At 41.3% G+C, this 288,358-nt stretch overlaps 7 protein-coding genes and 1 long non-coding RNA gene across 12 annotated transcripts in view; 4 read left to right on the plus strand and 4 right to left on the minus strand.

Moving 5' to 3' along the window:
• LOC309401554 (uncharacterized protein) overlaps positions 1 to 1,050 on the plus strand; it is a gene marked incomplete at both ends in the record, with an annotated part of 1,062 nt that extends 12 nt beyond the window's left edge. The window contains one exon of the mRNA XM_081970624.1: positions 1 to 1,050. This exon is cut by the window's left edge and continues 12 nt beyond it. Coding sequence (XP_081826750.1) covers positions 1 to 1,050 — 1,050 coding nt within the window.
• A 17,861-nt stretch (positions 1,051 to 18,911) lies between these two features.
• Positions 18,912 to 44,525, minus strand: LOC309381209 (G protein-activated inward rectifier potassium channel 1-like). Its single transcript, XM_081931946.1, has 3 exons — positions 43,595 to 44,525; positions 33,092 to 33,308; positions 18,912 to 20,282 (listed from the first exon to the last, which is right to left on the minus strand). The coding sequence occupies exons 1-3, from the start codon at positions 44,243 to 44,245 to the stop codon at positions 19,678 to 19,680; spliced, it is 1,473 nt and encodes a 490-aa protein (XP_081788072.1). The 5' UTR covers positions 44,246 to 44,525; the 3' UTR covers positions 18,912 to 19,677.
• Positions 44,526 to 54,559: 10,034 nt separating this feature from the next.
• On the minus strand, positions 54,560 to 67,557 carry LOC309381210. The gene is made up of 3 exons (XR_014173523.1): positions 67,170 to 67,557; positions 58,630 to 58,690; positions 54,560 to 55,090 (listed from the first exon to the last, which is right to left on the minus strand). It is a non-coding gene; the product is annotated as an uncharacterized lncRNA (long non-coding RNA).
• A 292-nt stretch (positions 67,558 to 67,849) lies between these two features.
• MPP3 (MAGUK p55 scaffold protein 3) lies at positions 67,850 to 175,709 on the plus strand. The gene is made up of 19 exons (XM_081932074.1): positions 67,850 to 67,980; positions 78,757 to 78,862; positions 80,595 to 80,713; positions 84,555 to 84,632; positions 86,725 to 86,805; positions 103,414 to 103,551; positions 105,601 to 105,682; positions 107,827 to 107,912; positions 118,969 to 119,043; positions 120,465 to 120,661; positions 124,724 to 124,788; positions 134,650 to 134,670; positions 145,028 to 145,069; positions 146,756 to 146,920; positions 149,202 to 149,282; positions 168,100 to 168,193; positions 169,712 to 169,820; positions 170,855 to 170,977; positions 172,526 to 175,709. Exons 2-19 carry the CDS (start codon positions 78,838 to 78,840, stop codon positions 172,703 to 172,705), a joined length of 1,761 nt encoding a protein of 586 aa, XP_081788200.1. The 5' UTR covers positions 67,850 to 67,980; positions 78,757 to 78,837; the 3' UTR covers positions 172,706 to 175,709.
• A 4,173-nt stretch (positions 175,710 to 179,882) lies between these two features.
• On the minus strand, positions 179,883 to 206,839 carry CFAP97D1 (CFAP97 domain containing 1; the record flags this gene model as incomplete). The annotated part of the gene is made up of 5 exons (XM_081970625.1): positions 179,883 to 179,972; positions 186,070 to 186,193; positions 196,946 to 197,064; positions 201,045 to 201,115; positions 206,719 to 206,839. 5 exons carry the CDS (start codon positions 206,837 to 206,839, stop codon positions 179,883 to 179,885), a joined length of 525 nt encoding a protein of 174 aa, XP_081826751.1.
• A 4,440-nt stretch (positions 206,840 to 211,279) lies between these two features.
• On the minus strand, positions 211,280 to 227,552 carry LOC309382239 (ras-related protein Rab-18-B-like). 5 transcript variants are annotated; one of them, XM_081933827.1, is made up of 8 exons: positions 227,476 to 227,552; positions 223,633 to 223,789; positions 223,462 to 223,517; positions 221,880 to 221,941; positions 219,962 to 220,034; positions 218,463 to 218,578; positions 214,720 to 214,786; positions 211,280 to 211,498 (listed from the first exon to the last, which is right to left on the minus strand). In XM_081933827.1, the coding sequence occupies exons 2-8, from the start codon at positions 223,707 to 223,709 to the stop codon at positions 211,329 to 211,331; spliced, it is 621 nt and encodes a 206-aa protein (XP_081789953.1). In that variant the 5' UTR covers positions 223,710 to 223,789; positions 227,476 to 227,552; the 3' UTR covers positions 211,280 to 211,328. The 5 variants fall into 5 exon arrangements, with proteins under 5 accessions (XP_081789953.1, XP_081789951.1, XP_081789952.1 ...); XM_081933825.1 differs by lacking the exon at positions 227,476 to 227,552 and adding an exon at positions 227,335 to 227,427; XM_081933826.1 differs by lacking the exon at positions 227,476 to 227,552 and adding an exon at positions 226,651 to 226,836.
• On the plus strand, positions 226,887 to 248,571 carry DUSP3 (dual specificity phosphatase 3). The gene is made up of 3 exons (XM_081971787.1): positions 226,887 to 227,203; positions 243,652 to 243,878; positions 247,992 to 248,571. Exons 1-3 carry the CDS (start codon positions 227,082 to 227,084, stop codon positions 248,198 to 248,200), a joined length of 558 nt encoding a protein of 185 aa, XP_081827913.1. The 5' UTR covers positions 226,887 to 227,081; the 3' UTR covers positions 248,201 to 248,571.
• Positions 248,572 to 273,634: 25,063 nt separating this feature from the next.
• Positions 273,635 to 281,030, plus strand: SOST (sclerostin). The gene is made up of 2 exons (XM_081971127.1): positions 273,635 to 273,914; positions 278,563 to 281,030. Exons 1-2 carry the CDS (start codon positions 273,665 to 273,667, stop codon positions 278,982 to 278,984), a joined length of 672 nt encoding a protein of 223 aa, XP_081827253.1. The 5' UTR covers positions 273,635 to 273,664; the 3' UTR covers positions 278,985 to 281,030.
• The last annotated feature ends 7,328 nt before the right edge of the window (positions 281,031 to 288,358 follow it).

Raw genomic sequence — 288,358 nt, forward strand, 5'->3', positions numbered from 1 at the left:
TTCACAGCTGCTCTTTTCTTTTCTGTTCATGGGGTTGATACGTCCAAGACTTGCCCCCATCTATGCTTCTGCTATGAATCCTCCAGTTTTGTGGACTGTCACAATCGGCACTTGGCCCATGTTCCTCATGGCATCCCTCACAATACATGGATGCTGAACTTGAGACACAACAACTTAAGTGGGCTGGAGGTTGACTGCTTTGATGCTTTGTGGTCTTTGAAGATCCTTCTTCTATCCCACAATTCCATTGCAAAGATTTGGCCCAAAACATTCATGTCCCTGAGTTTCCTGGAGAAGATGGACCTCAGCTACAACCTGCTCGCTCGCTTACCACGTGACTTCTCAAATGAGTTGACTTCCCTGAAGGATCTTAAGGTGGCCCACAACTGTTTGATAGCTTTGGGTTTTGAAAGCTTGCAGTATATGGAGAACTTGGAGAAGCTGGACCTGAGCCACAATCTGGTCACTTCGATTGAGAAAGGGACTTTCCGAGGACTCTCCAGGCTCCGACACCTCTACCTCCAGTCTAACAGGCTTGCAGTCATCCATAATGGCTTCTTTTTTATGCTCCAGAACCTGGAAGTTCTTTTGCTTAACAGCAACAACATCAGCTTCATTGAAGTAGAGGCTTTCACGTCATTACACAACATGAATTTTTTGTCTTTGACTGGCAACCGGCTCATCCACCTAAAATTTAAGACCTTCCTGAATATCCAAACAGTCAGCACCCACATCCAGCTGGCTGGTAACCCATGGGCCTGTGACTGTGACCTCCAAAGGATTTTTGGCAAAATCACGAGTGTTCGGCACCTTCATGTGGATGATTATGAGAACCTCACCTGCTTCAGTCCTTGGCAATTGGCTGGCTCGCCTCTTGTTTCTGTGGACAGTCAGCTATGCATGGCAGAGACAGCCACTGTCTTAGTGATCACAGTTACTGTCCTGGTGACAGTGATCGCTGCCATTGTAATGGCAGAAAGGAACCGGAAGAAGAACCAGGAGAAGAACTGGAATGAACTGGAAGGGCCTTTTGACTCGCAGGAGAAATAAGACAAGAGACAAGAAATAGCATTTTGGTGTTTTTCAAATGTTGTTTTAATATGATTCTTTAAACCTGATCTATAATTCCAAATTCTGCTTGGTTTTTTTTCTTTTAGTCAACTTGGCTAAAATTCCAGATGTGCTGGCATTGCTCGTGGCTCCATGGACATCCACAGCAGGGGCAAATGATGCCATGTGCATGATGACATCATTGCACAAATGACGCAAATCATGGAATTTGCATCAGTCATGTTGTGCCTATTACATCATGTTCTTTGTGCTGTCTATTTATGTATTGATTTGATTTATATTCTGCCTTTCATTCAAGGTGACAAAGATAGTGCTTCCTCCTTCTATTTCCCCTCCACAACAATACTCCTGTGTGCTAGAATGAAGAGCTGGATGAGAGAACAGACTGCCCAAAGACGCCTTATAGGGAGTGGCTTTGAAGGGCAGGAGGAAGACCCTCCACCAAGGCAGCAATCAGACAAGTGGGACTTTAGTTCCTCCACAAAAACTAATTTGAGAAAATATCTCATAGAAGCTTCTTTCTGATTTACACCAAGATAACTGGGGGGGGGGGGGGGAAGGAAGCACATGCAGATTTGCAAGTTTCTGTTCTGTTGCTATTGTTGCTACAACTACCAGTGAAAGTAGTTGTAGACCTATGGAGGACTGGTTTCCTGGTCTAGTTATAGGCTCACACCCAGCAATCTTCCCTGATGAGGATGGAGTGGGAGCCCAGGTTTGTTTCCTTCCACACCTTCCCTAGTTTATCACTCTGGTCAATATGATGGCATATGGCTTGTACGGATACTTGGTTTTGGATTTAATGAATGAATGAAAATGAACGAACGAACACATTAAATGTTTGTTAATTAGGGCACTGCCTGGATAGAGGGAGCCTTACAACAATTATTTGTGCACTGACAACCTCTGGTGGAGAATTTAGCAATAATGTAAGTATATGGAGCTGCTTTGAGAATGCTCTCAGAATTTCAGTCGGTTGTAGACTGTGTTGGGGAAGGGATAGGTAATATCAACCATTTTTTAGTCTGTAGTCACTTGAATACGAGTGCTCTGTAATCAGCACTGCTGGCCCCTGCCACATTTTCCCCCCAAGCCAAACTCAAAAGTGCTGCTTAGCCTTCAAAGCATTCCAGGGCTTAGGACCAGCAGGTTATCTGAAGAAGCATCTCTTCCCCTGTTTTCCTACATGGGCCTTTCTGCTATTATGCAAGACCTCCGGAAGTAGTCCATTTAAAGCTATGAAGTGAGCGGCACCTAGTGGGGAAGGAGAGTCAGTGCAAGGTTAAGGTGTTGGACTAGGAGTAGAGAGGCTCGTTCCTAATCTTCCCTCAGCCGCTGAAGCCCCATCTAGATGACTTTGGCCCAGTCACTCTCAACAGGAATGTTGTAGTGGTAAGAAATAGGAAGAAATGCTATGCGTGTTGCCTTGAGTTTTTGAATGACTATATCATGATAGTTCAGAGGGATGCGGTGGCTCAGTGGCTAAGATGCTGACCTTGTCGATCAGAAGGTCAGCGGTTCGGCAGTTCGAATCCCTAGCGCTGTGTAACAGAGTGAGCTCCCGTGTCTTGTCCCAGCTTCTGCCAACCTAGCAGTTCGAAAGCACGTAAAAATGCAAGTAGAGAAATAGGAACCACCTTGGTGGGAAGGTAACAGCGTTCTGTGTGCCTTCCGTGTTTAGTCATGCCGGCCACATGACCACGGAGACATCTTCGGACAGTGCTGGCTCTTCGGCTTTGAAACGGAGATGAGCAACGCCCCCTACAGTCGGGAGCGACTAGCACATACGTGCGAGGGGAACCTTTACCTTTTTATTATGATAGTTCTCACGATCAACTTCTTTTCTCTGGATCAGCTATTCCTGGTGTGTACTGGAACATTAGTCCAACGAAGAGCAACAAGTTGGGAAAGCTAATGATCTATTATTATTTAGCTCCTGATATGAACACACCAGCATCTATTTGATCTTCTCTAATGTAGACTGGGCTGGGAAGTCCAGTGTCACATCACAAATTGGGAGCCAACTATGGTCTTGAGTTACATACTTTCCATTGCTGGACACTTGGCTAAAGTAGACAGTACTCACAAAATATACAATGCAGACGACACAGGGCTCTTCTTGTACCAACGATGGCAACAGGATCTAAATCTGCATTGTTAAGCTTCTCCATTTGTTTCACAGGAGTTCAAGGGCCCCCCCTGCTTGCCTTCCCCCATCTCTTCCGTCACTGCAAAACACTGGCCGTACATTGAAGCAGCATTTTGTTTTCAGCATTTCCCTGATCCCAAGCACTTTGTTTCTGGAAACTTCAATTTTCATTTCCAATTATCTTTTGGAGGAAATTGGAAACTGAAGAGGGACTCAAGCCCTCTCTGCTGATAATTGGAATTTGTAGATATACGAAAAGGTCAGTGACCCTGGTTTCTGAAATTAAACGCAGAATATATTCTAAATTGTGCTAGCTAGATGGTGTACTTCAGGGACCTGGTGACAAAAAACCGGAAAGGCTTGATTGATGGGATAACAAATACTGGCAAAGATATAGTTGTAACATTTCTACAGATTGTCTTATTAAAACCAACATTCCAAAAGGTTCTTTTTGGTTTAGTTCAGTATTTTTCAAACTTGATAATTTTAAAATGCATGGGCTTCAACTCTCAGAATTCCCCAAACACCTTTGCTGGCCAAGAAATTCTGGGAATTGAAGCCCATCTTAAAAGTTTCTATGTTTGAACAACTCTTTATTTAGGTGTTGAGTGAACCCAACCAATTGTGAATTCTTAATTATGAAATAAACCATAGTAAAATTACCATAGCTTAGTATAGTATGAGAACCCAGCCAATGTCTATGAAATCTGGACAAAACTGCAGAACAAGCCCTGATCCACAGTAGCTGATCCACAGTAGCTAGCATGCATGAGCCCCTGCCAAGGCTTGCCGAGAAAGAAATCTGGGAGACGTAGAGGCTTGGCTTGTTGATATGTGTAGAAACTCTGCAAAGGTGTAGATTGTTTTATTGCAAAACGTAGATAATCTGTGGCCTGATATTCTTTTAAAAGTGCACCTTTGAAAATAGGTGGCAAGACATGGAAAGTGAGTAGTTTGGGGGAGCAAAATGAAACAGCTACATTTAACGAACAGCTAACATACCGTTAGTTAGAAGGGCCGTCTTTTCCCCATCACATTTACCAGACCCACCAGAGCAGAGAGGGAGGAAATGCTATCTAGCAGGGCAAAAGAAGAAGGGCTCTTTCCATGGTGCCTCCCTCCCGGTAGCTCCCTCCCTGTGGAGCATCATGTTCCCCACTTTGTCATTCTTTTGTAAGGGCATGAAGACCTCCTGTTTTTGCCAATGGGCCCGGGGAACCCGGAGTGGGATGGAGCCCATCAAGTGGCTTATTTGATTGACTGATTGCTGTGGGAAGTGGAGAGTTATTGCTTTTTATTGTTTTTATATAGGGTTTTAATCAGGGGTGAAATCCAGCAGGTTCTGACAGGCTCTGGAGAACTGGTAGCGGAAATTTTGAGTAGTTCAGAGAACCGACAAATGCTACCTCTGGCTGGCCCCAGAGTTGGGTGGGAATGGAAATTTTGCAGTATCCTTCCCCTGCCACACCCACCATGCAACACTACAGCTACCAAGCCACGTCCACAGAATCGGTAGTAAAAAAAAAAAAAGAATTTCACCACTGGTTTTCATCTTTGTAAGCCATCAAGAGTCATTGAGAGAGGGTTGGGTGGCCATATCATTTTTAAAAAAGTAAATAAATGCATGAAATAAAAAGCAAAAAAACTCCACTCCTTCCGTTGCTGCCTCCAGATACCAGGAAGTGAAACAATGGAAAAATACAGCCAGAGAAAAAATTGCCCACACCTCTTTAATGGGGGCCTGCCTGTTTTGCCTGCCATAAAAGCTAACACTCCCACCTCCTATCTTTTACACCCTTTTGGAATGTGCTTTACAGGTGGTCCTTGACTTACAACCATTCATTTAGTGACCTTTGGAAGTTACAATCTCACTGGAAAATAAGGTGACTTAATTACTATTTTTACAACCTTTGCAGCGTTCCCATGGTCACGTGATTAAAATTCAGACACTTGGAAATTTTTATGTATGACAATTGCAGTGTCCTGGGGTCATGGGATCACGTTTTGCGACTTTCTGACGAGCAAAGTCAATGGGGAAGCCAGATTCTCTTCACAAACATGTTACTAATACAACTGCAGCGATTCACCTAACAAATATGGCAAAAAAGTTTGTAAAATGGGGTGAAACTTGCTTAACAACTATCTCTCTTAGTAACAGAAATTTTGGGCTCAGTTGGGACTGTAATTTGAGGCCAACCTGCATAAGGACTAAAAAGGAGATTTGAATCTCTATTTCTTCCTTGGGCCATTCCTGTATTGCCCTGTTTATTATTTATGGTTTATTGCCTTGGTGACTAGATAAGTATCACATTCTGATCTCCATCCATTATATCTTCCCCAGACTATCAGTCCCCATCCTGATTAGCTGGTGTGGCCTCTCTCTTTTTCAGTTTGTGTTAATCTCTGAGTTCCTCTTCTGGAGAGCTATAGGGATTTGATTCAACTTAATATTGTTTAGTTGCAGAAACTGATGAAGTTGGCCGAAATGACAAAATTGACCATCTTGATTAAAGAAAAGAACATAAGTGCTTTTTCCCTCCACATGGAGACCGCTTCTGAACTTTGCGCTTGATGTGGAGAAGAATGAAACGTTGACTTTGGGTTTTACCAATTAGACTGATTGATCTTAATAGAAATGGTTTGTTTATACTATCAGTAAAAAGTAAAAAGTTGTGATTTGATGTTAATGCCTCATTTTACTGTAACAGAGAAAGTCGGAAGTCAATGCTTCTTTTTCCTCTTTCTTATCTTTCCTCACTTCTCCTTCCCCTTTTTCCTCCCCACTCCTTTCCTATTTATTTTGTACTTTGTATTTTATATTACTTTATAACACAATAAAAAATGTTAACTGGATTTAATATTGTGTGAAAGCAAGGAGTATGTCTTATGGAATACATCTATGGGCACTGTCTTTTGCTCTATAAATTCAAGATCAGGGGCACCCTTGAATAAAGATATTTGTGTCATTTGGTTATCATCCAGATTTTTCTTTTATATACCGACAAGAGCATATAGGTAGATCTCAGTGTAAATATAGTGCTCAAGGGTTTGCATTATAGTGGCTGGAGTTGTTTTTTTTAAATATCCTTGATTGATTGATTGATTGATTGACTAACATGAAGTCAGAGTTGACTTTTAGCGCTCACATACCCGTGTTTCCCCGAAAATAAGACAGGGTCTTATTTTCTTTTGACACCCCCCCCAAATTTTGCTTGGGCCTTATTATCGGGGGCGCTTATTGGTTTGGGGTTGCCAGGTGGCTGCTCTCTTGTGAGTGGCTGCCCGAAGAGCTGTGCACAGCCTCAGGGGCAAACGGCTGTATTGTGCTGTTGCAGCAGCACAACAAAGCTGCCAAGAGGTGACCACGCTCATGAGTAGCTGCCTGGCAATGCCCCTTTCCAGCCGGGGAGAGTGCCACTCACGGACCCAGTAATATCCCAAAGGCGCTAAGCTGTGTGATGCTCTGCCTGGCTGGAAAGAGAGGTTGCGCAAGCACTTGTTCTGCCTCCAGCTCCAATGCCTCCCTGCCTCATCATGCCCAACTTTCCCTGCAGGGCTGGGCCAGGGCGCTGCCATGGCCCCGCTGCCCCTGGCCCGCTGCCGCCACTACCGCTGCCACCCTGCCGCCGCCCCACTGCCGCCACCTCCGCCATGCTCCGAGCATAACCGGCTTCCAAACTCCGGAGATCTGCAATGGCACCCTGGCCCAGCCCTGCAGGGAGAATTGGGCATGGTGAGGTAGGGAGGCACGCAAGCTGGAGGCAGAGCAAGTGCTCACGCAACCTCTCTTTCCAGCCGGGCCTTTGGGATATTACTGGGTCAATGAGTGGCACTCTGCCCAGCTGGAAAGGGGCATTGCCGGGTGGCTGCTCGTGAGAGCAGCCGCTCAGCAACCACCCGCTCCAGCTGGGCACAGTGCTACCCACCAACCTAGCGGTATCCCAAAGGTGTCAAGCAATGTGAGTGCCTTTGCTCCCCTCCCCCCGGCTCCTGCTGCTTTGCGCCTTCGGGATATCGCTAGGTTGGTGAGTGGCGCTCTGCCTGGCTGAAGGGGGGGGCTGTCCAGGGGGCTTATTATTGGGGGAGGGCGTATATTTTTGCCCACAGGAAAAATATGGCATGGTCTTATTATCAGGACATATCGTAATTTCGGGGAAACACGGTTCTGCAGGTAGATTTTCTTCACGATGATCAGTCCCTAACCTGATCTTTTAAGTCTTTTAACAGTACACCCATTGCTATTGTAATGGAATCCTTCCATCTTGTAGCTGGGCTTCTTCTATTTCCTTCCACATTTCCCAAGATTGTAGATCTCTCAAATGGTCTAGGTCAGGGATGGCTAACCTTTTTGTCCTCACGTGCCAAAAGTGTGCGCATGAAAGTGTGTGTGTGTGTGTGCCTAACCCATAATCAATGCACGTGCAACACCACCCTGTGCATATGTGCGTGACGCCGCCTGCTCCCCCCACCGCCGCGCATGCGACATCTCCCCATGCCCCGTTTTGGGCCTAGCAGGCCTCCCTGAAGCCTCCTAGGACCAAAAATGGGGCACTGGAGATGCTCTCCTTGCCCCCATGCATGCGTGCACGACCTCCTTGCCTCCCCCCACGCATGTGTGCGGGTCTGCCGCAGGCATGGCAGGGACCCAAAAATCAGCTGGCTGGGGGGAGGTGCATACGCAAGCACTGTTAGGCGATGGCTCGTGTGCCTGCAGACAGGGCTCTGCATGCCACCTGTGACACTCATGCCATAGGTTCGCCATCATGGGGCTAGGTTTTGCATGCTTTGCCCAAAGTACAAACTGAGGCCTTGAGTAAGAGGAAGTATCCTTACCTGAGGAATAATCCAGTCCAAATAATCCAGTGAAAGTGAAATCTCAGAAAGGAGAGCAAAAGTCTTGATAAAGATCTCCTCCAGCTAATATCTGGGCAGCAGACCAAGCAGGAGGGCCATAGATCGCAACTGTGTTGTCCCAGAAAACCAGTTCTTCCGAGTGTGCAATGCCCAATAAAACTACACACCGAAATGGAGATTTGCAAAAGCTTTATTTTGCGCAAAAGAAAGGACACAGAGGGATCACTCCCACTAGGCCTGTGCAAAGGCCTCTCCTTCAACAGCAGAGTTTATATATATATATAATTTCTCCATAAGTCCTCCTTAAGACAAGCCCTGTTAAGTCATCTAGCCATTTATTAACATTGCTTAACTTGCATTTGAATTATCTAGCAGTAATCAGCACTTTTGCCCCTAATGCCCAGTAACAAGTAGCACACCATGCCATAATTAGTGCATTGCCCCTATTCCCTGTACTTGTGACCCTCAATTTCCCTGTTCAGGTAATCGCTTTGTTCCATAACTACATTAAGAGGAAGCATGTTCTCAGATTTTTTTTTTTACTAATTAAGCTGTTTCCATTACTTTTTATGCACTAGCAACTAATTGGAAAATGTCTGCAAATAATAATTTCCTACAGAGACTAGGTTTTTAGGGGAGGGGGGGGTGTCCCATGGCCTTTCCTTCAACTGGCCAATGATTCATTGTGCCAAACTAAAGAAGAAAACTTGGATTAGGGTGGCTGGATTTGAAAAAAGCAAAGAAATTCCAAATTCCTAATGCTAGCTGTAAAAGGTATATTATTCTACCCAGAAGCTTCTAGACTTCTTTTTCAGCTTCCTTGACCACGTCCATTCTAATGCTTGCTTCTGAAGCAACATTATCAAATGTCATTAACACTTACCAGCATTACAATGACTTAAAACACTGTGAAAACCAAGGATCATTCTGAAAGAACATTTCAGCTGAGTAGAGTGGGACACTCAAGGTTTTCTTAATAGAGCTAATTCTTCTCCGGCTTCCCTTCGCAGCATCCTTTCCATGGTGATGGCATGTTTGATGTTTGATCCAAGATGCAAATTTTATCCTGGTTTAATTTCTTCTCTCCACCCCCCCTTGCTTTCTTATACTTTTAGTTTGAAAGCTAGGACTAGGGGAAATAAAGATTCAAATTCAACAGTTAAATTTGGATGCTGTTCAACCAATCTGTTTCACAGCTTAGCCTATAAAATTGCTGGAAACCTGAAATAGGAAGTGAAGAAGCAACTTTGCTATGAAACAGATTCTGTTTGGAGACTCACTGGGCAAAAATGAAAGAAATATCCCCTGAACAGCAAAACATCTGCTTTTTTCATGATTTCTCACATTTTGAAAGCAAGTTGTAAGCACTGTCACAAGTGAACACATGATGATCAAGTCCATCTAACCACAAAGTACCAATTGACCAGAAAATAAATGAAGCTGCTGCTTTCCCTCCCCCCCCTTTCTGGAAAATTATATTTTCAAACAAAGCAATGCCTCTCCCATCATTTAATTGTATTACTCTATTTTACCCTGGGTTCAAGAATATTCTTAAAACTATAGCTGACAGAGGGGGCTGACAATCTTCCCTCTGCCTGTTTTTCATGTTCAGAAATATATGTATGTATGTATGTATGTATGTATGTATGTATGTATGTATGTATGTATGTATATTCTATCTATCTATCTATCTATCATCTATCTATCTATCTATCTATCTATCTATCTATCTATCATCTATCTATCTATCTATCTATCTATCTATCTATCTATCATCTATCTATCTATCTATCTATCTATCTATCTATCTATCATCGTCTGTCTGTCTGTCTGTCTATCTATCATCCATCCATCCATCCATCCATCCATCCATCCATCCATCCATCCATCCATCCATCCATCCATCCATCCATCCATCCATCCATCTATCTATCTATCTATCTATCTATCTATCTATCTATCTATCTATCATCTCCAAACAAAGGTACACTGGGTGGAATCATAGGATACTGTCTTTTATAAAGTTTCTGCAGACTTTCACTTCAATCTTGTTCACTCTTAATAATCGGGTTTGCTCTTGGAAAGAGTAAAAGCATAGAATAAGATTCATATTACTCATGGTTTTGCCTTTCCATGTGTCACTTTATCATTTTCTTTCTCTGGCTCCCTATACAAGGTCTCAGTTCTGCTACTTTTTAAAGGCACCAACAATAAGCTAATTCCTTCTATTAGTGAATTGTTGGCCATATCAATCAATCAATCAATCAATTAATCAATTAATCAGAGTAGAGCTGGAAGGGACCTTTGAGGTCTTCTAGTCCAACCCCTTGCTCAAGCCATTGAGCTCATACCATTTCAGATAAGTGTCTATCCAATCTCCTCTTAAAAACCTCCAGTGACGAAGCACCCACAACTTTTGAAGGCAAGCTGTTTCACTGGTTAATTGTTCTCACTGTCACAAAGTTTCTCCTTAATTTCACATTGCGTCTCTCCTTGATCAGTTTCTATCCATTGTTTCTTGTCTTACCTTCTGATGCTTTGAAAAAGTTATCCCCCCTCCTCTTTGTGGTAATCTCTCTAATATAAATGGAATACTGCTATCATGTCCTCCCCCTAGTCCTTCTTTTCTCTAGACCAGCCAAACCCAAATCCTGCAATCATTCTTCATATGTTTTGTCTCCAGGCCTTTAATCATCTTAATTGATTTCTTTGCACTTTTTCCAAAGTCTCAACATCTTTTTTGTAATGTGGTGACCAAAATTGGACGCAGTATTCCAGGTGTGGCCTTACTACTTTTTAAAAATGTGATTTTGATTATATGCTTCTGTTTATGCAACCAAGGATTGTATTAGCTTTTTGGCTGCTGCTGCACACTGCTGGCTCAAATTTAAGTGATCATCCATTAGGACTCCAAGGTTCCTCTCACAGTTACTGTTTTTGAGTTCCCACTTAATCATGAAACAGAAATGCCCTATTTGTCTGCTTTGCTGCTGTCTTCATCTCAGTTCTAAACCATAAGAAAGATTCAATTAAGAAATCCTGAGCTGTACTAAGTAATATTTTCCAAGATTTTCTAAGGGCAGCCTGGGGGTGCCTAAAATCTATTATATCATTTCACCTGTCATCTTGGAAGGAAATTAGGTGGCCGCAAGGGCTGGAAAGAAAGACTATGGAGGCTAGATGTAGCTTCTGGGCTGCAAAAATCTAAACAATCATGATAGCAGAAGAAGAAATGACCTGGTTGCACAAATTTTACCTTTCATGCTGATATGAATTTCCTGATGACTCAAGGTTGGATAGTTAGTAGTAGACTGTAGCTCTGCAGTCCTGATTGTGTCTATTCCTATTTTTTAGCACTGTCAACAACACCTTATAACTAATGAAGAATATAAGAAACTACGTTGCATCTTTTTTCTGTTTTTCTTCTTTCCTTTTCCTATTGATTTGGCTTTAATTGTACTGTCATGTTTAATTGAATTCAGATATCTTAATCTGAATGTACAAAGATGAGGAATTGTATGATGCTCAGAGTCAGATTTGAACCCAGCAGCTTATACCCTTGCTCAACATATAAATGTAGATAAATAAATAAAGCTAACAATTTAAATAAATACCTAGATCTCAGTTTAGGCTATTTTATTCTTAACTGCTGTGTAAAATATAATTAAACACAAAATAAGGCAGTAGTTTCAAGAATGGTAACTCTGCTATTCTTCTCAAGATTTTGATTGTTGGTTTATGGATATTCCTAACTCTAACCCTAATTTTTAATAGATGTTTATAGATTAAGCTACTGTTCCAGATGTATGCAGTTGGTTCTTGTGAGAAAAACTTTGTAAATACACAATTCCAAGTTGTCCTCAACTTACAACCATTTGTTTAGTGATCATTTAATTACAATGGTGGTGGAAAAAGTGATTTACGATTGTTTTTCATACTTATGATTGTAGCAGCATCCCCCATGGTCATATGATCAGAAATTGGGCCGCCTGGGAATTGATAGCTCTGAGAAATAGAAGATTATTGTTTTTTGAAGGTCATGCTCTCCAATTAGGATGGCATGCCTTTCTATGTTATGATAAAAATAAAACTTATAGATATTTTCAAAGACATTATGTAAGAAACACCCTGTTTCTGGTATGGGAAAAAGTGAAAGCAAAAATTTATATGAAAATTCCAGTCTGCCTCTCAACAACGGAAGCATTTATACATCCAAATGTAGTAAATCTGGAAAAAATCTTAGCATATATAGATATTTTGAATGCAGAAGGGGAACTTAAAACTAAACAAGAATTGCAGAATCAAGGTGTTGACTTATCATGGTGGTCGCATATGCAAATATGATTGAGATATGAGAAAGATATCAAGACATATGGCTTTTATAAAGGGAAAACAACATTTGATCAAATAATATTAGTGGTAGATGAAAAGTTAATAAAGAAAATATACAACTTCTTTTTAAGCTTAAAATGGAAGATGAACAGGTAAAGGAGACAATGACAGTATTGTCAAAAACTTTTTTACACAAATGGCAAAATAAAATGAGGAAAGAAACTGTAAATTCACAATGGCAACTTCTTATAAGCAAAACCTGTATAAAATGTTCTATAGATGGCACTGACCACTGGCGAGATTATCAAAGATGTTTAAAAACATGTCTGCCAAATGTTGGAAATGTAATCAGATACCAGGCACATCTTATCACATGTGGTGGACATGTGCAAAAGTAAAAAAAAAAGGACAAAAATACATACATGGTTAGAAAAAATATTAAAGTAGCATATAGATTATAAGACAAAAATATTTTTGTTAGGTATAGTCCCAGAAAAGTATGATAAAGGGAATATATATTTAATATTACATGTTTTGACAGCAGCAAGAATCGTATTTGCACAGCACCGGAAAAATGAAGAAATACTTACTAAAGAAAATGCAATTAGAAAAATACTAGATTGTGCAGAAATGAACAGATTGGCATTAAAGGTAAAAGAAAAAGAAGATACAGAATATTTTCAAACATGTGGCTTGTTTTATCAATGGTTGAATAACAGAGTGAGAAATTAGGAACTGGAAAAGTACTGTTAGGTAAGCAGACAATACACTGTTTACAAAGCACTTATGTATATAAAGAGAAAATGTATAAACTGTTTTTTAAAAATTCAGATGCTTGGCAACTGGCATGTATTTGTGACGGTTGCAGGGTCCCGGAGTCATGTAATCCCCTTTTGCAACCTTCAGACAAGCAAATTCAATGGGAAAGCCAGATTCACTTAAGACTCATATTACTAATTTAACAACTGTAGTGATTCACTCAACAACTGTGGCAAGAAAGATCATAAAATGGGGAAAACCTCACTTAACAACTGTCTTTCTTAGCAGCAAAAGTGTTGGGCTCAGTTGTGGTCGGAAGTCAAGGTCTACCTGTGTAGAAGGCAATAAAACAGGAGAGGAAAAGTCTCCATAGAGGTGAGAATAGTCAGACTTATTTGAGGAAATAGGTGATATAGTCTAAAACAAGAAAATCCCTACAGCTGTCTGAAAGGGAAGGTGGTTTCCCATCATTTGGCAATATTCAGGTAATACTTCCGTAGATTCTGACATTTTATGTGGGAACAGGACTTACATTGCTTTATTGTTGCCAGAAATAGAATAGTGTTTTTTTCCTTTCAAGTCTTTGGTCTTGGAGTACATATATATATATAACATTTGATTGCTGCCATTTCACACTTTATCACCAGGGGGCGCACCTCACCAGCTATATAGTATTAATAAAAAAAAAATCCTTTAGCAAGATGGATTTCTAGAATCTTACAGGTGGGGAATTGTTTTTACTTTTCTTCCTTCCTTTTTCCCTTCCTACCATAAAAGGAACTTTTTACTAAGTTTCCAATGATTGTTAATCTTTTCTCTTCTCTTTAATTTAGGGGGATTTGTTTATTTTTTCCCCTCTCTGTTCTTCTTTTGATTACAATTGTAAAGAATATTTCACACTAATACTACTAATAATAAATGAGTTGCCACATTTATAAAAAGCACATCACCAGTGCAAGAAGTGCCTGATTGGCAGCAGATACTTTAGCTGCTGAGAATCCATGGAAAGGGGGGGGGGGAGGGAGGGAGAAAGGATTAAAAAAATATATTGTGGTCTCTCATAAACCGACAGATTTATTATGACAAAAGCCTTGATGGCAAATTGCAATAAATCTGTTGTTGTTGTTGTTGTTGTTGTTGTTGTTGTTGTTGTTGTTGTTTTACATAGCCCAAATCTCTGTGTTATTTTGCCGAAACAGACTTGCCTTGCAACCCCTCTGGAATTTGTCATATTAAACACACACACACACACACACAGAGAGAGAGAGAGAGAGAGAGAGAACAAATGAGAAAATTTCAGGCTGACAGCTGTGGATGAGAAGCTACCAAGGTGTGAATAGAAGAACATCTCAGTATTTTATACTATCAAATTCAGAGAGATTTAGCTCCATCCAGGTAATAATCTCTTCTTCAAGAGATTATTTTTCAGTTTGGAGATTCCCCAGATATTGTAATTCCATTAAATTTGAGAGAGAACCAAATGAGGAGTTTTAAATACTCATATTTACATACCTTGGTACGCTCCTCTTCTCCACCCCAAAATGTCCCACCAAATAGGACATCGACAAAACATCCTGAAGAGCAAAACACTTTATAAAGGCATAAACGCGGATTGATTAGGGCAAATTTCCTTAAATGCTTAGAGTGGGGTGCAGTCATCTGCTGTATGCTGAAAAACAACAAGAGCAACAAAAAATGGGAAAGGGCAGAGCAAGAGCGGAATGCCAAAAAGGAAGGCCTGAAACAATTCAGTCAGAGTTTAAAATTATTGTTCCTATGAAGAGACATTTCTTACACGTATTTAGGCCTAAATTAAATTGCTTCAGACTGCGATTTTGGCATGTCATTGTCGCTGAATCCAAGTATTTATATATATTTTCCCTTTACATCCTTTTTTTTAAAAAAAAAACCACACTTATTATTAGTCTGGTTACACACCCTAGCTCAGTGATGGCTAACCTTCTTTGGCTTAGGTGCCAAAAGCGTGCACGCATGTGCGATAGTGCACTCATAATTCAATCCCCGCTGCACGCCCCCTGCACATGCACACATGATCCCCCCTGCTCCACCACCACCCCGTGCATGTGTGCATGATCCTCCCCCTGCGCCCCTGAAGCCTGGGGAGGGTGAAAACAGCCTTCCCCGCCCCCCTGGATGTCCTCCGGAAGTCGGAAATGGCCGGTTTCTGAACTTCCGGTAACCCCATTTTTTGCCCTCTCCAGGCTTCAGAGGCTTTCCTGAAGCCTGGGGAAGGTGGAAAGCGGCCTCCCCCGGGCCTTTGAAGGCCGAAAACCAGCTGGCTGGTGTGCGCATGCGTGCTGCAGCTGATGTAGGGCAACGGCTTGCATGACCTCAGCGATGCCACCTGTGTCATGCATGCCATAGGTTCGCCATCATGGCCCTACCTATCTGTGTTTCTGAGACTAGAGTTTCTCTGCCTCTCCCTCCCTCCTTCCTCTCTCTCTACACAAGATGACATGACTGCATAATCAAAACTCTGCCTTTGTTTTTATCCATGCAGGTGCCCTCTTGACCTTTCTGACTCCCCCATGGATGCACTTGTTTCTTCAAGCTAGCTTCATGCCTGTCAGTTAAATGTATAATTTATCTCTCTCTTGCCTCTCCTTGTTTTTTTTTCACACACGGGCACTTCTTGACCTTTTTACCTAATCCAGGGCACTTAGCTGATGCCTCTGATGTTATGATTCAGTTTAATTGAAGTGATGCCCCTCAATGTACCAGCTCTCATCATTTACAGTCAGCACAGCATCTTGCTTGCTGGCTAAAGATGGTGAGACTTAACACTTAGCTTAACACAGTTGAAGGGCATAAAATTGGGGGAAGTTCTTGTCATGGACATTATTTTAGTTTGGGAGAGGCAAAATTACACCCCCAATCTACCAGTGATTTATGAGGGGCATTTAGAACCCACATTTCTCTTCCTTTATCTAGCTCAGGGGTGTCCAAACTTGGGAACTTTAAGACTTGTGGACTTCAACTCCCAGAATTCCCCAGCCAGCATGGCTGGCTGGGGAATTCTGGGAGTTGAAGTCCACAAGTCTTAAAGTTCCCAAGTTTGGACACCCCTGAGCTAGCTCAACCAATTTTCATGAGAATGGAAGAGACATGCAGTGCAAACAAGTGTAGGGGTTGAACTTGGCCTGGAGACAAGACAATCGAGACTCACATCCTCCCTTGACTCGCCAGATGGCTTTACAGGTGGGATAATTCTAAGTACATACAGTATATAAAAGTCACTTTAGGGCAAACATTTTTTTCCCCCAGGGGAATGCTACAGAGACGTCTCCTGTGGTCTGTGAAAAAATCCCTCCCCTTTGCTTCACTTCCTATGATTTTGTGTGGCTTTTGGCTGAAATTATTTTTGTTTTTTTGCGTTGGATCCCAAGCCCTTTCATTCTAACAAATGGCTAAATAGGACAACAGATATGCAAATTCTGGAAGCAGAGTATTTTCCCTTGAATTAGTAGTAATGGAATAGAAGCGTTAAATAACATTAAATGCAAGAAAGAGTTAAATGAATTTAGACGCATTTTCAGACCTCTTTTGGGTGGCATATGAATAAAGGAGTCCCAGACTGGGTGGAGTTTAAATTGAATTTAAATTGAATGGAAATTAAATTAATTCAGTACAGATAGTATGATCGGTTTCATTCATGTACCAACTTTTCCATTCTGACACAGTCAAAATCATTTAACATTAGACGTTCTGGAGGCATTTCTGCCTAAAAGGTATTGTAAAAGAAGCAATTTCTCCCTGCACAGCCTTCCTGGGATTCCACATCGGTTATTTTACACTGATTCAGACAAACAGGGTTACCCTTTTTGGAAATCATTTGCCCCTTTGGGGAGGGATAAAAACTGACTTTGTTCGACATCATCAGAGTCTGCCATGCAACTCCCATCATGAGGAAAGTCTTTCTGTGAGATGACCTTGGCTGCAGCTACTGCCTGATTCAGCAAGGCTCAGAAGTCTTTCTTTGGGAGTGATCCTTATGTCCTCTCACCATTGGAATCCTCATCCTTTATGAGGTTTATATGTGCTTAGCCCTTAGCAGGTGGCAGCTCCTAATTGACCTTGGCTCATCCCAGGAAAGCTATGCAGGTTGAGCCTGATTCGTGGTTGGATGAAATATCATGAGGGATGGCCAAGACTGGGAAGGCTAGACTAGGAAGCCCAAAATAATCCCAGTTGGAAGCAATAGAGGAACCACTTCTACATGAGGTCAGAGATGATTCTACACAGTCACTAGGAACTGAGACACCATCCGAAGGAATCTTCGCACTTTCCTAATTTAACGTGAACACCCAAACCAACCCATTATCACCTCTGAAAAGTTCAAAGGCTGAAATTGTGAGGAATCTCCCAAAGGAAGAAACTTCACACCCAGGAAAAGAGTTCACACAGTCATTCCCAAATCCAACTTTTGTCAGCTCAGCATCTTCAGAACACCCATGAAAATAACGACAGGAATCTCATCTCACCCATCTCAAGGGCAGCTCTCGGAGGAGACTGGCTTATTCCCCAGCTGTGGAAACCTGCATACACTGTTAGGAAGATGGAAAAGGAAAAGTGAGGAAAATAAGACATCAGAAAGGAAAAAAGAAATCTGCAACAGTTAGGCTGATGCTGTTGCAAAAGGGAAACGTTTGACCGTAGCTTCATCCATAGCTAGTGATCACCATGAGGCATGGCGCTACCTGTTTCATCTACATTGAGCATATTTAGAGGGAGGAATCAGATTCTGTTATTCTGTGCTGTGATTCTTCGTGACAGTCTAAACAAGTCCTTGCATTTTACTTGGCAAGATTTCAGAAGAGGCGTGCCATTGCCTCACTCCTGAGACTGAAAGAATGCAACTGGCCCAAGGTCACCAAGCTGACTTTATACTTAAGGTGTGTGTGGGGAGGCTAAAACTCATGGTCTCTTGGTCTCTAGCCTGATGCCTTAATCACTACACCAAACTGGTTTTTGGTGTGCTATAGGGTAGTAATAAAAAGTGAATATATATATATATATATATATATATATATATATATATATATATATATATATATATATATATATATATATATATATATATATATATATATATATATATATATATATATATATATATATATATATATATATATATATATATATATATATATATATATATATATATATATATATATATATATATATATATATATATATATATATATATATATATATATATATATATATATATATATATATATATATATATATATATATATATATATATATATATATATATATATATATAGTATATTTTAGAACCAGAAGTGTCCATGGAAGAGGTGTCAAAAAAGTCAAGAAGGTGGCTTTAGTAACATGATTGCAGTTGCAATCTTCACTCTTGGTTTCCAACACCATTGGACAATATAGCCAACAGTAAGAGATGCAAGGAGATATAGCTTAGCAGTAAATAGAGATACATATCCACTTCTGTAACATTGCCAAGTAAAATACCAGAACTCAGATTTGACTCAGGACAGCATTCCCCAACCTTTCCGGCTTTGCAGACCGGGGGCGTAGGAGAGAGGATGGTTCTGTATGAGTGACAGGCAAGTGCAACTCAGCTCCGTTTGCACAAGCAGCGGACATGTGTGCCCATCACTTGCACGAATGGAGCTTTCATGCGTGTGCGCACATGCCACTTCCACAGCTCGGCTCTGAATGGACCACAGCCCAAGGATTAGGGACCCCAAGGATTAGGGATTCTTATCTTTTTATACAACCTCAATAATTATCTTTGCTGCAAGAAAGTCAAGAAGGCATCCTTCTCAATATTGAAAGGGTGCTTTTGCAGAAACAGGTCTGTACCATCACAGTTTATGAGTTCCTTGCTTTTAGCACTGATTCTTGAAAAATAAAGGATCCACATTTTTAAAGTCCAACAGTAATCCTGCTACATGCCTGGATCCCAGAAATGTCTGCAGGACCCAATGCTTTAGTTAAAATAAGGAAAGCAACAATAGACCATCATGTTGCAAGGACCTCTATTTTCATATGTTTTTTTTTAAACCTGCCTCCCTGCAGATGCTTTTGCCTGGTTCCTGATGTGCGTAAAATTTGTGCAGCTGTTCAGATGGAGACAGAATGACATCCAGAATACACATGGAAGTATTTTTGCTTTATAATAGCTGCTTCCAGTCTATTTTTCCAAAGAGGAAATCCCAAAATGAACACTAATAAACAAGCATGCTTCAAAAGGATAGAACTTAAAAAGAAAAACAAAACAAATAATCTATACATAACAGAATATAGTTTTCACCTAACTTTCACCCACTATATATCCCTTCCTACCATGCCATTTTATTACCATTGAAATTATTTTGGTTTTTAAACTGCAGTTATGAAATTGAATTGGCATAGCAGCACAGATCAGCTTTGTCAGAATCTTCTTCCTAACAACATTGTGAAAATTTTTAGAAGTTTAAAATGCAACCTGTTGTCTGTCTGCTCTTTTAAGAGAAAAGCCCTGAATTCATTTTTCGTAACTTGGCAGGCAAATGATCCTCCAATCTTGCCCCCAGGGTATGCAAGTGTTGAGGTCTCTGTTGGAATTCGAGGTTCCCAGTGGAACGAGCCAGGAGCTCTGATTTCGTTTTGAAGGCAGCCAACTTCAGCTTTTCACCTTCCTCCTCCATGTTGCAGACAGAACTGATCTGCTGGATTTTCAAGAGGTCACCAGTGCTGCAAGCCTTTTCAACACTGGTGGAGCAAAGACTTGGGATGCCCCTTTGGAGGTCCCCCTTCCCAGTACAAAGCTTCTGAAATTTGCTGGGAAGACGGTTGCTCTTCTCTTCAAAAAACTCGAGGCAGTCAAGCGAGGAGATCTTTTCCCGCCGACTCCTATGACTCCCAGTAGGGGTGTTCAGAGGTGATGGGAGAGCCAAATTCTCTTCCTGCTCTTTCACACTATAGGGAGGAGTTGGAACTTCAAAGGTGCAATGAAATTGGGAATAGTCCACACGGAAAAAGCCATCTTCCAGTGACATCACAGGGAGGAACCGGTGGCCCCAGAGGACTTCGTCTTCTGTGTAAGAGGTTCTGGCTTGGCACGTCATTCCTAGGAGAAGGAAATAGTAAAGGAACCAAAGTTAGGTTTGTAAATGACAAATGCCATTCAGCCTGGGTTTTCAAAGGATCTTTATTATTTCCCCAACTCTGTTTTGTGGGAAGACACAATTGTCCTTGTGGGCGGAGCAGGAAAGGCAAGCTAAGTAGGGCATATTTGGACATATCTATATATCACATTGTGATGCTATCCTCATCTCAAAAATGTGACTCTGGGCAGTGTACAATGAAACCATAAAAATAGTAATTACAAAAATCACTCTATAATTAAAACATTAATGTTGTTATAAAAAATTAACATCCTGGGAAAGAGCTTCAGATGAAACATGCAATTAAACCCGTATCTTTAATATATGGATTTCCTTCTATATTCTACATGGAATGGAAATCTTGGCAGGAATTCTCCCACTACTCTTACATACAATGACCGACTTCTGGACCCAACTCAATCCATCACTTCCCAAATATTTTCCTTTACAATGGGTGAGAAACTTGTGGTTCTCTACATCCTGCTAACCTGCACTTAGGTCCCCTAGTGCTGTGATGGTGAACCTATGGCAAGTGTGCCAGAGATGGCATGCAAAGCCGTCTTTGTGAGCATGCGTAGCATCGGCAACTGCTCTTCTGGTTTCCGGCATGCACATGCGCACTGGATAGCTGGTCTTTGCATGTACCAGAGTGCCAGAAACCCAAAGACCACTGGCTGGGGTGCATGCGCATGGTGGAAACCCAAAGACCAGCTGGCGGGGGCACACATGCGCACCCGCCAGCTGGTCTTCAGGTTTCTGGCACTCTGGCATGCGCATACATTCCTGTTTGGGCACTTGGTGCCAAAAAGGTTTACCATCACGACATTAGTGCAATTTGTGTTCAGTTCTGGAGCCACTGGTCTCCCTTTCCAGAGGTGCTAAAGATCTACTATTTTCCTGTCTGCTTTTCCTCCCTAACTTCCTGCAAAATTGCTGTTTACACAAGACACGCAGACATACAGGGTCAGACTATTTCATGCATTGGTTGGGACACCACATTCCCATTAAAATAGCCATTCTCTTTTTAAAAAGTCAACTTTGTGATTTCCTACATCTGCACAGAGAACTGACTTACATGTGTGTGTGTGTGTGTGTGTATGTGTGTGTGTGGCATGTTCAATTCCTTTCTTCTTCTTCTCTGACATTATAGAAGATAACACGAATGTGATTTTCTCGTGCTAAGGAAGGCATATTTAAAAAAGTAAGATGGGTATTGCAGTTTGCCTTGGCCAGAAATAATGTAAAGTCTCGGGGAACTATTTTTAAGACTCTTTGAATTTTGGGAAAAGGAAAACCCATTGCAAGGACTCTTCCTGGAGCTCTTTCTTGGCTTTGTTCTTTCCTTGTTCTCTGCTCAGATGTGATATAGCTGTGATGGCGAATCTATGGCACACGTCCCACACCTCCCACACAGAGCCATCTCTGAGGCCTGCAAAGCCTGAGGAGCAGTGGTAGGTTTCAAAATTTTTCAGAAGCTCTTCTGTAGGTGTGGCCTGCTTTGTGGGAGTGGCTTGCTGGCCATGTGACTGGGTGGGAGTGGCTTGCCAGCCATGTGACTGGGTGGGCGTGGCCAACTTGTAAAATATGATGAAACTCACTTAACAACGCTCTTGCTTAGCAACCACAATGTTAGCTTAAGAACTCTGGCATTTGAAGCATGCAAGTCTTAAAGCTGTCAAGCTACAAGACCCTTGCACCCCTAACCCTTTAGAAAAAAACCCCAGGGGTGTTCAAACTTGACAGCTTTAAGACTTGTGGACTTCAATTCCCAGAATTCCTCCTCTCGCTCTTCATCTTGATGATGTGCGGACGGGCGGGGGGAGGGAGCTGGAACCGGTTCTAAACAGCACTGTAGATTTGTGGAACCTCTTCTATATAAGAGGTTAGAACTGGCAGGAACCCACCCCTGCTGAGGAGGATGAAAAACGGCCCTACTGGAAGTTCAGAAAAGAGCCTCTGTGGGGGATGTTTTCGCCCTCCCCAGGCTTCAGGAGGGTGGGGTGGGGGTGTCATGCCTATATGCAGTGACGTGCAGTCAGGGGAGGCAGGGGAGGCAGAGCCTCACCGCTCTCATCATGAAAATAAAAAATAATAATAATAATTATAATGAAAATTTTAAAAAATTACTCCGGGAAGCTGTGAAAGTGGCTGGGAGAGGCGCGCGGCTTGGTTTAGCCTCCCTGGACATTTCAGCAGCAGCACCAAGTGTGCCGATCTCGCCATTTTTTGCATCGGGCGAGCCCGGGATCCTTGCAAGGGGAATGGGACCATGTGTGCAGGCGGCTTCTCAATGCCAGCCTCATATCAGCGCAGTCGTGGTCCCCTTCGTGTTGGCTTAGGAAGGAGGGGAATGGGACCACGTGTGCAGGCGAAGGGGATCGCGGCTGTGCTAATCTGAGGCTGTGCACTGCTGAGGAGCTGCCTGCACATGTGGTCCCATTCCCCTTGCAAGGATCCCGGGCTTGCCCGATGCAAAAAAGGTAACATCATCAATGCTAGAAGGGGCAGGGGGAGGAGGAGAAAGGAGAAGTTTCTCTTCTCAGAAATGTCTTCTCAGTGGAGCTGCGACAGCCTGTCTGTCCCTTTTTGACATTTCTGAGAAGAGAAACTTCTCCGTTTGGGCTGCGCCCGTGCGATCGGAGCAATCACGCGGTTTGATGATGTCACCAGCCTCACCAGTCATAAACCTCACCGCACGTCACTGCCTACATGCATGGCAGTGGGGCAGCGGGTGGCTCATGTGTGCATGCGCGAGGTACGTGTGGGGATTGAACTATGGGTATGGGCACGCACATGCACACTTTCAGCATCTGAGCAAAAAAGGTTAGCCGTCACTGTGATATAGCCTGTTTAGCTGGATGTGAATTGTGCAACATACAATCCCCCAAAAGCCTTGAGCAAGGGACCCCATCAAATCATTACTAAATTGTACTGATTTAACCTAAAACTGGGTGGACAGCCATGAGTTTGATTGCCTGTTTCAAAGGCAACCAGGCAGAAAACAAACACATTAATCTGCCTCAGTTACTCTATTTTTGCTGAATCTAAGATGCCCTTCCAGTCTGATGCAGAAAAGATGTATTTTCTGGAGAGAGAAAAAATAATACAGTAAGTTTTAATGCGACAGAAGGGGAAAAGCATTAAATAAATTACTGAAGAAGAACATGTGCCAACTGAACATAATTGAGCAAGTTGAAATGAAATGAAGTGCAGCTTTTCGTCCGAGCACCAGGCATGATTTTCTAGAGGGGAGGCCCAGGCACACAACTGTGTCGCCCACAGCCGGAAAAAAATGTTGTGTGCCCCTAGTTTAGTCATTCTGGCAGTGTTACTGTATTGTCCCATGCCCTCTCTCATTAGGCCGACTGCTTTGAGGTTTGGTTTGGCTCTATGTAAGCTTTCTCCTTCCTGACCTGGAGCTGGGCTCCCTTTGTGCTTACCTAAAGAAGACACAGTTTTGTGCAACCATAATCTGGTCAGGAGATGCATTTGCTTTGGATGGAACTGGAGCTTAATCTCTTACCCATTGTACTTGCTTCTATTATTTGAACAGAATCACTGCACTGCATGAGATTAGCACTGGAATTCTTTTTTCTAAAAAGAAGTAGCTATTAATACGCCATAGGCTGTTCACAGTTTAACAAGTAACAATGAAGGCAGATTTAGGAATATATGCCATGATTCTGTGACAGCAGTTTGGGACTCTGTTCAAACAATATACAATTTGTGTGTAACCACACTCACGATCACAGTGGAGCCCAAAATTTACGTTGCTAAGAAAGGCAATTGGTAAATGAGTTTTGACCATTTTAGACCTTTCTTGCCACGGTTGTTAAGTGAATCATTGCAGTTGTTAAGTTAGTAACATGGTTGTTAAGTGAACTTGGCTTCTGTTTCTTGACTTTGCCTGTCAAGAAGGTTGCAAAAGGGGATCACATGATCCCAGAACATTGCAACCATAATAAATGTGAGTCAGTTGACAAATGTCCAAATTTTGATCACGTGACCAGAGGGATGCTGCAGTGGTTGTAAGTGTGAAAAATGGTCATAACTCACTTTTTTCAAGGCCATTGTAACTGTTCTGACTTAGGCTTCCTGAGATAGTAAAAAGCCACACGTAGTCCCCAATACCCTCTTTTTATTTCAACAGCTCTGAATTATGTTCATTCAAAGCTCATAATGAGAAACAAATAGTTTGTAAAGAGTCCGACAGAAGTCTGCCAAAGTCTTTCGGGTAAGGCTGATAAGCACACACTTTTATCTCCCTTGAAAAACTGGCAAAGACCTAATTGGCAATTAGCTTTGCAAGGCCACATGGAGCACAGAGTCAAAACACAGCTTCAGACTTTAAACTGACGAGAACAAACAAGGTTGCTTCTTGAAAAGACTCATGTGCCTTGCTCCTCCTTTATGTCTTATGGGAGGGGCCAATCATCTCCAAGCCTTACTCCCGAGTTGCCCCTTTTGTCTTAACTGTTCTTGCCTTGTTGCAGCTCTGCACATGTGCGCACTGGGAACAGGCTCCCCTGGTTCTTCTTCCTTGCTGATGTCCGACTCCGGAGGCTCTGGAAGCAGCACATAACTCCCAGATGGCCCAGGCCCCCTCTCTGCCTCTGATGCAGAGCCCTCGTCTGAGTCTTCCCCAGACTCCAGGACTGGATCATGTTCCTCCCCAACCCCTTCACTGTCCAACTCTGCTGTCAGCTCCGCAGGCTGCCACCGGACCACAATAGTAACTTTGAATGGTCACTAAATGAACTGTTGTAAGTTGAGGACTACCTGTACACATTCAGCAGTTGAGGGCAACCTACATGCATCAATGCAATTTCCGTCTGGATCCAGCCATGAAGGATTACACTAGATCACAAAGGTATGCAAGCACTTTTAATTCTTCCATGATTCTCTTTGGATGCAAATGAGAAAAGTTTTATTAGCACCAGTTGTTCAATGCCTAGCAGCCTTTGCAGCTATTGCATCCCCTGAGCTTCATGTATTCCAAACTTAAAATAACCAAATAAATAATAATTACACACAAGGGCCATATAGAATCTCAGCCAAGAAAAACAGGCGAGCTGTACAAATTATGTAAATTAAACATTATAGCATCTTTCCTTATTTTGCATAATGTACTGTTCCGTGATTCCATTTTTCATCATGGGTTCTTTTATTTTTCAACCATTTATAAGGAGGTTTTTAAAAACACAATTATTGCATAACGTGTTCTACTCTGCCAATTGTGAGGAGAAGCAGCAGCAAAGGACTGTGTTAAGTGAAGAAACACACCCTGCACTGCTGCAGATGTTATTACGCTGCATCTCCTGCTTTTGAGATCACCACACATTTTTAGCTGGATCTCAACAGCCTTCAGGACTAGAAATCTGTGTTACAAATAATGGAAATGTATTGACTGCTCTGATAGCTGGATTTGGAACTTCATTCTCTCTTCCATATACCTTCCTAAATTATAGCATTGGCAAATCCTGGTCCTTTCCAAATATCACTGGTGACAAACTTACCACAATGTTCTGCAAAAGAACAATACAATACAATACAATAGTAGAGTTGGAAGGGACCTTGGAGGTCTTCTAGTCCAACCCCCTGCCTAGGCAGGAAACCCTATACGTTTCAGACAAATAGCTATCCAACATCTTTTTAAAGACTTCCATTGTTGGGGCATTCACAACTTCTGGAGGCAAGCTGTTCCACTGATTAATTGTTCTAACTGTCAGGAAATTTCTCCTCAGTCACGAAGATAATATAAAGGAAGTTAGTTGCTACATCCCACCTTTATTATGCACAATTTAAGGCAGTGTGCATAATGCTCCATCTCCTATTTTCCCCACAACAATCCTATGAGATAATCCAGAAAGGAAGCACCTCCAGATGAACTATTTCTACTTTTATTATAAGGCTGCATTATTTATAATTTTGCAAATCTGAAAGCACATTTCTCCTTGATTGCCTTTCCGGCCCGAAAAACTAGAAAGATTTGGGATGCTTGCTGGGCTTACATTCCTTCTGTTGGTTAAAGCTGCCTCTTAGCTGCCCATTTCTTTGGTGGTAACTCTTCCCCATTGCCCAAAGTCACACCATTACAGATGGTTTAGGCTGAGGGAGAATGCCTGGTCCAAAGTCATCCAGCCAGCTTTTATGCTCTAATGGCATTATGGAAATGATCTTGGGAGACATGGGGAAGAGCTGCAGATTAGACAATGATCAGACAAATGACAGCTGAATCTGCAAAAGGAATGGAAGCATCTCTTAGATGGGACCTCCCCTAGTTTTTTGGACTGCAAAAATGAGAGGGAAGAATGTAGTTTTGGACTTGCAAGATTGATGTCAGTGGTGAAAGGTAGTCCAGATAAGAAACAGACCCAGAAATGCTAGCTTTAACTTTACTGTACGCTTTACATTAATAGAATCCTATGTCTGAATGTGCAGATTTAAGAGCTCCCTCACATTTACAGCCCAATAAACTAGGCATGATTTCTTCTGATATATTAGCCTTGCTTTCTTTCCTTCTGTGGGCTCAGCTGCCCCTTATCTGACAATTGCCTTGGTAGATGGGTTCCTACCAGTTCAGATCAGTTCGGCAGAACTGGTAGTGGTTTGGCGGCCTGGGTCACTGGAACCGGCATGGACCCAGGCCTGCCACACCCCCAAACCGGTTCTCCAGGTGGCGCCATAGGTGCCGCCACCTTGCTTTTTGCTTCTGCACATGCGAAGAGGAATTTAATTGCACTATGTATCAAGCGTGTGGGCGTGGCGTGGCCATGAGTGAACTGGCAGTAGAGACTGATGGAACCCACCCCTGCCTTGGATCACCCAAAGGTGCTTTTCTTTTCAGAAGGCAACTGGACTTTCTTGGTTTTTTTCTTTTGAAGTTGTTTCACTTCTCATCCAAGTAGCTTCTTCAACTCCGACATGATAGTGGGGAATGGAAGGATTTAAGGAAGGAAACCCATAGAAAGATCAGGAAAACACCATATGGCAATCTGGGGGGGGGGAGGGGGGGAAGTGCAGAGGCTTCGTGCAAACCTCAGTTTATACCATTCATCCATCAATTCTAGTGCGTGCAAAGGTAAGAAACAACCCGTGGCTCTATTTGCTGACGATCAATCCCTCAGTAGTTATTGACTTAGCTCAGTTTATTTAAGTATGTTTCTCTAGCCCTGTTAAAGGGTACTTAGGAAGTGCTGAAGGTAAAATACACAAATGGGTACAGAACATATATTCAGAGAAATGATTAAGAAACTCTTTTAATCTCCTGGGGTAGCAAAATCCTTTACCTCAGTATTTTGTTCCAAGCATAGCATGGACCCAATGCCTGCTCAGAGCTATACGCGCTAAGCATTCTGGGAGTTGCAGTCCTAGACCAGAGTTGGCAGTTAGAGCAATGGTGTCCAAGGGTTCCTACTATCTCTTGACTGGAAGCAGCTAGAATCACATTAATAAACTCATAAGAAAATCCAGGATCCAAGAATAAGTACTATTTACTAAGCAAAGCAGGAAGCCAATATCAAAAGAATGGTAACAACTGAAGTTACAGGTAGCCCTTAGTTTATGACAGTGGTGAGATTCAAATTTTTTTTACTACCGGTTCTGTGGGTGTGGCTTGGTGGGCATGGCAGGGGAGGGGAAGGATACTGCGAAATCCCCATTCCCTCCCAATCAGCTGGGACTTGGGAGGCAGAGAATAGATGAGGGCGGGGCCAGCCAGAGGTGGTATTTACCGGTTCTCCGAACTACTCAAAATCTCCACTACCTGTTCTCCAGAATTGGTCAGAACCTGCTGAATACCACCTCTGCTTTATGACTATAACGCAGCCTGCTAATTATGGTCATAAGTCACAACAGTTGTAAAGCAAGCCACACACATGACCGATATGACTTTATAAGGGAACACCACAGTCCTTAAGCAAACCTATGAGCATTTTTGCCAAAAACAGGAGTAAACACTGTTTTTTGGCAAAAACATCATACACTGCGGTAACATAAGTAATGTGAGTATAGCTAAAAGTAGTTGCAAATGCAGGCTGGTTGCCCAGCACACAAAATGCAGTCATGTGACTGTAGTGGCAGATATCCAGCCATAGGAACTTTGGAACCAAGTTGTAAGTATCTTTGAAGGGGGAGTGTCGTAACTTGAAACAGTTGCTAAGTGAACAATCTTGTCAAGGGCTATCCATGTGTGGAGAAACTATCCCTTTTTTAAATAAAAGGAGGTTCCTATGATTAGTTTTTTTCATTCCACCTTAGCTAATGGCCTACTTGGCTGCCTTTTTTGACTGGGTTGGCCTGTTTAAATCTAGCCTCTGCTTGTAGTAGACTGCACTTAGTTCTTGTTTTTGCCCTATGAGAATTAGCACAGTTTTGGAACAACTCCAAGCGCCACAAAAGCCACATGTTCATGATATACCCAACTATAGGTAGTCCTCGATTTATGACAATTGAGCCCAAAGTTTCCATTGCTAAGAAAGGCAATTGGTAAGTAGGTTTTGCCCCATTTCACCTTTTTTGCCGCAGTTGTTAATCACTGCACTTGTTAAGTCAGGGGTGTCCAAACTTGGGAACTTTAAGACCTGGCTGGGGAATTCTGGGAGTTGAAGTCCACAAGTCTTAAAGTTCCCAAGTTTGGACACCCCTGTGTTAAGTGAACCATATACTTGTTAAGCGAACCTAGCTTCCCCCATTGACTGGCTGGGAAGGTTACAAATGGTAATCACATGACCCCAGGATGCTGCAACCATCGTAAATACATACCCGTTGCCAAGCGACCGAGTGATTATGTGATCGTGGAGATGCTGTAACAGCCCTAAAGTGTGAAAACTGGCCATAAGTCACTTTTTTCCAATGCCATTGTTTGAATGGTCATCGAATGAATGATTGCAAATTGCGAGCTACCTGCAGTCATAATTTCCTACCCTTGCTGTCCATTTCCTTCTAACAACTCCTAAGATTCCTTGTTTCCTGGCCACGTTGAATGGGGTTGATTGTAGTTGGTTCAAAATACTGTATCCGGAGGGCAATGTCTGCCTTCCCAGAATTAAGGGCAAAATGGCCTTTCAGGCAGGGTTAAATCTCTAGTGTTTGGCCTATCTCTTTTTAGGAATGCGTAAAACATCTCAAGAAGTTTTTTGTCCTAAAGGCTGTAATAAAGAATTGTTGAAAATCCCAGAATAGCTGAAGTGTACTTATATTTTATTATACCTTTATATTCAATATTTAAAATAATATTTCTATTGCCCAGAATCACTCTTTGAGGGAAATGGGCAGTTTCAAAATATGATAAATAAATAAAATATGATGTATAAATCATAAGAAATACTGAATGAAAATTTATGCACAATACTACGTCACACTGAAGACTGGGGAGAAAATTACGAGTGTGCCTGGTATTAGAAAAACTGTGGTTATGTTTGAATTTGCCCTGTTTTCTTGATAGGTTCACTACTCCTGAAGAAGAATATGGTATATTAGCATGCCGTGCTTAGAGAAAAGTTCAACCCATACCTAATCAAGACCTATTTATTTTCTAAGTTAAGATTCAGTCTAAAAGTATTGGCTGCATACTTTTATTCGGTACTCTATCTTGTCCTACTTTCTCATTAAGGACAAAGTTCAGTAATAAAGCATTGGAATTTTTTTTTTAAAAAATGATTGCAACCATGTGGTTACAATTGGAAGATGATAATAATCCAGTATGAAACCCTGGAAATGCTAAAATGGCAATCAAGAATCACTAGTAGTCCCCAGCACGTTTCCCCACCTGATCCTCTCTATATGGGCTGATTGGAACTCTTCTATTCCACTCCTCTCTTCAAGCAGGGAGCCCTACACCATTTCAGACAAATGGTTGTCCAATCTATTCTTAAAAACCACCAGTGTTGGAATACCCACAACTTCTGGATGCAAGTCTTTTCACTGATTAATTGTTCTAACAGTCAGGAAAATTCTCCTTAGTTCTAGGTTGCTTCTCTCCTTGATTAGTTTCCATTGCTTCTTGTCCTGCTCTCAGGTGCTTTGGGGAACAGGTTGACCTCCTCTTCTTTGGGGCAGCCCCTTAGATATCGGAACACTGCTATCATGTCACCCTTATTCCTTGTTTTCATTAAATTAGACACACTCAATTCCTGGAACTGTTCTTTGTATATTTTAGCTTCCAGTCCCCTAATCATCTTCGTTGCTCTTCTTTGCACCCTTTCTAGAATCTCAATATCTTTTTCTAGCTGCTCACTTCCTAGGCAGTTGGCCAGAAGTTCTGGGTTACAAGAATTACAGGAATTGTGGACCTTCTACCCACTAGGACACCAGGTTGATGAAGGCTCTCGTTGAGTCATCAGCTGCCAGGAACAACTTCTCATGGGGAACATCTTGTCCTCCAGCAAGGACAAAAACATGCAATAATAGAGAAGATAATCTTTTCCTAGCAGTTTTGCTATCAAGACAGTAATAAATAAAAAAGGGGGAATGTACAATAATCAGCAAAAGAGCTTTCTTGTGTCTATCTGCTCATTTTAGAGGTACTTTGTCTTTTAATAGGAGCTATTCCAAAGAACAATCATTCCTGCAGAGATTCTGCACAATTTGAAGGCAGGTACTGCAGCTGAGTTGGCAGCTGACATCTGGAGAAAGTTGGCTCAGATTAAGCCCTGGAATAATTTACAACCCAATGGGGAGGAAGTTTCTTCCCCATCTTGTCTTCAAAGGCAATAGGTCTCCTCTATTTTAACAATGATGAATATGTCAGAACCTAAAAGGCATCTACACGCTTCCAATGTTACTTCATTAAATAGGTGCCCCTGAATCAGAATGGCTGTGCTATCGGTCACATAATTAACTTTCTGTACCAGCTGTATTTGTTATTTGAGTCTTGGGGCTCAGCACGAAGGACAGAAGTTCTCCACTATTTCTAAATGTTGAGTATAGGATGGATGGGGAAGGGGCATCCATGACCTGCATTTGTCATAAGGCATGTAAAAGAAGGCGGGGGGGGGGGGAGATTTCATTGCATAGACAAGGCCACCTTTTTGACTTTTTAAAAATATTTCATTCACTCACTGCAAATGGATTGGTTGCATATCCCACTTGTCATTTAAGGCTGAACAAAGGGAGGACTAATACAGGGCAGCAGGCAACTGGCATCAAAAATGCTTAGGGCTGATCAAGGTAATATGCATAATGAAGTAACTCCCTAATCAAGAATTTAGCTGCTTTAAAGATTGTAATAAGGCCTTAAATTCTTTCTCATTCATTTCTCCAGCTAGTTTACAATGGTGGCGCTTCTGATGATGTTACCTAGTTTGGTAATAAAATGTCAGGAAGAAACCTATCAAGCTCAAAGAACACCAAGCACCCCCAGTTTACCCTTGAGCTATAAAATATCTTCTATTGGTAACTTAGAATTCCCTATCTTATAACTGAGAATCTACTTATCAGCGAAATATTCAATCATGCTATATAGGGGAAGAGGGAAAAGAGAGATAAATTTGAGCCAGAATTCAATAATAAGATGAATATACTTCTAATATAGGGCAGGTCTTAAAGCATGTGAAAGCTTTCATATAAAAAAATACTATTTGGGGGAAAGTGGCAACAGCTTTCTTTTTCAATACTGAAGAAATCACCATAGTCACACATAATGCTAAATAGTTTCCAAGATCAAAGGTTGATTTCCAAGTATGTTGGAATCCACATGAGGAATCTTAACTAGCTCGTAGGTAGAATATTTAAACTGTATTCACATAATAGTTCTCCACACTAAACTGAACTGTGGTTTATTTAATTAATTGAATTTTAATGGTCTACCCAAGACTCTTAACTGTGAACTGTTATCAGGGCTGACTTGGTATTTGCAGTTTTCCTTTCCAGATACACCAATGGACCATTGCCTATTAATGTGAATAGCCTTGGGCTAGATGTCCCAATGTTAATAGTAAATAGTAAGAATAAAAAAGGAAAAATAAATAAGAATGTTTCTTGTATACTTCTCCACCTGACAAATTAATTATTAGGGATGTGCATCAGATTTGAATTGAATAAATGCTAAGAATCCGGTTCCTATTTCACCTCTGCCCTAACACACCAATAGTTGCATGAGGGAAGTGTTAGCCCTTTGAAGTAGTCCAAATAAGAAGTGCAACATTGAGTACTAATCTTACCATCATTGTAAGATTATATTTAGAGAATCTTGCAAGTCTGAAAGTATTTATCTCGCGCTTTACTTTTACTTCCCAGAAAACTAGGGTGAATCTGTTTTGAAACCCTGCTGTGGGCTGAAATAACTTTTGCATGACCGTAATCTAGTTTACATTCTTTCTGTTGTTTCTCACAGTCATTCTCACATACCAGGGATGAAATTCAGCAGGTTCTGACAGGTTATGGAGAAGCAGAAGTGGAAATTTTGAGTAGTTTGGAGAACCGGTAGCAGAAATTTTGAGTAGTTCAGAGAACCAGCAAATGCCACCTCTGGCTGGCCCCAGAGGGGGTGGGAATGGAGATTTTGCAGTATCCTTCCCCTGCCACACCCACCAAGCCACGCCCACCAAGCCACACCACGCCCACCAAGCCACGCTCAAAGAACCAGTAGTAAAAAATTTGAATTTCACCATTGTTACATACCATGACAGAAAGTCACATCTATCTAAGAGGTTCCATATCCACAATAACTTTGCAGTTACTTACAAGGTATCATAAATAGAAAACGCAACATGCTTGGAAGTAATACCCCAATATTAAATTTACACGGGAGGCACCTGATTGCATCACTTACCCGTAGTTTCAACAATGCCTTCAAGGATTACGACAATTTCAAACTGCTCGCTCCTTAGGGATCTTTGCGAGAGGGCAAAAAAGGGACTCTTATCACTGATTTCATGACAGATGGTTAGAGGAGAAACGAGGAACAGTTGGTCGGCCCCAGTTCCAAATCCAACATCAAGCTCACATTGGTCTAGTGGCAAGAATTCACCTTCTGGTGTCTGTCGTGACTAAAGATAAAAGGAATGAAAGAGAAATAATTTCAGCAAATTAAGAACTAATTTTGCAGCAGCCAAAGGGAGGGAAGTCTTTTCAGTAAAATATCAGGGACCTTTGCAGACTACAGCGGCTTGGTAAAAATTAACTCAAGAGACGTTAAGGTAGAACTCAATGGCAAAATGGATTTTATGGGGGCAGATTTAAAGTCAGCCCCTTTCCACAATTTACTGAGCAGTTGAAATCAGGTTTCCCAGGACAGGATCCATTCTTCCAACCACAAGTGGTAGGGCACATCACCGTCATCGTTATCACCAACATCAGCATCATTCAGTTGTGACCGACCCTTGGCCACTCTATGGATAAGCAATCTCCATGCTCTTCAGTCTTACACCACCTCACCACCTCCTTGATAGTGTTCAGCCAGAAGATACTAGGGCGGCCTTTCTCCTTTTTCCTCTGGTCACTCCCAGCATGACTGACTTTTCAAGTGAATCAGTGCTCATAACATGACAGCCTCTGTTTGGCAATCTTGGCTTCATGATATTTTGGGTGAAGTAAAGTCAGAGGTGGGTTCCTACCAGTTTGGACCTGTTCAGCTGAGTAGGTAGTAACTTAGCCGGAAACTAGTTCTATCGGCGGCGCCATAGGCACTGCCATCTTGTTTTTTGCTTCTGCACGTGCACAGAAGCATTTTCAACCTATTGTGCATGCACGAGTGCGCAAAGCGCATCTCTGAGCAAACTGGCAGTAGAAGAAGCTGGAACCCACCCCTGGGTAAAGTGATAAACGATAAAGCAGATCACCTATAAACAGGCATTCCTGTGGATTGCCTAACTGGTCCCCAGTGTTCTACACCCCTATTTGTTGCATGGAATAAAAAAATAATGGTTTCCAAAATCATTTAATTACAGTGCTGTGAGGGGAAAAAAAAACACATCTGTACCACTATTCCAGCCTTCCCAATTTCAAATGCCCTCCAACTGAATTCCCAGCTTGAAATTCCCAGCAAAAATACATAAAGATCCTCAAGTTGGGGGGGGGGAATGAGTTAGATACATTCATTTCTGAAGCTACCAAGCTCATCAGGCCTCAGCTAAATAAGTCATGATGGTTTATCCTCGATTTGAAAGAACCTGCCAACATGAGTCCTGGTGGGTCCCTTGCCTTGTGGAAGGGGAAGGCTGACATTACGTGTAGGGGTAGAGTTAGCAGCAGCAAAGTACCTCTCGCAGGCGGAGCAGGTCTAGCCTTGAGTAGATTGATAAAATATTAAAACCCAATTGGGTAAGGGTGCAGATGGTAATAGTTAATAGTTAATAGCCGGAGGCTAAGATGTTAATGGGGAGCTGGAGGGGAAAAAGTTCCAAATATTTCCAGAACGTGAAGGTGAAGTAGGTGGAGATATCATAAAAAGTTGAGATGATTTAACAGATAAACAGAGTTGAAAGGAATCTTGCAGGTCATCTAGTCCAACACCCTGCCCAAACAGACCTTACATCTGCCTCTACCTTGGATTGAACTCACAACCTCCTGATTGTGAGGCGAGAGCTCCACCTGATTGATTTTAGGATGGCATTTAGGATGGCAACCCCAACCCTGTCCTCAGATGAGCCACTTCCAGCAGAATGTGCTTTAAAGCATTGCCTTAAGTACCATTAGAGGTAATAAGAACAGTTGGGGACTGTAATTTAGTAGCAATACCTATGGTTTGCTGACAAAAATATCTTCTGAACCATCTCATTAAAAACAATAGCAAGTTAACTGAACGAATAATTTCTGACTGAGATTTCAGAAGGGTGTAATCCAGGGGTGAGTTCCTGCCAGTTCTAACCTCTTCTATAGAAGAGGTTCTACAAATCTACAGTGCCGTTTAGAACCAGTTCCAGCTCCCTCCCCCTGCCCATCCGCACATCATCAAGATGAAGAGCGAGAGGAGGAATTCTGGGAGTTGAAGTCCACAAGTCTTAAAGCTGTCAAGTTTGAACACCCCTAGGTTTTTTTTTCTAAAGGGTTAGGGGTGCAAGGGTCTTGTAACTTGACAGCTTTAAGACTTGCACGCTTCAGTGCCAGAGTTCTTGAGCCAACATGACTGGAGGAGGAATTCTGGGAGTTGAAGTCCACAATACAATAATACAATACAATAGCAGAGTTGGAAGGGACCTTGGAGGTCTTCTAGTCCAACCCCCTGCCTAGGCAGGAAACCCTATACCATTTCAGACAAACGCCCCTGGGGGTTTTTTCAAAAAGGTTAGGGGTGCAAGGGTCTTGTAACTTGACAGCTTTAAGACTTGCGTGCTTCAAATGCCAGAGTTTCTGAGCCAATATTTTGGTTGCTAAGCAAGAGTGTTGTTAAGTGAGTTTCACCACATTTGACAAGTTGGTCACGCCCACCCAGTCACATGGCCAGCAAGCCACTCCCACCTGGTCACATGGCTGGCAAGCCACTCCCACAAAGCAGGCCACACCTACAGAAGAGGTTCTAAAAATGTTGAAACCCACCACTGGTGTGATCAGAACAGCCAATAATGTGTAGGTTACACCTGAGTCCAGTAAATGAGCCCAGATATTTTAAACCCAGATCTGGTAGTCCTAACTTAGAGAAATTCTAGAGGACAAAGAAATGGGAGATTCAGTGACAGCAATATTTCTCGCAGCAACTTTAAGATGTGTAGACTTCAACTCCCAGAATTCCAGCATGCTGGCTGGGGAATTATGAGAGTTGAAGTCCCCAGCATCTGAAATGGATGAGGTTGAGAAACACTGAGTTACAGCATAATTTTAGGTGTTCATTTGATTGTAAATTCTGGGTTTGAAATGGGATTACAAACTGGGTATAGCATTTGCCGGCCCTGTGCTCTAAGCAAAGGTTACTTTCAGGCCGATCTTGGGAAAAATGCCTTTATTCCCCAGAGACAGTTGAAGTGGCCTCTTTGCAGATCAAGTATAGGATGATAGGGCAAGCACAGCAGTAGCCTTTCCCTCCTTTTGCTCAACCATGGTTTATAGATAAACGATACTGCCTGAATTCACATGACAAATTAAAGAAAAACCACAATAATACAGACCACTGGGATTGGCTTCCCCACAACTTGCAAATTTATACATGTTTTTTTATGGTATGCTAAGAAAGATTGAATTAATCTTATTTGCACAACATTGGAAAAGTGAGGAGACACCTATGGAAGAAGACATAATTTTAAAAAATATTGGACTGTGCAGAAATGGACAGATTAACACTGAAGATAAAAGAAAAAGAAGACACAGAATACTTTCGAACTTGGGACTTATTTTATCACTGGTTGGACAACAGAGATAGAAATTAGGAATTGTAAATGAATCAACCCAGACAGTACACTGTTCTTTTAAGCACATATTGTATGTAAAAGAGAAAACCAATTACACACACACACACACACACACACACACACACACAGAGGTAAAGGTTCCCCTCACACATATGTGCTAGTCATTCCTGACTCTAGGAGGCGGTGCTCATAATTGGGTTGTCTCAGGCATGACTAAACACTGAAGGCGCTATTACCTTCCCCCCAAAGGTGGTACCTATTTTTCTACTTGCATTTTTATGTGCTTTTGAACTGCTAGATTGGCAGAAGCTGGGACAAGTAACGGGAGTTCACTCTGTTAAGCGGCACTAGGGATTCGAACCGCCAAACTGCCGACCTTTCTGATCGACAAGTTCAGTGTCTTAGCCACTGAGGCACCATGTCTCGCACATATACATGTACATATACATGATTGAATTAATCTGTATTCATAGATACTGTATGATTGCAGTTTTAAACAGAGCAGGATTGTGCTTACATTTTACGCTAAACTATTTTATGCTTTTATTACTGTTGAGTCACTCATTTGTGCCACACAAATCCAGACACCTATTGGAAACCGTGTCTGCTATCTGTGAGTGCCTGGTTTTTCACAGCAAGAAACCAGCAACCCCATTCGTTACATAAACCACAGCAGGCTACATTCACAGACCATACATTACAGTTACAAACCATAATGGATGTGTTTGCAATACACTGCAAAGCTAACGTAATTTCCTGATATGTTGTGTGAACCCTTTTTTGAGCATTTGGATGACCTCATAAGGTTTTTTTTTTCTTCATTGAAATATTTTGCAAGCATCTAAGGAAAATTCTTCTTTGAGCTCCCTCCCAACTCCTTTTTTGCCACTCCACTGAGTAGAAAAATCAATCACAGTAAGCCATAATGTGTTTCTGTCTGGCTTTGACTTAGTGCAATGAGTAAGTCCAGCCATTCTGGCTATGAATCAGGATACATTGCTTATTTGTAAATACGCATCGGAGGATGGCATAACACTAGGTGCCTCTCCTTCAAATCCAGCAGAAGTTCAGCTGAATCTATGAATTCTGGGAAACTAATGTAAGCCTCCTACGAGTTAGATTTTTTTTTCTTGTTCTTACAACAATTTTTTGTTATTATTGCCTTGTTTAATAATGTTTTGCCAGTCTCATGAGCAGTGAACAGCTTGGTAGCTCATCTAATCTATAGGCAGGACCTTGCTCGTTATTGCTTTTTTTGATCTTAATGCAAAAAAAAATAATAAATTGCTGAACAGATGTGAGATGTGCCTGCTTTGTTTTATGATCTCTGATTAACACCACAAACCATGGTTTAATGCAATTTATGAATGTAGCCTTCTTTGGAAAGATCCAGCTTCTCCATGAGAGCAATTGAAGAACTTGGGTAGAAAGTGGTCTCTGACACCTGACCGTCAAAAGCCTAGCCTCAGAGCCTTTTCAAGATATGATAAGACACCCCAGGTTACTACTAAACAGAGCAAGAAGGAACAACTTTGAGTTGTTACATATTTAGGAAAGGCAGGATTGGGAGGTTGAAAGAAAGCATTAAATCCTAAAATCACTTAAGGCCAAAATCTGAAATGATTAATTCTTATTTTCTCCATATTGTTGTGGAGCATATGCTGAATCGAGCTACTGTTGTTTAGCTGGTTGCAGAAATCTGTAATGCCATGAAATATCAGTAGGGCGACTCTGCCTGTTTGCCACCATTGGCGATCATATGGGTTTTTTTGTGGCCCATGTATTTGCCTAACCTGCAAACTAATTTCTTTACAGGATCTGAAATATAAGATAGGAGAGTTAGCTGAATGATGTGTCTTGCTTGAAAACCAGCATTTCACTTTCTTTTAGAATCATTTATTTGAGATAGATACACTATTGCTTCTCAAACTTGGCCATTTTAAGAAGCATAGACTTCCAACTCCCAGAAATGATGGCTGGCTAGGGTACTCTGTTCATAAATCTTAAAATTTCCATGCTTGAGAAACACTGAGCTGTAATTAGCCTGAGCTGAAAGAATGGCAGCCAGTACAATATCAAAATATATTCCAGAACATTAAGCTTGACCCAACTGGCACAAATGCCTATGCTTCCTCAACTTTTCCTTAAGAACCATTAAAGACACAGGAAAGAAAAGATTCCAGATCTTTTTCATTTACTGTGGAATGCTGGGTATTAGAAACTTGATCCTTACGTTTACTCTGGCATGTTAGGAACTAGAAACTTGACTTCTAAAAGCTGAAATGCTCAGATTGCTCAGTTCAGCTGGGAAGGAAGAAATGCACCCCCTATCTTGCATTTGACCTTCAAATGACACCATTGGAATCCAGCTCCAGGAAGTGCTGAGATGCCTGCTGGTGCCAATTGCCACAACTTGCCTGCTGTCAAAAGTCTCCAGCACTCACTAGGGATTGCATTTGATAGTCAAAGCACTTGGTTTGGACTGGGGCCACAAGTCAGAGAACAACTCGTTCCAACACGAGTGACAGCTTGAGGCACTTCCTACTCTTGTGCCATGGCTACAGCAGGATGGGGAGGAAACAGTTATTGCCAGGAGGAACAAGGGCTGGCTAGCTGCAGATTTCCTTCAAATGCCACCCTCCAATAAGAGCAGACCTTGGAATTCATCCTCAGTTTTGTGTGGCTGATTCAGTTTGCAAAAAAAGGAAGGAAGGAAGAAAGAAACCATGTTCATTTTCACACCTTGAAAGGTGTGACCCTGACAAGATAATTCTTGTCATGGGGAAGGATGAGATAAAAACGTTATACACTGCTACAAGTATCTTGTATGCCAAAATAAAAAGATAAACAGTAACACAATATTATTAGCATTGCCCTTTATAATAATCAGCATACTTTTATTACAGGGCATAGACCAGCATAATGGTTTGAGAATGCCAGTTTTCTTTGCATTCCATTAAACATTTTTATGGAGGGGCACTATTTGTTATTCTACGGGGCACATTTTATGACCAAAATTTGATGAGAAATGAGTATGGACTGAAACAGAGGGTCATTTTATTGCCATTGAAAGTAATAGGACATCATCACTAACTGATATTATTGGTTTCAGTGAGGCTTAATTACAGCTAACTATTTAAAATACAAATATATATACATATATATATATATGTGTGTGTGTGTGTGTGTGTGTGTGTGTGTGTGTGTGTGTGTAGTGAAGAGTGATGAGCCGGTTTGGTGTAGTGGTTGAAGCACCAGGGTAGAAACTGGGAGACTGTGAGTTCTAATTCTGCCTCAGGTATTAAAACCAGTCACTCTCTCCTAGCCCTAGGACGTAGGCAAGGGCAAACTATTTATGGAAATCTTGTCAGGACAACTGCAGGGACTAGTCCAGCAATCTCTAAGAGTCAAGAGAGACTCAAAGGAACAAACTAGCAAAAAATGCAAGAAAGAACCCCCTGTAGTTTACCAGGATTCATCATGGAATTTAGTATGTCAACAATTAACTTGCAATGAACAAGAAACGGGTAACCATGAGGGTCTATTAGAACATGTGAAGAGATAGTCCTCAACTTATGACCAGAATTGCCATTGCAAAGCAAAGTAGTGGTGAAATGGGTTGCACCCAATTTTATAACTTTTTTTTGCCATAGTTGCAAATCACTGCAATCATTAAGTGAATTATATGGTCATTAAGTGAATCCAACTTCTCCCATATACTTTGCTTGTTGGAAGCCAAATGGGAAGTTTGCAAATGGCGATCTCATGACCCCGGCATGTTGCAACCTTTGTAAATGCATTCCCATGACCAAGTGCCTGAATTTGGGTCAAGTGACCATGGGGATGCTACAATGGCCATAAATGCAAGCATTGGTTGTAAATCACTTTTTTCAATGCCATTGTAACTTCGAATAGTCACTAAATAAATTGTTGTAAATCAAGGATTATCTGTACTGTAAATCTGGTAAGTGCCACATAGTAGAAATGTAGGAAAATGAACGTAGCAGGTTGGAACCAGGATTAATCAGGAATTCATTAGGCTTAGTTTTCATCGATTTCAGTTCTATTACTAAGTAAACCTACCACTCACATCATTTCTATGTATGTTACAGGTGAGAAATTCTGATGATAGAATTATGAGGGAAAGGATGCTTAATTCTGTGTGTGTATGGATGGATGGTGGTATCCATGTATTATTACAATTTGTGCAAATATTTTACGGATTATTAATATCATGCATGGGAATTAACATCCAGATTTTTCTGTGTCGCTGTGGTTTAAGAGCATTCAAAATTCAGTATTTGTTGGCTTGCACTAGGCTCTGGAAAGATATTATATACAAATAGAAAGCTTGAGAATGTAATTAGTGTTATACTATTATCATAAAAAAAAAACCCAACTCTAAAGTCCTAGCGAGGGGAACTTTTACCTTTACCTTTTAGACTCTCTTGAATTGTCAAAGGTCAACATTTCTACTGATGCTTTCATTAAGTACAGTTATTTTTATTACAGCCAACAATCAATTTATATGCTTTCTTTTAAAATGTTATCTGTCTTTTTTTCATCTGGGAGTAACTTACTCGGCTTGGTTTTCTGAAAAACATGGAGGCAACAGAAAGTGCATCTGGATTATTAAAAGACCAAAAGCAGCCATTTCTGTAATGCTACAAATTCCATTCAGCAATAACTGTCCGCCATTATATTTATCACATACACCTCATTTGTACATCAGTTGTAAAAACTGTGAGGAGCTTAAAAACAGACCATATTTTTACAAGTTGGAAGAGAGACCCGAACTATTGGAAAATAAGACACAAGAAGTCTGTTGCTGCCTGAGGAAATTTAAAAAAAAAATCAAAATGGAGATAGGCATGATGTATACTTAGTTCAGGGGTGTCCAAACTTGGGAACTTTAAGACTTGTGGAGACTTAGTTCAGGGGTGTCCAAACTTGTGGAACTTTAAGCAGGCTGGCTGGGGAATTCTGGGAGTTGAAGTCCACAAGTCTTAAAGTTCCCAAGTTTGGACACCCCTGACTTAGTTGTTTGGGGGTAATTGGAAGTCATCCTGCTGAAGATTTCAAATCTTGCTAGCTTCTGAAATGGTGACTATTATAACTTCTCGTGCCCAGCCATGTTTGCTTTGAACAGCATTGCACAGGGCAGGGGAAGCCTAAATCGATATAGCTGCAGATTTTTTTTTTGTTCCTTCTGTTTCTTTCTTTGGGGGCTCCTCTTTGTTTTCCAAAAGCAGCTGTTCCCTTGTCTTCTCTGTAAGGGCAATAAATTGCTTACAAATATCTGAATTATTTTAGTTCTTTTCTTCTTTTCAGGTTGGAAGGAAGTGCATTGCACTGAGCTGTTATATTGTTGTAAAAGTAAATAATAGTTACTCTACAGCTTGTTATGATGATGATCTGTCTGACAGGTTCTGCCATAAGGGTATTATTTGGTAATCTAATGCTGTCTTCATTTGATTTCCCAGGTACTGTAGATTTGTAATTGACTGACTTGGATGTAGTTTTAGACTCTGGATGTTTAACACCTTCTTCTTCTGTTCAGGGTATTGTGTGAAAGCCTACATTTCTACCCCAAAGCCCCAGCCTAACGTTAGTCTTAGGTTCAGATAGGAAAGTTGTTTCTTTCATGCTTCATGAAATTATGTCAAAGAGGAATATATTTTGAATTTCCCACTGCCAAGGACAGACCAGCCTGCAGAGGTAGAACGGCAGTCATAGGTAGGAAATATTCAATTCCAGAGAATACAGAAATGTATTCACTGTGTTTGGTTCCCTGCCCACAGCGTTTTTAGTGTTATTTTATCTCCTGGCTGCTGTTCTGAATATTGTTTGCTCCTGCTGTTGTAGAGTGATTCTGACCTGGAAGAGAGTGGGCTGGGTGTAAATTGGTTTGGGCGAGGGCTTCTATGTTGAACAGCTTGTCAGGGATAGAAGCTCTGGCAGTAGCGCCAGTCACCTGCAGGAATGGAAAGGCTTGGAATCTATCCTCTCCAACTGGTAGGGTCAAAGCAGAAAGCACTGGCCATTTATTGGCACTGCAGAACATATGTAGGCCCCAGCCAAGGGAGCAGAAGAAAAGTGGAAAGGTATACCGAACGTGCTTAAAGTCATTATTCTTTTTAGCATGTTTTCTCTGTCTTTCAGAGCTGGCTTTATAAACATTTTGGACTAAGCTCTTGGTTAAATCAAGCAACCCAAACTCAAAAGCATAGAGCATTTGCAATGGAACCTTAGCAGGTTCTCCTAATATTTATTTGTATATTAACAAAATTGATAGGCTACTCAATAGCAAAATTCACCAATGACTTACAGCAGCTCAGATGCACTTGCAAAAATTCAATGACATTTTCTAACTTGATTGCTTATGGAATGTTGGCTGGATTTTGAAGTTGTTTTTTTTTTAAAAGAGAGAAGTTGTGAAAAGCTGAAGTTATTGAAATTAATAAAATACGCCCTGATCCTCTGAACGTTCTGGAAACAGTTCCCTAATAAGAGCAAAAGGCCACAATTGTAAGTCTGTAGTCTCTAGTTATATCCTCAAAATTAAATATCCAAAGCAAGATCTGGAAATGTATATGCTTTATCAAATATTACAAAGCGTATATTTTAGTAGCAGTGAACATTTATTATCCTTGGGGCATCTGCTACAATTCCCTAAGCCTATTTCAGCATCTTTTTTGGGACCTATTTATTCTTGGTTTCATATCTACTGGTGTGTATTATTTATACAGCAGCTTTCCTTTGCCACCCACTATCATGTATGAAATGTACTTGCCTTCTCCAATAGCTCTTTGTTCCTCCTTTGCAGAGAGGGGGAAAAATGAATAGCCTTAGAACAGGAAGCTAGATCTGAAGCTTAAAGACAGGGCTTTGCTATACTCTAGAGCATAGCTGCCAAGATCAGCATGCAAGAAGATAGGAAGAATCTTACCCGCCATAAGCCTCCCTCCCTTCCAGGGAATCCTTTCACCCACCTTAATGAGTTTGCAACGGATCTGAGCTGAGACCATGTGGCTGTTGCGGAGATTGCCCACCCGAAACATAAGGCAGAGTTTTCCATCTCGCTGCGAGATGACAGCAGCCCGGCTAAACATGAGAGTTTCAGCACGTTTCTTGGGTTGGGACATTTTGATAAACATGCATCCGATGAGGAAGGCATCTACCACAGAGCCCAGCAGTGACTGGAACAGAAAAAGCACAATTCCTTCTGGGCAGCGCTCAGTAATGTAGCGATGACCATAGCCAATGGTGGCTTCTGTCTCAATGAAGAAGAGGAAGGCCGAGGGAAAGTTGTAGACATTAGCCACACATGGGTTGTGTCCTGAACTGGGGCTCTGGTGTATGTCTAGGTCCCCACGCAAATAAGCAATTCCCCACCACATGGAGGCCATCACCAGCCAAGCAACAGTGTAGGTCAGCAAGAAAATGAAAAGGTTCCAACGCCACTTGAGGTCCACCAGAGTAGTGAAGAGGTCAGAAATGTAGCGACTGTTCTCACTGCCCAGGTTGCCATGCTGGACATTACAGCGGCCGTTCTTGTCTACAAAGCGCTGCCTTTTCCGATGGGGCGGTGCAGCCACCACGGCCTGATAGTCATCACCAAACTTTCTTCTCACAACTGACATTCTGATGAGAAGATTTCCTTACACTCTGTGTGGTTTAGTAGTAGAACGAAGGCTGGTCTCAGCGTGGAGAAACTGTTGTTTCATGCAAGGGGCCCAACGTAGGCAATCATTAGCAGAGCAGACAGTAGCTGGTGGTCTCGTCCACTTGGTTTGGGCAGTTGTTGGAGACCAATGGAGCTGAATCCAGAGAGGGCTTTTCTGTGCCGCTGCCTTGGGTAACTGTCAGATACCAGCACAAATAAAATCCAGATGATTGTACAATCTTTATTTGATTAAAACATTGTCTTAGTAGAGGATGATGCCAGAGGCACAGAACAAACGCTGAAACACAAGGAAGGGACCCAACCGGTTTGGCTGCCACTCTCTTATGATGCCAGTGGAATGGTACAAGTGCAGGATAAGATCAGCTTATTGGGGACCTCCCGTTTTCACGCTTTGGGTTGTCGCTGGCCAGCTGTCTTGCAAGGGGTGACTTCCTTCTGGAACGGTACAGGCTATCTAGCACAGTATTTATAAACACCAAGTCTGCAGGCAACCCCAGCAAGAAGCCAGGCTTTGCAGATGTGAGAGTGGTGGTGTAGATAGACGCTTTGGTGGTGTTCTCTTGAGTGAAGTTCTCTAAGCCCCGGGATCAAATTCAGTCAGATTCGTGCTCCGGTATCGGTAACCAAAACGGGTGCGGTAACCAGCCTGCACTAGGGTGCTTGGCCGCGGCAATGTCCTGTATAGAGCCGACGGGGTATTCCCCAGTTGCAGGAGTAACTGCTGCTCCGGTTGCTTCTTTTCTTCGGCGGTTCTCTGCCCGGAATTCCTGAGGGACGCGTGTCCCCCTCTCGTGGATGGAAGTTCCCTTCAGGCGGCACTTGGCGAAGCGCGGGGCTTCCCGGTCGAGTCCCGCGGATTAGAGCCCAGCGACAGCACGGCGAGAGGAAGGACGGCGGTCGGAAGGGTGACCGAGCGAAGAGAAAGGCTCGTCTCCTGCCTCTGCTGCCCGAATCCTGCTTCTCCTCCTTCAGCCCCGGTCGTGGCGCGCTTGGAGTAGGTCTCTGAGAAACTTCACCTTTGTGGTCTTGCCCAGCTGCGGCGGCGGCGGCTGCAGCGAGTGACGGGTCTTGGGCAGGCAAGAAATTGGGAGGCAGGCGCTGAACGAGTCTCAGGTTGTGGCCGAAAGCTCCGCGCGAGCCCGGGGAGTAAGCTGACCGCGCTCCGCGCCGCCGCCTAGCGTCCGCTGCCACCGCTACCCACCTTGGACGCCCCTTCTTGCCTCTTCTGGGAGCTGTGGGGGTCTCCGCGCCGCGATCATTCTTCACCCCAACCCCACCCCGGGAAGGCGCGTCCGCAGCTATCGGCGGCCTCCAGTGGACGTTGGTGGTAGACGGGCAAGGAGATCCAATCTTTCCGCCCGATCCGCGTGGCTCTCGCTGCTGCTACTGCTGAAAGGATCCCTTAGCTGAGACGGGAAGCGGCGAAGAGCGAAATCTGTGGAGCAGCGGTGAGTCATGCGACCGAACGACACAATGGCTCAAGCCCCGTGTAAGAACGAGAATGGAGAAGTGGAAGGAATCCGAATTACCGCCTGGGTTAGGGTTAGGGAAAGCGCAGCGGGACATTCCCTGAAGGGGCTGTTTCTGGGGCGGAGTGGAGGGGGGGGAGACATGAAAGATGGCTAGGGTTCTTTCTTCCAAAGATGGTCAGGGTTCAGCTTGCCAGGATCGTGGCCGAAAGCCTCTGAACATGAGCAGAGCAAAAAAGTAGTTGCACTAGAGCGGTCACCTGTCTGAACTTAAGAGGTCTGTGTATTGTCAGTATGTGGATGGGACTGGGGGAGAAATTGTCCTACCAGAGAGCAATGCAGCTGATGTAACACAACCCCAATCCTAATCTTAACTGTGGTCTCCTGTATTATTTTCTTCTGCCAATCTTTGGTGAAGAGCATCTGCTGAAAGATATTTCTTCCATAGTCCAAGCCAACCCACATCTCCAGCTCTCTAAACCCATGTGTATCATTTGCATCCCACAATTCAACAAATGCAAGCATCTTTATGCATTTTACAGGCAAAACAAACTGCCATTTCAACAATGCTTTGACAACCACTATATCTTTCTATAAGAGAGGGGATTATAACATTTGGCAATCTAGTTTTGCTTTTAAGTCACTCAAGTAAAAAGGGCATTAATCGTCTGATCCAATTAAGCTGCTGCTTAAAGAAATGCTTCAGTTCCATTATTTATTCAGTTTTATTCCCTTAAGTATTATAGTTGGCTACAATGTAAAATTATTTGGAAGGGGGGGGAATTCAGCCATTTTTAGAGGAAAATAATATTTTGGAGAAAAAAAATCTATTTTGGTCCACAAAGCCTGTAAGATGTCTTCTAAAACATAATAATAATTTTTCCCATATTAAAGGAACATCTCTAGATCAGAACTTTAAATGAACAATCTAATATTTGGGCAAATATTTATATCCTCAAACTTATGACTGTAGGGCTAAGGGCCACTTACAGAGGAAGATTGGCTAGAAGTCTTTTAACTTTTTCTCCATTTAATTTTCCTGGCGAACATTATTTTCCTAGTCTGTTTCCCTCAATCTCATATTCCATTTTCCCCTCAATCTCATATTCCAATTTTAAACGTGGATAGGTATTTGATGCTAAATATGTAAAATTCTTAGATGGGCTTTTGCTGGGCAGAATGCATGAGAATAGGAGGAGCTTAAGCATTTTTGGAGAGGGGGGAAATGATGTGTAATAGGGGTCAAACAGTTGCTCAGGAATACAATGGGGTGGGATTTGTAGAGTTGGCAGGTTAAGTAACCTGTTTAAGCATCTGATCCTCCTCACAAGAGGATCATGCCATATTTCTCTTATGTATTTTTTTAAATTTTTGAATTAGAGAGAAGACTGGGCTTAAGAGAAAAGAATGAATTGGTAGTAAGAACTGTAGGTTCTGTTTAGTGGTTCTTCAGTTGTCCTTGATTGCAACCCTTTGATTAGCTACTGTTTGAAGTTAGAACAGCACTAAAAAAGATGACTTGAACTGGTCCTCATACTTACAACTATTGCAGCTTCCAGTGATCAAAATTCTGATACTTGGCAACCAGCACATATTTACAATGGCTAAAGTGTCCCAGACTGATGTGATCTTCATTTGCAACCTTCCCAAGAAGCAGCTGCCAAGAAGCAAAGTCATTGGGGAAAGTGGATTTGCTTAATGACTGTGTGAATCACTTAACAACTGCAAGGGTTCACATTAATAAGCATGGCAAAAAGGATCATAAAGTCAAGTATGACTCAACCACCTCGCTTAGCTATGGAAATTCTGTTCCCAATTGTAGATGTAAGTTGAGGACTACAACTTACATATATGAAAATTATAAATGGATTGTACAGAATGTCTGAAATTGATTATGTTCTATGTTTTTTTTTAAATATAGTTTTGTACATCTTTGTTGTTTTTATTTGTATTTTTTTTTTTTTTTTTTTTTCGTAATAAAATTTTATTGGTTTTTCAAGATTTATAGGGAAAAGGGTAAATGGACAGGTATACAAATTTTGGCAGTTGCAAAGTGTGTGAGGCCCCCCTCCCTCCATACCCATAGCGTACATTTATATATAATGCATTAGTATATAATTGATTATAATCAGCATATTAGTTCTATTATTAAATTCAATCAAATTAAACATTACAATATAAAATCCAAATATAATTCCATTTTCACTTTCGGTCAATTTATAATAATATGATTTTCATATTTATTTCTGTGATCTGAGTCTTCTTGCTATTGCCCCATCTCCCTCCACTGGCAGAGCTCTGGCCCCTCCCGTGTCCTGCGTGTCCGTTGTAATGTCTGGTGGTTTCTCTAGGAGTGTTTTATTTTTTTCCATAAAGGCCTGCGCCTCTATGGGTGAATTAATTCTGATTCTTGTCTCCTCCCAGAATATCAGCATACCTTCAGGCATCAACCATCTAAACCACACCCCTTTCTGGTATAATTTATTCGCTAATTGCGAATAATTTTTTCTTTTTTCTCTAATCTTCTTAGGGATCTGCTTCAGAATGGTTATCTCCATATCATGATATGTCAATGCTTGCCCCCTTTGTACACCCAGAATTTCATCTCTTGTGGTTTTTCTAAGGAATTTAATGTGAACCTCCCTGGGTAAATTGTGTGTTCTAGCATAAGCTGAGTTCACTCTATAAACCAGATCTATATCCCACCCCATCTGTTGTTTTTCTTTGTGTGTATAGTCAGCCAGAATGTTTGTCATGATGTCCCTTATATTTTCCCCATCTTCTTCTATAACATTTTGAAATCTAAGATAATAGGACATTCTCTCAAATTCTAATTTCATCTGTTGGATGTCAAGATCTTTGTTCCCTTTCTGCACAGCTTCCACCACCCCCCTCACCTCCTCCACCCCCCCTTCCACAAGATTCAGTCTTTGTGAGTTCTTATATATTTGGGCTTGATTTTCTTTAATTTCATCTTTCATTTCCCTTAACTGTTTCTTGATTTCCTCCTGGCCCTGTAGAATTTGTTGAAGCATTTGTTGAAAGTCCATCTCTGTAGTCTTATGTTGCATCAGTTCTGTTATCTTTGACTGTGTGGCTGGACTGGATGTTGCGGATGTTGGAGCAGAAGTGGCAAAGCCAGGTTTTCCAGGAGGGGGTCTTTTAGATGCCATCCTTTATAACGTTAAAAGTTCAGTCCAAATATGAAGTAAGCAATTAGAAAAGAAGGGTAGCCAGGTGAATCCGGGAGCAGAATAACCAGGCAGAAGAGAATCTCTCCAATAAGTCTGGCAATAGATAGAAAATTTCCCCTAGAAGGTTAAAAAAATACCAATCCACAAGAGGTTCCTCTGGGAGACACGGAGACAAAGACCGGAAGCCTGAATTTTAAAGGTGGAGTCAGGTTTCAGAGTTCATAAAGACAACGGAAGTGTGCCATCTTGCCCTGCCAGTTTTGGGCACAGAGGCGTAACAAAGTTTTAAAAAGTTCCAAAAGTCCTCAAATCATTGTAATATGTAAAATTAAATTGAAAAGAAAATCATCTCAGCCTAAGTGAGGCTTCATTCGTTGGCTCTCCCCCCTCCTCCTTCCCCGGGGGCTGAGAGCAAAATTGTTTCTTGCCGCTTGTCCAAGGGGGGGGGGGGAAAACCCCCCTCCCTCCAGCCGCACCTCCAAAATGCTCCGAAAGTTGTTTTAAAGTTTTAAAAGCTGAATCAAATCTTCATGCAAAGTAAGGGATGAAGAGAGAGGCAACCTCACCGCACCGCAGCTGCTTCCTTCAATTGTAGCATTCTCCAGTCGGCTTGTAGCGAGGCGCGAGGCGTGGAAACGCGATGCGCCCTCCGAGCTTGCTCCCCGGTGCCTTGGGCGCGCGTGAGAGCCCCCGCCGGCTGCCGCCGCTGCAGGAGACCTCCGCGATGCCGCCCCTCCGGCAGGACCCCTCTGCGGGGTGTCCTGTGCCCCCCAAGGAGTGGGGAAGCCCACCGGGGAGCCGGAGCGGGCAAAGAGCTGCCCGTCGCCGCCGCCGCCGGAACCGGAACTCTTGTTTTTATTTGTATTTTGTTTATTGTGTTGGGGGTTATCTTAATTATTGTGAGTCACCCAGATTCACATGTGTAAGATGGGTTGCTACTTGAATTAATACATAATAATAAATAAATGACTATGAAAATAAAATGTGGGGCCTTCTTTATGCTTTACACTATTGCTTATTCATACTGAGCTTCTGAATGCAAATTGCTCTGAATGTTGCCAACAAAAAAATTGGCCCAAATATGGTACTACAAACTGAATAATGGGTATATCTTCTGCTATGCTGGAGTGATTCTTGTCAATTACTGTTTATTCCTTTTTATTATTCTGTTTTTATTTTACCAAAAAAATAGTACAAAAAAGTACAAATTCAAAATTTCAAAAATTTTGTCTTTCAATAAACAACAGCAAACAGAAAAAAAAAACACAAAACAAGACGTAAAAAGTGCATTTTAAAAATCTAACACAAATGCACATTATCCACCCTAATTAAATACTGATTAATATACTACAACAATATTAGTTTGCCACTCATGTGAAACAGCACGCTCCACCCATATTTTTAAATATCTGCAAAGACAGAAAGACTTGGAGGAATGTTGTCCATGGGGTCGTGATGGGTCAGACACGACTTCGCAACTGACAACAACAAATCTATTTGAAAATTATTAGCCTGTTATCTATATACTATTTTAATGATCAAGTAGTTAACAAGCAGAATAATAATAATTTTAAAAAATAAAATTAAAGTTTCAAAACCCTCTGATATTGAAACTGTTATTTCAATCAACTCATAGAAAATGTACCATAGCCAAGTCATCCCAAAAGATAACAATGATTTGTCCTGGATCAAATATCCATGTTTGTTTCTTATGGCCATTCCTTATCTATTGTTGTTTGGTTAAATATCGTAGGACCAATCTCCAAAGTCTGTCTACCTTCCAAAAAAGGTCCAGATGAAATTGTTTTCCAGTTAAATGTTATAAATTCATTCCTCAATTTCCTTCAGACTTCTTAAGGAAAGCTAATTTATTGCTTCCTCACTCAATTATTGTTTATTTCTTTATCAGAGTTGAGGAAATTATGACTTGCCACAATGCATGAACCATGGATCAAGCCTCACGTACTGCTTTGGGGCATGGAACAAGGATTATCAGTATCACAACAACTGGCCATTAGAGATATGAAAATATCTCACTCGGAACTGAATTAATTTTTCAAAATTCCCTTTGTGTAACTATAAAATGCATTTTAATTATAATTATGTCATGTCATATTATTAGCATTTTTTGCTGTATTTTTCATTTTTATAGTGTTCTCTTTGTTCTTTCTTTGACAATGTATGTATCACCACCACTATTTTTGTGCTTTTCCCTTTATTTTTTTTATTATCAATTAAAATACGAAAATGTCCAACTCTAGATTAAATTAGTTTTTCAAAACTTGCCTTGGCTTGAACTATAAAATGCATTATAACTATTTCTCAGCTTAAAACGTCTTAAGGAATCACATTGACATTTTCTCCCACCATCTACTTCCAAAGTGTATTAGTTTCTTGCTTGCCAGCAGGGGTCCCAGGAGTATGCAGTGAGCCAGGATCCCTAGCTCAATCTAATTTCTTTGCAAATCAAGCCAGCTTCTCCCTGGAGGAAACACTATCAGCAAAAGATCAGATGAATTGAAGACCAAACCTGCTGAGACATTAAGTTTTTCCTGTTAACCCTTTGGAGTCACCTGGGTGTTCTAGAGCCTTTATAGTATATTTAATTTAATCCTAGAGTATTTGGTAGGTCTGTTAAAGTAGGGAGAAACCTGAGCGGCACATCTAGCATTAGCTAGGAAGTGCACTACGACTTCTACCTATTTGATTGTCCTTTATTTTATTTTCTTACTTCCAAGTTCCTTCTCATTTATCCTGTTCCTTTATAAATCAGCTAGAAATATAGAATAAACAGCAACCTGGGAGATCATCAGTAGAAAAAATTTGTCTCACATTTACTATTTGTTCCCCTACTTCATGTTTCTTCTTGCCTGAAGGGAGTGTTTTTCTTCCTCTCTTATCTCATATTCTTAACTCTCCAAATCACCTGCATTTTGCCAATTTCAGGTTTAAAAATTGGGCTCTTGTTTATTCCTTACTTGGATGCTGTGCTCTTATCCAGTACAATCTAATCAGTTCTGTTTATTTTATCATTCAGTAATGTAGGCATTTTTATTACGCTACAAAGTATGTCATTGTTATCATTATGGCTCATCTCACAGTCAGCCAGATGTTCAGACTGGATTTGGCATTTTGTTCAGTTATTGAGTCCTTCCCAAGGACCTGGAATAGACAGATCTGGATGGTTGATGAAGTTACAAATATCATTGCAGGATGCAAGCGGTTCCAGATAAAGTTGTCTTTTGCAATTGATGGTGAATTTGTCAATGCTGATGGTGTTCAAATGGTGCTTCAGTTGTTTTGGGATTGTACCCAAGATACCTATTACTATTGGTTCTACCTTTGTTTTCATTTGCCACAGTCGTTCTACTTCTATTTTCAGATCTTTGTATTTTTCTATCTTCTCCAGTTCCTTCTCGTCTGCTGATTCCAGGTACTGTTACATTCACTATCCAGTTATCATTATCACATTCTAAATTGAGGTCTGGCATTAAAAAGCAAGGCAATGAATGCATTGTTATTTTGAATATAGTACATTAAAGGAATAGACTTCAGAAAATTTGAGTAATGACTCAGAATCCCTATTCTAAATGGATCAGTTTGTTAACGAAAAGGATTTGTGAAAGAGAAGGGGAAGATGAATGGCATTTTAGAAAGCTTCTAGATTGCATCAAAGATATCAATTCATAATGAGACAAAATAGATATCAATAACATGACTTAAGATTATTAGCAAGATCACCAAAAGTATTAGCTGCAAATCAAGTTCTGTTGTTCGGACTTAAGAGGTGTTTAGTGACATGGCCTTTTAAATGATGATTTTAAAATTGGGGGGTGGGGGAGAACCAATTTAAAAACACACGTCTGGAAACCTCCATATTTAAAAAGCATTTGCTATGTGAGTGAGACGCAGCTCCCTGTTCACACAACCCCCCTCTCTCCCTCCCTCCTCTCTAAAAAGGAGAGAATGAATGGACTATCTGAAAAAGACTGAAGTAAAAGGTCTTTGCTAAGATTGTTATTACTCTAAACAATTTTCTAATTGAGATTCTTAAATTATGATTATAGGATGATGATGATCTTAAGACACAGTATGTTTGGACATAGTTTGGGGGTAGCTTCTACCCTGCCCACACTAGTTTCTATCAACAGCCCCACTGCTGTTTGTAGATCAAGGCAACATAGGCATGTGTATAAGCCACAATGACTTCAATGCATAAGGATGCAATAATGGCAATTTGTTTTGCATCATTTGACTAACAATGTTATGGTACCCTTGATAATAGTTCTCTTATCCCCACCCTGATCTTGCCTGATAAATTCCCTCTGAGAGACGGCGCACTTTAAGAGAACTACGTTACTTACTCCCAAATTAAATGTAGCCACACTGATTATGGGTTCAGGGACTAGAGGCAGGCTTAGAAAATTTATTTTAATTCTGGTGTCACATCCCCCTTGGTTTTGAATGTTTATATATTTTGTTCTGTTGTCTTTATTATATAGCTAGCCTACCTGTAAAAAGCCTCGGCTTGGAAAACATTTAGTGTAATAATAACAGTCATTATCTCTAGATCAGGTCTGAAGCTCAAAGCCATATGTCTTGGGGAAAAAATTCAATAAAGTGCCGTCTTTCACAAATACCCAAATATACACTTCAAATGTAGTCCAGTGAATAAGAAGCACAAATCCATCTAATGGTGCCACAGAGACTGACTTCTTTTACGTAATTGCCTTCTTTTTTATGCTCAGATGATTCCCTAAAAACAGACCTGAATGGCAAGATACTGATATAGAGTTCCACTATCAAAGTATTACCTGGCTGGTCATGCTTGACATTTTTCTAAAAGGTCTTCTGAAGAGAACTTACGAGGGAAGTCATTTCAATCTATTTTCCTGCACTCTCTTAGGTGCAAAGGATATGAAAGTTTGTGCATGATATATCTTTACTGATGAAAGATTAGAGATTGAGATTGCTGTGAGATTTCTGTGTGCTTGCATTTTTCTTTTATTCCCAATTTTGGTTTCCTTGTTTCAGCTAAAGGAGAACAAAAAAAAAAAAAAAAAGAATAGAAAAACATTTGTGTTCTGAGTTTTGTTACCATTTTTCAGCTTTGTTTGAGTCTGTAATTTTGATTAGGTTCAGCCAAGCTTATTACATTTCTTATTCTTCATGCATCCCAAAATATTCCTGCTGGATTTATTTGTTGCAACAAGCCATGTCTCTGGAAAGTGGCACCCTGATTTCACTCTTGCTGGATTCATCCATTATACCAAACCATAATGTGATGTTTTGGTTTGGGTATAGCATGATGTTTGAAGATAGGCACTGTATTTGAGAAACCAAGGCATATGTTCCAAGCCAAAGGTCTCCAACCTTGGCAATTTTAAGACGTGTGGACTTTAACTCTGGGAATTCTGGGAGTTGCAGTCCACAAGTTTTAAAGTTGCCAAGGTTGTAGACATCTGTTCCAAACTATGGTAACTCATTCTGCAAATCAGAATTAAAACTAACTAGAGCTTGGCACAATCTGGAACTCAGCTTCTGTTTCTGTGCTAATGAAGTCAAGGAAACGAAATAAATTACTTTATTGATTAACCACATTTTCTTTGCAATCTTATAACTGTTTCCATAAGCTAAAGATTTTAAAATTGAATTTTACTTCCATTATTGTCCTTAACGTGTGGTGGAGTAAAATGGCAAGTTGCCAATAATATATATGGTGTGTGTGTGTGTGTGTGTGTAATTCATTAGTTCCATGAATTTAGTAAATAAATTTCATTAGAAAAACCTTCCATTTTATGAATTCTGATCTTTGAGGTATACTGCACTGTGATGGAGTTGTTGTTGTTGTTAGTCACAAAGTTGTATCTGACCCATCGCGACCCCATGGACAATGTTCCTCAAGACCTTCCTATCTTCTATCATTCTCTGGAGTCCATTTAAGCTCACGCCTACTGCTTCAGTGACTCCATCCAGCCACCTCATTCTCTGTCATCTCCTTCTTCTTTTGGCCTCAATCGTTCCCAGGATTAGGCTCTTCTCCAGGAGTGTGATGGAGAGCCAGTCCTAAGAAGACTCTGCTAGGAGTAGAAAGTATTTTCAAATCTGAGAAGATTGGTCTTGGGAGGAAAAGCACTGCTGGCAGATATTAAAATTGCAAGCGTCCATATAGGGAAAAAAAACAGATTATGAATTACAACTCTAAACCACACAAACTGTTAGGAGCACGTAATCTACTCAGGAAACAAATCTAGTAACCATTGCCCGCATTGAAAATTGGTCTGTAATTAGAATGGCTTGTCATAGTTGATAATATGTTTTGCAGTGTGTTAGGCAGTTTTTCAAATTTGACAACTTTAAGAGAAGTGGACTTCAACTCCAGAATTCCCAAGCCAGCATGCTTCAATTCTGGGAATTTAAGATACACCACTTAAGGTTTCCAAGTTTGAAAAAACACTGTTCTACTTGTAAAGGCACCTCCTATGCAGAGAATAATTTACTAATCTAATCTGGTAGTCACTGGAGCATGATTGGCTGTGACAACAGCATTTAAAAGTGGAAAATGCAGAAACATTTTGCACTGTAGAAGGATTTCTTTTCAGAATTTTAAGTAACCAAATATGCTGCTCTATGAATCTAAAAACACCTATATATAATAATTGGCTGTGAAAGGCAGGGTCATCTTAGAATGAATGAGAACATATTACTGTATGAATACATTACTGTAATATTAGCTTTTCTAATCTTCCTGAAAAATGGGGGCTAGTATTGTTTAAATTCAGGATTACCTCATTGTCTTTTGGATAAGTACAATACTGTCCAAGACACACTGTTTTAGGCATTTGATTTTTTTAAACTTCTAATTCACATTAACATACAACACTGTGTTGTCATTGAGCATGCTGTTCTTTGCTAGAATGTGGGTGTTTGTCTGTTGTTCCCTTATATCTTCCCCTATTCCCCCCCCCAAGACATACTGATTCCTCTATTTTGTTTCCAAGGGGATATTTAGTTCATAATCCCATTGACGCTCATCTGCTGAGTTTGCAACAGCAGGGATTAATGAGCCTTTTCAAGGAGTGAGTTATAAATCTGCATCAAGCACTCTATGGAAGGAATTGTCAAAACAAATGGGATCTAACCATGACCGGATGTTAAAATTTTGCATTTGGTTATCAAATTCATGATAGATAAGCAGGTCTTGATGGAATGATGCAATTTGTTATTTCCTCCTGCAGACTCAGATGCACTTGTGATTAGACAAGTTCAAGAGGAACTTATAATCAAGTCCTAGATCAGATGACTCTCTTGTGTATTTTGGAAATACATAAACTGAGCAATCAAGTAATGACAATAAATCTATTTTTTCCCCAAGAAAGTTATCAGTGATTAAAATAGATTGGTTGAGAAACACATAGGTATACCAATAGTCTTTGGCCAATTTTACAAATCCAATATATCTGGAGGGCAGAGTGTTAGCGAAGGCTGCTCTAAGATATACACACAATATACTCAAGGTTTTATCCATATATTCTCTTAAAGATTCTGCTCCCTTGGCAGTACAGAATATAAAGATATTGTCTTGCTTTGACTAGGATGGAGCCTTGCAGGGGAAAAGAATTTAACCAATTGGATGGAATCTGACAGGAGTTGCAGGACCCTGGAGAGCTCCGTACATTCTTGCTTCAACTAGCTTTAAGACTGACTTCTTTTATTGTTAGACTTCTATGCCATGCATCTTGCTAAGGCGACTGGACTTTTGCCCCTTCTTCAACTGCCAGTCGACAAAGGATGAGTGTTCTTAAAAGAGTCAGCCTCTGCCTGTAGCCTAGGACTTCTTTTCTGCCTGCTGGCAAACATTTGTGACTACTAAATATGAGATCCTGAGCCTAAAAAGAATGGAAACTTTAGTGAGGACTGGGCAAACGTTTAGTGGCTGGGAATTGCTTGTAACATTTTGGGGGAAAGTAGGCACACAGCTGATGGAGTCCATGCAAAATGTGTGGAGTTTCTTTTTCATTTTGGAGGAGAGTTCAGGGGTGTTTTTAACTTTATTTTCAGTACACTCCATAGTTGTTGTATTTGTCAAAATGAGAGGACATTGTTAGTTTCTTAATTATTGTGTTCAGAGGAGAGCTAAAAAGACACTAAACCAGAATTCACAGGTTGTCCTTCTCTGACTTAAGGAAGTCTGATTGAAATCATGCTGTCTTGTATTGATTCCAGCCCAAAGGTTTTAAGCAGTATTCAGCTGACTAGCTATGGATATATATGTTTGTGTTATGGAAAGAGACATTCAGAGAAGGAAGTTCCATGGCAAAAATGGACAGAGGAATAGAAATACCTGCTTCTCTTATTTTTTTTCCAGGAAGCCAGCAATGTGTATCATTGATCTTAGTCTTCTTTTTAAAAATCAAACTATAAAATCTCAGCCATTTTTCTGGGCATTTGTCAAGTTTGACACTCAAGCAAAAAGACAATTTAGCATTTTATCTTTGTTTTAGAGGAAAGAAATGAAAAAAAGTTTGACTTGATAGAGGAAAGAAAGAATTGTTGTGGCCATGAACTCAGACTGGCAACTAATTTCCCAATAAATCCAGACTGGTTACTTTGGGTAAATTAATGCTGTTACTTGCAAACGGGGAAAAAACAAGAGTTACATATTTATTTGTGAGTAATCTTAGGCGAGACTTTTTAAACAGATAATTCAACCTGCCACTTATAAGGACTTGATACTTAGATTGTACAATTGTAGCAGTTGCTAGAAACTAAGGACTGGAATTTATTGGAGAGATCTGATGAAAGAACAAGACCATTATTTCCTGTTGTTAAAGACTTCGGTGCAGGAATAGAGATCAGAGAGTTGCTCTGTAGCCTAGAAATTCCCAGATAAAGAGAGAAACAAGACAAGAGAATTGATAGTTGTTGTGGAAGAACTCCAAATTGTCCTTTCCGCCAAATCTTTGACTATATCTCTCTAAAATCATCAAGGTACATTCCAAGAGTCCAGATTGGGAGAAAGAATAAAACCACGAAAATTTACTCCCACCCCCACCAATAGCAAGGATTCCCTGGTATGGTAACCATTCCAGAAACTGAGGCAATTTGATGCATAGTTCCTCTACCCCCTCCCCTACTCAAAAGCCAATCAGAATGCTTTCATTATTGTAATTTGTTTTCTGTTTCTTTATGGAAGTTTTGCCCTCTCAGAAAAATTAACTATGTAGCTTCAAATTAAAATATTCTGAAACTACTGAACCCAAATGAAATTGTGTTACGCATGCAATGTATACAGTGCTGACCAGGCAGCAACATGATCATCAAGCTAATTCTGCAATTTTTAGAAGGCTTGTAAAAAACAAACAAACTTTGTCAAATGGAAACAGAATAAACTACTGTATACTTATACATATACAGTGTAACATATAATTTCTGGGAGAATTTGTTTGTTTATTTATTTATTTCTGTGGTAGAACAAAAACCAGATATATTTTTAAAAAGTATTATTTTTCTGCCAGCTGATTTGAAACAGAAAAAAAATCACAACAAATCCACAATGAAGTTAATGCATGTTTATTTGCAGAGCAAATACAAAACAAGCTAGCAAAATTCATGCATGGGGAGATGAAGCACAGAGTAACATATTTTAATGTTATAAAAGAAAAAGGGCAACTTACAGTGGAACATTTGCTGCTGGGAAGACACTGAGGGCACTGCTGTTCTTATCTTATCAGCCAGCTGTAACAAAACAATTGCAAAGATATAAGAGGAGGGTAAAATGAATACAACAAAACACTATCCTTAAAAACAGAATTCAAAGATTGCTTTGAGCCAAGCTCAATTCCATGTGGTTCTATAGCAGAAACAGACAAATGATTTGTCATTGTTGAGGTTTTTTTTAAAATCCAAATCTAGAACATCCTAGTGGTCTCTTATCTAAGCACCAGTCCAAGTGGACTCTGTTTTTCTTCGGATCAACTGAATTTGGCTACTTTTGTTTGCTGCCATTTGATCCATTATGTTGCATCATACATTCTCATGCATATGTATTCCATCATATCTCAATCAGCATCCAATTTTCAGTTTGAGAAGAATACAATATTGATTTTTAGAAGTGGACAAGGGTGCTTCAGATTCAGCAGCTCTCGGCAGTTCCTTAAAACATCCTGCATCATTTTCTGTCCTATCATAGTTGCTACCCAGGCCCAGGAACATACATTTCATGTTCAAGAAAGGTTACAGAGGTAGCAACAGAGTGCAACCATACCTCATGTTCTTTCCAGATCAGCACTGAGCAATTTCATAGGCCAATGATGATGGTGAGATGCCCTACTATTTTTTTGTGACATGCCAGGGTTCACCATCACTGTCCTAGGCATTCTCATCCACATGCATGGTTTACTTCTATTATATGCTTTTCTTATTGAAATCAATAACCAACTTTCCATTCTGTATTTCTGTAAAACAGTCCATAATTCATGCCTATTTACTTTATTAAGCTACATCAATAAGGATATAATAAACTCTATTTTGTGCATACATATATTTCTCAAAGCAAAACAGGATCTTTGTAACCTTTATGCAGCCTTATTGCATTTCCTAAATTTTGCTTCTTCTTGCTCCCTTTCACTCGGAATACTACCAAACCTCTTCCCAAGCCTACTTAACAAGCTAATTCATCTACAGTTTCTGCATTCACTCTTGATACCTTTTCATTGTTTTCTATTCTTCCAGTCTTCAGGCCATCTTCATGAATATGCTAAAGAAATTGTCCACTCCATAAGCAAACCTAGTTATATTTTAATATTTGTTTAGTTATGCTGCCTATATTTGCATCCTTGCCATTTGTAGCCTCCTCACAGCATCTATTACTTCATTTTCATCATTTTTTCTTAACATTTATGGCATTCATTTTAGTTCCTCTCTGTTATATTACTACTATTACCATACAGATCTCTAAAATACTCCTTCCAGCATTCCTTTACTTATTTCAATCTAAATTATTTTCTATTCTATCCTCTCTGCTGGAGGCTATTTCTTAGCATCCTAAATGTGCACCAATTCAAGGCTATTCTCCATCATGTTTTCTCTTTGTTATTGTGATCTTTCCTTCCAGAAGGTTAATGTGGTTTCCTCCATTATAAGCTATTTGAGGAGAGAAGAAAATAATGGATCTCAGATTGAGCCATTAGCTTTAGAGTTGTTTACAACTGGATATGAAGTTGACCCAAGACTTCATAGTCCTGGAAATGAGAACCAAGGACCCTTCCAGGTGTGCCAATTCTACAACTCCTGGCATCCCTCACATATTGGCTCTTTTGAGACTATATCTAGAACAGGGGTCCCCAAATTTTTGGACCTCAGGGACCACTAAATTCATAATTTTAAATCCCTTGGACAACTAAATGATCTGCCTAATGACTGGCTGGGTGGATGTGGCTAGATGGTCAAGTGACTGAGTAGGCAAGGCCAACTCGATGTCACTCACATCGAGGGACGCCTTGCCAGCGTCTACTTGCCACTCCTCATCTGCCTGCCTGGGCTCCTTAGGACCCCAACAAGAAGCAGTTGTTGGAGCTAAGCAGCCACCATGAGAAAGAGTTGCCAAAATAGCTGGCTCAGTTCAAATTGGATCTTACCAAGAAGGAAGCACCTCACTGAGAACTACAAGCATAGGCTTTCCAAGCAGAGGGAAGACCTGTGGGAGTGCAAGGCCAGGTACCGGCGCCTGGAGTCTAAGCGGGCTCAGATGGTCAGCCAGTTCCAGGCCATGATACAGTCCCACTGTAACAAGGTCCTCCGGCTTTTTGCCACCAGCGGCACTTCCCTCCAGCCTTAGTCCAAAGCACTGCACCAAGTTGCAATTTCTGCCCCCCACAAAAAGACCCCGAAGGGGGAGACACTCTGCAGCAACAAAAATGTTCATTGCACATATCCGGCCCGGGGCTTGAGGTAGTTTGAGGACCCCTGATTTAGTACAAAATGCAAATAATTTTTCTGCGAACCTCCAAAATTTTCTCATGGATCACCAATGGTCCACAGGCTACCAGCAGGTGACTGCTGATTTAGAAAGTTATGATTCTTCATTTCTCTTTGGATGCCTGAATGATGCTGGCCTTTGCTACTAAAGGGCAAAGGAAGGGTGATAAAATGCAAAAGAATGGAGTGCCTGTTCAGTCCAGACACATATACCTCTAGTGGCATTTGTGTCACTTCTGTCAAATGTGATGTGATAAGGAAGTTCAGTGAGCCTGAAGTGTAACAACTTTTTTTTCATGAATGAGCTGAAGGTAAACTTTCCCTTGAGGTGAGCCTGACTCCACATACCCTTTTTGGACAACTCTTGCAGATTTTCAGAGAAATAAACATTTATGTAAAGAGAAAATAATGAAAGAAATAGGGACATTATTGGTCACATAAAGAAGTAATATCAAACAGTAAGGATGTTCAAAGAGAATTACTGGACATGCTATAGGCAATGGGATTCTCTGTTCTTTAGATACAATGATCACTCCTTAGTAAAGGAAGCAAGTAGAGTTCCATGGTTATATTAGAGAGCTGATTTAGTTGTGTTGCTGTAGAATGATCATATATTTTTGAAGTGTTAAGGGAACAAAGGCAGTTGCAATTTTTGGTTTTTTTGAAGAATGCATAGCCTTGAAGCATATGTGATTGCTGACCCAGACTATTCAAAAATAAATTATCACTGATGCTACTTTTTGATTATTGATACTCACTTTTCTTACTTGCAATCAGAAATATTCTGCTCTTGAGTGAATCTGTAGTTTGATCTTCCCACTAACTCACAGTGGTATGGATGTTAGATACTCCTACCTCTAGTTGTTGCAAGGACAACAGTAGTTTCCAGTCAGGTCCTGTCTTTTCAGGTGGGAACAGAGAGAGACCTGAATGGCTGAAGCACTGGCCAGCTCCCCTTTAAAAAGGGAGCTGCCAGACCTCTCACTCAGTGGATGCCTGTACTTGACCAAATAAAGAGCTGTTGTTATCTTAGCCTTTTGTGCCTTTCATTACCCAATCTAACACTGACGACGAGGATGGGATTAGAAGGCAATTAGGCAGACAGAAGAACGAAACTCACTAACAAAGAGCTCAGTCACAAGGCAGTGATTCCACCCGGAGCGCAGGAAGGCATCAACCAGCCATTACGAACCCAGAGAGAGTCACAATGGCCACCTATGCCCAACCATCTCCGTTCAACCCAGCATCGGGGACTGGGGCGCTTATCTGCTGCGGTTCGAGATTTTCTTGGAGGCGAACGATCTCGGGGACGTTCCGGAACCCCGGAAAAAGAACCTGTTCCTGGGTTACTGCGGCCCCAAAGTTCTAGAGACCGCCAAGAACCTCTCTGCACCGATGCCGCTACACGACGTCTCCTGGACCACCCTCCAGCAAACGTTGAAGACGCACTACGCTCCGAAGCCATCCAAGTACGTTCGGGGCTATCACTTCAACATGAGGAACCAGATGGACGGCGAGACAATAAACGAGTACATCGCTGTGCTCTGGAAAGCCGCAGCCCATTGCGAGTTCTGCGAGCTGGACGACGTCATCTTGGACCAGATCATCATGGGGGTCCGAGACCGGAGCCTACAGGCAAGACTGCTGGCGAGAAGCAACTTCTCCCTCCAGGTCGCTCTCGACGAGGCAAGAGCAGCCGAGTCAGCGCAGAAGTCCGTCGAGACCCTCCAGTGCCTCCACGCACCCACTGAGGCAATCAAGAACACCCGCGTCCACCGTGAGACCGTCGAGCAGGAGAGCTCTGAAAGTGACGAAGAGAGCAGCCACTGCATGCGCAGTACCTGCGCAGCGCCGGTGCGAAACTTCAAGTCACCTGCCCTGCCCTGTGCCAGCTGCAGAGGCAACCACGCAAGTGCAACCTGCCGGTTCCGGGACGTGATGTGCCAGTGATGCGAGCGGAGGGGACACATGGCCAGAGTGCGCCGCAGTGAGTTCCCGGTGACAATTGGTCGCCCCGAGAGAGCGGAGAAGGGGGCAAACCGAAGACAACGTCCCAGCCAGAGACACATCTGACGGTCAGAGGCTGATGACCAAGTGGCCAACCTCACCGCATCCACCCAGGAACACCAGAGCCGCCACCTGAAACCAAACGTCCTGGTCCCAGTAAGGCACATCCGAATCAGCCGCCCCAGGAAGCTGAAAGTCACAGTCTTCCTCGAGGGTGCCCCCTGTGAGATGGAGATAGACACTGGGTCATCTCTCACGATCATCTAATGGGCAGTGCTGAAACGGACGATCCCCACGATGCGGAAGGAGGACCTCAAGAGCCCCGATGTCCGCCTCCGCGACTATCAGGGAAACCTGGTTCCCCTCGTGAGGCAAGGCACATTCACCGTCCGCTACAAGCGGATCACCAAGAAGCTGCAGGCGATCGTGGTGCGGGACAATCTCCAGAGCCTTTTCGGACTAGACTGGTTTCAGGCTCTAGGGATGGTCGTGGCCGAAGTCAACGCCCTAGACGAAGCAGGCCAAGCACCAACCGCTGCCGCCCCCGGGAACGCCACAGAAACCATTTTTAGGGAGTTCGAGGACGTTTTTGCCTCCGGTCTGGGTGAGTACAAGGGGGACCCCATATCGTTTAGCCTAGACCCCAATGTGGCCGCAATTTGGCTCAAACCCTCCGACCGAAAATTGACAAAGAAATAGACAAACTGGTGAGCCAGGGGATCCTTGAACCAGTTGATCACACCTGCTGGGAAACGCCAATAGTGACTCCGGTCCCTGACGGGTCTATCAGATTGTGTGCCGATTACAAATGCACATTCAAAAAGGGGTTGCAGCAAAGTGTGTACCCCGTACCATAGTCCAACATCTGTTGCATTTCCTCGGCCCGGGGAAAATATTTGCAAAACTGGACTTGGCGCAGGCGTACCAGCAGCTGCCAGTAGATGGCGCTACCGCAGAGGCCCAGACCATTGTAACACACAGGGGGGTGTTCAAGTGCAACCGCCTACAATTTGGAGTTAGTATCGCCCCAAGGCTGTTCCAAAGTATCATGGAATGACTGTTGCAGGGGATACCAAGAGTCATCCCCTATTTTGACAACATATTGGTATCCGCCGCAAACGAAGCGCAACTTTTAAAAAGAGTTCGTGCTGTATTGGACAGAATCCGATCGAAGGGCCTCCGTTTAAAAAAGGAAAAGTGCAAAATAAACGTACCCAGGGTGGAGTTCTTAGGCTACATGATCGATGGCTCAGGGATTCACCTGACCAACCAGAAAATCAGGGCCATTAGGGAAGCCCCCACTCCAAAAAATCAGACCGAGCTCCAGGCGTTCCTCAGACTCCTTAACTTTTATAGCGTGTTCCTCAAGCAGAAAGCGATGGTTGCTGAACCACTACACCGCCTGCTAGCGAAGAACATGGAGTGGACATGGGTAAAGCCGAAGCCAAGGCGTTCGCCACGGTGAAGGGACTTTTATCAGCAGACTCCTTCCTGGTCCAATACAGTCAAACCCTGCCACTGGTGTTGACCTGCGACGCATCCCCCTTCAGAGTTGGTGCTCTCCTAAGCCACCGGATGCCGAACGGCACAGAAGCCCTCATCACGTTCTATTCAAGGATGCTGTCCGCCGCCGAACGGAACTACAGCCAGCTGGACCAGGAAGCGCTGGCTGCGGTGGCAGGGGTCAAGCAGTTCCACGAATACCTGTATGGCGGGGACTTCGACCTGGTGATGGACCACAAGCTGCTACTGGGACTACTGGCTGGAGATTGCCCGACCCCGGTGTCACTCTCCCCCCGTATGACCCGTTGGACGATCTTCCTGGCAGCATACTCATACCAGCTCATCCACTGTCTGGGCACCACGTTGGGGCACGCAGACACACTGAGTCGATGCCACCTACTGGAGCTGCTCGCCGACCCGACACCTGAGGCCGTGGTACTCCTGATCAACTGCCTAGACTCGGGACCCATCTCCTCCAGAGACGTCGCATACCATTCCGAAAAAGACCCCATCATCAAGCAGATTTTGAACTGGGTGTGGAGGGGGTGGCCCAAGGGACCAGTGGAAACAGAACTCAATTCTTTCGTCACGAAACGCGACCAATTGTCTGCCATCCGGGGCTGTCTATTGTGGGGGGACCGGGTGGTCATCCCGAAACAGCTGCGAGTAGCCGTGCTGGAGGATCTCCACAAGGGTCATCCTGGGATAGTAAGAATGAAGGCATTGGCACGGAGCTATGTGTGGTGGCCCAATATGGACAGAGACATTCAGGGGTGGGTGGCCACATGCACATCATGCCAAGAGTCCAGACTGGCTCCCCCAGAGGCACCCGCAAAAGAAGGGGAGCGACCCCAAGCACCGTGATCCAGAGTCCACATAGACTTCGCAGGGCCAGTGCACAGGCAAACCTTCTTCATAGTTGTGGATGCATTCTCGAAGTGGTTGGAAGTAGTCCTGATGACATCCACCACCACAGACACTGTCATCAGGGTACTACGGAGGCTGTTCGCGACCCACGGGTTCCCCGATCTGCTCGTGTCTGATAATGGCCAAATCATTCGAAGAGTTCCTAGCGGCACAGGGAATCCAGCACGCCCTCGTCGCCCCGTTCCACCCGGCGTCCAATGGCTATGTGGAACGGATGGTAACGTCTACCAAGGAGGCCTTAAGCAGAATGGGCCCGGGCGACTGGAAAACGTGAATAGACCACTGTCTCCTGGTCCAACACATCACGCCAAGCACCACCACTGGCAGGAGCCCAGCGGAGCTACTCATGGGACGCCGACTCAGGTCCCACTTAGACCGGCTGCACCCCAACTACTCTTCCGACATGCCTCCCCACTCCACGGGAAAGATCCGGACATTTACCTTAGGCGACCCGGTCTATGCCCACAATTACACTGTGGTTACCCGCAACCATCGTCGGAGTTTCGGGCCCATGATCCTACTTTGTCAGGCTCGAGGACGGACGACATTGGAGGAGGCACATTGACCAACTCCGGGGATGAGTGGAGAACTCCCCACTCCGGCAAACGCCACCAAAACCATCACAGGCCAAGCCGCACCACCCACAGACCACTAAGGAGGAACCTAGGGACTTATGTCACTCCGCAGGGCATGGGCAAGTCCTCCGCTGACGGTGCCAGCCGAGGCCTCTGAAAGCTTCCAGGAGTTTCCACCCCACGAGTCTGGAGAAGCAACAGGTCTGACCGCCCAGCGCGGAGAAACCCCACCATCGGAACTGCGCAGGTCCAGCAGGTCGATCCAGAGGCCCGCCTACCTACGTGACTACGTCACTCGTTAGGATGTTCCATCCTAGAGGGGAGGGGTGTTAGATACTCCCCCTCTAGTTGTTGCAAGGACAATAATAGTTTTCAGTCAGGTCCACTCTTTTCAGGCGGGAACAGAGAGAGACCTGATTGGCTGAAGCGCTGGCCAGCTCCCCTTTAAAAAGGGAGCTGCCAGACCTCTCACTCAGTGGATGCGTATACTTGACCAAATAAAGAGCTGTTGTTATCTTAGCTTTTTGTGCCTTTCATTACCGAATCTAACACTGGAAATTTTTATTTATGCCATTTCCCTTTGTATCTTAACCTGCTGTTTTGCTTAGGTCTCACTATTAATGCAAGAACAGAAGTAGTGATTCTGTTTTGGCACAGTTTTCGTGATATCAGAGCCAACCAAACTGATGTTTCTGCTTTTCTCTGAAAAGAGCTTTGATGTTGTTAATTATTTTTGATTATGCTGTGGCATCACAAACCAAGTTAACCAACTAATGCCTGAGGCAGCAGAGGCATCACTTCACAAGTTCAATGAGTATACTTTGTGCAGTGGGTTCATTTCATTTATTAATTTTCTACACATACTTGATATGGAACTCCAGGATTACACCTTTGCCTAGTAGTCCAGAAAAATCTTTAAAGCAACTTTTTAAAAATACATTTACTAATGAAGTTGTGATTATTTTTAGTGGAAGAAGGAGAAAAATCACACAGGCTATTAATATTAAGTTGCTGGAATTTTTAAAACTGGAGAACAAATAAATATAGTTTTTAAAAAGTGTGTCTGTCTGTTTGTCTGTCTGTGTGTGTATGTGTACATACATAGATAAAATATCAATTACACATCAAGTTTAACATCAACATCAATATTACGATATAAAAACAAAAACTAATCTCCAACCTTCTTATCACAATTGGGTTGTTAGAGAGAACCATACTAAACATACCTGGAGGATATCAGATTGTTGAGGATTGTTGAGCTTGTCTTGAAAGGAAAAATGCTATAGGTTTTTCTTGTTTTCATTTCAAGGGGATTCCTCATTAAGTCACTTAGTTTGAATGGCTAGACAAACCTCTTTCTGTTGAGGATGATAAACTGAGTGAGAAGACATCCCATCTCTCTATCCCTAATCATGGCCAGATAATTCAGTCTATTTTATAAAGAGGAAAAAGTGAAAAGCAGAAATGGAGCAGAAAGGGTAGGGAAGGAAGAAGTGAAAGGGAAGGAAGAAAACAATTAGCCTCCAAACACTAAATCAGAACCATAAATCTCAACCTTATGTGGGTTTGACTCGGAAGTATATCCCATCGTGTTCAATGAGGGTGATTCCCAGGTAAGCCTGCGTGGGATTGCCGCGAAAGAATACAGTGATATCACTGGAAATACTGTATTTCCAGTGATATCACCCTCCCCCCAGCGGAAGGCGCTTGCTTGGCGAGCGGCGGGTCTGTTTTGACCGATTGGAGGCGCGACTCCCGAGGGCAGGGAGAGCGAGAAAGGTCGAGTAGAGGCTGCGTGGCCAGCGCTCTCCGTCCGGCGTAGAACAAAAGGGGGAGGGCCATACCCGGGAGGGGGGGCTGCCTATTCTTCCACGCACACAGCGCGCAAGTACCGCCACCGCCGCGAAGCGCATGAGCGAGGCGCGCCCCACGAGACGAGAAGCCCAGCGAGAGCTGGCAGCGGCCGGGCGCCACCCAAAGTGACACGGAGGAAGGGGGCCCCAAGCAAGCGAGCGCGGACCGTCGCTCCTCCTACGGGTAACATTGCAGTGGGATCGGGGCGGGTGTTCAGGCAAGCGAGGCTGCTAGGCAGCGGCCGCGGCGAAGCGCTCCGAGCGCTGACCAGGCCGGACTTGGCCTGGGTGACGGGAGGGATGCGCTCGCGCATCTTCTGGCGCCCTTGGACCTCCTTCTCCCTCGGCCTTCGCTTTTACGTGAACCACAAAGGGAACCCGCCTCCTCCTGGCTACGACCACTTTCCTGATGCCTTGCCTAGCGTAGGGACACTTAATTTGTCAAACTGGGAAAGGAGAGAAGAGAGGATGTTCATGGCGGTGGGAAAAATCTCTGCTTCGCTTTAGAGATGCTATACTTGCCGCGGATCGTCTTTTCTGCTTTGGCCGGGAAGCTCCTTTTGTCGTGTAGAGACGAGGGGCTACTTGGGAATCTTGCTTCCTTGGTGAAGCGAAAGACTACAACCGCCTCCTCCTCCTCCTCCTCCTCGGTCCTTCCGGGTGTCCTAATGCGCTTTTAGGGCGCACTCTCCAGTCCAGCTGGGCGAGCAGAGTCCACGCTCTAGTTCAGATAAATGTTCTCCTTTCCTGGATGTTGTGAACTCTGAAACAAAACGGGTCCCTGGCCAGGGCTGCAAACATCCGGGCAACCACTAAACGGCACCAAACAGAGATAAATATTTGCTTCTTTGCTGCCTTCTGGTTATCCCTGTTTCTGCAATGCAAAACCAAGGCTATACTGAAATCAGCATTTAATTTGATAATAAGTGTGTGCTGTCTGTTTTATGTCATATCTATTATGGTTTCTTGCCCACCATCCAGGAAATAGACTGCGCCTGCTCATATGTATTATTTCACCATGACTTAGAATGGTATTTCTCTTCAACAGTTTTAGATATAGGTACTTCACACCCTAAAATTCTCCATACAGCATGCTTGGGTCTTTGCATGCTGGCTGGGGAATTTAGGGAATTGAAGTCCACACATCTAAAATTGCTGAGATTAAGAAACACTGACTTAGGGAAAAGCCTTGAAGTTCTGGAAAGATAAAAGCTAAGCCTTTGAACAAAGATAACATTTATAATTTTCTGCCTTTCCTCATCCAGGTTGGATTATAGCTCCCGTCACTCCCAGTCAGGCAACCTGGCTATTGTGCAGCATATATACAGGGACCTAAATTGAGGAAAATGTGTTTCATTGAAAACATTTTAACCAATTAAACTGCAATAAACGAAGAGGCAAAGAAAGGAAAAATATATAATATCTCCTTGTTGAAGTTTTCATTGATTGCTTTTGTGCAGTTTGATTATAGATTCATTCCAAACTGGTTTGCACAAAACACTAGATTACATATTCCTCCCTCTCCCCTCCTCTCCCCTCCCTCCCTCCCTCCCTCCCTCCCTCCCTCCCTTCCTTCCTTCCTTCCTTCCTTCCTTCCTTCCTTCCTTCCTTCCTATGCTACCTGACTCCCAGCAATTCTATTTCTGAAACTGGTTGGATTTATAAATTCCCCGTTCATAAAATAGTGTGAAAATTCACCCCAATTTTACATATTTGGCAAATTCTGCCAGTAGGCCTTTAATTGATCTGGTTAAATCTGTCATACAAACACTGCCCTTATATACCCACATTGCCACTCAGAACATAATAAAATTAGAGAGAAAACCATGCTTTCACATAGCGCTCCTTGATAACGGTATGGACTAATTCATCAGCTTCTAGCTGATTTAATTAAACATTAAAAAGCAATGATTTAGAATTAAACAGAAGTGAAGAAATGCTAGAAGGAGAACTTTAGAGAATAATATTGATACACCAACAAGTGGAATTGAAATAAATACTATGAATGCTAATGCCCAGAAAAAAGAAAGATACTGTAGGTATAGATCGTGTAATTGAAGAAAGGTTAAAAGATGAATTTAGTTTGCTCATGGAATTGCTGTGTCATTTATTTAATGTGTGCAGACTGAATTTACTAAGGATTGGGGGGAAAACATTATTATCCCCTGTAAAAATAGAAAGATAGCAAGAGTGAATACCAAAATTATGAGAAATTAATTTATTTAGGGTTTGGGAAACATTTCGGGGGAACTTTGACCAAAAGCATATAAGACATGAGGGTAATAAAATAAAATTTAAAAAAGTATAATTATGGTGGCCAGGAGGCTTAGAGAGCAGATTTTTGCTACTCTGCAAAACATTAGGTAAGAAATAGAGGTTATTGTATACCCCAAAAGCTTATGATGAGGTATCATAGGCATGAAATATGGAAATTTTTGCCTTAATATGGAGATGATGATTTGTTGCTGAAAGTGATAGGAAAAATATATGATGGAACTAAATATTTTTCAAACTTGGTTATTTTATGGGATATGGACTTTGCCTCCCAGAATTCTCCAGACAATGGCTAAGATACTGAGCTTGTCGATCAGAAAGGTCAGTAGTTTGGCAGTTCGAAACCCTAATGCTGTGTAACGGAGTTAATTCCCATTACTTGTCCCAGCTTCTGTCAAATTAGCAGTTCGAAAGCATGTAAAAATGCAAGAAAAAAATAGGAACCACCTTTGGTGGGAAGGTAACAACGCTCCATGCACCTTCGGCGTTTAGTCATGCCGGCCACATGATCATGGAGACATCTTTGAACAGCGCTGGCTCTTCGGCTTTGAAGCAGAGATGAGCACCGACCCCTAGAGTCAGGAACAACTACCACATATGTGCGAGGGGAACCTTTACCTAATGTAGTGCTCTTGGCTGAACCTGAATTATCTGCCATGAGTATTAAGTAGACTATAAGATGCCACAAGGAGCGTGTGGGGAGGAGATAGGCACGATGTGTGTGGCAAATCTACCTTAATTTTGTGAATGTGACCGCAGGTGTACAGCAGTGACCATAACCAAAACTGAGTTGTAAGTAGCTATTTTGGGCGGTGGCGGTGTCCATCATAATTTTGAATGTTAACTTGTTAACGGTATAGCGTTTCCTGCCTAGGCAGGGGGTTGGACTAGAAGACCTCCAAGGTCCCTTCCAATTCTACTATTGTATTGTATTGTATTATTGTAAATTCATGTCATAAGCAAATAGTCATAAGTCAGGGACTACCACTGAAGGAAACAGTGTATGGATATGATAAAAGGACGGGTAGTTTTCCAGAGCTGAATGATACAGTAAGGTAGAGAGGATGATACTGGTGGAAATTTGGTGTGCTGTTTTTCCTTTTTTTCTGTTCCTGCTTGTTCTCCCCTTTCTGCTGGTTAGTTTTCTTGTCCTTTCTTGCCCTTTAAACCTGTCCCTCTAAATAGCTTGCTATTGCCCATTCATCTTCTCATTTTCTCAATTTTGTTTGGTTTAAAACTAACTTTGTTTAGAAGCTCAAGCCGCCTAGACTCATCTTGAGAAGATGGGCACCATAGAAGTTTAATAGTATATTATGCTTGATGCTCTACCTCCATCTTTTCTCTTATAAAGGCAACACTTTTGGGGAGTTGAACTTCTCTCTCTCAATCAGAGGCAGTCTTACTCCTGTCTCTGACTGTTCAACTATCAAAAAGTGTTGCCTTTATGAAAGAAAAGATGGAGGTAGACACCAAGCATATTGCCATAGTGCCATTCCCAGCTCTCCCCATTGCCTTTCTCAGGAGGCAATTTTATTTTTTTCAATCTGGTCCTTAAATAGAGCACAAGACTAGCAGTCTAGATTGGAGATGGGGAATATTGGCCCAAGAGTGTTGGGTTATCATGGCATTTTGGGCTTTTCTGTGGGGGCCTCCTCATCTTGGAATGCTCCCCCCCACCTGAAATGGGTAAATTGGTATAAATTGCATCTTTTTTTTAAATGTCTCTTGAAATGTCTCTTATCTAGGGAATCCTTGGATAAATGGTTCTTTTTGCCATGCTAAATGATTTCCAATTTTTTATTTATGTATACAATAATGTATGGTTGCAAGATTTCTTGGCCACCCTCCCTGAACCACTCTCCCTAAATTGCTGAGTATGGTAATCTGAAGCATTTCTGTCCTGCCAATATATATTGGATGGACATTTTCCAACCGATGCAGATAGTCTCAGAGATAGCAAGGTCTCAAACTGTAAAAGACCCTACAGTGGTGGCCAGCACTTTGAATTGAGCTGGTAGTTGCTGAAATTAAATATTGTTTAATTCGTTGTGTACCAACACAGCAAGACAATGAAGGTATCAAAGCTGCATCTATAAACCCATTAAAGAAGGCATAAGCAAATAGTGTCGTACACATCATTTGAGTTGTACTTGCATCTGAGTCACACTGGTTCAAAGCTTTGCTTAACTGTCCTGCTTGTGCATTGCTTTTTTTCCTGCTTATGGTACAACATTTGAAGGGAAAGTGTGATTGCATTATTTTGCTAAGCTATGGATTAGTTAACCAGGGATTTCTGGATAAGTTGCAACTGGCTAAATTCATGAAGCTGTAAAGCTGCAAAGCATAATTGCTAACTGGCTTCAACACACAACAAAGCAGGAGTCCCCAACCCCTTGTGGGACTGTGCATCCACATCGGTCTGTGGCATGTCAGCAACTGGGCAAACAAACGAAGCCTCATCCTCGGGATGCAGGCAGCATGCCCTCTCCGGTCTGTGAAAAAAACCTTTCTCTATGGAAGGGGTCCCTGGTGCCCAAAAAGTTGGGGGGGGGGAGGCTGCAACAATGTCTTGACAAGAGAATTGTTTCTGAGGTCAAGGGTTACATTTTTTTGTTTTTACGCTGGGCTGTGTGTGTGTATTTAAGGGCTGTAAGGAATATTGGTAACCCAGGCTTGTTCTAAGGAGAGGATAGATCTGATCTTAAGTCCTTTTTTGTGGTTTAGTAAATTAAATCTTCAGCTAATTAAAAGCTTAACTGTTTTTTTTTAAAGAAAGCTTCTAATTGTACCATTTCATTTTTGCATTTTTAAATTTTGGGACGGATTAGATAAAATAGATGAGGTAGATTGCATTGATACCCTGGTTAATTGGAGCATAAGAAGCAGGCTTCTCCCAAGTCAGCCTATTAGTTCATCCTGCCCCTTATTTCTTACTCAGTTGGCTGCAGCTTTCTACAGTCAGAAGCGGAGGTCATTCATTTAATAGGCTGTCTAGTTTTTAATGAGATGGCCAGGAAGACCTTCTGCCTGCAAGGCATGTGTGTTACTGTTAGTCCCTCGTCTAATGTTCTTGTTGCTTGCAATTTCATTTCAGCCAATGCTTTACAAAGAGGTCATGTTGTTTGTAGTAACCTGTGACAATGCTCTCAAATCTTGGCTGCCAAAATCCAGGATGACCAGTAGATAGCAGCAGAGATCTTTCTGATAGAATTTAGGGGATAGCTTGAGTCTTAAACCTCAGATCTGTTAGCTATAATATTAATAAAAAACAGCATTGAAATTATGTTGGAAATTATATGTGTCAAACTCAGGACCTTTTAAAATTAGAACTCTCCATCATGATGGAAAGAGTGAGGCTACAAAATTCCTGGATGTCTAGTTATCCATCTCTCTCTGTCTCTGTCTCTCTGTCTCTCTCTCTGTCTCTCTCCCTCCCCCCCCTCTCTCTCTAATGGCTTTGTTTGTGTGTGTATGTGTGTTCCAGCTTAACTCTGGAATGCCTCGAACAACTTCAACCAAACTTGGTACACAGATGACTTACTCTCTGGAAAAAAAATTACTGTGGGGGTATGACACCCCTAACACCCCCCCAGGGTGTGTGTTCTGTTATGATACAGCCTGTTGTGCCTTCAAATGGATTCTAAAGTACAGCACAGTGGAGTTGCCATGGTGACGGCTTCACAGTACTCCACAAGGGGCTCCCTTTGGTAAGGGGGAAAATCCAACATTAGAAATTACTTTTGATTTAGACATATTCCCCTTATAATTAAATACCCGGATAATGCCGGGTTATCAGCTAGTATATAATAAATTTAACTCTGTTGGCCATGAATGTCTACGTAAGTGTGGGCTATTATATACATATTTGATTGTCCTGTGAAATTAAGTTTGCAGTCACTTTTTTCTGTAGCAATGTGCCTGATTGAGTTGTTCGATCAACCAAAGTTTGATCATATCGCTCCTGACGGGTTTTTAATTTTGTAATTTTATTTAGGGGATTTTAAATTGCGATTTTAATTGTTTCCATTCATCTGTCTACCTCCTCCACGTATACGTCTATATTTTTGTGTACGTATTGTCCATATTTGTATTTTATGTGTTTTTATTGTACGCCGCCCCGAGTCCTTCGGGAGAGGGTGCGGCTAACAAATAAAATTTTATTATTATTATTTATTTATTATTTATATATGGTGAGTATTTTACATATTTCAGGAAGGGGGTTCCATGGACCCTATGACGGAATGAAATTAAAATATACAGAGGAATAATTTTCCCAAATGTCTTCCCATGGTCATCCTGAATTGCAATGAGCTTTTCTCCCTTCCCGTATCTGGAGAGCTTGGATTATTGACCCAAAACATGGCCGTTTCCACCCTTGTTTCCACATACCCTTCACATCATCCTTTCAGTTAGGTAGAGGTAAAGGTATGTACTAGTCATTCCCGACTCTAGAGGGCGGTGCTCATCTCCATTTCAAAGCCAAAGAATCAGCGCTGTCCGAAAACGTCTCCGTGATCATGTGGCCAACATGACTAAGAGCGCTGTTCCCTTCCCACCAAGGTTTTTCTACTTGCATTTTTACATGCTTTCGAACTGCTAGGTTGGCAGAAGCTGGGACAAGTAATGGGAGCTCACTCCATTATGCATCGTTAGGGATCCGAACCGCCAAACTGCCGACCTTGAGGTGAAATGAGTAGATGGAAGAGGGGACTGTAGAAAGCAACCCTCCCTACCTCTATTTTTCACACAGGATGATGAATATTAGAAGATACAGTTCATGACTGATGACAGAGGAACTGTGCCTAAAACTGCTGCTTTTGCAGCAACTATAAGAAGAACTGCTTACTTTAAGAATGCTGGAACTTTTTTTCCCCTGTGCAAAATTCTAATTTTCAGAATAGGATCAAGCTAGGATGATACTGTCTGAGCATGGGGTGGAATCTGGACGAGCTTTCTGGGCTTTGAAGTTACTTGAATGAGGTGCCACTGAGAATCCCATGATTCAACGTTTCAATCGAAAGATGAAATACATTATTGCCAGTAGTGCACTCCTTCCACATGGTTGCAAATAAATAAATCTAAAATCTGTCTGGATATATTCATAAAGTCCCTGGAGATCAAGTTTGAATCAAAAGAAATTTTAAGAAGGTCATCCTATCTCAAGCAGAATATGTTAGTAGGGATAGCAAGTATCATGCTCGGCTTCAAAACCTTGTTAACGCAACAGTAAAAAGATAATGCAGATAGTCTTGACTTATGATTAGTTGCTTGGCAACCAATTGAAGTTATGACAGATCCCCTCCCCCTGCAGAGGGCCCAGCTTTGAGGATCCAATGTTGGGATCCTGCCACGATCATGTGACCACATTTTGGTGCTCAGCAAAGGGCCCCATATTTATGGCTGTTTGCAACACCCTAGGGCAAGGTGTTGGCAACCTTGGCAACTCGAAGCCCAGCTGTTGAATTCTGGGAGTTGAAGTCCTCTAGGCTTCCAGTTACTAAAGTTGGAAACCCCTGCGCTGGGGTCATGAGACTGTGGTTTATGACACTTTTTGCCAGAAACCAGCATTTACTTCTGATTTATGAAAAAAAAAACCACCCCACAATAAACAATGGGTTCGTTTAATGACCAAGATGTTTGCTTTATGACTTTCACGACTTAAGTCAGCATTTGCTAGGTTCAGTTAGGGCAGTGCTTCTCAAATAGTGGGGCGCGCCCCCCAGGGGGGGCGCGAGACTCCCTAAAGGGGGGCTCGAAGCCGGGTCAGGATCGGAGCGGGCGCTCCGGTGCGTCTCCTCTGCCCGCTTTTGTTCCGCCCTGGCGGCAGGGATTGCCCGTCAGGATCGCTGAGCCCGCCCGCGTCTCTCTTCCCTCAGCCGCCCCTTCTCTTTCTCCTTCTTCCGACCGGATGCGTCTCTGTCTGGAGAGTTTCCAAGGCTCCGTGGTAAGGAAAGGCGAGAGTTTCCAAAGCTTAGAGCGCTCCGGTGTTTTATCCCGCTCTCCTTCCCTTTGAGCCCCGCCTCTGCGGCTCCCTCCCTCCCTAAGTCGGCGGTCATCTTACTCACTTCTGTGATACTCTATATATAAATATATGTATGTATATGTTCGCGGGGGGCGCGAAATGTTTTCTTCTTCCTAGGGGGGGGGGCATGACAGAAAATAATTGAGAAGCACTGAGTTAGGGTTGTAACTATGTGTATTGCTGGCAATTTAAGTACAGGTAGTCGTCATTTAGCAACCACAACTGGGATCGACAACTTGGTTAATTAAGTGAAGTGGTTGCTAAGTGCAACTGTAACCATGTTTATGATTTTACTTCAGTTTTCCTTTGTTTGACAGACAGGCAAAGGTCATGAATGTGAGGATTGATTGCAAAGATACTTTTCCATCACCTTTATAACTATGAATGGTCTATAAACCGGGTGGTTGCTAAACAAAATTGCCTGTACCAAAAACACCCTTTCCTGACTCTGCACCCTCTCAATGTGTGGGGGAATAAATCACAATAAGATTGAGGATGGCCAGATTGCATGAAAATTTTCTCTCATGGAGTAAATGTAGACTTATCTGAAATCCCCCGATGCTCTAGGAATTTATACATTGTATGACTCTAGCAGAGAAAATTCAGAGGAACACACTTAAGTTATTGGACTTTCCTACATGAGTTGCTTACAATTACCTGATAAATATCTTAGGTTGATAGTCAGTGCTAGTGTTGTTGTCTCATCACAAGATAGTCATCAGGGCAATGACTCATGGACAAGAGTGCAGCACAACAATATTATTGTTATTCAACCTCCGTTCACAACTTCCACACTTTACATGTCCAGCTGTAGTGCCTACAGCATTCTAAACTGAAAACCAGGGTAAACAGAATTTAATTACTGCGTTCCCATAAGCATGCTATAACCAAACCAAAGGAATTATGACTCACAATGAAATTCCCACACTATGTTAATACGGCGAGTGTCCAACAACCTGATGAATCATAGATTAATTCAGTGGTGGGATTCAGCCAGTTTGCACCACTTCGGGAGAACCGGTTGTTAACTTTCTGAGCAGTTTGGTGAACTGGTTGTTGGAAGAAATAATTAGGGCAGAGAACCGGTTGTTAAATTATTTGAATCCCACCACTGACCCAATCCCATTTTCACATAGTTTACAGTGGTGTGTTGTGCAGATCTAACAGAGACATAAAAACAAATGTGCAGAACTTTCTTGCTTCACTTCATAAACTTCTGCACACCATGTGGTTTTCTTAAAGCTCTGGCCAATTATCTCAAATGGATTTAACCAGCTGTAGGAAGCTGTAGGAAGGACCCTGTGGCTCAGTAATTAAGATACTGAGCTTCTCAATCAGAAAGGTCAGAAGTTCAGTGATTTGAACCCCTAGCGCTGCGTAACGGAGTGAGCTCCCATTACTTGTCCCAGTTTCTGCCAACCTAGTAGTTCGAAAGCACGTAAAAATGCAAGTAGAAAAACAGGGACAACCTTTGGTGGGAAGGTAACAGCGTTCCGTGCATCTTTGGCATTTAGTCATGCAGGCCACATGATCACAGAGACAACTTTGGACAGCGCTGGCTCTTCGGCTTTGAAATGGAGATGAGCACCGCCCCCTAGAGTCAGGAACAACTAGCACATACCTTCAACTTTTAGGAAGGAATAGAGATTTTTTTTTCCTTCTCCAACAACTCTGGTAAGCACTCATGACACCCCACCCTATGCTCTATAGTGACATGGGTGAAGAACACCCTTTTGAATAAGTAATATTAAATAGATGGGGGGGGGGGAGGAAAGGCTCTTCAAGATGGTGAGGGTCACTAGTCAATCCAGGAGCATGGCTGGCACAGCAGTTCCTTCATGCTTTGCAAGATGGACAGCTCAATATCCTTTGAGTTGCAGCTATTTCTAGGCGAACAGACGAGAAACTGAATCTTGAAGACAAGGACTTAAGAAACAAGTATTTATATGGCCTTGCTTCTGCAGGGGGTAGTTGTCCTTATCCAGAGATAGATTATCCAAGGTTTTTCAACACCCCTTTTGTAGTCCAAAACACCGTCATGTCAACATTTTAATGAGATGTCATGAATTTGGATAGCATTTTCCAGCATAACATGGTGCCTTAACACTTGCAGAGGGTCAAGAGCTGTCATTTTATACTCCCCTCTCCCAAATCTTATCTCCCTCCCAAATGGACTGATTTTTCCTATCAGGGAAAGTTAGTGGACAAAACTTCTTAATATTCCCCTACCTGCACCCCCAAAATAGTTAAATAATTGGTCGTGCTTATTCCAGTCAGATCATTACAGGTCTAGTGGTTATATGCCAGGCTATATGCCAGGAGACTTGTGAATTCTAGTCCCACCTTGGGCATGAAAGCCAGGTAGGTTACCTTGGGTCAGTCAATCTCTCTCAGACCAACTCTTCTCACAGGGTTGTTGTGGGAAAAATAGGAAAAGGAATGAGTATTAGATCTGTTTGCTGTCTTGAGTTATTTATATAAATAAAGGGAAATTTATATTAATTTATATCCAAAGCCAAAGAATTAAAACATCAGAGGCAATGAAGCCATACAATAACCAAATTAGAGATAATTCTCTCTGTAATTGACTTTAGAAAGCACGTATTTTAACATACTTTCAAACTGTCAAAAAAACCCAGAGTGTTGCCTTTTCTTTGATTCCAGGCATTCTGTTGGTGTGGAAATTATAGCTGTTGAAGGTGGATTGAACACGTGGAACTGTAGGTAGTGAGCAAGAAACATACCATGCCCGTCCTATCTGAAGATTCAGGTAATAGAATTTCTGCTACCTTAATCATTATGTCATTCTTGGTTTATGTTTTAGAAAATGTGGTTTTCTATAATGATCTTACATCGGACTGGAGGTCCAGAAGCCTTTAAAGATAAACCAGTTTCTAGTGCTATTTATTTACTGATCTGAACTCATGCAATAGTTTAAAATAAGCTGATAATAAAAAAAAACAAAGCTAATGTATCAACAACAAAAGGAAACCTAATCTCAGTAAACTGATAATAAAATGTGAAAAAACAAAGAAAAAGCAGTACTCTTTGGCCATTTCTTTTTCAGATTATAAATCAGTTTCCCCTGATCTGGTGGCCCTGAGGTATGGCTAGTACAACTAAACTGGGTCAGAATTTCCAGTGGATATTTGGAAGATGTAGTCATTTAAAATGTATCAGATTTACAACTGTTATAGTCTTGGAAGGGGGGGGGTTATAGTAATTGACAATATGGCCACATCTACCGTGCCATCAGTGGCAGATTAAAGCTCACTAGTGCCCTAAGCACTGACAAATCTTGGTGCCCACCTCCTTTGTATATATTATACAAATCTTCATTGGTTTTTTTTTTTTCTTTCTCAGCTTTATGGTGCCCCCTTGGGCCAGGTGCCCTAAGCACATGCTTATACACCATTGCATGCCACTAGTGTTTTTCAAACTTTGAACTTTAAAATGTGTGAACTTCAACTCCCAGAATTCTGCAGCCAGCGAAACTGCTTTGGGAATTCTGGGAGTTGAAATTCACAGATCTTGATATTCTCAAGTTTGCAAAACTCTGCACCAAATAGTAACTTCCAGGGTAAAATAAATACAATCAATTGATTTTTGTTTTATTTGCTTCACTTTTTTTAAAAAAATGTTTATATTTTGGTACCCATGGCATTGCATGGAATCAAGAAGTTACTAATACCTATTCTAAGAATAATGAAGTTCTGCCTTTCTAGTTCGCTTTTCCAGCTGATATTCAGCATTCAAGGATGTACACGATGCTTAAGGCTAGTTTTCCTTGAGATAAGTCACTCCCATAGTAAGAAGCCATTTGCACATATTTGGAATAGTTTTCAACTAATCCTTCCTTTTTTCCCCTTATCTGTCCCATTTTGACTCTGATCCTTCTGATGTAGAGCTCTGAACTTACATATACAAAAAATGGGTTAAAAGTGATCAGATAAGTGAAGCGGCTAGAATTGGTTGCTAAAAACAATCTTATGGATTGATAAATAAAAGATGCACAATCTACAAAGAAAAATCTTGAAAGCCTGGGTGCCAAAATAATAGCAGAACATGTTAAGCAATTTTCCTGAAGAGATGGAATTCTAAGAATAGGCCTCAGGATGGAGAGTACCTTTTCTAACGTCAGTGCTGTTGTTTTGGCTGATGGGAGAGAGAGAAAAAAGATAGAAAACAATCTGGCACCAGACCCGGACAGTCTTGACCAATAAATTAAAATTTGGATTTGGAACTCTAACTGGAATCTCCACCAGAAATGTGAAAAGTAAACTTTAAGGAATTCTGAGAGTTGAAATCCAGACATTTCAAGGTCGCAAGTTTGAGAGACACTGCTTTAAGGGATTTCTTTCTTCCAATTTTCTGGCTTTCAGCTGATATTTCAAAGTGATATTGTAAAGTCCTTCTTTGGGACAGATTAAACTTCTGTAAAATGCTATTTTACAATTTGATCATGGGCATTCTGACCAGTCCCTTTTATATTGATTCTTTAGGTTTGCATGAGACGCTTGCCCTCCTGACCTCACAGCTGAGGCCTGACTCCAATCATAAGGAGGAGATGGTATTCCTGAGAGACATTTTTAGTGAGAGAAGCCTCAGCTGCTTAATGAAAGTAAATATTTTTCTGTAGAGAAAATCTTTCTGTTAGCTTCCTAGTTTTCCTCTTTGCCTGATATTCACACTTGGGGCTCAAAACTGTAGAACGTGATGTGTGAATACGCTACAGAGCATGTTTCTGAGCACACATGAAGTTTTGTAAACACCCACAACATACATTCCACAGCTCCTCAAAGGTACTTGGCTTGGCTACTTTAAGTTTTCACCCAGGCCATGGCCTTTTGCTGGCTTATTAATAGTAAAGATTTTATATAACTTAGGGTCCAATGGTGTAATAAGAAAGTGGTGGAAACTAAGTGCCAGAATCTATCAGACTTTTAGAATATGGTGTTGCCTTTTCTTTGTGGCCTATTGACCGTAATAAGCAGAATATGAGATAGTGGTGATAGGAATCAAGATGGCAGCGCAATTAAAACCCTCATAGGATGCTCAAGCCTCAATTGAGCATCATGTGAGTGCCCATACAGAAGAGCTGGGCCTCAATTATACTGTTGTCACTATCTATTTGTGGGCTTGTTTGTTTTTTACCCATATCCCATCCCTGTGTAAGTTTCTGATGACCCCTGGAGAAACAGCTTTAGTTGGTCTAAAGCTCTTTTGATGTTCTTAGGATGTAACCAGTGAAAGATGAATAATGCAAACCTTTCCACTTCAAAACATACAATTTCCTGCTTGAATGCACAAGTGATTATATGCATTGGATTTGGAAATATTTGGAAAACAAAACATGGGATAATTCTTTGGTTTCTTATGCCCATGAATGGGAAGTAACATTTTCTGAAGAGGTGAGAAATTGAAATGATTTACAACAGCATGGACAAGTTATACAACCCCCCCTCCCCCCAATGATGGGGAAGAAACCAATTTGGAGTTCTGCTTAAATAAAAGGCTATGGCTGTTTAACTTTTCTTGTATAATAAGAATACTTAATCCGATCTGATAGAAATTTGACAATCTTGATACTTGCTGGTGTTTTTGCTCCACACACATGATAGAATTGCTGAAAATAACTTGTCAATTGGATGGAAAGCACTTTAAGTTGTGGGCATAGAAAGCTGGGTTTTAATTGAAATAGTGAAACTTGGACTCCTGAAAACAAATGCATTATTCACGAATGAAAAGGAAAATGCAATTGAGAGGAATGAAACGTTAAGAGAAGCTAGTCAATTGCTTTTTTTTTCTTATCATTCCTCTGGTTCTAATCGCGTAGATGTTTTGTTAGCATATCAGATGGAATGAATAAAAGTTTGTCAGTGAAATAATTCCTGATTTAAAGGTGCTAATTAAATGGAAGGTTTAATGGTTAATGGGAGGAGGGGATGTCTATTAAATGAGAGTGTCTGTTAAATCCAGGTGGGCCTTTTTGCATGTGTGTTTTATGTTTTTTATACATTTTACACATATGTAAACTGACATGTATATAGATAGTCCTCAACTAGAACTTACAATTATAGTTGAAAATCATCATGTTTGTTAATTGGGCCATCACATGACACCCTCCCCCCCTTTTTTTTGCAGTGGTGGTAAAGTGAATGAGATGGTGATAAAGAGGACCCTGTAAATGTGGGCCAGTTGCTGAGTTTTGAAAGTCTGGCCATGTGGCTGTAGGGGAGGGGGTGGCATTGGAACTTTTTCAGGCTTTGTCATAATTTCGAATAGTGGCTAAGCCACAGGTCGTAAGCCAAGGAATATCTGTATGTAAAATGTATATAAAATGTATATAAAATGTCTACCAGGATTTTATGCATGTGCACCAGGATGTAGTATGGCTAGATTTTGTCTGTTTTGACCAAGTTTGGTAAACAAGGTCTGTAAAATCAAAAGTTCACGGAAGTTGTTTACAAGGCTATTACATTATAACTGTTTCATCAAATGGAAGAGTTTGTACTATTCTGTCAACATAAATTTGCGGTTTAGCAACCTGGTGAATTGGAGTTAAATATGCAAAGCAAAAACAACAATTTAGATTTAGAGGGGTAGCATTTTAGCCCACAAACAATTGTGCTCAAATTCCTGTTTTTAAACCAATCTACTTGTGAAAGTGTCTTCTTTTTTTTAAACAAGCAAACACATTGAATCTCTTTGAAATAAACTTGATAATAAAACTTGCTTTCAGGTCTTTGCTCACACTTTGAAAGGAAGGAAAAACACTAGAATATATAGATTTTGTTTGCTAATCTCTGCAGAACTTGGGAGACTGTATTTTCAGTTAATAACAATGGACAGAAACACTTTTTAAGGAAACACATTTCCTCCAAAACACATTTCAAAAGAAATTCAAGTACATGAATTCTGTTTCTGAAGCATCAATCCCCATTGTTGGTTTTTATACTGTACCAACAGTGCATAGTTCTTCTTTAAGAAACATATAATTCTTTGGTATGGGTTATGAGTGATGTATTGTTACAGGAGATGTCATTTTTTTCAAACTGTTAGTCAAATTTGGAACTGGGAAGTATGCTGTAGGTTTCCTGTGAAACAGTAGTTACAGTATAGGATCCAGTCCATTCACAAGATGATTGCCATAGCACAGGTTGTGGTCAATCAGAGAATACCCAGAAGGCAACTTGTTCTGTCTCAACAATGATGAGTTTGGCTAAGAAATTGTGTGCAACCTTCTGGGGACTCTTGTATGCTATACCAACAGTCCATAGTTCCTATAATTCTTTGTATAATCCCCAGAAGCCAAATTATGTATTTGTTCCTTCATAAAACAAAATATTAAATTCATGGCATGCCCAAGGAATGCCCAGGGAAAAGACTGAAGGACTCGTGAGAAATCAAACAGTGAAGTTCAAGGAATGTAATCAATATTCAAAGAATAGAACTAAAATGGGATTGGCCAAATCCTTGACCAAATGTTTAGCTCCCTGATTGGCATATATGAGATTACAGTCTAGTAAAAAATCTGGGAATTTTGCGAATTTCACAATCCTTTTAATGAGGAGTTGAGGCACCTGACCTTTTGTACATATGTTTTCAGGTGGTTGCAGTTCAGAAAGTGGTCAGAGCCTGGAATGAGAATTTCATTTGAGTGAATTTTAAGTGGCTGCAACATTTATTTAAGCCTAACTAAAATTAAATACAATTAATTAACCAATTATTATTAGATATTATATTATAATTATACATTATATTTTAATTACAGATATATTATTATATACACAGTGTTACAATTATTATCCCATACGATTTATTGACCTAAACTGAATTAATGAATAATTCAAAACCATTAATATGCAATTCTTATATGTTAGTTTTTCTGTATTACTTTTAAAAATCACAAATAAATAAATACATGGTAACTCATAACTCAGGGAGAAACTCTGGGGCACTGGAGGATTATTCACACCATAAAATCTTTGGCTTTGGGGACAGAATATGATTTTTTTTTCTTGTTTTCAAAGAGACACTGAGTGTTAGAGAGGGGATCCCTCCTCCCACTCCCATAACATCTGGCCAGCTTGGCATCTGCTGCTTTCCCACCTCCCAGAGTTTTCGTTTTCAGTCCTGCCATCTCAGCCCTCAAGCATCCTGTGCTATGAAAATAAAAATTGCAAGAGCCATCAGGCAGCAGATGCTGCTGTAGTCACATAGATTTTTTTTAAAAAAAAAACCTGTTATGTTCTAGCCACCATATAGATTCCCAAAACTGATTGTCTGAGATTAAAATGAGAAATTGGAGCAAGCTTTTCTTTTCCACAGTCTCACATGTTGGATATTTCATTTGATTGAAATAAATCATTGTCTTGAAAGAGTCTGTTTCCTAGATAGTTCCAACCACTGGATGTTTTGTACATGTGTACATGTGTATATTTGTCTGTTCTCTGTTTCAGATTCATGAAAAGTTGTGCCATTATGAACAACACAGTCCGGTCCCAGTACTGCATAGTGCCTCTGCTCTCGCTGAAGATGTAAGTTCATCTGGGAAAGGGCAAAGGGACGGAAACAGAATGAAGAATTATCTTTAATTTGCCATTTTTTCTCTGAACTCCGATTTTCATTGCAGTGTTAAACTTGCCAAGGCTGAAAAACATTGTTTAAAGGAACCCCCCTGCTGTGGGGTTGCAGGATGAAAGATTTGGTGGTGATCCTTTTCAGCTCAAATGGCATAATCTGGGAGATCACTCTGGATCACTGCCTTAATATTGCTAGATGGCACAACTTAGAATCGAGGAACTGATGCATAGATAGTTTTGGGCTCGCTTACTCTGCTGTTTGTCAGTTTTGAATTGCTTCCACCAAATGGCCTATTTTGAATTGTTAGTGAAATAGCATTGGCTGTGGAGGAATTCTCAGAATTTACAGTACGTCCATTATATTCTTCTTCGCTCTTTCTTTGTGAGGTATATTAACTCAGCATTAGAAAATGTTCTGCATGTTCAGAAAATATCAGCATGCTGCTTTCTTCTGCAAGGCTGAACATGATGTTATCAGTCAGGAAGTGAATCCAGACATTGCCATTTTCTTTTCTTTTTTGTGACTTGATGACTATCTTGAAATTCTGAGACCATATTGTGGTAATGTTCTAACAAAATGCCTGGAAGTATGAAGACTTTGTCTCTCTGCAAAAAAAGATTTTCTTAGGGCAGGGGTCAGCAACCCATGGCCCTGGAGCTCCATATGGCTCTTTCATCCCTCTGCTCTGGCTCCCTGTCGCAGTTGGCTCCACAATTGATAGGGCTTTCAGTTAGGGCAGGTAGAGGAAAAAGGATGCCGTGCTAGGAGGAGACTCTATGGTGGTGGTGGTGGTGGGGACTGGACTTCTGTTCAGCAGATCAAAAAGGATGCACTAGGAGTAGACTATGGTGGGGGAACCGGACTTCCGGTTAGCTCCAGAATTGAATGGGGGGCTTTTGGTTAGGGCATTTCTGGCTCTTTGAGTGTTTAAGGTTGCCAACCCCTGTCCTAGGGGAAGTGACTAGTCAAAACAAATGTGAATCAAAAGACAAACTAATGAAACTGCTCTCAGTTGTCCTTTATGGATCTCAAGGATGCGCTCAACCACTTTCAGTTCACTTATGCTTTTTTTCTAGATAGAGGAACATTGGGCTGCCATTGCCCACCCACGAAGTAAAGCGCTGGGCTACAGTATCACCCACCAGTTTAATGGTGGAACGTAGTCTGGATTCGCAGGAAGGAGGGAGGGCATGCCAGAGTAGCAAAAGGCAGAGAAGTTTGAGTGGGAGAGAGTTAAAATAGATTTTCCTTTGGCGTTCTCAGAATATTCGTTTAATGGAGTAAGTAGTCTTCTTTAGTTTGGTAAGATTTCTGTCTGTAGATGAGGAACAATAAAGGAAATGGCTTAGAACAAAGATGTCAAACTCAAGGTGCTTAGATTTGGCCTGCAGAGTCACCCTGGAAACAGTGAAGGACTGGCCCACGGTGCCTCTGCCAGCAAAAATGGTGCTCGGAAGGGCTGTGTGCAACCCCCGAGCTCTGTTTTCACTGGCAGAGAGAGCTGCAGGAGGCCGTTGTGGTTGAAAACTGACGTTGAGCTGGCCACACCCATCCTGGCTATCCCCCACTGGCTCCCCCAGGTCAAACACAATGCTGATGCGGCCCTCAATGAAACAGAGTTTGACACCCCTGGCTTAGAAGAACCCCAGTATGTCATTCTTGGTTTCTGGACTTTGGTATTCTTAGAATATTAGTGAAACATTTATAAATGGAGATTGCTGGAAGTAATTGCTTTATTGCAGTAGGCCTGCTTCCAATATTTGGTACAAATCAGCTCCATTGTGTTTCTCTGCTCCTTTTTAATTTTATGTACGTTTGTAGGATGATACAAGGGTTGGACTAGAAGATCTCCCAGGCCCTTTCCAGCTGTTTTTCTGTAACTCTGATACATTTTAGGGCTTCTTCTCTGGACGTATGTCCTTTTCTAGAGTGTGATCCTAAAATTAGCAAACAAATCGCTGGATGTATGATCAGAAAAGCGTTTGTTGTCTTGTCTGTTTTGTTTGTGTGTGAATTTATGTCTTTTTTCTTTTTCTTTTTATTAAGGTAATGGAAGAATTGCAGACCGCACCAATGAATAATGATGAAAAGGAACTGCTTCAGCTGCTCTCAACTCCTCATCTCAGGGTAAAAGGCTTTCTTATCTGTAGCTGAAGGAAAGGCTGCTGGTGCAAGCATTCAGGTCCTTTGGGTATTGCGACTGGGAACTGTGGCTTTAGTCATCTTCTTTTTATCGGTTTTTGACATTTGCCATCACTTAACATGTAACAGGCTAAAACTGATTCCTGCTGCACAATGTCACAGGATTTTTAGAAGATTTTTTTTTAATCCTCTGCCTGCTGTGTGGATGGGATTGCTAGTCAGTGAGAATGGATAAAGAATAAAATGCTTACAGTATTTAGCCATAAAGAAATCGATTGGAATTAATATTTGGCACATAGTATGGGCATCAGAGGACCGGTTGAGACTGATAATTATGCTCATGGTCTATTTTGTTAGGAATGTCAGATCTGGGGCTGCAAAAGTGACCGCAAGAAGGCAACAAAGAGACACTGAAACATTTAATTCTTTGCTGACAACTATTGCCTATCCAGATTTTTGCAGCCTAGATCGATAAATCTCTTGGTGTATTCGTCCATCAATCTGTCCATCCATCCGTCCATCCATCCGTCCATCCATCCATCCTTCTGTCAAATAGATCAGAGGTCCCCAACCCTGGTCCAATTCCTGATACTACACTATGGCCATGCAAGCAGTGGGCAAGTGTGCAAAATCATTACATCTCTCCTCCACCACCAACACCGTCTGTGGTCAACAGAGCCAGAAAAATTGGAGACCACTGAAATAGACCAAATGTGGAAACCAAAGACATGCAAGCTAATATTACTTTTATTACAAAGTTTTAATAACAGTCTGAATGGTCTTCCCCTTTCCTCCCTCCCTACTTCCCTTTTTCTTCATGAGAAATAGGGAGCTTCATGTCTAAGATGCTTACTCAAATTACACTTCTGGCCTGGACTCCGATTTCTTTTATCTTGCTGTTGTCTTGGTTGCAGGTCTTCCTCTTGTTCCTCCAGATGATTCCTTATGCCCATTATATGTTCCCATTTTGTAGTGGGGAAATTATTTCTAGAGTGAAAGGGTGCCTTTACCCTACTCTCAAATGGCCTCCATCTTTACTTGTATCATTTTTCCAATGAAAAGGAAGGCTCTACAGAGGAGGTGCTTGATCTTGTGTACTTTAGGTATCCCTTCGACCCCTATATGGGATCTGCAGGAGCTATGTCAGAGAAAGCTACTTCTTTTTTCAATTTGGGGAGCGAGAAAGTTCATAGATCATCATGCCAGGAATCCATTAATTTGTAGTAGGGATTGTGAGAAAGAAGCTGAGTTTTAAATATCAGATTACAGGTAGACTTATAACCATTCATTTAGTGACTGTTCAAGGTTGCAATAACCCTGAAAAAGTGACTTATGACAATTTTTCACACTTATGACCATTGCAGCATCCCTATGATCCCATGATCAAAATTCTGACCCTTGGCAACTAACATATATTTATTATGGTTGTAATATCTAGGGGGTTGTGTGATTGGGACCCTCTGGAAAGCAAAATCAATGGGGAGGCCAGATACATTTAACAGCCATGAACAACTGCAGTGATTCACTTAACAACTGTGGCAAGAAGTCATAAAATGGGGCAAAACCTACTTAACCGTTGTCTTCAGAGGTGGTATTCAGCAGGTTTTGACCAGTTTTGGAGAACCGGTAGTGGAAATTTTGAGTAGTTTAGAGAACTGGTAAATACCACCTCTGGCTGGCCTCGCCCCCATTTATTCTCTGCCTCCCGAGTCCCAGCTGATCGGGATGGAATGGAGATTTTATGGTATCCTTCCCCTGCCACTCTCACCAAGCCATGCCCACCAAGCCACGCCCACAGAACTGGTAGTAAATGTTTTGAATCCCACCACTGATTGTCTTGCTTAGCAACAGAAATTTGGGCTCAGTCCTCATAGGTTGAGGACTACCTCATTTACACCTTTTTGTGGCAGCAGCAAATCAACTGATTTGTATGGTTTCATTCTTAATTTGTTGCCCTGCTCTCTCTGAGATTTCTGCCCAGTCTAGTCTAGGTGGATTTTAAAAAGTATCAGGATCTCTTGGATTTACAGTCAAATCCCAGGCAAAGAGCTTCTAGAATTAATCCATTTTGTATGTTAACAACCCGTCCCCCCTTAGGAACATTTGGCTTAAGTTTAAGGGGTTCAAGATTTTTAAGGATGCTTTATGCTTCTGTAAGCTGTAAGGCATCCGTTGCATTCCCCAAACATCTTCCTAACTCTCCAAAATAAAGATGGGTCTGAAATGTTCAGCTATACTCACTTTTGGAAAATGCAAATGCTGCGATGGGATGGATGAGGGATGTGCCAGTAAGTTCAGATTGCCCATCCCCCCCCCAAGGAAACCAAGACACATGCCGGCTAGGAAATTTGGATGTTGAAGTCATACATGTTAAAGTTGCTAAGGTTCTAGCTGTGGTTGCCTGAAATGGCTGCTTCACTTTGGCTACTATAGAAGGGCTAGCCATAAGAAGAGAGGAGTAAAGAGCAACTTGTGACTCTGGGTCTGTAGGCCATAGGAGGTTTGTGTTGGGGAAAAATACAGTTGGCAGTGCCTGACACCAGAAAGATGACAGCATTTATGCCAGGCAAACATTCAGGAGAATGTTCCAGAGAGGAGGTCGGCTTTTCTCCAGCCACCCAGCTAAGGGAAACTCCACACCATGAGCAGGGAGTCATGCATTGGCAGCTTTCTCAGGGTTCCCAGATACCAAGATCCATGTGTGGGGCTTAAATGGTGGCTGTGAGCGCTTCCCTTTTTATGGCACATGACAATGCTTACAAAATAGGCAGGACTGAATTGCAACACTGCATCTGCTATCTTGTCTTTTTGAAATTCCCAAATGTTGGAGGTCTGTCCTACAGATCCATTTATCTGCATTCCTGAAGATTTTCTAGTAGTGAGAAAGACATAGGAATGTATGACTCCATGCTCAGGCAATATCTCGCTACTCATATTGAAGCCATTCTGCCTGAGTTTTCCCTCCCCCTCAAAAAATGCTTTTTAGTGCTCCTTAAGGTTAATGGGTAATTCTATCCTGAATTCTGCAATATAGTTTATTCCCTAAGGTTTTTATTCCGTGTCTTTAATATCTTGCATGGTAGAAAAGTAAAATAAAGCTTTTAATAACTTACCCTACTTCAGAAGATGAATAGGGAAAGGAGGGATGATGGACACGAAAGCTTTTTTTTTGAAGCATAAAATGCACTTTGCACGTGCTCCGATGATAGGAACTGTAAGATGCTAAGCTTTTCCCCCCCCATCCTTTGCTAACCTGCAATTTTACTTACCTCCTCCTGCAACCTTGTTGATGTGTATTTAAACTCTTTGCTTCTTAGGTCCAGATTATCTCTCTGTAACAGAAATAGTTATTCCCTCTTGTTATCATATCAGAACTTCATTCTCTGATTCCGGAAGGGAACATTTTCCTTTCCTTCCTATTAGATTTGAATATTCAGATAATAAACAGGATTTTAATGAGAGTGTTTTAATAACTTTTACTGACTAAGAAATGGAAGACAAAGGCACTCGAATTGCAGAGGTCTATTATAAATTCAGAATCTACTAGTTTAAAAGAAAGCCTGTGCACAAAAGAATTGAAAATTAAGAGGGATTACATTTAATACACCCAATGAAGAGCTCTTCTCCACTTGGCTGGGGATGGGAGTGGGTGGCAGACATATTAATTATGCAGCTGTATTTATCTAAAATATAAAAAGTATATGTTTACATAAGACCCATAAACTGTAAAAATGGGTATCCTGGGGTTCATGAGCCACAGGCAGGCCACGGCATCCTGGGGGTGGGTGGGGGTGGTGCGGGGGGAAGGACCAGCTCCTTTGACCCTTGTCTTTGGCTTTTAGTGCTTTTTAGAGAAGAGAGATATTTAAACCAACCAGTCAGGGAACAGAGAACTATTTCAGATCATGACAATAGAAAAATTTGAGAAGCCTTGATAACCAATCTGCTAAAAATAAAAGTGGGTTTAAAACCTTGGAACATGCATACTGAATAGAGAGGGGAAGGTACTTAGATTTTGTAGGAGAAGATCTTCATCCTGAATGAGGATTATTGCATTTATAATGAATGAACTTTGCTTAGATATCTAAGCCTGGTTCTAGTTTAACCCTCATGAAGGTGCTTTCCCTCCCATCCCTGAGACAGAAGGACAACATATCACTTCCAAAAACCACTGCCTGAAAATGGCAGTCTGTTTACTGTACCTGTGCCCTGAGGCCGGAAGAGCTACTGCAAAGATGTTATTTTCTATGCGGTGAATGAATCTATGGGCTGGAGAAAAGCAGTGCTTTGGACAAGGAGATCCAAAGTTTTGAGCTGTAAAAACACAGAAAACAATGTCATCTCTCGTTGCAAGCACTGGGAGTCCTCCCACTGCCCTTTTCCTTGCATGTTTCTCAGTTCTGTGAGCAAAGGCTCTCCAATGCTTTTGGCTGGGACGAGGTGCTGAGAATATTCACCTTCTCCTTCCCTTCCCCATCATTCCTTATTTTGCAGCAGCTATTCTACACCGAACAGACTGGCTTCCAGCAGTTAGTTTATTTGGTGCAGTGCCTCTGCCTTTCAAAGATCACAGTCCTCTCTTTCCCAATCGTTTTCTTTCCAAACGTCTACTGTCAGCAAGTGATACTCACGGGGATGGAACCCTTTGACAACACAGGGGATGTAACACGGGTGAACGCATTCAGGTGTGCTGACTACGTTCTATGCAGACTTAGCCAACCGTGGCAGACAGCCTCCCTTCTCCTCCTAGGCTTTTCTTCCCCTCTGCCTTTGATCTCCCGTGGGACTCCTACAGAGCCCTTTGATTTGTATACTGATGGGAATATCAATTCCTTATGTATGCACTGTTGATCTTTCATGAGATCAGTATTCCTCCGGGCAAAACTAAGAAAAGGAAAAGAACAGGCGGGTATGATGAGGTTCAGTTCTCTCTGGCAGCCAGAACAGAAATGACCAAAGAAGAGGAGAACCTGCAGCTGGGCGAAGGGATAGTCCTGCTCCAGGCCAATTACAGTAGTCCTCAACTTATGATCACAATTGGGATGGGACCTGTTAGATCTGGGCAACGAGAGACAGACTGCGGACACGAAGTGACTTAACAGCTCTTTATTAGTAGTAATAGTGATCCAGCTTACTCTGAGGTCGGAGGGTTCCCCTTTTATAGGGAGTGGGCACGCCCCTCGACCAATCAGAGGAATACCTGTTTCCCGCTGTAGGAGCGGACCAGAGGGAAGACTTATCCCGATATATGTTAATATCTAACACCCCTCCCCTCCTAGATGGGACGTTACGGTAGGTGACATAGTCCTTTAGGTAGGTGGGTGTTTGTCTTGCTCGGGCGGAACGTCGTAGTTCAGGTTGGGTTGAAGTAGTTGCAGGATCGGGTGCATTTCCTTTTTTCCGTTCTGGAGGTCTTTCGCTTTCGTTGCTTGGGCATTCAGGAGCTAGTTCGGCTGCGTTGACTGGGGGTTCTTCAGCTGCGTGCGTGTTGTCCTGTTCTACGCTTAGCTCGCCGGTGTCGTTGTTCCCTGCGATGGAGTTTTCCTGCGGTTGGCTCTCTGTAGACAGGAAACTTTCGCCTTCATCCCTGATGTTGGAGTGTGTAAGGCGACCTCGAAGTTGATCGATGTGCCTTTTCCAATTTCGCCCATCTTCTAGCTCCAGCAAATACGATCGAGGACCCGTGATGCCAATGACCCTTGCTGGCATCCACAATGTCCCCCCTGTGTAGTTGTGAGCATATACTGAGTCCCCTACTCTGAAAGACCGGACCTTACTTGTAGAGTCTGGGGGAGCCGTGGCAGAGTAATTCGGGTGGAGCCGGTCCAGGTGAGACCGTAGGCGGCGACCCATGAGTAGTTCAGCGGGGCTCCTACCCGTTGTTGCGCTCGGGGTAATGTGTTGAATGAGGAGGTAATGGTCAATGCGTGTTTGCCAATCACCTGGACCCATCCTAGCGAGGGCCTCTTTCGCGAATCGCACCATTCTCTCTGCCTGCCCGTTGGATGCTGGATGGAATGGCGCGATGAGGGCATGCCTGATTCCCAAACCCGCTAAAAATGTTTCAAACTGCATGGCCGTGAATTGGGGCCCGTTATCGGATACTAAAAGATCTGGTAGGCCATGGGTGGCGAAGAGCCGCCGAAGAACCTTTATGACTGCCTCTGCCGTGGTTGACGTCATTAAGACTACATCTAGCCATTTAGAATAAGCATCTACAACTATGAGGAATGTTTGACCCTGGAATGGCCCTGCAAAATCAATGTGTATACGTGACCAGGGTGCCTTGGGTTTCTCCCATTCTGTGGCGGCCGCTTCCGGGGGTGCTGGTCTCGACTCCTGACATGGGTCGCAAGTGGCCACCCACTCCTCTATTTCTTTGTCCATGTTTGGCCACCACACGTAACTTCTCGCTAACGCTTTCATTCTCACGATCCCCGGGTGACCCATATGCAAAGCATCTAATACATTTTTTCGTAGAGCATAAGGAATAACAACTCGATCCCCCCACAACAAACATCCCTGTAATACTGAGAGTTCGTCCCGTTTCGACCAAAACATTTTGAATTCCGGGTCCACATTTCCCTTCGGCCACCCCCTCCATACCCAAGTTTGCACTTGCTTTATTAAACTGTCTTTAGAGGAGAACCTTGCAACATCGTAGGAAGAAACCGGTCCCGAATCCAAACAGTCAATGAGCAATACCGGTACTTCTGGAGTGGGGTCTGGCAAAATGTCTGGTAATGGGCAACGGCTGAGCGCGTCTGCGTGTCCTAGAGTGGAGCCCGGTCGATGAATTAACTTGTAGGAGTACGCAGCCAGGAAAACAGTCCACCTGGTCATGCGTGGAGAAAGGGAGACCGGAGTGGGGCGGTTTCCCGCCAAAAGTCCCAACAGCGGTTTGTGATCTGTGATCAGTTCAAAATCGCGGCCGTAGAGGTATTCATGGAAACGTTTTACACCCGCTACGGCAGCCAGCGCTTCTCTGTCCATTTGGCTGTAGTTCCTTTCGGCCGATGAAAGAGTTCTGGAGTAGAAAGCAATGGGTGCTTCTTTTCCGTCGGGCATCCTGTGGCTGAGGACTGCTCCAACTCCAAAAGGCGATGCGTCGCAGGTCAATACTAGCGGTAGAGTCTGACTGTATTGAACAAGTAGTGAGTCAGCGGTGAGCAGGCGCTTTACCCCGGCGAAAGCTGCAGCTTCGGCTCGTCCCCATTTCCATGGTGAGTTCCTCTGGAGTAGACGGTGTAGAGGCTCAGCAACGGTTGCCTTCTGTCTCAGAAAAACGCTGTAGAAGTTAAGTAATCCGAGGAAGGCCTGCAACTCGGTCTGATTCCGTGGTGTGGGGGCGTCCTGGATCGCCTTAATTTTCTTTGAAGTGGGGTGTATTCCCTGACCATCGATTCTATAACCCAGGAATTCTACACTAGGCACGTTAATTTGGCATTTTTCTTTTTTAAGGCGGAGACCCTTTTCTCTGATTCTGGCCAAAACAGATCTGACTCTTTTGTTTAATTGCTCCTCATTTGCAGCGGACACCAAGATGTCGTCAAAATAGGGGACGACTCCTGGTATCCCTTGCAAAAGCCGTTCCATGACGCTCTGGAACAATCCTGGGGCAATGCTTACGCCAAATTGTAGCCGGTTGCATTTGAATGCTCCTCTATGCGTCACTATGGTTTGGGCCTCCGCTGTGGCGCTATCCACTGGCAGTTGCTGGTAAGCTTGCGCCATGTCTAACTTTGCAAATATCTTTCCTGGCCCCAACGAGTGCAATAAGTGCTGTACTACAGGCACAGGATATGCGCTCTGTTGTAGCGCGACATTAATTGTGCACTTATAGTCCACGCAGACGCGGACTGATCCGTCTGGTTTGACTGGGGTCACGATAGGTGTTTCCCAGCGCGCGTGATCTACCGGCTCAAGGATCCCTTGTTCCACTAACTTATCTATCTCCTTATCTATTTTTGGGCGGAGTGCAAAAGGCACTCGTCTCGGTTTAAGTCGGATTGGCGCCACATTTGGGTCTAAATTAAATGATATTGGTTTGCCCACATACTTACCAAGACCGGGGCTGAACACATCCTCGAACTCCTTAAAAATCTTTTCAGCGCTGCTGTTTCTCACGGCGTTGATTCCGGTGACTTCTAATCCCAGGGCTTCAAACCAATCAAGCCCCAGAAGGTTCTGCAATGGCGCGCTGGCGATGGTCACGGGCAGCTGGGCTTCGATGTCCTTGAAACGGATGCGGAATGTGCCTTGGCCCACGATGGGGACTTGGTTCCCCTGGTAGTCTCGTAGCAGGACGTCTGGAGCACGCAGTTGGCTCTTTCTGAGGCTAGGGATAGCCTGTTTCATGGATGCCCATGAAATGATCGTCAGGGTTGATCCTGTGTCAACTTCTAGCTCGCAGGGTGAGCCCTCCAAGAGGACTGTGACTTTCAGCCTTTTGGGCCGCTTAGGGCGGACCTGATGTATCGTGGTGAGATACGTTCGCAACTCCTCTCTCTGGGTCAACTCTATCTCATCGTCAACATCCTGAAAATACTCTTGTTGAGCGTCTTGATAGAACGCTCTTTCAGCTCTCTGTGTGTATTCTCTCTGGGGATACGCTCGCTCACTTCCTTGTGAGTAGTCTCTCTGGGAATACGCTCGTTCAGCTCTTTGGAAATTTTCTCTCTGGGTAAACACTTGTGGATTTCTCTCTGGGCGCCCTTTTTGATTTCGCCAAGCCCCTGGGTTGGGCTTCTGTTGGCGGTACATGGGTGGCTGCCGTGAGGCAGGGACTCCGCTCCGGCACACTCGTGCGATGTGCCCAAGTTTGTTGCAATGCGAACAAACAACGTTCCTGAACCTACAAGTAGACCTGGGGTGATTCCCTCCGCAGCTTGCGCAGGGCGGCAAACGGGATCCGGGTCTCCCCCCAGGCCTCACGTGACTGCTCTGCATTAGGTGACTGTCCTCGAATTCGGGATTCTCGTAATCGGGGCTTGTGTCCTCGTAGTGAACTCTGGTTTGCCTCGGTGCTGGCTGGTTTACGCTGGCCCCACGTTGTATGGTCACCGATGACTTCTCCGCTGATTCTGACGCTCTTGCTTCGTTTAACGCTGTCTGTAGGGTTAAACTCGGGTTTGCCAACAGCTTCTTTTGCAACGAAATGTCTCTTATCCCACAGATGAGCCGCTCTAAGATGTGTTCTTCCAGATCCCTGTATTCGCAGTGAGCTGCTGCTTTTCGTAGGGCTGCAACATATTGATTAACGGATTCTCCCGCCTTCTGAGTCCTCATGTTGAATTCCTTGCGGCAGACATGGCGGGAAGGTTTTGGCGCGTAATGGGTTTGCAGAGTCTGTTGCAACGTTGTCCACGATACTGCTTGTATTGGAGTAGGCGCGGTGAGGTCTCTGGCCGTATTGAAGACTTCTTTTCCGCAGTAGCCGAGGAAGATGTTTTTCTTCCTCGCATCGGTGATCCCCGTGTATTCGTTCGCTTCGAGGAAACACTCGAAACGAATCATGAAGGCTTCCCATTCGTCGTTTTCTGGGTCGAAAGGAGCGGGGGGAGCATGCATCGCCATCTTCTCTGTTTGAATTTGCCGCGCTGCGGTGATCTGAGATGGCTGTCGGAATTTCTGCCGAATTCCTGGGCTGGATCAAATCCGGAGATTCTGGAGGTAGCGTTCTTCGTCCTATCTGTCTCTCAATCCCCACCTTCGTCGCCAATGTTAGATCTGGGCAACGAGAGACAGACTGCGGACACGAAGTGACTTAACAGCTCTTTATTAGTAGTAATAGTGATCCAGCTTACTCTGAGGTCGGAGGGTTCCCCTTTTATAGGGAGTGGGCACGCCCCTCGACCAATCAGAGGAATACCTGTTTCCCGCTGTAGGAGCGGACCAGAGGGAAGACTTATCCCGATATATGTTAATATCTAACAGGACCTTTGTCATTAAGGGAGTTGCACCAATTTTATCATCTTTTTCCCCCCCTTTTTAACTAAATCACCATGATTTTTCCCATTGATTTTCCTTGTGTGAAGCTGTCTGGGAAGTCTCAAATGGTGATCATGTGACCCTGGGACCATCATAAACAAGTGCCTGTTAACAAGTGCCTGAATTTTGATCATGTGACGATGGTGACGCTCCGACTGTTGTTAAGTATGAGGGCTTATTGTAAGTCACTTTTTCCAGCACTGTTGTGGCTTTGAATAATCATTAAATGAGTGGTCATAAGGCGAAGACTGTAGAGACCAGTAGGTTGCCAATTGTCCACAAAATTCTCTATTCAACATTGAATGTCTGGCATGGAAAGTTTTCTTCCAGCTTCCTATGAAAACACTGCTCGCCTGGATCACTTTGTTCCTGCTTCAGCCACACATTGGAAAGCTGCAGAAGTTTCCCTTTGAGGAACAGTCCAAACCCCTGCCCAAGCAGGAGACCCTATGCCCGGAATGGCGAACCTATGGCATGTGTGCCACAGGTGACACGTATAGCCATTTGTCAGGGCACCTGAGGCGTTGCCCTGTCAGCTGGCTAGCACGCATGTGCGCAATGGCCAGCTGACTTCAGCCTTTTTTTGAGCCCATTTTTCACCCTCCCCAGGCTTCCCTGAAGGTTCTAGAGGGCAAATAATGACCCTACAAGCAAACCGGAAGCATTTCCAGTTTGCTCATAGGGTCGTTTTTTGTCCTCCGGAGCCTTCAGGGAAGTCTCCTGAAGTCTCCTGAATGCTCTGGAGGGCTAAAATCGCCCCTACGAGCAATCCGGTTTGCTCATAGCGTTGTTTTTGCCCTCTGGAGGCTTCAGGGAAGTTTCTGAAGGGCCTCCGGGGGTGGGGGTGAGGGAGGCTGTTTTCGCCCTCCCCAGGCTCCTATAAAGCCTCTGGAGCCTGGGGAGGGTGAAAAAAGCATGCAAAAAATGGGGGGGGGGGGAGCGCTGGTCATGCACCCCTGTGCATGACCTCCCTGCGCTCCTCCCACTTTTGGCACGCAAGCCAAAAAAGATTTACCATTGCTGCCCTATGCCATTCTAGACAAATGGCTATCCAGTCTCTTCTTGAAAATCTCCAGAGATGGAGCACCCACAACTTCTGAAGGGAAGCTGTTCCACTGGTTAATTGTTTTCACTGACAGCATATTTTTCTTAATTCTAGATTGGATCACTTGTAGATACGTTTCCATTGATTACTTCTTGTCCTACCTTCAGGTGCTTTGGAGAATAGGTTGACTCTCTTCTCTGTGTCATCCCCTCCGATATTGGAAGACTGCTATCATGTCACCCCTAGTCCTTCTCTTTGTTAGGTTAGACATACCCATTTCCTGCAACTGTTCATTGTATGTTTTAGCTTCCAGCCCCTCCCCAATCGTCCTTGTTGCTCTTCTCTGCATCCTTTCTAGAGTTTCAATATTTTTTTTTGTATCATAGTGACCAAACGTGGATGCAGTATTCCAGGTGTGGTCTTACTGAAGCAGTATAAGATGGAACTAATACTTCATGTGACCACGATACTATTAAATATTAATTAATGACTCTTCAGTATTCCCCAAAACATGTGGAGCATTTGGCCCTACCTTTTTCTATGATATCATCAGATCACAAACTATGCCCCTACGGCCCCAACAGGACAAAAAGCAAAGGTTGGCACTGAATGCTAGAAAACTGTCCTCTATTGAGACAGAGTGCAGAATGTGTTTTGAGTTTGCCAGCAAGTACACAGTAACTGGATTTCCACAATACATTAAAAATGGGGTTGGGTGGATTTGGTTAGCATCTTGCAGAAAACCACCCATTATCTTAGTGTGTTGTGTAAACTAAGCCATCACATTAACATGCTTATTTGTTTAGGCATTGTATCTTAAGTAAATACAGCAATTATATTTTTGTTACCCTGGATTTAAGGTTAGTGTGATGTGCCAACCTAGCTGCTGAAATCCCAGGGAAGAAAGAAAAGAACAGAAATGTTTGGAACTGTTTGAGGGCTACTTTGGACAAACAGAGAACAAATGGGTAAACCCTTCCGTCTCTCCAATTGTTTCTTTCTATTATATCCAGTGGAAGTGGGTTTTTCTATTCAGAAATGGCCAGCAAACTACTATACATTCTGCTAAGCAGAAGGTGGAATGGATAAAAATAAACACTATGGCCTTTTAAAAACAAGTTATTACCTTTTTTTTTTTTAAAAAATTACTCTTTGGCAACAAGGATGAGTAGGATTTCCATGCTTGTTTGGCACGTAGACATTCACACATAAAGTCCCTAATATCTCAAATTTAAAATAATTAGGAAATAGGTGGGGAAAGGATTTCTCTGTCTATAATTCTGAAAATCTATTTTTCCTTGAAGTATACAACCTTGTATTCAGTTTTCCTTTTCTTCCTTTGTCTTTTTTTTCCACCAGTATTGTCAACTTTTAGATTGTAATATTTTTGGAACAACTTTGAAACCTTGACTAAACAGAAGTGCATGCAAAATTTTGTGATGCTGCAGCTTGTTTGGTCTGTGAGACTCCTATTAATATAACCTAAAATACTATTGATATTGGAGTTTTTATATTTCTTGACAGACGTTCACTAGCTTATTCAATTTTAGCGTTCATTCTTGTACTTTTTTTTTAATGGTGTACACCTGCATGGCTGCTGCCTAGCCTATCTCTTTCTTCCAGTCATCACTGTATATTTATTTGTTCTGAGATTGCTGTATTTTCTTGAAATGTGGAAAAATGGGCTCCATTGTAGCTCTGTGGCTGACTGCCAGCTTGGATCCATTGTATGAAATATTTAATACTGCTCTGCAAGCAGAAGGATTGTGTTCTTTTTAGATTTATCTCGGATCTTATAAAACATGCAAGAAGAACAAGAGGAAAAAACAATTTAAGAGGAATGAAGAAGAGTATTTGAATTCAAAGACAGTCTATGTTTTTTTTTTTCGCACACACATATGCATCATGCAAATCAGAAAGTTATCCCTTCAAATATCCTGTAGAGAAATGATTTTAATGTGATCCCAGATATCTGTATTGCCTTCTTTTGCTAAAGATTGTGGGGGATTAGAAAGACTCGATTAGAAAGAGTTTAGGTTTTAGTGTTACTTCCTGAAGGCAAAAATAAGAATATGCTTTTTATTATCCATCTGATCTAGCATTCTATTCTCATAGCAGCCAGCCAGATGAAAACACTTAATTCACATGTGGGTATGTTATACCGTTATGGTAAATAAGGATATTCTCAAAATGGACTGGTTTGTGCATGTTTGTGTGATAACCCTAGGATACTTGTAAGATAGTATTTTCAGCAAGAGCAGATTGTTGTTGGGTTTGATATAAAGCAAAGCTATCATTTTTTTAAGTTAAATAAACTATAATGTTTTGCTATTTTTGAATATGAGCTCGCCCAGCAACCAATTTAAATGACCAACTACAATTAGATACCTTAATTTGAAACTTATTTGCAAGCCATTGTGCCCCAATTAGTTGGTTGTGGTATCTGAGTGATCAAACTTACCAGTTTATAATTGATTGTGTCATCCAAACAACTGTTGCAGGCAGTGAATTAATACTGGGATTGAATACTGTGCTCAAAGTATGGCTTACTTTTTTAACCAGGGCAGGCGAATTCAAAAGACAAGTCTTGCCATCTCTTAACTTCTAAATCTAAAGCGCAGTGAAGATTATTCTAGTTTATTTTGCTTATTGTTAAATGACTTTAGATTAGTGTTTTTCAACTTCACAATTTTACACTGGGTGGATTTCAACTCTGAAAATTCTTTGCTGACTGGGGAATTATGAGAGTTGAAGTCCACACATTTAAAGATATCAAATTTGAAAAACACCACTATTTTTCAGAATGGGAAGCTACAAGCACTGACATGTATAGTTATGTGTGAGTTAGATAGCTTTGTAGCCAATCAGTGATTGCCATTTTTGGCAAGGGTGGTAAATTAGTTGTTAACTAAGATTCTATTGATGACACATATCAACAATTTGATATTTGAGTTAATAATTGATTTAATTTTATGTGCATGGCTGCTCACCTCACTCAATACCAGAAAGCTAACAACAAATAACAAAGTGCCATCAAAGCAGCATAAGAAAAACTGTAAGGAGAGCTGAGGTTAAAAACCCAATTGACAATAACTGAAAATCACAGCCCACTAGGGCCTACGAACTAGCTGACTCTCAAGCCCATGGGGTTTCCTAATCATGCTAACAAATTGCTAGGATCAGATACGAGGTGCTACAAAGCAGAGTGAGTTACGATTCTCCAGTGAAAACAAATTTTGACATAAGCACAATGCAGCATTAACACTGTACAGGCAGGTTGCAATTAGTACAAGTTTGAATAATGAAATACTTGATTTAGTGCAAATTTAGTGCAAATTGTAAGTTGATACTAGTTGACATTTGCATTTCCTGGGAGGAAGTATGTCAAACTGAAGATGGTTCTGTGAAAGCAAAGCCAACAACTGTGTCAGAAACCATGGGACTGGAGAGAAGACCTGTTCCTTGGATCATCTCTGGAAAAGAAGAGGATGGGTCATGTCCATGTGTGATCCAGACAGCTGCTTCTCTCAAGAAGACCAAAGGAGGAGTTTTCCATTTTCTCTGTGTTTGAGCATTAGGAGGGGACAGGATCAACAATATTGGTTGCAACTGGGGAATAACTTTTTAAAGGATATTAAGTTTGCAAACCTCACTTTCTAATCATTTTCAGAAATTGTCTATTAATCATTGTAAAGCTTTTAGAAACTTTTAGAACAACAAATTTGGAAAAATTGAAAAATCGGGTTAACTTATCTTCAATTCTGAACAAAAGGAATATTAATCATAAGACTAAGAATGTTTTTTAAAAACCCTGAAATGAACAGCCAAATAAGATTTTGATCTTAGAAAGTTATAAATGGAATAACAATCTTAAGTAATTTTGGAATACTGAAACTGCAATAAGACTTTGGAATTAAGTATAAAGAATAATCAGCTTCTTGTGGGGAATAGATCTGTTTTGGTTTTTGAAAAGCATAACATTTTTGGCAAGGGTAGTAAAACAAAAATTGGACACTAGAAGAGTCTAAAGATTAGTTTAGAGGAAAAATTCAAGCCTATAAAATGTAAAACTTTATAAAAATGAAAATGCTGAAGGTATTAAGTTTTCAAAATACTTTTGAAAAACTGAGTCAGACATTAATAGGCACAGTATCAACAATGTCAGTAATGTTATCTGCTAATAAATGACAGATGTTGAACAAATTTTATTGGACAAGATGATAAGGCAAGAGAATGGCTTAGAAAAAGGAATAAACATCTTTATTAAACAAATTCCTGAATCCAAAAACAGTGTACAAACCATCAAATCATTAAACAAAAAACATTGTGTTTTAGTGGAATAACAGTCTGGCACCAATATCATGAAGATCTGAGGTCTGGATTACATTATTTCTAAGAAGCATTAAATACACTTGTTTAAATCATTGATTTTGACTGCAGACTTACTTGATGGTAGGCAGTGAGATTTCTCAGGTTTGGATTTGAAATAAACTTATGGGGCTTGATTTATGGTATTTGCAACAAATGTTATCTGCTAATAACATTTAATTTAATGTTTAATTAAATATGTTTGGAAAATCAAGTGAATCAGGTGGATAGCAGGTAAAAAATATTATCCTGACAGTCTAAAGGCATCAAATAAATATTCCATCATCTGATTTTTAACAAATGGAAACAAAGATGGAAGAATTTCTGGGAAAACATTAGGAATGTTCCAAGTGAAGCAGACCATTGTCTGGAAATGTTTCCCTACCTCCCAAGTTTTGTGTTTGGGCAAGATAATTATCAAAGCCTATGGAAGTTTCCTTCCTAATTATACATTATGTAACAGTTAGGTTTTGCAAATAAGAACTTAAAAATGGTGCCTTGGATGATGGGCTGACAAATTTACTTGAAATACTTTGAAGATACATATTTATAAAAAATGGATTATGTTGCCAAATTGGGTTTAATTGAACAGTCCCAGTTTTATTGTGAAAACCTGTTCACTGCGCTGCATGAATGCAGATGACAAACAGAAAAGTTGGAGATATAATCAAATCAATCAAATCTTTATTATGGTTATAGACCAACACAATGAAGGTGGAATACAAGCAATACTTTTTAAACACCTAAAATATTAAAACAAAAATTTCACAAAATTAAGAAACATAGAAAATACATTTTAAAAAGACTAGAAAATATTTTAAAAGTCTAAAAAATCTATATGCAGGGGTAGAGACATTAGATAAATACAAGAAAACATTAAAACTAGTTTAAGACACAGGACATCTGATGGATTTTAAATGCTGCTGCACAGAACCTGGTAACATATGTTTGTAATAGATTAGTATCTGCAAGCAGTAGAGAATTATAAAATTTTCCTGTGCATCCTGGATGTTTATACTGTGGTGGTGAAATGAAGCCAGCATAAATGTTTCTGAATACAGACGCTGGAGAAGCAGTGTTGTTTCTATATCTCCACAGTCACAAGGGCATTGAAGAAAACTGATCTCTTTCTGTTTTCACTTGCCCTTTTATTTTATTGTTCTCTGTTTCCTGTCTCCCTTTGTCCCAAGGCGATGCTCGTTGTACATGATACTGTTGCTCAGAAGAATTTTGACCCTGTTCTTCCTCCATTGTTGGATAATATTGACGATGATTTTGATGAAGAATCAGTAAAAATAGTTCGTCTAGTAAAGAATAAAGAACCTTTGGTACGTATCATTAGTGATTCCATTGAGATTAAAATAACTATAGTATGCATGAAGTATGGGGCATTTTTTAGATGTGCAAATAATTCCAGATGATGAAAAGAGAAAAGGAATGGAGAAGCAAAGATGTTTTTTTGTAGGGATGAATCTCCTTGGCAGTGTTGAGTACTTCCAGCATGATTAACAGCTTCTCTCCTACCCATAAAATGTCCATATTTTCATATTTGGATGACATAGTAAGCCAAACACCATCTGATTTAGTATGTTGTGTAAACATGGTTATTCTGTGAAGAAGTATTTTGACTCTTGTGCTTTAAACTGGCTGCCAATCAGGTTCATTAGTGATTTCATTCTAGTGTTTTGGAATCCAAAACTGGTAGATTCTCATTCTCACTATGGCTAAGCCAAGCCAACATAGCTAATGGCAAGGCATTGTGGGAACCCAATTCGTGTTAGTCCCTTATTCAGCACCAGTTGTTTTGGTTTTATTTTAATATATAGATGTAAGTAAAGATGTATTAGACTTTAAAGTCCTTAAATATTTGGAACTTATCTGATCAGCTGTCTGTCTGAGTTTTCAGCTTAGCGTACTTCTTGAGTTTTGCTCCAACATTCATATGTCAATAAAGAGGAAATCTATCAGTTTCTTAGTCTTCTATGTTAAATTAATTCCAACTCATTTCTACATGTTTCCCATATTTTAAATTTAAGAATATATTCACATTTTCTTGAACATTTTTTCCATTAATATACATTAATTTCTGTGTTTCATATACATATTTTGCCAGCCACGTTCTTGATTTATTTTAAATTGTATGGGGTGTTCCCATAATTATATATATCTCATTGTTGAGATGTGAACTCAGTTTCAGAATCTATAAAAGTAAGTTCCCTGTAAGTATTGCATGAATTGCATTTATGTTTAAGAACGGGATAACATAGGAATTGATCATACAGATAGTCCTTGTCTAGCAACCACAGATGGGACTGGTAACTCTGTTGCTAAGCAACCTGGTCATTAAATGAGACATGATGTGACCATGATTTTACTGCCAGCTTCTCCATTGACTCTGCTTTTCAGGATTAGGTTATGAAGTATGCAAATGGCAATTATGTGAACAAGGGATGCTATACTGGTCATACATATTTGCCAGTTATGAAGTGCCCAAATTTCAATCATGTGACTGTGAGGAGGCTGCTGTGATCATAAATGTCAGGACTAGTTGTAAAATTAGTTTTCTAGCACTGTTGTAACTTCAAACCATCAACAAACAATGCTTTCATTAAGTAAGTCTATATGTAGCATAAAAATATGAACTGAATGAATTTCATTCTGTCTCTAGCAGAGTCATCAGGAAATATCAGGATCTCCAGGAATGTCTTGATTTGGGAATGATTTACAGCCCTCCTTTCATAGGTTTCTAGAACTACATATTGCAGCTTGCACTGGTTCATCTTAAAAGTGTAATGCTTCAATCTGCTGATGATATTATATTTATTCTACTTCAATCAACGGCGTATTGAATATTGTTATAGTATGATTATTCTTAAAAAAAGATATAATTAACCTTGTGAGGACTTTTATCCTGAAAAAAATGCAATATTCCTATTAATAAACAATGCTGTTATTAATAAGAGGAGGTATTCGGGGATCAGCTGGAATTGTAGCAGATGTAGCAGGACAGATCAAAGAAAACATTTCTTCATGCATCTTATAATTAATAGAATTCACTTCCATTAATCTTGGTTTAGGTTGTATTAAAGTGGGCCCGTTTAAATTCACAGAGAATAGAACTAGCCATAGCTATTAACCGTGACAGCTACATAGAATTTCCAGAGGCAATGTCATAATGAATATTAATTGTTGAGTGGGATCAAAAAGTGAGAGGAGGCATTTGTTTTCATATCTTGCTCTAGGTTCCCCTCCAACTTGTATTTGACCACTATATACTGTATACACAGAGGTTTTTCTTTTAGGCTTAATTTGATCAAGCCTATTCTGATGTGCCAGGCTAGAGCTGTGCACTGATGAATCTTTTGTCTCTCCTTTAGGGTGCAACAATCAGGCGGGATGAGCAGACAGGGGCTGTGATTGTTGCCCGCATCATGAGGGGAGGGGCAGCTGATCGCAGTGGTATGTTTCCCTAAGTTGCAAAATTCCTTTTTTAAAATTTCATATGAGAGAGGACAAGCTTTCTCTTGAGCCAGCTTAGGATTTTTATTTTTTCCTGAAAAACACATGAGGTTTTGATTCTCTTCTGCAAAGTCAGGCAGGTCATAGAAGAATAACACCTTTATTTATGTTTTCCTGTTCCTGAATTATATACAGATTGATTTGCCAACACAAGCTTGCCAAATTAACTTCTAACAGATATACGTGGCTCCAAGCATGGAAAGGGTGTAGTTTTGGTAGCTTGCAGAATTCAAAGTGAAGTTGTAGATCAGGAGTTGGCAATTTTAAACACTCAAAAATTCACAAAGGTCCTAACTGGAAGCCCCCCATTCAATTCTGGAGGCGACCAGAAGTCTAGTTCCCCCACCATAGAGTCTCCTCCTAGCGCAGCATCCTTTTTCCTCTGCTGATCGGAAGTCCGGTTCCCCCACATAGAGTTTTCTCCTAGCACGGCGTCCTTTTTCCTCTACCTGTCCTAACCAAAAGCCCTATCAATTGTGGAGCTGACTGGCGACAGGGAGCCACAGCAGAGGGATTAAAGAGCCACATGTGGCTCCAGAGCCATGGATTGCTGACCCCTGTTGTAGGTTATAAAGAACCTAATTCTGAAAGAGCCTGTGATTCCTTCCTTATGGATTATTGCCACAGGAGTATCCAGAATTTTGTGCGGATTTCCCAAAGATTGTTCAAAATGATATTTCTTGAAGTGTTACCTGAGCACTACCTTCCATGCTTTATAAAACAAAGCTGTAGTGAAAGCGGAGAGAGACGATGAGTATTATTGATTAAATTGTTTGAAAATTTAGCCACGGGGTGAGTAAGTACAGTAAAGCAATTTCAATTTTTGATGAAGGGGGATTCAAACTTCCTCTGAACTATAAAAGACATATTAATATTTTAACTAAATCTGTATTAGATAAAAGAAGAAGAAAATGAGGTAGTGAGAAATGATTCATCTTTCATAATTACATCAAAGTTGTAGAAGCTGTGGTTCCTCCAATGTTCTTTGACTCTGCCTCCCATCAACCTTAGCCCGGAAGGCCAGATTATAGGGATAGAAAACCAAGACATATTTTTTTTTCATATTAGGCAGTGGAGAAGCCGACTCAGTAGTTAGGGATTAGTAATTAGGGATGTGGTGGCTCAGTGGCTAAGACACTGAGCTTGTCAATCAGAAAGGTCGGCAGCTTGGTGGTTCGAATCCCTAGTGCCGTGTAATGGAGTGAGCTCCTGTTACTTGTCCCAGCTTCTGCCAACCTAGCAGTTCGAAAGCATGTAAAAAGGCAAGTAGAAAAAATAGGAACAGCTTTTGGTGGGAAGGTAACAGCATTCCGTGAACCTTTGGTGGTTAGTCATGCTGGCCACATGACCACGGAGATGTCTTCAGACAGCGCTGCTCTTCGGCCTTGAAACGGAGATGAGCACCGCCTCCTAGAGTCGAGAACGACTAGCACATATGTGTGGAAAACCTTTACCTTTACCTTAATTAGGAACAAGAAACCTATTATATAAGATTATGTGTCTGTATCCTAGCTTCCTTCTAAAGCAGGATAGGATTGTTATTTTAAGTTGTTTTTAGAGAATGCAGAGTTTCTTGCTGACAAACTATATTTTTAAAATTTTAGTTCAGATTTAAAAACATACAAACAAAAATACATATGAAATTCTGCTATGGGCTCAATGCGTGTAGTTTATTGCCAAAACAGGATAAGGTTGGGAAAGATTCTGTTTACAAATTTCCATTTTGCTGCCAATTTCTAGTGGCTTAATCCTTGACTTCCTGGAACTGTCAGAAATGGGGACACATATGGTTGCTGGCTTCTGCTCAGGACCATCCCATCTCTTTTCCCACCAAGCTTTTTTCTCCTTAGAACAACATGCAAACATGAGAGAATGGCTGTTTTAAGATCATTCAGGGATGAGTAGGGATTAATTTCTGTTTCTTTGAGTCCCAGGCTTGGAAATAGGCTTTTCATGACATTTTCTTACTTGGGATGGGACTTGCTTTTTTTATTGTGAGCCATCAGAGTTCTACATGCCATATATGGAGCTTTTGCTATCTAGAATGGATGGGTGACCTCATACTTTTCTTATTTCCTTCCTAGGTCTTGTCCACGTTGGAGATGAATTGCGGGAAGTTAATGGAATTGCTGTACTTCACAAACGACCGGAAGAAATTAGCCAGATTCTGGTTTGTTTTGCCTTTTCCACACATAAGTATTGTTCACAAAAACACATTCAACCATAAATAGCCAACTGCATTTTAGCTAGTACTCTGAACAAAAACTGGGATACTATGGTTAGATTATGGTTCAATGGGTCATGTGAACTCAGAAAATATAAGCTATAATTGATGATAGGCAAATTGGTAATGGCAGCTTGCTTAAGACTGCAGTTACATATAAACTTGCTTGAAAATAAATATTTTTTAAAATTCCTTGGGACATATGTTTGAATAGATTCTGATAAGTAAAACTATTTCTTCACATAGTTGAGAAATAGTTGAATTAGTTGAATTATCAACTAAGTAAGAAGATGACATGATTATTAGGGCATTGTATTTCTAAAGGAAGATTGCTGATTTGCTTGAGGTCTTCAACCAGAGACTAGATGGGCATCTTTCAGAGATGCTCTCGTACAAAGTTTCTGAACCTTGGCAAATTTGAGATATATGGACTTCAACTCCCAGAATTCACCAGCCAGCTCAGCCTGCTGATGTCTATATCCCTTAAAGGTTGAGAAACAGTAGTGTTTCCAGCTATGCTTGGTTTTGGTGATTTATATACTATCTTCCCACACTGATTCTGCTTATAAAAGCTACTGCTAGTAGACATTACTTTTTTTAATCTCTTATTTACTCATAAGATGCATAATGAACATCGGGATTGTGTGTGTGTGTGTGAGCGCACGCGGACACTCTCTCATATACACCCAAAATACAAATATACAAGTCTTTATTTCCAATTTAAAAGAATGAAATATCAGCAAATCCATAAAACTTAATCTACTTGAGATCTTGGAGAAAATTACTAGTAAGGGTAGGCAATGTTGGGATACATGGAGAAATACTCTTGTTTTGATGTAGGTTTTGCATTTGTTTCCAATGCTTCTAAAGAAAAAAAATACTATTATTCTTGTTAGAGATAGAAATGTGGGGGCTTAGTGGATAGGTTTGTAATTTTAAGAATATATAATAAATGCTGTCACAAAATGACTGCCAAAGGGAGTGCAGCCAGGAACAAGTCATGCATTTACCAAAATAGAAGCAAACAGGAGAACTTTCCACATAGAGCTTCCACATCTGGACTGCAGAAACATTGATAAGCAGCAGATGGCAGGAGATAGTTATCTTTTCTCAATATGTCCCAATTGCCATTTAGTAGTTTTGCAGGATTTTGCACCACGGATCTGGTTGCATCTCAGCCATTATCATTGATCTAGAGTCTAGACTACTACATATTGTAGGTAGTTCTGGATAACTACAAAAAAGTAGTAACCAATTTTTTTTATACCAAGTAATGGTTGTTCAAATGTTTGTGGCCAAGTATAGTAACTTCTATCTGTGACCCAAATTTAGTAATATTTTCTATTGGATAGAGAATATTGGTAACACCATTGCCATTCAATATTTATTTTCTAAGATAGATTTTGGAATTCAGAAACAATCTAGAAAATAAAGAAAATGTTGGATGCTGACCTAGTTGGATGCTAGGTCAGCTTCTCATTCAATTTTATTCAATTATATGAAAACTGAAAGGACAAAGCATCTAGTAAGTTGCAATGAAAAAAGTATCTGTAGGTACATAGTTGTGAATATGGCATATTCATATATGGCATATTCACAACATATGACAACTCCTAGCATTCCTCCAAATTGAACATAATTGATTATGGGTTAATCCACCAACAAATTAGTAAGAAAGCAAATGCCAAATAGCCATTGACTTTCCATAACTGATTTTTGTGTTTTCCAAAAGAGTCTTAAAGCTGGAAATACACTCTCCAGTCATCCTAGCAATGTTGACATCTGTTTACTCTCTCCCTGCTTTAATTATGGAGTCACAAGCCATACCTCTTCCATGCCAGAGTGGAAATGACATGCTTGGTGACTCCTACACAGAGGGGCTCAAAATAAGACACATGTAGCTATTGCAATTGTCAATGACATTCTCAAGGTCTCTTCCAAATTAAGCAAACAGTGGGTGGGCAAGAATATAGAGTCACCAAGGGCACCTGAATCATCAGCATTGCTTTCCTTTCTTTTTTTAAAAAAGGAAATAAGGGGAAAAAACAACAAATATCATTGATTCCTCCATTGTCATCATAATGAAAAGCAGGATGTTCTAAAGAAGGTCACGAAGGAGTGTTTTTCCTTGAGCCAATGTGTTTTACAATTAAATGTGGGCGTCTATGCTGGGACTGTATTGTGTTGCAATTTCTTGGAAGAATTAATGGAAGTTCGTTAATTTGATGGAGAAACAGAGAAGTTGCTAGCCAAGAATTTGAAGTTCAGCTCTTGGCATCTTCATCTAATGGGCTTGAAATATCTACAATTCCCATTAAAAGGGATTCAGAAGACTCAGTGAATATGCTTGCCCAAACACTATTAATTGCGCTATGCTATCAACCAATTTCTTTATTTCACTCAATAAGCTGATCATAAGTTAACCAAACAGATTTACAGTTGTTTGAACAACTTGCTAAACCCCATGGATACGACCCTCCCCACATAACCCAGGTTAAAAATAACCAAGGTACCAACCATCTTGTGTAAATGTAGCTGATAGGTATATAACTGGTCTGATTAAGTACCATATGAACAGATCCATGGAGTCAATCACAGTAGTTAATACTGGGCAAGATAAAAATCAGCATAACTATATGGACTAAGACCAACTCAGCATAAAGCAGTAGGGTGCAGTAGGGTCTCTTCAACCAACATGGTTTTTCTGAGTAAAACATGCAAACAAGTATTAGATCCCTGTCGTCCTCCCTCCCCAGCCTACTGCAATTATTGATGAGATTTCAAAGTGCCTACATTTTTCATTTCGGAATAAGATCAAATCCATGCAAGTGGTGGAGGGAAAAAGCTTTCAGTGGATCTAAAAGTATGCCTGTCTCCTTTCATGTCATGTAGTGGCAGGATTAGGATTATTGCCATAGACTTGAGGAAATTCAATGCCTCTGGGTCATTCCTGAACATTTAGGAATGAGTATAACTGACCATTTTTTTTCATCTTAGCTGTGAAAATGTTTTGCTGGTTATCATTAAGAATTTGACATTCAGTTTTAAGCCTGGATTTAAGGACACAGCCAAGAGAGTACAAGCCTTTTTTAATAACTAGAATTGAGTTTCAATGTATTTTAAAATAATGCTAAAATTGCTTTGGGCATTTTATAAGGCTACAGTCCTAGACTGCCTTTCTCCTCCTTATGTGGGAGTAAAGCTGTAATAAGCTGATTATTTTCAGTTCTTGTCTATTTTGAATATACTTATTTGTCTGTTCTTTCTGTCCTGCTTATGTAGAAATCTGTTTATTTCCGGGGGGTGGGGGATCTACATGAAGATTCTTTGATGTTTGTATGCCTTTTACAGTAATATACACATTTTAACATTCTAGTATAAAATATGCATTCTTACAAATATTTTGCTGTGTTTTCCAAACAAAGAACAGTTGTGATGCTAGGGACAGTGTAGAACTGAGTATCCTTTCATGCATATATTAGATTCAGAAGCAGAAATCAACTTCAGAATTCTTAAAATCCCTTTTTAGTAATAAGCCCAACAGATAGCTTTGGGTTTTACAATATTTTGGAGGAGACACATACATGATTGCACTGTTACATTTTAGTTTGGGGAAAATATTTCACTTTTATTTGTTGAAATTATAACTCCCCAAATTCTCAGCAATTGTCTTGGCTATGTTGGTAGGGATTCTAGGAGCTGAGATTGCTTCTGGAAAGGAACATATTTGGAAAATGGCTGTGGAAATTGTATTGCACTTGATTTTATGTAGCTGTGCTTAAACTTAATCTGTTTATTCGTTAATGTTAAAATAATCCTGTAGTTAATGTAATCGGTGGGTTAGAGTTGAACTGAAAGGAATGTGGACAGTCTCTTGATGACAGTACAGATATAGAAATCTCTTTGGTGACCCCCGGACTTGTGGACATTTGGAGTTTGCGCCCCACTTCTCTCTACAAAAGAAGAAAATATGGTAGGGTTTAACTGTTCCTGTCTGGGGAATAAGTTCAAAGATACCTGTGATTTAGGTTTTTTCCCCTGAAGACAAGAACAAGAGAATGTTCTGTGAGAATGTTTTAAAAAGAATTTAAGGAGGGGTGCAATTTACAGCACCTTAAAGAAATTGGCAGCTGCATTAGCAAAGCTGAATGTATTTGTGTGGGAGAGAGAAAAGGAGTGGGAGGGGGAAGACTGAAAGGATCATATAAAAGAGAACAGGCAAAGGAGGAGTTTTGCCCCTTTCCGTCTTTTGTCCTACTCACTTTGATACCTAGCTCTACCCACTGCTAATATATGTCCCTGAGAATAAGGGTGGAAAACCTGCGACTCCCCTGGTGTTATTGAATAGTATTTCACACAATTCCTTACTGAGGCTGAGCTCCTTGTCAAGGCTTAACATATTTTCAAGTGACTGCATTGTCAATCTTGACAGTTCTGGATTCTGACATTGTAGACGCTTCGTTAGGCGTTAGTTCTAGAACTAGAATGAATTAATGCCCAGTTTTTCCTGGGGAACCTTCCCCTCCTCTATGAAAAGTGGGAAATGTGACTTTAAAATATCTCCTGTTTCTGCTATGGAACATACTTGGGGTAAATCTTGGTTGAATTCAGTGGGGTTTCTATCTTACATGCATAAGTGTGCATTAACTTAAAGAAAAAGGAATTCACTAGTTGCTCAAAACAAAATCCTATAGTTCTGTACAGTTGGTTCTCAACTTACAGCCACAGTTGGGAGAGGAATGTTAATTTCTAAGCAAGGCAGTTCTTAACTAAGCTGTGCCTGATATCATGACCTTGATTGCTACCGTTATTAAGTGAATCATGCAGTTTTAGGTGAGTCTGGCTTTTCCCATTGATTTTGCTTACTGGAAATCTGCTGGGACAGCCATAAACAGTGGTCATGTGACCCAAGGGCAAGGCAACTACATCCTGGGTGCCAAGCGCCTGAATCATTGGAATGTTGCGACATTCGTAAGTACAAGCAATGGCTGTAAGGCACTTTTTTTCAGTGCTGTTATAACTTTGAACTGTTACTAAAGAATGGTTGTAATTTTAGGACCACCTGTAATATCATATGCCCTCAGTCTATGTTGCTGTATTTATTATTATCCCATCAGTAAGGTGCGTGCTTGTAAGAAGATGCAGGTTCTATTATACTTACTGTACAGTGAGAATGAGCTAGAAGGGAAGCATTCTCCAGGTTTTGTTTACACTTCGTTTGGAAGCTAGAAATACAGATTGTCCAAATGTGATAAACATTGTAGGTAATCAATACCAGTCATTCAAAAGGGGTCTTTGTAGGAAAAGGAGATGATGTCCCAGTCCTTCTGCCTTGACTGTAGAAGCTTATACAACAGAGGAATCCAGATCTGTCAAGTTTTACAATGCAATCACTGGAAAATCTTTTAAGCTTTGTCGTTGAGAGTTTTGGGACTACAAAGAAGCCTCTTTTGCTGCCTGTGAAAGTGTCTGTCTGTTTAGCATTACAATGTTGTGTGTGCAAACTGTTACTTGCATTTGGACATTTTTTTTTTATAGCCAAACAGGAGAAAAGCATTGTGTGAAATGGTGTCATTTCCTTTTAGAATAGACAAATTAGAATGATGCTAAACTGAAATGCTTGTACTCTTCTGGTTTATGCAAACCATTTTAATACTTAAAGTATTAATTCACTGTATATGTATCCTGTTGAACATACGATCCAGCACAAAATGTATAATTAAAAGCAACCCATAAAGAATGAACTATAAGTGCAGATTCTGAGTTCTAATCTTATCTTAGCCATGGAAGCCAGCTGGGTGACTTTAACCCAGTCACTCTCTCAGCCTACCTCACCTCACAGGGTGGTTGTTATGGGGACACACACAGAAGGCAGGAGTTTATGATCATATCTGAGCACAAGCTTATGGTCATAAATCATGCCCCAATATGATTTTATGATTTTTTTTTGCAGTGGTTGTTAAAAGAGTCGCCATAGTCATTAAGCAAATCCATGATCATGAAGCAAATCCATTGTCTGAAATTGACTTTTCCCCCCTGGAAATTAGAAATAAATGCTGGCTCCCTGCCAAACAGTTGTACATTGCAATCAGATGATTGTGGGATGCTGCAAACTGCTGCAAATGTGGTCAGTTCTGAGTGCCCAAGAAGCAATGGGTGGAAACTAATCAAGGAGAGAAGCAACTTAGAACTGAGGAGAAACTTCCTGACAGTTAGAACAATTAATCAGTGGAGCAACTTGCCTCCAGAAGTTGTGAATGCCCCAATACTGGAAGTCTTTAAGAAGATTCGTAACTGGCTGACCAACCGCACTCAACGTGTAGTTCTCAATGGAACTGCATCTACATGGAGGAAAGTATGCAGTGGAGTACCCCAAGGCTCTGTTTTAGGCCCAGTACTCTTCAACATCTTCATCAATGATTTGGATGAGGGAATAAATGGGGAACTCATCAAATTTGCAGATGATACCAAGCTGGCAGGAATAGCCAACACTCCAGAAGATAGGCTTAAGATACAGAAGGATCTTGACAAACTTGAACATTGGGCACTATCTACTAAAATGAAATTCAGTGGTGAAAAGAGTAAGGTTCTACATTTAGGCAACAAAAACGGAATGCACAGGTACAGTATAGGTGATACCTTGCTCAGTAGTAGTAACTGTGAAAGGGATCTTGGAGTCCTAGTGGACAACCATTTAAATATGAGCCAGCAGTGTGCAGCAGCTGCCAAAAAAGCCAACACAGTTCTAGGCTGCATCAACAGAGGGATAGAATCAAGATCACGTGAAGTGTTAATACCACTTTATAATGCCTTGGTAAGGCCACACTTGGAATACTGCATTCAGTTCTGGTCGCCACGATGTAAAAAAGATGTGGAGACTCTAGAAAGAGTGCAGAGAAGAGCAACAAAGATGATTAGGGGACTGGAGACTAAAACATATGAAGAACAGTTGCAGGAACTGGGTATGTTTAGCTTAAGAGAAAGAAGGACTAGGGGAGACATGATAGCAGTGTTCCAATATCTCAGAGGTTGCCACAAAGAAGAGGGAGTCAAACTATTCTCCAAGGCATCTGAGGGTAGAACAAGAAGCAATGGGTGGAAACTAATCAAGGAGAGAAGCAACTTAGAACTGAGGAGAAATTTCCTGACAGTGAGAACAATTAATCAGTGGAACAGCTTGCCTCCAGAAGTTGTGAATGCCCCAACACTGGAAGTCTTTAAGAAGATGTTGGATAGCTATTTGTCTGAAACGGTATAGGGTTTCCTGCCTAGGCAGGGGGTTGGACTAGAAGACCTCCAAGGTCCCTTCCAACTCTACTATTGTATTAAGATGTTGGATAGCCATTTGTCTGAAACGGTATAGGGTTTCCTGCCTAGGCAGGGGGTTGGACTAGAAGACCTCCAAGGTCCCTTCCAACTCTGCTATTGTATTGTATTGTATTGTATTGCCCAAAATGTGACCTTCTGACTTCAGGGGGGAATGGGATGGGACAGGAGGCACTGAAACTTCAAATCCGGATCATAAGTACACTTTTTAGTATCTGTCATAACTTCAAATTGCCAAGCATAAGTTGTCAAGCATAAGTCAAGGAACTATAAATCAATGTCTACCTATATTCATTATGTTTATTACCATATATTAAATATGGTAATAAATCATACATATAAAAATGCATTAAAAAGGTCAGATAAAAATCTAATATAAAAGCAAAGGTAGTTCCAATAGTAATAGGCACTTTCATTGTAATCCCAAAACAACTCGAGTACCAGTTGGACCAACGGCATTGACAAATTTACTATCAATCAATTGCAAAAGGAAGTTTTACTCAACAACAGCTTATATCCTGTGGCGATATCTGTAACATCATAAAAGAACGCCATCTATATATCCCAGGTCCTTGGAAAGGACTTGAAAGGTAGACAAAAAATGCCAAATCCAGTGCATTGCAGATCCAGTGCAATGAACAACAACAACGATGATGATGATGATGTAGGACACTAGGCTTGCACAATATTTCGTGTAGTACATTGAACTATTGAATTGTAAACTAATTTAAAGGGTTTACAGTAATTTATACCATATGCTCAGCCAGTCCTTTCCTCAAAACTAAGTAAGATTAACCAAGCTTTGCATATGTATTATACAAATGCAGCCTATTTAAACACGTTGTATGAGCTCAGCCATAGCTGAATGGCACTTTGGATGGCACAAACTCCCACTTTCTATTTGATGCAGGATTTGCAGTAGAGAGGGCAGGTATCTTTTAATAAGCAGTTTCTTCCAACATGCCCTAGCAAAAGAGAACAAGGGAAAAGTGACTATTCACTAATGTTCCGAATGGTGTATTTATATGACATGGATAAATAATGCAACTCCCATGGGATTAATTTGCATATTTTATATTCATATTGGCAAACTGTGATCACATTATGATTGGAAAAAACTTTGCTGAATAATTGCTGTCCCTCTCTGATTGCTCTGTCAGTTTTTTAAATATTATTAAGACAAAATAAAGGCTGTCTTCCCAGTACATGTTTAGTGGGTTAAAAAAGGCTGTTTTGAACACTGTGTTTCAGTACTTTGATGAGAGAAGCAAGATTGTTTCATTCAGCACAGTGTTTTGGACTATAAACTGAATTTTCTAATCAGCCATGTAGTCCATCCATGGAAAAGAAAGTTTATAGAAATCATGTACACATTTCCTGCTGCTCACATGCAGGGTAATTCCTGAAATAGCTGACCGCTAATTTGGGATTATCTGCAAATGTAGTCCCTTTCCAGCCAGACTGGAAAAAAATATGTCTTTATTTTGCCCTTCAAGTGAGAAAGTAATAGCATACTAAAGGACAGTTTGGTTTAGTGGCTAAGTGTTTGGTTAGAAACTGGAAGAGCTCTAGTCAACCCTTAGGCGTGAAAAGTGTGCAATGCAGTGTAATCATAAATGTTCTTATTCAAAAATGAGTCCCAGGGTGTTCGATTTGAAGATAACCATAGGTATGCTGTTTTATGCAAGCAAAAATAGTAAGACTTTCACTTTCTGTTTTTTGCAATCTATACATTTACATTATGCAGAATTATGTAGCAAGCCATTGCCATACATTGACATGATTGCAGGTTTTTTCTCTCTCTCTAAGAAAAGAATCTTTTCCTAGGCATGCTGGGTATTGAATCTCAGACCTTTTATATGTAAAATATATGCAAAGCTCAGTTTTACAAAAAAGAAGAGAATTGCAGGTTACGAATTGTAGACACAAATTGCCAGTGCTTGAGATTCATATTAGGCAGAGGAAGACAAAAAGAAAGAAAAGACACAAATGTATTTATAATATTCATTGTGGCAAACTTTAAGAGCAGAAAATAATTTGAAACCAAATCAGATTATATTACTGAATTGATAAAGATTAGTTTTTGCAGTTCCTAAATTGAAGTTGTCTCCTCAAATGGGTAAAAAATTAGATAAAACCAATTTCCCCCCCTTTCCATCCAACTTCCCATTGGTCCCATGCATTTTAGATTAAAAACATCAGGGTAGTGACTTCTTACTGATCTCCCAGAACCTCTCCAGACTAAGAGTGAAAGATAAACAATTGCTCTAAGAAACATAAATTAGTAAAAATGTTTTTTTCTAAGAACATTTAGGGTATCTTATATTAAGATTTTAACCTCAACCTTCATAACTGAACAGCATTGTCTGGCCTAATACTCCATAATTAGTCTCAAAGTTGAACTAATCATGTTGAATGTAGAACTTTGATTTATTTTTGTCATTACACTTGAACGTCTATAACAGCGATGGCGAACCTTTTTTGGCTCGTGTGCCAGAAGTGGGGGGAGTGCAGGAGGGTTGTGTGCGGGCGTGCCACACCCATAATGCAATGCGCGACCCCTCCAGTGCGCATGCGCGCACTACAGCCACTCCCCCCCATTTTTACATGGTTTTTTTCCCTCCCCAGGCTCCAGAGGCTTTATAGGAGCCTGGGGAGGGCGAAAAGAGCCTCCCCTGGCCCCCCGGAGGCTTCAGGGATCGTCCGGAGGCTTCCCTGACGCCTTTGGAGCGCTCAAAACAACCCTCCGAGCTAACCGGAAGTCACTTCCGGTCTCAGAGGGTCATTTTAAGCGTTCCGAAGGCTTCAGGGAAGCCTCTGGATGGTCCCTGAAGCCTCCGGGAGGGGCGGGGAGGCTCTTTTCGCCCTCCCCAGGCTCCTATAAAGCCTCTGAAGCCTGGGGAGGGCGAAAAATGGCTTTTAAAAACGGTGAACTCAGCTGGCCAGCGCGCGCATGCACGCTGGCCAGCTGACAGGGCAGCGCCTCGCGTGCCCTGACAAATGGCTCCATGTGCCACCTGTGGCACGCGTGCCATAGGTTTGCCATCACTGGTCTATAAGTAACAACTTAGATAAATTTGTTTGTTTTGTATAAGTCTTTTGCTGCTTAGAAAAGACATCTATCTAGAGCAAGGGTCTGCAAACTTAAACTCTCAAAGAGCCATTTGGAGTCACAAAACCTGGGTGGGCATGGCCAACTCAACGTCACTCCCACCCAGCCACATGACACACACACCCCCAGGATGAGAGGCAGGGCCAGCTGGCAGGGAGCCACAGCATGGGGACGAAAGAGCCGCATGCAGCTTGGGAGCTTCATGTTGCCGACACCTGATCTAAAGGAATGTTTCTAACTTCCTCCAGTTTGTTCTAGTCACTGTACAAAGCCACGCGAGTTTTTGAAATCCAAATATATTAGATTTCTGGGGCTGAGTCAGTTATTTTGCATACACAATGTACTTGATATAGTTCCCAGCATTTCCTGATAGGGCTGGAAAACAAAATCTACTTTGGAGAACCAATGGCAATGGGACTAAATATTTATTAAGCTATTTGGTCTCATTCAGTGTGCAGTAAATGCCTAGAATCATCTGTACCCAGAGACAAGCAGATCTCAGTGGTTTTTGTAGATGTAATGTGATTTCGTGAAGAGAGAAATACAGAGTTATTTTTCTTGCAGGCTCAATCCCAGGGATCAATAACACTAAAAATTATTCCAGGCATCAAAGAAGAAGATCGTCTGAAGGATAGCAAGGTAAGAAAATCTGCTTACATGTGAAAACATTATAATGTTAACCTAGATATTCTTCTGAACATGTGTTCCTTTACTAAGCATGTTTCAAGGTATTGGGTAGCTTAATATTTCCCATGTGTATGGAAACTGAAACACAGACTTTTTAGCCTCCATAGCTTTTGTCCAAATTGGCAAGAATTGTGGGGGATGTCAAATATGTTGGCTGTAGGTGTGGCCCTCTTAAGCAGATGTAGGCTACCCTGGAACTTTAGTGCAGTGTTTTTCAAACTTGCCAATTTTAATATGTGTGGACTTCAACTCCCAGTATGCCACCTGAAAAATTCTGGGAACTTCATAAATGTTACAATTACAAAATCACTGATCATTGATTACACCCAATTTCCAAAATCTTAAAATTCAACAAATATTGAAAATGCTAAGTTTGAAAAAAAAACCTCTTTCAGTCCAATATCCTTGAGGTTTGAGCAGGAATCATTGCATGTTCATACTTAATTGAACAGTATTCCCAGCTTGTTAAACACACTGAGATCTGCCTTTTGTTTGAGGGAAAATCTTATGTTTTCAGACTAGAGATGCATTTTACAGTACTGTAAACAATTTGGTTTCAAACAGCTCCCTCCAGAAGCTGTAGGTGCTCTTAAGAAGAAATTGGACATCCATTTGCCTGAAATGGTATAGAGTTTCCTGCCTGAGGAGGGGGTTGGACTAGAAGTCTTTCAGGTCTACTTACTCTGTTATTCAATTTTAATGTCCTGGATTAAACTGGAACTGGATTTTGCATGAAGACACTGTGAAAATCTAACTGGTTTGAAACTAATTTTCTCTTCCAGCGTAGATTTGAAAAATGGAGTGGAAAGGACACAATTTGGATGGGTGGGAAGCTGAGGCAATTCAAATGATTTCTGGGCTCTGGAAGGAGCAGGAGTGTTGTGAGGAGGTGATAACCATGGTGGCAGTGACTGTTTTCCCTCCCCCCGCTTTCTTCTTAGAATTTGCTAGCTAATTGGTTTTATAGGTGGTAGAATTTTTTTTCCAGTCTGCCACCACTCAAATCTTGCCTTTCTATAAAAATGTAAAAGGGTGAGGATTAGGGTGAGAAGATGAAGCTATTCTCCAGATCTACCTAAAATTATTTAACTATCTACATAAATCTGTGAATTGGGGGTGGTGATTGGGGAAGGAACAGTTTGTCTTAGTCATATTTGCATATATATCTCTTTTACTCTGCTCCACTTTGAATATCATTATTTTTTTCATATTTGTATTTGTAGATTTGTTTTCATATCCTTAAAGCTCTCCAAGCTGTGGGTTCAGAAGATAATCTATATATGTTTCTGCAGCTTCCCCCCCCCCACCCCCCATCTGCATGAAATTCTAGGAACTGAAATTATGGTCGCGGTAATCTTTCTTTCATCTGTTAGGTATTCATGAGAGCCCTTTTCTCCTACAATCCAAAAGAGGATAAAGCTATCCCATGTCAGGAGGCAGGGCTACCTTTTCAGAGAAGGCACATCTTGGAAGTGGTTAGCCAAGATGACCCAACATGGTGGCAGGCCAAACGTGTGGGTGACACAAACCTTCGCGCCGGTCTGATTCCTTCTAAGCAGTTCCAAGAAAGGTGAGTTGGGAAAAGCAATGTCTTGAGGTGCGAGGCTCGATGACTAATACAATGAACAAAGCTGTGTGTCGGTTTCAAAGTAAAGCAAATTATGTTTTCTTTTTATGAGGGCACCTCATGAGTATTGTTGAACTCACACATTCTTCCTTCCTTTAGGGGACAAAAAGAAGCTTGTGTTTCTTGCAGCTGCTAGCTGTGGTTTTTATTTTCTCCCCAATGAAGCAATCAAGGATTTGCACAAGCCATAGCTGACTCTATTTTTAGGCAGAATGGTGATGACAAAGGGTAGGGCAGTTTTTGACTTTTCTTCCTCAGCTCTCCACCCCTTTCTCTTTCTTGGGGGATAATTATGTATCCTGGACTGTCTATTTAGGTTGTTGATTAGAACTGAGGGTAAGATTCAACTGTCTCATACTGCTTTCTGTACTTAGCAGCCAGAGTGCAGATGGCTTCTTGTTCTTAGCTTAAGCCACAATATATTTTGGACCAGTTCTGGTACAAAACAAAGTTTATTTTTGCATACTAGGATTCCTAACACATTTTAAATAATTTTTGGGCTCCAGATTTGAGGAGAAAGTAGTTATTCTAAGGTTGTGAAACTGACTATGGTTTTTAATGGCTCAATATGAAATATTTTGATCATTTCCCCGGTCCTTATGTGGCATCTTTGAGACTACAGAGGCAGAGATTACTCTGGATTACACGTGCAAATACTTCGTTACGGTACAACTGGGGAAAGGGCTTGTCTAAAGTATCATAAGCCTTAAGAAAGTTACTGTAGGGGAAAGTAGTATTTTACAGTTTACAGGAAATGACTAAAATTGTGAATTGACCACTGAAACATGTGGGGGAAAAGTACTTTATAAAGGAGCATCACTCAGCACAAAGTATAGCAACAGCTTTTTGAATTTGATTTTCAAATGGCGTTTCTTTTAGTGTTTTCACCTTTTCTCCCATCTTAATTCTCTGCAACTGCAGTGGGCTAACAAGCAATTTTATCTTCTCTGAAAAGCAAAATGCAACTTGCCACTTGGAATTTTTCTTTTCTCAAAAATTGATTTTCATTATTAAGGAGGGAACAGATCAATGGTAATAGAAATGAATGTTCTGCATATTGCCAACTGGCTGACTTCCACTTTTAATCACAGCATTTCCTTTGAACGTTCATGTCTGAATGGCTCCCCCACGTCCTCTCTGCCTGCAGCAACTTTGTAGTAATAACACTTGCAAGGGCAGTAGCAAATACTTCTTTAAAATCTTTGTCCTTTTTATAGACAATCACATACACAGATTTAGCAAAAGAGGGAGAAAGGAAACAGTACTTCCTTCCCCTCCTCCTTTTGTATGAACCATTAAGAATAGCCACCTGCACCTTAACTCCCAATCAGACATCTTAACAATGAAATGTAGGATGGGTGCATTACTCATATCTGACCAGCTTGAATCTCATATAGTATCTGTCTTTTCAGACAGGTAGTTTCATATAGGTAGTCCTCGCTTAATGACTGGTTGCTTGGTGACCGTTCAGAATTGTGATGCACCTTCCCCCAAAGGTACTTACAACCTGATTCTAGAGTTTCAATGGCCACACCTCTCGCCCACAGTCACATGATCACATTGTGGGCATTTCACAACTGGTGTGCATTTATGGCAGTTTGCAATGTCCCGCAATGACAGGATAATTATTTTTGGTGTTTTTTTGTTGATTTCTATTTTCGCTTCCAGTTTCCAGCAAAAAATGCCCATTGGATAAAATGGAATTGTTAAATGACCATCCCATTTGCTTAATGACCATAATGTTCAATTCATGACTGCTGCATGAAAGGGCATAAAATGAGGTCATGTGGTGATCCACTTAACAGCCACCATGATTTATGACCATAATTTTTAGTTCAATTATAGTCATAAATCAAGGATTACCTCTATGTCTTTGCTCTAAAGCAGGGGTGTCCAAACTTGGGAACTTTAAGACTTGTGGACTTCAACTCCCAGAATTCCAGAGTTGAAGTCCACAAGTCTTAAAGTTCCCAAGTTTGGACACCCCTGCTCTAAAGCAAGGTGGTTGAGTGTTCAAGATAGGAAGCAGCACCATGGACAGTTGTCAATGAGTTGAACCAAATTCAGACTGGCAAAGTCATACAAACCCAGCTCGCTGTTAAAGTCCCCAAAACCGTATCAGAAAACTGACTGAACTAGTGTCAAGCGGTATGTTTTCTTGAATAGTTCATACTCCTTTTGAGTACAAATAATCTTTGTTGGAGATGAAGAGAAGAGTATTTCAAATAAGTTTTCATGAGTGAGGTGTGGTCCTTTTGTATTTATTTAGTTACATTGACCAAAAGGCATATGTGTGAATACACTCTACAGTCCAGCTAATATACTCCTCCATCTGGTAGTCTTGTACAGCACTTCATGAATAACTTGGAAAAAGTTGTTTTGGAGATTGAACCCTTTGCAGAGCAGGAGATTCCTTCTCTGCCATAGCAAATAGCTGAAGAATCAATTATTGTACATTCCCTTGAAAAAAAACCTGAATGGGTACAATTAGAAAACCTGAATTTCCTGCAGTCCATTTAAAGAGTTATGTGTATATAGTCCAACAAATGTAACTTACTCTGCTTTTAAAAATTGCAAATAAATGCTATGTTTATGTTTCTGCATGCTCTATAGGAACATTTCCAAATTATTTGTGAAGTCTGCTGTTTTCTTAGTTTCCAAGACTTTAGTTAAAGTTCCAGGAAATAATTTTTCCAGGTGTGTGTGTGTGTGCGCGCACACGTGTTCGTGTGTGTTCAGTAACAATGCTGATTAACAGCAGTAACAATCACTACTGAGGAGAAATTCTGCCCTTGAAAATGGTTGGAGAATGTCTCTGTCTTCAAATATGATGGAGGACTTGAATAGCCATTTGTGTCCAACGATTCATGCTGAAAGTCCCAAAGTGCTTTTTAAAAAAGGTAACTGGACTTTGTTTTTCTTTGAAGTCCTTTCTCTTCTAATCCAAGAAACTTCTTCAGTTCTGAGTGAACTGAAGTCAGTCAGAACTGAAGAAGCTTATAAGTATGTGAATGTATACTTAAAATGGTATGTAAGAGAATTAAAAAAAATAGAACTGAAGAAGCTTCTTGGATGAGAAGGGAAAGGTCTTCAGGGAAAAGCAAAGCCCAGTTACCTTTTTAAAAAAAGCACCTTTGGGACAGCCATGACCTGGATGACTGAGAGTCTTCATAGACATTCATGCTGAACAGTTTCCATAGGGTTGATGGCATTTAATGTCTTGATGCAACTTGACTGCCTGCTTTTTCCCAAAGAAGAAAAGTCAAGAAGTCTGCAAGGAGAAATATGTACTAAATTTGTTACTCCAAATTGCTTTTCAACAAAGAACACTCTTTTTTTTTTGCAGGAAAACACACATTTGCATAATTCAGACTTTTGATTCTCACCTATCCATAGAAAAATGACATCATACACTTAGTTAATTGAACTTCGTTCCAGTTAAAATCAGTGGAACTTCAGAGTGAAACCTTGTGCTAGTTTTCTAAAAAAACAAGCTTGAACTGTCAGTTATAGAGATACATGCTCCTCGCCTGGACTGGGTCCTGTATCTGTATCTCCTTCTCTTTTGCCTTTTGCTTCCAAGGGGGTTGATTTCAAATAGCTGCTTTAGGGCAAAGAGTAACCAGTATCTGTTGGGTCCAAAGTGGTCCCTTAGGGAAACAATTTGGAATAAGTTGCTTCATCCATAAAATAAATATTTTTTAAATAAGATTAGAATAATATCACGAATTATCTTAAATCAAAATCTACTTAGTTTGTCCTTAAATTAACATGATATGTGAATCTACCTGATATGGCCTAGCATTCTGTTCAGACCAAATCACTCTGGCTTGTTCAGTGACATAGATTTATGGATGAACTAGGCCAATCTATAATTGAGGTCTTAAACTTATGTATTCCGAATGAGTCTGAATCAAAGCTATTTTTGTTCTTGTTGCTTAAAAGTTCTTAGTATTTTCTTGCATCCTCCCGTCTCAGAATTGCAAATCTTGTTGTTTTATCTAGGCGCCTAATGTATAGAAGGACCATCGGTGCATTGCACAATTCCAGAAGTGTTACAAAGCCATACTGTGAGTCACTACAAACCTTTTTCCTTGTTTGTTCAAGGCGCATTTATCTTACCATTTATAAATTTATAATGTTTCCCCTTTGATGGATAGGTATCCTCATCCCACAAGGACTTCGTAGCATTGCTGTGTCGTATGCAAAGACAATAAAACACTTCATGTTTTAGTTTAATAGCCAGCTCTATAGGGATAATGACATTCAGTGGAGCTAACTGATTGTACTTTGGTCATGCAGCCCAGGATAGAGAGAGGCAGATCAGGGAGGACTGACTTTGAAATATGCACTGTTAATTGTAAGATATAATTCTCACCCCCTATGTAAAGCAGTCTGCTCATAAAGTATTAAAATAAATAGGTAGCAATTCTTCAATTAGTTTCCCACAATTAAGAGCCATATTGGCAGTTGTAGACTAAGGCTTCAAAAATAACAAAAAATAGTCTATTAATCAATTAGATAGATTAAGCCATTTCAATGTCTAAAGTATTAATTGTTTGGCAGATTTTAATTGTAATTAAATTATAAATTAAATATTATATTCCTTTTAGCAGCTTTGATAAGAGGATTAGAACTGTCAGGGTCTGGGATGCAAAATCAGGATGAGCAGTAGATGGCTCTAATAATATTTTCTTTATCTTTTTTCAGCCATCTAGTGGTTCTGAGTTTTTGTATCACAGATTCAATAATCTGCAATTAAGCCTTCCTTATCAATAGTTTTGGCAACACACAATCAAAAATAAGGAAATCCCTTTGGGAATCCCACACATTTTCTACAAAAAAAACCTATGATCCCTTGTTTCAGAGAACATCAGTCTCTTTACTATTGGCCAGAGTGGCAACACTGGTGTGGAAGGGAAAGTGATTAAAAAGAGCAAAAAGGCAACCATGGATACTAGGTGCCGTAATGGTATATGGAAATAACCTTGGGAGATGGGAGGAAGAGTCACAGATAGGACAACTATAAAAGGTATCCCAGCCCACAGAAAGAGGGGAGACATAGAGGGCATTTCAGAAAGGACCCTTCCTAATTTTCTGGAGAGTGAAATGTGAGGAAGGGAGAAATACATTGGATCTTGCAAGATTCTGCTGGTGCAACCTTACCATAAAGGCAGAGCTAGAATTCATTTTTTTGCTCCTTGCCTGGAATACCTTGAAAAGCAAATAGGTTCATATAGATGTATGGCTGTTAAAGTTGAACCATAAGAAAGGGTGAGCACTAGAGAATGGAGGCCTTTGAACTCTGGTGCTGGAGAAGACTCCTGCGAGTCCCTTGGACTGCAAGGTGATCAAACCGGTCGGTCCTAGAGGAGATCAACCCTGACTGCTCATTAGAAGGCCAGGTTCTTATTGTGTCCAGGCAGATGACGTCAGGGAATTTCCCCTGACAGCCGGCTTCTGCACTAGCAACAGCCAGGTCGCGTCTGATTGGCTAAGACGCGACCTGGCTGAGAGCGGGGAAACTCTGGCTTGGGGATTGGCTGGTTCGTCTGACAGCTTCGTATAAATAGCTGTCAGACGAACCCTGCATTGAATTCTCTCCTGTATCTTGTCAAGACTGTTCTGTTCAATAAAGACTGTTGATTCTCCTCACGACTCCGCTCGCCTTTCGTGCTTATTCAACACTGGCGACGAAGGTGGGATCCAGCCGCTAACCCACCAAGCGTTCCGTCTTCGCCACCCCGTCTTGGCACGATCGTACCGGCGACCCGTTCCTGCCAGCCTAGCTCCAATTCTGAGGAGACCATGTCGGCAATGCCCACATTCGTTCCATTTGGCTGCGATGGCGAGACTTGGGAAGCGTTCATGGAGCGCTTCGAGTGCTACCTGATAGCCAACGGCCGTCACGATGTACCAAATGATGAAAAGTGCAGCTTCTTCTTGAGCTGTTGCGGCACGCCAATGTTTAGCGCCGCTCGCTCAATAGCCGCCCCTCAGCCAGTCCATTCTCTGGACTGGGCCACATTAACGGAGCGCCTTCAGCGCCACTACGCCCCCACGCCATCCTGGGTGGCGAGGCACTACGCGTTCAGGCGCTGTGTCCAGAAGCCGGAGGAGTTGGTGAGCCAGTTCCTCCAGTCGCTTCGCACCGCGGCGATGAGGTGCGAGTTTGCCGACCTCGATCGCAACCTCACGGAGCAGTTCGTCAGCGGCGTAAAAGATCTGCGCCTTCGCCGGCGGCTCCTGTCACAAGCTGACATCACGCTGACTGGGGCCATCGAGCAGGCAAGGGCGGCTGAACTCTCCGACGAATCAATGGCGGAGATGTTCAACCTGCCGCCTCCGCCAGGCCGCACTTGCCTGGTGGACGAACTAGTTCCTTTGCCAAATGACTATCCTGAGGAGGGAGCGGTGGCGCGCATTGGCCAGTCTCCTAGAAGACGAGTCCCTCAGCGAGCCCGGGAAGCTGTGACCGCTTGCCTTGGCTGTGGAGGCAACCACGACCGTTCGGGTTGCCCCTTTAAGGCCGCGGTTTGCCGCCGCTGCCTTAAGAAGGGGCATTTGGCCCAGGTCTGCCGAGCGCAGTTCCCTTTGCCACAGCGTCCAGATGACATCCCGACCACAGCCGCTGTCAAACAGCGACCTGGAAGCCGGGCTGGACGACAGCAGCAGCAGCGGCAAAAGCAGCGGCAGCAGCAGCAGCAGCAGCAGCCTTCGCGCGGAGGCTGCTACGCCGTAGACGCTGACTTCCACGCCAACCCTGCAGAGTTGGCCTACCATACGGGTGCAGGTGCGGAGCGCATCAAGGCGTCGCTCCTCATTGAGGGCTCCCCCTGCACCATGGAGGTGGACTCGGGGTCATCCCAATCCCTTCTGTCATGGGCAGAGTTCTCCCGCCTCTGTCCAGGCATCTCGAAGACCCAGCTCTCCTCCCCAGACGCAACCCTACGGGACTACCAGGGGACTCTAATTCCTACCCTGGGTTGTCACCTGGTGCGGGTGGAATACGGGGACTTTTCAGGGTGCCTTCCCCTCCTAGTGGTGGAAAAGCCTTTGCCGGCCCTTCTGGGCCTTGACTGGTTCCCGGCACTTGGCCTATCAGTGCACGGGGTAAGGCAAGTGGTGGCCACGCCTCCTGACGTGGCCGACGTCCTTGCCAGATTTTCTGATGTGTTTGATGGGCAGTTGGGGGCGTATAAGGGAACGCCTATCTCCTTGAACCTAGACCCCCCAGGTTGCCCCCATTAGGCTGAAGACCCGTAGGGTGCCTTTCGCCTTGAGGGCAAAGGTTGATGCGGAGCTAGACAAGCTCGTCGCGCAGGGAGTCTTGGAGCCGGTGGATTACTCCAAGTGGGAGACCCCTTTGGTCATCCCAGTAAAGGCGGATGGGTCCATTCGCCTCTGCGCCGACTTTAAATCCACCATCAACCTTGCCCTCCAGGCGAACCCCTATCCAGTTCCGGTAGTGCAGCACTTGCTCCACTCTTTGGGGCAGGGCTGCATCTTTGTGAAGCTGGATATGGCGCAGGCCTACCAGCAGCTCCCGGTGGATGAAGAGGCGGCGGCTGCGCAGACCATCATCACCCACCGTGGAGCTTTCCGTTGCCGCCGCTTACAATTCGGCGTTTCCGTAGCCCCGGGGATCTTCCAGAGCCTTATGGAGCGGCTGCTCCATGGGCTCCCTGGTGTGGTTCCGTATTTCGATGACGTCCTGATCGCCGCCAGCAGCCGATCAGGCCTCATCGAAGTACTAGTGAAGGTCCTCGAGCGTTTCAGGGGCGCGGGCTTAAAATTAAAGCGCAGCAAATGTTCATTTGCTGTGCCCCGGGTTGATTTCCTGGGCTTCACAATTGATGCCCAAGGAATTCACCCCACCCCTTCCAAGGTAGCAGCCATCAGGAACGCCCCCACGCCTGCCTCCAAGACGGAGCTGCAGGCGTTCCTTGGCTTGCTTAACTTCTACGCGCCATTTCTGCCACATAAGGCGTCACTAGCCGAGCCGCTGCATCGGTTGCTCGACCGATCGGCAGCCTGGCGCTGGGGCAGCCGCGAAGCGCATGCGTTCGCGGCTGTCAAAGACTTGCTGACCTCAGAGGCAGTCCTTGTTTAATATTCGGACAAGCTGCCTTTGACTCTTGCTTGTGACGCCTCCCCTGTGGGTTTGGGGGCGGTCCTGAGCCATGTGCTGCCCAATGGCTCGGAGGCCCCCATAGCCTTTTATTCCCGGACACTGACTTCTGCAGAACGCAACTACAGCCAGATCGACAAGGAGGCTCTGGCTGCAGTGTCAGGGATTAAGAGGTTCCATGATTACCTCTATGGTCGGCACTTTACTTTGTTCACCGACCATAAGCCACTCCTTGGGCTTTTGGCAGGTAACAAGCCGACCCCTCCCATTCTTTCACCGTGCATGACAAGGTGGACAGAGTTCCTGGCTGCATACAGCTACACTCTGCTCTACCGGCCGGGCAAGCACATAGGGCATGCTGATGCCCTCAGCCGCTGCCCCCTGCCCGTTGCAGACCCCCCGACAGTGCCGTGCCTGTCGGTTTTGGCCATAGCGGATTTGGCTCTGCCACTCTCTTCCGGAGAGGTGGCCTCAGAATCTAGGGCTGACCCTGACCTGTCCCAGGTCATGAGATGGGTCCAAAGGGGCTGGCCTGAGGGACCGGTGCCAGAGCACCTTCGTCCCTTCAAGGCCAGGCAGTTGGAGCTGTCACTTCACAGTGGGTGCCTCCTGTGGGGTGACAGGGTGGTCATCCCACCCAGCCTGCGCCATCAGGTGCTTTCTTGCCTTCATGAGGGCCACCCGGGCATAGTGCGCATGAAATGCCTGGCGCGCAGCTATGTCTGGTGGCCCCACATTGATGACGAGATAGCCGCCTGGGTGGCCGGCTGCCCCCCCTGCCAACATTCCCAATCGGCGCCACCGGCAGCCGCTCCAAGGGAATGGGAATTGCCCCGTGGGCCTTGGTCCCGCCTCCATGTGGATTTCGCGGGTCCCTTCAGAGGCCAGGTCTTCATAATGGTGGTGGATGCATATTCGCGCTGGGTGGAGCTCATCCTCATGAGGTCCACCACAGCCGAGGCCACGATCAGGGAACTGACTAGGCTTTTCGCCACCCATGGCTTGCCGGACGTCATTGTCTCTGATAACGGGCCTCAATTTGCATCCACCGCGTTCCAGCTGTTCCTGGCTTCTCGGTATCCGCCATGCCCCAGTCGCCCCATACCATCCGGCTAGTAATGGCCGGGCGGAACGGGCGGTCCGCTCGGCCAAGGAGGCGTTAGGCAGGATGGATGGGGCAGACTGGCCATCAAGGGTGGCTGCTTACCTCTTGGTACAGCATGCCACTCCTTGCCCCCTGACCGGGAAGTCTCCAGCTGAGCTGCTGATGGGCCGGCGCCTGCGGACCACCTTGGATAGGTTGCACCCACTCTATTCAAGTGAACAGCCTGGCAACCTGGGGCCCCCTTCCCGTTCCTTCCTTCTGGACGATTCTGTTTGGGCTCAGGCTTTCTCAGGGGCGGTTCGGTGGGTGCCTGCCACCATCACCGCCATAACCGGCCCCTGTTCTTACAGAGTCCAACTACCTGATGGGACCGAATGGCGGCGGCACCTGGATCAATTGAGGTGCCGCCTGCCCTGCAACAGCGACAACATCCCCGCCAGGTCGACCATCGACGTCGCTGCGCCTGAGCCCTCCAACGTTTCGTTTCCTGGTGCCCTTCCACCAGTCACTGATCACCCGGCCCAGCTGCCCAGGGCCTTTCCGTTCTCGGACGCCGCCTCACGGCCGTCCATTGTTGGGGGTGCATCGCCCGTTAGGTTTCCAAGTGGCCTTCCCCGAGTCAGGCCAGGCCTACCATGAAATTCCCAGTTCAAGCCCGCCTTCGGCCGCGCCCCCTCGGCCCTGCCTACCTGAGCCTGGTCGTTCTCCGTCAGGGGTGGGCCTCCAAGATGGCGGCCGGAGCTCCACTCCCTTGCGGGAGGAGCTTCAACGGACACCACCTTCCTCTCCGGCGCCTCCTCTCGAACTAAGGCGTTCTGGGCGGGTCTGGCGCCGCCCAGTCTATTTGCGTGACTACGTTTGTGCGTTGTCTGCACATGCGCAGTCACTGGGGGGGAACGAGTATTGTGTCCAGGCAGATGACGTCAGGGAATTTCCCCTGACAGCCGGCTTCTGCACTAGCAACAGCCAGGTCGCGTCTGATTGGCTAAGACGTGACCTGGCTGAGAGCGGGGAAACTCTGGCTTGGGGATTGGCTGGTTCGTCTGACAGCTTCGTATAAATAGCTGTCAGATGAACCCTGCATTGAATTCTCTCCTGTATCTTGTCAAGACTGTTCTGTTCAATAAAGACTGTTGATTCTCCTCACGACTCCGCTCGCCTTTCGTGCTTATTCAACAGTTCTGAAGATGAAAGTCAAATACTTTGGCCACCTAATGAGAAGGAAGGACTCACTGGAGAAGAGCCTAATGCTGGGAAAGATTGAGGGCAAAAGAAGAAAGGGATGATAGAGAATGGATGGAGTCACAGAAGCAGTAGGCATGAGCTTAAATGGACTCCAGAGGATGGTAGAGGACAGGAAGGCCTGGAGGAATGTCCATGGGGTCAGGATGGGTTGGACATGACTTCACAACTAACTAACAACAACAAAGACCAAACTTTTTGCTTACTCTGATTGCCCCTGCTTACATTCTTCTTGTCAACAATCTCTTTTTTCTGGGCCCTTACTTATATATATTATCCTGCCTTTATTATTTTTATAAACAGCTAAAGGCAGAAAACATACCAAACACTCCTTCCTCTTCTATTATATTATATTATCACAAAACCTCCACTTTCCTGATCCCTGGCTAACATAATTTCCTCCCCCATCACAGCCAAGCATGCAGAAGACAAACCGTCCGAGGGAGAATTGGAAATTGCTACCCTCCCACTTCTCCCCTCTACTTGTCAGATCAGTCCCGCTGAAATGGTCCATAAGAGGAAGACCTTTTTCCTTTGCAAGGAAAACAAAGCTTTTAATGAGGAAATCAAACAAAAATAAAGAAGATGGCCATCTTCAGTCACAACAAAGCCCAGAAGGAGGCATAAAGAAACCCAAGAGGAGAGAAATACTTATAAGAGGATCATAAATATTTACAACATACAAATAGAAATAGCAGGGCATGGAAAGAGAAGCAGCAAATACCACATTCCTCTTCCCCACATATCAGACATGCAAACAGATGCTATTTATTTACATTTGGGTACATGTGTGTGAATATTTTAAGACATTATGTGTGAGAAATTGCTGAGGAGTTTTCCTCATTTGAATCACTATTGCCCATAAGTGCTGACAAGAGAATTGTCTGCAAGAAATCTGACTGGAATGTGTGGTTTAATTGCTCCTGCAATCAGCGTTGGGAAGGCACATTTCAGTGGTTGCCTGAGCCTTGGCTAAAAGCTCTGCAGTGGAAAGAACTTTAGCAGGGGTATCAAAATCGATTTCATTGAGGGCCACTTCAGGGTTATGTTTGACCTCCGTGGGGGGCAGGGTGTGTGTGGCCAGGGTGGGCATGGCCAGCTCGATGTCACTTGTGTCAGAGGTGCCCTTAACCAAGCCCTCTACCAGCGAAAACGGGTTCCCAAGCTCCATTTTCAACTGCCACATCCTCCTGCAACCCTCTGCCAGGGAAAGTGGAGCTCCATTTTCACTGGCAGAATCACTGCGGGCTGGTCCTTCACTGTTTCAAGGGTGGCCCCGCAAGGCAGATCTAAGTACCCTGCATGCCGGATCTGGCCACCAGGCCTTGACTTTGACACCCGTGAGCTTTAGAGTTGCTCTATCAATCTAACTCTTTTTCCTGGAAGACTGAATAAACAGACAAAAATGGGCAACAATTCCACTTTTGGCTGGATTTCAGTTTCTCATATGAATGCCCAGGGGAAGATACTTTGAACAGACCTGGAACTGGTTGAAGTAAAATCCATAACTGACAGAAATTTTAGATGCTTGCCAAAATGATCCTACCCATGTTGCTATACCAAATTTCTAATACCATATAAAGCAGTGTGTAATATATATTCTAGCTACTATTTAACCATCAACTAAATATATACTAAGTTAACATACATCGAAGTAATACAACCTGATACCATTAACGATTACATTAATCGTTTTAAAAAAGAAAAAAGTAAGGCCTTGAACAAATGACCTCATTCTTTGTATTTTATTTTACATTTTATGGCAGTTAGTCCATAAATGCCATTTCGATGGAAAGCCAGAATACAAATCTAATAAACCAGCAAAGTTATAGTTTAATAGCAATGATAGATCTCTTATTACCTTAGGAAATTTGTCATGAATTTCTACCCTGTTCTGTATTGTGCTCTATGGGATCAATTTGTTTGAGGATGGAGGGGTGGGAAGGGGCAGGTTGCCCTTTGAATTTGCCCCGATTTGATGGAAGGAAGTGCACACTCAAAGCATGGAAGAAGAAAATGGCTGGTAAAAGGACATCTTATCTTTGTATGGATGTTTTCTGTTAAAATTTCACACCCATCCACCTATGCAACTAGTTTTGTGAGGGTCCCGCCTGCTCCTGTCATTGATCCTGTGTGTTTATGTGCATCAAAACATGTAGTTTTCTGGAGCCCATGTACCATGATATTGTCAATTGATAATTATAAAGAAAAGAGGAAAAAAAGAAAAAGGAAGTTAGCAATAATAAGATTTCTTGCACAACTAGTGAGGAGTAAAGGCACAGTTTTGAAGTTTTACAAAAGTCCCTATATGATAATTTCTACTTACTTATTCAGGTTTTGTTAACTAAACTCTGAGTTGGGCCTTCTCCATTCAAACTGGGGCAAAAAGAGGGTAAAATCCTGCTTCTCCCCCCCCTCTCTCTCTACACACACACACACACACACACGCACACTATATATATATATATTTATAATTTTATTGATTTTTAAAAAACAGATAAATAGAAAAGATTTGAAAGAAGAAAAAGTGAAAGTACAAAAAAGAAAGAAAAAATATATTTCCCCCCTATAATGTACCAATTTTCTTTGTTACACATATGTTTAAAAAAGCTACATAAAACATTTACTGTAAGGTTAACATTTGTCTACATTATTTCCATAATTCCATAAAATTTTAATTCTCAAATCCCAAAATCAACTTTTCATTTCTTTCAGTTTCTTGCGAAAAATCCAAAAATGGTTTCCAAGTAGAAATAAAATTTGCCACATCCCCCAATTCTACTAGTTTCACCATCTATTCTTCCTTTCTTGATATTTGGAAATCCTTCCATCTTTGAGTCTCGCTGCTGTTATCCTATTATAAAAACAAGTGCCATAAAATATCTCAATTATTTATCCATTACGCCTCCCAAAAAGTCTGTGCTTTCAATTCTAAGTTCACTTCTGCATCAAATACAAACTTTATCCCAATATTTTCTAGCTTTATTAAATGTCCAACAAAGATGAAAAAACGTTCCCTCAGTTTGATTGCCTTTCCACCATATTTTGAAATGTCCTTGTATATTTTTGACAATGTATCTAGTTCCATATAGCAATGAGACATCATTTTATAGAAGTTTTTCTGTAATTATAATTTAATGTAAATTACAAACCATTTTTTTTGTACTATTCCCACTGGTCCAAATATATCTCTTTTTTTTAAATTTTGAGAAAAATCAAAATTTCCTTACATACTTAATTTGTTTGTCAGTTAGGTCTCTGTGTATACATACAGCCTTTTTAGCACGTCAGAATTCATAAGCAGAATGTAGTCTACGTATCATTCTCCCTGTCAAGATAATATATATGGGATGCTTTCCTTACAAGCAATTGGACTGAATAAATAATCCCTTGAGATATTTTTCTTGGCTTTCTTTTAACAATCTTACCTCTGTCTTTTCATGCTAACCGCAGATGATCAGTCTTCTGAGAAAGGTAGGTTCTCCAGCTATTCTGGAGTGACAGCACCAGCAGGGTCATTTTCTGCCTGCTCAAACCATCCTACAGTGAAGCAAATCAAGATGCCGATACAGAGAGCTTAGATTGTTCAGCTTGAATAGATGGTGCAATTATGCATTTGTTTTTCATTTTCCTGTTATCGTAGAGACAGCAGCCAGACTGGGTATGCTCCGTCCATTAACCAATCGGACTGAGTCTACACTTACAATGTCATCAGGCCCTTGTGGCTCTTCCCCAGTTTCAGACTCAATCCAACCTGGACTGGCTGTGAGAATTAATCTCTCCTCCAAATTATTTAATTATATCTTTAATTGGTGAATTTTTCCAAAACTTTTTGTTGTTCCTTTAAATTCGTTCCTTAAATAATCCTTTATTCTACAAATTGGAGGGAAATTCAAAACTGATCTCTGCCTCTCCTCAGCCGTCTGAATGCCTGTGGCCACGAGTTCGCTCAGGAAGCCTGCCTTGCAATCAGATCAGCCAGCTCACGAGCTACGGCTCCATGGCTGTTTCCCCACGGTGCTTCTTGATTCTGGGCACTCGGAGGGATGCGCAATCAGCCGTTTTGCGCGGAGCGGTTCTAGGCGAGTCCGATGGCCATTCTGCAGATCGCCTGGCCACACTTAGTATCGGCGGCCATTTTGCGGGTCGGAAAAGCCCGCAAAGATAGTGGTGGCCATTTTGAGGCTCTGAAAAGCCTCAGAGAAAAAAAGTCGGCCATTTTGGACAATTTAAAAAAGGCGCGAACTCTACAGCAGCCGTTTGGAGTGCCCAGCAATGCGGGATCACCCCAGGTGGACCAGATCAGGAGCACCTGGCCAGCAAACGGGTGAGACCATTGCCTATCTTATTGGGGTGTTGATTTACGTTTGGGGAAATGGCTGATCCAGCTATGGATTCGAATGCAGGATTAGAGGAGGCAGGGCCATCAGGCGCAAAGAGCAGCAGGAAGAGGCAAGCCAAAGAGGCCCCTTCCTCAGGAGTAAACCCCAAGGTTTCTAAAGCGACGACCAGGGCAGAAGAGCGCAGGCAGAAGGCCCTTGAGAAAGAATTTCAGAGAGCCTAAAAACAAAAACATTGTCTAACGGCCCAGCCCTCCCTCCCTTCGAGGATCACCAAGTGGCGTCCCCAGCTCCACCTGTCTTACCTCCCATGGGCCCTAACCCCCCCTGACTTATTCAGAAGGGTAATTGTCTTCTTTGGAGTCCTCGTCTTCGATGGAACCTGACAACAGGGCAATTTCTTTGATGTCCCTCTCAATAGGGAGCGCACCTTTGAACAGGCTTCCCTCCCAGTTACACATGGCTCTGGGGCCCTCCACACCATGTATATCTCTCCTGCTGATATGGCAACCATCATTGCTGAAACCATTAAACAGGTCATGGCTGCTGGCCTACAACAGCAACCCCAACCTGCTTCATCACATGGCCATAAGCATAAATCTTCTGGTGCGGCTCAGCCAACTGATCCCTCTGCCTCTACTTCTCAGGCCTCAATTGGCAGGGAGCAAGATAACCTGCGGGACTCAGACCTGTCTGATGACGAGGTGGTCACCCCAGATACCCCTGCCTTTACCGGATTATTCAAAGCTGATTGTTTCAAGTCCCTTCTTAAGGCCATTAATGCTGCTAACTTAGCATCTTCTGCTTCAGCTTCTACTTCACAGGATAAACTGGCAGAACCGGCTTCAACTGTGGGTCCCAGTACCCCATTCACCAAACCCATGGTGGAAAAAGAGGTGATCGCTGTTCCCAAGATATTCCTGAACGTCATCCAGAAGCAGTGGGAGTCTCCAGGAACGGGCCCACAGGCGACCAACATCTCTACAACATTGCACCAGACCTCACCAAGTTCTTCGAGACTCCCCCAGTGGATGCACCGGTTGCAGCCCTGTCTTCACCTACTGTAGTCTCTGGAGCCCCTGAGAAGGTTCTCAAGCCTGAGGAGAAAAGGTCAGATCAAAAACTATCAGGATGGGGCTGGGCTGTTAGGGCCTCTACAGCCACTTCCTTTTTCTCCAGGGAAGCCTTGGTTTGGATTGAACAGCTTCAGGAGTGCATCGCTCTTACTGACACTAGATCACATAGGGATCTCAACAAGACCAGGGCAGTGGTTGAATTTGCGGCTGATTCTTCCCTTAATGCTGCTAGATTAGCTTCTAAAGCCATGGTCTCTTCAGTCACGGCTAGGCGTCTGCTTTGGCTCAAGCCATGGCAGGCGGATGTACATACTAAGTGGTGCCTAGCAGCCTCCACATTCAGTGGCACCCAATTATTTGGTAATCCCTTAGACCCGTATTTCACGGAATTTAAAGACAAGCACAAGGTCCTTTCATCCATCTACAAGAAACAGGACAGTTGGTCCGCTCCCTTCTATAGGAGGTCGCCCTTTCGACCGACCTTCCTTCCCTCATCCACAATGCCAATCCTACACTCCCAGACATGGATCTCACCAGGACAGGTCCAGTAGAAAGCATTTCCCCTCCAAGAAATCTTACCGTGGAGGAGGCAACTGCCATTTTTCACGTAGAAAATGACTATCTGGACTCTCTTCCGATCGGAGGCCGCCTGGCATTCTTTGCCCACCGCTGGGAGGAGACCACAACAGACAATTGGGTACTCAAAACTGTCAAATTTGGTCTCATGCTAGAATTCCTCTCCATCCCCCAGGAACACTTCATGCCATGCCCGGTCTCTTGGTGTCCTTGTAAGAGGGCACTGATGGAACAGGCCATTCAGCACCTGTTGGAGATCCGGGCCATCCAACCAGTTCCTCCCCATCAGGAAGGGTAGGGTTTTTATTCCCGCCTGTTTATGGTACCGAAGAGTTCTAGGGGATGGAGAGCAATTTTAGATCTAAAAACATTGAACAGCCACATTGTCTATCGGCGGTTCAAAATGCATTCTCTGCACACCATCCTCCAAGCGGTCAGGAAAGGCAACTTCCTCACATTGGTAGACTTGACCGAAGCTTACCTTCATATCCCCATCTTCATAGACCACTGAAAATATCTCCGCTTCTCCTATGGGGGAAGGCACTTCCAGTACCTAGCTCTTCCGTTCGGTCTATCCTCTGCCCCCAGGGTATTCACAAAGGTACAGGCAGCACTAGCTGCCCACATCAGGTTATCCCCTCTTCAGATTCTCTGTTACCTGGACGACATCCTCTTGTTGTCCAGGTCTCCAGTTCAGGCAGAAAGAGATCTCGCCCTCACCATTCACACCTTGCGGATTCACAGGTTCGGGGTGAATCTCAAAAAGAGTCACCTCGTTCCCAGCACTCGCCTTCTCCACCTCGGGGTCTTGATAGACACCATGGTGGAGAGGGTGTTCCTATCCAACAACTGCATTCTCAGTCTGAGAGAAACTGTCAGGAAGGTGCTACGTCTACGTAAGGCATCCCTTCTTCTCTCCCAAGTCAAGATGGGCAAGATGGTATCCTGCTTCGGGATTCTCCCGTGGGCCAGGTTTCACAGCAGGAGCCTTCAATGGTTCATGCTTCCACATCAAAAGGCCGACAGGAGCAGCTCTCCTCTCAGGGTCCCCCTTCCCTGACAGGTATTACACTCTCAAATGGTGGCAGTCCCGGCGATTTTGCAAGGGATCTTGTTCAGGGAGCCGTGCTATCTCACACTTATGACGGACGCAAATCTGACAGGATGGGGGGCACACATGCAGGACCTAGTGGCCCAGGGTCAGTGGTCCCTTGAAGAGAGCCAAAACAGCATAAATTGGCTAGAATTGTGGGCGGTTAGCCTCGCCCTCAGACACTTCCACCACAGAGTTCAGGCCCGTCACATATTAGTCCTGACGGACAATACCACAACAAAGGCACACATAAACAGACAGGGGGGAACTTGTTCCTGGTCTCTGAGGCAGGAATCCAACCTGTTGTGCTAGTGGGCGGAATCTCACCTGTCATCTCTCAGGGCAGAACACATCTCAGGGATTTCCAACGTCCAAGCAGACTGTCTGAGATGGGCAACGATAGATCAGGCGGAGTGGACCATCCATCCGAGCCTCTTCCATCAACTTACACTAGGTTCGGCCTCCCAGTCCTAGACCTGTTCGCGATGGCAAACAACAACCAGGTACCCAGGTATTACTCAGGGTTCATGGACCCCATGGCAGAAGGAGTAGATGTTTTCATATGCCAATGGCCCAGGGGTCTCCTGTACGCATTTCCTCCCCTTCCCCTCATTCAGAGGGTAATTCAAAAAATGCTGGAGCAGGAGGCAGAACTGTTGCTGCTAGCGTCGAATTGGCCATGCTGGCCTTGGTATGCCGACCTAATGACTCTGTCAATCTCCACCCCATGGCACATTCCACGGTCTCTCCTGTCTCTACACCAAGGGTCAGTTTGTCATCCTGAACCCCAGTGGCTGCAGTTAACCGCATGGCGATTGAGCGGCAAGCCTTAACAGCCGATAACATCTCCCTCGATGTCATTGCTACCATTCAGGCATCACATAGAAGCTCTACTAACTGCATTTATGATGCCACGTGGTGGACTTTTGCTCTGTGGTGTTCCAACCAGACTGTTGACCCACTTAGGGCATCGATTCCGCAGATATTGGACTTCCTGCCCTGAGGGGGCTTGATCAGAGACTTACCCCTAACATGTTACGCCGACAGGTGGCCGCTCTGGCCTCTGTTCTGGATGGCCTGGCATCCAAACATCTGCCTTCTCAGTCCTTGATCCGGAGATTTCTCCGTGGAGCATCCAACCTGCATCCCCCTGCCATACATAGATATCTGACTTGGGACTTGCCTCGTGTCCTAGAGGCTTTGACCTCCGCGCCCTTTGAACCTATGAGATTCACTTCTTTGAAACTGTTGTCCTTAAAACGCTGTTTTTGGTGGCTGTAATCTCAGCCAGACATATTTCTGATTTGGCTGCTTTTTCAGTCAGGCATGACTTGGGCGTGTTCCATCCAGATGAGTTGTCTTAAGACTGGACCCGACATTCATACCGAAGGTCAATAGCTGTTTCCACCGAGGTCAAGAGTTGACTTTGCCTGATTTCTGTCCGTCTCCCCGTCACGAGAGGGAGTGCAAGTGGTACACTCTTGATGTACGTCGTGCCCTCAAGATCTACATCGACTGCACCACCCCGTTCCGCCACTTGGAAGCTCTCTTCATCTCCTTTCGCCAGGCCTCCTTGGGTACCAAGGCTTCATCTATTCTGGGGTGCTGGATAAGAGCCTGTATTAAACTGTCTTATGAACTTCAATCCATACAGGTCCCTGTAAACATTACAGCTCACTCTACACGCAGTGCTGTGGCATCTGCAGCTTGGTCCACTCAAGCCACCTTGGAAGAAGTCTGCCGGGCGGCCACCTGGGCGTCTCCCACTGTCTTCATATGTCATTACAAGTTGGACAAGTACTCGTCAGCTGATGTGGCTTTTGAGCGCAGGGTGCTACAACAAGTGCCCTAACGGGCCTTTTTTACAATTTCCCACCCTCGTGGAGAGCCCAGTCTTTGGTACATCCCAGTCTGCTGCTGTCTCTACGATAAGAAGAAAATGGACGTTGGTTCTTACCTGATACACTCATTTTCTGGTAGAGTAGAGACAGCAGCCAGCCCCGCCCTGGTATGGGTCACGTGAGGGTATTCCTTGTGCGGAGGAGAGAGATACAATGACTATGGACTTTCACTTTTTGCTCACAATCCTCACTTGAGTCTACAGTTTTCCTTCATCTGAAACTGGGGAGGGAGCCACAAGGGCCCGATGACATCGTAAGTGTAGACTCAGTCCGATTGGTTAATGGACAGAGCATACCCAGTCTGGCTGCTGTCTCTATTTTGCCAGAAAATGAGCGTATCAGGTAAGAACCAACGCCCATTTTCTACAATTGATTCTGCATCAGAGATGCTTTTTAAAAACTAATCTGAATATAATTTGACAAAACTGTGAGGCACTTAAATGGAAAGGACATGGAATTTTGGGAGGAATTTTGAGACAGATCTGAGGATTTGAAACCTTTCTGCTAAAAAAAAGGAAGAGGTTTGGGGGCAGCTTTCTACATCATTGCTTTGTGGGTGCTATAATAATTTTTAGGTCATTTAGATGCTCATTTACATCTGATCCCATTTTATTCCTCCTTGCTAGAAAAAATGTGAATAAACTAGGCATGTTCATAAATCTAAATGTATTATTTCAATGTGATTATGTTTAAATATTACCTTATTGTCTTGCTTTAATATAAAATGCATATTCGGAACATATAATATAGATAATTTGCCTCCACATTAAAAAAAAGGATGGATTGCTTGATGCTTAATCTAAGAGGGAATTGAGGGGGACCAAGCTGAAGGGCAAGGGAGAAGAGAAGGTAGAAGTGATTTGCAGAGAAAGTGAGCTGAGAACATGTTTGAGAAGAGGGAATGTCCAACACAAAAGCAATATCATGATCGGTATCTGTGGAAATGCTGAAATCAGAATGAGTTTTTTGAATATTGAGGTTAGAATGCTAAGATGTTTATTTATTTATTATATTTGTATAACCACCCATCAGAGGTGGGTTGCTCCCTGTTTTACTATCGGTTTGCTTTGAGTGTGCTTCGCTGTGCGCCCGTGCACAGTTCAATGTAAATTGTTCATGCATGCGCAGAACAATTTACAGTGAACTGCGCATACGCACTACTAAACAACATGCCGGCGATGGCAGTGGCAACCAGGGAACTGGCGTGGCCAGCCTGGATCGCTGCTGGTTCTGCGACCCAGGCCAAAATACCACTACCGGTTCAGCCAAACCGGGCCAAACCGGGAGCAACCCACCGCTGCCACCTATCATATGACACTAGGTGGGTTACAGCATCCAAACACTGGTTGATTCAAAATTCAATTTCCTATGGTTATCCCATTCCAGCCCAGGAGAAGGGTCATTTACCTAACGTATTAGCAGTACTTGGATTCCCCCCCCCCCCCGTTCAGTCTTGTCCAATTATCAGAGACTGCCGAGACAAACCTTATCAAGTGCTTTTTATCAGGGCAACCTGCTATATCGAATTATGGGATGGAGCATACTGCCTCGTTTCTCTTGGCAAGGTTTTTCAGAAGTGGCTTGCCACCTCATTCCTAGGAATGAGAGAAAATGACTGGCCCAGAGACATCCAACTTGCTCTGTGCCCATGACTAGAACACATGATCTTCTGATTATTAGCCTGATACATTAACCAGTACACCAAATTAGCTCTTAGTCCTTGGATTAAAGTTGGATTATTCTGTCTGCAGTGGAGATCAGTCTTTTACAGCTTCATAAAAGGGGAAAAATAAACTTTTCTCATATACACTCAGGGCCTCTTATGTCAATCTCGTTTAATTTTCCTTAGCTATTAATTTGCCTGGTGTTTTACTATGTAATTTATTTTTTTTGTACGTGCTAATCACACGGATTAAGCTCCTGCTGTTTTTTAAAAAGCTATTGTGCTGTTTCTAGGAGCTTTTTGTTAACACAGCAGGTAATTTCCTGTGGAACCACAATGTGTAGCTATTTTTCCTTCTCCTTTTTCCTTTTGATTTGGCCTCGCACCTTCCAGAAAAATGTACTGGGGTGATGGCTTCCTTTTTAAACTTAACAATTGCCTCAAATAAGAAAAGCTGCTCAGTTTATAAATAAAGTCTTATTAGCGGTATTAATAATGCAGGAGTTTAAATTTAATTGCCTTGATTTAACTGTTGGGACAGTCCCAGCCATGGTATTCTGCAGGTTCTGAGCATTTTGGGAGAACCGGTAGCAGACATTTTGAGTAGTACGGAGAACTGGTAATTATCACCTCTGACTGGCTCTGCCTCCCGAGTCCCAGCTGAGAAAATAAGGATTTTGCAGTAAGCTTCCCCTGGAGTGGGGAGGGAATGGAGAGTTTATAGTATCCTTCCTCTGCCATGCCCACAAAGCCACACCCACAAAGCCACACTACAGAACCAGTAGTAAAAGATTTTGAATCCCATCATTGGACAGTCCTCTAGTGCAGCTGTGGCTAAAATGGAATCCCATCTAGTGGAACCTTGGAAGGGTGCCTTTTCCATGGCTGCCCCTACCGCACAAGAATACACTCTCATTGTGATTTGACAGACTCCATCCTTTTAACCTTACACAGGGACCCGACTTTACACGGAGGCCTGGGATAGGATTGTATAGGCAGATAGCGTGGAAGGAGGGCAGCTGAGCCTGCAGTGTGCATCCCAAAGGGACAACTATGGTGTTTTTACTTTTATTGTTTTACTGTTTTTTACTGCTTTATTATTGTTTTACTTATTGGTTTTATTTTTGTGAGCCACTCAGAATTACTTAAAATGGGAGGACACATAAACCCTTTATATAAATAGATAAATAAGGAACCCAATCCAGTTAAGGGGCAAAGAAATAAAGAAAAACACTTTCCTTCTAATGATAAACATTGTGCTTTTTATATTAGTTTAAAGGGGCCGAGGTCATTTGCTGCTTATTTGGCCGGAGTGATTGGAGGAGCTGTCTCTAACATGGCAGTTTCCAGATAATTGTTTATACAATTTTTATAGTCACCCATTTCAAACAATTGCTCTCGGTGGTATATAGAAGGCCAAAAGCAAAAAAGAGGAACATATGAAGTAAATATCAAGCAGATCAATACAATCCATGTGAGGGTTTAAAAATCATTCTGTTTCTCATCAATGAAAACTAAAAGTAGACAAACCAATTGTCAGGCCTGGCCTGTCTATGTTGCAAAATACCTGAGGGAAGTTCTACGTTGTTGTTTTTTTTACTCCTTAAGAAAGGCCAACAGGGCTGGGATTACCCAGATTTGTGAACTGACAGGAGATTATGGCAATTCAGCCTGACCAGTTGGGAAAGGATTTATTAAAATATTTACACAACAGTAACAGTTGGCAATTCCCATTTGAATTCTTCAGTTGAGTGTGCCACTTATTTTGTCACCTTGAAACAGCCAGTGGATGGTTTCCCATGTCATAGTCATCTAAAATTAATTGTATTGTTTGTGGAATAAGTAATCACACAGTCCTAAAACTGTTTAAAACTTGTTCCCCCTCCTGAGTTCAATGAGACCAAAAAAACTCAGAATCTAAACTTAACCATGCACACAGGGACAAGTAGATCTTTTATGTGCACTCACTATTTCATTTCCCCCATTGAAGAACATTCTCTTCACCCAGGTTTCACTATGCTAACATTAGATGAATGATTTGGGCCTTCTACCCTAGCCCTAAAGAGACATCTGTTGGGGGAGGTAAAACACTCGAGTTGCAGCCACACATTTGAAACCCTGCCTCTTTTCATGTGTTATGTGTGTCAGAGATTCTTGCAAAAAGTGGGGTAGATACCTGCAGCCCTATCTCTATGCCCATGATGGCGAACCTATGGCATGTATGCCAAAGCTGGCATGCAGAGCCGTCTCTGCGGGCACATGTGCCGTTGCCAGTTGGTCTTTGCGGGCACTGGAGCGCCAAAAAACGCCCAAAATGTAGGCCGTTTTCCAGCCATTTTCCTGAAAACTGGCTGTTGTTTGGTTGTTTTTCAGGCCATTTTCCAGCGTTCTGGTGTCTGCGAAGGCCAGCTGGCCGGCGTGCATGCATGCCATTCCATTTTGGGCACTTGGTGCCGAAAAGCTTCATCATCGAAAAGCTCTATGCTTTGAAAACTCTCTGGGGGTAACTTTCAAGCATGTTCATGGCTCATGAGAGGCTGCTTGTTTGCTGTTTCTAGATCTCCACTGCTTGTTGTCTGCCTATCTTGTACTCTTGAACTCAGCCTTTGAATTAATAATTACTTTTTAAAAAAAGAGCACTCCTCTATGGTAAATCAACTTCACAGGATGTTTTTCTTACTTTGAAACCCTAGAAAGCTACCTTACCCCAGAAATCTATATTTTTCAGTATTGCTGTCCACAATTAAACAATTTCACCTTTTATTATGATATCAGTTTTTTAAAAAAAATAATATTATGCAAATCAATCAAGCAAACACTGGCCTTACTCAACCAGTTAGACTTCAAATGTAGAACTCCCATTACTCCCTGTCAGGATTTTTTGGCTCAGAATTAAAGACATCTGAGATGTTTGAAGACTGCCAGACTGGACTGGCATAGCCTGGCACCAGCCCACACTTCTCCAGAGCTTCACACAGAATTGTTTGCCTGTTGCTTGGAGCCAATCTCTCTACACAACACAACTGCTTTACTTATTGAATTTGCCTAGCCTTTGTTCTTTATTTTCCACCGGTTTTCATATTAGCACTTAAAGACAGATGATGACATTCTTATTTCCAGAATGCATGACCTGCAACTTTTAATACATTTGTGCCTATTCTCTCACTCTTCTTTCTATACAGAAGACTGTGACTGTGAGGGTTACTTCAATGGACAATACATAGGTGGGTACCAGTCTTTGTAATGAATGATACATATTCCAGATTCTGCCCTAGAACCTGGAAGGTATATAGTTCAATTGTTCTGTAAATAGTTCTGCAACTATATAAATTGAACACCTAATGCATTTATATTCAGCTGCTTTATAACTAGCGAAGTTGCCTTACACCAGATTAGAGAGAGCTGGAGGAATCCTTCTGAAACTTTGTTCTCAAGATGTTATTTACTAGGGAAGAATAATAGCCGTCCACTTCTATGGGAGAAAGAAAAATGTCTATGACTGCAGCCATGGGATATGATTGAAAAATGGGCTGAACCAGGAGTGAAATCCACCTTTGCTATTGGTTCGGTAGCGATATGACTTTCCGCACATGTGCAGAGCATCAAAATGACGTCTTGGCGGGTGGGCAGAGCCTGCTAACGAGCGCGCCTGGCAAACGAGCAAGCGAACAAGCAAGGCAAGCAAACACCGAGGGTGGGGTGTGCCACGTGATTTAGATTAGCTAGAAAGCAGAAAATCCTGCTTTCTAACTAATATTAATTGCGTGGCACAGCTGATCTTTGGAAAAACCGGTTCACCCAAGCTGGTAGCATTTTTTTTACTAGTGGTTCAGGTGAGCAGCTGGGATCTTTGCTACTGGTTAGGCGAACCGGTCCGAACTGGTAACATTTCACCCCTGGGCTGAACTTAATGGACAAATGAGTAACGGAGCTAGGTTGTTTCTTGGTATTCATTTTAGTTCTAGTTATGCTCTTGATCCCCTTTCCTCCCTCCCTCTTTCCCTAGTTTATTTTTGACATTCAAATAATCAGTCCTCAGCGTATGACTAAAATGGAGCCTACCCTTTACTGTCATATGTTGTAATGGTCATAAAATGAGTCATCATGTGACTGGCTTGATTTTCATGATATGTTTTTTTTTTGTGGCAGTTGTTAAGCAAAAACTGACTGTTAAGCAAACCATTTGTTCAGCAAAAACAATGTAAACAATAAATCATGGTCTGGTGACTCTGGGGGGCTGGGAACAGCCATAAACGTGGGCCAAGTGCTGAAACTCTCTTATAACTGTCTTGGGTGGTGGTGGTGTTGGAACTTTGGAACCAAGTTATAAGTACCTTTTGGTAGATACTTCAAATTGTTGCTAAGCCATCAGTTGTCAGCTAAGGACTAGCTGTTATATACTGTATTTTTCAGAGTATAAGACACAACTTTTCCCTCCAAAAAAAGGATGAAAATCTGAGTGCGTCTTATATACTGAATACAGCAGTTTTGGCCTATGGGCCCATTTTTTGCACGTTTTTGCCTCCTCCCCCACAGCCCCCAGGAGCACTCTACAAGCCTCCTAAAGGCTATTCATGCCTTTGGGGGGGGGGGACAAAAAACAGGTCCGTTTTCACGAAAAACAGGCCATTTTGGGGAGCTCTGCAGAATGCAAAAACATTTTTCTTTTTTAATTTGCCTTTTCAAAATCTTGATGCGTCTTATACTCCGAAAAACATGGTACATATCATAATGGACATGTTTACTTTTTGAGATTTGATTGGCAAAAACTTAATAAGAAGGGGAGGATATAATCTTTTGAAGTTTGAGAATCACCAGATGATTGGATAGCAGATTAAATAGGGTTGATTAAGCCTTTCCTAACACTTAAAAAAACACAGAGAAGGAAAATATTACTTTTGGCCTTTTAGCTGGCTTGCGACGAAGTTTCCGATTGAGCCGAAAGGAGAAGCAGAGTGATCCAAATGAAGTCAAACAAACAGAACAAAACTCCACTCCAGAACTTCTCACATATGAGGAAGTCATCAAATACCAGCAGCAGCCTGCTGAAAGGAAGAGGCTGGTGGTTTTAATTGGTGAGTTGCTGGGTGTAAAAAGAGCATCATTTTGTTATTGGGAACCAATTGTTGACACACTGCAGATCAGGTCCTCAACCTTGGCAACTTTAAGGCATGTGAACTTCAGCTCCCCAAATTCCCCCGCCAGCCCATGCTTTAAAGTTGCCAAGATTGGAAAACATTGACATAGATGGTGGAGATCAATATTTTCAATGGTGAACTCAAAGATGCACCCTGAAGTTCTCATCTTTTTAGGAAGGTATGGGATGTGGTAGAGCTTAACAGTCAGTATCAAGGATCATGAGGAAAGAAAAGCAAGTTTTGGATCCATCTTCATCAAAATCCAGGTAGTTCCCAATTAAGTAGTCATTTATCCTACTATATATAAAATCTATAATTCAGAGGACCTTGCCTCTTGTAATTAGTTTTGGGTAAGTTTCTCTTCGTGTTCACTAAATTCATGAATGTATTTCAAAACAGACAGAATTTGAATAACATTATGAGAGATGGTGCTTTCAGAGGGTGAGCTGGTGGAAGGGAAATTCAGTGGAGTTGCAGTTACCTAGCAAGGAGGGAGCACATTCCAGAAGAGGGAAAGTGGATACAAAAGGCAGCATAGTCCTGACCTGGATAAGTGACAGAGAGTAAGCAGAGTCACTCCCTAGAACAGTGATGGTGAACCTTTTTGGCAGAGTGCTGAAAAGAGAGCCTGCACATTTGTCTGGGCCGCAGCCCAGTAGACAAGCTGCCAGGAAACATGCACGCGCTGGGAAACAACCTTCCGGTTTCCAGCATGTGCACGTGCGCCAGCCAGCTAGTCTTTCAATTACTGGCATGCATGGCGCGCATGACAATCAGCTGGCCAGCATGCATGCTCACGCTGGAAAACAGGAGACCAGCTCTTCCACTTTCCAGCATTGCCACATGCACAAAGGCCAGCTGATCATCGCACGTACATGCATGCCAGAAACCCAGAAGAGGAATAGACAATGTTGCGCATGCCAGGCGACATGGCTCTGTGTGCCACTTTGGGCATGCGTGCCATAGGTTTGCTATCACAGCCATAGAATCTCCCTGGGCATATCCATTATGATGAGAGTAGAAAGGGTTTGATCTGTCAAGATTCTTGTCACTCTTAGCTTGATAAGCATACTTCTTTGAAGGTAAAGATTCCAGATTTTAAGAATATAAAACTCATGCTGGATGAGAATCAAGTTCTTTTAGCCAGAATCCCATTTCCTCAAAGGCTCATCTGATACCTCTGAGAAGCTCAGATCAGGATATGGGGATATCAGCCTGTTCCTGCTGTTCATTTAGTGCACAGGAATTTTGCTTCCTATTTTGGAAATCGTAAACATTAGCACCTGGTTGTTGGATGATGCAAAATACCATCAACTCCTTGAAGGAAACAAAAAGATAAACATGTAATAAAAATAAATATTTTAAAATTGTTTATATGAGTGTTTCTGAATCTTAGTAACTTTAAGACATGTGGCCTCAACTCCTGGAATTTTCCACCAGCCATGTCTTAAATTTGCCAGGGTTGAGAAGAACTGGTTTATATGTAAAATAAACATGCATGAGGAATCTTACTCATCTTCCTTTCTGAAATTTAGCATTTCCTCACTGTTTTTTACTTCTTCCACTGAGCAGGATGTAGGATGCTACCCAATTCCTTAACCTGGAATGGGAAAGCAGCAGGTTAAACTGAGCTTGCCAGCTTGGCCCTCTAAAGACAAAGCTCTCCACCTTCCAAACAATCTCTGCTGGATGCCTTTCCCTTCTGTCTTAAACTGAGAAGGAAGGCCAGTTGCTTGAAAAGCTGGAAGATGAAGCCAACGAGGTACAAAAGCTGAGCAAAGCCTTCATTTAGTGCCCTCAAAAGTAGTGGAATTGGCTTATATGTCTGTTTAAAAAGTAAAGTGGATTTGGGCGCTGTGGAGGATCTTGATGGGGGTCATTGGACAGGAGGAGATAATGGATTTAGGATTACTAACCTTTCATTCCATGCCTGCTGTTTGCATTTGAAAACTAGAAATGCCCAGTAGAATAAATAGAAGTTTTGCACTCTAACCTGGAGAGGAATCATATCAGAGGCCGTGAGTTTATTGGGACATAGATGTTTGTTATTAGAGAGCTTTTAAGACTGTTGCTAACAGTGAACATCATATCTTATTTGATTCACTTCTAAGGGCAGAACCAACATAGATAAAGCTGCCAATCAAACATTGGCCTGTATCTTTTTATGGTTGGCTTCTGTGTTTTGTCTATTCACCCACTTCTTCCTCTCATCTCTCAGGTTCTTTGGGGTCTCGGTTAAATGAACTCAAGCAGAAAGTAGTGGCAGAAAATCCACAAGAATATGGAGTTGCTGTGCCACGTAAGAAACTCCCCTCTCTCAAGATATATCTAGTCACCTATCCCTTCCCCATGAAATGCAAAGTTGTTTATTTGTCTATTTATGCTACTTTACTAATACAAATATCAAACTGTCCAATGGTAATGTTCTCTAGATGACTTAGTGGATGCTGTTGTTCAGTAATTCATTCATTACCATTTTTTCACATCCTAATGGACATCAATTTGCTAGAATTATTTGTGAATAAATAACTGCTTGGATTTTTGTAAAGTTATGCTTGTTTTATCAGTAAAAGCATATGGCCATCTTATGTTCTGCTGACAACTTTTCTATTCCATCTATGTTTCCAACCATCATAGTCTTCTCCAGAGATTCATGCTTCCATAATATGGCCACAGTAGCTAAACATTTAGCTTTATTATCTAAGATTGAATGATTACTTCTTGCTGTTCATTGTACTCAACAGTTTCCCCCAGCACCACGGGCATAACACATTAATTTTAATTCATTCAGACTTTCTTAATGACTAGCTTTCACAGTCATATCTTAAACAATTGCTTTTTATTTGGATAAATTTTCTTATGTTGCTAATGTCTTTTGCCTTGCATCTTTCTCATTTATTTTCAACAAACCAACAGACAGCCATTTCTCTTATTCTGCTGTTTACCAGGTGGAATATATTTGTTTCACCTTTGATGATATAACAGATTTGATCCGGAGCGATCTCCAAACATTCTGTTTATTCAGTCTAATATATTAAATCTGTTTACCTGCACTGCTCACTCATATGAAATATTGCTGAGATTGTATCTTGTTGGTCTGATTATTTTGTTGCTTTCTAAATTGTAATTCATAAGGCATTCCCGATTTCAGTCAGGTCTTGTTTTTGTTGGCAAAGCTGAACACCTCCATTTTAACTTGCAAAGTATATAGTTTTAGTCAATGTGTTTTGGATATTGTCTGGCTGGCAATTAAATCTTGCAGCTTATTAGAAAAAGGTAATTACTGCAAACAATAAATGATATAGGGGGAATTCTATTAATCAATCATCTGTTTTGTTTCAATACCAAATTCATTTGTTTCCATGATTCCAAATGCTTTTTTATTTTAACGTTTTAATACACACGTTGCCTATTACGACTGTGACATGTTTTAGTTTGTGAAGTGGGTCAACAGGGTAATCTAGGAACTTTTCAATATTATCTTCCTCTAGATCTGTGCTTTAAGCATAAAACGGGATCATTGTAACATATGAAATCTCACCTAGAACTTGGATTGAGACTATTCTACCATTTTCAGGGCAGGGTGTATCTAAGCATTGACTTTTGCACTCTTGTTAAAAATGATGATGTCTCCATTTGTTCTGTGAATTTCCTGTCCACAGAAGATTTGATGACCGTCTTGTGTAAAAATGAATTCCCATCCATTTATTTATCTCAATCTGAGAAAGTCAGTGCTATATTCCAGTGCTATATTTCTGCTTTGATAATATCATGTTCCTGATATTCCACACATGAATGTGATGTTTGTGTATGTGAATAAACAGAAACGCATATCCTGCTGCACTTTCTGTTTTTGCCTGTGGATACAGTCGTATCGTAAACACCAATGTTATTCATATTTGTTCTTGCCTTTACCCAGTAGCTTACGTAATACTTTCCAGTTTGAAGAATTCATTTACCGTGGTCATGCAAATATTTGTCCTGATTGTGTGTATTTGTTTGGTTTTCTTGGTTGCCTTTTCCTTCTTCACTGAATCATGGCTGATCCTTTTTCTCTGATCCGGCCATTTCTGGGTCACTGTTCTGAGAGTATGTAGGGAGAGGATATCATTCCTATACAGGGCTCCTTGATTCCAACAGTCGTAGGGAGGGGCAGATACGAGGACAGATTAACAACTCGCAGTCGGTTGGGAGACCGTGGGTGCTGGTTACACCCGGTCGCTTGTACCAACCCCCGCGTTCTAGGTGGTCAGGATCTGCAGGCCCAGGGCCTGAGGCTGTTGTTATGCAATGCGAGGTCCGTTGTCAATAAGGCCCCCCTCATTCATGATCTAATTTTGGAGGGGGAGCCGGACCTCGCGGGAATAACGGAAACCTGGTTGGGCCACGAGGGAGGGTTACCCCTCGTGGAAATGTGCCCACCAGGTTACCAAGCATTTCACCAGCCCCGGGCCCGGGGAAGGGGCGGTGGGGTAGCAGTGATTATCCGGGAGGACTTAGAGCCGAGGGAGTCCACTGTGCCACAGACGTCCAGATGTGAATCCCTTGTTGTGAAATGGGGCCCTGGGAGGCAGTTGGGCCTGCTGATAGTATACCTGGCTCCCCGCCATACATCAGCGACCCTGCCTGAGCTCCTCGAGCTGATCTCATCGGTGGCGGTTGAGACCCCCAAACTTTTAGTGATGGGGGATTTTAACCTGCCGTCGGTGGGAGAAGCATCAGAGGGGGTTCGGGAGTTCATGGCTTCCATGATAGCCATGGACCTGACTCAAATGATTCAGGGCCCGACACACGAGGGAGGTCACACCTTGGACCTTGTTTTTGTCTCTCGCCAGTGGTTGAGTGATCTGGGAGGAGTGAATTTAACCATCACTCCTCTGTCATGGTCAGATCACTCACTCCTCCGACTTGACTTCCCTGGTGCTACCCCTCGCTGCGGGGAGGCGGAACCGGAAAACACTAGATGGTTCCGCCCCAGGTGCTTGATGGAACCAGACAGGTTCCAGACGGAGCTTGGGCCACCTCCTGCAGCCCTGACCCGCCCTCGGGTAGAGGACCTGGTGGCCGCGTGGAATAATGCGACTACCGGGACCTTGAACCGGGTGGCGCCTTTGCGGCCTCTCCGGCGGCAACGATCCACCCTGGCTCCTTGGTTCACCGAGGAGCTAAGGGTGATGAAGCGCCGCAAGAGATGCCTAGAGAGTCGTTGGAGATCCTCCCGATCCGAATTTGACCGAGCACAGGTACGAGCCCATTTAAGGACGTACCTAGTGGCATTGAGAACGGCCAAACGTCAATATTGTGCCGCTCTCATTGCATCCGCAGAGAACCGCCCTGCCGCCCTGTTTCGGGTGTCCCACTCCCTTCTGTTTCAGAGGCCGCGGGAGGCCCCTCTACAGGGTAGGGCAGAGGAGTTTGGGAAATATCTGCAGGATAAAGTTGCTCAAATCCGGAAGGATTGGGTCCCCTTCAGTGGCCCAGTCGAGACGCCAGTGGCGAGTCTTGAGAAACCTTTTTGGGTAGGAGTTTGACTTGGTTGTCATCGAGGATTTGGACAGATTGCGTGGACGACTGCGACCTACCACATGTTTGCTGGACCCGTGTCCCTCCTGGCTTGTACTGGCTTCCTGGGAGGTTACAAGCGACTGGCTCCTGGGCCTAGTGAACGCTTCGTTGGGTGAGGGGTCTCTCCCGGCCGCCTTGAAAGAGGCGGTGGTGAGACCCTTGCTCAAGAAGCCTTCCCTGGACCCTACGGAGCTGGCCAATTATCGTCCTGTCTCCAACCTTCCCTTTTTGGTGAAGGTTGTAGAGAGTGTGGTGGCTTCTCAGTTTCCACGACATCTGGAGGAGAATGATTATCTAGACCCGCGCCAGTCCGGCTTTCACCCTGGGCACAGCACAGAGACGGCCTTGGTCGCGTTGGTAGATGATCTCTGGAGGGCCAGAGATAGGGGTTGTTCCTCTATCCTGGTCCTATTAGACCTCTCGGCGGCTTTTGATACCATCGACCATGGTATCCTGTTGCACCGACTGGAGGGGTTGGGGGCCCGGGGCACCGTTTTGCGGTGGTTCGGCTCCTACCTCTCCGGCCGGACGCAACTTGTGTTGGCAGGGGAGCAGAGGTCGACCCTAAGCCCCCTTACTTGTGGGGTGCCACAGGGGTCGGTCCTCCCGCCACTCCTGTTCAACACATACATGAAGCCGCTGGGTGAGATCATCCGTGGTTTCGGGGTGGGATATCATCTGTACGCTGATGATACTCAGCTGTACATCTCCACCCCGAACCACCCCAACGAGGCCGTCGAAGTGATGTCCCGGTGTGTGGAAGCCGTACGGGTCTGGATGGATGACAACTGACTCAGGCTCAACCCTTCCAAGACGGAGTGGCTGTGGGTTCCGGCTCCCCGGTTCAACCAGATAATTCCATCTCTGGCCATTGGGGGCATTCAACTCGCCCCCGTGGAGCGGGCGCGCAATTTGGGCATCCTCCTGGATGCCAGGCTGTCCATGGATGAACATGTGACAGCCGTGGCCAGGGGGGCGTTCCACCAGGTTCGCCTGGTGCGCCAATTGCGCCCCCTATTGGACCGGGACGCCTTACGCACAGTCACCCATGCGCTGGTGACGTCTCGCCTGGACTACTGTAACGCTCTCTACATGGGGCTTCCCTTGAAATGCACTCGGAGACTGCAGTTGGTCCAGAATGCGGCCGCGCGGGTGATTATGGGGAGTACTAAGTACTCCCATGTGACACCTCTCCTGCGCGAGCTGCACTGGCTTCCTGTGGTCTATCGAGTGCGTTTCAAGGTCTTGATTACGATCTTTAAAGCTCTCCATGGCTCAGGACCTAGTTACCTGCGGGATCGTATTCTGCCCCATACATCCCTACGACCCATCCGCTCGCACAGAGAGGGACTTCTCCAGGTGCCGTCCACCAGACAGTGCCATGGGGCGGCGCCTAGGAGCAGAGCCTTCTCTGTGGCGGGCCCAGCCCTGTGGAATGACCTCCTCCCGGATATTAGGACCACTACTGACCTCCGCTCCTTCCGTGTCAAGCTCAAGACCCACCTTTTCCAAATAGCTGGCCTGGCTCAACCATAACTTCGTAACGCTCCTGATGGGTTTTTTAATTTAGTAATTTTATTTAAGGGGATTTTAAATTGTATTTTTAATTGTCTTTCACTTATAAGTCAACTCTCCTCCATGCACATATGTATATGTCTCTGTTCTTTTTGTATATATGTTTGTCTTATGTGTATTTTTATCCATTTTGATTGTACGCCGCCCCGAGTCCTTCGGGAGAGGGTTGCGGCTAATCAAATAAATTTTTTATTATTATTATTATTATTGTTATTATTATTATTATTATTATTATTATTGTTATTATTATTGTTATTATTATTATTTTCAAATATATATTCACAGAGCCACTGGGGTATGGAAACCAACTCACTATTATAATGATCCATGAATTGGAACTTATAAGACACCAGGATAAAATATAGCGAAAAACAGATCACTTGATAAACGGTAACCTAACATAAGATAAATAGACTGGTTCGGATACTGGAAGATGTGAAATTGTGTGCGAGACACCCTGATCTAAAAAGTCCATATACTGTATAACTGCAAAGGTATAATATGGAATCAATACTTCAAAAGAAGATTAGGGTTTTCTTTTTGTCTGTTAATCCCTCCTCCTTTTACAGGCTGCCTCTCTTTGGCCACATTGGAGTAAGTGGGGCCCGATAATCCCCCTACAATCTTTTTTTTTACTGCCTTCAGAGTAATCCCATAGTGTGTGTGTAAATTTTTTAATCCAAGGAGAGTGTTGCAGTGAATTTAAAGATTGAAATACTTCTGAGTCTTTTCATCTTTTTGCATCTTAAAATCAACCCCTCCCCTTTGGCTAATGTGTAATCCACTGCTGCAAAATATGACTACTTTTGCAAATTAATCTGAAGGTTAGCTGTTGATTGGGAGAGTTTGTTTCCCTGGTAAATGAATGTCTGTCTGTCTGTCTCTCTGTTTATCTTCTTGGCTTCTCAGGCAACTAGTGTCTCCAATAGAATGGCAAAATGCCACCATCCAAATTATTCCACCTTAGTTAATTCTTGAATTATATCTTCCCAAGGGCATCACAAATCAACAAACTTAAAAAAAAAACCAAGCAGAAAACTTGGAGAACACAAGCACCAATAGTTTGAAGCTTCTAATATTATTCACACCCAACTTGCTGCATTTATTATAAGTGCTAAACTCTTGAAAAAGTCTGCTGTATGAGGATGAAGATTGAATTGGTGGCCTGTCCATCTGGAACATGTGATAGAAATAATTATCCTAGCATATTTTAAATAATTGCTGTCTGTGACCATATGTCGCATAACCTAATCCTCTGTTCATTTTTTCTGTCCATTTTTCATGTCGTGAGAGCAGCACAGATGGGCCTTTTCTCCAGTGGGATCATCATAAATGTAGACATTGCTTTCTATCTCTATGGGACCATTTGTGTCAGATGTTGTTTTTTGCATGTGCAGCAATTGGCTGGAACAGGAGTGAATGGTAGGTGGGGATTGTTTGTCCAAGGGATTATCTTTGGTTTGTTTGCTAAGGTTTGTAGCATATTCCCAAGAGCTTTATAAACAGCATGGAATGGTGTTTCAGCTGCCACATATTTGGCTCATTGGAGTTCTAGCTATATCCTTCCTCTAATAGTCAGATTCCTGTATCTACAATATCTAATATAAAACAGAAAGAGCTCTGTTGGATCAGATTGAAGGTTGTCCTAAACTAGGTCTTCCTTGTTTTAATTTTCACAGTAACCAAAGATGTCCATAGGAAGCCCACAATATAAGACCATGTTTTTGTTTCTAAAGCTTCTACTTCTTTTTTAGTAGGGAACTTGCCAGTAGTGTGTGTGTGTGTGTGTGTGTGTGTGTGTGTGTGTGTTAGAATTATCACATTTGGGAATATTTTTTTATTTTTACAACAGCTTCCCCACATGCCGTAACTCTAACCTTAATTGGTCACTTTCAGATATTTAATATGGTTTGTGTTCACACAATATTTCTCGTTTTTCCTTAGGTTGATTTTTAAACCTACCTGTTACGTCTTAAGAGTTATAAAAGAATTAAGCATTGTTTTCTGAAATTCTTGTGTTGCCTGCTAATCTATAATTTGTAAAATAGATACTGAAGTTGAAAGATGTAAAAAGATGCTAGAACTGAAACAAACGACAACAAATTTTCTTAAATTGCCTCCATTAATTACTTACAGTACCCGGGGACTTTCTTCCATGTGCCATGATGAGCCCCAGTTGCAAGGATGGTCTCCAGAATTCAACTTACAAATGGCTGCTTTCTATGGGCAAGCTCTATAGTCCTGAGATCTCTCTTTTCCCCTCTACCCCAGGAGTTGCTCAGTTAAGGCATCAACAAAGGAAGATTAGGATTAAGTATCTAGCTGGGACTGAGCGCTTGCTTCAACGAAAGAGAGGAATAATGATCTGATTGGTGTTAGAACTGGAAATCTTGCTATTTGCAAGAGTAAATAGGAGGACCTAGCCTGTCTAAGAAGTCTTTCTTCCAGTATTCATTGAAAAATGCAGGTCAATCTTAGGACAGGGAGTTATTGTTATTCATCAGGTCATGGGTTAAAAATCCTGTCTCAAACAATACTGAAGGAGCAACAATTGCAGGAAGAAAAAATATTGTAAAACAAATTAATCTCATGACCCTGTGAATAAAAAGCGGATATGGAAGTTGCTTGGATTAGAGTGAAAAAGATAAGTTACCTTACAGAGTGCCACAGAAGTGTGTGAAGTTAAATTGGAAAGTATGAAAGAGCAGGCATAGTGAAATGGTGAAGTGAAAGAAGCTGTGAATGATGAAAAACAATTTTAAAGGTCTCTTTAAATATAGTATGAATTGGATGTCAATATTTTCAGTTTACACTTTAATTTTTTAAAGATAAATCACCCATATGAAAAAAAAATGCAAAAATATTATTGAGTAAGGATTGCACTTCATTGTACTTTGATATACAATACTCATAAACATTTAATGTTTCATATATTTCTAACTACATTCTTTAATCAGTCATTTCTCCCCTTTAAAACTATACCATAAATCTTTAAATTTAGCTTGCTGTGTAACATATAAAATTTATGGAAGCCATTTCAGGTTTGAATTTGGTCAAACTTCTATTATAGTGTTAATTTTGCCATGGATGCATGTTCTCCAAGTTTACGTTTCCAATCTGATATGATTGATAATGTGCCTCTTTTTCAATGTTTATCTTTGTGGCTGTCAACACGTCTCTTAATAAATTGTGATGAGGATGAGCTGAGACATCCTGGAATTATGCCTAATTAAAAATATGGCTTCAATTCAAATTTGGTTTCTAAAACTCTCCAGATGTTGCTGTTTGTTTCTAGTACTTTTGAGGTTTTTTTCATGTCTTATCGTACATGATGAAATGTATTGTAACATTTACAGTATATATGTAAATAGTATGCAATTTGTCTACCTTAGCAATTATTGATGAAATTCTATCCCATCTGTAAAACATTTTATACCAGTTTTGCTTTGTTTTAAATGGTAACTTATTGATTTATTTCCATTGTTGTATTGTATTTGTTCCTTTGCATTTGCTTGCTACACAATTTTGATTAGTTCTAGCTTTGAGTCATGTCCAAATAACAGTTTGTGCATATATCTCATAGATGGTTTTAATTCTGTGTATTTCAAATTCTGTCATTTTTCAGGGATGTTTTTATTCTTCCTATCCTATTAAATGTCTCATTTCATGACCCTCGACCAGTGATGGTGAACCTTTTTTGGCTCATGTGCCAAAAGCGGAGGGAGTGCAGGGGGTTCGTGTTTGGCGTGCCACACCCATAATGCAATCTGCACGACCCTAGCGTGCATGCACGCATGACCAGCGCTCCCCCCATTTTTGGGATGCTTTTTTGCCCTCTCCAGGCTCCAGAGGCTTTATAGGAGCTTGGGGAGGGTGAAAACAGCCTCCCCTGCCCCCCCCGGAGGCCCTCCGGAGGCTTCAGGAGCTTCCCTAAAGCCACTGGAGTGCAAAAAAATGGCCCCACGGGCAAACCTTTATAGGAGCCTGGGGAGGGCGAAAACAGTCTCCCCCTCACTTCCATTTTGCTTCTAGGGCTGGTTTTAGCCCTCTGGAGCCTTCAGGAGGCTTCTGGAAGCTTCCGTGAAGACTCTGGAAGGCAAAAAAATGACCCTATAAGCAAACTGGAAGTGAGGGGGAGGCTGTTTTTGCACTCCTCAGGCTCCTATAAAGCCTCTGGAGCCTGGGGAGGGCGAAAAATGGCCTCAAAAAAGGCTGAAGTCAGCTTGCCAGCTGACAGGGCAATGCCTCACATGCCCTGCCAAGTGGCTCCCCATGCCACCTGTGGCACGCATGCCATAGGTTTGCCATCCCGGCCCTATACCATAAATGTCTATAAAGTTCATTAGCTAGGTCAGCTTTTTCCAATTTTGACATTTTACTATATGGGGATTGTATCCATTTGGTTAACCATGACATCTTGTTCTGTATACATATATATTTTGATATGTTGCAGAACAAGACCCCTTCTGTATTATGAGTCTTGTAAACATTTTAAATTTTTCTCTAAATTTTCCCTCTTCATATACATTTATTAACATTTTTTTGCCATTCTCATAAAATACTTTCTGGGATCTGAATTAACACCATTTGAAACAAGTATGTACATCTTTTTTTTTTAAATAAAATTTTTATTTTCAAACAAACACACAAACATATAACATAAAAACCTCTTCAACTGCATACAGTGTGTCGATTGGTTACAAGGTCTTTCTGCGTCCTTTCCATAGTCGTCACTTGAGCTTTATCAAAAACCACATATTGTCAACCAAATATCTTGGGATACATTATTATTGTACTTCATTTGTTTGATTATCATTATTGTTTCTCCATTTTAAACAAGGTATTCTAAATATCCATTTATATTATAATGATTCATTATATCATCTTCAATATATCCAATGATAAAGAATTCTTTAAAATATCCTATTCTAAGTCATTCTATTATTTTAGCATTGATAACATTCTCTAATAATTTTCAATTCCATGTTTTTTCCATTATTAGTATCATCAATCTAATATACATGTATACAAATTGTTATAATTGTTAAACATCCATTAAGCATAACTATTATTACATCCTTTTTATATAAGGCATATTAAATTTGAAGTAGATTTATATTATGGTGTTTCATTGCATCATCCTGAAATCATCCAATGATATTACATCTTTATATTCTATACTATATAGAATTATTTATCTTTTATAAAAAGGCTTTTCAATATCATCTCCCTAATCCTCGCTTACAGTTTGTATAAAATTTCATATTATCAATCTACTGCATATAAATGCTTTAGATCATTATTGATCATTTATTAGACTATAGCTATTATTACTTTATCATACATAGTACTCAAAATTTAACTATGTTTAATTAAGTTTTATTGTGACATTTCATTTCATCATTCTGTATCCTTTCAGAAACAATGTAGTCCAATATCTCTTGCCATTTGTAAAGTCTGTATTTTAAGTGTTTTCTTGATAAGTCTTATATGGACTTCTCTTGAGAATTTGTTGTTCCCTGCATATCTTATAAGGATTCGAAACCCTCCATCTGCTCCTTTTGTCAGCTTGGCTTTTGTTATCATTGGTGCTTCTGGTGAAATTACTCTCATTGTTTCTGCCAAATTTTCTCCCCTTTCTTCATCTATGTTTTGACATCTGAGATAAAGTTCCAGTTCATCGATCTCTCCTTTCCGTATTTTGCACTTGTTATTTACCTTCACTCTCAATTTGCTGTCAGTGTCAACAATTTTCTTATCACTTTCATATGACTCTGTGGTTTTTTGAACTCTGTCCTCAAACTTCATCATTGTTTTATAAGTATTCTCAACTCTTCCCTCCCTACTTTCTGTATTTTGATCTATAATTTCAAGTCTCTTTTCAATTCTCTCTGGTTATTAAGACTTTTTGAATTTCTAACATAATTCTTTGCAGTTGGTTCCTTTTCTTCTTCATATTGCACAATTTTTCCAGGTTATAAACACTGCCACTAAAATATACAAGGCTTTGCTAGGTTTCAAACAAATTCAGTGAAGTTTTTCAGGTCAAGGCTTTATCTTTCCTTCAAAGGAATACCCGTATAAACAAAATGTTTTCCACTGACTTTTTCAGTAAACAAAGCCAATAGCTTTGTAATATCAGATGTTGCCAAGCCTCTAGCCTCTAGATGGCAGTGTTACATCTTTTCCCTCTTTTTTTGCCTCTCACTCCAAACTCTGGAAGAGGAGAAAAAAAATTGTTTAAAGATTACGATCCGGCCAAGCCTCTCAAGGAAAGAGGCTTTTAATCCACGAATATAAAAAATAGGGAAAGTATAGAGGAAGAAGGGGGAAAAAAAGGCCAGTCCACTTTAAAAGTAAGAGGCATTTGTAAAAAGTCCATCCATAGAAAACAAACAAAATTAAAGTGAAAAAGATAACACGATAGTTTTAAACCAGGGTTAATTCGCCGCTTGCTTTCTTCTGTCTTCAATTTTATTTTAGCTCTAAGTCTTTTGGGTTTTCTCTTCTCTAATAATAAAGATTTTTCTCACCATTTCGGCATACTGTGTCTCCTGTTCTGCTTCTGTTTCAGGGGCTTGTCCCAACCTTCTGCAGCCATGGCTGCTTCTCTTGTAGCTGGCAAAAAGAGCTTTCTCCTGGATCGATCAGGGACTTTGCAATGTCCCTGAGATCAGCAGGACATGTTCTTCTCTATCACCGTTCCTTCAGGACGGTTTAGATCCAAAAAGGACCGTCCAGGAACAGAGATATTGACAGCAATCCTGGAGCCCCAAGATTGCATGTCGTGCCGTAGCGTCGTCAAGCCCCACCTCAAGTATGTACATCTTAAGTTAAGCACTTCATCTTAACCAAGAAAGATTTAAGTTTTTTTCACTTTTCAAGATCTATAAACTCTAAACTCTCTCTATAGTTTTCCATAGTTTTGATATATTTCTTCATTGTTGCCTGTCACATATTTCACTTAAATCTATTATCTGACAGCCAGATAATACCTGAAAGCTAGGAAATTTTCTTGTGTTAAGTATATTGTAAACATTTTTGTTCTTTGAACATAGATTTTTTTTATCCAAAGAATTCACCAAAGCTTTGGTTTATTTTCATTAGATGTCTTATTGCACTTGATGGTTGTGTAAAAGTTAATACTATATCTTGCATAAGATTTGCATAACATTTGGTTTATATTCTTCTCTATGGAATTTGAGACCAGATATTTGTTTGCTGCCTCGAATCTTTTCTGCCAATATTTCTAAAGCGATGGTAAATAATAGGATAGGAAAAATGGATTCTCTGTGCCCAATAGCTTTGTTGATCTGAATATTTGCAGAAAGTGCGCTTTTGGCCATGATCTTAGTGTTTGCTGTTGATGCACAGTTTTGGCTCATGCTTTAAAACAAGCTTGGGTAAATTATTGAAAGATGGTTAAGTCTTCTCCAGGATCTATTTTGTTCAGGAGTGCAAATAAAAACATGCCCTATGAGTTATCAAAAGCTTTTCTGTAACTTGCAAAATTAATGGTGCCCCTTTTCTGTAAAATAATAATAATATATTCTATTGTATTAATCAATAAATCTGGTTTATTAATTATAAATCTCATTTATGTTACTTTTCAGTACATAGCCTGTTTGATTGATATGTATTATTTTGGAAATTCATTTCTTTAATTGTTTTATAAAAAATTTATAGTCAATATTCAGCAGGGAAATTAATTTTTCTGCATTGGTGTGGTTTGTACTAGGCTATTCATTTCATTGTAGATCAAAATTATGTATTCTTCTTTCCATATTTATAGTACTATCATTGCCTCTTCACTTAATTCATTGGGTTTGTCAGTGGTTCCAGAAACCCCTCAAAGTTGTTCATAGTCAAATTGTTGTTTGACTTCTTGAAATTCTTTCATAGTGGACTTGTTTGGTTAGTTCTATGCATTTGTTATAATTCTCTTGTTTTAGTTTCTAGTTCTCTCCCCTCCCTGTCTGTTATGTTCTTTTTTTTCATTTTGCCACTTGCTAAATAAAAAGACCCTTCAGATATGCTTTACTTTCTTCCCATATGGCAGGAGCAAAGTTCTTGGTGTTCTATTTATTTGGAACAATATTTTCAAAACCTTTTTTAATTTTGGCAGAATACTGTCACAAATTGGCTGTAAATGGTTAAGAATTGAGCAGGAAGTATGACAATATGTGTTACATGATGTCTTCTTGGATATTCTGGATAAGACATGCTTGTGGTAATATTAGAGTTGAAGATGTGAATGTATGTGTACCTTTGCATGCAGATGATGTTGGGTGAGAATGCGAATGATTTGTACCAAATGTCTGTTTGCTTTTATGTTGCATAAATGATAAAAAGGTAGAGTAGGTAGATGAATTTGTGTACCTCGGGAGAGTATTTACTAAGGATGAGTAAACAAATTGTAACTTTTAAGCTTTCAAATACAGACAAGATAGCTGACAGCATATAATATTTACCAAAATAAACTAAAATAACTGAGTATATTTATGCTTCTACCCACTTTATTATATAGAGATGAGAATTGGGTAGGAAAAAATATAAAAATAAGTAGAATACCAGGTAAATGGGGTACAAAAAGGGTCTAAGGTAAAAGAAGAAAATATGGTCCCAAAAATGAACAGCTGCTGAATGAATGTGGCCTGAGTAAAAATTAAATACGTATATTTATATATATTGTTATATGTTGAAATATTTATTTGAGAGATTGAAAAAAGACCAGATTGCAAAGCAAATATATTATAGAAAAAATAAACAGGTTGAAAGAAAGGAGAAGACAGACAAAGCATGGTTACACGTAGCTGATGGAACCCTCAAAAACAAAGAGAGGAAACATTTAAAAATCAAACCATATATACAGCAGTTTGTGGAAATGGTGGAAACAAGGCTTCCAAAATATAAAGATATGGAATGGTTTGATGAATAATATTGACATAAATTTATCTCTGTATTTCTTTTCTCTTTATGTCCTTTAAATTTCTTATTCATATTCTGCTTTGTATGAATGCTTCCTATGAAGTGGAAGAGCAAGATTTATATGCATGTATGACTTAGAGCAGAAGTCTTCAAACTTGGAAACTTTAAGACTTGTGGACTTCAACTGCCAGAATTCTCCAGCCAGCATAGCTTCTGGAAGTTGAAGTCCACAAGTCTTAAAGTTGCCAAGTTTGGGGACCCTTGACATAGAGTAATGTATGAATGCAACCACTAAATTCGCATGAGATTAATTTTGCTCAGTGCAAGGACATTCAAACTTTGTAGTGTTGTGACCCCTCAGAATAATAAATGATTGCATTTGACTCCCCTTCCCCTAAATAAAACAAAATAATGACTGAATAAAAATGCTGCAATTGGATAGAAGGCTAGGTCCTGGATTTATCCATCTCTTGTACATCTCTTGGAGGTTTGTTCTCCACTGCAAGTCCATAGCAGAATTGCTGTAAAGTCGAATTGGATTTTCACAGCATCCATTTTTTTTCTTAAACCAGATCAGCCTTATAAAATTTTTGCAACTCCCTCCTCCCCAAACTATTTAAATTGAACCACAACCTACAACTCTGGAACCCCTAACTTGAATGCAGCCCTTCTCCCTAATAACCATGTTTTATATAAGGGCAGATAGTACAATCTGCAGAAATATTTAAGTAGGAAAATAAGAGCTTCTCTTCCTTTATTTCTGTTTTTGGTTTCTTCCACTGGCTATTAGAAGAGAACTTGATTTCATCCCTGTTCCTTCTCTGTATTCATCTGTTCTTTTGAAAACTTTTATTTATTTTACATAGAACTTACTGCTTTTAGAAAGGGCTGGCAAATAAAAAAGGCTTTAAAAATGAAACATTTCATAATGTGTGGGCTGGAAATAGGTTGTTTTTGTCCTAAATGCATTAAGAACTGAAATAATTTTAATAGCAATGGACTGAGAATAAGGATATGGTATGGGGATGGTTTGAACTCTGTGTTGAAATTTTAAAATTGCCAAAATGAAATAAGAGCTAGAACACTAGAAGAAATGGAAAGTATTGAATAATTGAAATGTAAGTCAGGCAAGCGGGTTGTCTACTGAAAGAGAAAATCTGCTTTCAGGAACTAATTAGGAGATTATATAAATGCTAACAGACCAGATGTAAAAAGTTATTTCTGGCATTAATAAAAGGCACATAGGGTAATCCACATAGGGATGGTGAAAGCACAGCTTTTGCAGCACATTGTCTTAGCCAAAAAACAACACAGATACACATATGTAGGATGAAGGAGATCTATGTGCAGTAAAAATTGGTGCTGTAAAAATTAGACATTTCAATAATATCTGAAATCTATGGCCACATAAAGGCTAAATTCTATAATACTTGACTGTGTTTCTGAATAAGTCTCTGAACCAAAACTGGGAAAATAGGCTTGTAGCAAAAAACAGCTAGTGCAGGGAGTAGGTATTAGATTTATTTAGACTGGTCATCTGTGTACTTGCAGATACCTCAAAGTTCTCAGGTATCAATTTTTAAAAATGTTTTAATTAAGAAATGAGAAATCTATCTACTACACAGCTGACTACCATCTTACAAGATGATCTTTATTTCCAGTAATGCTTAGTTATTTACAGTGACGTGCGGTGAAGTTTATGACTGGTGAGGCTGGTGACGTCATCAAACAGCGTGGTTGCTCCGATTGCACCGGCGCAGCCCAAACGGAGAAGTTTCTTTTCTCAGAAATGTCAGAAAGGGACAGACAGGCTGCCGGAGCTCCACTGAAAAGACATTTCTGAGAAGAGAAACTTCTCCTTTCTCCTCCTCCCCCCCCTTCTAGCACTGACATTGTTACCTAGGCATTTTTTGCATCTGGCGAGCCCACGATCCTTGCAAGGGGAATGGGAAAATGTGTGCAGGCGGCTCCTCAGCAGTGCACAGCCTCAGATTAGCGCAGCCGTGATTCCCTTCCCCTGCACACGTGGTTCCATTCCTCTCCTTCCTAAATCAACATGAAGGGGACCGCGGCTGCGCTGATTGTGGCTGGAGCTGAGGAGCCTCCTGCACACGTGGTCCCATTTCCCTTGCAAGGATCCCGGGCTCGCCAGATGCAAAAAATGGCGAGATCGGCATACTTGGGGCTGCTGCTGAGATGTCCAGGAGGCTAAACCAAGCTGCGCGCCTCTCCCAGCCATTTTCGCGGCTTCCCGGAGTATTTTTTTTTTATTTTCATGATGAGAGCGGTGAGGCTCCGCCTCCCCTGCCTCCCCTGACTGCACGTCACTGGTTATTTAGTAGTTCTTAGTTTTTCCAAAGAACAATTTTAATATGGGCATGAGTTCCAGGATGGGAGACAACAGGGATGCCCACAGATTCTGGTAAAAAAAAGTAGATAGCAGCCATGACAGTATGATTGTATCTGCAATCTATATTCTAACAGGCAAGATTTTGATTTCACCCATCGTGGATGCTATCTTTTTTTAACTATATGCTGTAGACACTTCTGGCATTGACTGAGCATTTGATGTATTGGGAGCTTCTGAACCTTCCCAACAACATCTCTAATCCTACAGCAAATGATTTTGAATTGAAATAATTATTGAGAAGTAACCGAGAAAGATGGTTGGATCCCAATGTTGTGTTAGTGCATATGTTTCTATAAGGATTGTATTCACATGGTTACAATCTACATTCAGTGGAAATAGAGCACCATGCATTAGATCAGGAGTCCCCAAACTTGGCAATTTTAAGACTTGTGGAGCGTAGCTGGCTGGAGAATTCTGGGAGTTGGAGTCCACAAGTCTTAAAGTTGCCAAGTTTGAAGACCTGTGCATTAGATGGTGTGTGCCACATAGAAATCGGATGACACCTCTCCCACTAGAGGCATTATATTCTAAATAGATAAAGCACATCAGAAGGAACCTTGGAAGCAGTGAGATCATCCCATCTGAAGGAACCTTGGAAGTCATCTGATCCAATCACAACTGAACTCATGATTTATAATGCATGATATGACTACAATATTCTTGATAGATGTCCTTCCCTGCTTAGATGTTAATAAAACTCTAAATGTAACTGACTTATTAAGCCACAGTTCATTCCAGCTCAAAAAAAAATACTCTGATCCTTATAACCTTTTAGTTTGTGTTTGTAATTTTATTTATTTTAAAAAGAAACCAGGTCTTCATTCACTCATACAAAGCAGGGATAGGCACTTAAAAAAAATCTTTTCAGTATTTTAAGCAAGCAATTTCAACTATAAGAAATATTGCTAAGAAATGAAAGTTAGATAGAACTGGAAGAGTCTAGAAAAATCTACAGTTGCCATAAAACTGGTCAGATCTATAAAGCAGAACTGACAGATCACTTTAAACCAGCTGTTGAGTTGTTTAGCTGACACGAGTATTTATCCGCTGATTTACAATACAGCACTGCTTATGCAAGAATTATCTGCATGGGAAATCTGTTGGAAAGAAATCTTTTCTGAAACCTAGTCTCAAAAGGCAGTCTAGGCCATGCAAAATAAAACTTTGATAAGTCTGAAAATATTTTGGAAATAAATACTTCGAGCTGATGAAGCAAAAATTGAATTGTTCCACAATAATGCAAGATATACTTGAAGACAAAAAGATGAGCAATTCATAAGAAAATAATAGGTTGCATGTTGTTATGCTTTAGTGTAGTTTTGCTATGCTTTGGGCTTATGTGGCAGCCAATGGGAAAGAAGTTGGATACTTTTAGCAAGTCAGTCTCATATACCTCCAAATTAATTGTGAAATATTTACAGAAAAGGAAAACAATGGTTTTGAAATGATCTTCATTGTCCCAATACTTGATATTATTGCAAATCTTTGGGAAAATCTCAAACATGCAATACATACAAGGAAACTTAAGAAAAGAAGATCTTCAAGGAACAGTGAGAAAAATTATTAGTAGGAAGACTCTTAGCTAAAAACAGGAGGTGTTGCAAAGTACTGATTGAAACAATGTCCAAATACTTCACCATAGTAGAAACACTGAGGGAGGAGGGGAGACAGTTAAATTGATAAAGAAGTCAATGACACCTATTTGTGAGCATCTATGGATATAGGCATCTAGTTACAACTATATGTTTGGTATAATGTTTAAGGTACTTGTTAGAAATTCAGAGATAATAAATTGTAATCCTGCCTCAGACACAAAGCTAGCTGGGTGTTCTTTGGTCATTAATTTTCCCTCAGCCCTAGGAAGGAGGCAATGGCAAAAGATTTCTGAAATCTTGCCAAGAAAACTGCAGGAACTTGTTCGGGCACAATATTGCAAAGCTAGTTATTTAACTATTAAAAGATCCTGTTAGGGCAGACTTTGCAATATAATATGTTGATTGAGAATTGATGAAGTTGTAGTTCAACATTTTGGGAGGGGATTGAACTGATAAAGTGTACTGTGACAGGGGAAGTTGGCTCCTGTGTCTTTGCCCATCTACGTACTCTAAATTCTGTTGCCTCTGGCATAATACACACTTCTAAATACTTACTGAGCAAGCATGGGTTATTCTATCCTTTCAAGATATTTATTCTAAGATCTCTAGTCACTAGTTGCATATCTTCTACTATAACATCACTGATGCTCTCCTGGGGGAAGCATAGATACTGCATTGCTATCACATGAACAAAAAATAACCAGAGGTGTGGCTGAGAGGCATGTTGTTGGGCTGAAGAAAGATAGTGGGGTGGTTTTTTTGGGGGGGGTAGGCTGCTCTCTTTGTGATTTATTTTAAAATGTGGGTAAATTAATAGTATGACATTATAGCAGGCATAAGAGATATATCTCTTCTCTGGATCATCGCAGCCAAAGACACCCTAAGATGAGTTAGAGCAATCTTTCTGACAGCAGTGCTGTTTACTTATAACTTTTCTTTTGCTTCTGATCTGCCATATTTTGTCCTATCCCTGTTCACTCTGCCATGCAAAGCAAAATGTTCTACCGTCACGTCATCTAAACTTGATGACTTCTCTCTTCCAGATACCACAAGGACCAAGAAGAGTCATGAAAAGGAGGGTGTGGAATACAACTTTGTTTCAAAACAATCATTTGAGATTGATATACAGCACAACAAGTAAGCTTTGCTCTAAAGTACTTTCACTACCTCTGTAAAGTACTTTCTTTGCTCTGAAAGTATGTCTCTTCTCGTATTAAGCCCTATTTGTGTAATGTATCCTCTGAGAGTCTTAACTAGAGTAGCTCTCCTTTGCTGATAGAGACTTTAATTTCATGGGTAGAAGAGCTTTGACAAGCATATTTTATCTAAATTGGGGCTATAATAATGGGGACATTTTGTTTGGCTGTAAATGTTCTCCAGATTGGGATTGGAGCAAAGAGATCTTATTAAGGCTGGGTTTGTTTTACTTAATATGTTGAATTAATTGTATGCACTCTGTTGTGTATGGCAGTTTCCTGGTTCCACTAAGGGATGCCCTACTCGGTTCTGATTGGTTCCTGCTTGACAGCCGGCATATATAAAGAGCTGTCAAGCAGGGTCTTAGTGTTGCCATTATCTGAGACACGCGCGTAGTGAAATGCCACTTTGGCAACCTGTTAGCAATAAACTGTCAGCATTAAGAGATCTGGCTTGCCTCAGTCCTTCTTTCCACCCGAGTTCTACCCCACCTGAGTCCTCCCAGATAGAACACACTCCTGTGCTGCATTTCTGCCAATTTCTCAACACTTTACAAAATTAGACAGTGTTCTGTGTCTGATCCAAAATCTCTTCTTGCCTGAACTTTCCTAGTTTACCTTTGCTCGAAAGGGGAAGGGGAGGAAACTGAACAATTCTTCTAGTACACAAAATTGAAGACCTGTGCTCCATGTGCCATACTTCTTTTGGTATTCCAGATATGCTGGAATTGTATTCCCCGAGAGATTTATGCTAAATAAACGTTCTGGGATTTGAAGTTGCAACATATCTAGAGTTCTGGGGATCCCTGCTTTAAGAGTCAAGCAGTACCATAGGCTGAGGGTATTAAAAGGTCCCTCCACATGCTAATGCTGAACAGATCTGGGATTACTATGTTTCCCTGAAAATAAGACAAGGTCCTATTTTCTTTTGACCCCTGAAATAAGCGCTTAGCCTTATTTTCGGGAAGGTGTTATTATTTTTGAGGTGCCAGAGGTGGCGAGCGTGGTCACCTCAATGGCTGCTACTGTGTTGCAATATTTTTGGGGAGGGCTTATTGTAGTGAATGCGCTCAAAAGCCCAATTGGGCTTATTATCTGGGGAGGTCTTATTTTCAGGAAAACAGGGTAGTTTTATATTAGTTTTGACTTCAGAATGCTGTAATGTTTGTGTTATGTTTGGGAAAGTGACTAGATGTCTCTAAGTATAAGATTTTGTGTGTGTGTGTGTGTGTATGCTTTCTAAGCATTTGCTCTTTCCTTGATGAAAGTGAAATGTTCAAAAAGAGTCATCCCTTTTAAATCTTGTGGCCTGAAGCAAATTATTAAAAATAGAAAAGACAAAGACAAAGCAAACAATTTTATGCTATAATAAACATTTGACACATTTGCATGCTGCACTCTCTTTTGAGGTTGGTGTTCTATTTTGCTTTTTCTCACTTAATTCCCTCACAATTTTCAGGTTTGTAGAACATGGAGAATATAAGGAAAATCTTTATGGGACAAGCCTGGAGGCGATACAGTCTGTCATGTCTAAAAATAAAGTTTGCCTTGTGGATGTTGTGCCTGAGGTAAATTAACATTTAAAAGAAAACCTGTGCTCCAGATTTGCTTTTCAGTTTAGGGTCCATCGTAACCATGGACAACATATGGCCTTTTAGAAAGAAATTAGTGTGTAGCAAGAACTGTGACAAATAACAGACGCATTACAAGTTAATTTCCTTGTGGAAATATGCTGTGTTATTTTCAGATGTGCCTTGTATCATATATTTTTATGATGTTTTTGTTACTTGGCAATTCTACATCTATCACTATCTCCTGGTCCTTGAGTACCACAAGATGTCTGGTTGATACCTGTCTGAACATCTGGATCTGGAAGTCTCACAGAATTTCAGCCCTATTATTCTCCTCAACTTTCTGTGGTATCTCTCATTTGAACTTGGGAGTTCATTATGTACAAGAACATCTGGACCATATACATTCCAGATGTTCCTGTACATAATGCCAAATACCTGGTTGTGCTGTTCAGTGTATGTTGTTCCTGCCTGCCAACTTACACCTGACACTATGTGTTTGTTTCTGAGTCCTGTCTACAAAGTCTGCACCTATAATATCCAAGATAAATATAAATAAATAATATATATAGTGTCTTGGGTTCTAAATTATCTTCCTTTCCATATTCATCTTTTATTACTTTTAATAACTAGTGCATTTGGTTGGAAAAGCAAAACTGGGCCCATTTTCAAGCAAATAGCATTCAGTTGACCATGAGTTGAGTAATTATCATTTACGATTTAAGTTGAACAACTAAAAATACTTCGGGTGGTTTCAAAAAATATTTCATCAGCACTAGGCTTCACTCCCAGATATTTTTAACTTTATTAATTTATAGGCCTTTTTATCCTGGTGTATATTTTTGATGCTATTTATCAATTGAGTGCCTCTTTTAGTATATTTACGGTTATATTATAAAGCAATATTACAGCAAAATTCAAGATTCCTTCAAAGATTCTTTCAGGCCATTAAATCAAGAGAAATAATGACAATTTCTTTCCTTTAAGAAATTGCGGCTACAGATTTCTGTTTTGCATATTTCTGCTTCCAGGCAGTGAAGCACTTAAGGACAGCTGAATTCAAGCCCCATGTGGTCTTTGTAAAACCTCTTGTCTCTGAAAAGAAAAAGAATACGCCAGCCTCACTGCTGACAGAGGACATCTTTGTCCCGCTTGTAAGTATTTTGTATTGAAAGATGGTTTTATGCTAGGAGCTTATAATGCGATGGGCAACATTTACCTCTGCTGAGGGCTGTCTTCCCTAGAAGGTCATCTGTGTACAACACCAGAAATTGATCTGAAGGATGTGATAGCTATGCAGACCAAAGTGAGTGTAGGATCACCCATTTTTCATTTTCGTTCTGAAGTTTTTATTGACTTCCTTGGATTCTCCTTGGATCCTCCTTTTCTCTCTTCTGTTACCCTTGGTTTATGCATTCCAAAATTTGTTTTTACAGTATCCCCAGCAGTGTTTGCCTGTAGGGAGTCAGAGTCTACAAGATGGTGGGCACAGTGTCATAATCCAATTCCAGACTTTCATAAATGTGGCAGTATCCCATGCACGTATAAAAGGGGTGTGACTTCGATCTTGATGCTATTCTCATCATCTTGAGATTTTGATGCCTGTACTCCATGAATATCTCTGACTATACTTTGCCCATTGTTGCTTAGATATTTCATTCTAAAGTCTTTGTTTTTGGAAAATTATACTCTGGTGATTAGATCCAGATTCTTATTATATACACTCATTAAGCTAAGCTATGGTTTACTTGTTTTGGATTCAATAAATCACTGTTCAGTGAATTTGCATATGGCTCTAAGCCATCAATCTAATTTTCAAATCACAATGACTAGATTCATACAACATATTAAATGCAAACCAGACAAACCTCATAATGACTTAAATTTAATGTAATGGGTAAAACTGATATTGGTGCAAAGAATAAATCCATTATAATCAGTGGGGCATAAATCCATCATGACTTAAATGTCTTTGATTTTCTAACTATTATTACAGTAGGTCTGGTTCTAACTGATTGCATGTTTAATGAATTCTTAAGTGAGTAGCAAATAAATGTACAGACAAAGAAAAATGCCTTAAATTATTATACCTGTAACTCAAAATATTCAGGTTATTATAGGTAATCCTTGATTTACAACCATTCATTTTGTAACCAAATATATAACAACACTGACAAAAGTGACATGACCGGTCCTTGCACTTATGATCATCACAATATCCCCACAATCACTTGATAACCATTTGTGTTCTTGGCAACTGGCATGTATTGATGATGGTTGCAGTATCCTCATGTCATGTGATTGCCATTTGGGACTTTCCCAGCCTGCTTCTGCCATGCAAAATCAATGGAGAAAGCTGGATATGTTTATGGTGGCATGATTCACCTAATTACTGCACCAATTCGCATAACAACTGTGGCAAAAAAGGTTGTAAAATTGTGTGTGATTTACTTAACAATCATCTTTTTGCAACAAAAATTCTGATTCCACTTGTGCTCAGAAATCAACAACTATCTGTACTAACTTTCACTAACCAAATCTGCTTGCTGTAGCAGAATTACACAATTGGATTCCCCCCTCCCTTAGGAAGTGCCAAAAGGGTGTTGCAGCTCAAAACCAAAATTTAAAGAGCCAAGAGTCTCTTTAAAAGGTCTCAAGGTCCCAAGAGTCATTTCCTATTGTCTTTCTGTTCCATTCTGCAGGATGAGGAGCAGCAAGAGATGATGAACTCAGCAGCCTTCATTGAGGAACAATATGGTCACTTAATCGATACTGTCCTGCTGAAGGAAGATCTCCACAGTGCCTGCAGCCAATTGAAAAGCATATTGGAGAAACTGAACACAGACTGTTTTTGGGTGCCTGTCTCTTGGGTTAAGTTGTAGTCTGCCATGTTATGCCAAAAAAGAATATGTATTCCTGTTTGATAATAATAATTTGTAAATAGAATGGATGGTTAAAAAGGGAAAATGCTGCTGCAGCAGCCAGCTTGTTTGAAAAGCTGGAAAGCGAATCTGTCTGCAGCTAAAACCATATTCTGATTAATCACTTCCTCTACAAGAATGGAATGAAAAAAATTGCACGATACAATCCAGGGTATGTGTGATTCCTTTTAGGCAGCAGTTCTGGATATTTGAATGCTGTTTCAAGCTCCGTGACTAAGATTCAAACTGGGGTCATCTTGACAAAGATTAAATAACTGGGAAACATTACAGAGCAAACTATGCCAACTCTGAATCTTCCACAATCAATAATAAATGAGAGAGTCCTTCAATTAAGGGTTATAATATCAGATAATACAATAATATTCCCCGCTCCTCCTATTGGTTGGCCAAGTGGAATCAAAAGAGCATTAGAAGTGACAGTTGATACTTTGCTAGAAGATAAGTCTTCCTGGCCACCTGCAAAGGCTTTAATAATTTTGTATGAAAATTAGCCATACTGTATATTCTCTACATAACTATATTTTGAGACATCAATGATTTAGTGGGATTTTCTCTCGGGATTATCTCAGTAAACTGCCTAAGTAATGTGTTAAAGTATGAAGTCAAGTCATTGGAAAGTGTCTCAGTTCTAATCAAAGAACTGCAAATTTCTCACGAGAAAAGCTGAAAAAGCATTTCTCCTCTATTTCTACATTGTCATGGGCTGTAAATGCTGAGGTACCTGTTTTGTAGGCCAATCAGTTACCCATTTTAGGTCAGCTTTAACTTATGCAAGTGGTCTGAATTTTTAAAAGTGCAAAGGATTTTTGATAAAAGCTCGACCTTGCAGAATGATAGCTGCAGAGCTATCAGGAATCAGAACTACCCAATGTCCAAGCCTGTCTGTGACTAGCATAATACTGGATTTGCTGTGCAAACATAGAATTGGGCACAGAGTTCAGCATCCAGAAATTCACTTTGAAGGCCAAGCAAAAATTTAGTTCTTCCAATGATTGAAAATGTATAGTTTTTGTTTGCTTTTCTGGACTTGGTAAACATCTGAAGTGGAATATCTTTCAATTCTAAGAATTGAGGCAAAGGAACATCAGAACTCTGAAGCACCACAGCTAACCTTTTCCAGAACTCCATATTCAGTATGATTGGGTCATCATAAACACATACAAATCGTCCACCATGTTTTGCTTTATTTAATTCTTCTTGTAGAATGATAATATTTTTTGCAGATAATGTTGCTTTAGTGATTAAAAGGGAGGGTTAGTTCTTGTGAGAAAGGGGTTGACGTTTCTGTATTTTTCTTTTGTTCTCTGTGCTGGTTTTTCTGTTCCACTATGTTTTTTGTGCATTTGTCTGTAAAGGAAATATTTCCCATTGGAAAAAATAATCATCAATCTTCCTAGAACTCTTTTATAGCTTAACCACAGCATTTATCACCAGTCTGTCTTGAAGCAGAAATTATTGATGTACTTATTTAATTCTGTAAGTTTTAAAATTGTGAGGAAAGTTGGGGCTTTGTTAAAAAGAATTATCATTGATATTGACTGATTATGGGTCATCAAGTTGGTGTCAGTTCTTAGTAACCATATAGATCATTTCTCCAGGTGGATCTGTTCCCAGGATACTGTAATTCTTCAGATCTTCCAATGGTGTATTGTATCCCTGCAGTACCTGAGTCCATCTGCTTCGTTGCTGGTCATTGTCTTTCCTTTCATCATTCTCAACCTTACAGCTTTTCCAAAAGCCAGATGTCCTCGTGTGTGCAAAGTAGCGTAACTTTAGCCTGGTCATTTGTGCTTTGAGTGATATATCATTAAGATTGATTATACTAGGTCAGGGGTGTCAGACTCACGTCATCACGTGATGTATCACGACTTTTTTTCCCCTTGGCTAAAATAGGAGTGGGCATGGCCAGCACATGACATATCTGGCCTGCAGGCCATGAGTTTGACACCCATGTACTAGGTGAACCTCTCTAGAAAACAGCTGGTTCACCATTATTAATCTTTCTGTGAATGAAACAAGGTTCTAGGATACACTGTCAATGGATGTGAAAGGCTGGTAGAATTTGAGAGATCTAGCTAGCACCTGACACAAGGTGAAGGTATATGTTCACTTTATATATTGTATGTATGTGGTATAATATGGTAATTGCATTTATCCTTTACAAGTGTGGGAGAGAGGCATATAACTTGGAATAATGCAAGGAATTCCCCCCCCCTCCCAATTTCTCTCTGAACCCCTCATGCCTAAAATAAAATTTTCCCTTTGGTATCAAATATATAATTTGGTTCGTAGAATGTATCAACAAGTTGGTAGGAATTGTGTAACTAAGAATTCAAGTTCCCTAAAAGTGTTAGTCTTTTGCAAGAAAAAAATAGCTAATCAGTTAATTATTGCATACTATGTATACAATAATTATTTTCTAGTGTCCTTCAGAAGACAAATTGAGCAGATGATGCTCCTTGAAGAGGAAAAAAAATAAAATCTTTGATACAAACCACAACCACCCATTTTACAAATTGGGTTGTGGGAGAGGTTGGGTGCCAGTAGCAAGGCAAAATAATTCTTTTTAACAATGCGTGAATGCAGCTAGAATATTCAAAACTCTTTTTAACAGTACATATGTGTGCAACTAGAATATTTTTAAAATTGTTTTTATGCAGAAGAGCGGCTTGTATGCCAGCAGTGCCCCTGACTGATGAGTTGCTTCTTTAAATAATTCACTTTGTTGTATCTGGGATAATACAATGAATTTATGCATTTAATACATGCAGTTTTTCAGAGAATTTTTTAGGATGAGAACTGCTTGCTTTGATTTACCTGCATCCCCTTTCTGACATCTGACGCAAAGCTAGTTTCCTCTCCTTTTGAATATACAATTTCCACCCTCCCCCGTTGATATATTTTTTTCTAATTCTTCTGTACATTGCAAGAAAGTACAACTTTAAAGGTGAGTTTATTCCAGTATTCATTGCTATGCCAACTTAGTTGCCTTCCATGAAAACAGCCACCATATATATATATATATATATATATATATATATATATATATATATATATATATATATATATATATATATATATATATATATATATATATATATATATATATATATATATATATATATATATATATATATATATATATATATATATATATATATATATATATATATATATATATATATATATATATATATATTTATTGGAAAATATTTATTTGAAGCAAAGAAGCTACTGGAGAATACAACCAATCTCACAGAAAGAATTTGCAATGAAAAAAAATCCCCCACCCTGTTCCAGTATGCAGATGTTTTCAATTGTATATACTTAAAACACAAAAGCTTAGCTCTGGTGTACAAGTGTGAATTCCCTTCTATTTTAGGTATCCTTCTTTCACTTCTGAGTTTTAGGTTGGCTTAGAGAGGAGAAAAGTTTGGTTGGGGGAACTTACTGTATGTTGGAAGACTGAAGTCATGGAATGGGTGTGGATAAATGATTGTACAGTAATTAATTTTGCTTTAATCTGGAAGTCAATGAAACCTACACAGGTCTTTTTTGATTTGGCATTCTCCAAACATCTTTTAAAACTCATCAGTCACCAGCTAACTGGAAGTACCGTGATAGGTGTTTCCAACCCAAGCATAGTAGTAGTAGTAGTAGTAGTAGTAGTAGTAGTAGTAGTAGTAGTAGTAGCAGCAGCAGCAGCAGCAGCAGCAGCAGCCATTGGGAAGTGGTGAATTTCCACGTTTTTCTCATTTCCATTTTGGTCACCTTACTTGGACTATTCTTCTTCATGCCAACTTACCTACATAGCATGCGTGATGCAAGTAAAATCCAACCTAATATTTTTTTAAAATGTTTAATGTTTGCTCTCCCCTATTTTTCCTTGTTTTCATTTTCCCTGAGCTGTGCATTAAGTCATCCAAGTCTATAAAAGGCAGCTAAGTAACTTTGGATTATTAATAACTTGATTTCTCCATATTTAGACTGGTCTGTGTCTTATTTGGAAATAACTTTTTCCTCCCTGCACAAATAAGTATCTATAGCAATGCACACATTCAGCTATCTGCTAATGCCAATATTATAAAATATATTCTAGAAGAAAAGTGCTTTAAACAGGGTTAGCGTGAATGGCCCATGGCATTGTTCTTTGTTTACTATTTCCACAAATTGTTTTCTGCTCAGGCATTTGTGTGCGGAGGAACTTCTGCCTCTTCTGGCTGTAATTCTTTTGACTTGTCTCTAGTTTCACCACCTTAAGAACAAAACTAGTGTAAATGTGCAGGTAAGTAGGAGAAGTAGGAGTGTTGACTACTATTATTGGAAATGGATTGAAAAGAGGGATTATGTACTGAGACTCAAAAGGTTAAAAGCCTTAAAAAACCCACAAAGAACTTACATCTTGCTAAACATTCTGAAAAAAATCAGCCTGTTTCAAAACCATATCATGTGGGAAATATCTTACAGTGAGCATGTCAGCTGTTCTTGGCAATATTTCTGATGAGAATTGAGCTTTCCACAGCTTCCATGTAGGTTTCTTAAAATTTGAACAGCTCCTGTGTTTGATGTATGTGTATGGAATCCACCTTGATGATTGCATACATTTCACAATAGATATGCCTTTTCATCGCCACTTGTTTTATTCTAAAATCTAAATGAAGTTCCCAGCTAGTGTTGAAGTTACCATCAGCTAGCTAAATGGTGTATTTCGAGTAGTCCTAAGCGACTTGGTAATTCTCACATTTTCTTTTTTCCTGCAATAAATTTAAGAGAGACATGTTAGGATATTTAGGCAGTCTAGAAACACATTTTAAAGGAGCACCTGGAGGATTGTATTAACTGAGCTACAGAGATTGATTTCCCTCCCAAACAGACTCGATATAAATCAAATCCAGACAAAGAAATACAGGCAGAAAACCACTTTAAAGTTAGTACACTAGGAAGTTCAATCAACTTTGTTAGACTGCTGGTCTCCAAGCCCTCATGAGAGTCCTTCAGTGATAACTCCTAAGGTTCTTTTGGCTGAAGAGTGTATTTAGACCTTTAGAATATTCATTGATTCATTCATCCTACCTTTATTATTTTTATAAATAATTCAAGGCAGCAAGCCTATTTCCCCTCAGTAACAATCCAGTGAGATGGATTGGATTGAGAGTGACTAGCCCAAAGTGACCCAGCTGGCTAATACCTAAGGGAAGACTAGAACTCTCAGTCTCCTGGTTTCTAGCTTTGTGCCTTAACCATTAGACCAAACTGGCTCTCATACATTATATATGACATATCAGAAATACTAGCAATAATACTTTTTCCATTTAGGTGCACTGAGACTCTAATCCTCAGAATTCCAGCAAGCAGGTGGACAGAGAGTAGCACTCCTAACAAATCTGGAGGTCACTAGTTCAGTACAGGTAGTGCTAAATGCACACAAGAGAGTTTAAAGTTTTTGCAGGAAAATACTTGTGTATCTACACAATGTGAGATGCTTGTTTAGGGTTTGGTTGATTTGTCAGATACGTAAACCCAATTCTTTATATGGGTTAGTTTACATTTCAATGTATTGTGTGAGCCCAGAAAATAGATTAATATGAACAGAATTAAGATGATGATATGAATATGGCCATGCCATAATCTATTCTATTCTATTCTATTCAGTATTCTAAACCAGGCTTTCTTAAATTAAAATGTGTGGACTTCAACTCCCAACATTCCCCAGCCTGCATACTGAGATTAAGAAACACTGTCCTAAACCATTAAGGCACACTATTTTTTTTGCTCTGGGCATACTTAGTGGTCAGAGCAACCATAGGTCTAAGGCAACCTTTCTCCAAATTGGCATTTCTAGAATGTTAACTGCAAACTCCAGAATGTTCAAAGGCTACAGCAAGAATTGAGAGGTTGCTAGGACCAGGACTCCAAAAAAGTGCCGGATTGTAGAGGATGAGTCTACTGAATTCAATTCCCAATTAACAAGTAGGTTTCAATCAAAGGCATGGTTAATCCACAAGGAGTTTTATGGAGAAGCCAACTTGACAGATTCAAAAGCCGTTATTGGGAGACGGGGGGGGGGGGTGGCACCTTGGGTATGAGTGTAGAATGAAGGCAGTCTTGGGGGAAGACAAGGTAGGTGATGGAGAGATGGCTCATTCTTTGGCTGCCTGATTCTGAGCATTGCTGGAATTTTCCTCTCTACAGCAGCAAGTTTTGCTCGTTAAGTAGTGGAGGCCAGCTCTCTCTATGGTGCTTCAGAAACTCAATGAAGATTAATCTCATGTGGATCCTGAAGAGGGGAAGTGCCATCCTCGTCTATAGTGAATATAACTTAAGCTCTTGCCCATTCTTCCAACAAAAAACAGACAAACCACAGTATCTGTGGCACACATACCCTCCCACTATGCCTATGGCACATCATATAAGATCATAAATGGGGACAGGAAAAACTGATGAGGGTCTATGAAATCCCCTCTTAATTTTGAAATCCTCTCCAGAGGTTTTGTTTATTTACTTACTGGATTGATAAAGCCCACCAGACTTTGAGAAAAGTGACTCTAGGTTGCATGCATTATTAAGAAGCAAAATACATAAAGGTAAAGTAATAAATACTATAGTTAATAAACAACCAGGACCCCTCTAGGTTGCAAACCCTCTTGATCGCAATGCCTATGAAACAACAAAATATTTCTAAAGGTCAACAGGGTTGAAGTCAGCTGCATGTTGAGGTGGAACACAGAAACATTCCAGAAAGTAAGTGCAACAAAAAAGGGCCCACCTTTAGGGTCCCCTTATGTGACATTCCTATAAGGAAAGGATCTGAAGTGTTTCAGTCGTAGTCGAGCATGCAGAACAGGTGGAAACAATTGGAGAAAAATGGTCTTGCAGATAACCCAATTCTGTGCCATGATAGGTGATAACCAGCACTTTGAAAGGTACGTGGAAACATCTGGCAGCCAAAGTGGTTCAGAAAGTAGTGGCATTGCTTAGGCATACTAACCTGTGTCCATGCTATCTGCACTGGTATGTTTTGAACCGCTCAAAGCTTCTGGCTATTTTTTTAAGAGCAGCCCCAGGTAGAACCCATTGCAATAGCACAACTGGGAGGCGGCAAAGGCAAGGGTGATCGCTAATAGGATTCCCCAATCCAGGAACAGATATAATTGGCATCCAAGATGAAGTTCTTGACCATAGTCATCACTTGCACTTTGAGGAGGAGCTGAAAACAGGAAAATCCCCAAATTGCACACTGGTTCTGAGCAGGGAGCCCAGCAGACCTTCTTTCCAGAGATAGACATGTTTCCAGGTCCAGGACAAACACACACATGCGTGCGCGCACACACACATGCACACACCCTCTCATTCTCTCCCCCCCTCCTTCCTATAATTGGGTATCATCAACATTCTGTTCCTGATGATACTACATTCCATGCCAAGGGATAACCTCTTCCATGGTTTCAGGTTAAGGAAAAGGGGAGAAAGTCCTGAGGTACCCCCAAAAATTAAGAATCTAGGATTAGATCACTTCCCCATCCCAATGTCAACTAGAACTGCCTGAAGGAGGAGAATCATTGCAATATTGCTTCTCTTACTCGCAGCTTCCTAACCAGTCCAGAAGGAAACCATGCTCAATGGTATAAAAAGCTGCTGAGAGATCAAGGATGGCCAGGATGGATGCATTCCCTTCACAATCCTGATTCCCTCCAAAGGCCATCATTTAAGTGTAACTAATGCTGTCTTTATGACCTGGTCTGAATGCAGGTTAAAAAGGATCCAGATGATCTGCTTCCCCCCAGGATCCTTTGAACCATCTTAAAAGGGAAGGTTGGGGACAGGATGCAAATCGTCATGTTAGATCCAGCAACCAATTCTTGAGGAGGCGGCAGACTATGTATGAGCTTGATGTTGATTTCCAAGAATTCACTCTGGCATTGTAAATACTAGTTATTTTCTTATTCAGGGATAGTCAACCATATATTTAACACACAAACTTAAGTGTTTAAAGCCACATAAAAATATTCAATTTCAAAGAGTTGACGGATTCTTGGAATATGAAGTGGAAAGCTCCCACTATGGTGCAATAGTTGCCTCTGGATAAACCATCGAATTGGAAGCATCCTGGGGCAAAACCTTTGGTTCCATATACAATGTCCCATCTCAGGTCACCATTTTAAAACTGATGCAACATAATCCTGAAAGCCCCAACAAGTCATCACAAACTCTTACCTTGCTAAGCATTAGATTTTCTTCATCATCTGATTTTTGTATAATTTTTGCATATATAGCAGAAACTGATTTCTGCTAAGCAAAGCAGCACCATCTTCCCTCTTAATTTGCAGTAAATACCATTGACTCCCATTGACCCTACTGTTTTTCTCAAAAAATAAAAATCCTAGATGGGTTACAGGGCAGAACTCAGTTTGAAAATGTGCTGCCCTGCCCAGAAAAGGAAGAAAAGAAAGCAAGAACTGTAAACAAGTGGAACCATATATATTATAGGAAGGGAGAATCAAAAGAGTTGAAAGTAACTTTTTGGTAAATTAATGATTTGCAGGGTTCTCCATGGGGCAAATCAAGAAAGCCTAGACCAAGAAAGTCTCAATAGCAATCTAATCGAAGACACCCCCCCACACACACATATTTTATACATGGGCAGAGCTTTGATTAAGTGGGCATGGGCCCCATCTTGACATTTTAAAAAATCCCCTCCCTGGACATGTCTGATGAGTTTAAATTTTAGACATTTTGACACTAGGCATCAAATGGCTTTACTCACCTTCCGATTATTGATGGTTAGGAATTTCAAATGCCATTTTATTTCTCTTATTTCTCCAACTTTTTGAGCTTTATAGTTATAATTTCCAGCCTTGGCAAATTCTATTTTGTTTTCTTGGATATTTTTACCCTATTTATACAGTAATTGTAATTACATCATGTAGTTCATGTCATATAGCAACAATTATATGTAAGCCTTAAACAGGAATGCTAGGTGATGAGGTGCATTATTATTGCATTTTCTTTTTAATTGCATTTTCTTTTAGGAAATATTTTGAGTTTGGTTACCACCTAAAATTTGGTGCCCCTGTTTATAAATAACTATGTCATTGTATAAATCCACTCAACTCAATATTTTTCAATCTCAGCAACTTTAAGATGTATTGACCTCAACTCCTGGAATTCCCCAGCCAGTATGTTTGAAGTTAAATTTCACACTTTTTTAAATTGCTGAGGTTGAGAAATGCTGCTTCAGCACCTAGTAATCATTTTGCAGGAGCATCCACAATATGTTCTTTAAACTTTTTTATACACCTAGGCAAGAAAATCTACACAACATACAGACCACCCCACTCATCATTCTAACAATTTTCTGTAAGATCAGCAATTTCAGATCTGGATTTTTGTTAGAATAGTGTCATAATAGTGACATTTTTATGCCTCTATCTGATTTGGGAGAAAATAAAACAAACAAACGAACAAATAAGTGGACAATGTATCATTTGAGTGGAAGTTTTAGATGCACCCCAAAGATTACTGTTATAGTGGGCAACAAGGGGTCAAGCCTGTATGTGTGAGCAGGTGGATATATTCAAACACTAGCAGCTGAATGGCTGGCTGGTTCTTAGCTACCTTCATTCTCCTATCCAGATGCCCCTAATCACAATGTTCACCCTCAATGGAAGGGGCAGGAGAGCACACTTCTGAAGAAGTCCTGCCAGCAGCTTCCAACCATCACTTTCCTTTTCCAAGATAACCTATGTGAGGGTCATTCTAGGAAATAAAGGGATGCTAGAGGGCTAGCCCCCATTTTTTTTTTTTTTAGCAATTCACCAACTTCTCTATTTTTGTTGTTTTTATTGATGCTATTATTTGAGAAAAGGACTGATGCAGGGAAACTAGCAAGAGTCCAGAAAAATATCTTTGACACAGACTAACCTATCCCACAGCATCCATAAAACAAATGCAAAGCCACATCCCTATCCAAAGTATCTTGGTCTAGGCCAGGGGTGGGTTCCTGCTGGCATTACTACCAGTTCCTCATGCGTGCGCATTTGCATCTAAAATGCTAATGCGTGCATTAGAAAAGGGCAAAAAAAATACATTTTTACAATGAAGATTGTTTTGTGCATTTGCAGAACAGAAAATCAAGACCCCAACCCCTGATGATAGAAGCGGTTCAGGTGAGTGTCGGGCCAAGTTACTACCTATTTGGCCGAACTGGTCCAAACTGGCAGGAACCCATCTCTAGTCTTAGGTAGTGTTTTATACTTACTCTTGATTTGATACTGGAAAACGAGAAGTGTTTTTCATATAACTCCTGGAATTCTACAGAAGAAAACACAATTTTAAAAAAAAGTGACTGTGATGCCACAGTAGCCTGGGAGAACAGCCGAAACACCTTATAATACTTACTACCTTGCATCAGTTTTAGCCATTTTGTTTTCATGGCCACTTCAAGACTGCCGACTGCCTGAACCAGTTCCTGCAGTTTTCTTGTCAAGATTTAGAAGTGGTTTGCCATGCTTCCTGTTTTTCAGGCCTATGGAGTGTGAAGATTACCCAGCTGGTTTTGTCTCTGAAGAAGGAGTAGAACACTTCCCCCCCCCTCCAGATTTCTAACCTGATGCCTTAACCACTAGGCCAAACTTTCTCTCTCCTTTGCAAATAGCACCCATTTAAGTAAGAAGGATTTTCATTTGCATTTCTATTGACTATTGATACAATAATCCCTTTCAGTTTGTCCTTGCTGTGAAACAATTAATTTATTTTGGATTGTTGTGAAATGCTATCCCAAAGAGCTGTGTGTTCAATGGGAATTGGATGTATTCTTATAGATACATGGGATAATTGTACTGAGTGATTCACCAGAACTTTAACATACTAACACCTTAACATATTGTTTCCATCCTTGTATGAATTGCAATCCATGACCAAAAGTCTTCTCTTAGAAAGATTCTTACTGGTTCCCCATAGAGATTTCTTTTTGAGGGTGGGGCTTTCAGGATTTTGGGTAACAGTTAAGTTACCCATTGAAGAATGGAAGATCTGACTACTGATTTTCAATGATTTTGTTTTAAAGTAAATCAGCTTTAAAAAGAAGAAAAACACATTAGCAAAGAAGGATCAAGCGTAAGTGTTTAAATCAGATATGGAATGTCCTAGACATAGAAGAAAGACTAAAATTGGGCTGTGTTTATACAATACATCATTTCACAAATTGGTCAATCACATTTTAGTTTAGTGTGGCGTCCCAAATCAGAAAATTGGATCAAACAAGTAAACCGTATTTAAAGTAACCATTGGGAAGTATGTCATGCAAACACTGCCTTGAAGTTCCAGCGTATCCAAATCTGTGATAACAAAATCTCTAGTTCTCGTATGAGAAACAAAGACATAATATTTTTTCCTCTTTTTCCCTAAGACAAAAGTTGCAGCTGGGCCATCTGCCTTCCTCTCAGTCTGTGGGAGGCTTGTTGACATTAAGGAGATGCTGCTTGACTCTGGGAAGCAATTTTAATTCCTGCAAAGAAATTTAGGCTGGCAGCATTTTACCCTAACAAGACTAAGGAGGAGGGGAGTAAGTTCCAAGGTGACATGGAGGATGCAAACCCTGTACCTCCCTTGCTGCTAATAACAGAGTAAGAACATTTTCCTCCTACATAAGAACTTCAGAACTTGGCTGTCCCTACCTTTCCTCCTTCCCCCATCCCAAATGATGGCATTCTCAAGTGCTAGAAGGGAAATTACGGTGCTGATGAGGTTAGAAGAAATCTATTTTTATTGTTTGGGTATGTAGAGATGAAACAACTTTTAATCAAAGTCCTAGGCTCAACTTATTTTCTAGTTTCGGTGTGATTGCTTTTAGAACGGGAGAATTTAATGCTTCTTCAGCTTGCACCAATTTTACAACTTTATTGTTCCATCCCCTAATTCAAGGGTCAGCAACCTGCGGCTCTGGAGCCGCACGTGACTCTTTCATCCCTCTGCTGCAGCTCCCTGTCACTGGTCAGCTCCACAACTGATAGGGCTTTAGGACAGGTAGAGGAAAAAGGATGCTGTGCTAGGAGGAGACTCTATGGTGGGGGAACTGGACTTCTGGTCAGCAGAGGAAAAAGGATGCTGCACTAGGAGGAGACTCTATGGTGGGGGGGACTGGACTTCTGGTCAGCAGAGGAAAAAGGACGCTGCACTAGGAGGAGACTCTATGGTGGGGGAACCGGACTTCTGGTCAGCTCCAGAATTGAATGGTGAGCTTCCGTTTAGGACGTTTGTGGCTCTTTGAGTGTTTAAGGCTGCCAACACCTGCCCTAATAGATCAAAAGCAGCGTGAAGACATTTCATCCAGTTTCAGAATCTTAAGAGCAAAGGAGTCACTGAATCACTGCTCTGCCCTCCCAATTTTAATTGTGGGCATGTGTCTGGAACTATTGCAAAATGATCTGTGCTTATGATGTGATTCCGCAAAGCCATCAATACAATACAATATAATAGCAGAGTTGGAAGGGACCTTGGAGGTCTTTTAGTCCAAGCCCCTGCCTAGGCAGGAAACTCTATACCATTTCAGACAAATGGCTATCCAACATCTTCTTAAAGACTTCCAGTGTCACACTTCCTCTTGAAAGGCCTGCTAGGACATGCTTACTCTTCCTGTCCAGAAGTTAGATGGTGAGGTGAAGCAAATATTCTTGCAAATTGATAAACAGGTTGCCCACAAGTTCTACTCAGCCACAGTATTTCAAAGAAAAGATTAGTTTTACTTCGGTTTCAAAGACCTCCTCAGATGAACCAGAAATAAATTGGTTCAGCTGCCAAACAGAGATCACAGCATGAGGTTACAGTCTGTCTTTTATCTCTGTGTTGTTACTGTTCAGACAGGGGTGGGTGGAAGAAGCAAACTGGGTGAGTACAGTGGCACAGAGAGAAAAGACTCTATATTTTGCCCTCTTTTAAAACTTGTTTTTAGTTTTATGTATTAAACTTGCCATATTGCTGACTCCCATTGTTTCACTTTTGAGAATATTCTTAGATCTCTGTAGTTTGTAACATGGCACCCTCCAGATAGTTGGGAATGATGGAAATTGATGTTTCACTCATATTGAGCAGAGTTCCTCAACTTTGGCAACTTTAAGATGTATGGACGTCTGAATTTTTGAATTCCACACATCTTAAAGTTGCCAATATTAAGAAACACTGCTATGTAGCGGATACCAGGTTGGGAAAGGCTTCTGTTATGCTACTAAGAGCCTTCAAATTCTTAAATTCTACTGGTAAAACATGGAAGGCCGGACCTTTGAAACCATGGGGAAGAATGCACTTGCCTGCCAATCCTTTTCGCACTGCTTCCTATCATAAGTTGCCTTTCTATCTCGGAGTCTTTTAAGAATTGCCTGGTTCTCCAGAGAAGTCCTTACAAGTTCTATATTCTGCTTCTGTCGGAACACACTGCAAAACCACAAAAAGCTTGTGTAAGATGTGAGGATTAACACTGTAGTTCTTCAAAGTGGTTAAATTGACCCCCAAGGTTTGATGGGACTAATTATTATATATTTCATTGCAGTCAGCCAGATATTCAATACAATACAATACAATACAATACAATAATACAATACAATACAATAATACAATACAATACAATAGTAGAGCTGGAAGGGACCTTGGAGGTCTTCTAATCCAACCCCCTGCCTAGGCAGGAAACCCTATACCATTTCAGGCAAATGGCTATTCAACATCTTCTTAAAGACTTCCAGTGTTGGGGCATTCACAACTTCTGGAGGCAAGCTGTTCCACTGATTAATTGCCCTCACTGTCAGGAAATTTCTCCTCAGTTCTAAGTTGCTTCTCTCCTTGATTAGTTTCCACCCATTGCTTCTTGTTCTACCCTCAGGTGCCTTGGAAAATAGTTTGACTCCCTCTTCTTTGTGGCAACCCCTGAGATATTGGAACACTGCTATCATGTCTCCCCTAGTCCTTCTTTCTCTTAAGCTAAACATACCCAGTTCCTGCAACCGTTCTTCATATGTTTTAGTCTCCAGTCCCCTAATCATCTTTGTTGCTCTTCTCTGCACTCTTTCTAGAGTCTCCACATCTTTTTTACATCGTGGCGACCAGAACTGAATGCAGTATTCCAAGTGTGGCCTCACAAAGGCATTATAAAGCGGCATCAATACTTCACGTGATCTTGATTCTATCCCTCTGTTGATGCAGCCTAGGACTGCATTGGCTTTTTTGGCAGCTGCTGCACACTGCTGGCTCATATTTAAATAGTTGTCCACTAGGACTCCAAGATTCAGACTGGATTTGGCATTTTTATCCACCCACTGAGTCCTTCCCAAGGGCCTGGGATACGCAGAAATTAACATTTGATGGTTTTAGAAGTGTCATTGTAGAATGTAAGCAGTGCTGCCTTTTGCAATTGACCAGTGATGATTTTGTCAATGTTAATAGTTCAAGTGGTGTGCCAGTTGTTTTGGGATTTTATCTAAGGTGCCTATTACTATATATAAGAAATAACTACATCTCTACAGAAATAGAGCACAACAATGATGAGAACAATCTTGAATGCATTTGGGTCAATATTAAACGTTGTGGGGGAAATGACATTGCTATAGGTCTATACTACAGGCCACCCAACCAAGCAGAGGAAGTAGATGAACTTTTTGTTAGTCAGCTAACTAAGGTATGTAGGAAGCATACCACAATAGCAATGGGAGATTTTAACTACCCTGACATCAACTGGGAAACAAACTCTGCACCAAGTGGAAGATCCAACAGGTTCCTAACAAACCTAGCAGACAACTTTGTTTTCCAAAAAGTAGAGAAGGGAACAAGGGGATCAGCCATATTGGACTTAATTCTCACTAACAGAGAGGAAATGATAGAAGGTGTTGAAGCCATAGGAACCCTCGGGGCAAGTGACCATGCAATATTGGAATTCAACATTATCCAAACACAAGTAGTAGAACAAAGTCAAACTAGAGTCTTGGACTTTAAGAAAGCTAATTTCAATAAACTTAGAGAGAGCTTGGGAAAAATTCCATGGATGAGAATCCTCAAGGGGAAAACAACTCAAGAAGCTTGGGAAATTTTGAAAAATGAGATTACAAAAGCCCAGTCTAGCACAATACCAATGAAGAAGAAAAATAACAGCTCCCAAAAGAAACCAGCATGGCTGCATAAAGAACTATCTGACAAACTGAAAGACAAAAAAGGTAAGTATAACAAGTGGAAGAAGGGGGACATAACTAAGGCAGAATATCAGCAAATAGCCCGAGCCTGTAAAGATGAAGTGAGGAAAGCTAAGGCTCACAATGAAGAAAGGCTTGCCACAAAAGTAAAAATTAACAAAAAAAGCTTCTTCCAACATGTTAAAAACAAGAAAAAAGTTAAGGAAACAATTGGTCCATTGCTAGGAGAAAGTGGCAAGAAGGTGACAAGCAACAGGGAGAAAGCAGAACTATTTAACTCATGTTTTGCATCTGTCTTTACACAAAGGGATAAAACAGTCCAACCTATCAAAAGCAGCACCACAAAAATCAGATTAGGAACACAAATTGAAATAGGGAAGAAAATGGTAAGTGAGCACCTATCTACCCTAGACGAGTTCAAATCACCAGGACCGGATGGATTACACCCCAGGGTTCTGAAGGAACTAGCAGACGAGATCTCAGAACCACTGAATTATATCTTTCAGAGATCCTGGAACACCGGGGAACTACCAGAGGACTGGAAAAGAGCTGATGTGGTTCCCATCTTCAAAAAAGGGAAAAAAATAGATCCAGGAAACTACAGATCTATCAGCCTGACCTCAATACCAGGAAAGATTCTGGAAAAAATAATCAAGCAACGAATTTGCGAACACCTAGAAGCAAACAAAGTAATATCCAAAAGCCAACATGGATTTGTTAAAAACAGATCATGCCAGACTAATCTTATTGCATTCTTTGATAATGTGCCGTTGATATAGTTTACTTGGACTTCAGTAAGGCTTTTGATAAGGTAGACAATAACCTACTACTAGATAAAGTAGAAAAAAGTGGGTTGGACAGCATCACCACCAGATGGATTCGTAACTGGCTGACCAACCGCACTCAACGGGTAGTCCTCAATGGAACTGCATCTACATGGAGGGAAGTATGCAGTGGAGTACCCCAAGGCTCTGTTTTAGGCCCAGTACTCTTCAACATCTTCATCAATGATTTGGATGAGGGAATAAATGGGGAACTCATCAAATTTGCAGATGACACCAAGCTGGCAGGAATAGCCAACACTCCAGAAGATAGGCTTAAGATACAGAAGGATCTTGACAAACTTGAACATTGGGCACTATCTAATAAAATGAAATTCAATGGTGAAAAGAGTAAGGTTCTACATTTAGGCAACAAAAATGGAATGCACAGGTACAGTATAGGTGGTACCTTGCTCAGTAGTAGTAACTGTGAAAGGGATCTTGGAGTCCTAGTGGACAACCATTTAAATATGAGCCAGCAGTGTGCAGCAGCTCCCAAAAAAGCCAACGCAGTCCTAGGCTGCATCAACAGAGGGATAGAATCAAGATCACGTGAAGTGTTGATGCCGCTTTATAATGCCTTGGTGAGGCCACACTTGGAATACTGCATTCAGTTCTGGTTGCCACGATGTAAAAAAGATGTGGAGACTCTAGAAAGAGTGCAGAGAAGAGCAACAAAGATGATTAGGGGACTGGAGACTAAAACATATGAGGAACGGTTGCAGGAACTGGGTATGTCTAGTTTAATAGAAAGAAGGACTAGGGGAGACATGATAGCATTGTTCCAATATCTCAGGGGTTGCCACAAAGAAGAGGGAGTCAAACTATTTTCCAAGGCACCTGAGGGTAGAACAAGAAGCAATGGGTGGAAACTAATCAAGGAAAGAAGCAACTTAGAACTGAGGAGAAATTTCCTGACAGTTAGAACAATTAATCAGTGGAACAGCTTGCCTCCAGAAGTTGTGAATGCCCCAACCCTGGAAGTCTTTAAGAAGATGTTGGATAGCCATTTGCCTGAAACGGTATAGGGTTTCCTGCCTAGGCAGGGGGTTGGACTAGAAGGCCTCCAAGGTCCCTTCCAACTCTACTATTGTATTGTATTGTATTGATAGTACCTTGGTTTTCTTTTGCCACAATCATTCTATTTCTTTTTGCAGGTTTTTGAATTTTGTTATTTTCTCTAGTTCCTTCTCTTTTACTCTGTCATCTCCAAGTGCTGCCACATTCATTATCAGACTTCTTTGTCTTTCTTACTGACAATTGTTAACTCTGGGGTATTTTGTGGGAGATATCTGTTTAAATTATGAAATCCCAGAGCAATTTTGCTTCTTCATTTTCTATTACTTCCTCAATTTTATAGTCCCATCAGTTCTTGCTAGCAGGCAAATGGTATTTCTTCCAATGCTCTATTGTTGTTACTTTGTCATGCTGTTGTCTATAGTCAGTCTATGTGATCTTGCAGCAGCTAACTAAGTGGTTCCCTGTATCTTTCTCTGCAGAGGTAGCACTTGTTGTCTGTTGCTGTCAGTGCTGTCAGTATGCATTTGTTAAGGCTTGGTCTTGTGCAGCCAGGATTAGCTTCTATATCTTTTTTTTTTTCATTTTTCCTGCTTTCTAGCCATTGTGAGCTCTATTATCTGCTTTGGCTATTAGTTTTTTTAATATATATATATATACTGGTCATATAATACTTTGTCTGTCTCCCTATGTCTCTTTCTTGTTCTTCATTTGGCTTTCTTGTAGGCCAGTTTGGTCCCTCCTTTAGTCAGTAAGCCTATTTGGTAAATTAGAGTCAATGCAACTTCTTCATGTCCTTCAGATATTCTTCCAATGTCCTTTTGTCTTCTTCAAAACCTGACGTTGCAACATTCCATGCCCACCTATTTTCCTTGGTAAGTAGAGTCTGTCAATGTCATTGTAAGGATTAAGGTAGGATTCATTATCATTATTTTTCTGGTCTTCCTATCCAAGGCTTTTAATTCTGAGCTGGTCCACTATTCCAGCTGTGTATTTAATGACTGGAATTGATCAGTTGTTAATTGCCTAGATGGTGTTTCCTCCACTGAATTTGTACTTTAAGATCTTTTTCACTCTCTTGATGTATTCATTTCTAATGTTTTCTCTTGACTTCAGTGTGCTTAATGTTGTTAATTTGAAAGATGTGCTGGTATTTGCAGTGATCATCTTCGTCCAGATTCTTGATGTTATTTCCGTTGGGCATCTTGATTCCTTCAATTTTCACTATTTCCCCCCACTTAATGCTGTGGCACATTTGTCCAGTTCAAATCCCACTGCATTATCTTAACTGTATATACCCGTGATGGAAAACCTATGGCATGTGTGCCCAAAGTGGCACATGGAGCCATGCCATCTGGCACACATGGCATCGCCCGTTCCTCTTCTGGGGTTCTGGAGCACATGCACACGCATGCATGATGATCAGCTTGCCTTCGTGCATGCGGCAGTGCAGGAAATTGGTCTTCTGTGTGAGCATGCACGCCGGCTAGCAGACCGTTGTGCATGCATGTGCGCCAATAACTGGAAGACTAGCTAGTCGGTGCACATGCCGCAAACCAGAAGTTAATTTTCCAGTGCACCCTGGGCAGCTCCTCTTCCGGGTTGTGGCCCGCTGAGTGCACACACTCCCTTTTCGGCACTCAGTGCCAAAAAGGTTCACCATCACTGGTATATAATGACGGTGTGATTCAATGATTCTGTTTCAGATGGTGTTTTTCCATACAGCTTGTGGTCATCTATTTATAGGAGTTGGGATAGCCTGGCAGATATTTTTGGTGCTTGATAGCCGTGGCCTGACTTGTTCAGTATTGTTGACAGAGGAATCAATGCAACAAATATATATATAGTAGTGAGTCTCCTTGAAAGATTTCTGTCTTGATAGTAACCTCCCCCTTTCTATCACATTGACCAGTGCCATTGATCTTTGCTTTTGATATTGCTACTGAATCCTGTTATTTCTAGGCATTTGATTATCTCTATCCAAGAAGTATAATCAAGCCATGCTACTTTGATCTTTTTTCTCTTACAGTTTTCCAAAAATCATCTTATCAATTAGGAGTTGCTCTTTCATTCCTCTGCTGTTTGGGTGGTTCCTATTCTGTTAAGGTGGAAATAACTTGTTTTCAACTACAGATGATATTGGAATGTAGGAGCTCCCACACCAGTTAGCAGTTTGAAGGTTGTTGATAAGCAGGTAATCAATCTATAGTTGCCTGGTGCTCCTTTTGCTGGTTCTTTTATTTCCAGGTAGGTTTTGCCAGATGTTAGCCATTCTTCAATTTCACCTCCTTGCAGTATGTTGTTAAATTACTTGGCAATGAATGAGTATAGACTAGTCAAATGTTTCAACCAAAATGCATATAGTTCATATTCACCTGGTACTCACAAATTCCTGATCTTCCTTCCTCTTTTCTCTAACATTTATAATAATAATAATAATAATAATAAATTTATTTCTAAGCCGCACCCTCTCCCGAAGGACTCGGGGCGGCGTACAATAAAACACATAAAAACGAAAAAGACAATACACACAAAGAATAAACAAACACGTGTACATGGAGGAGGTATGAAGATAAAAAGACAAATTAAAAACATAATTTAAAATCCCCTTATAAAAGTCTAAAAGTCACCAAAAATTAAAAAACCCGTCAGGAGCAGTGTGCGCGGACTATGGTTGAGCCAGGCCAGCTACTTGAAATAGGTGCGTCTTGAGCTTTATCCGGAAGGCGCGGAGGTCGGAGGTAATCCTAATATCCAGGGGAAGGTCATTCCACAGGGCTGGGCCCGCGACAGAGAAGGCTCTACTCCTAGACGCCGCCCCCCGACATTGTTTATGCTATTATTACAGTTTATGCTATTATTACAGTTTTTTTTCATTTCAGCTTCATTTTTATTCTTATCTATTTCCTTTAACTAACTGTTCTTGTTGTATTTCTATGAGTTATCCCATATCTGTGCCCAGAACTGCACTGTTTCTTCCTTGTCAGGAATTGACTGATCCACTGCAGTCTCTCCATGGATGGATTAGTAAACACCTTTCTGATTGGATTGATATTGGATACTCTGTTTCTTCCTTGTCAGGAATTGACTGATCCACTGCAGTCTCTCCATGGATGGATTAGTAAACACCTTTCTGATTGGATTGATATTGGATACTCTGTGTATTATTTGCAGTTTGAGTTTTGTACTCGCTGTTATTCTTGACTAGTAACATTTGCTGCTTTATTATTTCCAGCGCTTCCTTGATCTTCTTCATTTCTAGGTGATATTTCGTAATCAAATCTTTTTGGTTTTCTTGTTTTTCGGCTTCTTTTTCCCCCCATCTGTTCCCCCCTTGCTTGTTTGTGATCTCAGCTTCTTGATCTCATTTTCCAGCCTGATCTTCCCTTTTGGTGTGTCCCTATTTGGGGTTTTTCTTCTTCTTCATTGATTATTATTATTATAGTTTGTTGCACAGTCAGCTAGACGAGTAGCCTGTATTAAATCATTTTCATATAATAACTGTTGAAATTTTGTGAAGGTGTTGATCAGCTGAAGAATTTTGGGATCCCTGATTTAGAGATTTCCTCTGCTAAAATGGAAACGTTGGCTGATTGTGTTTAAGTAGTATATTTTCTTACCATTTGAGCAAAGAAAGCAACAAACATTTCCTACATTTCGTCTGATTTTTTTTATACTTTAAAATTTACATTTGACTGTTTTTTCTTTCTTAATTTTTGAAAAATATTGCTGATGACAATATAGGTCGTTTTCACTTAACAACTGCTCATTCAGTAACCTTTGAACTTACAATAGCACTGAATAATGGGTATTTATGACTGTTTGTACCATGTTTCCCTGAAAATAAGACAGGGTCTTATTTTCTTTTGACTCCTGAAATAAGCGCTTGACCTTATTTTCAGGGAGGTCTTATTATTTTTGAGGTGTAGGAGACGGCAAGCATGGTCACCTCATGACTGCTGCTGTGTTGCAATATTTTCGGGGAGGGCTTATTTTAGCACATGTGCTCAAAAGCCCGATTGGACTTATTATCTGGGGAGGTCTTATTTTCAGGGAAACAGGGTAGTAGTTGTGACTCTTGCAATATTCCTGTAGTCCTGTGTTTATGATCTTAGTGCTTGGCAACTGCCTCAAAAGCATGGTGTTGGAGAACAATCCTGGGATCGCCATTTGCAAACTTCATGGCGATTTCCCAACAAGCGAAGTCAATAGGAAGCTGCAGAAAGTAGCAAATACTGATCATGTAATGTCACACTTAGTGATGTCCCAGGATTTGCTTATCAATAGCAACGGAAAGTTTTGTTGCTAAGTAGTGAAGTCATGTGCTTTAAAACTGTGTTGCTTAGTGATGGAGATTCCAAGTCCAATTACCACCTTTAAATGAAGACTACCTAGATGAAACAGAATATCACCTCAAGTGAGGAAATGTCAAATAGTTCCCTGACTCATTCCTTTCTTTCTTTTGTAAAAAAAAATGATTTTAAAACATTTAATGAGAACTGTTTCTTATTTATTTCTACATGAAAGGAAAAAACAAGAAAGTAAAAAAGTACATAGTGGATGGAAGATAAAATATTTGCGAATAAACAGAGATTTTAAAATTGTGTTTTAAAATGCATTTCATTCAATATTTAGTTGAATATATAAAACTCATTACTGTACTGAACATTTTAAGAAATAATTATAAAATTAGTATAAAATAATTATACTAATCTAATACCACTTTTTCTCATTATAAATGAACACAATCTTGTAAAAAAGAAACAAAAAGGGAGAGGAAAAAATAAAAATAAAATTAAAAATAATGTTAAGTATGAGTAGAAGAGTATTGAGTTATAAATTCAGTTGTATACAACATCAAAATATTTATAAACAATTAAGATTGCTTTTGGTTTCTATCTTTACCTCACAGTTCCCTCACTTAAAAATAATTCATTATTTAAATTTGCCTTATTATGTAGCATTGATATGTAGGGTAGCCATTCTTGCATACATTTAGTTAGACTTTGGATGTATTGACTGTTAATTTTGCCATTGCTGAGCATTTCCCAACTTGGTTTCTGATCTGAAATTGTTGGCAAAGGTTCTCATTTCCAAAGTTGGATGCATAATTATTATTTTTTTTAAATGTGATTATACCCACACACAAACACTTTCCCCATCAGGATCACAAATGTGTGTCTATAAGATAAAAGGTGTCTTGTGACTGGAATTGTTCTAGAACTAAACAAACCTCCCCCCCCCATTTCTTTTCCTGACATTCCTCATTCCTTATGCATTTCTGTTGCATTGTCTGACAACATATTATGCTGCTTGATTTATCTTCAAAAACTCTTCATGCCTATTCAATTCTACATCCTCAGTCTCTCTTCCTCCTTCCTTTTCTCTCTTTCTTGCTTTCTACATTTCTTTCTGAATCTCATCCCGAACCCTCTAGTTTCCCTCTGCTAGGATTTTATGACCACAGTTGTCAGACTTTGGTGAACCTTTGGGGGTCCTGAAAACTAAGGCTCATGTCACTTCCTTTAGAATAGGGGTGGGCAGCCTGTGGCTCCAGGTCTAAAACAATCTCACTTTTTCCTTTCATTGTGACTATGTAGGGCTATGATAAAGTTCCACATGCATAGTTTAACCCTTTGGGAATGATAGAATGTTTTGCTTGGACAGAGTTACAGCAGTTTGATTGCCCTTGCTTCAGTTGATTAATATCGCTCATCACTGATAGCAAAATAGAAGAACATTCTAAGCGTTTTGATTGACTGGCAAATAACTAATGGATAAAATCACAAAACTGCATCTTGCTTAATTTGGCTATGTCATGCAAGGGAATTTACTGGACACAGGCTATTGAAGAACACCGTGGCAGGACACCATCAAAGCTGACACAAAGCCAGAGCATAGAAAAACTTAAAGAAGTAGTGCAAATGGGGAGAGACTTGGCCCATAGAACTGACTGAATGGATATCATCATCATCATCATCATCATCATCATCATCATCATCATCATCATCATCATGTGTTTGACATGGGCCCACATACAACAGAAGCACTTCTGCTGGGATCTAGCAATGATTGCTCAAGCATACCTGGTCACCCTAACCAGAGGTGGATTGCTGCTGGTTCACCCCAGATCACCCCGCCCACCCTCCTGGACACTTCTGCACATGCCCAAAAGCATCTTGTGATCGCGCATGTGCGTGCCCACAAGCAAACCGGTAGTAAATTAAATTGCAACCCACTACTGACCCTAACAGTTGCCTATGAAATGTGCAATGGGGAAGTGGAATAAAACTTAAACATCATGGCTTTGTGTCAAACTAAGTAGAAAAAGGGTGTTCTGGAGTGCAGAAAGGATCAGTATAAGACTACTTCAGGCTTGGACTGGGGGTAACATAGAACAGTGTTGTATGATTAAAGAGGAAATCCAGCATTATCAGACTAGTTTGGTGCTGAACTTCAATAGAAGTGACCAAAAGGCTTCCATCTACTGGTGAACTTTGATGGATGAAGATTAGCAGCCCCAAATAGTTCTTTTGTTTTTAGGAAGAAACTATGAACATTGTAGCATAATCCAATTTAAAAGCCAAACAAATTTGTCTAATCCATGTAATGCAGCATCTTTCAACTTTGATAACTTTAAGATGGTGGACTTCAACTTCAAGAATTCTCCAGGTCATGCCAGCTGGAGAATTCTGGAAGTTGAAGTCCACTTATCTTAAAGTTGCAAAGGTTCAAAAAATATTGCTGTAATGAAATTGTTTGCTATGGTGCCACAAGCTGTCTGTTATTACTCTACTACTACAGCTCTTGCCCAAACCCAATGAAATGTGAAAGGTTTCCAGCCTCAATGTGATGGAATAATCAAGATGGAACGGCCAGGATGGAAACTGCAATTGTGCAATCAGAACTTCATCTGTTTTTCTTTTCTTTTGTATTTTCTTTTGCATTTGTCAGCATTAGAAAGGGGCAGGGTTTCAATTGTGTAGATGCAGCTGCCCTCTTGACTTTTTTGACTCCCCTCCTCTTCCAGATGCCCCTATGTTTTTCAGGCACTCAGGAGAATTGCTTTCCAACATAACCTTGTACCGGACTATAAGACCTGCTTGACAGGTACCTTAAATCCTGCAATGGTAGCTGCTGCATTAAAACATTGGTAGGTCGATCCTGCTCACCTTTTTTGTTGGTACTCATTCCAGCAATCAACCATACCCGAACCACGATATATATTAGCTAGACGTATACACAGGGACTTATTTTCTTGTTCAAGCTGCCCATTCCTCCGCTGGGCATCCTGTGGAAAGAGAGGTCAATTGGTTGAAACTCTGTTTTTTGTTTCTTTTGTGACCTGGAGCATTTTTTTTACACCAGTTTTTATATATATATATAATTATATAATTTAAATTTATTAGCCGCTCCCTTTCCAGACAGGACTCGGGGCGGCGTACAATGGAGTATATAAAACATAAAACATGTATACAAACACATAAACATACATATATACAGGACATACATGCACGGAGGAGGTAACAAATTACATCACATTGGACAATTAAAAGTCACCATTAAAATACCCCAATTGTAAAAACACAATTTAAAATTTAAAAATTTAAAAGAACTGTCAGGAGGAGTAAGAAAAATTTACGGTTGAGGCAGGCCAGATAATTGAAAGAGGTGGGTCTTCAACTGTACACGGAAGGAGCGGAGATCGGAAGTAGTCCTGATGTCACGGGGGAGGTCATTCCATAGGGCTGGGCCCATCACAGAGAAGGCTCTGCTCCTGGGTGTCGCCCCCCGACACTGTTTGGCGGACGGCACCCAAAGAAGTCCCTCTCTGTGTGAGCGGATTGGTCGTAGGGATGTATGGGGCAGGATGCGATCCTGCATGTAACTAGGTCCTGTGCCATGAAGCGCTTTAAAGATCATAATCAAAACCTTGAAACGCACTCAGTAGACTACAGGAAGCCAGTGCAGCTCGCGCAGGAGAGGTGTTACAGGGGAGTATCTAGTCCTCCCCATAATCACCCGCGCGGCCGCGTTCTGGACCAACTGCAGTCTCCGAGTGCATCTCAAGGGAAGCCCCATGTAGAGAGCATTGCAGTAGTCCAGGCGAGACGTCACTAGCGCATGGGTGACTGTGCGTAGGGCATCCCGGTCCAATAAGGGGCGCAATTGGCGCATCAGGCGAACCTGATGGAACGCCCCCCTTGCCACGGCTGTTACATGGTCATCCATGGACAGCCGGGCATCTAGGAGGACGCCCAAATTGCGCACCTGTTCCATGGGGGCCAGTTGCACGCCCCCAATGGCCAGAGATGGAAGCAACTGGTTGAACCGGGAGGCCGGAAGCCACAGCCACTCCGTCTTGGAAGGGTTGAGTTTTAGTCGGTTGTCATCCATCCAGACCCGTACGGCCTCCAAACACCGGGACATCATTTCGACATGTCAGTTTTTCCAATCATTCTCCTTTAGTTTGATGGGAAGATCAAACTTAGGATCTTTCTCCCCAAAAAATACAAGGCAAAGGGTATGGCTTTCTATATTTCCCTTAATGAGTCATGGTGGCACAGTGGTTAGAGTGCTGTATTGCAGATTACTTCTGCTGACTTGCCAACTTCCAGCAGTTTGGCAGATTGAATCTCACCAGGCTCAAGGTTGACTCAACCTTCCATCCTTCCGAGGTGGGTAAAATGAGGACCCAGATTATTGGGGGCAATAGGCTGACTCTGTAAATCGCTTGGTGAGGGTTTTAAAGCACTATGAAGGGGTATACAAATCTAAGTGCTAAGTGTTAAGGGCTATAAATAACAAGAGGATTGGAGCTAATTTTTTAAAATTAAATGCAAACTTCTAAATCTCTTTTCCCAATTTAACTGGGATCTTGGTACTAAGAAGGGTTAATATTTCTACCCCCTCAAATACTTTTAATTAATATTCCCCTATATCCCCTATTTCTATTTTTGCTGCAAAGAAGAATTGCAGCTCTCTCTTGCTCATTCTCTTACATCCAGGCTGCAAACATCCAGGTGATTTCTAGACAGCAGCTAACTACTACAAAAACACTAATTCCTTGCTGCCACCTAGTGATCTTTTGGATTTGTACTGAAACAGACAGACCAACAAATAGAAGTGTAATTGTACCAACTGGTTATTTTGATTTCTGAATCAATACAAATAATGATGCAGTAACAAGAACAAAAGTAATTCATTTTATTTCATTTAAACTACTTCAAAAAGCTGTATACCCAAAAAAAAAAAATGATACAAGCAAAATAATAATAAAGAAAAAACAATTAAAAACCAGAGAAAATGAAAGGGCCAAATGGGAAAAGGCAGCCACTATGAATCATGAAAAAGAAAAAAGCTAATGTATCATAATACAATGAAATTGACATTTTTAATTTGTTTCACTTGTTACTTTTCTGTGATATTGCAATAGTATTATATTTACATGAATTATTAAAATTCAATTTTCCAATGATGAGTGGAAATATGTAGAATCCCAGGTCTCTCTCAAACCCATTAACCCCAAAATCATACAGCTTTGTCTTCCCCAATCTGATAGAGTCCAGTTATGAATATTCATGGCAGCTTTCTAACACATCCGGAGGGCAACCACTTGGTAGGGTTCCTACAAATTTAATCATAACTAAGAAGAGAAAGAAAATTACATGGATCCCTTGAGTTAGGCCAAGGGAAGGTCATGTGATGCTCTCAGAAGACTGAAAGTATCATCAGCCTTCACCAACTTGATCAGAGATCAGTAATGATTGAAGTAGAAGTGTAGAGCTTTCAGAAAACTCTTGTACATTTTTTCCTTCTCTATGACTTTGGATGTTGCTATCTTTTCTTCTCTTATACTTCATGCATGTAATAATTTCATTTACAAATTTGGGCTATCATTCTGCTCCCATTGGAGAGAATGTTTTGTAAAATCCTAGAAAGAGAAATAATCTAAAGAGATTTTTTTTCTCCCAATTTAATATCTTAATCACTTTGCTTCCTTTCCGAGGATCATTTGGATTCGCTGCCCTATTTTGTTCCATAATCTTGTGGCTTGTGAACAACTTCTGAACAAAAGGGAGCATTTGATTAGCCTTACCAGAAGAGTATAAATCTAAATAATAAGCTTTTTCAGTTTATTAAAAAGAAAAATGTTCCTATTTTTAAATCACAGTTCTAAACAATACTTTTTTTTAAGTGATGATTTATTTTTAGGATGAGTATATTTGATATTGCTTCTGTAATAAGAAATCCAGAAATAATTGTATCTTGAGAAAAGTTGGAGGTGTCTCCAATATTGTCAAGCTCTTGGGGTCTGGTTTACTTCTAAATAAATATGGATCAAATTGGGATGGAAAATTTTGAATTCTGACCTAACCCTAGATGAAGATTATCTGTCTTGGTCCTTGGCTATGATTTGCTAAACATGGTTTTATGAGGAAACGACAATATCTAGTTATCTTGAAGAACATAACATTTTTTAGAGTTTCAGATAGAAGTGGCCACCTCTGCTAGTTTGAAATGGAGGCTTTCTGCAAATAAATAATAATAATAATAATAACTTTTGAAATTTCAAGTTGTTTACAAGTCTTCTCATAGACATGTAGGTAGGGTACCAGTCTTTATTGCCATCTAATGGTCATCTGGATATTTGTATCTCATATATGGTGGCTTTATGCTAGGCCAAATGGACATCTTCTTAGTTCCGCTGATTATACAACAACCCCACTTTATAGGAGGTAACAAATGAAAATTAGAACAAGCATGTATTGCTATCTAACAATCTTCATGTTTTCCCCCCTTTTCTAAGAAAAACAGCTTCAGTCTAGAAGTATTGTGGGGAGAATTTTTCCACACTGCTGATTCCTTGACTCTCAGCACTTGCTGCTATGGATTTTAAGCCTATGCTTGTATTGTAAGACCAAATTTAGAATTTACTCCAAAGAAACAGATTCTTGATTTAAGATGTTCCACTATTATTCTATAACAATAAAATATTAGACTGAAAAATCTGAATTGCCTCAATGGTTATATTCTCAGTAAATATTAGATAGTATCCTTTTAAAATCTATTTGGGGGAAGTGGAAACATGTTTTTCAAGAAAAGTCAATAAAGCCTAAGTATCTGGAATAAGGAATGCAGAGAAAAATTAAGGATTCTGTAAGCTGCCTCATTTTTGTAGAGCAGAAAGGAAAAGGAAGTGAGAAACACCAATATTTAAGTATGAGTGATCCTCTAGGTAGCACCCATAACAAAAGGAGGTTCCCTTACCTGAATCTTAGAGAGCTTGAAATAATGATGAATCTGTGCATCTGGACAACTATTATCTACCTTGCTCCTGGCTGGACAAAGCAGATAAAAGAAACATTGGCATCTCTACTAGATAGACCACACCAGAAAATCAACTCTGCAAGAAGACTAGAGATGCACTTCATTAAGATAAGGTAAAGGTAAATGTTCCCCTCATACATATGTGCTAGTCATTCCTAGTCACTCTAGGGGGCGGTGCTCATCTCTGTTTCAAAACCGAAGGGCCAGCGCTGTTCAAAGACGTCTCCATGGTCATGTGGCCAGCATGACTAAATGCCGAAGGTGCACGGAACGTTGTCACCTTCCCACAAAAGGTGGATCTATTTTTCTACTTGCATTTTTACATGCTTTCGAACTGCTAGGTGAGCAGAAGCTGGGACATGTAAGAGGAGCTCACTCCGTTACACGGCACTAGGGATTCAAACTGCCGACCTTTCTGATCGACAACCTCAGCATCTTAGCTACTGAGCCACCACATCCCATCTACAGGCTACAATAATAGAATCTTGAAAGTTTGTTTGTGCTATCCTTCACCCTATTTTCCCTGAGACACTGCCAAATATTGTCTTTTTTCCAGAATGTAAATGATGTTTAAGCCTTTTTTGTCTTGGTGATAGTTCTTGTATATTTCATCAAGACCATCTCCCTTACTCTCTACAAATACAGGTGAAACTCGAAAAAATAGAATACCGTGCAAAAGTTCATTTATTTCAGTAAAGCAACTTAAAAGGTGAAACTAATATATGAGATAGACTCATTACATGCAAAGTAAGATAGTTCAAGCTGTGATTTGTCATAATTGTGATGATTATGGTGTACAGCTCATGAAAACCCCAAATCCACAATCTCAGAAAATTAGAATATACATGCAATCAATAAAACAAGGATTGTACATACATAGAACAATATCGGACCTCTGAAAAGTATAAGCATAGATATGTACTCAGTACTTGGTTTGGGCCCCTTTTGCAGCAATTACTGCCTCAATGCAGCGTGGCATGGAAGCTATCAGCCTGTGGCACTGCTGAGGTGTTATAGAAGACCAGGATGCTTCAATAGCAGCCTTCAGCTCTTTTGCATTGTTTGGTCTCATGTCTCTCATCTTTCTCTTGGCAATGCCCCAAAGATTCTCTATGGGGTTCAGGTCAGGCAAATTTGCTGGCCAATCAAGCACAGTAATCCCACGGTCATTGAAGCAGGTTTTGGTGCTTTTGGCAGTGTGGGCAGGTGCCAAGTCCTGCTGGAAAATGAAGTTAGCATCCCCATAAAGCTCGTCTGTGGAAGGAAGCATGAAGTGCTCCAAAATCTCCTGGTAGATGGCTGCATTGACCCTGGACTTAATGAAGCACAGTGGACTAACACCAGCAGATGACATGGCTCCCCAAATCAACACAGACTGTGGAAGCTTCCCACTGGACTTCAAGCATCTTGCAGTGTACGCTTCTCCATTCTTCCTCCATACTCTGGGTCCTTGGTTTCCAAATGAGATGCAAAAGTTGCTCTCATCAGAAAAGAGGACTTTGGACCACTGACCAACAGACCAGGTCTGTTTTTCTTTAGCCCAGGTAAGACGCTTCTGATGTTGTTTGTTGTTCAGGAGCAACTTGACAAGAGGAATACGACATTTGAAGCCCATGTCCAGAATCCGTCTGTGTGTGGTGGCAGCTCTTGATGCACTGACTCCAGCCTCAGTCCACTCCTTGTGAAAGTCCCCAACACTTTTGAATGGCCTTTTCCTGACAATCCTCTCCAGGCTGCGGTCATCCCTGCTACTTGTGCACCTTTTTCTTCCACACTTTTCCCTTCCACATAACTTTCTATTAATGTGTTTTGATCCAGCACTTTGGGAACATCCAACTTCTTTTGCAATTATCTTTTGAGGCTTTCCCTCCTTATGGAGGGTGTCAATGATGGTTTTCTGCACAACTGTGGGGTCAGCAGCCTTTCCCATGATTGTGATTCCCACTGAACCAGACTGAGACCATTTAAAGGCCCAGGAACCCTTTGCAGGTGTTATGGCTTAATTAGCTGATTAGAGTGGGATATTGAGCCTAGAATATTGCACATTTTCACAATATTCTAATTTTCTGAGATTGTGGATTTGGGGTTTTCATGAGCTGTACGACATAATCATCACAATTATGACAAATCACGGCTTGAACTATCTTGTTTTGCATGTAATGAGTCTATCTCATATATTAGTTTCACCTTTTAAGTTGCATTACTGAAATAAATGAACTTTTGCATGATATTCTAATTTTTCGAGTTTTACCTGTATAGCATCCTCCATTCAAGCTGGTAATATTTCCAGCTACCAGACCCAAAGGGAAGGATAGTATAGTCTAAGATTAGAGATTGATAGAGTGAAAAAATTTGCAATATCTTGCCTTCCAAGAACAGGTTGGAAAGCTCTGCCAATCTGCAAAGCATCAGCTTGGTGAAGTCACCTGCCCCATGGTAAGCTTCAAGGTGAAGAGTTGTTCAATCTATGAATAGTCTTGTGTCTAAATATCAGGGTACCCATGGGTATTCTGGATATGGTAGATAGAACAGGATGGGGTTTGAATGGGCGACACTCTGATCTGTGACAATTGGACTGAAAATTACCATCTGATATTGTTTTTAGATAATACTTCTTAGTGATACAGAATATTTTCTATTTCTGATCTGCCACTCAGATTGTACTTCTGACTTTATACTGTATGTATCTGAATTTATAGCAATGCACCATTGCTATTTTTGGATGATTTCATATGAATTCTACCTGAAATCATTGAATACCATGTGATAATAATATCTTTTCATCAGTTGCAGCACAAGCATTTTTGTTGCTTTTTGGGATTTAATTCCGATGATCCACCTGTGGGGAATTGCCTCAAAGGTTATATTTTTGGCTGATTTCCCATCCTGAGTATTCTGCTTATGTGTGGAACATTTCCCAGAATTCTAAGCAAGACTGAGGGATTCTGGGAGAGGAAGTCCACGTATTTGAATTATCGCGTAATTGTGGGTAAGTCCTTCTTAACTACTATAGTCTGACTCATTTGCATTTCTGTGATACCAGACGAAGGTTTACTATATCAAGCAACCTCATGGCTAACTTAATTATGGTTTTGTCAGTTAACCAAATGTTTTAGGTTTGCATGACAAAGCAAATCTAAGACTTGTTCAAACAACATACAAATTAAAGTATAGTTAAGCTATTATTATTCTGCATGATTCCATATGGTGTGGAAACATTGTGAGTATGAGCCTCGCAAGCTAATTATGATTAACATATGCAAGAACTATATGAACAGAATCAGGAGTAGGTTGCTCCCGGCATTACCGCCGGTTCTCTGCACACGCATGTGCAGTTGCCAAAAAATAGTTCTGCGCATGTACAGAACATTAAAAAAGCATTGAAAAACATGCCGGCAACAGCATGGGCAACCGGGGAACTGATTTAGGGGTGTAGCCAGCCAGCCGTCCCTACCCAGTTGCAAATAGGCCATGGCCCAATAATGGGCCACAACCCGGGGCGGTGGTGGTGGAGTTGGGGACCCCTGCAATAGAACACTAAGCAATGAAATATTAGGAAATCCACCCAATGGAAAGGTATGCAATACAGTTATCCTCAATTTACAGCCATTTGTTTGGGTATATTTGAAGTTACAATGGCTCTAAAAAAATGCTTTATGACCAGTCCTTACAATTATGACTGTCACAGCATCTCCATGGTCATATGATTAAAGTTTGGACACTTTGACACCTGGCATGTATTTTCAATACTCGCAGCGTCCTGGAGTTATGTGATCGCCATCTGTGACCTTCCCAGCCAGTTTCTGACAAGCAAAGAAAATGGGGGAACCATGATTCATTTAATCACTGCATTCAGTCCCTGAACCACCATGGCAAAAAGATTGTAAAATTAGGCATGACTAACCTAACAACCATCTTGCTTAACAGCAGAAATCATGTTCCCTCTTGTAGTTGTAAGTCAAGGACGATCAGTAGTGATTTATTCAAAACCCTTCTTTTACAGTCTGTTTTGTTCTATCTTTGACAAGATATATAGATTCCAACACAGTTGGTCTAAATGGAATAGGCTTTTTGAAAATTATAATTATTTAATTGAACAGTAATCATTTGAGAACTGTAGGAAATAGGGAAAGATAGGCTGTGGATATGGAATATCTTACCAGACATTCAACAATTGTTGAATATCCAACAATGGTTTAGATGCCTAAAGACACATTTGATCCAGCTGCTGTTTGCATAGAGCTTAATGTGATTGTTTTTCTGAAGTTTTGGACTGCTACCGTGATTTTAAAATATAGTTCCTTTAGTGCTTTCTGATATTTTAATTTTGTGCTGCAAACCCCTTTGAACAGTAGACCTCAAGTCTAAGTATAAATAAAATCTAATCGCAATAGGACAGCCATGCTTGAGGTGAGCAGCTATCAGGAGGGGATGGAACTGTAGTAATGGGGGAGAGAAGCAACTGCAAAGGGAAGTAACTACTTGGGGAAGCATAAGAAATAATCAGGGGGTGGATGAAGATTTTTGCAATTATTAGAACAAAGTTGATGTTGATGAATAGATGGCAAGAGTAGGTTAGCTTTTCTTCGTCTAGTAGAAAAAAATTCCTTCCTCCCACATACATCACCTTTCTATCATGTCATCTAAACTAGCTTTAAATTATACACATTTTTGGGGGCTCCACTTTTTTCTTGCTCTGTTCTACTTTTAGTAAACCTTCTACCAGGCTAAGTTCTAAATTCTGTCAAACAACCTCAAGAATCATAGTTTGCATAAGGCACTAAGGGGTAATAAGTCTATTTGCATGTCACACTAAGCTGAAATAAAATAGGCTGGATTATGGTGCACTTTAGTAGGCAATCACTTCTGGGCAACTGCTTGTCTTTTGAACAATGATCCTTGTAGCTTATTTAGAATGAATGGGACCAAAAATGCTAGGTTACATTAAAAAGGAAGTTCATAGAAGTTTAAGACCCACATTTTGCCCCTTAAAGCTCTAGCCTACATGGTTTCAGACCAGGGGTGGGTTGATGCCGGCAGTACAGCTGGTTCACTGTGCACTCACTTTGCATCCGTGCGCGCGCACACAGTTGCCTATAAATTGTTCTGCATATGCACAGAACATTAAAAAAGGACTAAAAAAACATGCCATAACTGGTATGGGCAACCAGGGAACCGGTTCAGGGGAGTGGCCAGCCTGCCGTCCCTACTGGTTTGGCGACTCAGTCGCAATTTCCACTACTGGTTTGCCTGAACCGGTGCGAACCGGTAACAACCCACCTCTGTTTCAGACCCATCCACTTTCAAAATGTGGCCCTTGATTTGCTTTAAAGTAGACAAATAAAATCTGATTCAAAATAAGCACAGACACTGTTACCTGGGTCACTTTCCTGAGTCTTTCATTCAGTGCAGTTTCTAACAAGCTCTTGCTGATTGCTTGTAACCCCCTCCCTCCCATTTCTCATTTGTGCCAGTTGGTCTGTCAAAGGCTGATATATTATCAATCTATGATTCTTCGCGCTGAACACAGCCCCAAACGGAAAGCCCTAGGACTGACTTCAGTCCGTTCTGTGGATTTTTACACTAAGCAAATGAAGGATTGGAAGAAGCCTACCCAATTCTATTTTGCCTCGAAAAGTGAATTCTCCTGTACGGGATTTATTCCTCCCCAAGTTGAATCTCTGCCTGGAACTGGCAACAACCACAGGGAATGTGACGACTTCTAAGCTGCTCATCTTTACACAGCTGCTCTCTCTTCTCAGATCCCAAGCGAAAAGGCAAAACTCTGGGCTGAGCTTCTGCATCACCCCTCCCTTTGGCCAAGGTTGCCATAGATGCCTCAGCTGTGACATCACGGACTGTGAAATGCCATAAGGAGACAGCATTGTGTCCCCAACTCTCTGTCATGGTTGCATTCAGATCATATCCCAATTATTTGTTGTGGCTTATTGCTCAGGGGCAAAGCTTCAGCTTAATCTCTGTGGGAAGAAAAATTCTATACCACCTTTTGCCTTTCATGCCACTCACCAACCCCATCCAGCCCTGACCTGCCAATAAAACAAAAAGAGCCTTTTCCACCAATTCTGACATCTAGGGTGAAATTTATTAGGCACATCTAGAAATTACACCCAAGGAAAATAGCCTCAAGATATAAAAATTCAAGAAACAAAATGGGATTTGGGGAATTTACCTGGGTTATGTATCTATGCCTCATAACTCTATGCCTAATACCTAAAGAAAAGAGCAGAAATATCTGTGAGATGTCTATCTTGCTTCTCCTCCAGGAGCTTTAGAGCAGGGGTTACCAACGTTTCAGACATCAGGGACCACTAAATGCATAATTTTAAATCCTGCAGATCACTAATATGATCTGTCTAATGACCGGCTGGGTGGATGTGGCTAAGTGGTCATGTGACTGGGTGGGCATGGCCAACTCGATGTCACTCACATCAAGGGGTACCTCGCCAGCTTCTACTCGCCCCTCCCCTCCCAGCCACTCCTCCCCTCCCCGCCCAGGCTCCTTAGGGCCCCCACAGGAAGCAGTTGTTGGAGCCACTATTAGAAAGAGTTGACAAAACAGCTTAGTTCAAATTGGATTTGACAGAGGAGGAGGCTAGGTAGAAGCACCACACTGAAGACTACGACCATAGGCTTTCCAAGCAAAGGGAAGACTGGGAGTGCAAACCAGGTACCGGCACCTGAAGGCTCAGTGGACTGAGATGGTCAGCTCAGCCCCACTTGAACAAGGTCCTCTGGCTCTTGGCCACCAGTGGCATTTCCCTCCGGCCTTCGCCCAAAGCCATGCACCAGAAAGCTAAAGCAGACCCCAAGTTGGAATTTCTAACCCCCTCTGACCCACACAAAAAGACCCTGAAGTGGGAGACTCTCTGCAGCAACACAAATGTTCATTGCACATATCCATCCCAGGGGGCGTAGTTTGAGGACCCCTGATTTAGTGCAATATAAAAAATGCAAATTATTTTTCTGTGGACCACCAAAGTTTTCTTGTGGACCACCAGTGGTCCACGGACCACCAGTTGGTGACCACTGCTTTAGATCAATGTTTCTCATCCTCAACTTTCTGATATCCAAACATCAGTTCTCAGAATTCTATTGGTAGGGAATTCTGGGAGTTGATGTTCAGAGCTTCTAAAGCTTCTGAGAATGAGGAAAATCTGCTTTATATGGCACGCACAGGATGCCTTATTTATTTTACCCTCATAACAGTAATTCTGGGAGGGAAACAGGTGAGAAAGAAAATGATTGGCTGTAGTAAGTTTCCAGAAGTGAGGATGAATTTGAACCTGGGTTGTCTCCCAGTTCAACACGGAATGTGGAATGATGCTGAGAATAATGATGTCACAATGGAACGATTTCCCTTGTTAATAAAGGTACCAGAGGGGAAAGGAGAAATTCATGCAGAGAATAACATCAATGGGAGTGAGCAAGTAGATCTCCTTCTAATAAGGAGGTCATAAAACAATAGAAGGGATCAGGTGGAAAGGAAGAGTGGGAACCCATTTCTAAGGTCAGATCAACATGAATATTCATCCTTTGAGTCACATTATGCTCCATGCTCCAGCAGACGCTTATTTTTGGTAAGATTTTTTTCAATTAAATGAATAAATATGCAAGGAAGCTAGCGTGCTGCAAATCAGCGGTTTCAACCTTTATCTTGGAATTAAAAACAACAGGGAATGTACTTTGTGTCCATTGTTTGAAAGTATGTTCATCTGGTAAATGGAAGATTTCTAAGTAGCCATGCCAACCATGCTGGCTATTTTATAAAAATGATTATAGCACAGTAAGGGTCTATTGAGTCTATGGCCACCAAAAGGCAAGGATCTCTGATTTAAGGTTCAGCTTGAGCTTTTAACAAACATTTAAAAACATTTGTCCTGGATATATGGCATGATAGGGGAAAGAGGGGCAACTCTCCGGGCCTTTTCCAAATAACTTTTCTTGGATGGATGTTCTTCAGAAAGACAAGAGAATTGGAGACCTAGACAGTTCAGGTAGGCAAAAGCCCAAATCCTTGAAATTCTTTGCTTCCTAGCAAGAAATGTCACATGAAGCTCAAACCTCTCATGGTGGTGTGCCCAGAGTCCCCAGTTCTTCCCTCTCTCTTACATTCAAGTCAAATTTAATTCCTGGTTACTACTTGGGCAAGTCCCTGCAGTTTTCTAGACAACGGTTTCGGAAGTAGTTCACTACTTGCTTCCTTCCCAAGGCAAAAAGGAGTGACTGGCCCAAGATCACACAGCTGGTTTTTGCATGCTTGACTGGGCACCAGAACCCACCTCTTAATCCATTCTCCTAACCACTAGACTAAGCTGGGTCTCTAATTGAACTTAATTTTCAGTGGCTTCATAGACAAGTTCATACAGTTCCATCAGCAGGAATATAGAGGATGGCTATCAATCTTTTCCAACTCCCAACTGTTGGGAGCTCCTGATGGTCATCTCGTCAGGAAAGTTGAGAATGCTGGCAGAACTACATAGGAAGAGCTGGGGTAAACAGGCACATAGAAAGAGTTAGGCTTTGATCTCCCAATTGCACTCATTATTTTGATATCCTTGGCTACAGAGGACACTGATCCAATATTAACCAGATTTCATTCTGCTTAGTTTGTTAAAAACTGATAAGATTGCCAAATGCTGCTTTTTAACCTATAATGTTGAAATTCTAGGTCAAGATATTCCTATGAATTTTCCCCTTCATTCACCTTCTGAAAGTATTGTATGTCCCATTATGCGTATATGAAACTGATGGATATTTGTGAAGGATTTTTCTTGGATAACTTCTCAGCAATTCAATTCCTTTCTGGGAGAGGTTTATTTGAAATTTTGCTACAAAAATGGATTTTTGCTATGTTGGTCATGATTACAAATCCTTTTTAGTTTTAGTTGCAATGTTTCAATTTATCCACATTGATTTAGCTTCCTTGAGTTAATGTAAATAATTCTGAACAATCTAAGGCTAAGCAGCAATTCAAAAATATATTAATTAGATAATATGTTTTAAAAGGCTTTTAAATTATTTAATAATTTATTTATATATAATTATCAAACAAATTTATATAGCTGCTCATCTCTAAATGAGCAATTCTTGGCAGTATACAACAATACAGTAATAATATTCAGAAGAGATCTGAAATTATAATAATTATATAATATGCTTAAATGTAAACCACCACATTCAATGCATAGGAGCTGGCTTCGTGTAATGCATTAAGCAAAAGCCAAACTAACTCATGGTTATGTGAAACTGTGTAAAGCAAAAGCCAGACATGATTCATGATATGTGAAATTGTGTAAGATAAGTTTCTTGTTTTTAGTTAAATAAAGAGAGAATGGTTAAATACGAGAGAAACTTGATATTTGATAAACTGGAGTGAATGGCTAAGAGGTCTCTCAGTTGGCAGACAATATTTAAAAAATAATAATATGCCATCACAATTTGGAGATGGTGACTGCCATCTGGAGGAAGCAGCAAAAGAACTGTGTGTATGTGTATAACAGAGAAGCTGGCAGTCTGAAGGACAGAAAGAATACAGAGACTGTGAATTGGCAGAAGGTGAAAGAATCTTTGAGTGCAGAGTCTGATATTAAGAATTTTGTGGCTTGCTTGAGGAACCTGCTTCCCAAGCTACTCTAGTGGCTTATTTGTGAGCATAAATTAATGTGCAATGTTCCCTCATCTGAAGGAAGTAAAATCTGCTGTACTGAGTTCAGTATAGCTGAGGGGGTGGGCTACCTGTAATCCCAGGGGCACGTGTGGGTTGCAAAACTCATTTGGTAGATTTCAGAGCTTCCTTGACTGTTCTTTGGCAGTGAAATGGTCTCCTGACTTACAATGCTGCACTTTCCTGCCATTTTTAATTGAGAATTGTGTGAAAATTGTAGTTATGCTCCAATGATGTTCTTTTTTTTTTTTTTTGCAGATTTTTAAAATTATTTTTTTCCAATGATGTTCTTATAAATGGGCATAAGCTTGTTAAAAACTCACGATGTCTGGGGCTGGAGGAAGAGGGGAATGAAAAATCCTAGTTCTTTATTTTTAATGGCCATCCATAAATTGTGGTTGCTCTTGCCCACTCTAAGTTGTCCACCCAAGATGTTGTTTTCCTGACCGAATGCGAGAAGGATTAATGTGATATCAGGGACGAGAGCCCATTTCTTAGAATCTTTGGCCTGGGTCTTCTTTATTTGAACACATAGGGTGTTAAGCAACAGAACAGTAGGAATTGCAGGCATCTGTTTCTCTGAAGGATCTGCTTTCTGCCAACTTCACTCCCTCTCTTCTGATGTTCCAAAGCTCTGGAGTTTGCAGGATCCTCATGACGACCTCCTCAAAGGCACTTTGCACTCCAGCCTTCATTTTAGCACTGGCTTCTGGAGGTAGAAACAAAACAAGAGGAGCCATTTGTCAAATGAAGTACAGGTGTCCAAATTCAACCTCCCTGAAATCATCATCTTCCAGAGAGGTTGGCCTACACTCCAATCAAGCTTAAAAAACATTATTAATGGTTTAAAAAATGATGGGAGTTAATGCATTTGGACAGTGTTGCTTTAAAGAAAGCTTTCCTGCTAAGTGGCCTGAGCAACACTCTTAGCTCCTCATCTACATTTAATGGAGGAAAAAAATTGGGATAAAAAGTGCTATGGGGATAGTATTACAAATAAGTGTTATAGATCCTGAGCTACTACAACTCCAAATGCAACACCAAGAAACTTTTTGAAGAGAATACAGTTAAACAGAAAACAGACAACATAAGGCATCAGAGGACATCTGAGGCATAGGTGGCATTCAGCAAGTTCTGACAGGTTCTGGAGAACCGGTAGCGGAAATTTTGAATAGTTTGGAGAACCGGCAAATAGGCTGGCCCCACCCCTGCTGCCTCCCAACCAATCTTCTTTTGTTACCCTGAACAGGAGAATGGAACTGGAAAGCAGGTTTAGTGGGGTGGGGAGGGAATGGGGATTTTGCAGTATCTTTCCCCTGCCACACCCACAAAGCCAGCCACAAAGCCACGCCCACAGAACCAGTGGTAAAAATAAATTGAATTCCACCACTGATCTGAGGACTGTGGTCTGGAGAATGGGGAGAGAGATGGGGATTTAACACAATAGCATTCATGGTAGGAAGGCAGCCGTGATAATTCTATGGTAGACAGAACTCAAATGGTGTCTGATATCACTTTTTCCAACTAACACCTTAAAAGGAATAAACATTAGCTGGAAAAGATACTGCCAGATCTATTCAGATAGAAGACTATTAAATAAAGTATCTTTATCACTAAAATCCTGAAATTGTTCTACTTTATCTATAGGATAAATATTCCTTCATCTGGGTTTTATTGGCAGCAACACGGACAGGATACCTTCATGTACCTTGAAATGTTTTTATTTGGAGGGAGGAATCCATAAATCAATACAAGTGTATATTTTAGGGTGATAAAAGGTTGTAAATATCAGGTTGCATATGAGATCTTTCTAGCTTGTTGGTACGTGGTGGCCTTCGCCCATCAGGTTTGATAGACAATGGTATACTATCATTATTCTGGACCAGCATGCATGGTGAGAGATCGATTGGAAGACCCAATTATGGAAAGCCTGATGTAAAGTTACTTCTTGTGGCAGGAAATTTCTGTTTTAGGATGGTTACAAAAATCTCCTCTGAAATCATCACTAGAGCAATAAGTACAGAAGGCTCTTGTTGCTCCCATATAGAGATTGTCTTTGTTTTTAATCCAAATCTTATACCTCTAGCCCAATCATTTTTGATATGACTTTAGAAGCATTAGTTTGACCTTGCAAAAGACATTTTAAGTGCTTATAAAATATGTCAAACAATCTCTATACCCCCCCCCCCAAAGACTTCATTGTACTATCTCCGAAACACCAGAAAAACACCTCACAAAATTCAAAGCACATTGCTTAAAAAAGTTGCCTTCCGTTTCTTTTTGAACATTCTATAGATTCTTAAGGGGAAAGCGAGAAGGGTTTAAAAAGCGTGGTCAAAAATAAGCACGTTCCTGCTAAGCCTGCTAAGTTTTCTTTACCATCTCCAGTGAACCAAGGGAATCTCTTCCCCACTGAAAGAAAGCACAAAGCACAGAAGGGGTGAGAAAATTTCTTCTTCTGTTAAAAATCAAGAAGGCTAGCTGCTGGTACTCGATGCATCTGCCTCAGTGTGAATTCCCTAATGACAAATAACTATTTAAATAAATCAAACTTCTTCCAGGAAATTAAGAGTTATATTCCTCCCCCCACCTCTTTATCAACAGATGCTTTGCTGCCTCAGACCAAAGGGCCCACCTCTTTCAGCCATTCCTACAGAGGCCTACCAAATGCCTCAGGTGAACCCAACAGCGAATTAAGAACTGAAGTGCACCATCCTGTTCCCGGGAGGCATGCTGTTATTGTTTGAATATATACATGCCTTTCAAGATCAGTATGGTGCTCTCCAGCTTTTATCCTGCTCTTGGGCTCGCCTGAGGCATTTATAGAGGTGAATTTTATATGAACAGTAATCATTATGTTGCTACTGTTTTATGCTAACTCAAGGATGCAGGGGCAGTGCTTTAACTCAGTGATGGGGAAAATAAAGTTTATGCGCATTTATGTTGAGAGACTATGGGATCCAACTCTCTCTTCTCTGACACCAGCTTCTCTCCAGGCTTCCAACAAGGGTAAAATAGCATAGCAGAACTCCACAATGTCAGCTGGGGAAGAACAAAGGGCATGTTTGTGTTAATTTATTTAATTGGCTTGTGAAAGTTTTAATTATGCTGCAGCCTTGCTCTTCCTAACTGCTGTGTCCGGAAAATAATGAAGGATGCTGAACTCGACATTTGTTGTTTATTGCCTAGTTTTCTATACTGTTCTTTATTGCATCTTCCTCTCTACTGCAAGAACAAGAGTGATTGCCCATCAACTAGTTCAGTTCTATGGCTCTGAAGGGCCTAGCTATGGTCCAATCCTGGAAAGATCTGCCTCTCTCCCCTGGAAACATTGCCCAAATCTTTCACTATTTTAGTGTATCTTGAGAGAAGGGACTAACAAGCCTGCCTAGAGAGGCCAGATCAAGTCCTGAAGTCAGACCTGGCTGCCATTTGTGGATGTTCTCCTAGATGGCTGGAGATCTGCAAAGTTACGGGGAAGGGGTGGGGGGAACCAATTTGCCTGTAAAGAATGGCTCATTCACAAATCAGGACAAAGTCATTAGTATGTGATTTAACGTAACAACGGCAGAAGAATGCAAATATGCTGATGTTGTTTCATGCCAACTGTCAGATTGGATGGACAGACTGTTCTTTAACTGGTGAAAGGCCCCGAAATAGCAGTTCTATAGTTCTGAAAGGATATCTAGGGACCTTTGAAGGAGCAAATCTGATGCCACTTTCCCTCCCACCTAAGCCCTAGCACTGACATTTAGGGCTTAGGTGGGAGGGAAACCTAAGCCCATCCCACATAGGGGATTTTTGGAAGGGTTAAAAGGAATAGTGCTAGGAGTAGGCTGGGGAGAAGATCTGCAAAGATAATGAAATGATCATTTTTGCCATGGTTTTACTTCTGGCAAATCAGAATGTTTCCTCATATTCTTCACATACCTATAAAGAGCATGGAGTGTTTCTGTGCAAATAGCAATCCTTCTCTTTTTTCTACTTCACGGTTGGTCTGTAGATAGGGAGAGAAAACCATTAGGTACTTGATATGGGTAGGTAGGTAGGTAGATAGGTAGATAAGGAAAAAAGGAAGGAAGGAAGGAAAGGAAAGGAAAGGAAAGACTCTATTTTAGATTAATACTGGATTAACAATCAAGCAGTAAACAATACCCCAATCAAGAAACTACCAACTCAGATAGACAAACAGCAAACAACAGCCTAATTTTGGAACCACCAAGAACAGTGACAGGGCAAACCACTTGTATATAGAGCAAACCCCACCCCCTTCCACTACTAATAATGTTACTTAGTCAGGTAATTAAACATCTGCAAGAAAACAGTCAAGCTTGAGACCTCACAGGACTGTCTTCTAAATTGGCAAAAGGCCAGTTAGATTATTTTACCAAAGATGCCACTTCCTAGTTTTGACAAGGTTTGATAAATTATAATTACATAGCAATTCCAACCTGCGCTGTGTTGGAAAAATAAAAAAGTCACTCTTTGTAAGGAGATGATGATGATATAAATCAAATACAGTATTTAATGGATAAAATGTCTTAACTTAAATGCTGGTGGGGGAACATAGGAAGACTCATGGGCCACACTGAATACGTATATAGGCCAATTGCTTTCCATTCCTATCCTACTAACTGTTATTCTTGCATTTCTATCTAGACTTTTTTTTTGTTTTAACAGCAGCTGGAAATCAACAAAGCCCTGCACAGCCATGCATCCTTCATTCCTTCTCTTTACTATATATCTACTGAATACTAACAGAACTGTTATCTCTGCAAAACACAGTAATAGGGGAATGAGTCAACACACTCAACAGATTTACAAATTTCTTGTTTTCAAACATAAAAAAGAGATCTGAATTTTGTACTAAGGTTCCAATAACTCATAAAGGATGGATTTAATTCTCCCCCATTCTATTTATTGTTCTTTTGAGACTCTTTTGGTTCTTTACAATTTCTCCACTGGAAATCTGGCTTATGTAAAATGTTCCCTGACTAAACTGGTGCTGATGTTCAGTTCAACATTAGTTCAACATTCAGTTCTGATATAAGGTAAATGTAAAGATTCCTCTCGCACATATATGCTAGTCATTCCTGACTCTAAGAGGCGGGGCTCATCTCTGTTTCAAAGCCGAAGAGCCAGCGCTGTCTGAAGACGTCTCCGTGGTCATGTGGCCAGCATGACTTAGTGCCCAAGGCGCATGGAACGTTGTTACCTTCCCACCAAAGGTGGTCCCTGTTTTTCTACTTGCATTTTTACATGCTTTCGAACTGCTAGGTTGGCAGAAGCTGGGACAAGTAATGGGAGCTCACTCCATTACATGGCGCTAGGGATTCGAACCGCTGAACTGCCGACTTTCTGATCGACAAGCTCAGTGTATTAGTCCTTGAGCCACCATGTCCTTTCAGTTTTGATGTAGAAATCCTCAAATCCTTTATGTTGGTTCCTTTGTACAACAACAACAACAACAACAACAACAACAACAACAACAACAACAACATCATGAAAGATTGGCAAGATTTCCTGTCAGAGGAAGGAAACAAACAAAAAGTATAGTGCTACTACTGTAATTTAAAGATGATATAAACATTAATGTAGTTTTTAAAAAACACTGATTCCCTGTTCAAAAAACATTAAGTATGCCTCTGAACTCCAAAATATTGCCTAGTAAATCACTAATACAATTATTGTATATGGGCTTCACAAATATTTAACTAGATAATGGAAAAAAAATAGTTTTCTTCATGGGAAGGAGAGATTAGTAAAAGAACAAACCAATCAGCAACATTCATAGCTGTAAAAATAAGAATCCAGGTTTTCTGACTGGCTGTCTCTTCAATCAGTGTCATATAAACTAGCTTTTTAATATAATTGGTAGAACACCCAAAGGTGCTTTTTCCAAAAAGCAACCAGACTTTCTTGATTTTTTTTCTTAAGTACTGAAGAAGCTTCTTGGATGAGAAGTGAAACTTTTTCAAAGAAAAAAACAAGGAAGTCCAGTTTCCTTTTGGAAAAAAAGCACCTTTGGGACAAACATGACGATTGTTGAACCTCCATAGACAATAGGCAGAACAGTTTTCCTGAGCACAATCCTATTAAAAAGAATGTATATGGCAAGTGCACGTATATAGATAATCAAATGCGCAGTGAAAAAACCTCTGAAGATGCTGGTTGTTTGTCCATTTCCCTTTGGTCTTGCAGCATATCTAAGGCTGACCTTTTTCATTTTGTATATTGAGAGTGAATATTAGTTTTTATGTAATTTTATGAAGTACATGGTAGTATAATCAGAATTAAAGGAGCAAAAGGCAGAGCAAAAAAAAAAAGTTAACTAGAATTGCAACAAGTATTGGAAGAGAAGCCATACATTGGAGCTCCCTCAGCTACGACTGTTTTTCTTACTAGGGAAGGGAATAAACAAAACTCCAATGTCTAGTGAAAGCAGAAACAAACAAAAAGTGTGTGTGTGTGGGGGGGGGACCCAAAACACAGAGTAGCAACAGAGAAACTGCTGGCTTCAGAAGAAGCTTGAACAGATTGCCCATTACATCAGAGCAGGAGAAAGATGGAGTGGTCTCGTTCAGGATGCTGAGGTATGAAGGCAGCTGATGCCTCTGGCAAAGCGTAGGAGGCAGGCAATAACAGGGAGCAAACATCCCACAGGCTTCTGCAGACTGGGACAAGATTCTTGGTGATAGGGAGGGAGGGAAGGAGGGAAACTAATTACAGCCAGCCTTTCAATCTTGTTGTTTACTTATTAACAGGCTCTGTGTTTCAGCTCTACCAGAGGCTGCACACTATGTGCATTTGCTATCAGGCAACCTAAAATGTGGGAGCGTTTTTAATCTAGGTTATATACAATTTTAATTATTTAGAGGACCATACATTGCAAGGAAAAGCTTTTTTTTGTTACAATGATCACTTTATTGTACAATCTACTTCCTATTTTCCCAATAATCCCATAACACACACTTTCACTTCATAGATTCCTCTGTTTCACACACACCCTATTTTCTTCATTTATTTCCACAATTCTCTCTATATTTCTGTTAATCCTTTCCCAGTACTTTTTCTTTCACTGTTGTTCAGTCATTCAGTTATTTCCAACTCTTTAGGCCCCAAGAGTATCCATTCACCAAAACTGCCTATCATAAATTCCTTCTCTAAATTCTTTTAAGTTTCTGCTTAACAATATATGTCAGTAAATGTATATAGCTACCTTATTGTCGACCATTTTTTTTATTTTTGTCTTAAATTTTTCTACTGTCTTCTCCCATGACAGTTACCTTCACATTACATGTCCAAAATATCTAATGTTTAACTTTAATATGAGTGTTCCAATGGGCAGACTTGTTTTATATCATTTATTTTTGAATGATTTATACTTCTTGTTGTCCAAGATGTTCTTGGCATTTTTTGGTATCACTTTAACTCAAAGATCTAACAATTTATTTATTTAGTAATCTGATGATTTTTGTTTCATAGCCATGTTATATCTAGAGAAACCCCCATCCATGACAATTTGTACCTTTCCTCATTACTCTGCTTATACGTGCATCTCCAAATCTAATCTCCCATTTATAGATCTCTTGCATCCCAGCAAGATAACAAGGAGTCTAAAATTTCCTAGTTTGTCACACAAACACCAAGTTTAATCCCAACTTATAATTTACCTCATCAATTTTGTTGCCCACCAGCATCTTCACAACATTCTTCTTGGTATAGATCTCTAGCTCCTGTAGCCAGCTTTCTAGGCCCAGAAATGTCTCTCTCCTGGTAACATCATAAACTGCATAATGGTGTAAACCAAACAGATGCCTTGTGTTTACATAGGAGAGCATTTTCAGTAAGCACAAAAAAGAGAAAAGGTCGACATGACATAAAAGTGATTGGGTGGATAGAACCACATCTGGTTCTACTTAGGTTTATGAACAATATTGGACTATGTCCCAATCATTTCTAACAATTAACCATCCTTAGTGAGGTTCATAACCTCTGGAGGGATATAGACAAAAGGAAGGTTTTTGTGATAGTCCCTTCAGAAGTTAGCCCAAATGATGTATATAAAAAAGGTAAGCATTCTAATGCCTCCCAAACACTTCAGCCTTCAAGTGCAATTGATTATTGAACATATCTGTTGGCAAATAAAGATGATAGTTCTGACTGAAAACATTAGGCGGCCACCAGATTTCTTGTCTGCTGTTCTTGGATTAAAACACAGATATACCTACACAGAGAAAAATCTCAAAATTACGCTTAAATTCAGGAGGGAAATGCAAGATTCTGGCTTCATTTACCTTTGTGATGAGGGCACATGCCTCCTGCATCTTCATCCCATCTATTCCAGTCCTCCTCCAAATAGTGCCCCGGCCATCAAACATACCTCTGCTTGGCAGCCATCCATGCTAGAAACTTATTCTATATTTTCATCTCCCCTCCCCCCCCTTGTTGTAGGGGTAAAAAGCAGCAGCTTGTCGAATAGTATAGCACAGGTTAAATATACCAACGTTGAGAACCAGCTTTTATTCCCAGTATGTAATAGTGAAATATGGGAGTGCTGTGAATTTGCTTCTGAAATTCATAACAGAATGTGAGCTCTCAAGGCTTTTCCCATGATTTATTATTTCTTGTGTGGTCTCTCTAAGTGACACACTCTGCTCCAACTCAATTTCTCCAGCATTCAAAGGGCAGTATGTTATATCTACACAGACGTACTCTTCTCCATGGCCACAACTATTGCATGTAATTAATGTCAAGCCATAAGGAGATTGTCCCCACATGATAAAATCACCTTGGGAACATAGCAAAATATTCTGAAGGGGAAATGGAGGATGGGGATATTATAGCCACATTAAAATAGTCTTCAGTGTTTAGCTTAACTTGAATCAAAGTTTGAAAGGCTGATGTGCTTTACATCTCCATCAATAGAAACATAAATAAAACTAAGGGGACTTTGGCTTTCATATTTGAAATATTTTAAGTAACATGAAACTGCTGAAAAACAATCACCACCAACAAACAATCAGTAGCCTAGGAGCAAACTCCACCAATGGTTCTTCAGAGGCTGTTGTGCCAGCTACCCTGAGGAATAGATGTACTTCCATTTACTTCTGCCCTTAATGTGTTTGGCTTCAGTAAGGTTGATTATGTTCATGCTATGACTACCACCTACCTAAAATTATACCTTGAGCACCTCGATAATAGCTTGGAGTCAATGTTCGAAATCTTTCCTGCCCTGCTGTGTCCTGGAAAAGGAAAACAAAGAAAAAAAATTTTTTAAGGGTAATTTAAAACTCTTGTTAGCAGAAACTTTTTTTAAAAGTTAAGTTTTACAAAAAATAAAACTGCCTTCAGGGCAGCTAACATATAGGCTCAAGATTGCGAGGCCCTAAAGCTGAAATCTAAAGTCACAATCTGCCATCTTCAGCCCTAGGCTTTTAACATAAAACAAAAATTTTCCAGGCTTGATAACAAAACACATATTTATGAGAAGAAATGTACGCGAAGAAGCAAGACAACTTGCTTGAGAGATATAATATGTGCTGTAAGATTGCATGTTTTTCCCCTCTGCATATTCTCCACGGTTTCAGTTCCAAATATGAAATGGATACAGCAGCCTATATATTGGGAAGATAAGATCCTGGCTTCAAGATTTGCATTTGATGCCAGGGGGCAGAGTTGAGGACTGCCCATACAGTTTGTTCTGCACATACAGATACATTTATATACATAAATTTTCTATTCCCCCTTTGAAATCTCAAAGCTTCAAAGTCTTAGACTCTTCCCAGCATACCAGTCAAGGGCTCCAAAGTCCCAGTTTTTAGAGAATTCTATGGCCACTGAGTCTACAAGAAAGATACTGGGATTACCGAGTGGACTTTATAGCTGTCCCTACTTTTTGCAAGCCTCCGTAGCCATAGAGTTGTACATTGAAAGGATCTATGGTGATAGAGCCTTGCAAGACAGCAACTGTGTCATAGGGAAAGAGCAGCAGAATGAGTTATGTTACACTGATTATTTAAGTAACCCAAACCTGAGCACACATCCTCAATAGCCATCAAGTGTTGAAAAGCATAGGAAAATCCACCAGGGTTTTGAATATTTAGAAAAACAATCAAAGAGGGAAAAGTCTCAGTGGAAAAACTTATAATAGAGTAATATAGATTTTGTATTTCTCAAAAGTTGGATTGCACAATATTAATAAGCTACTATTGATTTTTTAAAAATTATCAATCTCCGACTCGAAACAGAAGGCAAGTTTGAGAAGATGTTATATGTGTATGAGTCACCGCAGTACAAGATTAGATAAAAGTCCACTGTTGCTTCTGTTTGAAGATATATCAGGAGGCTTCCAGGTAAAAGTGCAGATCTGGTTATGGATTGGGGCGGGGGGATAATTCTATTGCCACTCACAAGGCAGCGAACGTCGCTGCCCAAATGTTCCCTTGAGCTGAGAGGGGCAGCTGTGCTCTCACTGAATTCCAGCCCACCTGCCTCCCAGCTCCTACTTTTCTTCCTTAGCATCCTTGTATGCCAGCATCAATTGCTTTGAAGGGGAGAGAGAGAGACTTGGGAGAACCGAACCAATTTATTTATTTTGGAGAGGAAAGAGATGTTTTGATGAGAATCTGGGTGCAGAACAAGACAGTTAAACCCTGCTGACTGGCGATTTTCTGCTCACTTACAGACCCGAAGAGTAGCACTGATTGGCTGGTAGTTCCCTGCATGTAAACATGCTCCAACCTTGTAGTGCTTCAATTTCTGAAAAGGTCTGAAAAGATCAGGACAGCTCAGAATAACAGAAAGTGCAATCTGAATTGGAATCCGAAGAATATGAGTGTGGGAAAACTGGTCATCTCTGTGTATGTTATGCAACACTAATAACAGTTTCAGGAATATGTATTCTTAGCACAGATCGAAAGAAAGTTGCTTTTTCATATTTCCTTTCTTTCTTTCTTTCTTTTTCTTTCTCTCTCTTTCTTTTCTTTCTTTTTCTTCCTTTCTTTCCTCCCCCCTCCTTCCCTTCCCCTCCCCTTTCCTTTCCTTAGACATTACTTTCCTGGATTGGAAAGGGAGACTGCATGGCTTACCCATATTGCTAACTGAATGGGGAAATTCCCAACCACTATCTTCTTCACCTTAAAATCAACACCTGAAAACCAAACAGAGAGACACACAGGATCAGCAAAATACACCAAACCATCTGTCCCTAACATGGAACCTGAGACCAACATTCTGCCGATTGACCAGCTGCTTGACAATAATAAGAGTCAATGGTCTAACAGTAATAGAGCAAACAAATATAAGGTAATGCAGCATTAGGCATAACCAGCAGTTTTAGCAAGATCCCCAATTCTCAGTAGTAACTGGGGGCATTCTTAGAAAATAGAGTATTGGAAAAATTTGCTTCATTTTGTTCACAATTTTTAAAATTAAATGCCCTTTTCTAAGGCTGCTTCTGGTGCTCACACAGACACCGAAGACTATCTTAGAAAAATAATAATAAAGGATTGATGCTATTGGGTTTTTTTGTAAGCATGCCCTCTTAGTGAATGGATGATTTGTGACTGGCCACACCTACCGGGGCTACTATTTTGTAAGAATGCTTATGATACAGTCTCAAAGTTTCATATTGTCCATTGGCGCAACAAGCCTGGGAAACCCTGGGTTAAGCCATCAATGTTAGTTTATAGAAAAACATGGCAAGTCAAACCAAATAAAATCATACTATGCCTTGGTGGTGATATACTGTATGGATCCTGCCACAGAAATAATGAAGAATCAGAACAGCAATCTATGCATGTCTGGAAAGTAGCAGGTTAGAAACGGATGGGCATTTTAGATCAGATCTTGGAGATGTGAGTAGAAAATTCTTATCTAATTCATGCAATTTGTCAAACTGGACTATGTATTAAATACAATTAAAGAAAAGTAGCATAAATATATTTTGTTACTGTACTTTGTGCAAATTTATTCACCCAAATCCTGATGTAGTCTATATTATTTCAACTTGGATGTTTCTTCTGAAAAATTTATGGTTAATTCCTTTTCAGCCACTAATCACACATTGCAGGTAGTCCTCAACATACAACCATACTGGAGTCTGCCTATTATGGCCATATGCTTTAATGGTCGTAAAACTTCAACAACACACTTCACCTAATTTTATGTCCCTTTATATCCCTCTAGTGGCCATTAAGTGAATCACTTCTGTACTGCAAATGATAAATTCAGTCACATGACTGCAAAGGGACCTGACTATGGGAACTTCGAATCCATATCATAAATCCCTTTTTGGGTTGTTCATACCTTCAAATGGTCCCTTAGTGACCTGCCATAGATGAAATACTATCTGTATATTGACATCATATGTTAATTTAAACAGAAAATACTGCCTCACAATTATATACAGATGTACAACAAATTTTGGGTACAAATTTCCACTTTTGGAACTGTAACTATTTCAGGTTTGGGTAACGTAGCATGCATTAAACCTTGGTTAAAAGGCCAAATATGAGGAACACTAAAATTGTATGAGTGTGTTTGTGTATATGCATTGCTTTAACTAAAATGTTTAGATTGGCTGTCAATCTACAATAGTCACAGGATGCAATAGTCACAGTTTTGACCCCCCCCTCTTTTCCCCAGGTATGAACAGGCAGCATTGCTCACCAATAGTTGGACTGAGGTATGGCTCAAACGTGTCTTCAGCAAATCTCAGCAAAAGGCTACAGGAACAGACAAGAGAGGAAAACATAGTAAACCACAAGGAACATATATCTGCCTTTTTTTCTGGAACAAAGTTCCCCACTGCCTTCCCATTTGGTGACCCTGCCCATGCACCTGGATTTCCCCACTGCGCTGTCTCCAATCAACAGTAACTTCAGAGTCGGCAGAGGTACAGTGTCCTTCCGTGCCATGGTGAGCTATATTACCAAATGCACAGGGAATTTAGCAGAATGAAAACAAGAGGGCCATCGCAACATCCAAGCCAAGAAAGCTAGAAAGGAGAAGAGGAAGAGTAATTTGCCGTCATTTAGCCTCCCATCTCTTCCTCCAGCAGAAAGAATGAATTACAATCCAGGAAGACAAAACTGGAGCTTGGGAAGACATTTGCAACTTAAAAAGTTATAGCTTTGAAGAAATCTACGCGATAGGACAAAGAAGGTAAAGGAGTCCCAGCAGATCTTATTCTGGTAGTGGTTGCTGACTATAAGGGGCAGTGCTCATCTCTGCTTTAAAGGCCATTAAGCTAGGGATGTCTGAAGACATTTCCATGGTCATGTGGTCATTATGGCATCATGAAGCATCCTTCCCACTGGTACCTATGTATCTACTTGCATTTGCATGCGTTCAAACTGCTATCTTGACAGGAACAAGGGTGAGGACGGAAACTTATCCTGTCATGCGATGCTCGGGTCTCGAACCTGGGCTGTTAGCTTTTGCAGCTGACAAGCCCAGTGTCTTAACCATTGAACCATCATGCCACCCAAAGAAAAAATGAAGAGAAATCAAAATCTATGACAACATTTGAATGAACTAAAGATTAAGACTGTTAAAAGAAAAATATATATAAAGTTGGTTCATCAAGGTTAAAATAAGATTGCTATTTGTTGCAACTCTCTATGGACTTTCTGGCAGTGATGTGCAGTGAGGTTTATGGCTGGTGAGGCTGGTGACGTCATCAGGAAGGCGGGGAATGGGACCACGTGTGCTGGAGGCTGAGGCTGCCTCAGCTTCCAGCACACGTGATCCCATTCCCCGCCTTCCTGAGCGTGCTCCGCCGGCTCGCGCTCCGCAGTCCTCGAAAGCGACTGGGGAACGACGAGAACCTTCCTGCCTCTGCTGGACTGCAAAGTCGTCCCCCAGTTGCTTTTGTGGCTTCGTCATCCGGGAGCACCGACAACATTTCTGCCTCCGCAGCTCCCGGGCGCGGCCGGGCGGATGTATATAATATTATATATATATATATATATATATATATATATATATATATATGTATGTATGTATGTATGTATGTATGTATGTATGTATGTATGTATGTATGTATGTATGTATGTATGTATGTGTATATATATATATATATATATATATATATATATATATATATATATATATATATATATATATATATATATATATATATATATATATATATATATAAATGTATATGTTGTTGTATTTGTACTGATAAATAAATAAAGGGAGTATATAATATTATATACTATTATTTCATGAAGAGAGGTGAGGCTCTGCCTCCCTTGCCTCCCCTGATCGCACGTCCCTGCTTTCTGGTGACAATAAGACTGAAAAGATTATGTTTTATGGATTTGTTTGTAGATAGGAGCTTGAATATGGGATGTATATTTGTAACCTTAGAGGGGTGAGAAGAATCACTAAATTTGTTTATAATTCTTGCGATGAAAGTTAGAAATCACATCCTTATTTCTTTTCTCTTTCATTATTACGTTCTTTTTTATTTTTAGTGAATTTTTTACTTTATATTCTTTTCTTTCTTTACATTTACATTGTATTATAATCAAAATTCTTAATAAAAATTATATATACGCACACACATATATACATACACATGTAATTCTTAACTTACAACCATTCATTTGGTGACATTTCAAAGGAATACTTTGAAAACAGCACTGAAAAAATGACATGATTCTTTTTCATATGCCTACTGCAGCATCCCCATAATTGCATGATCAGAATTCAGGAGCTTTGCAAGTGGCATGTATTTGAGACAGTTGCACTGTATTGGGCTCATGTGATCACCATTTCTAACCCTTTCCAGCCAGCTTCCAACAAGCAATGGTGAAGCCAGACTCGCTTAATGACTTCATGATTCACTTAAGAACTACAATTATTTGTTTAACAATGATGGCTAAAATATTGTAAATTGGGGAGAACTACAATTATTTAACAATGATGGCTAAAAGATTGTAAATTGGGGCAAAATTCACTTAGCCAAAGAAATATTGGGCTCAGTTGTGGTGGTAAGTTGAGAACCTTGTTTGTCTATGAGTGCCTGTTTTGCAGGAATGATGGAAAATTATTCCTTGAGGATATGCTTTGCAGTCACCAATTTGTAAAAATAGATCAAACTTTGAGTATTGCCTCTTACTTTGCAAAGGAAAAAAAATGAATTCAATACTGAAAAACATACTCTATGCATGTTGAAATAGTCTACTTATAAACCATGATCGTCTGAACTCAGTTAATTGCAGTTTATTGAAGAAACCATAGTTAAGCAAACTAATGGGATACTGTATGAACACAGCTATTATTTTTCACAAAGGAGTACTACGAAGATAAAACGAAAGAGTAGGAAGAGGTAATTGGCAGCTCTTGGAGGAAAGAAAGGAAATAAATATAAGAAAGAAATACATTTTTAGGAAGCAAGTTCCCCTGAAAGCAAATAACTTCCACTGCAGCTAAAATTCATGTTGAACAGCTGCGACACATAAAATTACATTATCAACCTAGTCCAGCCTAATGGGTAACGTGAACACTGGCTATGAGTGTTCATTCTACTGTACATATTCAGAAATTTAGGTTATCTAAGTGAAAAATGTAAACATCTGGATTTTGTATAGCTTGTTTATATATAACACCTCATAATTTTGCAATGGCTCTTCTAAAAAAACGAGAATAGGTTGCCAATCCCGAACACGGCCTTTTGATTGAGATCAAGAATGGGTGGAGTTTCACATGACCTTGACATTGTTTGAAAACAATGTGGAAACAAGGGTCTTTTTCATTTAGTGAGAGATGTCATTTCACTGGTACAAGAGAAGCATCAGACAAAACGTTTGAACTTTTGCTTTAACAGCCCCGATTACCTTTACACACCGGGAACTAGAATTTCCCTCCAAAACCGATCCCAAGCACCTGTAGCATTAAATGGTAAACATAGGAACAAATGAATCTGGAGCGTGCAACATGCACATAGGCAACGTGCGCGGGTCTCTACCCAGACAGATAATTATTATGGGCCTCTGAAGGGAGTCGACCCTAAATATTTAGAAAGCCTCCCCCCACCCAAAGAAAAGAAAGGAAGCCCCCGTGGGGGGGGAGGGGGAAGACCGCACGGTCCCTATAGGATGGCCAAACTCTGAGGGCGGAGCCCCTAAGGCGCACGGTCTTAGCTCCGCGCCATTCCCTCCTGGCCAGTTTGGTAGTTGCCGGCCGTGCACCAGCTGATCGCGGCCCCTCCTATCAGGCAGGAGCCGGGGAAAGGAGCGTGGAAGCGGCCCTGCCCATATCGGCGGGGCGAACGAGCCATGTCAGAGTTCCAGATTTCGGTGGAAGAGCTCAACGACCTGCTGGCCAACGGCAGCGGCTGTTACAGCCTCCCCAGCGCGCACAGCAACGAAGTGGCGCCCCGCATCCACGTGGGCAACGCGTGAGTTTCTCCCCCTCCCCTCCTCGCCTCCGTGCATGGGGTGGGGTGGGATACCCCACCCGGCTGCAGGTTGTAGGCCTGAGAACTGGCCGAAGACCGGAGTGGGTAGGAGGCGGTATAGGGTGACTTACTAAGCTGGAGGGCGGGCGAGAAAACAGCCAGCTGGCTCCATGCTGGAAAGAATAGGTGAAAAAGTACGCCTTTCCGTGGTCGCTGGGAATTGGCCTAGTAGTAGTGCTACTAACAATTTCCAGCCGTCTTCAGTTAACTACATTTAAGTCCTCCTCCGAATCTTGCCAGCAAGTGCCCTCCAGATATGTGGAAAGGCTGATAGCTCCATCATCCAGGGCCCATGCTGGACTGGATAATGGGGGTTGGGGGCTAACCTGTATGGAGGACACATGACAGTAGAAACCTGCTTGTACTTAAATACAAGACATGCCTTCCTTGCTCTGTGTCTTTATTTGTTCAGTTTATATGGCTTCCTACACTGGGTAGCTAAAATGCTCCCATTCTCCGGTTCCATACAAAGTGGGTCGGGGAAGGGTGGGGCTGAACTTAAAATTTGGTACTGCCTGATTTGGAAGCTCACTTCATGTCACTCTTCTCCAGCATGTTGTCCTCCACCTATGATTGGGTTATGACTTCAGAATTGCTATTTGGAGGGTACCAAGTTGTGGGAAGACATTCTATACAATCTTTGGGGGGGTATGTCTAAATAGATGAAGTCAAGTTATACAGAATTAACCCTGTGGGTCCAAATACCTAGGTCTCTGGCAACAATAATTAGAACTATTTTCCATCACTTATTGTGGTGTTAGCTGGGAGTGCCAGCATGGTGGAGTCTACAGAGAGAATAAGAGAACCTGATACCACATTCATGGTTACATAATCATGCAAATGTCACAACTTTTGTATTATATCTATATGATTACATCATTTGGTAAAAAAATTTTCACACATTCATTTTGATATCTTGGCTTGTTACAGACACTCCTGAGTAACAGTGAATGTATCTGAAACTAACCATGTCCCTTATTCAGCAGTGGTCATGTCATGTGGAATGAATACTATCATCTATATTCTGCTATGGTGTCTATATATTCCCTGCTTATTTAAGAACTAGGTAGATCCACTGGACTGAAAATAGAGAAACATTTTCTGTCAAATATGTAGGCACATTTTCTGCAAGGAAAGAAAATTCTCCACATCTAAAATGCATAACTCATATGTATAAGCCTTGAGATAGACATCAAACAATTAACCACTTAATTTAATTTTCTACAGTCAAATCCTATGATTAGACTTGAGGGTGTTTTTTTTTTTTTGCTTGAGCGCAGAATGACTTAAAACACATTTATTCCTCAGGTTGCAAAATCTAAAAGAGCATTTTATTAGGATGCCATGTTAAATGGGCAAGGTTCTCCTGGGTAGAGTTTGACTCCTCGTGAGGACACAAACATAGCCATAGAATTTTCATGGCAATGTTGCAGAATTAATTTTTATCATATTTTGAAGATTTTTAAAAAATCTTTCTCAGGCTAGCTTGTAGGCCTGGAATTTTCTAGTTGTCTTTTATCCAAGGATGAACCCAGTCTGACTCTGTTTAGAGTCCTCTGTTTCTGGCTCTAGGGAGCAGTACCCATTTCTGTTTCTAAGCCGAAGAGCCAGCGCTGTCCGAAGATGTCTCCATGGTCATGTGACTGGCATGACTAAACACCGAAGGTGCACAGAGCGCTGTTACCTTCCCACCAAAGGTGGTTTCTATTATTTTTCTATTTGCATTTTTACATGCTTTTGAACTGTTAGGTTGGCAGAAGCTAGGACAAGTAACAGGAGCTCACCCCGTTACGTGGTGCTAAGGATTCGAACTGTGAACTGCCGACCTTCTGATCAAGCTCAGCATTTTAGCCACTGAGCCACCTTGGTTTATCTAAAAAACTACACTTTTCTTGGGCTGGCAGTAGCTTTCATTCTCTAAATCAGGTGTGTCCAGTCTGTGGCCCATGGATCATCTGTGGCCCTGGAAGCTAGCAATGCAGCCTCACAAGATAATAAATATAAAAAATAGTTGGCTGTTTCTATATATTATATAGAAATATATTATACATATTTTATATATGGCCCAAGACAATCCTCGTTATTTTTTGGGCAAGCCAAAACGTTGGACACCCAATCCATCCCTTTAAATGATGGAGCTTGCCCCTGAGTCTGTTACAAGCAAAACATTTGCTTATTTGTTCTATAAGTTATAGTATGTGCATAGCTCTCCGTGAAGTCATCTATAGTGAGAAAACGAAAGCACTTTAGCTGTTTTTCTGTAGCAAAACAATTGTTCCAGAACTTCAAAACTTTTTATAATTGGCTGCAAGTTAAAAAAAAAAGTATGCTATGCCACCTTCCAGAAAAAGTGTTACAGTTTATTCTGCCACTTCCAATTTGTTCCACCTCATGCTGATGCCTCTGTTGACCAGGCCTAGTTATAGGTGTTGAGAAAAACAGTAAAAATTCCCTTGATACTAATTTTGACTCTTGGTAATTATATGAACAATATCTGTGAAGTTTCCTTGGCAACAGTGTGGAAATAGTTTGTCTTTGCCTTTTTGCAAAATGCTTTTTTTCAACTTCCCATTTTATCTATAAGTTCTAGTGGTCTCTTATTTAAGTATTAACTAGGTTCAGCTCTTGTTACTTTTAATGAGATCAGTCAAGAATGCCTAAGTGTTGCCACCTGTTGTGACATTCTTGATACTGCTTTGGTTAAAATGATTTATTTCCTTGTTCAAAAGCTAACGTGCAACCTTTAAGGCCTTTATCTTTTCTTAATTAAATTATGCAGAATCTTGGTTATGATCTTTCCAACATTTCTTACCTCAACTTCCTAAGTGAAAAGCCAGGAATTAAACTTAGGAAACTATGTTCCCAAGTTTATTCTCAAATTTAATTTCTGGCTTTCCCCCCCATGAAAAATCACTGTTGAGCACTGTTGGCATATTGTGATTTTGCTAATGTGTTTGTATTTTGCCTGTCTTTTAAGAAGTCTTCATAGCTATCTTCTATCTGTGTATTATTATAACCCCCCTCTCCCCTCTCCATTTTTTGCTTCAGTTGAGGGAAATAGCGTAGGGCAACAATTTAACCAAGTTAACTCCAATGGGATAACTTAAAGAATGCTGAGACCTATGACTCCTGAGGAATGAAATTTGGGGAAGTTGTGGCTACTTCTGCATTACTTCTCCTTCTCTTTACATTTCCCAGAATTCCATAGGTTGTGTGGCCCAAGGGAATATTGGAGGACCATATCCCTACCATCTTTCTTCTCTCTGGCCCCTATACACAATTGGTTGATGGAAAAGAATCAAGACTGAAATTTGAAGGCACGTAGTAGGGCCAATTTTAAAAAGCAAAGTCAACTTTGTATTTTAATTATATACAGGCTGTCTTTAATCTTAAACAGACTAAATGCTGCAACCATAGCAAGTGTTATTTGAACTTACTCTTGAGGAATCATGCAGAGGTTTGCCTTGCAAACACCACCATAAATTCTTGAGATAAAAGACATGCTTATCTTGGGCCTGCTTCGTTCTCCAGGTAGGCCTTCCCCCCTGTTGGATTTCCACAGGCCTTGGTTCTGTCTCCCACCCTTCTGGGCCCCACACTTTCCTCCCCACCTCCTGCCACCCATGCACTTTTGAAAGATCTCCACAGCTCCTGACTTTACATTGGGGTAGGCAGGCATGCTGCTCCATCCCACAGCATCCCTGGGCCATGTGGCTGTATCCTGGAAACAGCTGCCATTTTTGTTTGTTTGAACAACTGCAAAAAACTGTGGCTGTTCCAAAAAGACAGCCGCTTCTGGAATACAGTTGTGCAGCAATTTTGCTTCCCTAACTGCTTCAGTGGCTGTAACTTTGAAACTTCGAAGGGTCGTAAGTCGCTTTTGGAGGTAACCATAACTTTGTTTGCTAAGTGATCAGTTGTAAATTGAGGACTAGCTGTAATTCATTAGGTTATAAAAGCAACAACAGCGATACCCATTGTCATCGGGGCACTTGTACCATGTCCAAGAATTTTATAAAATACATAAACAAATTGCAACTTCCTGCAATAACACCAGCGGAATTGCAAAAAAATGTGCTACTTGGAACATATATTTTAAGAAGGTACTTGGTTGATACCTAGGACGCTGGCAGCAACACATATCAACCATTAGCACCAGTCGATATTGTGATGCATTTTTGAATGTTCAGTTGACTGAGTTTCATGCTTAATGAATAAAGTATATAATAATAATAATAATAATAATATAGATATGAACAGCTCTAGTGTTTTCCATATGCTTTAATTAATGATTCCCATGATTCCCATATTTCCTAACTTCTAGCTATGCAGATTGAGATGAGAATGCTGTATCACAGTATCTTATGTCAATCAGGTGTGACAATCTATGCTAGTTTACAATATTTTGGGTTGTAGAAGGTTAAACTATGAAATCCCTGATTCAGCATACTAATATAGTCACTGCTATTCATGACAGAGTCCTGCAAATGTAGCTATGACCTTCTATTTTTAGGCAGCATGCCTTTCAGGCTAAGAATGTCTAGACCAGCGATGGCGAACCTTTTTTGGCTTGCGTGCCATAAGTGGGGGGAGCACAGGGGGGTAGTGTGCAGGCGTGCCGCACCCATAATGCAATGCGTGACAGCCCCAGTGCGCATGTGCGTACTACAGGTGCTCCCCCCCCATTTTTGCATGCTTTTTTTGCCCTCCCCAGACTCCAGAGGCTTTATAGGAGCCTGGGGAGGGCGAAAACAGCCTCCCCTGCCCCCGCCCCGAAGCCCTCCGGAGGCTTCAGGGACCTTCAGGACGCTTCCCTGAAGCCTCCTGAGCAGTCAAAACAACTCTCCGAGCAAACTGGAAGTGACTTCCGGTTTGCTCGGAGGGTCGTTTTAAGCGCTCCGAAGGCTTGAGTGACCTTCAGGATGCTTCCCTGAAGCCTCCGGAGCAGTCAATACGACCCTCCGAGCAAACCGGAAGTCCATTCCCGAACTTCTGGTTTGCCCATGGGGCTGGTTTTTTGCACTTCGGAGGCTTCAGGGAAGCTCATGAAGCCTCCAAAGGGCCTCTGGAGGGGCGGGGGAGGCTCTTTTCGCCCTCCCCAGGCTCCTATATACTTGCCTGTTGTTTGCATTTCTATTTTTTTTCACCGCAAAGATTTGTGTAGCCTGTTTGTTAGCGGTCCAGGGAACTTCCCAATCAATAATTAGCACAAATTAAGATATTGCCCCAAACTGTGTTTTAATGTAACACATGAGCTTTGCTTTTGATCAGTTCTTTTGAGGCCACCATGATGATTTGTATTTGATACACTGCATGCATTTGTAACTAGTAATTTGCCTGTCCAAACCACTGCCCATACAATAGCCTTTTGCAAGTCCTCGTTTCTCTTGCTTGCCTCAGCAGGTGGAAGCACCTAATTAACTATGGCTGGTTATGATAAGCTGAGTAGGATTGAAGCAGACTTGCACTTGGGAGGGGGACCACCAGCAGATGTCAGAATTGGGAGCTGGGCACAGCATTCTGTAAGAAGACAAGGGGAAGTTTTGATTCTGTGCTAAAAAAAAGCCACAGGGCTATATCTATGAAATTACCATTACCTTTTCTCTAGGGTTGGTAAATCTTAGCAGTTTTAACATCCATTCATCTACGTCCCTTTGACAAAAGAAATATTTTTTTAATAAGTCACCAAAGGTGGTATCTGAAAAGGACATTGTTTAGTTAGTATAAATTCCTTAATATGCTGGATAAATAGAGGGTCAGTTAGGAATTTTAATCCACTTACCATTAAAAGTGAAACTTCACTGAGTTTGAAGCATAGAAAGCGGAACTGTGGTTCCTGCAAAAAAAAAAAAGGTATATAACCCGAGGAGGCGCTAAAATTAAAACTGAATCAAATTTAATATTAGCGATCATGATCTGCTTCTGGGCATGGCCCTCTTCTTTCCCTACATAATTCACACTTTTCCATCATATATAAATACCCTTTAAAATTGAAACTAATGTCCCATTTCTTCCCATATTTTTGCAGCATCCATCGTTTCCAATGAAAATGAGAATATTTAATAAAGCACAGTTTTAAAGCAGTGTCACTCTAAATATAAGGCAGCAGAAGGGTTTCTCTTTAGTAAACCATTTTTCCATATAGAATGGAGATATAGGAATGTAGCATTAATTAGTCAGATATTGGTGTAAGACAGATTTCTTTTTATTGCAGCTTGAACTACTGTTACGCCTATTACATGCTAAAACTATTGCTGCTTTATAATAAAAGTCCCACTGAAAATGCTAATTCTTTATTGCTACCTAGTAGTAACATGGATTTTAGAAGCCAATATATATTGTAGCCCACTTAGAATAAGATCAGTACAAAAAAGAAAACATGAGATCAATTTGTGATGGCTGAAATAATTGTTCTGATTACAGATATATAAAATTTCTATATGACTTTCCATGGTAGGAGCATGACCAGCTTAGTTTATTAGGATGTGAACCAGGAAGTCCAACTTGTTGCTTTTTAAATAAGGCAGAGTCAGAAGCTATTGTTTATTTTTATCTGCAAAAAAAAAAAAAACAAGCCAGAAATCCTGGCTTACCCTTCACAATTAAAAAAACCCCATATCTATGTCAGCAAATAATTATTGTTCCTAATAATATCAGTTACCATGAGTAGTTGAGACCTGCAAAATATATATTTGTATTTTCATTAGTCAATAAATCTTACAGATTTATAAACTTGAACAAATTCCACAAAAACATAAAAAAAATCTCACAACATCAATTTGTCAATTTGTTACAAATATGTCAATTTCTATATGACAGGGATTAATGAAATACCACTTTATATAATGCCTTGGTAAGGCCACACTTGAAATACTGCATTCAGTTCTGGTCGCCACGATGTAAAAAAGATATGGAGACTCTAGAAAGAGTGCAGAGAAGAGCAACAAAGATGATTAGGGGACTGGAGACTAAAACATAGGAAGAACGGTTGCAGGAACTGGGTATGTTTAGCTTAAGAGAAAGAAGGACCAGGGGAGACATGATAGCATTGTTCCAATATCTCAGGGGTTGCCACAAAGAAGAGGGAGTCAAACTATTCTCCAAAGCACCTGAGGGTAGAACAAGAAGCAATGGGTGGAAACTAATCAAGGAGAGAAGCAACTTAGAACTGAGGAGCAATTTCCTGACAGTTAGAACAATTAATCAGTGGAACAGCTTGCCTCCAGAAGTTGTGAATGCCCCAACACTGGAAGTCTTTAAGAAGATGTTGGATAGCTATTTGTCTGAAACGGTATAGGGTTTCCTGCCTAGGCAGAGGGTTGGACTAGAAGACCTCCAAGGTCCCTTCCAACTCTACTATTGTATTGTATTATTGTATAAATATGGCTAGCATTTATTGAAATATTCATGTACTAATCTTTACATGTATATGTGTATCTATTAATGTATGCCCTGTGTATCTTCCTTTATTTTCTTTATTTTTGCTTTGTTTTATTTTCCTTCTTTTATAACTTATATAATTATTTACTTTTTCAGGTTTTCTTGTATTAAAGCAAAACCTAGACTAAATACAAAATGTCACAGGAGAACAAACCAGAAGCTGATTTGTTGCTAAATCCAAATATACTGTCTCCTAACATCTCATATTCTACCAACCACTGTTTCATTTAGACGGCTTATACATATGGGTATATAATACAGTAATCTCTATGTAAATGTGTATTCACATCAGTTAAACTTGTCTTAGCAAGGAGTATTAGCAAGGAGAAACTCCGTGTCTATAGTATATAGTAGCAGCCTTCCCAACTAGATATTTTCCACATATGTTGGCTACGACTTGCAGGAGGGATTGCTCTACTGATCTGGTAGCAGGTTGGGAAAGAGTCAGAGGTGGTATTCAACAGGTTCTGACCAGTTGTGTAGAACCAGTAGCAGAAATTTTGAGTAGTTCGGAGAACCGGTAAATACCACCTCTGACTGGTCCCGCTCCCATCTGTTCTCTATTTACTGAGTCCCAGCTGATCCGGAGGAAATGGGTACTTTGCAGTAACCTTCTCCTGGAGTGGGAAGGGAATGGATATTTTACAGTATCCTTCCCCTGCCACACCCACCTAGCCACGTCACGCCCACCAAGCCACGCCCACAGAATCTGTAGTAAAAAAAAATGGAATCCCACACTGGAAAGAGTAAGTTAAAAGAATAAATTAGTTATCTGTTTTAAGTCACCAGCTGTTGTTACATATCTGTTCCATTTGTAAATTTCAGTGAACATTGTTATGGAGTAAGAGTATAGAATAAAAATAATTTTTGTGAGGGTGAAGGTTTGTTCTCCAAGCTTGTGGGTTGATTTCCAAATGTTTTTGTTACCAAGGTAGGTAACATCTTCGGTGGAGTTTGTCAGCTAAAGATGATACCTAACCTGGTAACGAAACATTTGGAAACCAGCCCACCAGCTCGGAGAACGAACCTTCACCCTCTTCCTACACCCAAGCTATAGACATTTGCCACTATTGCAATAAATTTTGTCTTCATGAATGTAAGTCCTTTAATGTCTGCCTCGTATAATGGGTACATCATTCATCCTTATCTTACCTGGCTTGTTCTACGTGTTGAAGCTAAATTTCCAAATTGTAATTCCCAACCAGTATGGTGATTTGGTCAACTATCATTCTGGCTGTGGGTTATAAGAAATAAAATCTAGAATATCTACACGATTGCCCATTTGGTGATTTAAAATGGAAATATTTTTTTTAGGTAAATAAAAATAACACAACACCCCCCAAAAACATGTGGAAGATTAGTGCCCATGTTATCAGTGGCATGCTGAAGTAGGAAACAAGTTATTTTTACTGTTACCTAGGGAAAAGAATCTTGCTAGATAGTGCAGATGCTGAGATTGAGAAGAGAAAATCTTGGGAACTGTTGCTATGACAACAGGTTGAAGTGCTAGGCTCACAAGGGCTGTAGGCTGTGGGAAGTGTTTAGTTGAATCCAGATAGTAGGGGAGCCTTCTATAAAGAGAAATGGCCAAAGCAAAATGTACTTGATCTTCAATTTCTTACAGACATTACATAGAAACTATATACTGTATTTCTGAACTTCAGCTCCCTGCTGCTTGGCCAACAGTGCCGGGGAGAGGGGTGGGGAGAGGTTTGCCGGGATATTGTGGGGTCAGCAACATTTAAAGGGCTTCAGGATTCTCTAGTCTCTTGTGATTTCTGAGAGCTACATGGCTGTATAGTTTAAATGGAACTTTGAATTTAAACCTGTAGGTTTTCAGTAATGCAGATAATAATTAACTTCAACAAGGGTGGAGTTATAAGCAAGACTGAGAATGTCGTCAGCAATTATGACTGTGGATATTTTTTTTATTACATTTACAGCTGCACAAGGATTCAAAGGTAGCTTAAATAAAGGATCCTAAATAGTTTTCATATAATTATTGTTAGGCTTACTTGATTGCTGCATCCTGCTCCTTCATGATGGTGGCCTCAAATGGTTTTATTTATTATCTGAAAATAAATTCAGTGGTGAAAAAAGGGAGAATAATCATGTCTGCTTCCCAGAGAGTTTTTTTTAAAAGAAAAGCAAAGTAAAAACATTATATATAATGGCTAGGGTTTGGCACCAACATTTAGCTGGTGTGCTTGGGACAGAGAACAGATATAGGGAAGGATATGAGTTATCTTTATGGAGTTATTTTCAGTGTAGAAGTAGCTGTCCAGATTGTGTTGCAATGTACTGTCCATCAGCCTCAGCCGGCCATTATCACATGTATAGTTAACTATACTTGTTATCCAATCTGTTTTAGAATGCTTTGCTTCAGTCTTGTTAACTGGTATATATTGTTACAAGTATATTTACCCTGTTTCCCTGAAAATAAGACCTCCCCAGATAATAAGCCAAATCGGGCTTTTAAGCACATGCGCTAAAATAAGCCCTCCCCTGAAAATAAACCCTCCCCAAAAATATTGTAATATAGCAGCAGCAGCTATGAGGTGACCACGCTCACCACCTGCTGCACCTCAAAAATAATAAGAGCTCCCTGAAAATAAGGCCAAGCGCTTATTTTGGGGGTCAAAAACGGGGTGTTATTTTCGGGGAAACACGAACTAAACATTCAGTTCTGGTCATTTCAATAATCTTGCTAATTTCTTGTTCCCTACAAAATGGTCATTTTCTAACCAGTCAAATCAAAATATTTTTTATTTTAATTTGTGGGAGTCAATCTTATTTTTGCTGTAGTCTTCTGCAGAGAATAGCATTGATTTGAGGAGCACAGTAAATAATCCACATAATTTATATGATTTATATGGCCACCCATCTCACAGAGAGAACTCTGGGTAGTGTACAAAGATTAAAAGCACAAAAAGCATGATCTAAACACACTGACACCGCTCACTGCACTGGGCAGAAATCACATCACAACAACACCTGCTGTTGACAAGTCTTGCTAAGCAAAACTCCATATTTAGAGCAGGCAAGAATCTACATCTTCCCTTGAGGAAAGGCAGCAGGCACAGGAATCTGTCATATTCTCCTTCTCGTGTGTTCCTGACCATTCTACGTTTTAGCAGTCGTAGGTAGGCTGCTTGGTCTCTTAAATACAGTAGTTAATGGAAAGTAAATTGTGACTTGGTATGATTATGGAATTATTAAATCTCCGTCCCAGTCATTGCTTTGGGTGGATGTTGAATGGGCCTATGGGATGAGGAGGTATAAGCCAGTTCAGTTCCACCACCATGTTGTATTTGCCACTAAAGCCCTCTACAGCTGGAACTTGAGTATTTAAAGGAATGTCCAATCCCACATTAATATGCTGAGCCACAAATACAATGGTTGTAAGCAGGAGTTGGTTCCTTGCTGCTTGAGGATATTTGTGAAAAACCTTCCTTTGGTATTCACTAGGCTCCCTGCCCTAGTCACCAGACCTGGGATTTCTATTTTTTTTCAGCATCAGGTAAAAGTAAAGGTAAAGGTTGCTCTTGCACCTATATGCTAGTTGTTCCCGACTCAAGGGGGCGGTTCTCATCTCTCTTTCAAAGCCGAAGAGCCAGCACTGTCTGAAAACATCTCCGTGGTCATGTGGCTAAATGACTAAATGCCAAAGGCGCACGGAACGCTGTTACCTTCCCACCAAAGGTGGTCCCTATTTTTCTACTTGCATTTTTACATGCTTTCGAACTGCTAGGTTGGCAGAAGCTGGGACAAGTAACAGGAGCTCACTCTGTTACGCGATGCTAGGGATTTGAACCGCCAAACTGCTGAAGTTTCTGATCAACAAGCTCAGCATCTTAGCTATTGAGCCACCGCATCCCTCACCTCCGCCCAGGTGAAAGCTTATTTACCCCTAGAATAAGGGCTGTGTCCATAGATGTAAAGACGGTCACATGGAAAATCAGTGGTAATGCTGGAGAGAAGTCGTTCTGTAAACAGTGCATTTCAGCTATCTACAAAAGTCAGGAATTTGGTTAATTCAGAAGAGCAGTAGAAAGAAGTCTATTACCAAATTTTGCCAAAGGTGCTGTGTGGATATCTTGATTTACTGCTGAGGCCAATGAAAAGCTTGATGTCTAGATTGATACAGTGCAATCTTGGGCATGTTTATTTTGAAGTTTCACTCATTCTTTTAAATGAGATTTCCTTTCGGGGACGTATGACTAAATTTATCTGTAAACTGCTTTGTTAAGCTGTGATCCTCAGGCAAATCTCAGTGAATTCAGTGGGACTTCTGAGTAGTTATAGAGTAGTTTGATAAGACAGGTAATAATACAGGTAGGTTATTATTGTTTCTTAAATACTAGTAAAATATTTTACTGTGTTTATTTTTGTCATAAAATTATGAGTCCCTGGAAGTTTTCATATTGAATAATATGATGTTTAAAATAATATTATTTTAAACAAGTAGATAACATTGTAATCCTAAACCCAGAGAATTAGTCCTCTTGGAAATGCCTCATAGAATTCATTGAGTTGTAGATTATGGTTTGTCTATACAGCTGGAAATTAAAGGCATAAGTTATAGTTTGAGTTGTAAACTGTGAATTGGAAAAACGTTAACTTGGGCCAGTACTGTCTGGAACAAAAAAACCAATCCAGTGCTTTATATTATATTATGTAAGATATAGACCTACCAATAACAAAAGAACGTGTTTATGCAAAATACAGTTGAAGGAGAAGAAACTTATTTTACCCATGATTGTGTTGCGTAATGTTTAAAAGCAGCATAAACAAAAAATGAAAGCAGAGGTGATGAAAATGTATGCTATTTATTCATATAGCTATCCAAAATGTGTGCTTGTTAAAGATAGTGGTTAGATAATGGCATGAAGTTAGACAGCAGTGCTGTTTTGTTATCAATCTTATTAGCAAAGTTAACAATTAGCAGGTATTTCAAGCATACAGATTCAGGATTTCATAGTGTGTTTTTCCAGGATTATAATTTTTAATGAAGTATATATTATGATGTGTACCTTGTATTGTTTTTGTGCAAATTTAATTATTTGATTTTTGTTTGTTTTAATTGTAATTGGAACATGCCCATTTGGGAGGTGTATTATAATTTTGTTTGTTTGTTTGCATTGATCGATTAATTACATGCCATCAAGTTGCTGTCTACTCTTAGCAACCACATAGATAGATATTCTCCATGCTTTCATAGTCTTTAGGATTAATTTCATAGGTATAGATTATAAGCAATGAAGGAGTTGGGGTAGTGGTCACAATCAGATAAAGTCGTCCTCTCTGACATGCCCCGAACTGCTTCAGGCATGAAAGGCCCATACTTTTATCTCACTAATTTTTGTTCCATTACATAAGATATTTCTTTCAGTAAGAGTGCCACGTCAAATGCTATTTGAAAGATTTCTCCACTTGCAAGTAACAAATAAACTAGAGCTTGGTTATCTGTTTTTGAGTATTTTGTCCAATGACATCCCCTAGATGCCTACTAAATGGAGCGCTTGCTCACACAATGGTTGGATGCTTTCTCTGAAAAGGCTTAACTGGCATATTTATCATTTTTGGCACTAAGAAAAAAATCTTACATTATTGCCCTGTGGGATATTTTTTTCAGAGTTACACAATCTTTGCTAAGAATGCTAAGAGGTTTTTAATTTTTAAGCCAGTCTATGCTGCTGGACCTTTATTATAGATTATTGCTTTTATCTTTGCCATAGTAATGTATATATTGAAGTACCACTATGGTTTTTTTCCCTTATTTTGTAACAATTTTGATGTGCCTTTGAGAAAACTGATCAGAGGGTGCTAATAAAGACCCAATAAATAAATAAAAATAAATTTTGAGTAGCATGTGCCATGAGAAAGGATAAATTGTCAGCTTGTTCTATTTTTTCCTCACTTCTCCCAAACATCCAGGCTATTCTTGGCCAAAAAGCCACTTCATTACTTTGAGAGCAAGTGGTTCTTGTCAATAGAGTTGTGCCATTGTTACAACTTTGTTTGTTGCCTCCCACTCTTACTTTTAAACAGTACCTGGAATCATCTTCTATTTCTAGGATATAAGTGGAATCTCTCCTCACTTCTATTAAAGTTGGTCAAAAGTTGTCTCTGAAAAGCAAGGGAGAGGAAACTGTGCAAATAATTTCCTCCTGGAACTTAAGAACCAAATGTCAACATACCAGTCAAAGGTTGTAACCCCGGTCTTCCGTGTACAGCTAGTCCTTGACATACAACCAGAACTGAATCCTAAATTTGTTGCTAAACGACACAGTTGTTAAATGAGTTTTGTCCTAGTTTGCCAAAGTTGTTAAGTGAATCACTGCAGTGGTTAGTAATCTGATTATTAAGTGAATCTACCTTCCCTATTGACTTTGCTTGTCAGAAGGTCACAAAAGGAAATCACATGACCCCAGGACAGTGCAACGATCAAAAATATGAGTCAGTTCCTAAGTTTCTGAATTTTGATGGCGTGTGACCATGGGATGCTGCAACAGTCGTGAGAAAAATGACCATAAGTCATTTTTTCAATGCCATTGTAATTCAAACCATCACTAACTGAAGTGTTGTGAATTGAGGGCCACCTGTGAAGTAAATAATAAGTGAGCAAGGGAGAACAGTCTAACCTTACAGATCCAACTAGAGAAGGAATAGTTTAGTAGATTGATGGCAGTTCTTCAGGTCAAGATTGCAGTCTTCTCTTTTGTATCACTATAGATTTCATACAGTAGCAGGAGTGAGCAACTTTTTCATGGATAGGAGCTGCACTTAATATTGCATATGGCAATGGTAGAGAGGATTTTCTGCCTTTTTAAACTGTACAGCAGTTATCCAATGTCCTTCTGTGTATGACCTTCTGTATATGATCCTAGAGTCACATATGAATGGACAACTATTAATATTGAATTTATACATGAATTATAAAAATCAGGGCCATGCTTCACAGTGTGAATGGAATTGTGGTCAAGATAAATAGATTATTTTAAATGTACTTTTTAATTGAAATAACATTAAACGACTGTCACCTTGTATTTAATTATTTTCTCTGTATGTTTAAAATTATAATTAGTGACACATTTTGAAGGCCAAATGCAAAGCTCTTCTGGAAGCTACTGCTGGCTGTGTGAGAATTTGGTTTGCCATTTCTGACCTACACTGAGTTTTTTCCTTGAATGTTTCTTTCAGATCCATGCTTCTTTCTTTTAATCAGGAAGATTGTGGCAGTACCTTTTCTAACTAACACATTTTATTAAAAGGTGTAAACGTTTTCGAGCTACAGCTCACTTCATCAGATACTTCAGACAAAGTAAAATATAGCTGGACAAAATGTTATGTCTTTTAATAAAATTTGTAAATCAGAAAAGATGCTACCAGACTCACGGGTTTGTTTGTTTTTTTGGCTACTGTAGACTAATACAGCTCTTCTACATTTTCCTCTGCTTTTATGTCAGGTCTGCTAAATAATGAACCAATGTAAAGGATGCTATTGTAATTCAGTAAAGTAGTGTTTAGAAACAGAATAAATAAAAAAGCATAAATACTTTGTAAGGGTTTAAATAACACAAAAGAAATAATTGTTCACAGGAGGAAAATACTTTCTTTTCCTTAATTCAGCCATTTATCAGGTGTTAAATAGCTTTCCTGCATGGGAGGCAATATATTTTTCATACAATATTGGGGACCTTGGCTGTCAAAAATACATCATTTCAGCTCATTTTTTAAAAAAATGTTAAGGCTTTGTGGTGGTACAAAATGCCAGTATAAATTGCTTTTTAAACACACTTACACTAAAGAGAAGCTAAAAGTACAGTATAGCTGTGCTGTCACAGTGGCGCAGTGTTTAGAATTCAGTATTGCAGACTACTACTGCTGATTGCAGGGCTGCGTGCAATTTAGCAGTTAGAATCTCACCAGGCTCAAGGTTGACTCAGCCTTCCATCTTTCCAAGGTGGGTAAAATCAGGACCCAGATTGTTGGGGACAATATGCTGACTCTGTAAAACAGCTTAGAAAGAGCTGTAAAGCACTGTGAAACAGTATATACATCTAAGTGATAATACATAATTAAAAATCAAAACAAATTAATAGCCAGGGAGGTGGTTTGAACTGAAATTAAGACAGCAGGATCATGGGAAGTCTAGAGTTGCCCTTGTTAACAGTGCAATCTTCTCTTCCTGACACTCCTTGCCCATCGCTGTAGATTTCTTCTAGTAGCAAGAATGGCTGACAACCCCATCCCCACATATAGCTGCACTTAAAATTACTGGTAGTCTTAGTAGAATGGATTTTGGGGATTGTTCAAGTAGGCAACTTCATTTTTGCTTTTACTTTTTGTTTTTAAAGCCTACACCAGGTATCTAAAAACTTTTAAGGATTTGGATCCTTCTCCTTAAAAACAAATTCAAGGGGCAAACTCAGGCAGTAGAATATTTAATGATATATTTGAGTGAATGTTTAATTTTGCTCTTGGTCTCTTGCAAAACCTCACTTGGACAAGATTACAGTCGTGTTTTTCTGAATCAAAAAGTGTTGCTATTTTTTTCTGCCACACATGAAATAAATGGAAGCAGATATTTGTTAAAGAATATTGAACTAACCATGATATTTGTAAAAATATTTTAAAAATCCTTTGCTAAGAGCCATAAAAGAGAAGAACTCATTTTTCTTAAAACAATATCCTTGTCATATGTAAGTGATTTGTAGCTAAGAAATATTGGCTCTTGGTAAGAAAATTGGGATGCAGCAGGAATAGAATGGAACATCCTGAACAGGACTATTCTAGACAGTAATATTTTGTTAACAATTCCATCTGTTGTTTTCTAGATTTCAGAGCCATTAATGCAATGAGTTAATGGAGTTTCTCTTGCATTTCCCTGACGATCCAGGATCATTTCTTCTCTCTGAATGTTCCTCTTTATAACTTTCTTACAGGTTCATAGCCAAAAATGTCATGCGTTTACAACGCCTGGGCATCACCCATATTCTCAATGCTGCGGAAGGCAAGTCTTTCATGCATGTGAATACAAATGCTGACTTCTATGAAGGAACTGGTATCATCTACCATGGCATCAAGGCCAATGACACCCAGGAGTTCAACCTCAGCCATTACTTTGAAGAAGCTGCTGATTTCATTGATAAGGCATTAGCACAGAAAGATGGTAAGACATCTATGTCCAAGTGGCTTTCTGTGTTGCATGGCCAAATTGGTATCTTGCTTAGATACAATTTCTTAAGTCTTGGTCTGGTTCAGATTTGGTTTAAATTGTTGCATGAATTATCCAGTTAGCATTTTGTAAGAAACCAAGACGTTGCATGATCAATGATCATGGTACCCATTCATTGTTTCTTAGTATTTAGAGCAGGGATGTCAAGCTCAAGGCCCAGGGGCCAGTTCAGCCCACGAGGTGCTTATATCTGACCCGCAGGGCTGCTCTGGAAATAGCGAAGAACCCGCCCGCATGACTCTGCCAGCGAAAACGGAGGTCACGAGGACCACGCGTGGGCCTTTCAAGCTCTATTTTCACTGGCAGAGGGTTGCAGGGGGCCATCCCAACTGAAAACGGAGCTTGAGAGTTTGTTTTGGCTGGGAGACCACTCGGCCACTACAGGCTCCCCCTTGACACAAGTGATGTCATGTTGGCCATGCTCCCTGGCCTCGCCATAAGCCCTCTGAAGTCAAACACAACCCTGATGCGGCCCTCAAAGAAATTGAGTTTGACTCCCCTGATTTAGAGTATTGCCAGAATTAATCTCTCCAACTCATTCAGAGACTGCATGGTAGCAAGATGGGAAGTAGGGGATAGGAAGAGAAGAAAATGGCTGCATTGATAATAATTAAATGTTTCCTGCCCTTGCTCTGCTTCTCAACTGGCTGGAAAAGTCACCTTTACTTCAGCAACTATCACTTAATAATTGCCTTTATGTATGTGTTTATATACAAATAGTCCTCAACTTATGATCACAATTGAGCCCAAACTTTCCATTACTAAGGAATTGTTGAGTGAGTTTTGCCCCATTTTGCAAACATTTTGGCCACAACTGTTAAGTAGAACTGGCTTCCCATTGAATTTGCTTCTCTAAGGGGTTTGCTTTACATAAATCTGAGATACTGGAACCATTATAAATATAAGCCAGTTGCCAGGCATCTGAATTTTGATCATGTGACCAAGGAAATGCTGCAATGGTTGTAAATTGAAAAATGGTCACGTGTCACTTTTTTCAGTGCCATAACTTTGAACAGTCATTAAGCAAATGGTTATAAGTCAAGGACTATCAGTATACTATCAGTATCATCTCCTTCCTATACTATATAATTCTTAGAACTATCCTATATTTTTCAGTTTGACCCCAGATTCCTTACTTTGTTCTCTCACTATCCATTACAAAGGCATTTTTAAAATTGTAAATGTTTGCAATAGATGGCCTGGAGGGATGGAAATATGGAAGATAGACAGATCTCTTAATGTAGAAGTCAATCTTTTTGATTCAGGGACACATTTGGAATTTTAGCAACATTGAAGAACAAAATGGAGGCATGACTGCTCATTAAATGGCCACCCCAAGTGGAATGGGCAGCAATATAACAGCCATTGCCCAAAGTCAGAGTAAGGCCCGGGGGTGCACTAAAAAAATGTTTGGGGTATAATGGCCCCTGTGGGCACAACATTGCCAACCACCGCTTAACATTTTCTTGTCCTGGATCGACTGACCTTTTGCAATCTTTTGGGAGCTACGGAAGAGGGTAGGAGAAGCTGTTGAAATGTTAAGAGTTTAAGAGACGAGAAGTGTGGGATATGTAAATGAGAAATGTGTAAATTATGTCCAGTTGTTGTTGCAGAAGAAGAAGAATCATTTGTTTACTTGCTGATAACTTGTAGTTGACTGCGGGTTTGTGCTGTTATATAGGGACGACAAAAGGAAAGAAAATGCTGTAAATGTCAGGCTTTGCACTTCTCCTTAGCTTCTGATGTCTTTTTCTCCATCTGAAGTAATTGCTGTGGATTATTCCATAGTAGAATTTTGGACCTGGAAAACAGGGATGAGAAAGATGAATGGTAGCCTTGGGTGTGGTTTGCACCTATTGGGCTTGAGCTGGATGTATTCTTATTTGTAGAATTGAGTCAAAGTTGCACTGAGATTGGTGGGATCCCATGGCGGAAAACATTTCCATTCTCCATCATTAGATGGCTCATGAAAGCCTGGGCATGTAAAAAATGTGTATTTTGTAAGTGGTCCAAATTTTACTAATTTCACTCCTAAACTCTTGCTTGAAGATTTCAAAAACCCACAAGACTGGCAATATTAAATAATATTTTTTGCCATTTATTTAAATCTAAAAAATACTGGTGGTCCTGAAAAAGCTATTGGTGGATGTTGTAGTTATGTGGGCATTTCTGAACATTGCATCACACAGATAACATTTGGATAAATAGGCCATCTCACCTGGGGCCACTTGGACTTTTATTATTAGCCAAGGAATTGAATCTGCTGTTCGGTGAATGAATAAGATCCAGCTCCCTGAGGCAGTTATTAGGCCTACATTGGGATGATTTTCTTTTAATAAATCTACTTGCCTGTATGGTGATGGTGTATAGGACCAACGCATGTGTGACTATGTACATATACACATACACACAATCTGTTTACCACTATCAGTGCATGGCATATATGCTTTCTCTCTCTCTCTCTCTCACACACACACAAACACTGTTAAATCTCTACTTGGCTATTAATTTGATTTGATTTTACTTTATTGTCATTGTACATATATACAAGGTATACCCATATAACAAAATTCACATAACACCCAGACACCAGGCACATCACACATGACAATCCCCAAACATTAAACGTGAAAGGTTTTTTGTTTTGGGCTTTTGTTTTGAACCTTAGAGCCAGGAGAGACAAAAAGAGAAGGCTTACAGAAATGAAAGGGATCCGCTGACTGTGCCAGGTTTATGTCTCTAATATTTGCTGTGGGGTAGCCGAAAGGAGCAAAAAGGCATTTTTCTAATTTGTATTTTGGCAGAGTTGGAAGGGAACAGAGTTTTTTACAAGAAGCAAAAGTACCAAAGGGAACTGACTCAGAAAATTGCGAGGGCCTCTCCCTGATCGGTTTAGATAGAAAGAGGGGAATTTGGTATCTAGAAATGCATCCTTGCATGAAATGGAAGTCCTTTCTATGCTCCTTTGGGAATTTGTAGTGCTTTAATCTGAGAATTAAAGCTAAAACAAGAGATGGCAACTAAATGGGATTTCTGAGATGTTGGGTGGTAAAATAATGTCCAGTAATCTGGAAAGACAAATGAAATAGCGATGTGTTCAAAACAGACTCCAAGGGGTTTTCAAATCCCAGTAAGGGTATGACTAGCTGATGAGAGCTAAATAGCTTGAAATAGATCTATACTAGTCTCCCTTTATTTATTTATCAGTGCAAACACAACCTATATATGGACTTTCATATATCAGTTTCTTCAATTTGACTATTCTATAAATATGTGACTTTAAATGCACCAAATTCTCAACCATGTTCATACTGCCTGGAGAATTCTGGAAATTGAAGTCGTTGAAAACATGGGAAAGTCTATTTGTTTTCCTGTAGAAATACCACTTTAAAGTGGAGTGATAGCAGTCAAGATAGAAAGGTACATTCTCTGATACTGCTTCTCCTCTTAAAATCCCTAAAAGCATTTTGCCCCCCCCCCCCGCCCCAGCCTTTCCACTAACACCCACTGTCAGCGTTCCAAATATCATCCAGAATTAAATCAGAGTCCAAGCATAGCTTTCCTCAAAGTTCCAATTTAATAGGAGAGACATGTTGGTACAATCTGTGGAAACCCGAATCTGAAAGCTTCCCGGGGTTCCCACCCAGTTGAAAGTTCATGATCCTGCCTCCACACCCACAAGCCCATCACATGGTCCAATCTTCCCCTGCCACGCTGGCATTTCCACCCATCCACTTCCGGTCAGGTGCAGAGACAAAGGATGACCTTGATTTATAGAAAGGATTTTTTTATTTTGAAAACAAACATATTCTACTCCTTACTATTCCCCCTCCCAATTCCCTACTAATGAAACAGCATAGTAAAGAAAGAGAGAGATTGTGGCAGGCCAAGATCTTAAAAAGAATATGACTGCAGGCCTGATACCTACATCCACACACATTTACCCTAAAGTTTCTATTGTATGCATATCCCTATTACGAAGCCCAGTTATCTTTGGCATAACATTGTGCTCCCACTTAGCTGTCTGTTCTTTTTTCTCCCAACTAGGTAGAGTGTTTGTCCACTGCCGCGAAGGCTACAGCCGCTCACCCACCCTCGTCATCGCTTATCTCATGCTTCGGCAGAACATGGATGTCAAAAGTGCCGTCAGTGCCGTCCGGCAGAAACGGGAGATTGGTCCCAATGATGGCTTCTTGAAGCAGCTGTGCCAGCTGAATGAGAAGCTGGTGGTGGAGGGCAAACTGAAGAAACCATAGCCACTGCTTAGCCTGTGGCCTCTCTGCACTTCTTGCCAAACACTGTTAATTGCTTTGGGTTGAGGGCACTGGCTGCCAGGCTGCACAAGCGAGGCAGGAGACAGCTCAAGTTGCTTTCACAAGGACTGGGCGGGGTGGTTTCGAGTAGCACCAGAAAACTACTGCAGGATTGTGGCACCCTTGGTGTGGACCCCCACCTTGTCCAGCCAGGCACCAGCTCACATATCTTTATTTTGGAATTCGTTAAGTATAGTTTATATGTGTGTGTGTGTGTGTGTGTGTAAGAAAGAGAGGAAGAAAGTTGTGAAGGGCTTGGTTTCAAAACATTTTGTATCATGACTATAACTTGTCTTAAATTTCACAGGATATGATTTTGCTATTGTCCTCATTTGCTTAGCCAGCCATTCTTTCCTTCACCCCCCCCTCCCCCCTTGTAGATTTAATGGAGGGGGTTTTTTTCTTCTTCTTCACGTGTTTAGAAGTAAGGGCTGTCGTTTACATGGATGGCAGCCCGGGTCAAAGGTGTAGGATTAGGTTCTAGAAATAAATCCACATGATTTATTTTCAGGGAGCATCAGGGTTCTTTTGATTTCCCCAGAAAGTTTATATAGATAACCCACATTCTAAAACTATAGACCTCAGGTACCAGGGCAGTGCTAGGTTAATTTCCCCACCACTGAATCCCGGAGAGTCTTAGAGCAAGTACCTCTATTTTGCTGAGCTAGATTTTGCCATTCAGTTCCGATCTATTTCACAATTTTAAGAATGGTAAAATTTAAAAATGAGACAAATGATTTAGGTTACCTAGTCTGCGCATAAACATGCGGGTGCACATGCATATGTGCAGATTCAGTGGCAGGAATGTGCAGTGGCGGCTCTTTTGGATAGCTGGCCTTCCAGGCTACTTAATACCTTCAGCAAAGGAAATCCCACTTTCTTTCGAGAGAAGTTAATTCACCATCCAACAGTTCTTAGCCACTAGAAAGGTTTGTCCTAATGTTTTGCAATCTTCTTCCTTGGCCTTGATACCACTTGCTTTAATTTCCGCCTTTTAGAGCAACGTTGTCAATATTAATATGTGTGGACTTCAATTCCCAGAATTCCCCATTTGTCCACACATACCAAAGTTGAGAGACATTGTTCTAGAGCGAGAGCTGCTTTCTCTGCGCCATGGACCTTTCAGCTATTTGAAGGGAGCTACATGGTTTCTTCTTAATGCTAATGCTGGGTATTTCCATTCTCTGGAACAAGGTCGCTATCTAGAATAGGTCATAAGCAATAAATTGACTAGCCAGGATCAATGTCAAGAATGTCTGCAAAGAGGCACCCTGGCTGTCAAATGTATGTGTGGGAGTGTGTGCATGCACACGCATGCGTACCACTGTCACATTTGTCTTTTGCTTATGCTAGTTCAGGGGTGTCCAAACTTGGCAACTTTAAGACTTGTGGACTTCAACTCCCAGAATTCTGGGAGTTGAAGTCCACAAGTCTTAAAGTTGCCAAGTTTGGACACCCCTGTGCTAGTTAAAGTAAGGCCCCTTGGGTCCTCACAAGACAGGAAAGTAAAACATTTAGTTAAAAAAAGAAGCAGCAGCACAATTTCTTGTCATCAAATTATCCTTCTGTTTAGCTGTGCTTGACATGAATGTGGATATAAAACACACATTATATAGTACTGAGACATGCACACATACATATGCACCTATACAAGCAATGAAAAAGCCATCTTAAGAGCAAGTATTTAATGTAGTAATATTTTGTATATATTGTTGACCTAGGTGGGTTTACAGCTTCTGTGTTAGAAGCAAATTCCTCCCCCTCTCCCCCCCCCCCCCATTTTGTTAGTCCTGTCCTTTCCCCCTCTTGTTTGTCTCCAAAGTCACCGAGACATACCTCTGTTCCAATACAGTCGTTATGATTTTGGCTGTGCTAGGCTGCATTGACAATAGAAATGGCTGGTTTCCTACTGAGTGTTAGGAAGGGATATTAGCAACACTGCCAGAGGTCTTTGCCAATAATAATGATAGTTTTTGAAATGCTGGATTTGGTAAGTGAAACAAATTAGCCTAAATAAGCTGATCAAGTAATTTATTCTGGCAACACAGATCTCCATAGCCTTGTGTGAGAGCTGTGTTGTATGGAATTCTGTATAGTTACATTCGAAATCTCTCTCACTATCCTCCCCCCCCCCCCAATCTTATGTTCTACAAGATAGAACTAACCTGAAATTTTTCAGTATAATTTTTTTCAACTGTGCTTTCCAGAATGGTTATTTTTTTTAATCACTCTTAAAATATCATTGTCTAGAGATTATGACGTCGTATTCCAGCAATGGATTGAAATAGGTTGTGCCACATTTTTTTTTATTCCATTAAATGGAATTAAGACCCCGGGGGAAGTTGTTTTTTTGTTTTTTGTTTTTTGTTTAAATGTGAGAGATACATGGATGTAATTCTGCTCCCTGTTTTACTTCTCATTTCCAGCCCCTTTGCAATGGCTTCTGGCCAAGTGACGATATCATGGGAATCCAGTTCAGATCCCCATTCATCCTGGAAGTTCAGTCTCTAGATCAGGGGTATGCAAAGTTGGCCACTTTAAGGCTTGTGGTAGCTGGGGAATTTTGGGAGTTGAAGCCCTCAAGTCCTAAAGTGGCCAACTTTGGAGACCCCTGATCTAGATGATGATGGGCTACTTCCCATCTCTCAGTAAAACCAATTTCCCTGTATTATTGTGAACATTAAAAGGGACATGAAAACTAACATTGATTAATTGCCTTGAAGAACAGGTTTTGGGATTGAATTAAAAAAAAAACTTTTGCCTTTTTCTTCCAAGCATTTCCCCCCCCCCCCCAATCATGTGTCAGCACCCATATTTCTTATAGCCATATTGGTGCAGTTGCTGATCAAAGCACAGATTTAGAGCACTGCCTTGGGCTCACAGCAAAATATTCTAAAAATGACACACTCAATCATGTAGACAGCTTTAAAAAAAAACCTACAGAAATTTTAATTGAGCTGCAAAATCTTTGGGTTTATTGGAAATCAGAGCTTCTGGCACACATTTCCAGACACTCTGGGCTCTGGCATAAGAACTGAACCACTGCCAACCCCTTACCTGCTTCCACTGCCTTGTTTCTTGCCATCCTCACTTGTCTTTGAGGATGTCAAGTCTGCCTCTTCCAGCCCAGAGTTATAGCCTTAAGTTAGTAGTGGAGCATACACTTTGCATGCCAAACGTCTCTGATCCACTTCAACCCTGGTATCTCCTGTTAGAAAGAGGCAATATTAGTGATCCAGAAGAGCCACAGCCTGTTTAGGTGGATAGTATCAAACTGGCTGCGTTAGCAGCTTCAGTTGGGCATAGGGTTTAGCTTCATTGTTCTTAAGAAGGAAACAATAGCTTCACTGTTGCTTTAAAAAAGTTGCTTCCAAACTTCTCTTCCCCCAAATAATGTTATTAAAGATGATATTATACTGATAAAACTATTACAAATACATAGTATGGAAATATATTTAAAAAAATAATTTTTTTTTACGAAGTGCAGAAAAAGGTAGAAAAAGGAATCTCCCCCTTCATCCCCAGCATATATAATCAACATTAACAATTTTATCTCTTAAAATACACCTGAACATTAACCTCATTCCATTCCTCTATAAGCCCATCTCTTAAACCTCATTTCTCCATATTAATCAAAAGTCCAGTAAGAGTTACAGAAATAACAAGTATTACAAACTGCAAGAGGCTGCAAAAAATATCACTCCTTGCCATCTACTCACAAAAATCTTCAGCTGTCTGGAATATATCTGGGTAATCTCAAGATGTCTCCTTTCTTGGGGGAGAATTTTCAGCAACCCAGACTCCGCATTTTAGCCATAATGTTTACCCGCTGTCTGTGGAATGTCAGTTTGCTGTTCCTCACCAGAAGCAGGAAAAAAATGCTTGCAAAATTGACTAAAAACAATGAAACCTACAATCCTCTGTATCTGCAACTCTCATTATTCCTGTTTGTACAGAGAACAATGGAAGCCACAACTCAGTGGAGGATGCAAAATCGGAGGTGGTTGTATTACAGTATTCCAAATTAATAACCTGTAATTAAAACTAAAATAATTATGAGCAAGGATGTGAGCTCAAACCCTTCCTTCCCCAAAGAAATGGGATAGGAACACATTTAATATGGGAGCCCATGGATTAGATGATCTGTATGTGAGGTTTTGGTGGTAGAAGCGATGGTGTGCTCCTTGTTCTTGAAGCCCTGGATGGCTGTGGTTACAAACTGATTGGATCATAATGATTGTTATATAAGAAAAGGGGTAAAACAGCCAGGAGATACTCAATAACGAAAGGAAATGGAATAACTTGTCTGGAGCATCTGTATTTTTTTTAAATGTATTGTGATATTTGTCATTTGTTAGAGGGGAGACAATCCACAAATATTCAATAAAACTGACTCTGAAATTCAATACCTGCCTTGTGTGGAATTTGTTGGACTGTTCAAGGAAACTTGAGAGGAAAGTGTAAATGTTTGCCTTTATTTTGCAGTAGAAGGAGTTATTTTAAGTTCTCAAAATAACGCTCTTAGGAAATTACTTCTTAGATTACACTGGGACAGCTCACATCACACAAAGCCTTTTGTACCTGGAGGAACCTTTGAAGTATTTTTCACACCTTGTGGAACACATCCTGCACATTCAGGATCAAATATAGACAAGAAGGTTAACAAAAATATTATATTTGATTCATGCACCTTGTTCCCTAAATCTGGTTTCTCCTCCTTGCTTCCCACCTCTTCTCTCAAGGACCCCCATTGCAAAACTAGAGAGGGGGTGATGGCTGCCAACCTCCAATACCTCTCCCCTTAATATTAATGTTTGGATTCCCCAGTCTCCCATGAAATCCTGTCACCCTGATTCCAAAGCCTTCACCACAACCACCATTTTTCCTTTTCCCTGCCTCCTTCCCACCCACCCCCTGTTTTTGTGGGTGGCTTCTGCTGCTGCTGCTGCTGGTGGCGCTCTCCCTGAAACGAGGCTTCTTGGACAACTGCATGTCCACACTGGAAACTCACCAGGGACACCACAGCAGAATCTCTTGCACGCTTTTCTCATTACTTGCTGTTTCTTCCTCCTCTCCTCTACAATCCCACCCAGGATCTGTGCAAGCTTCGGCAGGCCAACCCATAACCCAGTGTTGGAGGTTCTAGTTGTTGGTTTTTTTAAATCAAATTCTGCTTTTTAAAAATAAATCAAGGTCTCCCAGGAAAGCCCTAGTGATTTCTCACGGAATCCTGGGGTTCCCCAGTTGAGAAACTCCCAAGCTAAGCAGTGAGGCCTGGTGCAGTTCATTGAAGGGAAGAGAGACAAGATTGAAACCTCTTAGCATTTGGGGTAATTGCGTCACAACTCCTTTCAAAACAGGAAAATTCACTCTGCTTAACATGGATTGTATGTTGCAGCTCTTTCAAATATTTCTCTTGTCATAGACTGAAGTGTGACACAGGAACGGTTATTGTGCTCTTTATTCCCAAGCAAATGAAATTGCTGTTTTTGTAGGTCTTTGTAAGAAAGGGTGCATTCATAGTAAGTTAATTTGCTGCATTCATAAGCTTATTTATCATGCCATTCAATCCAACCCAAACCGATTCTAGGCAGCCCTAAACAATAAATGAATTGAAAATAAATGATTGAAAAAGATCATAAGTAAGAAAATAACTATAAAATAATCACAAGATAGCAGTCCAACAACAAAGTAATCATAAAACATCAGAAACAGGAGTCTGAGCAAGCCTGTCCCAAGGCCTGGATAAATACCTCTTCAAGCTTTCTGCAAGTAATCTGGGTAAGATACAGATCTTGGGGGGGGGGGGCTCATTTAGGGGGCAAATGCCACTGATGGCACTGTTTAATTGAGGGGCCCAGGAATGCATCCAGTCTGATGAATTATGCTATACTGAGAATGCACAAGTTAAAATGCTGCTAGCATCTGGAAACCAAATATTTTAACTTTAGGTGGATGTTCTATTATTTCTTAAAAGATATTCAGGTTGCTTTTCACATAAGAAGTTTTAGTCATTTTGCCCCAAGCCTGGATTTAAGCAATTCCCAAGCAATGTGAAAGAAGACTGTGAAAAGAGGATAGGGGCAGAGTGAGTATTTGTGACAGTGTATGAGAAGAAGAAGAAAGCATCATCTTGTATAGATTTTTTGAAATACATTGTACTCCCTAAACTTCTGCCTAGTAAGTGTGCATTGGAGCATAACCTTAAGAAGGATATGGAAAATGGCAGGGTTTAAAGAGTTCCTCTCCATGCATAGTCAGTTTTGAGAGTTTGCAGGATATTTGAAATTTTGACGTACGTCTTGCGTGTTTTCCAGTGGGGGAGAGGGAGTGGTCACATGCGGGTATTCTCAAAGCCTGATTGGTCCAAAGACTGAGAGCAAACTCTTAAATACTCCTGCCTTCCCATTCTTGCCCTGTTTCCTCTCAGTGTATTGGTCCAAGCACTGTTTGAGATTGGTTGTTTAGATAGGAAAAGGTATCTGTTTTAAATTTCTTTCCTTGACAATTGGATTGTTAATTTGGTTTAATTGGTAACTCTAAATTTAAGTTAGATTCCAAATTGAAACAGCTGCGGCCCAAAGGGACAGTCCTTTCTGCCTCGGGCAGTTTGGGGGGGGGCTGTGGGGCAGTCTTCTTCCCCTCCGCGGGCCTGGAGTTCTAGCCCGATCCCCGGGACTGCGGGGGTGCCAAACTCCAAGGGGCGGCTGGTGAGTGAGTCTGGGCCTCCCAGTTCGTCGGGGGAGAGCCGGACCTTTTGAAAATTGCTGGTGGCGCGTGCGGGGTGCCTGCAGAGCCGCCGCTTCTATCCCGGGCGGCTGCCACGTTTTATTGAGGCAGCGAGGTGTGAGGGCCTTGGAGGGAGTGTGCGCATTGGTGCGTGAGGCCCCAGGGGCTTTTTCAAGGTTGCCTTGGCCCTGGATCTTCCAGCGGGACAGCGAGCCTAAAACATTGGCGCCAGCATGTGGCCTCATCTGGTGGCCATTTTGAGGCTGTCGCCACATGCGCAGGGATAGGTCTTGGCCCAGGCGGCCATTTTGAAGAGGCCTAGACCGGCAGGCCCTGATCTACTGGGCAGTTTTTGGGCCCAGGTTCCAGCGGGACCAACAGAGGCCTCATTCCATTGCCCCGAGCTTCAGGACACGTAAGTGGGGCAATGGAGGAGGGGTCGGAAATTCCCCAGGGTCAGGTGGAGGCCCCTTTGGCGGAGAGCGGAGAGCTGGGGCAGGTGCCTGGGCCCAGGGAGCCCCCAGCCAGGCCCTTGGCCTCTAATCGGCCCTCAAGGGCCGCTACAAGGGAGGAGGCCAGAAGACACAAGGCCTTGGAAAAGACCTTTGCCAGGGCTGAGTGACAGGCTAGGGCTGCTGGGCCTACTTCCTCCAGCAGATCCAGATCTCCACTCAGACCTGCTTCGGCTCGTTCATTCCCCAGAGGGTTCAGCCCTTCTTCTCCTTCGGCTTCCCCAGCCAGATCCCGCAGCCATTCTAGAAGAATGGAGCATTATTCACCCTCTCCTTCGGTCTCCCCAGGATCAGGGAGAGGTAGCTCTGAGGATCCCTTAGAGGGTACCTCTGGGGGCCATCGTTCTGTCCGTAGGTTGGCACCACGTGGTCCCAGATCTTCTGATAAGGACATGGAGGATTTGGAGAATCTCCCTGTAGGCATTCAAAAGCTCATTGCTACTGCCATATCACGGGGCATTGCCCAACGGGATAAGGGTTTTCAGTCTTCCAAGTCTAAGGGGGGTTCAGGCCGTTTCCATTATAGGGCTTCCTCCCCATCCCTGGTCAGTGAGGGGTCAGTCTTGGGGGAGGAGAACCTCCAAGGTTTTTGGAGGATGAGGATGCAGTGCCCCCTGATTCTCCTTCTTCCTCGGGCCTTTTTCCTCCAGCCATGTTCAAGACACTTCTGAACAAGGCAAGGAAGACTACCAAAATTGGGACTGGGGATCCCACTGTGCCCCCTCCTAGGGACCCCGATATGGCCATGTTTTCAAACACGGCCACTAACAAGGAGGAAATTCCAGCTCCTCCCTTATTTATAGAGGTCCTCACCAACCAGTGGGCCCGGCCTTCTAATTTCTCTAATCCGGGGAGCAATGATCACCGATTTTATAATGTGGAATAGGCCTTTGCGCAGGCCATTCATTTGCCTGTCATTGACACCCCGGTAGCTACTCTGGTTTCTTCTTCCCCGGTGGTGTTTGGGGATGCGGCCGACAAGTTAAAACCTGAGGATAAGCGCGCAGAGCTTACCTTGCGCAAAAATTTCAATGCCATGGCCTGGGCCATAAAGTGTGCGGCAGTGGCATCATACTTCAACCGCACCACGGTTATATGGCTTCGGCAACTCCAGGATCGCATCCCGATCCAGGATGAACGAATCCACCTAGACCTCACTAAGATCATGGCTGCCTCGCAGTTTTCTGCGGATGAGACCCTGGACACGGTTAGGTTTGCGTCCAGTGCTCTGGCCACCTCAGTCATCTCCCGCCGTCTGTTGTGGCTTCGCAACTGGCAGATGGATAACAAGGCCAAGTGGGATTTGGCGGCTGCCCCCTTTAAGGGTCCAAACTTGTTTGGGGAGGCTCTCGATCCCATCTTGGTCAAGAATAAGGACAAAAAGAAGGTCCTGCCATCCAAGGACAAGAAATCAGAGACTAGGGCTCACCCCTATCGTAGACAATCTTATAGGGGTTCTAACTTTGACCATCATCAGCGTTTCTCTTCTTTCAGGTCAGACAGGCAGTTCTCTCGGTCGTCTTACCAGGACCGGAACCGATACCAAAAGCAGTCCCGGCGGCCCTTTCGAGGTGGCGGCGGTCATCCCTTCCGCAGAGGGAAATGACTCAAACCCGAGTCGTCCCATAGGCGGCTGCCTATCCCATTATGCAGATCAATGGGACGCGATTATGTCAGATCCCTGGGTCAGATCCACGGTTCGTCTAGGCCTCAGGTTAGAATTTCTCTCCATCCCCCCAGATCTCTTCAGGTCATTCCCTCCATCCAGGAGTCTGGAGCGCCGTCGCCTGATGGATCAGGCTATTCTTCACCTGCTCGACATTCGGGCGGTGGAGGTCGTTTCCCCGTCGGGATGAAGTTGGCGCCACTACTCCAACCTGTTCGTGGTTCCGAAGAGTTTGGGGGGCTGGAGAGCCATTCTGGCGTCTGAACCAATATCTGGTGTACAGACGTTTCAAGATGTCCTCCCTCAAGTCTATCCTTCAGGGTATCCGAAAGGGGGACTTCTTAGCATCAGTAGACCTGACAGAGGCCCACCTTCATATTCCCATTCACTCAGCTCACCGCAAATTCCTAAGATTCTTTCACGGGAACTGCCACTATCAATACAGAGCACTACCCTTCGGGTTGGCTTCAGCCCCCCGAACATTCACGAAGGTTCTGGCGGCATTGGCGGCTCACCTCCGGTCCATTCCGGTGAGACTCCAATGCTGTCCTGGTCCAGGCGGGTTCGCTACCTCAGGCGGTCTCGGACCTACGGCTTACCATTCGGTGTCTTCAGTCTCTGGGGTTTTCAGTGAACTTCCCAAAGAGTCACCTCTCCCCTTCCAGGCGCATTCTTCACCTGGAGACACTCATAGATTCCGAGTCGGGGGTGGTCAGGCTCTCCCAGGACCGACAGACAAGTCTGCAGCACCTGGCAAGAAAGGTTCACGCAAGTCGGTTAGTTTCTGTCCTCACATTGTCACAGTTGCTCGGCAAGATGGTGTCTTGTATAGGGATAGTGCCATGGGCCAGATTTCATCTTCGGCCCCTTCAGTGGGAGCTCATTCCGTTCCAGAGGAGATGACTGAGCAACTCCCTTCGACTCCTATGCCCTTCTGTGGGGATTTGAGCCTCAGGTGGTGGATATCCCCGGCGATACAGAGGGGTTGTTCCTTCTGGGAGCCGGAGAGGGTGTCAGTGACCACGGATGTGAGTCTCTTCGGTTGGGGGGCCCTAGTGGGCTCTCGCCTGGCCCAGGGCAGGTGGACAGCTTTGGATCTCCAACACAATATAAATTGGTTGGAGTTGAAGGCAGCGCATCTAGCCCTACAGCATTTCCAGACCTCGGTGGAGGGCTGTCATGTGCTTCTCCGGACGGACAATGTGGCCGCCAAGGCCCACATAAACTGTCAGGGGGGGACCCATTCCCGGGCTCTCTGGTTGGAAGCCCTCAGGCTCGGCGCCTGGGCGGAGAGACACCTGGCATCCCTGGTCTCAGAACACATCTCCGGCCTGGCAAATCACCAGGTGGACTGGTTAAGCCGAGCGACTCTGGACAACGGCGAGTGGTAACTCCACCCGACCTTGTTTCAGGGAATCTGCCAGAGGTTCGGCACTCCTCTAGTGTATCTGTTTGCTACTCTGGCGAATTCGCAGCTGCCGCGCTTCTTCCGGTATCAAACACGGTCAGCGGAAGGCACGGATGCCCTCTGGAGCAGGTGGCCGGCAGGCCTTCTCTATGTCTTCCCTCCCATTCCCCTGGTTCCGGGGACCATCAGGAAGGTGATGGTGGAGAAGGCTCTGGTCATCGTGGTGGCCCCGTATTGGCCCAGGAGGCCTTGGTTCGTGGACCTGGTCCAGCTGTCGGTAGCTCTGCCGTGGAGGATTCCACAGGAGGAGATAGTTCTGCGGCAGGGGGTCCTCCTTCACCCGGAGCCCCAGTGGTTCCATCTAGCCGCCTGGCTATTGAACGGCGACTTTTGAGGGCGGCTAGCCTGTCTTCCAGTGTCATTCGCACCATCAAGGCTGCTAGGCGCCCGTCGACCACCAGGATTTATAATTCCACCTTGGCGTCCTTCGTCAGGTGGTGTGCGCCGCTTGGGGTTTCCCCTGAGGGGGCGACCATTCCGCATGTTCTGGACTTCCTGCAAAGGGGGTCTGGAAAAGGGGTTGGCGGTTAACACCCTGCGCCGGCAAGTCATGGCTCTGTCTTCTGTCTTGGGGGGTGGGAGGTCTTCCTCACTTTCTCAGGTTCCTCTGATCAAGCGCTTCCTAAAGGGGGTGACTAACCTCCGGCCTACCCCTATTTATCGGTTCCCTTCTTGGGATTTGCCCCTGGTACTCCGGGCCCTGACGGGTCCCCCATTCGAACCACTTTGATCTGTTCATCTCAGACTTCTGTCTCTTAAGGTAGTTCTTCTGGTAGCAATTATCACGGCGGCGTGGGCAACTAGGGCTCCCTTTGAGGATATTTGTCAGGCGGCGACTTGGGCGTCCCCGACCCCTTTCATCAGGCATTATCGACTGGATTCTTTTGCCGAGGCAGAGGCGTCGTTTGGCCAAAGGGTCCTGCAGAGGGTGGTAGCGGATCCTCCCCTTGGGCCGTAGTTGTTGTTTCTTCCCTCCCTGGGACCGAGCTTGGGTATGTCCCGCTTGTGACCGCTCCCTCTCCCCCACTGAAAAAAGAACGTTGGTCTTACCTGAACGTGTCTTTTCTGGGTGGGAGAGGGAGTGGTCACAACTCACCCAGTTACATGGTGGTGGGCCCAGGCCGGGTGGTTTTGTGCCCGGGTTGTGTTTGTGTTTATTGTCTTTCAGTTCTGGAGTTCGCCTTGGAGGAAACTGGGCAAGAATGGGAAGGCAGGAGTATTTAAGAGTTTGCTCTCAGTCTTTGGACCAATCAGGCTTTGAGAATACCCGCATGTGACCGCTCCCTCTCCCCCCAGAAAAGACACGTTCAGGTAAGACCAACGTTCTTTCCAAGACAGAACTTCCATAGGTTAGAGAGCTCACTCAAAGAATAGCTGCTGGGCACAGAATACTCATTTATTGTAACTGCTCAGGATATTCACTCTCTATGCTACGCCTTTAAATTGGTTTTTGATTCCTGAGAACTGCCTAGATTTTTCCCTGCAATTTTTTAGCAAGGTTTTTAGAAGTGGTTTGCCACTGCCTGCTTCCTATGACTGATAGAGAGTGACTGGCCCACTGTCACCCAACAGCCTTCATGCCTAAGATGAACTTAGAATTTGCTGTCTCCCTGTTTCTAGTCTTGATGCCTTAACCACCATACCAAACTGGGTCTCGGGATGCTCTCTGCCTCCTTCCTCTTCCTCTTGTCAGAGAAACAAAGCACCACACCACTGCCATCCAGCATTTTTATACTGCATGAGGGTTTTGTCGGCTGAGAGCCATAGAAATACAATGCTTGCCTCACGACCTTTGTTTTATTTATTTATCAAATTTATTTGCCGCCCATTTCACGGTTCAGGCAACTTACAGCAGCTTTGCATCCTGATCTTTGTTGCTCTTCTCTGCACTCTTTCTAGAGCCTCCAAGAATGCAGAGAAAAGCAACAAAGATGATTAGGGGACTGGAGACGAAAACATATGAAGAACGGTTGCATGGGTATGAACTGGGTATGTCTAGTTTAATAGAAAGAAGGACTAGGGGAGACATGATAGCATTGTTCCAATATCTCAAGGGTTGCCACAAAGAAGAGGGAATCAAACTATTCTCCAAGGCACCTGAGGGTAGAAGAAGAAGCAATGGGTGGAAACTAATCAAGAAGAGAAGCAACTTAGAACTGAGGAGAAACTTCTTGACAGTTAGAACAATTAATCAGTGGAACAGCTTGCCTCCAGAAGTTGTGAATGCCCCAACACTGGAAGTCTTTAAGAAGATGTTGGATAGCCATTTGTCTGAAACAGTATAGGGTTTCCTGCCTAGGCAGGGGGTTGGACTAGAAGACCTCCAAGGTCCCTTCCAACTCTGCTTTTGTATTGTATTGTATTGTATTGTATTGTATTGTATTGTATTGTATTGTATTGTATTGTATTGTATTGTATTGTATTGTATTGTATTGTATTGTATTGTATTGATCATTTCTGGTCTTTCTCTTTCCGCCCTCAAATTAATACTTAACAATGAATTACAGTGGAGACTGGTGGCACCATGGAAATTTCTGTGAATATACTGATGCACTATGATGTTACATTATCAAGAATTTCTATACACATTTGGTTTAGAACAGATTAAAAAACAGTACAGCAGTTGGTGATGCAGGGAAAAATCCCTGCTGTTATGTCCCTAATGTCGTTTGAGTGATTCTTTACTCAGGCTTCAATCAATCTAATGCAGTTTCCAAACTATCCACTTGATGGCAGGTTCGTCCAGCGTAAAAGGATTTCCACCTTGGCTAAAGGAGGACACAACATATCTTATGAACAGCTACTTGGTATTTAAGTGACAATCAGACAGCAGACTAAAGGTGCTTTTCCTGCAGCTCCAGGGGCTGCAATGCAATTTTCCATTCAAAAATCTGGAGCCTAGACTTTCAGAAAATGGTACCTGATTTTAATGTTGCAATATAGAAGAAAAATATTGAATACACCTGGAGAATAATTACGATGACCATGTTTAATTCTAATTATGTCGAAGTATGTACGAAGTATGTCGAAGTTATTCAGGTAGTCCCTGAATAACAACAATTTATTTCATGACTGTTCAGCATCACAAAAGTATTAAAAAAATGACTTATGACCATTATTTGTGGACCATCAAAGTGTCCCATCAGCTACATAATCAAAATGTGGGTGCTTGGCAACTAGCATGTATTGACAATGTAATTACAGCATTCTGGGGTTACGTGGTCATCATTGGTGACAGCTTCCAACAAGCAAAGTCAATGGGAAGCTGGATTCACCGAATGACTATGTGATTCACTTAATAATCATCGCAAAAAAGGTTGTAAAATTGGAACAACCCCCTTGCTTAAACAACAGAAGTTCCAGAAGTTCTGATTGTATTCATAGGTTGAGGACTAGCTGTTAAATAATTTATTTTTTTCCTTGGTCCCCACTGTATTTTAACAGGGGAGATGTGTTATAAGAACATTAAGTGTAGCTCTTGTCCTGGAGAAAAACCTGGATGCCTTTGATAAGAGCATTTTAGCTCCTTTTCCTCTTAAATAGGAGAGTCAAACTCAAGGCCTGCAGGCCAGATCTGGCCTGTGGGGTGCTTAGATCTCCACAGGGCTGTCCTTGAAATAGCGAAGGATTGGCCCGCAATGCTTCTGCCAGCAAAAATGGAGGCCCCATTTTTGGTCTGGAAGCCTCCTGCAGCTCTCTGCCAGTGAAAACGAAGCTCAGGAGTAAGTGATGTCAATCTGGCCCTGCCCCCTGCCCCCCAAGGTCAAATGCAACCGTGATGAGGCCCTCAATGAAATCAAGTTGGACACCCCTGATAAAGCCATGCAAAGCACAAGCAAGGCCTTTGTTTAGTACAATAATGATATTATTTATTTATTTTATTTATTATTTTATTTATTATTTTATTTATTATTTTATTTATTATTTTATTTATTTATTTATTTTATTTATTTATTTATTTATTTTATTTTATTTATTTTATTTATTTATATTATTTCATTTATCTATCTATTTATATTATTTATATTATTTATATTATTTATATTATTTATATTATTTATATTATTTATATTATTTATATTATTTATATTATTTATATTATTTATATTATTTATATTATTTATATTATTTCATTTATCTATCTATCTATCATCTATCATCTATCATCTATCTATCTATCTATCTATCTATCTATCTATCTATTTTATTTATTTATTTGTCAACAAGTACAAGGAAACAAGCACGAAAACACATGAAAAAAATGACACAAATAAATGGATATAAATAAGCAAAACATAGCCATAAACACATAAAAAGAGTACATACAAATGGGGACAGCAGGACAGGGACGGTAGGCACGCTGGTGCGCTTATGCACGCCCCCTAGATGATTGGAAAATATGGAAACTGCAGACCAAAATGTGTCAAACAATTGGCAAAAGTGTCAATTGAGACATTTTCCAGTGCCTTTGAGGAAAGGAAAACCATTGAAATAAATTAAATAGCTTTGGAAAAAAAATCCAGGTTGCTGCTGTTAATCTGTCCCACCACTCCTTTCCTGTATTAAGCCACTGTCTTTTGCAGTTACTGGATTTTTGACACCAGATGGTGCCATAGGCCTTTCTTTGGCCTAACAAAGGCATTTCTTTCATCCACTTGGCAGTTCTTTCCTTTCACTGCAGCCCATTTTCACTATGGTAAATAAATGCTGCTCTTGATGGTCCAGCCTTTTCTTACCATCTTTTTGCTTTGCCATTCGCCTTGATTACACAGCAAGCCAGCAAGCATTTGGGCCTACCTATGTTCCTCTCTCCTGATATCTTGCTTTCCAACTAGGATTCCACCACCACTATCTGTTCATTTTTCTTTTGTCTTCCTTAACTGGGCCAGAACTTTGCCCAGTTAAAAGGCAGATATAGCAACAATCACAATAACTAAACAATCAACCAGTTAGTATTGCACATCAGCTTAAATAAATTTTCTTGCAATGAAGTCTCACAGAACTGAAGAGAAATTGAAGAATTCCACTCTTGAAACAGTATACAGGTAGTCCTCGACTTATGACCGAAACTGAGCCCAAAATCTATATTGCCAAATGAAACATTTGTTCAGTCAATTTTGCTCCATTCTACGACCTTTCTTGCCACAGTTGTTAAGTGAATCACTACAGTTGTTGTTAGTAATATCGTTGTTAAGTGAATCTGCCTTCCCCATTGACTTTGCTTATCAGAAGGTCACAAAAGGTGATCACATGATCCCAGGACACTTGCAACCGTCACAAATAAGAACTAGTTGTCGGGTGTCTGAATTTTAATCACGTGATCATTGGAGTGCTGTAACAGCAGTAAGTGTGAAAAATAGTCATAAATTACTTTTCTCGGTGTTGTTGTAATTTTGAATAGTCACTAAATGAATTGTTGTAAATCAAGGACTATCTATAGCAGGGGTGTCCAAACTTGGCAACTTTAAGACTTGTGGACTTCAACTCCCAGAATTCCCCAGCCAGCTCTGCTGATCTATAGTTTATTTTTGTCAGCAAAAGATGGGAGTAAAGTTGCTAGGATTGATACTAAAGAAGGGGTGTTGAACAGGCGGGCGGCAAGATGTGTCACACACAGGTCACACCCACCCCAGCTCTGTGAAAAGGGAAAAATGTCACAAAATGTCATGTGATGGCAATGTGATGCTGCAAGTTTGACACCTGTGTACTAAAGGTAAAGGTAAATTCATTTAGATAGCTAGGTCTTCTGACACTACCCTTCTCCACTTTGAAGCCCTTCTGTTTCAAAAAATCCACACATATGTGCTGACCATACTGATAGCAGGGGTGGGCTTCAAACATTTTAGCAAGAGGTTCTCTGCCCAGTTGCTGGATGGGCGTGGCCATGGGAGGGGATTTTTGCCCTCCCAGGCTCCGGAGGCTTTTCTCGAGCGTTCTGGCAGGCGAAAACAGCTTCCCCAGGCTCTGGAGGCCCTCTGGAGGCTGGAAACAGGCCCGTTTCCAGTCTTCCCAAACTTCTGGTAGGTCCATTTTTCGCCCTCCCAGAATCTCTCCAAGTGCCCTGTGCTTACCTGCATCAAAACGGGCTACATGGGAAGGGCGGGTGGGGTAGGCGGGGCCAGCAAGGAGTGGGATTTGGGGGTTCTCTGAAATACAGAGAATTTTAGCTAGAGGTTATCCCAAACCCCTGCGAACCCCCAGCAGCCCACCCCTGCTTGAAGGAAATACTGGGACTTGTAGTCATCCAGTGATAACAGGAGAGACACACAGAGAGAAAGATCTGACCAGATTTTATTTCAAAGCAGACAAGCCTGTTATATTCCAGACAAACTATCCAGTTTCTATATAATGGACTGAATGGAGACAAACTTGACATAAGAAGGAATAGACCACTAACATGTAGGCTATACGGGGCTGCCTTTGAAGACTCCATGGAAGCTGTAATTGAGGCATAAAACAGGCCCCCACTTTCTAATTCACACACTCTCACACAAATAATAAAAAGTTTTAAAAACCAAAGTTACAATATAAGCTGGTATAGAGTAAGGAAGAAAATATATATATAATTATAAATCTACCTCTTTTTCTAAAATTACATCATGACTTTCTATAATCTATCCCCGTGATGGTGAACCTGTGGCACGCAGAGTCCTCTCTGCGGGCACACGAGCCATTGGCCAGCTCAGTTCCACCATGCATGCACGGGCGCCTCCTGCTGGCCATCTGGTTTTGGGTCTCTGCTGTGCATGTGCGAGGGGGCGGGGCGCATGTGAAAGGCGGGCATGCAGGGGGGGCTGTGCGCACATGCACAGGGCGGGGCACATGCGGGGGGAGGGGCGCATGCGGGGGGACACATAGCAATCACAAGGGCATATGTGGGGTGTGCCTATTCAACGTGGGGGGACGGGATGCCCAAGGGGTGCATTGCATTATGGGTGCATGCGCACACATGCTTTCGGCATGTGACGACAAAAAGGTTAGCCATCACTGATCTATCCTATCCTTCTTTCTATAATTTATGTTATCTATCTATCTATCCTGTCTAATCACCAAAACTATATATTTATGTTTTTCTGTTTTGTTTATGCAAAAAGTTCATAAAGGGTCACCAATAAATATTGTTATTGTCTTTTCTCTAATCAAATACATCAGCCTGGCCCTTGACAAATTCTGTCATCTTCACCCATCAGTCCTCTGTTAGCAGGGCCCCACTTTCTGAGGAATGAGACCCTCATACATATGACCCATGGAGCCTCAGCGTGAGTTATCTTCCAAAACCTTCCAAGTACAATTCAGAGTACTAGTTTTAACCTATAAAATCCTTTATTGTGAATTGGGACCTGAATATTTGACCCACCCAGGACAATTGTTCTAATTGGCACGTTGAGCTTCCCCACCTCCAGGTGAGATTTGGGTGGGGAGGACGAAGTACACGATAGGTCTCAGGATAGGCTCAGTCTTTTGGAACAGCTACACCCCAGGTGGGATCTGGATGGTACCTTCCTGGTGGCATTTAAAAAGGAGGTCAAGCTGGAGCTTTTCTGCACTGTTTTTAATTAATACCAAGCATTCTTACTGGATTTTATGAACATTTGTTGCAATTTGCATGGCAAGGTTAAATTCTTAATATATTGGGGTTTTTTGCTTTTTAAATTATTCTTGTGGATTTTATTCATATTTACAAATAGGCCCTCTGATATTCTTATAAAGTTAATGAGATTTAAGTATTTAAATGAATAAACAAATAAAATGCTAATATTGACAAAAAAATAAGATTGTATTTCAGCCCTAGAAATACAAGATGGCTACCTTAGAGCCCATGAAATAATGGAGTCCACTTCCTTCAAAATAAAATATTAGGAGATGCCCCTATATATGCAAGACACACACACACACACACACACACAAACACACACACCTATGTTGGGGTATACATGAACTCTGTAGGATTGCTTTTAACTTGGTTAACTAAGCAAGCTAAGCCACTGTGGTTCCAAGCAATAATCTTAATCAATTCAGGACTCTGAGGCTGTAGCTTTTCTCGAATATTTCCTTTATTGGGTACATCATATCGGCATGTTCAGATGTGAATCCAACTCTAAATCCTTACTGCGGTTTGGTATAATTAAAAGAATAGATTCCCCCCACCCCCCAGTATCACAGATCATGTTTACCAGCCAGGTAAGTGGCAGGCTTCTCAGCTGCTCCCTCCGGCTGTTACGAGCACTCGTTGAGATGACCTTGGTTCCCACGAGCCCCATCGCTGTTATGTCTGGCATATTAGAAGAAAACATTTCACATCACATTGCTCCCCACTGCCCCCTATGTATGGCAACTAAGAAATGAAGAAAAAGGGAATATGGCTTCGGCTAAAGTCGTTTTGAGAGTTGACATAAGCATTGTGTCAGATTACTGAATGTATGTATTCCTTTCAATTTATTCCTGGGGCCATTGTCTTATATTCAATGACATCTTTCTATCAGGCAAGTGCAGTAGATGGTTTGACTGTGTGCTCTGAAGACTGGCAGTTTATTTAAATCAGGGGTGTGCATGTGCAATGTTTCCAAAACTGAAGGTTGTGTGGATACGTTGGGCCACCATATCCCATAAAGGGGGTGAAGGTGGACATGTAGACAAAAATCCCTATCTATAGTACTAGGACTGTGATGGTGAACTTATAGCATATGCGTCAGAGGTGGCATGTAGTGCCCTCTCTGGGGGAACATGACCCATAACCCCAGTTCAGCTCCACTGCAATGGGCGCATGCCTCCTGCCAGCCAACTGGTTTTCAGATCTCTGCCATGCATGTGCATGGGATGGAGCGTGTGCGTGGGAGCTGGGTATACATGTGCATGGGGCGGGAGGCTTGCAGGGGCGCATACCAGTGGTGGGTTGCTAACTGGTTTACTACTGGTTTGCTCGTGCTTGCGTGCACGCTCTCATGTGTGTGCATTGCTTCTGCGCATGCGCAGAAGCATCTGAACGAGTGGGTGGAGCTTCCCACTGCCACCACTACTGGTTCAGTCGAACCAGACCTAACTGGGAACAACCCACCTCTGCCGCATGCACATGAGCTGGGGTGGGGTGCATGCGCAGGGGGCACACCATTGCATTTTGGGGTTTGGGCACTCAGTCCGGAAAAGGTTAGCCATCATTGTACTAGGAGACATGAACTTCTAGCAGTATTTGGAGACCTCAGTGGCTTGGCTGGATGGTCATCTATTAAACATGGTGTGGTGAAACCTGCAGTAGGCAGGGCAGTGAGTTTAATGACCTCTTAAGTCTTTCCAACTTAAGATTTTGTGATTGCACCCAAGGGAGGCCTTTGTGTGCTTTTGCTCTCAGTTCACAAATAGAACAGAAGTAGAAGCAACTTAAATGTACTCCTGACCTTTTTAGATGGGCTTTCTCTTTTTTTTCAAAGAAGCCCACCTTTATTCCTGCCATATGGAGGGATAGATAACATCCGGGTCATGATCAAATCAACCAAAGAAGAAAACAAGGAAAATAATCTACACAAAAAGAGTTGGAGTTCTATCACTGATTTCCCAAATTATGGCCTTCATGGCAAGGGGAGGGTTTTACTGGTGTACCAAAACCAAGGAAGCCCCCTCTCAAGTTTCCACGTAATGTATCTCTTCCAATAGCACAATCCAGAGGAAATCCCAAGAGATAATTTAATACTGGGGCAGAAAGTGCTCTCCCAAATAGATTTGAGAATTATATTATAGAATTCAACATTAATTCATTTTTAAAAGAACAGCTTTGCCTGATGTGTTATGGCTCATCAGATCTTAACAGGCACTTATTATCAAACGACTTTGGTACCTATGTTTTAGAAATTGTTCCTTTCCTTTCCTCCTTTTTCCTTTCCTTTTTTCCTTTCTTTCTTCTGATTCCTAGGCTGGTAAAATCAAGCCTGGATATGTTTATCTAGCAGTTAAAATCCTGTGGTTGTACAGCCGTCACTCAGAGAATCATGATTATACACAACCTTGACTATGACTTGCAAAACTAGTGTTGGGGCATGTTTTGATTCCTTCAGAAGCTCCAGGCGCTTCTACATAGACTAAACTATATTTTTCTCGCTTGAATATCAACTGTTTTCTATCAAATGTAGATATGGGGGCACTGTGCCCTCTTCAGATGGGGGATCCTATGACCTTCCAAATATTGCTTATGCTACATTTCCCAGCATCTTTTATCACCGACAGATAAAGCTGTGACTTGCATTTCGGTAGCACGAGTTTTTCAGCCATTTTTTAAAAAAAATTCTTCACAGTTATTCCAGAGCTAATGACTGCTAGCGGGGCTTATGGGTCAGATTTCATTTTTACTGTGCACAGGAAGGTGAATTCTCTTTCTGTTAATCAACAATTTCATGGGATCATATAATATATATGTATGCATATAAAAAATCCTCGGGTACATCTAGCCCAGTGTTTCTCAAACTTGGCGACTTTAAGTCCTGTGGACTTCAACTCCCAGAATTCCCCAGCCAGCTATGCTGGCTGGGGGATTCTGGGAGTTGAAGTCCACAGGACTTAAAGTCGCCAAGTTTGAGAAACACTGATCTAGCCCAATGCTTCAAAAACTGGGTTGATTACTCAAAATACAGCAAAAGTGGCTTTTCTTTGGGTAACTATACACAAACCCATTACCCACTCACAACAGGGACGTTAAAGGGTTTTACCTATGTTGGGTGAAAAAGACTTTCTGACAAGTACTTTTGGTTAATAAAGGAAAATGTTTGGGAAGTACTGCTCTAGTTCCTGCCCATTGCATTATGTATCTCCTGTAACTTACCATTCCTAGATGTATTCTGTTCCATTGCTGTCTTACTACTAAGATTTTTTTTCCAGATGCCCCCCCCTCCCCAAATCTAATTCATTGTAATGCAATCCTATTGTCTCTTGTCCTGTCTTCTGGAACAATTCTGAGCAAATCTATTTTTCTACAGGGTAACTCTTCAAATACTTGAAGAAAGCCACCATGTCTCCTCATAGTCTTCTCCACGCTAAATATCCCAGTGTTTCCAACCTCCCTTCATAATTTCTCCTAGGCCTGTGATGGCAAACCTATGGCATGCGAGGCATTGCCCTGTCAGCTCCAGCGCGCCAGCTGACTTTGGCCTTTTTTTCGGCCATTTTTTGCCCTCTGGAGGCTTCCCTGAAGGCTCTGGAGGGCAAAAAAACCCACCCAAAACGCAAACCGGAAGTTTGGGAATGGACTTCTGGTTTGCCCATAGGGCTGTTTTTCACCCTCCGGAGCCTTCAGGAAAGCCTCCTGAAGGCTCCGGAGGGCGAAAAATGGCCCTGCGGGCAAACTGGAAGTCACAATTCCTGAACTTCTGATTTGTCCATATGGCTGTTTTTCGCCCTCTGGAGGGCTTCTGGGGGCAGGGAAGACTGTTTTTGCCCTCTCCAGGATCCTAGAAAGCCTCTGAATAATGACTTCCCTTGATTTTGATACTATACCTCTGTTAATGCAACCTGGAATTGCTTGGCTTGTTTTGCACCTGTTTTCATCTAATTGTGGATTGCTGCAACTCCAGTTATATACACAGGTATATGTACTGAGCCAAGTATCATGCATCATAACTCATAATGGCTTACTTCATACATAATACTTCATACATATTAATGCATAACCAAGCAAATCAAATTTTGGTTAGTATGTTCTAAATACATATCTGTACATCAGAGGAGGGTGGCAGAAAAAGAGAGAAGGAGAGAAATGAAGCACTTCTTCCTTGTTCAAACTTCATAATTTGTCTGTAAATCTGCAATTCTTACTGAGAACAGGGAGCGGAAACAGTGGTGAGGACATGTTTGTTTAAGCTGGCTGGTGATACTTTGTATCAGTGGATGATTTCCTGCTTGGAATTGAACAAATTCCTTCCCATTCCCCAGAGAAAACATAAAAAGGAGGGGTGGGTGATGGGTGAGGACAAGCTCATATAAATAAACACAAAGGGGGGGGGGAGGAGAGAGCTAGAATTTATATTAGCCTGAGAACACAGAAGTGAAAAATGGAATAAAATGAGATTTTAGAATCTCATCTGGGAATAAAGTGGCTTTATGATTTGAAATTAAATGATAGATACTCAAGAATAAAAAAAACTGCAATCAAGGGAGGGAAAAGACATATTTTGTTTCTGAGGGAAGTGAGCAGATACATTCACATTTGTTCTCTAAAGTTGTGATTTTTAAAGTTGGCAACTTTAAGATGTGTGAGCTTCAACTCCCAGAATTCCCCAGACAGCACTGCTCTAAAACCACAGTTGTGGTTGTTTCTAAAGAGAAATGTTATAGTGCTTAATTCTAGAGGGGGGAAAATGTTATGAGAAAAACGGAAGGCGCATTTCCTGCTGTAACTTACCATTCTTACCCCTCCTAACCAAAGTGCATATCTCATCTTCTTTTTTAAAGAATGCATCTTTACTTTTCATTAGTACAGTAAAAATATATATTCATACTTTTCAAAAGCCTATTTTATATGATCCATGAGAGAATTAAGATTGATGTCACAAGTTAAATAGATGCTGAAGACATAAAGAACATGGACTTCATCTGGGTGCCCCATAAGGTAAAGGTAAAGATTCCCCTCGCACACATGTGCTAGTTGTTCCTGTCTCTAGGGGGCGGTGGTTATCTCTATTTCAAACCTGAAGAGCCAGAGCTGCCTGATGACATCTCTGTGGTCATGTAGTGTAGCTGGCATGACTAAATGCTGAAGGTGCACGGAATGCTGTTACCTTTCCACCAAAAGTGGTCCCTATTTTTTCTATTTGCATTTTTACATGCTTTCGAACTGCTAGGTTGGCAGAAGCTGGGATAAGTAACGAGAGCTCTCTCCATTATGTGGCACTAGGTATTTAAACCGCCGACCTTTCTGATCGACAACCTCAGCGTCTTAGCCCACATCCTGGGTGCCCCATACTGCACCCCTAAAAGACCATATTTGCCTCCATAGCTGATTCAAGGACATGCCAATCTAAGCCTGACAGATCAAAGCAAATCTTGATCGAGATGGTGACAGCTCTTTTTATTCCTTTCTCTGCAGAAGCTCTTGTGCATTGCTATTTAAATGTTTGAGCCATGGATAGTTTCCCAAAATATGGAATATTTCATAATACTTCAAACAGCAGTAAAATGTAGAAGAAAGTCAATGTTCTGGCAATTAAAAGAGGCATTGATTTCAAAAGATGCAAACTGTGTTTATTTCACAATTTTTCTTTTGTTTATATGATCTGACGGAGAATAAATGTGCAAAACAAGTGGTTTCTTTTCCTCAGGAAAATTGGGAGTTTTAGGTTTGAATTTGATAGAGTATTGCCTTCAGTTAAACAAGAGTTAAACATCTCCTTAGTTTAGTTTTAGTTAAACATCTCTTTGGTTAAACAAGATAAGCAGGCAAGTCGAGATAAACCAGGCAAGTCATTTTTTTCCCTGTGGCATCCATAGGTTACTGCAAGGCAAGTAAATCTGATTGTATAATTTATTCTCATCATCCCAGCAACAACACTCCTTCAGAATGTGTTCAATAAAAAAAAAAAGCATATGTGTCATCAATTTATTTTGGTAAGTACAGAAATTGGATGGAATGCATAATTTGATAGACACTGCCTATATTCAGAACAGTAAATTATTATATTGTTTAAAAGGCCAAGATCTAAACATTACAAGTAAAACGTATGGATACATGCAAGCAAGGAGCACATGTAGAACAAATGAAATAGTAGAAAAGTTTCTAGAAAATGCCCGGTTCATTTTTACCTACACTAGAATATTGCCTTAAAATAGTGTGTCTGTCCCTGAAGTCTTTTAGATGTGTTTGATGTATGAGTCATCACCCCATTATGGTCAGTTAGATTTTAAAAATCCAACTCGCCATGATAGTGATACGGATGGAAGACTGGTATAGAAAAAAATATATGCTTAGATGGATAAGACTTTTTAAGTTATGTTTGATAAGAGGAGAGAATGCTATGTTGTTCCCATGACGCAACCATTGTGTCCCTCATAGTCTCTAATTACCCCATGGAACCTCTTCCTCCAAGATGTGCTGATTGCTGTAAGCTTGAGAAGGGGATCAGAATTGGAAGGTCAGAGCCATGATGTAGGTAGGGGAAGAAGAACCTACATGCAGTCACTGTTGCCTTCTTAATGGCGAAGCTTCTGAAAATATTTAGTTTATCACTATAGGGAACAAAAGGTAGCTGTGCAAGACAGACTGGACTGGACTCTTACATTAAGAACCCATTTAATATAATGGTTAAGGAGCAGGAGCAGAGACCCTGAGTTTCAATTTTCCCTTAGGTATGGATGCTGGCTGCATCACTTTGGACTAGTCAATCTCTGTTAGCCTAACTACCTCACCTCACATGGATGTTGTAGGAAAAGCAGGAGGGCATCTTATGTATGTCACCTTGAATTGAACACAGTCAACTAATCAATCAACCAATCAACCAATCAATGTTTTTAATTACCTAGTTTCTCCCCTCTCCTTTCCACACAAATCCGATTTCTAAAGGGCATAACCATAGAAATGGTTTAAAAAAAGAAAAAATCAGAAGAAAGGAAATTTTGTAACTGGCACTTTGGCCAAAGATGAGGCCCCATGTCAGTCAGAAATGTGTTTGAAAACAGAGGAAAAGAGTGAAATGATTTTTCAAAACATGTCTTTGTGGGAAAAGATGCCTAGGGACAGGCCAAAGACCTATACTTTTTTTTCTCCCTATCCAACTTTTTCTTCTTTTTCTATTATAAAAGGTGCAAATAAAACCGGTGACCAGGAGAGATCAGCAAAGATGTAGGCACTCAGCGCCCCCCTCCGCCCCCTTTCTGTCACCCGAATTCCAGGGTCTCTGCAAACGCACTGGCCCAAATGATCCCGCCCACTTCTCCTGGAGCCTCCCTCTCCCCATCATTGGCCAGCCGCTTTCTTCGGAGGAATTTAAAAAGGAGAAATAAGGTTCGTCAGCCCAGGAAGCCAGAAGACTGCCGGACGCACCTGCTCTCCCGCGGACATGCCGATCTTCCGAGCTATGGCTTCTTTCGGCCTCCTGCTCTTCGTTCTCCAAATCAACCTTCCCTCCGGGCGAAGCTGGCAAGTGCTTAAAAACGATGCCGCGGAGTTCATCCCAGATTTCCTGGACAAGACCTTTGGGGCAGCGGAGCAGCCAGCGCAAGCGGCGTTTGCCTACAACGAGACCGAAATCACGAGCAACCGAGCTCAGCAAGGACGGAGGAATTCCCAGGTTTCTTCGGGAAGGATGGGTAAGACAGTTCAAAAACTCTCACTAACCTGCTTTCTGTGTTTTCAGCTGATTGGTTTGGCATGGTAATAAATTCTTTTTCGGGAGAACTGCACGCTCCTCGGACGCTGCGTTCTCCAGGTCGGGATGGGCCAACTAGCCCAATACTGAGCAGCGTAGCTCTGTCCAATACTGAGCAGCAAAATAATGTCCTTCCTTCCTTCCTTTCCTTCCTTCTTTCCCACTTTCCTTCCTTCTTTCTTTTTATTTCTTTCCTTCCTTCCTTCTTTCCTTCCTTTCTTCCTTCTTTTTCTTGCTTTCTCTTTCTTTCTCTTTCTCTCCTTCCTTCTTTCTTTCTCTTTCTTTCCTTCCTTCCTTCTTTTCTTCCTCCTTTCTTTCTTCCTTTCTTCCCCTTTCCTCCTTTCTTTCTTTCTTTTCTTCTTTCCTTCCTTCCTTCCTTTCTTTCCCTCTTTCCCTCCCTCCTTCCTTTCCTTCTTTCTTTCTCTTTCTTTCCTTCCTTCTTTCTTTTTTCTTTCTCTTTCCCTCCTTCTTTCTTTCTTTCTTTCTTTCTTTCCTTCCTCCTTTTTTCTCTTTCCTCCTTTCCTTCTTTCTCTTTCCTTCCTTCTTTCTTTCTTTCCTTCTTTCTTTCCTCCTTTCTTTCCCTTTCCTCCTTTCTTTCTTTCCTTTCTTTCCTTTCTTCTTTCTCTTTCCTTTTTCCTTCCTTCCTTCCTTCCTTCCTTCCTTCCTTCCTTCCTTCCTTCCTTCCTTCCTTCCTTCCTTCCTTCCTTCCATCCATCCATCCATCCATCCATTACAGGTATCTGGATTTAAAGCTAAGATTGGTCATAGATGGTATTTGTAACCTTGATTATAGTAATATGATGAAATAATGAATAATGTGCACCCTAATGTAAATTCTGCCCTTACATATTTGGATCCCGATCTCACTTGAGGACAAGTGTCCAAACATGTGTAACAACATGCAATATAGTCATACATGTTTGGACACTTGTCCTTAACTTTAAGGAACCCTATAAGTTTAGAATATTCTGTTATTAGAAAAATCTGTTTGAATTATTTACAGCCATTCATACCATAAAAATCTATTGCTATTTTATATAGGGTCTTATCAAAGTTTTGCAAAATCTTGTGTTCAAACTATGTTAATTATAATTGAAAATAGAAAAATTTATCGTAAAAAAGGAAAATGGATTACAGAAAGAGAAAACCACAAGGGAGGAAAAAGAAATAAATAAAAAAGAAAGATATCCTGGGTTGCCACTTTTAATCACTTTGTCTCTTCCAGAAGTAATTAAAGTCTCTAAGCATTGTTGAAATAAAATACATATAGTGTGGACAATCTAAAATCAGGTTCAATAATCCAAGAGGGTTTTCTCTCCTTAAATGCCATCAACTGCAACTCTGAAGGTGCAACTATAATGAAAATGTATCAAAGGGAAGAATTAATCATAATAAAACCCAAGCACCTTCTCATACTCCCCACATTTCCAAATCTGCTCAAGCAAAACAAAGAAAACAAACAATTACCATCATTTCTTTTGGTTCTTTAAAAAAATCTTACAAAAATACTAAGATTAATGTAAACAGATACGTTAAGGAAAATTTCTACTCCTGTGGCTTGCATAATACTGATAGAGTGGGCTGTGTCAACCCTCTGCCTTAAAGCACTTGCATCTAAATAAAATCTGCAGAAACAATAAAGGCAGAGGAAAAAACCAACAGAGCAATAATTCAGTGAAATACAGAATATGTACTTAGATTTAATCATAAATGGGTGAGAAAGGCCATCACATTGATCCCCTGGGTAATTTAAACTTTCATTCTTGACTTTGTGCAGAGCCCCAAGCTAGCCTAGGGGCTTCTAAAAGAGTGCTTCTCAACTTTGGTAGCTTGAAGATGTGTGGACTTCAACCCCCTCAATTCCCCAGCCAGAATAGCTAGCTAAGGAATTCTGGGAGTTGAAGTCCACACATCTTCAAGCTGCCAAAGTTGAGAAGCACTGCTCTAGAATGTATGTTAGACTGGGCTGCTCTTTTAAGGCATTTCAAGTTGGCTTCTTTGAACTTGTGTGCCAGCATGTCCAGTCAATCTAAACAGCCAGAGGTATTTGGCATCTCTGCTTTTCCTTTTTCAACCTGTCTCTGGTTAGTCTTCTATGTCCAGCTTTTGTAACAGAAGGAAAGCCAAAGCTAGCCTTCCCAAAATGAGTTTGAGAAAATATCTGGAATGTTTGGGATACAGGAGACAATCTTTTTCTCTCTCTCTTTCACCATCTGGGTTTTTTTCCCCCTTTTATCAATGAATAAATGGGGATTGAAACAAAGTGTTCTGGTCAGTGGTGAAATCTAAACTTTTTTATTACCGGTTCGGTGGGCATGGCTAGGTGGGGTCATGTGACTATGTAGTCATGTAACTAGGGATCAAAAGACAGAAATTCAGTTTAACAGTGAGTTTCCTGCTGGAGCAGGGTTGGACTAGATGACCTTCATGTCCCTTCTAGCCCTGGATTGCTGTGCTCTTTCAAGGTATCCTCTGAAGCTGTGTCTAGTGTCAGGTTTGTAGTCCTTCCTTCCTCTCCTTTTTCCATCCCTCCCTTTCTTTTTCTTTCTTTCTCTCTCTCTCTCTGTTTCTGTCTCTCTCTCTTTCCTTCTTTCTTTCTCAGCAGTCCCCCCCCCCCATTTTTGGCCTAGCAAGCTTCAGGAAGCCTGCTGGGAGCAAAAACAGACACCCTGTTTTTAACCCCCCCCCTACCCCCTGTTTTTGGCCTAGCAGGCCTCAGGGAAGCCTACTGGGAGCAAAAACGGACCCCCATCCCCATTTTCCACCCTCCCACCTCCCTTTTTGGCCTAGCAGGCCTCAGGGAAGCCTGTTGGGAGCAAAAACGGACCCCTGTTTTTAAACTCCACCCCCTGTTTTTGGCCTAGCAGGTCTCAGGGAAGCCTGCTGGGAGCAAAAACAGACTCCTCCATATATGACCCCCCCCCCCCCGCTTTTGGCCTAGCAGGCTTCAGGGAAGCCTGTTGGGAGCAAAAATGGACCCCTGTTTTTAACCCCCCCCCCCGTTTTTGGCCTAGCATGGCTCAGGGAAGCCTGCTGGGAGCAAAAACAGACCCCCCCTCATTTTTGACCCCCCCCCCACCCCCTGCTTTTTTTGGCCTAGCAGACTTCAGGGAAGCCTGCTGGGAGCAAAAACGGACCCCCCTCATTTTTGACCCCCAGTCATCCCCTGCTTTTGGCCTAGCAGACTTCTGGGAAGCCTGCTGGGAGCAAAAACTGACCCCCATCCCCATTTTCACCCTCCCACCTCCCTTTTTGGCCTAGCAGGCCTCAGGGAAGCCTGCTGGGAGCAAAAACAGACCCCCCCCATTTTTGACCCCCCACCCACCCCCCACTTTTGGCCTAGTAGGCTTCAGGGAAGCCTGCTGGGAGCAAAAATGGACCCCCGCTCCCTGTTTTTGGCTGTGCAATGTGCAATTGTTGGAATTTTTTTTTTAAAAAAATTTTTTTTTAGTATTTTTTACTACCGGTTCTGGGAACCAGTAGCACTTTTTACTACCGGTTTGGGCGAACCGGCCCAAACTGGTAGCATTTCACCCCTGGTTCTGGTATATGAGACCTCAGTTCAGATTGCCAAATGGAGTTATCAGAAAACTCAGAAGAGGTTTTTTTAATATTGCAGTAAAACTTCCGAGAAATATAGTATTAAAATGTTAAGGGCCTGTCATAGATAGATCTGCAAGTCAGCGTGGAGACATGACTTGCATGCTTACAATCTGCTCCATCACTTCACTATTACCAAAGTGTTTGTGCATCCTGGAAACTCTTGAATGTTTTGAATTTCAGTCTGCTGACTAGTAGAACTTTTTAGACATATAGCAGGACAACTTTAGCCTTGGCTGACTTCTTATCTTTGCTGGAAAAAGACTCACTCTCCTCTAATATTTGAGGGCCAGATGGCGCTGTGGAACTATCAAAGCATATTACGTGCACTTTCAGAACAGGGTTGCCATGGTTGATATGCCCAACCAAAAACAACAACAAAACACTCATTTAGCAGAAGACAATCAAAAGATTGGGCTGCAGCCAACCAGCCAGTATAGTTTGCATTCTAAGAATGCCTTTAAAGCACAGGTGCAACTAACAGCATGGTTGATAATGTAGCTTATGCCTGAGATCAGTGATTTGCTTTGCAGTCTTTCCCATTTTTTTAAAAAAGTAATTAAATAAAGAGCCTAACAGGTGTCAAGGAACATATGGGTTGGCACATTATCAAGTCTGGCACCATGTTAGAGTCCAGGCCCTAAATCTTCTTCAACAATCTGTCAAACATTTTAGATTCCTATTTTGCATATTGTTGGAACAATGTTTATGTAACTTAAGAGCTCTCCAAGGTCCTGCAACGATCTAGTCACAAGACTGCGAGAGCATAAATCAATTTCTAATCTGCTCCACATCAAATTGCAGGTAGATTCTAACCATTCACTAGCACCTGAAGCACTAAACTCCCTCCCAGTATCTATATTTTGTTTAAATGCTAGAATTATTTACTGTGCTGAATAAACAATCAGGCCAGTTGGATTGTCTCCTTCTTTGATGTAAGAGGCCTCCAATAGGTTTCAGTGTAATAATTTATTTTCCTTCCTCCATAGAACCCCTGGAGTTTGGCTGCCGTGAAGTCTTTGTCACCCGCTACATCACCAGTGGCCCTTGCCGCAGCACCAAGCCGATTAAGGAGCTCGTATGTTCTGGCCAATGCTTGCCAACTCATCTTCTCCCCAATTCAATTGGTAAGGGGAAATGGTGGAGGCAGCATGCCATGGATTACCGCTGCATCCCGGCACAAGGTCAATTCCAACGTGTCCAGTTAGCCTGCCCTGGTGAGGATATTCAGTTTATCAAGACCAGAATCATCACTTCCTGCAAATGCAAGAGGTACACGCGCTACCACAATCGTTCTCAGCTCAAGGACTTCAGCAAGGAGACCACCCGTCCTCAGAAAAACAAAAAACCTCGGGTCCCCAGGGCCAGGGGCAGCAAGACCAACCAGGTGGAGCTGGAGAATTCCTTCTAGATGGAGGCTGTTGGTGAGACCTCAGCCCAGAAGAGTAGAGATTTTTGCCTCACCCACCCTCTCTTTTTGATGGCACTGGGATCAAAATGGGACTGAGCGAAGGGAGGGCCATGGCCTCATGGCTGCTCTCCCAACCAGAGGTTCAAAATTGGTGTGGCTGAAAGCTATCAGATTTGGATGAGAGCTTCAAGGGGGAGGGGAGAATTCAAATTGAGCAGATGGTAGCAGTTCTCAGTCAGAGAGAGGAGTGCTCAGAGATTAGAGAGGGTTGCATTGTCTATAACATTGAAGGGGGAGGCAAGCTCTGTGCACTACTACTTTTTTTCAAGACTTCTTTGTCCTTCCTTAATGGACAAAGGATTAGCATCTCTCTAGCAAAATGGCCAGGTGTTTGTGTAGAATAATCCAACCTTACCAGATCACTGTCCTTAAAACAGATTTACCCAATCAGGTGCCTTCTAGTCGTGTTGGGACTACATCTCCCAGAATTCCTTTTCTGAAGTTGCTGGTATCATGGTATCCACCATCTACAGGGTGGAGTGGGCAGTTTTAATACTTTGCTACCCTGGCCCTTAACTTCTTTCTGCAACTATCTATGATGGATGGTTTCCTATTCTGCTGCAGCATTGCCTGAGCTATAACATTTGTCATTTAAAAATGAAACATGGAGAAGTCCCATCACAATGTACACATAGTGCTTGTTGTGCTGATCTGTACAGACAACTAACTTTGCTGAAGCATATAAAGGTGTGTGTGTGTGTGAGGGCGGGGGGAGAGAATGAGAATATCACACATAGTTAAAGGGTTGAAAGTTTCAAAGTAGCTCAAATAGAAAAAATATCTGGAAAGATTACCAGCTTTAAATTAGCATCAATCATTGATGAAAGCAGAATGAAGGAAGCCATGAGAATTCTTCCTAAAATACTACTGATTTATGCTCAGTACCATCTCTTTGTGGTGAGACATCCAGATAATTCTGGACATCATTCCTGAATCTAAAGTTGGGTATGTACAAATTTTAACATGGGGGTGGTGTGGAACATAAAGGCAACAATCTCTTGGGATTTAATGTGAGACAAAGCTCAGCTATGGTAGATCTCACAGGTGGGCCTGCAGCATGCACACGATGATTACTTCATTTTTCCATGAAAACATGGGGAAGACGAGGAACTCCAAAATTAAGTTGTTGATAAAATTTTAAAAATCTCTACTCTGTATACCAATCCTTGACTCTATGCAACTGTGGGGAATGTAAATTGCTCAAAACACTCCATGCATTTATAGCTAACTTCCAGTAATAGTCACTGTACTATCTGTACTATCCATTATTTTCTAAAGGCACAATTTTAGGGTTAAATCATGCAGTAAAATGTCTTCCTTTTCATAGCACCTTCTACATATGTTGGAATATGATTTCATCAGCAGTGCTGGATGCTGGTGATGAGAACAGTAGTCCAACACATATAATGGGCACCAAATTGGGGAAAGATGAAGAACTTAGAACAGGTGTATACTATTTTTGGCATTTCAAATGTTATGAATTACAACTTCAAACATTTCTTACCATAAGCCATGTCTTCTCTGAATGGTGGGAGTTGTAGTTCAGCAATATCTGGAAGCCACAGGTGGCCTAAGTCTGGTTTAAACAACCTGCTCTTCCCATTTCTTTACTTAGTGTAGCCTATAAGTTTTCGAGCTTATGTTATTGGGAAAACCGCCACCAGTCTTTGGGTGGCACAGATGTTGCTAAATGTTGCCAAGCTGCAAATTATAATAACAGTACAACATTCCATATCTGACTCCACCCCTTCCCAATTGCTAGACTCATAAGATGCACAGCCTTTTCTTCAACCTGAATAGATGTTGTTTGCAGTGGAAGAGGTGGCAGTGAAAAAGTTGACTTCCCTAAGATTTAAATAACATCTTTATTTATTTCCTCGTAAAAACTATTTATGTTCTTTGACTCTCTTGTAGCCAACTGGGCAAACCTGTTTCTTGATATTTAATCTGAGGTTTCAGAGTTATGCAGATATATTTCTAAAAATAATCAATAAAATCTTGTTCATCAAAAAAGATATCTGGTATTTGTTTGGTTTTGGGGCTATGGACGTCTCAGAAAGCACCTGCTCAACCCAAATCCTGAACTCCAAGGAGGTTGACAGGCACTTTGACTCTACCTGCCTAATTCAATTCCACTGTTCTTCCCAACCAGCTTCAATCAAATTAATCCTGTCGGGTTACAGCAGGTCTGAGGAACCTGTGGTCCTTTAGCAATGGCTTCATTTCTAGCTTCTTTCACATTGACTATAGTACCAGAAATTGCTGGGAAATACACAACTCCCTTGTCTTAACAGCTGTAAGAAAGACAAACACAGTTGATATTAATGAACTCCTGAAATTATCTATGTGTGGATAAATTTATGGATAAAAAAGATGGGGTGGGTAATTTCTCCAGGTTTTATTTTAAGGGGAAGAAACAAAAATCTCCACTGATTTCTCAAGAGCAGTGCGGGAAGCCAGGGAGGATGCAACAGCTTAGGCAGAAGAGGAGCCAAAGAAAAACAGGCTGGTCTGTTGGCCACTTCATTAAATTCCACCCAGGAGAATTTCACATTTTTCTTTTTGGGAAACATTTCTGTGTCGTCATACGGAGTGAGAACTGGCATAAAAAATAGCGGGGGTGGGCTGGGGGGTGGCAGAGGGAAGGGGGTGGGTGGGAAGGGGGTGGGAAACATTACCAATTTTAAAAAAGGAAAATTTTCCTCAGTGACATGATCCATCCCAAACTAAGCATCTTTCAGTCTTCATTGAGAAGAACTTGTGGATCTACAGCTGCCAACACTGTAATCTAGGTAGGACTCGGAGCCAGATTTTTAATTCGGCAACCTCTGCAGTGTTACAGGTTCTCATCAGATTAATTGCTCTCCTAAAATCAATGTAATTTAAAGATTGCCAACCTGGGGGGGGGGATTGGGGTTTAACATTAGAAGCTTCTAATGTGACTGTTACTCAACAGGCTGATGTGAAGCCTCAAGGGGCATTTTGGTTTGACAGAAGCTTCAGCAGCATAGCCCTTGGATGTAGCTCTGCAAAGTGACACACCTCCTTTGCTGTCTTATGTTGTCAGTTCCATAAAACATTTAGAGTGAAGCAAAGTGACCGGGCCAAGTCCAGCCAAGCCAAGCTGCCTAACCTTGAAGACATCGGAATGGAGTGCTTTGCTCCTCTGTCAAAATCCACACAATACTGTTCATTTACACACATGTGAAATCAGTTGTGGCACAGAGACTGTGGTTGCACCTCCCTCAAAAGGAGGGAGGTCCAGCCCATTGTAAGAAGGGCTCTAACTTCAGCATTCCTCCACCTGATCCCTCCCCAGATGTTTTGGACTCCCATGAGTTCCTCACTAATCTGGCTACTTACCTGACTTGTCAACGTGATGGCTGGATCTTGTGGAATTTATAGTCCAACCTTTCTGAAGAGGTTTTAAACAACCTGAGGTTAGAGGAAAGGAACAAATTCTTCATTGGGCTTGATAGGATTAATATAACCTTGCAAGGTTAATGTAGCCTTGCAAGGTTAATAATATATTAATCTATTAATACAGATTAATATATAATATGGTCATCTTCTAGTCAAACCTAGAAACAGACACATAAAAGGAATAGAGAAAAAGAGAGAAAGCTACACATAAGCTAGCCTTCCTCAGCCTGGCATTTTTTGGATGCAGCCAGGAAGGCCTCAGGCAGTACTGACTAGCTACCATGGGGGCAGTTGTTAGAAGATAAGAGATTTGGCTTGTGATCACATACTTCCTGCTAAGAAATGATTAGTTGGTTTTCATAATGTTTCTCAATTCAGTACTCCATTACTGAACGAAGCCAAACTTCTGAGTTTCCACAACATGCTGGGCTGGCTTTGTAATCTAGTTTGTTGTGCAAACACAACCATTGGGTAAATAAAAATAATAGCTAAAAATATAGGCAATTGCACAGACAGAAGGTGAAATGTTACAGAATTATTCAGTTCACTTACAGAGAGCATACCGACTTTTCCTGAAAATAAGACAGGGTCTTATTTTCTTTTGACCCCTGAAATAAGCGGTTGGCCTTATTTTTAGGAGGTCTTATTATTTTTGAGGTGCAGAAAGTGGCGAGCGTGGTCACCTCATGGCTGCTGTTGTGTTGCAATATTTTTGGGGAGGGCTTATTTTCAGGGGAGGGCTTATTTTAGTGCATGCTCTCAAAAGCCTGATTGGGCTTATTATCTGGGGAGGTCTTATTTTGGGGAAAACAGGGTATTTCTTGAGTTTTCTGGACAGAATAAAAGATCCTGAGAAACCTTGGACCCTGTTGGGCTACCAACCCAACCACCCCTAAACCTCTCACAATGCATCCGAGGTTGCTGACTGATAGACGTCAACAAAATATGAAGGATTACAATTTTCTAATTCCAGGTCTTTTGTATTGCTGCAAGATGATGATTGAGACCCTTGTGACTTATGCCAGTATGTGACATCCTTGGGAAAAAACAGTGGATCTAGGTTCTACTTCCTATCCCCTTCCTGAGTTCATACTTTAATTTCAATCTCTGTTAATCATACCTGTTCTACACCACATGAATTGACAAGATAAAGTGATAAACAACTTTATTGTTCAAGTGCAAAAGGATGGACCGGTCAGGCTGGATGGCATTCAGATGTACAGAAGGAGATTGAGGATATTTTGGAATTCTTACAGTGAGGGGTCCTTGGTGCTCTCGGAGCTTGCTTTTTTCTTGCACATGTTTCATTACCTTAACTAGGTAACATCATCAGTGCTGTTTGTTGTCAGTTTATATTCTGGTGACTTGCCTGTCTGTGTGGGTGGGGGTGGTTTTAGATATTCTTTGGTTGGGCTGTTTACTGATGGCTCTTTGGCAGTTTCTTGATTGGGGTATTGTTTACAATACAATAGTAGAGTTGGAAGGGACCTTGGAGGTCTTCTAGTCCAACCCCCAGCCTAGGCAGGAAATCCTATTCTGTTTCAGACAAATAGCTATCCAACATCTTCTTAAAGACTTCCAGTGTTGGGGCATTCACAACTTCTGGAGGCAAGCTGTTCCACTGATTAATTGTTCTAACTGTCAGGAAGTTTCTCCTCAGTTCTAAGTTGCTTCTCTCCTTGATTAGTTTCCATCCATTGCTTCTTGTTCTACCTCCAGGTGCCTTGGAGAATAGTTTGACTCCCTCTTCTTTGTGGCAACCCCTGAGATATTGGAACACTGCTATCATGTCTCCCCTAGTCCTTCTTTTCATTAAACTAAATATACCCAGTTCCTGCAACCGTTCTTCATATGTTTTAGTCTCCTTTAGTTTACTTGATTATTGGTCTGAAGTTAGCCTTGGAGTTAATCTATGCTGATGTCAGTGCTGATTCCTGGTGGAGAGGTGCTGGAGTCTTTTTGTTCTCTTTTGGGCTGGTTGATTGTCGCTTTTGCATAGTCAATATATGTTGCTAATGTCTACGTGTCTATTGATGGCTGATTTGTCATAATGCCAGGCTTCTAGAAATTTCCTATTATTTTTGGACTTGGCCTGGTCTAGAATTGTCATATTTTCCCAATTGAAGCTATGGTTAAATCTGTCTTTATGTTGTGAAAGTAAGGAATTTTCATCATGTCTTCTACCTGCCAGTTGGTGTTCATGGATGCATTCTGCTAGTCTTCTGCCTGTTTATTCCAAATAGTGGTTGTTGCAGTACTTACATTGTTGTAGATGACTCCTGTTTTTTCTTCTGGGGTTGCTGGGTCTTTTGGTTTGTTTAACATGTTTTGAAGGGCTTTAGTTGGCTTGTGTGCTACACTGATCACCTTGCAATCCCTTGGACTGCAAGGCGATCAACCCTGACTGCTCTTTTGAAGGCCAGATCCTGAAGATGAAACTGAAATTCTTTGGCCACCTAATGAGAAGGAAGGACTCACTGGAGAAGAGCCTGATGCTGGGAAAGATTGAGGGCAAAAGAAGAAGGGGACGACTGAGAATGAGGTGGCTGGATGGAGTCACTGAAGCAGTAGGCTTGAGCTTAAATGGCCTCCAATGGATGGTAGAGGACAGGAAGGCCTGAAGGAACATTGTCCATGGGGTCACGATGGGTCAGACACAACTTCTCAACTAACAACAACAATGTGTTACACTGATTCCATATGATTAAAGTAGTCTGTTGGTTGTCTCTGAGATATTCTTGATATATGGCATTGTAATTCTTTTTAGGGTTTGTATTGGTTGTGCTGTATTGGGTTGAGTGGTCAGGGACTTATTGATAAAGTTGTGTGAATATCCATTTTGTTGGAATGTGTTGTATAGTCCTTACAGTGCTTATGATGTAATTAAAGCCTTCAGCATGTCTAGTTGCTTAATGCAGGGAAAGAAAATCCAAAGCTACAAAGAAAGAATTTCGGGGGAAATGTGAATCTTAAGAAGCATGAAGCTCAACAAAGTGAAAAAAATGAATTGTCTACACATTAACATTAACCATCAATACATTGACTGGAATTGAATAGTCACACTATTTACTACTCAGGAAATGAAAAACAAAGATAGTATAGGGTTGCTTTCACAGGCTGGAGGGATGTATTCAAGACAGTACTTGATAGAATTCAGTCAATGACCAAAGGATATCAATTAGAATTTTTGGACAAACCTTTAATATGATGGTTTTCCAATTTTATCTCCAATAGTATATGCAACAGAAGAGGTAAACAAATTTTATGAACAAGTTTAATCTGAAATAGCAATAGCACTTAGACATATACTGCTTCATAGTGTTTTACAGCCCCTCTCAAGTGGTTTACAGATCAACTTATTGTCCCCAACAATCTAGGTCCTCATTTTATCAATCTTGGAAGTCAACCGAGCCCCATCAGGATTGAACTCCAGGAAGTGGGCAGAGTCTGCCTGTAATGCAGGATTGTAACCACTGCTACAACAGAACATGCAAGCAAGAGCCTGGAATATCAAAATTGGAAATAATAAGGAGGGGAATATAGATGGCTCGTATGGCCTAGGAAAAGAAATGTAGCAGGAGAATGACTTTCTGCCAATCCAATGTCATCTTCATTGCTAATATATTCTTCAAACATCATGTCTATGTTCAAGAACAACATCACTAGATGGGCTACATAGAAATTAGATGAACTATAAGTAGTCATAGACTTACAATTGGCTGCTTAGTGACCAAGTTGTGACAGACCCCAAAAAGGAATTTATGATCTGGATTTGTAGTTCTGATATCCACACACCCCACACTCACATCTGGTCACATGATTGCATTTTGGCAAATTTACAATGTTCACTCAATGAGTGACCAATTGGCCCACATTTATGGCTACTTGCAGCATCCTGCAAATTTACAGTGTTCACTTAATGACTGTGGCATTTGCTTAATGACTGCTACAAAACAGCTAATAAAATTGGATGCAGTCACATGCTGACCCACTTCACAACAATCACAACAATTGATTGCAGACTCAATTATGTTTGGAAGTTGAGGGCTGCCTGTATTTTATTGTTCAATGGAGTAGAGAATATAGCAGCAAAGACATGAGCAGGGCTGATTATGGAAGAGACCATGATCCAAACATGTACAAGTCACCAACACTGGAAGAATTAAGTCAGTCCACAATTTGATCATGAACATCTAGCCACCCTTTGCAAGGAGAATATAATGAATTACCTTAAAGTGCTGAATCTCATGGGTAAGGAATAAGAGGAATTGTAGAATGAAATTACACAAAATATAGTTGTGAAATATGAGCATCAGAAGAGATTGCTAAAGGTCAAGGAAAAAGAAGAAAACAGTGAAAATTTCTAAGAAGAAAAAGCCAAAGCCAGGAAAGAAAAAGACCCCAGGAAGAATTTCAGAGAGCTATTTTTGAGATAAAAAGTTTTATAAGGACATTCATAAATGCACTGAAGGTAGGAATAGACATGATACCATGTTTCCTCTGAAATAAGACAGGGTCTTATTTTCTTTTGACCCCTGAAATAAGTGCTTGGCCTTATTTTTGGGGAGGTCTTATTATTTTTGAGGTGCAGGAGACGGCGAATGTGGTCACCTCATGGCTGCTGTTGTGTTGCAGTATTTTTGGGGATGGCTTGTTTTAGCACATGCCCTCAAAAGCCCAATAGGGCTCATTATCCAGGGAGGTCTTATTTTCAGGGAAACAGGGTAAAACATGGAATGTTTTTCAAAAGATCTCCAAACTTAGGAGATCACAATGTCAAAGTCATGTGTTAACAGAGGCTAGGAGACAGATTCAAGGTTTTTATATAGTATGGTGGGCATCATCCTAGATTTATTAGAATGGCATTTCCTATTTATAAAACTTTTAGTACTAAAATGTAGTGTTAAAGTACTATAATCATCCTAGTAAGACTACAGTAGGACCTCAAGGTGACAATGGGTTTAGGTCCTAGGGTGAGATCAGAGGCTGATTATTTTATGTCTGTTTCCTTCTACCTGGCGTGAGATGGACCTTCTGTTTCATTGACCAGGGGAAGAGACCAGCTTGTTGGGGGTGTTATATTTCAGAGGTTGGGGAGATGATGACTGCAGGTGATGCTGAGATTTGCAGCTAAAGTGCCATGGGAGTATTCCTTCTCTTGTGACCCATTGAATGGCTGATGTTCATCGGTATGACTGGTAGAACAACAGGGACACCAGTGCAAGTGAAGGGAGATCAGGGCTGGGGATAGAAGTCCAACTCATGGGCTATAGGGCAGGGCAACCAATTCCAATGGTGACAGGTAGGGGTAGGAATCTAGGTGCCCCTAGATACTTAATGCTGATGTATTCTGGCCCACCTAGCTTATGCCCAGACCCTAAATAACAGACCCTCAGAGACCCTGGTTTTTGGCTGCTGCTGCTGAACACCAGGTTGGACAATAGCAAGCCCCCCTCCTTATTTGTGACCTCATTGAGGGAAATGAGCTGACCTGGCATGCATCACCAAGACCTGGCTGACATCAGACATCTTGAAGATGTGTCCAGTTGGATTTAAGATATGGCATCAAACAAAGCCTCAAGCAGATGAGAGATGGTATAGCAGTTGTCATTCAGGAATTTATTTCGGCCTTCAGAGGTCACATTCCCCAAGTTTCTGGATGTGAGAAACTATTCCTTTAGTTGTGCTTTGCAGAATCAGTTGTGAGTTTTGCTGTTATACCATCTCCATGCTGTGTAGCAATCTCCCTACCTGAACTTTGGGAGCTGTCTCAGGGTTGGCTGTAGAAATCCCAAGGCTTATGGTCTCGGGAAACTTCAATCTGCCATTCCTGAAATTGGCCACAGAAGCAGCTTGGCAATTCATGGGCACCATGATGACCATGGACCTAT

Source organism: Natrix helvetica (assembly GCF_964273705.1).
Source record: "Natrix helvetica genome assembly, chromosome: Z".
Taxonomy (NCBI): Eukaryota; Metazoa; Chordata; class Lepidosauria; order Squamata; family Natricidae; genus Natrix; species Natrix helvetica.

Bases quoted from the DNA above. Each gene is read 5' to 3' on its own strand.
- LOC309381209 (XM_081931946.1), bottom strand. From the start codon at position 44,245: ATGTCAGTTGTGAGAAGAAAGTTTGGTGATGACTATCAGGCCGTGGTG. The intron at 33,309-43,594 runs GTGGGTGAAAGG...TTTTATCTTTAG, and splicing joins TCCGTTGCAAACTCATTAAG to TCACGACAGACACCAGAAGG. The intron at 20,283-33,091 runs GTAAGTGATGCA...TCCTTCTCCTAG, and splicing joins AGGCATTGTTGAAACTACGG to GAATGACGTGCCAAGCCAGA.
- MPP3 (XM_081932074.1), top strand. From the start codon at position 78,838: ATGCCCGTCCTATCTGAAGATTCAG. The intron at 120,662-124,723 runs GTGAGTTGGGAA...TGTTTTATCTAG, and splicing joins TCTAAGCAGTTCCAAGAAAG to GCGCCTAATGTATAGAAGGA. The intron at 170,978-172,525 runs GTAAGTATTTTG...TCCATTCTGCAG, and splicing joins AGGACATCTTTGTCCCGCTT to GATGAGGAGCAGCAAGAGAT.
- LOC309382239 (XM_081933827.1), bottom strand. From the start codon at position 223,709: ATGGCACGGAAGGACACTGTACCTCTGCCGACTCTGAAGTTACTGTTG. The intron at 221,942-223,461 runs GTGAGCAATGCT...TTTGGTTTTCAG, and splicing joins ATACCTCAGTCCAACTATTG to GTGTTGATTTTAAGGTGAAG. The intron at 220,035-221,879 runs GTAAGCCATGCA...TTCCTTTTCCAG, and splicing joins CCATTCAGTTAGCAATATGG to GACACAGCAGGGCAGGAAAG.
- DUSP3 (XM_081971787.1), top strand. From the start codon at position 227,082: ATGTCAGAGTTCCAGATTTCGGTGGAAGAGCTCAACGACCTGCTGGCC. The intron at 227,204-243,651 runs GTGAGTTTCTCC...ACTTTCTTACAG, and splicing joins CGCATCCACGTGGGCAACGC to GTTCATAGCCAAAAATGTCA. The intron at 243,879-247,991 runs GTAAGACATCTA...TCTCCCAACTAG, and splicing joins GGCATTAGCACAGAAAGATG to GTAGAGTGTTTGTCCACTGC.
- SOST (XM_081971127.1), top strand. From the start codon at position 273,665: ATGCCGATCTTCCGAGCTATGGCTTCTTTCGGCCTCCTGCTCTTCGTT. The intron at 273,915-278,562 runs GTAAGACAGTTC...CTTCCTCCATAG, and splicing joins GGTTTCTTCGGGAAGGATGG to AACCCCTGGAGTTTGGCTGC.